This window comes from Amblyomma maculatum, chromosome 7 (assembly GCF_055883805.1).
Source record: "Amblyomma maculatum isolate TAMU_Amacu chromosome 7, ASM5588380v1, whole genome shotgun sequence".
NCBI lineage: Eukaryota > Metazoa > Arthropoda > Arachnida > Ixodida > Ixodidae > Amblyomma > Amblyomma maculatum.
In genome coordinates this window covers 279,650-568,007 of record NC_139350.1, presented here as the reverse complement: position 1 = coordinate 568,007, position 288,358 = coordinate 279,650, and the positions used below count along the sequence as shown (strand labels likewise).

At 46.0% G+C, this 288,358-nt stretch overlaps 3 protein-coding genes and 4 pseudogenes across 14 annotated transcripts; 3 read left to right on the top strand and 4 right to left on the bottom strand.

The window, feature by feature from the left end:
• Positions 1–60,538: 60,538 nt before the first annotated feature.
• LOC146182573 (uncharacterized) lies at positions 60,539–62,439 on the top strand (annotated as a pseudogene).
• Positions 62,440–63,450: 1,011 nt separating this feature from the next.
• On the bottom strand, positions 63,451–65,529 carry LOC146182572 (uncharacterized; annotated as a pseudogene).
• Positions 65,530–85,930: 20,401 nt separating this feature from the next.
• LOC146182571 (zinc finger BED domain-containing protein 4-like) lies at positions 85,931–88,717 on the bottom strand (annotated as a pseudogene).
• A 950-nt stretch (positions 88,718–89,667) lies between these two features.
• LOC146182570 (SUMO-conjugating enzyme UBC9-B-like) lies at positions 89,668–94,235 on the top strand. Its single transcript, XM_084609559.1, has 5 exons — positions 89,668–89,742; positions 90,279–90,362; positions 90,635–90,891; positions 91,163–91,276; positions 94,172–94,235. The coding sequence occupies exons 1-5, from the start codon at positions 89,668–89,670 to the stop codon at positions 94,233–94,235; spliced, it is 594 nt and encodes a 197-aa protein (XP_084465685.1).
• Positions 94,236–133,811: 39,576 nt separating this feature from the next.
• Positions 133,812–248,867, bottom strand: LOC146182567 (uncharacterized). 12 transcript variants are annotated; one of them, XM_084608857.1, is made up of 6 exons: positions 248,539–248,726; positions 245,649–245,785; positions 241,878–241,992; positions 222,879–223,014; positions 169,499–169,555; positions 133,812–133,986 (listed from the first exon to the last, which is right to left on the bottom strand). In XM_084608857.1, exons 1-6 carry the CDS (start codon positions 248,645–248,647, stop codon positions 133,881–133,883), a joined length of 660 nt encoding a protein of 219 aa, XP_084464983.1. In that variant the 5' UTR covers positions 248,648–248,726; the 3' UTR covers positions 133,812–133,880. The 12 variants fall into 12 exon arrangements, with proteins under 12 accessions (XP_084464983.1, XP_084464986.1, XP_084464987.1 ...); XM_084608861.1 differs by lacking the exon at positions 133,812–133,986 and adding an exon at positions 144,073–144,620 and having other exon boundaries at positions 248,539–248,733; XM_084608850.1 differs by lacking the exon at positions 133,812–133,986 and adding an exon at positions 151,859–152,272 and having other exon boundaries at positions 248,539–248,738.
• Positions 159,199–163,184, bottom strand: LOC146182569 (uncharacterized; annotated as a pseudogene).
• Positions 211,889–214,775, top strand: LOC146182568 (uncharacterized). The gene has a single exon (XM_084608849.1). The coding sequence runs from the start codon at positions 211,983–211,985 to the stop codon at positions 213,915–213,917; it is 1,935 nt and encodes a 644-aa protein (XP_084464975.1). The 5' UTR covers positions 211,889–211,982; the 3' UTR covers positions 213,918–214,775.
• Positions 248,868–288,358: the final 39,491 nt, after the last annotated feature.

Sequence of the window (288,358 nt, the reverse complement as noted above, 5' to 3'; positions counted from 1 at the left end):
TCTCGGGTTTGCACGCACGTTGCGTCGAATTCAGGAGAAATACTACTGGCCGCGACTGCCTGCCTATGTTGCCCACTACGTGATGACATGTTGTGAATGCCAACGACGCAAGACGCCGCTGATCAGACCAGCAGGACTACTGAATCCGATTCCGCTCCCAGACCTGCCCTTTCAACGAATTGGGATGGATCTCCTCGGCCCCTTTCCAGCTTCGTCTATGGGTAACAAGTGGATCATCGTGGCCACTGAATACCTTACTCGTTACGCCGAAGCAAAAGCACTGCCCAATGGTACTGCGGCAGAAGTTGGCAAAATTTTGGCGAACAAATTCTCTTGCGACACGGCGCCCCACAAGTGCTCATCGCAGACAGGGAAACGGTGTTTACGGCAGAGTTGACGCAAGCCATCCTGGAATACAGACATACAAGCCATCGACGAACAACTGCATACCAACCCCAGACCAATGGCCTTACGGAGCGCCTGAACAAAACGATCACGGACATGATCGCCATGTATGTCGAAGCTGAACACAAGACCTGGGACGCCATCTTGCCGTACGCGATCTTCGCGTATAACACGGCAGTCGAGGAGACGACCAGAGCGACCCCGTTCAAGCTTGTGTACGGCAGGGAGCCCACGATGACGCTCGACGCCATGCTGCCGCACGTAACCAACGAGGACAACTTTTACGTCGCCGCCTGCCTGCAGCTTGCAGAGGAAGCCCGACGACTCACACGGCTGCGTATTAAAGACCAACAGCGCACTGACACCCGACGATACAACTTACGACGACGACGCCACGCAGAGTACAATCCAGGAGACCAAGAGTGGGTTTAGACTTCAATTCGCCGCCGTCGACTAAGTGAAAAGCTGCTGCGTCAATACTTTGGGCCATACAAAATCCTTCGCCGCATCGGACAACTGGACTAGTATTAAGTTATTCTCGACGGTACGACGCATCACAACGGCGACGCGCGTGCCCAGAAATCGTACATGTTGTTCGTCAGAAGCCTTATTACGCGCGTTAAAGAATCCGTGGTGTTTAAACTTTGTAATGTTTCTATTTAAGTTGATTTGTTTATTTTGGAACATCGAGGCGATGTTTTTTATGAAGGGAGTAATGCCGCGAAACCTTCAAAACTGTATTTGTTGTTTTTTAACAGCCGGCGGCATGCGGCCTTATCGCTTTCATTCTGGCACGCGTATCAATTCTGTATCCCGTGTTTGTTCATGCTCGTTGTCGCGATACGACGCATTATCGTTTCTTTGTCGCGAACGATGCGCCGAGATATGTCTCGAAGATTCCGATCACTTGCGTATGTTTCTACAATGTTCCAGGTTGTGCTAGTAGCAGTTTGCGACGTTATCTATATTATTCTGAGCAGCCTTTAAATTGAGCGTTGACGATTGTGACGAGCATTTTTGTTCGACGATCGACGAACACGTTTGTTGCTATCACCGCCGCCGAGTTGCTTAGTTCTTTGGCGGGCGCAAGTCAGCCCAAAAAAAGAGTTAATTCTTTAGGTGTCTACGGCCTTGTCACCACTAGGTGACAGTATGATGACAGTCCTTCACATAGGATGCAGAAAACTTTGACACTACTAATCTGCGTGGCTGCATAGAGCCAGCAGTGCCACTAATGCAGCACACTTGCCGACCAAGTGCAACTCAAAGCTTTCCACTTGCAGAGTGTCCAGCGTACTATCCAAATGGAATGACAGCTTCTACAAATATGCATATGCAAACCCAGCATTTCTTGTTGCTGCATTAATAGAGCCCACATTTATTTTTAAACTAATATGCAAGAATGAAGTGGCCCTTCAGATACATGCCACTACAAAACCTGCAATATTAAATTGCTGCTTGATTTTGTATAACCCTCAGTCTCGCTGGCGGAGAACTCGTTGCATTTTGCTTTTCACTGAACATAGTTGCTCGTTTTTTATATCTGCGTGTGTGTCTGCATGAGTGTCCAGCTTTCCATCTAAACAAAACCACATAGCAGCTGCAGTTTGGTCAAGAGGCACCAGTGCAGGGCATTACGATATATGTACGGCTGCATAGTTTTTCTTAATTAGATCACTCAAATTTACATTCCTTGAGTGAAGTTACTTGCAAGTTACAGGGTTTACCACCTCGAAACAACTAGCTCTATGCATTCAACGAATCTCACTTTCTCATCCAGAACTCTTGTCCTCAAGTCACGTATGAGGATAAGGAGAAGAAAAAAAAAGAAAAAAAAATGGAAGCGGGATATTCGACATCTGATTTCGCATAACAACCTAACACAAGGACAAGAGAGAAGAAAAAAAAGAAACATTTAGGAGGAGAATATGCGACACCTGATCTGGAGCTCGAGAAAAAAAGGGAGGGCGACATCTTATTTTGCGCCGACACCTGTCATGAAAACAGGAGTACATGCACCAAAAAAAAGAATGGAGGAGAGCGATATTGTATACATAGAAACATCACATTAGGACACGCGAGAAAAAACAATGGGGCGGGAAGCGTTCGATACTTGACATAAATTAGACATGTGGAAAAAAAAATTACCCACGAATAAATTACTTCCTAATGCGAAATTTGGGCGCAGCTCATCACCTAATTCACCTTTTCGATAGATTGAGGCAAAGATTTCGATCAAGGCACGTATGTGCAATTACAGAAAACTTTTTTTTAATTTTTCGCACGTATTCCCTGAAGAAACACTCCACTACCATTTCTTGGCTGTCATGAAAGAAGCTTTGTGGTCGGAGAAATGAAGAGAACAATTGAGTTATCGTAAGGTTGCGGGAAGCAGCGCGTAGGCTCATAGGAGCGTTGCACGACGAACCGATAGCAGCGACTGACTGATGCCGCTGACGCCGTTAGCGAGTGAGAACGGGATGCACGCACCATGATCCGCTGATAGCGAGCGGGCGTTTCGGCAACCGGAGAGCACCCTCGCCGCCACGCAGGAAGAAAGGGAGATAGATATGTTTATTTGAGTGTGCTTCAACAACCAAGTGGCCTAAAGGAGCGCATACTAGGTCAGATACATCAGAATGACCACTTAATATTTAAAACCAGGCATGAAAACAACAATTAGGCAAATATGTTCATGTCAATAAACGTTTTGTTATACAGGATTTGTAAACGAGTCATTGGACAGTTGGCGTGCAAATCTGGATAAAATGTGTCAAAACATTTTGCGGCCTTTGCATGCGGACCACGAAAATTCAGCGACATTAGTAAGGTCCTACAGTTAATGAACTGAGCACAACTTTTTGCAGAAACTGCATGTCACGTATGAGTCGCCTGTGACATGCGATCGCGGACCCCCTCCTCCTCTTTCTGCATGGCAGCTACGGTGTCCTACGCAGTCACATTCTCTTCACTCGCTAGCGGTGGCAGCGGCCTCAGTCATTCGCTACTAGCGCTGCCTCCGGTGCCCCTCCCCCCTCATTTCCTGTGTTCTCCGGTTGCTGCACGCGCTCGTGCCCCCATCGTTCGCCGCTGAGTGTACCCCCCCCACTCTTCCTGCGAGGCTCCGGTTGCCGAAGCGCCGGCTCAAACTTGGGGGGGGGGGGTGAATGGGAGTGGAACTAGTTACGAGGCCGACGCGGCCGACGCCGACGACGCGAAACCCAGGAACGGGCGCCAAAGAGCTACGCTCTAAAAAATGAAGGGGGCGAAGAAACAACTTATAGCGTGAGTTGTTTCGAAATGGTAAACCCTACGCGAACGTTTCCATGAGAAATGAGGGCCGTTGAGCTATTTGGGAATTCGCACAATTAATATTTTTTACTAGACGATCGCAAATTACTGAAGCTCGAGTGGAAAAAATCAATCTAGTAGCAGTCCTCAAGCAGCATAAGCTTTGAAGTTGTCTGTAACCTGCATACGAACGTTAATTAAATGAATAGTCCCAAGCTTATCAAAAAGTTGGCTTCTCCTACGTGTGTTGGCCAAGCTTGCCTTAACTTAAGGAGCAGCGAGAAAAGACAGTGCGTTATATGATTGCCTTCGTTGCGAATAAAGTGCAAAGTACATCTTAAAAATTGATAAAAGTGAGGCAAAGTGGAAAACGCACTATGTTTGTGTAATAAAGCAATGACAACGTCCACCCGGACAAATTGCGTCACCCTCAAACGGAGACAGACAGGGGGTCAACATGAGCAACGATTCCAGCTTCATGACAACGTGCGTGTAAAATTGTTCAAAAGGACGCTTATCACACTGAAAGACACGAAAGTACTTACAGTTGTGTGGTGGAGACCTTCTTGCTGCGCATCATAAACACTGGCCGAACCCACCACCGTGGCTCCTGCCGCTGGCGTCGGATCTCTCTCCTCCTCAGTATGAGAAGTGCCACCCTAATCACGAGCAGTACAGCACGTCTTTTTGCGCTCACTGCTGTCGTGATTTCAAGTAAATATGCAGGTACACGGAGTAGAGCAAAACCCTTCGCAGCCGATCGGTTGATCTCAGCCGTGGAGGAACAAAGCTCAAAAGACTCATCTTAGCTACGGTCGCGGAAAACGGGACAAATTTATGTTGCGTCCATGGCGTTGCAGAATGTATTGAAAAGCCGAGAAAAATGTGGAAGATGAACGTTTATTTGTGCAGATGTAGAATGTGTACACTGTAATAAGATTCCATGTCTAAATTATGTCTCCTAACGCTTTAAAAAGCAGAAATCTTTGAGCGAATGTTAAAACTGTTTTGGCCAATGTCTGCTTGTTAGGTCTAGTAACAACGCACCAGCGCGAGGACAAGCGTCAGCAGTAAGTGCCAACAGTGCTAGCGCCGAGTCCCATGGAGATGCGCACCGCTTTGGACGCCCACCGTGTCACGGCGCTGACAGCGCCGACGCCCAGGATATGTCGTTGAAGTTGGGCCTTGAAACGTCTTTTATAGAGTGTATACAAAGCGGAAAAAGCTCTGAAACCGACTGCCTATAGAGTTCAGATAGGTACCTAGCCTTTCCTATAAATCAACTTGTAAATTGGTTCATAGGAAAGGAAAGCCGCAATATCTGTCACACTTCTGAGTGACACCTTAACCGCGCCTTTGAAGGGGGGAGCAGGCTGCTTTGAATGGTGGAGCAGGCTGCGCACTCATTGCTCAGTGTATTTATTTTCCCTTTGTGTGTGTGTATACGCAGTGCCTGGTGTCATCGACGGTACCGGAAGCATGGAAGAATGCAAACATTATCCTCATTCACAAGAAAGGGGACTCTAAGGACCTTAAAAATTACAGACCAATCAGCTTACTGTCTGTTACCTATAAGGTATTTACTAAGGTAATCGCTAATAGAATCAGGACAACCTTAGACTGCAATCAAGCAAAGGATCAAGCAGGGTTTCGGAAACGGTACTCTACTATAGATCATATCCATACCATCAATCAGGTGATAGAAAAATGCTCGGAATATAACCAGCCCTTATACATAGCATTCATTGATTACGAAAAAGCATTTGACTCAGTTGAAACCTCGGCGGTGATGCAGGCATTGCGAAATCAGGGGGTAGACGAGCCGTACGTGAAAGTGCTGGAAGATATATATAGTGGCTGCACAGCAACCATAGTTCTACATAAAGGAAGCAACAAAATTCCCATAAAGAAAGGTGTTAGGCAAGGAGACACAATCTCCCCAGTACTATTCACAGCTTGTTTAGAGGAAGTATTCAGACTTGGAATGGGAGCAGTTAGGGATAAGGGTAGATGGAGAATACCTCAGTAATCTGCGATTTGCTGATGACATTGCCTTGCTAAGCAACTCGGGGGATGAACTGCAAATAATGATTGATGACCTAGACAGAAAAAGTAGAAAGGTAGGCTTGAAAATCAATATGCAGAAGACTAAGGTAATGTTCAACAGCCTCGGGAAGGAACAGCAGTTTACATTAGGTAGCGAAATACTGGAAATAGTAGGCGAATATGTCTACTTAGGACAGATAGTAACCGCAGATCCGGACCATGAAAAGGAAATATCAAGAAGAATAAGATTGAGATGGAGCGCATTTGGCAAGCACTCGCAGATTATGACTAGCAGCTTACCGGTATCGCTCAAGAGGAAAGTATACAGCAGTTGCATCTTGCCTGTACTCACCTATGGGGCTGAAACGTGGAGGCTAACCAAGAGAGTTCTACTTAAGTTGAGGACAACCCAGAGGGCTATGGAACGAAAAATGGTAGGGGTAACATTAAGAGATAGAAAGCGTGCAGAGTGGGTCAGAGAAATAACTCAAGTTACCGACATTCTAGTGGAAATTAAGAAGAAGAAATGGACATGGGCAGGACATGTAGTGCGAAGAGAGGATAACCGATGGTCGCTTAGGGTAACAAACTGGATTCCAAGGGAAGGAAAGCGTAGCAGGGGGAGGCAGAAAGTTAGGTGGGCGGATGAGATTAAGAAGTTCGCAGGGGTCAAGTGGATGCAGCTAGCACAGAACCGGGTTAAGTGGAGAAATATGGGAGAGGCCTTCGCCCTGCAGTGGGTATAATCAGGCTGATGATGATGATGATGATGATGATGATGTGTGCGTGCGTGCGTGCGTGCGTGCGTGCGTGCGTGCGTGCGTGCGTGCGTGTGTGTGTGTGTGTGTGTGTGTGTGTGTGTGTGTGTGTGTGTGTGTGTGTGTGTGTGTGTGTGTGTGTGTGTGTGTGTGTGTGTGTGTGTGTGTGTGTGTGTGTGTGTGTGTGTGTGTGTGTGTGTGTGTGTGTGTGTGTGTGTGTGTGTGTGTGTGTGTGTGTGTGTGTGTGTGTGTGTGTGTGTGTGTGTGTGTGTGTGTGTGTGTGTGTGTGTGTGTGTGTGTGTGTGTGTGTGTGTGTGTGTGTGTGTGTGTGTGTGTGTGTGTGTGTGTGTGTGTGTGTGTGTGTGTGTGTGTGTGTGTGTGTGTGTGTGTGTGTGTGTGTGTGTGTGTGTGTGTGTGTGTGTGTGTGTGTGTGTGTGTGTGTGTGTGTGTTCATCTTCTGGCGTCCGGATTAGCACGCACACGTTGAACAGCTCAAACAGGTTCATACTCCGCAAGGCAAAATGGTTTGCCCTATATGGGAAGCTTTGCGGCGAAATAAGGGAGAAAAAAATACGGGAGCGGTGAATGCGTTAACATTATGATTCTCTATTCCTATTTTCTTGTCGGCTTACATGCGTTTTATTTCTGATTAAAGTTTCTTCGCTGAAATATGCTGAAAACTGCTCAGGAACTTTGACTTGCTGTTCGCTGTGTCATTGTTATTTTTATTTTTACGTTCTTTCCGTGGCACCAAGCGCATGTCATGCCCCTCCTTGGGCCCAGACTTTTCGCTCTAATACGCGGAATGAAACGTAAAGAAATATTTTATCTCATCGTCTATTTTGTTTTTACTGCTCCGCTTTGAATACGTTGAGGCATGCTTTAAAAGAACCCTGAAGACACCTTACTGAGGCGAGCAGTGGTGTTGTTCCTTCCGTAAGCTGTTAGCGAGGCGAAGCGCGCAGCGACTTTTAGGAGGAGGATCACGCAACAAATCTTTTCGCTGATAAAACTGCTTGGCTTGACAACACTTGAAAGCTAATTACTGTTTTTCTGTTTTACTTACTAGAATTCTTCTTGGGCATATGCAGTGCCCAAAATGCATTTGCGACTTTATTAGAGAGAAAACGAAACGTCTTTTTGCACAAACTATTCGTTCATTTCACACTAACCGACCAATGCACAAAGTACTACGCGCGGAGAGCAGTCGTAGAAATCGAGCAGCGAGAGCAGCTCGTGAAGCTGCCCCGCCTACGCGCGTAAGTTACTTTTTGCGATGTTTTCCGCTTTTCATTCACAATGCCAAGTCATCAAGCCGAGTTTATAAAAGGAAGCGGTGCCCAGCAAAGTATATTTAGAGGAGGGAGGGGGAGCGCGATACCTCCGTGTTACCGGCCGCCTAAATTCGCTGCCTCTCGAGACTGCAAATGAGCTCCATCTCCGGCAGCTGAGAAAGGTGGGGACAAAGGAAATGAAAACCAAAGGCGCATGCAGAACAGCAGCGCCGGAGCACCCGAGACGGAAAAATTCTCGGAAAATAGCATGCAGAGGGCAATGATGCACCCACACACCCCGCCCAGTCATGAGAGATGCGGGGGGGGGGAGGGGGGGAGGGGGATGAGGAAAAGAGGGTGAGCAACACGTAGCCGCGACGTAGGTTCTACGTCCCCCTTGTTGCCCCATGGGTGGTAACAACTTTTATTGCCACGAAATGAAAGGAATTATTTCGGGCTGGGGCGAGTCTAGGGTGGCCTCCAGTCGGGAGCGACCTCATGAGCTCGCGTGACGAGGGCCAGTTGCGTAGTTTTTCTTGGGCTGGCCAACAGCTTGTCCCATTCCTCCGCTGAGGGAGCTGGCAAGAGTGTCTTTGGAGAAGGATTGCTGGCGCATTCCCACAGTATATGATCTTGAGTGGCCTGCGTCCCGTCACAGCTAGCAGTGCCGGCATGCAGGGTTGAATTCTCCGTTCGTAATTAACGATAGTCGGTAGGGGCTAAGAATGGCCTTCGTTTGTAGGCGTCTGAGTGTCGTGGCTTGCGCCCGGTCGAGGTCGGGGTGAGGGCGGGGTACGTGCATCTTAGCTCGCGATAAAAGTTTGTTACCTCCGCGTATGTGCGCGGTGCATCGACAGGCGCGTCCGTTCCCGATAGATCTCCCGTCTCCCGGTTGGTTAAGCCTCGGGCTAGACGGTCGACCCCTTCGTTTCCGGAGTTACCCGCGTGAGCCGGAACCCATACGAGATTGATGTTGTGATTGAGAGATCGGTTGCGCAGAATTCGCGCCGCGAGTGCGCTTACAGAATTTTTGGCAAAATTTTGAACGGCGCTTTTTGAGTCGCTTAGAATAGTTTTGGTGCGGGGATCCGCGATGGCCAGTGCGATAGCTACTTCCTCTGCCTCGCATATGTAGCTAGCATGAAATGTTATGGCGTTAATGAAGGTTGACTTTGGAGTGGCCATACATGCCACGTATGTTCCGTTTTTGATGTGTTGAGCTGCATCCACGTACACTGCTTGTGGATCGTCCTCGTACTGTTTCCAAGGGTCTGTGCCCTTGTCTTCCTGCGGGCATCATGTCTACCTGGTAGCATGTTTTTGGCTATTGGTTTAACAACTAGTCTACTAGTTATGTCAGCCGATAAATGGGATGTTGCGCACACCTCCTCAGTGGGGTGTATGTGGAGCTTGTCGAGAATTACGCGTCCCGCAAGGCTGCGTGACAAGCGGGTCACTTGTGCTGTCTTATGGGCTTCAATTAGTTCAGATAGCGTGTTAAAAATTCCTAACTGAAGTAGTCGATCTGAGTTAGCGTATACTGGTAAGCTAAGGGCCGCTTTGTATGCTGTTCTAATTATGCTATTAAGTGCATGTTCGTCCCTACGACGCAGATGATAGTACGGGCAAGCGTACATGATTCTGCTTATCATAAAGGATTGAATGATCCTGCACAGGTCGGCTTCTCTCATACCCCTGCGACGTGTGGCAATGCGTCTCACCAGCCCACCTATCTGGTGCGCCGTGACGCGTAGCCGGCGTATAGCTTCTGTGTTCTGCGTATTATTCTGAATCAGCATTCCGAGAACTCTGATCGTGGCTACCAGGGGTATCGGATGGTTGTCAATGTGTAACTGGATAGGTTCTCGAGAATCTGGTTTTACCTGTGAAGCTTGTTTGTTCCTTATAACTAATAGTTCTGATTTAGCCGGTGAACAGGTAAGGCCGTTTTCCTCCACATAAGACTGTACCGTGTCGATAGCTCGTTGTAATGACTCTGTAATATCTCCATCGGAGCCAGAATTGGTCCATATGGTGATGTCGTCGGCATATATGGAATGATGTATGTGTGTGATATCATCTAACAGACGCGGGAGGCCGCTCATAACGATGTTGAAGAGAAAAGGTGAAAGTACGGCGCCTTGCGGTGTTCCTCTCGTCCCTAGTGTAATTTTGATCCTCCCCGTCCGGTGTGCAAAAATTGAGTCCCAGAGGTAACTCATAGGAGACTCAATTTTTGACGTAAACTGGGGAGGATCACATGAAAACAAGGGTGACGTAGAACCTACGTCTCGACTACAATCCTAGTTCTCTTTTCCCTCTCAGCAGGCTTTTTTATAAACTTTTCCCCGCCTGTCTGACGATCCGGTGGCGCGCATCCTTGCCCTTTCTGCACGCTTTTTCTTTCGAACGTTTTTCCTTTTGTTTCTGAGACCGAGTGGGGTGTTTGGGGCAGTGGTCACTTGGCGTACAGGAGGAAGCGTACACGACGACTGCTCACTTCTTGCTAAAATTTATTGTAGCGAAAGCTACAATGGTACCGTGGAAGACAAAGAAGAAAAGAAAAAGAAGTGAAAGAAGAAGTAAAGGAAGAAAAATGAGCAGAAAAGAAGAAGACGACAGATAACTCGGCAGTTCGTAGAGGCGTACGACAACAGAGAGTTGCTATGACAGAAGGCTCGTTCGAACGTTGTGACGGCGGCACATTAAATCCAGGTGTCCGCCAAAAAATCCACTGCAACATAAAGAGCTTTCACTCATTCACTAGGTTCAAGCCATGCTTCAGTTAGTTCAGTTCAGTCGTTCAGTCGTTCAGTCGTGTCCGACTCTTCGTGACCCTATGAACCATATCACGTCACGCTTTCCGGTCTCTCACTGTCTTCCTAACATCACATAACTTCATCTGCAGCGCCTCGAGGATGCCATCTAACCATCGCGTTCGCTGCCTACCCCTTCTCCGGTGACCCTCAACCTTTCCCAACATCAAAGCTTTCTCCAGCGACTCCTTTCTTCTCATCAGATGACCAACGTAGCTGAGCTTTAACTTTAGAATTTGACCATCCAATGAGCAGTCAGGGTTTATTGTCGACAATATAGACTGATTTGATGTTGGCAGTCCAAGGAACTCTCAAAGAAGAGTCTCCGCCAGCACCACAATTCAAACGCGTCAGTTCTTAGGCGGTCGGCCTTCTTCACAGTCCAACTCTCGCATCCATACATCACAACTGGAAATACCATAGCACGAGTTATACGAATCTTGGTTGGCAGTCCGATGTCTCTGCTCTTTACTAGGCAGTCCCAGAGGCCATGCTTAAACCCCCCAAATTTCTTTTCTCCGCTCCCTATCCCTTTTTTGTGCGTGTTATTACCGGAAGAGGTTTCGGAGGTGCTGTGCGCGCTGTTATGACCGTGCATGGTCCGCACTTGCGCGCTCTATTGTTCGCCTGTGGGCATGGATATGTGCTGTTGGTGCAAGGGCTCTAAGTGAGCCTGTTTCCATGAATCCGTTTGTGTGAGCCTGTTTTGCTTTGTCGAGACCCTGCAAATGCCAAATTGGCCCTGTCAAGGGAACGTCAAGAAAAATACAAAGAAACGTAGCCCTTTGTTCAATTGTTCACCCTTCCCGTCGAGGAGCGCTATTGTGAAGTGAGGAATGCCTATTGTCCAAAGGAGACGACAGAGTGACACGTCCGCTGACGTACAGGACAAGAAAGGAGCATGACGAATACGGCCATTAGAGGAATTCCCGGGAATGCAGGAAAGATTTGCAATTGCCGGAAAGGGACAATGCTGGGGGCGGTATGTGGCGCGCACGTGCACTTGGGTTTCTGAGAAGGAAATCCACTTGCCGGAACCACCATATCGGATCTTTGCTGAAGAATAGAAATGTACCTCCTCGCCGTTCCCAAGCTCTACCCGCCAACAAGTGACCACGCCCAACGAAACAATACCGGACCAGTCAGTGCATCAGGCCATCAGTGCAGTGATGTGTTCGATTGGATGCCGATATCTGAGGGGCGTGCCCTGGAACTGGTTGGTCAGCATCTTCAGAGAGGGACTGGACATAGGGGGTTTTAAGCACGTTGCAGAGCACGAACTGAGGCTCTGAGCCCTGGGTAAACGGCTCATCCAGACGCTTCTCGCTATGAACTCTTAACGCTTGCCATTTTGCTGATATACCCTTTTTCATGTAAATAAGTTGTCTCAAAGTGTCATTAAACCTGCTTGTATATATTTTACCAACTTCGAAGATTCCATCCTTCATCAAGCCGGAGTCTCTGCACGCTACCAAGTGAAGGCCGGGTCGACTTAGTCCCAGCGTCACGACAGCGCGCTGAAAAACTCAGTCCCCATTGTTGCGGTTTGCACATCCTTATTTCACCGATTTGCACAGAATTAGCGAGCTCCGCTCGCTTGCTCTCGCTCATCTTTGTACGTGCGGCTCAGCACATACACTTTGAATAACTCGAACTTGTTTATACTACGCAAGGTAAAACGGCGCAAATTCGTGGACTCAGCAGGTGCCTTTATCGGGCAAAAGTTTATTCCACTTGCTCGAGATGGGAAGCTTGGTGGCAAAAAGAAAAAATATATACGAGAGGGTTGAATGCGTTAATTATAGCATTACGCTTCTTATCCTCTTAATATTTCCTTGTAGGCTTTCATTACAATTCATTTATCATTACTATTTCTTTGTTGAAATTTGCGGAAAAACCACTGAGAAACTTCACTTGCTCTTCGCTGACTCACTGTTATTTTCATTTTTACGTTCTTTCTGTGACAGCCACCGCATGGTCTCCTCTCCACAACCTGGGTCCGGGCCCAAATTTCTCGCTCTAACGCATGGCATGAAACGTGAATAAATATATTATCTCATGGGTGTGCGCAGGGTCGTTCAATATGAAAAGGAACAAAGTTATAGCATTCAAATATAAGTTAATCGCTGCTCCGTCATTCTATGTGCCAATGTCACGAAATCGGCGCACATTTTTATTAAGCTTGCGCGGTGCGAATCCTGCGCGGCGCCGCATCGAAGGTTCGACGACTTTCGAGAAACGCCTCCTTCACCGCGCAAGGAGAGCGCGTGGCCTTGTATGCGTCGGCTTCACCGTACCTCTCACCGCTCGACAATGACGGTGACTCAATAGGCCAGAATAGGCTCTGGGAGCTTCAGCCGCGCCTAACCAATCACGACGCGCGGCTCGGTAGGAAGAAAAGGGAATGTTTCAACGAGCGAAGCTAAGTGTTTGTTTCGCGTCAGCTTTGGCGCGCTGGAACAGATGAGGCGCGCCCTATTTATTGAGGTCGCGTCGCTTGTGTGAGTCAGTCAGTGTGTGACCTAGTATTTCGGCGTGTTCGCAACTACTACGGCTCGACTCCCGGGGTTCGCCCGCTGCTGGCAAGCCCTAAGACCTGCGACGGAGGGGCGCTCGGCTTACATGGCGGCCACATCGTGACTCTCGAGGCGTCGGTCTGCAACAGTGCCCGGTGAACAATTTGGTGTTTGTTTATTTGGCTCTCTCGTGTATTGTTATATGTTGTAAAGCCTCTGTGTTATTGAATACCTCTTCAGTTGCATGCTTAGCGTTGTTTTATGTGAACCTCTCGTCTGTACATTTTTAGTGCTCGTGAGGATTCCTCTGTATCGTCTCTTGCTGTGTATAAAGTGTGTTTTTCTTTGTTACTTCTGACTCTGACCCTTACTCTGACTTGAACCGGCGAAAGCTGGGCACCAAACGGCCATCCCCTTCTGTCACTACAAGGTAGTTGAATTTCGGCTGAGCTTGCCACGCAAGTCGAGGGCATCTCCTTTGCGACTGGAACAGCTCCCCCCCCTCACTCTAATGGTGTCTGGGAGAGTGCGCCCCATTAAGGGCGCGTCGTTAATAATCCCCCTAATTATTAACGGGTGACAATTATTCTGGCGTTCGCGACAGGACGTTTGGTGCAATCAAGATCAGAGGACGGAGAACGAGTTTGAAGAGTTTGCGTAGAGGTCGTAAACTGTGCAACAGCAGAGTGATGGTGAGAGGTGCCGCGGGGAAGCGGTTGTGAAGGTCCATTGAGCAGAGCTATGCGTTAGCAATCGGGCAGTTCAGGCTAAAGATGAACCTCAAGGAGATTATTGAGTTGGGCCTAGAAAAGGTTCTAAAAGGAGCTGAACTGCGAGAATGGGTGGACCAAAAAGAAAAAGATGTTAAAGCAGAAAGGGAGGGAGAATGGCAGTGGAAGCAAGCCGAGGCAGAGAGGCAGCGAGAAGAAAGAGAGAATGGCAGCGGAAGCAAGCCTAGGCAGAGAGGCAACGAGAAGAGAGAGGGAATTTCACAGGAAGCAAGATGAGGGAGAAAGGAAAAGAGAAGACCGAGAGAGAGAATGCAACAAGCAGAGGATAGAGAAAAAAATGGAATTCTTAAAAGAGAGATATATTCTTGTGAAGAAGCTGGCTGCGGATCAGCGGTCAAAGGGTATCACCGAACATCCGGAGGTTACCTTTCCCTATATTAGGAGGTACAGCGAAACGATTGATTCGTTGACAGCCACAGGTGCTGTGGGAACTAGATCCAGAAGTCAGAGTAAGGTTGTGGAACAGCCCGTTCCTGCAACAAAAAGTTCAGAAACAGAAGACATTTTAAGTGAGACTGTGCCCTCCGGGATGACAGCTTGCACAGAAGCTGCAAAGGCCGTTATCCAGCCAGAAGGCTCATGCATGTTCCCTTCACCCGAAGGTGAAGAAGGGCAGGATTCTAATTCCACGTTAGATTCCACTATCTGAGTGCATGACTGACCGGGAGGAAGAGCTGTCAAATAATAGCGAGCACGAAAGCTGAGATGGAGCAAAAAGTGAGGACAGCAACCTTCCAGAAATTCAAGAAGCGGTTTCGAGGGACGGTTCGACTACTGAGGAGGTTCTTCTCGCCGAGGAATAAGAGCAACCCTTTTTCTCAAAGGATAGCGGCAGTACAGATCCTAAACTGGAGGATTCAGAAATGGAGAAACTCGAGGGCTGTACTGCAATGAAAGAGTTCAAGAACATTTTAATGAACAAGAAGTAATTCAAATCGAGGAGAATGAGTCTCCCGTTGAAAATGAGCTCTGTTCTCAGAAGGCACGACTGAAGGTCGTAACGAAAAGGAAGAATAAAAGAAATAAGGGAAAACAAAGTTGCTCTCAATGAGATGCTCCTTCAAGCAAATAATGTTCCAACTAGGCGAGTGAAACCGGCGCAAATGTGTCTCAGTCAGCAGTGCGAAAGAGAGTCAAAATAAAAAGACAAGAATTCAGCCCTGCCAAGGTAGGTGAAGCAGGTTGAGGAATGACCCGAGTAAAAACACGGAAGAAGCGGTCTAAAGACTGGAAGCGCAAGCGCAACGAGTGTAGCACAGGACGAGAACGAATGAGACGGCCTATTCGAAGCTGTCTTAGGCATGCTGGCGTAAGTTGCGGCATAAATTCCGATCGGGAAGTAGGACTGGGTAAGAGTAAAGACAGAAGCGAGAACAATTCACGATTGAAAAGGCTTTATAGTAAGGGGAAAAAGAACCGGACTCGCGAGAGGAAGAAACACCAGAGTCTATTAAAAAAGAGAACTCGCGTACCTGAAAGGTGGATAGGAACTAATCTATTGCAAACAGGAGGCGAAGGGTGTGTCTGGAAATATAGGCGAAAGCATGCCTTAGGTTTGTGCGCTTCGCATTTGAATAACTGTGTGTTTCTGTGTTGTTGATACGTATATGTATCCTGACAACACTGAGTTATGTTTGTAAACATCATGACATTGATGTGTAAATTTTAAGGTTTTTGATTGCAGTTTGAGAAACTTGTACAATTGATGTGCGTTATTTTGCCATTGACCTTTTTAGGTTGTGAGCGCATACATGTGCGCGCGATATTCATGGGTTTGAGAATATTGTAAGACAATATTATTTAAGGGAGATGCAGTGTCACGAAATCGGCGCACGTTTTTATTAAGCTTGCGCGGCACCGCATCGAAGGTTCGAGAACTTTTGAGAAACGCCTCCTTGCCCGTCAAGGAGAGCGCGTGGCCTTGTATGCATCGGTTTCACCCTCCCTCTCATCGCTCGAGGATGACGGTGACTCTACAGGTCGGAAGATGCGAGTCTTCTCTGCACCGTGCGCAGGTCAGCGCATTGTTTACGGCAAGCATTGAATAAGTGAAATGTGTTTAAACATTACGTGCTGCAATCGCGCAGACAGCATCGAGCGTGTGCAAATGCGATGGAAGTCGCCCCGGTTAAAGTCGAACTGTTTCGGCCGGTTTCAGCCTACGAAGACTTGCAACAACACAGGAGACGCTTCATGGAGATGCGTACTTTTTCCAGCGTTGTCAGGGCGCGGTACTGGGCGCGTAGGCGACTTGCTCGTGCGCCCCATGGAGCGGGGGCTTTACACGGCGGCCACATCGTGACTCTCGAGGCGTCGGTCTGCAACAGTGCCCGGTGAACAATTTGGTGCTTGGTTATTTGACTCCCTCGTGTATTATTCTGTGTTGTAAAGCCTCTATGTTATAATACCTCTTTAGTTGCATGCTTAGCGTTGTTTTCTGTGAACCTCTCGTCTGCGCATTTTTAGTGTTCGTGTGTATTCCTCTGTATCGTCTCTTGCTATGTTTAAAGTTTGCTTTTGTTTGTTACTTCAGACTCCGACCCTTACTCTGGCTTGAACCGACGAAAGGTGGGCACCAAACGGCCACCCCCTTCGGTCACTACAAGGTAGTTGAATTCCGGCTGAGCTTGCCACGCAAGTCGAGGGCATCTCCGTTGAGACAGGAACAGCTACCGCCCCCCCCCCTCACTCTAAGGGTGTCCGGGAGTGTGCGCACCATTAAGGGCGCATCGTTAATAACCTTTAATTATTAACGGGTTACAGCCAAGCATACTCTTTTCCTGTGTTACTGACGAAATAATTTTGGCATATGTAATGTCCAAAAGTAATTTTCGACTTAAGTAGAGAAAAAACGAACCGTCGTTTTACGCAAACAACTGGTAGCTCCCTTTCATACTGAGTGACCCTTTACGAAGTACCACGCGCGGAGAGCAGTGTCAGAAATTGAGCAGAGACCGCAGCTCGAGGAGGTGACACGCCTACGTGCTCACTTGCATTTTGTTTTTGCTCTTTTAGTTTACAATTGCAAGTCGTCAAGCCGAGTTTCTGAAAGGAAGCTGTTGTAGCCGCTCGCGCGCAGGAATTCGTGGACAATGCTAGAACACTTGCGTACGAGTGACACGATCTCGTGGTCCTTTTTGTATTTTGTAAATAATGCAAGAAGCTCCCTCTGTCATTTCTTCCTATCGCTCCCCTCTGTAATCCCCCTCACTATTCTCTCCCTATCCCCTTTCTTCACCGCCGGCCGCCGCTCAGGAGCTTCAGATTTTAAATAGTAGTTGCCCTAGCCAGCAACACTCTTTTTCTTCTTTTAAATTTTTTTTTTATAATGAAGCACTACCACCAGCAAAGTATATTTAGGGGGACGGAAGCAGAGCGTGGTATCCTCGAGTCTCAAGGCTGCCCATCTGTGGCAGGTGGAAAGCAAGGAAAAAGGCAAAGGAAAACCAAAAGAGCATGTAGAAGAACCACAGCCCACAGCGCCGGAGCGCCCGACGCTAGTCACAAAAAAATAATCGCCTCAGTAAAGCGTGCTGAGGACAAGGATGCGCCTACACCCCACTCCTCTCCCCACCCGGTCATCAAAGCGGTGGGAAAAAAGCATAGAGATAAAGTTCAAGAAAAACGTGTTGATACGTTTCCGTGACGTCATTCTTGTTGTCATGTGATCCTCCCCATTTGGTGTGCAAAAATTGAGTCGCGTTATATTGCCCTAAGACGTGTAGTCCTGTTACAGTGTTTTAGAAGGCTTTGTAATGGCAATAGCGGGGCGTGTTTCGCTGGGAGGAGCTGAGAAAAAAAGCGGTTGGCCGCGCGCGGCGCTGCTGTCGAATACTTTGAAGACACGTGATGGTTCAGTAGGACTACGTGGAGGCGACTTCTGGGGACTTATGAAGAATTTGCCAGTGACGTCGTTCGAAGCTAAGTGCGCTTTTATATTTATTGATTAGTACTGAAAGCGCGTTCATGAGCTAAGGCGCTATTGCAGATCGTAGGACTAGGGAAAACGAAGGCAACCGACATTTCCTAGGTAGTTTGGCGGGCTACCTATGGTTCGTAAAGTTAGGGGAAATCATAGAGGGGTGAGGAGCTAGTGTAATGTGACGAGTGCATGCGCTGGTGCCACATGGATGAAAGGGGTTTTGATAGGTTAGACGACGCGAGGGAATCTAGCTTCTCGTGAAAGCTCTGCGTTAGGTTTAAGGAGACCATTCAGAGGCTGGAAGGGAATGGGCCGTTAGGATTAGGAGCTCGGGAGGGACGTGCAGGTTGAGAGGGAGGAAAGAATTGCGCTGGAGGCACTAGCAGTAGATCTGGTTAGGATGGAAGGGGCAAAGGGTGACCAGCTAGAGGAGGTAGGTCTTCAGCTCTGGGAAGAACAAAGAAAGCCAGCCGAACTGGAAGGTAAGGTGGAGGCGCTTATGGCGCAGGCAGCTACTGACCTCGAGTCGGAGAAATGTCATGTGGTAGACGACGACATGTGAAGTCCCGCGAAGATGAAGTAAATGGGAACGAGGAGATGGACACGGAAAATCGCTCAGTGACCATGAAGTTGCAGGAAGCGGAGGCAAACACTAACGCGGCAGCGGCTCTACGATGCTACAGCGAAGTGGCAAAACAGTCTCCGGGAGGACTAGTGACAAGTCTGGGGTCGCGCGAGAAGGGTGGATCGCCGTGATGACAGGAGGGCCAACGAGAGCGAACCGGGCGGCAGCAAATGCAAGCTTAAGATGAAAGGTAAGAACATAGAAGGGTTCTGGTGGGGGGGGACTCAAATGTAGCGAAGGTTGAGGAGACTGTCCTATGAACAGTGAATGGATACAGGCGTCTGAAGGTGGAGGCCCAATCGGAGAAATCTATGGTAGGTGCGATGGCCAAAAGCCCTGGACGTGGTCGAGAACAAGCATGTAGAAATCCTGGTCATCATCCTTGCTTGGCTCAATGATTACTGCAGGAGACGAGCCAGAATTTCGAGATGCAGTTAGAAGTAGGAGTACAAAATGTAGAAGAAGTAGGTCGAGGACGGCGTCGAGGTTGGCGTGGAAGTGGGGCAATCAAGACTAAAACGATCTGCACGATGGCAATTCCACAACTGCTTCTTCTTCATCCGCGTCCAGCGATGGGATTCATCTTCTTCTTCACAATGCGCCCCAGAGAAAAAGGAGTCATAATGGCCACTTAAGGGGACGAAGATACAACGGGGTCGTAGAACGCTTAAGGCACTGCACATGAACAGTTTCACGGCCACGGCGTCGGAAATCGGAAGATGGCGTAAGCGGCTCAACAATATAGTTCACTGGTGAAGTGCGCTCGATGACGTGGTAGGGCCCACGATACTCGGAGATCAGGTTTGTTGAGAGGCCGGGGATGCCGGATGGAACCCATAGCCACACGAGTGAGCCGGGCTCGAAGTGTGGTGCATTCTTCTGATTGGTGTCATGGCGATGCTTTTGGTGCCACTGAGAGTCGGTTCGGAATGCCCGTGCAATCTGGCGGCATTCTTCGGCGTGCTGCGCAGCTTCGGTCACTGTGGTACATTCTGATGCGTCAGGGTTGAAGTGGAAGACAGTATCAAGAGAAGCAGATGGATGCCGACCATACAGCAGAAAGAACGGAGAGAAACTCGTGCTGCATTGCGTAGCATTGTTGTGCGCGTAGGTGATATAAGGAAGGACAATGTCCCAGTTTGTGTGGTTGGATCCGACGTACATCGCGAGCATGTCACTGAGGGTGCGATTAAATAGTTCAGTAAAGACGTTTGTTTGCGGGTGGTAGGCGGTGCAAGTCCGGTGAAAGATTTTGCACGGAGCGAGCAACGCTTGAACGACATCAGATAAGAAAGCACGGCCTCTGTGGCTGAGCAATTCACGAGGAGCACCGTGATGGAGAATGAAGTTCTATAAGAAAGCAGCCACATCTCGGGCTGTTGTAGCTGGGAGCGCGGCGGTTTCGGCATATCGCATCAGGTGGTCGACGGCGACAATGACCCAGCGATTGCCATCAGCTGTGCACGGAAGAGGGTCATAGAGGTCAATTTCAATGCGGTCGAAGGGTATAGGCGGGCATGTGAGAGGCTGTAACTCACCAGCTGAACGGTGAGAAGCACGTTTGCGACGTTGGAAAGTCAAGCACGATCGAACGTACCTAAGAACCGTGTTGTACATACCGCGCCAATAGTAGCGAAGACGGATTCGAGTGTACCAGTGCGGACAAAAGTAAACGGAGCACGCTTTTTCTCTTTGCCATTTATCATGCGTTGCATAATTGAAACTGGACGTCGTTGAATTTGCGAAATGGTAGTAGACGCTAGTGGCCTTTCGCTTGCACAAATATTGATTTCTTACGCCCAATGCAGAAGGCGTGATTTTATCTTGAACGGAAAAGTGCGCTCAGTTTACCAACGCTGTGCATATTTGAGTCCGTAGATGGCGTGGAATCACGAGGAGCCATTTCCGTCCACTTGAGTTGTATTTGCGCCGGAAAAGGAGGTGAAACCGAATCTTATAGTGGGAAGCTTGGAGGCGAAGGGCGCGTGAAGGGGTAATCGCTGAATTCTTGGAAAGGCAGTCAATAAGAGATGCGATCCATGGATCATTTCGTTGTTCAGCGAGCATGTCACTGATGTCGAGCGAAGATGCCGCGGAGTCCAAGACGGAGAGGCTGGCAAGGTCGGCTGGCAGCGGTCAGCGAGACAAAGCGTCGACGTCTGTATGCTTGCGACCAGATAGGTAAATAACACGGATGTCATATTTTTGTAGACAAAGAGCCCACCGTGCCAAGCGGCCGGAGGGGTCCTGGAGCGATTAATGCCATCAGAGGCCATCGTAAAGGTAAGGGCGAAACTTTGTGAGGGCCCAGACGATAGCCAAGCAGTCCTTTTCTGTTATAGAGTAGTTCGCTTCGCCTTTTGCGAGAGTACGGCTGGCGTAAGCAACTACGTATTCACCAAAGCCGGAGGGGCGCTGAGCAAGCAGAGAGCCGATGCCGGCACCACTGACATCTGCATGCACTTCGGTGGCGCCTCAGGGTCAAAATGGCGCTGGATGGGCGGGGCTGTGAGGAGGCGGCGCAATGTGTTGTAGGCGTTGTCGCATGCTGGTTACCAGAGCGAAATATCTGAGGTATTGCCGAGGAGCTGAGTCAGCGGGGCGACAATGGAAGCAAAGTTCCGTATAAAACGCCGAAAGTATGAGCACAGGCCCAAAAAACTTCTTAATTGCTTAATGATGGTAGGCTTCGGAAACTCAGTCACAGCTCAAAGTTTGGCGAGATCAGGACGTATACCCTCCTTGGACACAACGTGGCCTAAAATGGTCAGCTCACGAGCAGCGAAACGCCACTTCGAGTTCAGCTGCAGGCCGGCGTTCGCAAGAGATGTCAAGACCTGCTTCAGGCGAGAGAGGTGGGTAGTAAAGTCCGGAGAGAACCCCACGATGTCGTAAAGGTAACAGAGGCCAGTCTTTCACTCAGGCCACGCAGTATAGTATCCATCATACATTCGAATGTAACAGTGTCATTACAGAGACCGAAAGGCATAATGGTAAATTCAAAAAGGCCTTCGGGGGTGACAAATGTGGTTTTAGGGCGATCTTCCACAGCCATGGGCACCTGCCCGTAGCCGGATCGCATATCGAGTGAAGAAAAGAGTTCAGCACCTTGTAAGCAGTCCAATGCATCATCTATACGCGGAAGAGGGTAGACGTCTTTCCTCGTGATTTTGTTTAGGTGACAGTAGTCGACAGAGAATTGAATAGAACCGTCTTTCTTCCTCACCATGACAAAAGGGGAAAACCACGAACTGTAGAAGGCTCAATCACGCCATTCTGAAGCATAGTATGAACTTGGGCTTCAATAACTCGGCGCTCAGAGGCAAACACTTGATAGGGGGCTGTCGCAGAGAAGCATTGGAACCGGTGTCAATGTGGTGGCCAAACGTTTATGTGCGGCTCAAGCAGGCTGATGAGAGTCGAATGAAGAGCGGAACTGATGAAGCAGTGCGAGGTGTTCAGAGCGTTGAAGCCTAGGAAGACTGGCATCAATGGAGCGGAGGAAATCGTCGGCAGAAGACTGGTCCAGCGTGAGTGCTGCCAAGACAGCGGGCTGCGAAGCATTTGTTGCGTCACAGGGGATAATAGAATCAATGAGCTGTATGGTACCGAGGCATTCACCATGACGAAGGGATACGAGAAATGAGAACGGATTAGAAATCCAGAGCACGGTGAGGCCAGCCAGCTGATATAGAAAGTATGGCATAAGGCAGGGGAATACTTTTGCGGTTTAGGAAGATGGGCAATGGTGTGAAAAGGACATCGGTATTGCAGGAAAAAGCACAAGCGGAGGGCACAAGGACGAAAGAGCACACAGGGATGTCAATATCGTCGGCAATGACGGCTTTGGGAAAAGGAGCGTCCGGCAAGGGTTCGTCAAGTGCAAAAAACTCCAGTTCGGCACGAGCACTGTTGATCACCGCATTATGACGCCACAGAAAATCCCAGTCCAAGATAAGATCATGTGAGCAGGAAGGCAAAACGACGAACTCTATTGCGTACACAACTTCCTGAATGATGACTCGTACTGTGCACACCGCTATAGGCTGGGCATTTGCCATTCATAGCGAGAATCCTGAAATTGGTGTCGTCACTTTGCGCAATGAACGGCAAAGACTAGCAGCCATGGCAGAAACAGCAGCGTCGGTGTCGACCAGAGCCAGTACCACAACGCCTTCAACGGAAACTTCAAGCAGATTCGCGGGAGATACGTGAGAGTAACAGTTCGCTCGTTGCGCAGTTCTCGCCTCAGGAACTGCGGCATTCAGTTTTGCTTTTGCGCAAGATTAGGACGCCGTCGCATAGGGTCCATTTTCTTCCTGACAATAACATGAAGGAGACCTCTGAGGAAGTGCACTTGACTATATGCACAATTCTGAAAGTCGAAAGGGAATCCAGCAGGACAGAGGGGAGAGTAGTCGAGGATAACCGGGTCATTAGGAGCATGAGCCGACGACTTGGGTGCAACACAATGGAAATTAACAGGGGTGTGTACGAGGCCGGCTTTCACCCGTTTGCACGAGATGGCATCCACTACAGTCGAGCCACCGGTAGGAGGGTTGAAGGCAGGATAAGTCCCCAGGCAACATATAAGCCCCCCAGGAAGCATATAATATGAAGACATCTAAAGTAATGTTGAATAGTATCAGACGCAAATAGCAGTTAACTGCAGGCAGCAAAGTAATGAAACTAGAAAGTGCAGCGTCTCAGTCTCAAATGAGCACGACTACAAGAAATTATTGAGGAAATAAAAAAGTAGTTGATGTGCACCTGGGAGGCTCTCTCAATACGGACAGCACATTACTGATATCTCTTAAGAAGGCAAGAATATAGAGGGAGAATGAACATGGGCAGGGCATGTAATGTGGAGAACAGAGGACACTACTAAAAATAGTGAAGAGTATTCTAAAGAACGGCAAATGCATCATGGACAAGAGAGTCAGATGAGGTTAGAAAATGTGCACAGTGCTGGGTTAATTAGACGGAGGCTATGGAGTACATTGGGCTGCAGTGAACATGAAGAGAATGCAGTGAACACTGTTAGGCGGATGACGAAATTAATAAAAAGGGGCGCATGTGGCTGAGAATGCTCAACCACATCTGCAACAAACATGCCGGTCACGAGGGACCTTACAATGAATATATGCAAGGCCCTCTCCTAAACCGAAATTGAATGAGACCAAGTAAAAGCGGGTTTTGAACACCGTTTCTTAAATGCTTATTCAATATTGCGTTCTAGGCTGCAGTAATAAAATTCTAATTTGGCTCGAAATGATTTTATTTTATTTTCAATACTCACAGACCTTCCAGAGGCTGAAGGAAATTGTAGGCTTCCCTTCGCTGCTGCGTGACATTCGTCAGTTGTCTCTAGACGTGCAGACGTTTTCGTTGAAACCGTTCCACAGCCTGCTGATCCAATTTGCTCCCAAGGCTAATGATTTCTCCCAAGAATTAATGCAAGCAAGGCATGTTATCTTGAACACGTGGAACAGTACAGCAGGCTGGGCAATTTGGTCGCTCACCATAACAGCATTTGAGAGTAAGGTTCCGATAACATCTGAATTCTCCGGAAAAGAAATCAATGAATCTAGCTGAAAACACAGTTCTCTGTTTACACAGAAATGTTGTTAACTCAAAATGATCCCTGCACTCGAGAAGCTGCATATGTGTTTTGTTTTATGGCGCTAGGCAACCAGGGCCCTCACGCGCAAAACTCAGGCTGTTTGTTTAGCAGCATTACGTCTTAAAAATAATCGAAAACAGAATAAATTTCGACAATGCTGTTCTCTCCTAGCAAGAGGCTTGGATGAAGTGGAATGTGTTCACTATTGAAACTCATACCCTGTTTCTTCTCGATTTCCTCAAATTTCACGCACAATAGTAAAATGTGGTTTAATGTCAGTTAACCGCATGTCTCACATGGATATTTTTCTTGTCCGAGGAGTATGATGGTTTGGTTTGGTTTTGGCGTTTAAAGCCCCAAAGCGACTCACACTATGAGAGATGCCGTAGGGGAGGACTCTGGAAATTTCGACCACTTGGGGTTCTTTAACGTGCACTGACATCACACAGGATACGCCCGCCTAGCCGAAAGCGGCCGTAGAGGCCGGGGTTCGATACCGCATTCTTGGGCGCTGTAATCGAGCGCTCTAAACACTTCGCCACCCCAGCGAGGCCAGAGTATAAGTTGTGTATGAGATGCGGATGTCTAATGCCGAGAAGATATAGGACTATTAAAAAAAGCGCTCTTTATGACCAGATGACTTTCATTCTTAAACAATAGACTTGAAGTGCAGTTTGTTGTTTGTTTCACTAGTCCATGAAGCCTGCCATTCAGCTCTCAGTTTACTCTGTTTAAATTTCACACGGTATTTATGGGGCATGTAGACGTAATTTGTTACAGTGTTGTTACAATAGGTGTGTTAGGCAGCCATCTATGGCCTTAGAAGCTATTTAAGAGCAGACAACAATCCGCGTCAGTAATCCATGCGTGCTTTAAGCGTTTGCAACAATGAGAGGACAATGCACATATGGGAGTGCTTGAGTTTTGGACATAAATTCATTCGTGTCTTCGTAGTGAAATGAAGTTGTAAGCTCAACGCTGTCTCTGGTCCTATGTTTTTAGCAGCACTGGCCTAAAAACATGTGGAATGCAAGCAAATGACCTGACCAATTCTCTTGGTTTAGGACTCAACTGGCTGTAATGCACTTCAACGAAAATTCCATGAGGGAGAAAGTGGTGACGGCGGACGGTGAGCAGCGCTGGAAAATAAAGACCTCAAAAGCACAAAAGGGCCACTTCTTTGTCTGTCCGCTAAAAGAGGAGCCAACATACAGTAAGGAAACAATGCATGATTCAACAAGCACCGTCAGCATCGCGCTTAAAGAAAGAATTTTTTTAATTATGCCTTCATTACAAGGGGTCCTAGGTTTGCCATAATATCAATGGACTTGCTAGTATATGGGTTAATGCAAATTTGTGTCTCGTTGAATTGTCACCAACTTGAAGAGTATTATGCGTAATGTTGTGTTTTCAAATAGTATCTACTTTTTTGCCTTTTCCTGTAGACTACGTCGACATCCTGTTGAAAGATGTGGTGGACAGGTGCGAAGGTTCCTCCTACAAACAAAGTTTCAGAAAGAATACGCCGCTAAATCTGAACCACATGACCAGCCATTATGACCGGCCAACCAAGGAACATCTAATTGATATCCGACACTCGGTTTTCCAAGCGTACTCCGCCACCTTTTCCACTCCCTGCCCTATACCATCAATCTCTACTTTTAAACCCTTGCAAAACTCGACCCTTGACCCTCGAGAAACTCCACAGCAGGACTATTCACATCAGTAAGGCGCAACGTAACAGCAAATGTCGGCATCCATACCTGCCGATACTACTGTGACACATGCGGGCCGCAGTCAAGCCTGTGGTTAGGGTCGACTCTAAAAGAAGGGAGAGGACATGACAGCGGATCAGCAGCTGTGCGCCATAACCACTGAGTCGCCACAGCCACGGTAAACCCTGAGCGACTACACTGCGTCACTGAAGAAATTGGCTGATGACTGCAATTTCGCAACATTTTAGGAGTGCATGTTGTGCGAGTAGACTGCGAGCGGCATCAACAATGTAACCATGAAAACTCTGCTGTTGGAAATAACGAATTTGACTTTCGAAACTGTGACATGGCAGTGATCAAGCCGTATGCAATTCCCAGAACAGGAGAATTTTTGAGGGGCTGGCAGAGGATCAGGAGTAAACAAAATGCCTACCAGCATGTGCCGCTTGATAAAAATTGTCAAATGTTCATCACGAACACTCTGAGAGGTTCGTGACATAGCAACCAATCAGCATGACTAGCTGTCATGACCGTCAAAGAGTGGCATGTCAATGCCACCTACATACATGTAACCTAACTCAGACTCTCGACCAGCGGCAATGGCATCAACGTCAACAACGTGCGCACATGCACCCAGCTTAAATAAAGTTCATTTTTATAATCGCAAGGCATAACATGCCATCATAAGTGGGCCAGAAGTAACAAGAGCAGCAGACATTAGCACTGCAACACCCGTGACTGCCATGGCAAGTCCCTTTTTACAACCGCCACCGCTGTTCACGCCCGGCGACAACCCAGCAACTGAATGGGAAGAATTTCACGAAGCCTTTTTGATCAACGAAACCGACATAGAATACTCAGCTAAGTCTGACGCCGCAATAAAAGCACTTCTCCATGTCTTGAGATCGTCAACACGACGTATCCAGCAAACGCTTCCGGAGGCCCAGGCAAAATAATTTACACGGGTTTTTGTAATATGCCTTATGGCAAGCTTTCGTAAAAAAAAAGAAGATTCCGTGAAGGTTGTCATAAGCAATTTCATAACTTATATACGCTGCAGAAGAAATGGTGCAGCAGCCGGGTCAAACCATCAATGAATTCGTCACCATGTTGAAACTACAGGCACGCAAGTGCGACTTCTGACAGCAAGAGAGCCGCATGATCGGGGACCATATCATTGTAGGGATCAGGGACGATGCCCTACGGTAACGACTTTTCAGAGCCCAAACTGACGGTGGAGAAAATAATTTCAGCCTGCAAAGCTGCTGAAATCTCAAACAGCATCTGTGTGATGTACAAGATAAGCAGGGAGAGGCTACTGTGGATGGTTTATCGCGCAACTATGCTCACAAGACGAGACAGACGACCATCTCACATCGCATGCAGCTACAAACTGGAAACTCTGCACAGCCTGCTCGTCGCACATGCTCAAGGTGCGGCACCAATCATCCACGAAGGAATTGCCCAGCATATGGTGGCTGCTGCTACTCTTGCGGCAAGTTTAGTTAATTTTCTGCTGTATGTCGTCAGAAAGTGCATGTGCGTGCCTCAAGAAATGCAGTGTCGTCATTGGATATCCAACCAGACTCCTCTTTGGACATTCATCCAGTAGGCCTTGGTATGTTGACTGTGCACAGACTTCATGCAGCAGCACAGTGGACAGAATCAGTCAGAATCACTGGGTTGAATGTTGTTTTCAAGCTCGACATAGGAGATGATAAAAAACCTCATTCCTTAGAGTACCCTAAAAAGATGCCAGAAGCAACAAAAGCTCACCTCTTCCAATGTGAAGGTCTTAACTTATGATGGCATAGAACTGCTAATACTCAATGAGTGCAAAATGAAATCACTTGTGAAAGGCAAGGTCCATACACTGACATACCATGTCACCGGCACAGAAGTTTTTCAGTCCTGGAAGCATCTGCATACCAAGACCTTCAGCTGATCGCTCATCTGAGTGGTGTGCATTTAAGCAGTAGCAAGCCGGGTGCTCTCGACAAGAAATGCTCACCACTGTGCAGCCCGCAGCTCATTTTTGACTATTTAGGGCATTGGTCAACTACCAGGCGTAGTCACCATCACCCCAGCAGCTTCCCCTTGCCATCCAAGACAAGGTAAAGCATGAATTTGATGACATGGAAACAAAAGGCATCATAAAAAGATACCAGTAACAGCAGATTGGGTGCTTCCACTCGTCTTTGTCATGAAAAGGGATGGCATCTTGCGATGGTGTTCACACCCCAGGCAGCTAAATGATGCAATCAAATGCGAGCACTACCACATGCCAACGAAGGATGAGCTGCTTGCTAACCTGAGCAAATGCATTGTGTTTACAGTGCTTGACACTAAGTCAGCCTTCTGGCAGCTAACCCTTGATGAGCACAGCGCTAAGCTGTGAACATTCATGACACCTTGGGGACAGTGGGTTTCTTCGACTTCCCTTTGGACTTAAGAGTGCGTCAGAGTTATTTCAGCGAGCATATCCTCTGAGGAATTGAGAATATGTGACCCTACTTTGATGACATACTTATTGCATCCAGGAACATTGAAGAAGACAATGTAAGGCTTCGTGAAGTGCTAGAGGTAGCATGACAGTTTAACTTGAAGATGAATGCATCTAAGACAAAGGTTGCTGTTCCAAGCATTGCCTACCTGGGACACCTAATGCCAAATGGCTTGAAGCCAAATCCAGCTAAACTCCAGGCTATTGCTTCTATGAAGGCATCAACTACCAAAGAAAAGCTAGTCAGGTTTCTAGGCATGTGTCACATTTTTATCAAAGTTGTTCCTTCTGCATACAAGAAAACCGCACAGCTCAAAGTACTTCAACCCCAAGAGAGCCAGTCATCATCTCTGCTGATGCTAATGCATATGGACTGGTGTAGTGCTGCTACAAAATCAACAACCAGATGCATATTCCTCTGCATCACTGACATCAGCACAAAGAAACTATGCACAAAGAACTTCTTGCAATAGTGTTTGCTTGTGAACACTTTCAGTTTTATACATATGGCCGACCCGCGACTGGGCACATTGACTACAAACCACTGATTGGACTCAACAAGAGACTGATGCATCACTCCACGACTGCAATATCTACTTCTGCGCCTTCAGAGGTATAACATTAATCTTGTGCATATGCCAGGCAAGCACCTATTGTCACAGACACCCTTTTGCATCCTCCTCACACATCTCTCCCCGCTGACACATCAGATTTGGAAGAGTGCAGAGCGGCGAGTTTGATCATTGCTTCAGCTACAAAGCTGCAAGAGCTTCGTGTCGCAACTGAAAAAGACCCATTATTCAGAAAGTTGACCACTATGTTCAGAATCGGTGGCCAAGGTATCAGAGTGTTGATGCATATTCCAGATTATATGCTCATTGCCAAGACGAGCTCCATCTATCAGATGGTCTTCTGTATCGTGGACAACGCCTTGTCATTCCTACATCCTTTCAGCAAGATACTCTGAAACCACTTCACACAGCACACCAAGGCATTATTGCAACGAAAAGCAAAGCACATGCAACTCTGTACTGGTCTACAATCGACAAAGACATTGAAAAAATGGTCGCCAGTTGCAAGCTCTGTCAGCAACACCATCATGGCGACGAACATACGAAGCCACTCTTCCCGGGCTTAAGGTCAACAAGTCTATGTTCGTCGAGACAACAAATTGGTCCAAGTTGATCCACAACATCGATCATACATGATCAAGTCCAGGGATGAAGGGCGTTTCAGGAGAAACTGGTTCCATATTATGCTAGGCTTTTGGCTGTGAAGTTGCACAACACCCGAGGACTGCTACTCCGTTCCCTCCAGTAATCTGCATCACCAGCAGTGTCATACTAATGTGTCCCATTAAGATGTCACAACACGCTAGGGAGGGCGAATCGTTCCTCCAGCAAGATATCGCTGAATACTATGTGCTTATGCAAGAACTGTGCTGCAGAGGCCTAGCAAAAAAGGGCATGTTACATATGTCTGATCACCAACACCTCTACATGCATGCAACTCTCGACCAGCCGGTGTGCGTGTTAAAACGCGGCAACGGCATCAGTCAACAATGTACGCACATGCACCCAGCTTAAATAAAGTTCATTGGCCTTCGTAATATTCGCACTCAAGTTTCCTGCATGCTCCTGACCTACAAGTCACATGACCTCATGATATCACAAGTTGCTGCCCTTCAGACCTGTAGTTGGGGCAGATGCTGGAGATGGCATTGGTCATTCTTCACCCAGACCTCGACACCAAGGTGCTACAGAACCAAATGAACAGAACACCAGATGTGGCCAAAGGACAAAACCCAGGTTTTTTGGCCAACCTGGAGACCAGGTGTTCACAAGGAACTTCCATTCAGGTCTCACTAGCTGCCTTCTGCCATCACCAAGCAATGAACTTCTTTCATGGATGTATCACTGGAGGATGGACAGTATTTAACTCGACACCTGGATCACATCCAGCCGGCAGTCTCGCCAGGATTTCGGTTTCGATAGCCAATCCTCCAGCAGCCTCACAGCTCTGGACCGCACTCCCAGCTTGGACACGGCTCAAAGACAGTTAACTCGTGGCGGCCTTGACTATGCAGATTTTAGGCAAGACCCTGGTGTAGGCATCAAGAGAAACCTATTGTGCACTACTCACCTTAAGCAATAAAGGAGGGGAGGGATGTGAGGAGGTTAGTTTGCCCTTCCAATGCCCAGGAACATTGAGGTTCAAAAGGAATAAATATGGTGCGCGTGACCCAGTTTGGTCAGTGCAGATCCTGCCCAAGATATGGGCATTCTCCTCAGTTCAGCAGTCAGCATGGCCCAGGACTATGCAACTATCACACAATGCCTGCTTTGTAGCCTGTATAAGAGCCATCAACAACTTTCGAGCTGTCAGCTAGTTGCCCGTGATTAGATCGAAACTTAGTGGGAGATCGAACTCGAAGAAACCTTATGCACCAAGGATGGCGACACTGGTGGAAATGGAGAGAGAAAAAAGGGGGAAATCTTGGTCTGCTCTTACGCAATAAAAAATAACGACACCTGCAGTACATCTTGTTCATACACGCACGGTATGCAACCCAGTGCTCTTTGGTCATATCCTCCTGGCATAAAATTTTGATTTAATCTCAATGAAGTAAGTACAGATTGTGCTCTTTGCATGCTATGGCCTTATTTCAGAGGCCGAGCAAAAGCTGGAAAGCCATGCATGCAACACTTAGTGCACAAAGCACATGTTTCAGGGCTGATGCCATCCTACTGCTGACGATAGGGCATTTTTTAGAATCTACACCCGCTACACTAGTGAAGCAAAAAACCATTTTAGGTATAGGAGATTTGCTACACTGGTGTAGCTTAAAAAATGGCCCTGATGTCATCCTCAAGCCATGCTGAAGCCCTGCCAGCAGCATAAACAAAACTTGGACAGTCATAATGACACAGCAGCAATAAGTAATAAATGGGCTTTTACAAAAAGCTGACTGGAAATGTGCATGTCATAGCTGATGTGATTACCTGCGTTTAGAGAGCAGAGTAACGAAAGCCCACATAGCTCTGATAGAAATTCTCGCCGAATCCGGGAAACGACGCACTCTGGCAGGACGACGCGGTTTCCCCTCCCGAACGTTCGCCAGATCCACCAGGTGAACTGCCGGTAGGCAGTGTACCGATACGTCCTGAAAAAGCCACGATTTAGGGTGAAGCATAACTGTATTTCAGTCGCGATGCACTTCTGATTACCTGTGCTTTTCCTCGGCCCGCTCAACGTCGACACCGTCCGCTCTCATCTCCCAGTACATCACCCTGAGTACTTCCGGGCGACAACAGATGTTTTCGAAGTATTCGTGCTGCGTGATGCAGCCCTCTTTGACCGCGACAACTTCTGGCATGTCGCGGCAGCACACCTCCTCAAGCGGCGTGGCCATTTCTCGGCAGAAGCCGCAGCTGCACCTGCGTCCGGGTATAATGCGCGACAGTTGAACAAATGCTAACAAAAAAAATTACCCACGATTACGTTACTTCCTAATGCGAAATTTGAGCGCAGCTTCACTTCACTTCACTTTAATACCTTAAAGACCCTCATTAGAGGGTATTACTTAAGGGGTGGGGCGCACAGAAATTAAAAACAGACTAGGTAACATATATGTGTAAGTAAGTTGTACAAATACAAGATTTTCACTGAGCCAGTACACGCGCGATTCTTTCAAGAAATAAAAATGAGCATGGGATAGCAGCAAGTTCTCGGGGAAGATCGTTCCAGTCATTGGCAGTTCGGGGAAGAATGATGAAGAAAATGTAGTGGTGCGGGCGCGAGGTCGTGACACCTGCTGCTGATGACCGGTGCGGAGGGAGATACGTGGTAGGGGTGCGCAGAAGTAAGGTTCCTGCGTCGTAGCTCGGAATAAAAAACTTGTGAAACAAACAAACTAGCAATGTAGCGACGATGAGCAAGGGTAGGTAGGTTAGACTGTGATTTTAAGCATGAGTGCTAATATCAAAGGAATTCGATGAATGAATGTAGTTGCTTGGTTTTGAACTGCTTCAATTGAATTACAGAGATATGCTTGTTCCGGAGACCAGATAGGAGATGTATATTCTAATTGTGATCTAACTAGTGATTTGTATGCGAGGAGCTTGATATGCTAAGGGTGCAGAGCGAAGCTGATGCTTTGAAAATCCTAGTGTTCTGTTAGCGGATGATATGATGTTTGAGATATGCGTATTCCATGTAAGATCATAACAAAGATTAACACTAAGGTATTTGTATGATTGGACAAGGTCGAAGGGAACGTCAGATATGCTGTAGCTGAAGAGGAGGGGGTAATGACGACGATGAATCGCCATATATTTCATTCATTAGTGTTAAGTGTGATTAGCCATTCATTGCACCAGTCTTTCACATGAGTTAAATTATTTTGAAGGAATTGTCGTTCCAAAGTGTTAGTGACTGTTCTGTAAGCAACACAATCGCCAGCAAACATCCGAATATGGCAATCTAGGTTCTTAGGAAGGTCGTTAATAAAAATTAGAAATAAAAGTTCCCCAAGGACGCATTAGGGGCACGCCCGAGGAGACTGGTAGGAGGTTAGACATTTGATTATGGACGATGACTGATTGGAAGCGGTGAGTTAAGAATTCTTTTATCCATTTTAGTATATCAGGATCCAAGTTCAGGCGAGAAAGTTTCAGAAATAAGTAGTTATGAGATACCTTGTCAAATGCCTTGGCGAAGTCGAGAAAAATAGCGTCAGTTTGGAGGTTAGCATCAAGGTTAGTGTGTAAGTCATGAATGAAAGTGCTAGTTGACTTTAACAGGAGTATCCTTTGCAAAATCCGTGCTGCGAAGAATGAAAAAAATTATTTGAATCCAGAAAGTTCATCGTTAAAGACTAGAAGTATGATTAAAATTATTTAGAACATTTGTGTTAATTTTGTCAAAGCCAGCAGACGATGACAATTTTAGTTTATCAATAAGACATGATATGCCGGTTTGCGAGAAAGTAACGGCTGGCATTGAAGTTCTTTGGCCGTTTGCTGCCGTGAGGGCAGGCGGTAGAATTAAAGATGTTAACACACTCAACATCGGAAACAGCGCGTCCGGAATCATCAGTGAAGGTAACAGTGAGTATAGATTGCCGGTTTAAAAGCAGCCAGAATTTAGCAGGATTATTTTTAAGTATGCTGGGCAGGTAAATATAATAAAAATGAGCGTTTGGCATTTTTTACTGCAACCAGGTATGTCTTTTCAGCAGCGTAATATTTTTCCCATGCGCAGTCCTGTCCAGTCTGTTTGGCACTGCGGAACAAACGCTTCTTTTTGTTTTCTAATCTCCCCAGAGCCTTGGTGAACCATGATTTCTGTTTGCTCGCTCGGAAGCTGCATTTAGGAACATATTTGTTAGTAAGTTCGTTCATTTTATCAGTAAACATCAACCAATTTTCGTTGGTGGTTTGTTCTTGGAAAGAGCGCTGAAACGTTGGGAAAAAAGCTTCCAAACCCCTGTTTATGGCCCCGTAGTTTCCTTTGTTATAAAGGGTTATTGTTTTTTTTTTGAAGTTTTATTTGTTGTTGGAGTGAAGGCGAAAGACGCATGGATGACTAATTTCACTCATTTCCCAGAGTTAAGTACTGGAGTTGAGGCTGTCAGGGTGGCTAGAAAGTATAAGGTGAAGAATGTTAGCGGTATTTCCGGCGATGCGTGTAGGCTGGGTTACTAATTGAGTTAGATTAAAATTTAAGCACATATCTATGAACTCCCGTGATTCATCATGCCTAAAAATAGGCTGATGAGTATTATTCCAGTCAATACCAGGATAGTTAAAATCTCCAAAAAGTAAAACGTATGCATTAGGGTGTTTTGTTGTAAGTTTGTTCAGGATGTTGTGCAGCTTTCGAGGGAGTTCGGGGTGATTGGGGGGGGGGGGGGGGGGGGTCTGTAGCAAATACCAATTAGTATACATACTGGTATGGCGCGACAAAGCAGCCATAATATTTCGAGGTCGGATTTTATGTTACTGTGGGAACACTGTAGATGATTGCTGGTGGCGATAAGGACGCCTCCTCCTCGGGGGCCTTTGCGATCAAAACGGAAAAGGTTAAAATTTGGTAAGTTGCACAGAACTTCATTGCCGCTCACATTATCGGTCAGCCATGTCTCTGTCAGTACAAGCAGGTTACTGCCTGTTGAGGACACAAGGCTGGATACATTATCGCATTTCGAAAGCAGACTGCGTATGTTAGTATAGATAACCGAAAATGAAATATTCTGTCGAGGGGAGTTACGGCGAGGATTAGATAAGTGTTTGCGGTGCTGCAAGCGCTATGCTATTTATTTAACCGTTTCAGTGGCAGCATCAAAAGTGTAGCGTTTTTTGCTGAGAAATAGGGTCTTGTACCGTAAAGAAAACGGTCCGGTTTCTGTTCTTGCAAATGCGACAAGATATTTGCGGGCTTTTTGAACCAGAGCGGGTAAAATCTTCTCCAATACTATAGTCCGTGTCTTTCAGCATTCGACCTCTGCAAAGAATGGTTTCTTTTGTTTTAACAGAGGCTAATTTTGCTATAATAGAACACTGGCTCTCCTTGGTGTGGCGTCCCAAGCAATGAGCATGCTTTATGGGCTTCAGGGTAAACTCTAACACATCCTGACAATGGCTAATTATTATTTCGTCAGATTCGATGAATGATTCGCGGGGATTGGTGTCTGGAAGGCCATAGAAATCAAGTTGTTGAGACGTGATCTGTTTTCTGTGTCATCTATTCCAGCCTCAAGGTTAGTAATAAGATCAGCAGCCTCAGCGGCAACGGCTTGGGCGAATTATATGTCAAATTTTAGAGTAGGAATGTCCTGAAAGATGCATTCCAGGTCTGCTAGGCGCTTACTCAGATCGGAAATGGTTTGGTCGACAGAACGCATCTGACCTTTAAGTTCCTGTACATCAGCGAGTATTTGGCCTTGACGGGCTGACAATTTCTTGAGTTCAGTAAGAACACTATCAAGTTTGTCCGGACCAGGGTTCATTTCAATATCGCCGGACAAAAGAAGAAGAGATTTTACAACCCAAAAGGATTCACTAACCATAGAAATGCAACACTACAGGCTCGGCAGCTGTACCAGGCAACGGTCGCTACATTTTTAGAAAAAGGGCAGTATGATGAACTAACGTGCGTAGCGAAAATCAGTGGATGAGGAGGCTGCATCATGGCACAGCTACCGAGCCCACAGAGCGCGGCTGGAAGACGGTGCTCTTTATACGTTTGGATTGAACTGGATTGGTACTGAGGCTTCCCTTTTTTTACCAGGTGGACCAGAAAGGTCCTAGTCAAGTCAATTCCCTACTGTGACGGAGTCTGTCCCGCCATGGCGCAACGCCACCAACACTATTATCTAGTATGCCTTATCCAGTTATCAAGGCGTCGTTTGGTTGCATCCACAGCCACAGCCCTCTCATCCCGCTGTGTCGCATCACTGCCCACCGCAGCGTCTCCTTGTGGCTGTCCGGAAATGAACTCCACCACCTGCAGCAAAGTTGACTCGCTAGGCTGACATGGCATGAGCACTTGGCACGTCAACACAATGTGTTCGATGATCTCTGTCTCCCGCCCGTACACCGCACACAAGACATCCACGTTGTCCTTGCCCTCAATGCGCGCGTGCCATTTCCTCGTGCGCAGCATCCCCGCACGGGCCTGAAAAAGCAGGGCGCTCCCCAGGGAGTTGTCATAGAACAGCTCCTGAGTGATGTCCCTCTTGTGCGTGGAGTACATACCAAGAGCTGGCTTGGCCGCTGCACCAGTTCGCCACCGCCTGGTCTCCGCCGCTGCCACGTGTTCCCGCACCTTCGAGGTAGTCCAGCAGGCGTCTTTAGTGTTTGTGACGGTTGGCAGTAGTACCTCATACTTTGCGCTCAGTTCACGTACCCTCCTCATCCAGCGTGTGCATGCTCCGCAGTACAAAAGGCAGCTTTGTACTCAATGAACCGAGTGGTCCGCCCCCAGAGTCCACGAACGCATTTCAAAACTAATCTTGGCTACTGCCTCCCGGGCCTCGAAGGATGACCACCCAACATCACCCTGCACTGCCTCGTAGGAGGATGAATGATGGGCTCCTAGTGCCTGTCTTCCCACCTCTCTCTGTCATCACTCCATAAATTCTCGCGTCGAGGACGTGGTACACAACACTGCATTTGCATATGTCAGACCTGGCAACATCACCGCCTTCCATATGGTGCGTAGGACCTCCATTCTATTGAACGACCACGACGCCTTGGCTCTGAGGAAATTCTGGCTGCGCACCGCCTTCGAACGGAGGCTGCTCTCGTAGTCTTCTAGGTAGGCACGCTGTGTCATGAGGCCTATCCCAAGGTACCTGTAGGTTAAAGCCCATGGGATTTCGCGCCCTTGTAGCAGTAGTCTCGGTTCCATAGCCGTCCTGACATGAGACCAGCACAGTTCTGCACTCTTCCTCGTGCTGAACTGTAGACCCGATTGCTCCGCGTGCGCTGTGCAGATATCTAGCAACATTTGCAGTCCTGCTTCTGAGCCCGCCATAAGCACAATGTCGTCTGCGTACAGCAGGCCCGGTAGGCCATGTTGCACTAGCCGGCTACTGTCCATGTAAGACAAGTCAAACCCCTCGCCACACCTTTCGAATTCACCCCTCAAGATCGCTCAGCAGCAGCATGAACAACAGCGGGAAGGGAGGGCATCCCTGTCGTAGACCCCGCTGCACCTCGACCGGACGAGACTGGAGGCCTTGCCACTCCACAACTACCTTGGTGTCTGTATAACGGGCGTATAGCCGGAAGACCCCTGAGGCGCAGCATCCTCCACAGGACATCATGTTCTACACAGTCGTGTGCCTTCACATCCAGGAAGGCAGCCCAGAGCTGCACAAGAATGCTGAATTTGGCGAGTTGGTGCGTTTGCATTTTAGTAAATGTAGCGCAAAGAAGACAAGGACAAAATGTATCCCTTATTTTGTCCCTTACCCTTATTTATCCCTTATTTTGTCCCTTACCCTTATTTCCCCCTTATTTTGTCATTGTCTTCTTTGCACTACGTTCCCTAAAATGCAGCCCAGAGCTCCCTATCCTGTCCTATCACGAGTTCCTTACACTGAGTCAGAATGAATAAATTGTCCTCCAATCTCCGGCCCTAATGAAAACCCTGCTGCAGCTCGCCCAGCACTTTCTCTCGCTCCGCCCATGCCTGGATTCGTCGGCGTAGGACTTGAGCAAACACCCTGTATATAATCGGGTTCACCGTGATTGATCTGTATGCCGCAGGGCTGCTTCGATTGCAGGAGGCTTTGAACAGGAACAGCATTCTGCCCAATCTCAGTTCATCAGGAATTTCTCCCGACTCCAAGTAGAAGCTTAAAACTGATCGTAGTTCCTGTCTCTGTGTAGGACGCATCTTCTTCAGGAGCGATGCCGAGACATCCTCTATGCCCGGTGCTGTACCGCTCGAGAGTTGCCCGATAATAACCTTCAGATCCATCTCCCCGACTTGTCCCAACCACTTTTGCAGATCCGGTTGTGGCCCTGTCATTGGTAGCCCTGGCTCGTGTTCATCAGGCTGTGCGCTGCCCTTTCTGAACGACATTCTGACTCGCTACAGTACAGGTATTGCCACCAAACTCCAGTCGTAGTCTGTTGTGGTCACTCCCAAAGCTATTCTTCCCTTCTTTGTCCACAACCATGCTATACAAGAGTTCATACAGCGTCGGTGAGATCAGTTCAAAGTCGATGGAGGTCATTTTGTCTCTTGAAGCCCATGTAATCTTGCCGTCACACTTCGGCCGCCGATTTCTTGACTAAATCAAATTGGTCTGCAGCACGTAGTAATTCTCGGCTATTCGAGTTTGTATTTCTATCTATCTCCTCCAGGTGCCCATTGAAGTCTCTTTAGACCAGTGTTTCATGATCCTGATGGAAGGCCTCAATGTCTTGTCTTAGACAGTCCCACAAAATTTCATTTTATTTTCATTAGCCCCATTTCCACACCACATATAAACAACCGTCACCGCTGACCTCTTTCCCGATAGTGTTCCAGTGACCCACAAGTGTTCCTGGCATTCTGGCTTCGCCCTCGCCCAGCCACGGTCTGGGCGCAGGACAACACCAACACCTTCCCCTTTCCTTTCTCCGGTCACCCTGTTGCATCCCTCCCAGCCCATTTGAGGATGCCCTGGTGGTTCTTTATCTCAGAGATGTGTCTCTACAACACAAAATAACTCAACTCTCCACTCCCATAGCCTCGTAGAGCTCTTTCTACTTTCGTAAGGCCCTCCCTCCTAGCAGGTTTAGAAAGGCAATGCTAAGTTGCCTTCCTTCTTGCCTTCTCCTCCTCTTATTGGCGATGTCGACGCTCATGCTTCGGCATTGGATATGCTCCGCCCAGAGTCTGGAGCAGAACCCGTCTTAGTGTTTCGGCGAGGGGGTCAGCTTGCAGGGAGACCCGCGTGTGTCTTCTGTGGGGCGGCCTCACGGACTTTATCCCTAAAAAAACATAGCGCCGGCAACCCAACCGCTGCCCAAGCACCTCAGCCGCTTGCTCGTCGTACATGCCGCCCTGCCTATGGGCCCTCACTGTCAGGTTCGAGGCTACAAATTCTATCCTCTGCCGCAGCTCTTTGCGGGCAAGCTTCGCGTCCGCATTTCACTTGGAGCATTTCCCACGAATGTCATCGTCCGCGATCGCCCCTTTCGGAATGGCATACACGATGAAATGGTGTCTGCTTGCTTTTTCCTTCCATTCCACGAGTGCCGCGCGCAGGTCCTGCACCGATACACTGGATCAACGTTCCCACGTACTATGTCCTTCTGGCCTGCGTGCACCACCACAATGGCCCCTTTTTGTCCCCACATCTCCGCGTCACCATTCACAGCTGCTATCACGTCCTGTAACGTATTTCCTGCTTTCGTTCTGAAATGTACCGCTCTGTTCCAGTTGGTCATCCTTAGCACCTGTTGTTTTAGTCTGCCCTCATTTTGATCTCCATACACGAAGGCGGAACGGCATTTCTTTGCTTTCTCCCTCAAGGCATCGTCGTGGTGTCCTACCCGTGTACTCTGTGCCAGATTGGTGGGTGGTGACTTCGTCATCCCGTCCACTCCTCTGCCTGCATTGAGTCGTTCGACTCGTTAGAAGTGTTGCTTGTAGGTTCTCCGCACGCCAGCCATTTTATTTTCCGCTTCTTCTTCCTGTTCTTCACTGTCCGAAACCATGTCCAGTCTTCCAGTTGGGGCTGTTGGGTCGGTTCGCCTCCAGTATCCGCAGCGCCCTCCATATTCTCCTGAGCGATACATGCTTCCGTAGGGGGCGTAATGGCAGACTGCGTTGACAGGGTCGATGTTGTCGCTGTCGCTTGAGCTTGCCATCCGGCGTAGAGGGTCTAGGGAGTGCTGTTTTCACCGACGCATCAGCGCCGCTCAAAACGAAGGGTCCGTTGATCCCGGCGCTGAACGGCCGTCCTGGGCCTCGTAGAACGAGCCACGAAGTGTCGAAGATGGCTGGTAAGATACAGACAAAGGCAGGCGCAAGCACCTGCGTAGCAAAAATCAGTGGATGAGGAGGCTGCATCATGGCAGAGCTACCGAGCCCTCAGAGCGCAGGCGGAAGACGGTCATCACCTGTTTCCCCTTTTCCATAGATTGAGGCGAAGATTTCGAGCAAGACACGTATGTACAGTTACAGACAACTTTTTTTAATTTTTCACATGTATTCTATCAAGAAAGACTTCACTAACAGTTCTTGGCTGTCATAAAAGAAGCTTTGTGGTCGGAGAAGTGAAGAGAGCGATTGAGTTATTGGGAGGTTGCAGGAAGCAGCGTGTGGGCCAATAGGAACGTTGCACGATGAACAGATAGCAGCGACTGACTGATGCCACTGACGCCGCTAGAGAGTGAAGCAAGTGAGAACGGGATGGACGCACCATGATCCGCTGATAGCGGGCCCCCTCCACCTCCCTCTCCCGCTGCTCCTCCTGTTGGAACGGGGGGGACAGGAGGGAGTGAAGGGTGGCAGTTCCTGGGCCTACAGGGCTGGGACGGTAGGTCAACGCCGCTTGCGGCGGAGGCCAGCCAGCCACCGAATTTTATCTGTTGTAGGCCGTCATTGCACCCGCCACTGCTTCGGTGGTGGACGACAGCTGTTGTTGCGGCGCGCGTCTTTCTCTCCCTCTTCTTTTTCCATTCTTCTCTTTTTTCTTTTCTGTCCGCACAAGGCAGCGGAGGTGGCTCAGCTACAGAGCCAGTAGCGGGCCCGTATATTTTCTTTTCCTTCTTCCTACAACCACAACAACCGCTGACAGCGAGCCGGCGTTCTGGCAACCGGAAAACCGCCTCGCCGCCATGCAGGAAGAGGGGGACCCCCTCCTCCTCTTTATGCATGGCGGCGACGGTGTTCTACGCAGTCATGTTGTCTTGACTCACTAGCGGCGGAAGCGGCATCAATCAGTCGCTGCTAGCGCTGCCTCCAGCGACGCCCCCCCCCTTCTTTTCCTCGTGTTCTGCGGTTGCTGCGCGCGCTCGTGCCCCCATCGTTCGCCGCTGAGTGTAACCCCCCTCTTCCTGCGAAGCTACGGTTGCCGAAGCACCGGCTCGAACTGGGGGGATGAAAGGGGGGCGGAACTAGTTACGAGGCCGACGCGGCCGACGACGATGCGAAACCCAGGAACAGGCGCCAAAGAACTGCGCTCTAAAACGCACCTTCGATTAGTTATGCACTGCCGTTTGCTACATATATCGAGAGAGCAAGCACCTAAGCTAGACATACCGCGCTGTGCGACTCGTAGCACTTTTTAAACGTGATTCGTTACCATCTCCATCGTCGACCTAAGCTCGGTGGTAAACGGTAATTTGCTACCATTGCTACAAAATTTTTGTTTCGTTTTTATTCCTATTCAATAATAAACCAAAACGTATTCAAGGACTACGCTGCTACTTACTACTGAGCATCTGCGTCCCCGCTGTCGCTGGGAGAGTCAGGCCAGCCCGCCGACGAAGTCACTGTCGTCTTCGTCGTTCTACGCAGGATCTTTAAACGGCGTATATTTAGAAGGCTCGAAGCCCAGCTCAGCGCTCATTCGCAGAAGTCGTTCCTTAAGCTCGGGGTCCATCTTCAAAAACCAGCGGGAACGAGACCAAAAAGACGACCATCTGATAGGACAGCGAGCGAACGAGAGGGCCTGCAAACCGGAAGCCAACAAACCGATCCGATCGATGACGTATATTTGTGGCGGAGCCTGGGCCGCGCCTTTAATGTTTATGTTTTTAGGGCTCGGTCCCATGAACGAGTTCAGAGGGAAAAGGCAGGGGGTCATTTTTAATAGCCGCTATTTCTTGTTCTACGCATGCTTGATTAAACATTTTTGCGGGAGAATGCCCAGTGGCCTGTACTCTACATAACGCAAGCGTTATCTAACCAACCTCAGACCCCCCTTTCTGGGACCCTTTAAAGCCTCTGGCTTTGCCACCACTTTGTCTTGGTGTAGGGGCTTTGTCTACAAATGAAGTTGTGCAACATTTACTTTTTCAGGTAGTGCACGTTATAAGTGCAAGCAGCATAGAAGACCAAAGTCACTGTCTAGTGTACCCTCCATGCAAATAAAAAGTTACCAATAAACAGTGATGCCTTTCTAACAGAATAAATTTAGCCTCGAAGTGGTCATAAGCAGCTGAGTGGCAGTTGGGTTCGTCAGGTTTTACTTCATGATGGATTAACTTGTAATTCTCATTTTAACAATAACCTTCTCATTCAACAAGAAAGCATTTTCTTGAGAGAAAGAACTTAGTGCCCACAGTAATGCAGCATGTGAATCGTCTTGCATATATTTCTCTAGCTGCACACTCTAAAAAAGCATTCGCACCTACTCATTTCTCTTTGTAATCTTACGAGTAATTTAGACTTCAATGAGTAATTAGTCACTATTTCTCACTGAACACCCCATCCCCTTAGCCACACTCTCCTCAGCACTGCACCCGGTGCGGTCCACAGTCGCCTATAGGGACACCAGTGTTTCTAAACCCTCCTTTTTGCCCGAAAAAGGCCTTTTTATATCCTAAAAAGCAATCCCATATCTGGACAGCCTGAAATTCAGCAAATACTCGTTTTACTCATCTCCACATCTAAGTAATGGCTAAAAGAATGTTTTTTTTTCGCTGTTGGTATATTAGTCGCATAAAAGATAGCATATCGCCAGAAAACTGATGTTAAAAATTTGCTATAGTGCATGCTACTATTCTCTTTATTAAGTCTTTTTCAAACTGAAGAGGTGGGCCACATTAACTTATTCTTCATTGCATTATGCCATCATTGTGTCAATAAAAAAAGTGTCCACTTGGATCTATTCATCAGTGCCGTTTGATAAATAATTGTCTTTAAACTCTGAGGTTGTGTGAAAGGGATACCAAATGGAAGGAAAAATAGTGCAGAACATATATAACTAACATATGTGTTTGTAAGTGCAAGGTAGCCAAATAAGAATGTGCAGAATTTCTGGGCTGCAAGCGATCTATGTAATGAATGAAAAACATTTTCTCAAGGCAATGAAAGTTACTAAAGCAGTTCAATGTTTTATGAACAAAAACGCAGTTTATTGAATATATTATAATAAACAAATTTGTCATGGCAGTCAGCAGTCTGTTTTAAGGTACAGGTTCAGTTAACGATCACTTTGGCATATATGATGAATGCAAAACTTGTTGCCATGAAAGAAATGCAGAAAACTTTAGACATTGTTTATTAAATATTAGACATGCGAAGGCATGACAAGGTGAAATGGAGAACACGTTGCATTAGAACAAGCACTAAGTTATTAAAAAATGCATGCACCACATATGGATCTCAATTTGACAGCAAATATATGCTAACACTTACAAAACATACAACGCAATTAATTTTTATGTGATTTACACTACAATATTTTTATGTTTTCTAAAGGCTACACATAGCTTCTGTACTACTTAGAAAGTACATACATTAGTACTCCTAGTTACCCAAATAAAACACGACAGCCTTAGTAACAATGTACAACATCTTGTTAGACTAAAATCCTGAAGCTGAATGTTCTAAAATCTGGTCGTATTGTGACTTTATGATATGCTCCACCAACCTTCTTTGAGGTATGAAGGCATTAGGCTCTAAGTGCAAGATGGGGATTTGCTTTATTAACCTTATTCTAAAACAAGCCCTGATCACATGGAATGACTTACATGGTAAAATATAATAATCATAGCCTAAATGGGAATAGGATATCCATCACGCACTTGTTTTTGGCAACAAGGTAACCAAAACAGTGAGAGGTTATCCTTTATTACTACAGCTATTATGTTTTTTTCTCCTAATCATTTACATACTCCAGCATCACAATTCTGACCTGAAACACTTGCAGAGAAGAATGACCTTTTTGTCCTCAAGGCTTGTGTTTAACCCCCTGCAGTCATCGACAAGCTAGCTATTGCAGCCAGGATGCGCTTATAATCACCACGAAGCGCCGGCGCCTCTGTGTTGCCGGCGCACGTCATATGCATTGGCCGGCGCGTTACTTTGGAGTGAGGAAATTAAGCCGTTTTAGCCAATTAGAGCGGTCACCGCGCGCATGTCTGGTTAAAACAATTTATGATGACCTATTTCAAGCTTAGAAAAAGACAGAATTATATTGGGACGCGCGGCAACAGGGCGGCCGACCGTTGCCGATAGCCCGCCTGAAAGACGTTGCACCGAGCAAGCTATTTTGCCAGGAAACTTTTTGCAAACAATATTGATACGTGGCAAGGTTAGTGCACGAAGGTTAGTCCAGGTTGACGCAGCACACAAAGCACAGAATCACAACAGCGTTAACCTTCTTCTAGTACTAAACGTTGCTACCACTTTGTCGTCTTCTGTGTCACTGTTTCTGATCGTTGTCTTCTTTAGCGTCCAGCGATGCAGGGCATATATGTCACATTACCCCCCCCCCCCACGAAAAGCACAGTCCCGGTGCGCACTAGGACGAACTACTGCAGGGGTAGTAAGGCTTCATTCTGGCGACATGAACAATCTCGGTGGGTGGCACAGAGGACTGTCGCGGCGGATGTACAGGGGCGATCTCATATGTCACAGGAGTGACTGGCCATAAAACACGGTGAGGTCCTGCGTAGCGTGGCAAAAGCTTCTCACACAGCCCAACTTTACGAGCGGGAGTCCAGAGCAAGACGAGAGAGCCCGGAGAGTAGTGGACATCCCGGTGGCGAGAATCATGGCGCCGTTTTTGAGAATTTGGGGAGGAGGCCAGTCGTCGGCGAGCAATAACACGGGCGGCGTCAGTTTGGGAGATGGCGTCACCAACGTAGCAACTGGCGTTAGCGGTGGGAGGCAATACGCTGTCAAAAGGAAGGGGAGGGTCACGGCCGTATAGAAGATAAAACGGTGAGTAGCCCATTGTGTCGTGACAAGAGGAATTGTATGCGACCGTTACAAACGACAAATTAATATCCCAGTCACGGTGATCATCCGAGACATACATAGACAGCATGTCCGTGAGCGTGCGGTTGAGGCGTTCGGTGAGGCCGTTCGTTTGTGGATGGTAAGCGGTGGTAAAATAGTGCTTAATGGAGCAGTACCGAAGAATTTCGTCGACTACTCGAGCAAGAAAGTAACGGCCGCGGTCAGTGAGCAGCTGGCGTGGAGCACCATGGAGCAGGATTACGTCGTGGAGAAGAAACACAGCCACATCAGTTGCACAGCTGGTGGGTATCGCTCGGGTGACAGCGTAGCGCGTAGTATAATCCGTGGCCACTGCAATCCATTTATTCCCCGACGCAGAAAGTGGGAAAGTCCCGAGGAGGTCAAGGCCAATTCGGGAAAACGGGTCTACTGGGATGGCGATCGGCTGCAGGGATCCAGCAGGCATAGCCGAGGGCTTCTTCCGTCGCTGACACCGGTCACAAGAAGCAACGTAACGACGAACAGAGTGATAGAGGCCTGGCCAAAAGAAGCGGCGGCGTGCGCTATCGTACGTACGAGATACGCCAAGATGACCCGCTGTGGGTGCGTCGTGCAGCTGTTGAAGAACGGTGGTACGCAGGTGTTCGGGGACCACGAGCAGAAGCTCGGCGCCATCTGGTCGCATATTCCGTCGGTATAAGGTGCCGCTGTTGAGCACAAACAGAGCAAGGGTAGCATCAAGGTGATCGGTGCTGAGGCGATTGATTATACTGCAAAGCTTGGGATCTAAGCGCTGTTCATGGCGAATGTTTGAAAGGCCAGAGATGGCCAAAACATATGTGTCATCGTCGCACTCGCTCGCAGGTGGAGGATCTACCGAGTTGCGGGACAGGCAATCGGCGTCAGCGTGCAGCCGGCCAGACTTGTGGACGACAGAAAAAGTGTATTCCTGAAGGCGGAGGGCAGGCGACCAGTAGGGTCCTTCAGCGTAGAAAGCCAGCATAAGGCATGGTGATCGGTGATGACGGAGAACGGGCGGCCAAACAAGTAAGGGCGAAACTTTGTAATGGCCCACACGAGGGCTAAGCACTCACGTTCTGTCATCGATTAATTCCGTTCAGCCGCAGAAAGGAGGCGACTGGCATAAGCAATGACGCGAGTGCGACCCATCTGCTGCTGGGCGAGTATGGCACCAATGCCATGACCACTGGCGTCAGTGCGTACCTCAGTTGGTGCCGAAGGATTGAAGTGTGCCAGGACGGGCGGGTTGGTGAGGGCTGCAATGAGCGCAGAAAAGGCTTGGGATTGTTCTTGGTCCCAGCAAAATGGAGCGTCGTTCTTCAAAAGATTGGTGAGTGGACGAGCCGTCTCCGCAAAGTTAGGTACAAACCGCCGAAAATAGGAGCAAAGCCCAAGAAAGCTACGCACGTCACTGGTACAACGGGGTGTAGGAAATGCACTTACAGCACGTATTTTGTCTGGATCGGGTCGAACGCCACGGGCGTCGACCACGTGACCGAGCACCTTGAGTTCACGTCTGCCGAAGCTACATTTCTTCGAGTTCAGCTGAAGGCCAGCTCTTCGGAAGACGCCAAGAATGGCATCAAGGCGATGGAGATGGCTCTCGAATGTAGAAGAAAATACAATGACGTCATCGAGATAGCACAAGCACGTCGTCCATTTCAAGCCGCGCACGAGAGAGTCCATCATGCGCTCGAATGTTGCGGGCGCATTACACAAGCCGAAAGGCATCACCTCGAATTGATACAGGCCATCGGGAGTGACGAAGGCGGCCTTCTCCCGGTCCCGTTCGTCGACTGCGATCTGCCAATAACCGGAACGAAGATCAGTGGAAGAGAAATAGCTGGCACCGTGCAAGCAGTCGAGGGCATCATCTATGCTGGGGAGCGGGTAAACGTCTTTCTTTGTAATTTTGTTGAGGTGTCGGTAATCAACGCAGAATCTCCAGATATTGTCCTTTTTAACAAGCACGACAGGCGACGCCCAGGGACTGCTCAAAGGCTCTATAATGTTTTTTGCTAACATCTTGTTCACTTCATCTTGTATGGCGCGTCGTTCTGAAAAGGCGACTCGATAAGGTCTTCTGTGAATTGGGCGGGCGTCTCCGGTGTCGATACGATGTGTAGCGTTTAACGGTGTAACGATGTAGGGATGTTTGTCCTAAGGGGCGGTCACCAAAATCAAAAATATCCTTGTACGAATTCAGAAGACTCGTAAGTGCTGTAGCACGGTCAGGGTGCCAATTAGGTGCAACCATTCCTGATATGCGAGCCTCCGGAGAAAGGGACGGTGCAGGTCGTGTCGACACTAGCAGTAGGGTCAGGCAAAAGAGCGGCAACTGTGACGTCAGACAGTGGGGTCAGTTCGGCGAGAGTAATGCCCTCAGGAAGAACGTGCACAAAAAGGCCGAAGTTCAAGACTGGAATATAAGCGTTGTTATTTTCTACGTGCACGATGTTATGAGGGAGAGCGATTCTACGCTGCAGTGTCACGTCGGTTATGGGGCAAACAACGTAGTCGCCATCAGGAACGGAGGGGAAAGGCGACATGAGCACATACACTGCAGCTTCTGGTGGCAGACGAGTAAATGTAGAGGAGCGGAGACGGAGCGTTGAAGTATCAGAGGCTGGCAGGTCCAGATGAAGCAGTCCAGAAGAACAGTCAATGAGCGCGGAATGTGCAGTTAAAAAGTCGAGTCCTAATATAACGTCGTGAGGGCAACTGGTGAGGACTGTAAATAGGACAGGGATATGGCGGTCGGCAATGGTAATTCTTGCAGTACACATACCAATCACAGTAGCTGTATTGCCATCAGCAACACGAACGGTAGATGAGGAAGCGGGTGTGAGGACTATGTTGAGGCGTTGACGGAGCGAGGAACTGAGGACGGAAATGTGGGCGCCAGTGTCAATAAGGGCAGAAAGAGACTCCGTCCACAAAAATGTCAATGAGGTTATGTCTGGGTGCGAGGGTCAGTTCCGAGTTGACAGTCCGGGTCGGTAATGCAGCGTCACTCCCGGGCGCTGCACTCTCTAGTTTCCCGAGTGGGCGCCGGTGTATGATGGGGAGGAGTTGCGACGAGGCAGCGGTGAACGAGATCGACGAGACCGTGGAGATGGAGATCGGCTGGAGCGACGGACATTTGAGACGGCTTCGGTGTGAGGTTCATCTGGGTGAGCAGGGAAGTGTCCAGGTCCACCATATGCGGGGCGGAGCTGTTCAGGTTGGGCAGGGAAGCGTCGAGGTCCGTAGTAGTACCGATGGTCAGCAGATGGACAGATGGATTTTAAAACCATGTGCGAGCGGTTCCCGCCAAATAGAATATCAGATTGGCCAGCATGATGGTCGCGTCCCAATGATTGTTCCGGCTACATCGCTCGTATTCATCCAACCAGTCGTCCACATCTGTCGTGTCTTCGCCATTGAAGATGGGAGGGCGGCGGATTTTTGTGAGGACCAGTGGTTACGCCGATGTTGTTGCGGTGGTAGGAGCTGCCTCAGAGGTCATAGTGGCCGTTGTTGACGTTGTGATCCCAGGTACGTGGCGGCCACTGCGCAAATCCAGCTTTCGGCTGCTTAAATGGATTTATGTGTGCACACGGGGATCTTTGGTCACCTCCACCAAGATGATACGTGGCAAGGTTAGTGCACGAAGGTTAGTCCAGGTTGACGCAGCACACAAAGCACAGAATCACAACAGCGTTAACCTTCTTCTAGCACTAAACGTTGCTACCACTTTGTCGTCTTCTGTGTCACTGTTTCTGATCGTTGTCTTCTTTAGCGTCCAGCGATGCAGGGCATATATGTCACAATATAATTGCAAAGTGAAATCTACGGTCAATCACCACAAACATGGTGTACATTGTCTCTGGAAAACCCGCCCAGTCGGTCTACGAACAGGTCAAACCGCGTTGGCGAACCTCGATTGTTTTTGTCGTCGAAAGGTCTCACACAGATATAGATAAAGGAAGAGCAATTAAACTGTCATTTCCCCGGCAATTCGGGTGGTGTGACTAGCTGGTTTGTAAGTCTTCGCGGCTCAAGGCATACATGTGTTATTTGACGTCGCTGCCATTTCCGCGGTGTCCACACAGCGCGCAAGATAGGCCTCTCAGCTCGCCGCCGGCGGCCATCGGCTGGGCAGCTGCCGTCAGTTTGCGGAGCGCCGCTGCTCCAGCCGGTCCGGGTGCTCTCAAAAACATGGGGAATTCAGGGAAAGTCTAGGGAAAACACGTGCGCCCTACGACCGGACATGACGTTATATAATATCCCGTGATCCATGACGTCGTTTGTTATGACGTCACATATTTTGGGCCAATCAGCGTTTCCAGCCGAACTACCCCTAAAAGCTTGTCACATACACACCCTGCAATGAATAAGCAACTTTCAACAAAACAGCACGGCAAGCTGGCCGGTGGGCCGCGGGGAGAAAGCTTTCAGATGGCGGCCACTGCCCGCTCGCGACACTATTTTCCAGCGCCGCTCCGTACAACAGCTCACGAATGGGGTTTTGACAGCTGCTGAGCGACACCAGCCCCCGGCCACTACACGCAGCCAAGAGCCTATATCCATTCATAGGCATGTACATTGAGGCTTAACTAGCATAACAACTCAAGTTTTCATGACCGCCGCTACCAACGGATGTAGCGAATTATGACGTGAACGCTGAGAAATGAATGACAATCGCCCCATACTGAGTATGTGCCATAGTGTTTTAGAACAACCAGCTAATCATTTGGGAGATATATAATACAGTTCGCTATCTCAGGGGCCGAATGGAATTCGCAAACTTAATTGAATTTCCGATTGAAATTTTGAGCACCATATGGAAAATCCAATGGGAATTTTACAAGCAGTTGGAACCATTTAGAATGCCAAATTGGTATTTGCAGAACCATTTGGCTAATCCACCCGGCCTAATCCATTGGAGAGGTGGCGTCCAAATGGGTCCAAATGTAACCATTTGCAGATCCCAGTTGGTCCCAATTTTCTTTTTTGACTAGGCAGGACACATCTCGAACAATAAAGACAAGTGTGAATGTTGAAACAGGATTTTGTTAGCAAGGAAATATATGCCCTGGAAACACACGTCCGTACGTACATCGAGCGTACACCTCGTCTCTCATGCGGATACGCAAAAACGGACGTAGTCCGTGCCTCCGACGAACGTAAGAACACGGATGTCCGAAACAGGAGGTTGTACGTATCTCCGACGGACGTACCATTTCGGCGAAGGATGTTCGCCTCTAGCTCGGACGTCCAGTGGATGTCAGTGGTTGCTTGGGTATTCCATTAAGAGGGGATTCCCATTGGAGTTATGAGCACCATTTGAAAAACCCGATTAGAATTTTACACCCAATTAAAACCATTTGGAATGTCCAATTGGTCTTTGCAGAACCATTTGGTTAATCCAATTGGACTAACCCATTGAAGAGCGATGTGCAACTGAGTCCATTTGGGTCCCATTGAATGTCCAATTGGGTCCAGTTGGAACCAAATGGAACCATCTGAAGATCTCAATTGGTCTCAATGTTTTTTTCGACTGGGTACAGCGAAACGATGGGCAAAGTAGTGTCGACCTTTCTGAGTTTAGTCGAACTTGATGACTCGAAAGCTGTCAATTGTTGATGCAGTGAAAAAGTGCCTGGTTCATTTTGAAATTTACTTGCACAGAATGATGGGAATAGAGACAGACAATGCCAGTGGGATGGTAAGTGTCAGTAACTGAGTGTATCACAACCTTAAGATGGATGTTTCTCATCTCTCGTTGGTCAGATGTGTTTGCCATTCGTAGCACTTTGAGGTTTCGAGTGCCGTGGCGGAAGCACTTCCGAGAAATCTGGAATACTTGGTGAGCGAAATTTACAACTGGTTTCCTCGGTCACCATCAAGACAGCTGTCTTACTGCGAACTCTATCGAAGACTCAACGAAGGACACGATCCTCTTAAGATAGTGCAGTCTTGCCAAACCGGATGGCTGTCTGTTGAAACAGCGGTCGGTAGAGTGTTGGAGCAATGGGAGGAATTGTTGTCACGCTTTGTCGCGGCAACGATAACTGAGAAGTGTTACACAGCAGAACTCCTGCATTCGATGATGCGCGACACGACGAACTTGGCTTACCTTGTTTTTGTAAAGCCGATTCTTTCTAAAGTATAAAGTGTGAACAAGGCGTTTGAGTCCAGCTCGGCTGACAGACTAAAGCTGCTAAGTGACCTGACATTACTAATTGAAGGGCTGTCAAAAAGCTCGCGGTGCCTGAGTGCCGTGCAGACCCACTCAGTTCAAGCATCGACGGCTATGTTAATATGACGTCGGACCTCAGCTACGAGACTGAAAAAAGCTGCAAAGCTGGAAATGGTGGTTTTTCGAGAAAGGCCGTACTCGTATTTAGACAGCGGTGTGTCGGATTTCTGTCTCATCTGCTGAGAAAGCTCCAGCAAAGATTACCTGACAACGTGCGAATACTGTTTCCCTGCTTTCCGTTGGGAACGTACTTTGTGTAGTTGACTCGTAGTGCCCCTTGTGGAATTCCTGAATCTGCCACAAGAAACAATTTCTGCCATTAAACTGCAATGGGAAAAGCTCACTCTCACCAGCTGGAACAACCCACAAGCACAGTTGCATTCTGGGACGACGTCAAGAAGTACAGGGATGCTTCCGACAAAAATCCCTTCTCCGAATAGACCGAGTTCGCTCTTGCCATCCTGGTCCTGCCCTGGTCCAACACAGAAGTTGAATGTGTGTTCAGTCAGCTGAACATTATCAAATGTAAACAGAGGAACAGATTGTCAACAGATATGACGAACGCCATCTTGACTATTCGAGCTGGACTTTGGAGACAGAGTAAATGCTGCTCAGACTACAAACTGCCACCAAATGTAGTTCAAAAGATCGGCACGATGAAGGCATACGCTTGCAACAGCGCTGGAAGCCCACCTGGACCTGGTACCAGCGGTGCGAGTGTACAGTCGCTTCCACATGAGGCAGACATCTTTCTGTGATTGCGCCTGCAGTCAGTCAGAACTCAGCAGTGTCTCAGTATGTTCCATTTTTGAAACTTAAAAAAATAGTTTTTTGAACTTTAACATAAAGTATGCAGTCTCTAGTCGATAAATACTTAGCGGTATTCGCTTCTCGTGCTGAGGATGATGAAGTGAGCCAGACTCGAAGACGACGACGCTGAGGGTGGTGAGATCGATGCTGCCTTTAACATTATTTGTGTGGACATATACCGGACTGAATATCTTCCCCGTAACATCTCTTGGTGGAGGTAAATCCGTTCGATCCCCTGTGACAAGCTGGATCTGCATAGCGGCCGCCACATCGGTCAACTGGAATGACTACAAACGACGCTACCCACGAAACACATAACGTGTAATAAACTTCTTTAAATAGCTCTGGAAGGCTACAAACATATTGTTCTAGAACAAAACGTCGCACAGACGTCGACGGAAAGAAGTTTCCTGGAAAACGTCTTTAGCACGTCTATACTAAGATGCCTATTCAAAGACGTCTCAGATATGTTTTTTCGGAGACGTCAACTAGATGTTTTTCTAAAGACCTTTCAGCTATGTTTATTCAGAAACGTTTCAGAAATACTATTGTAGAAAAAGTTCACTAACTTCTAAAAGTCCACAAAAAAATACTCTGTTTCACCTGTTCAGAATATTGAATCCCTATTCAAAGATTGTTCATGGATCACAGCAAACATTTTCTACACATGGTTTATTGCAGCCACGGAATTAAACAATAATTATGGCACACAAATTGTTAGACAGCTTTGCATTACTCCAATGTTTCAACTTAATTATTTGATAAGCAGGAACAGAAGGTAAAAGACCGGTTTAAAATAACGTCGAACTTTGAAACTGGGGTTCGGTTCCTTCTAGCGGGAACCAAAGCCCCGTCATTTACGGTCCAGCTGACCTACCGCTCGTAAGGCTGCACTGGGTTGCACACCGGTCCAGAAATACGAGGGGAGGCACGCGAATGACAACACTTTTTTCACGCTACGAATGCCTTTGTATTCCAGCTTGCCTGGCCAACACCAGAAAACCGCCGTATTGCCGCTCCTTAGGCCGCACTGAGGTAGTATACGGGTCCTGAAAGACGACGGGAAGCACGCGATTGACATGCTTCTACTCCGGCTTGCCTGGGAGCACGAGAAAACCACCGCACTGCCGGAAAATGCATAGCAAATAATGTATATCAGTTGTTTGTTGCTTGGGCAAGAGAAAAGTCAGCAGGAGAGCCGATCGTACGCTCAAACATCGTTCCGCACGCTAAAGCCTGCTTTGCATGGTGGTGGCGCTTTGCGTGGTGGCGCTCCGCTCGATGCCAATGCAATTTACAATTTGTCAACATTGCTTCACTAAATCAGGCTTTTTTTCCTTGTTTTTTTACAAACCATAAGGTTTATATTGACAAACAAAATAAAATTAAACCCATAATTGTTTGTTGTAACTGTTGGGTTTTGTAGGCAGTTATTGCTTTATTAGCATTCTGGCGTTGCAGTCGCTAGCGACTGCTTGCTACCCGTGTGCACCGATCGTTCAACTCATCTTTTCTTGTCTCTCGACATGCTCAACCGTTGCTCAAAGTACTCTCGATCTCTCGATGGTGTGTGTTCAGTGTGCTGTCTTTGTTTCCCGTGCTTGGACATTTACACTGATTTTGCAGCTTTTCCGCACTGTATTTTACCGCCCCTGCTGCGCTGTGATATGGAGCTCATATTTCTCAACAGTAACTATCCGCTTCTCTTGTATGGTGAAAGCAGCACGCCGCACCTGAGCCGCAGATGCGTCTGACTAGCTGTATTGTGTTAAAACAGCGCTAGAAACACGGGCAGATAGAAAGACAAACACACATTGCATGTTTGTCTTTCTATCTGTCCACGTTTCTAGCGCTGTTTTAACATACTGTCCGACCAATTCGCCCAACAAGCCACTTAGCTGTATTGTATTGGCCTTGTTAGCTTCACTGATGCGTGCTAAAGTATGTGCGGTAGCAAATGTAGAACTGAAGCAATATATCTTGAGGAGTTATTTTGTTGCTAATGATCGTGTTGAAGACGTGGAATTATATGAGTCTGTTCAAAAAACTTCCGGCACTTCACTGGCTCAGATATATAATATTCGTGTTGGAATAATGAACTGGCCGCAAAACTGCCTAGCTCGTCTCAGAGGCACACTTTTTAGGGTGCGGCTTTCTTGCTTGTTCTTCAAAAACTGCTTTAATGTATCGCTTGTCTGGATCATAGGTTTATGTGGCCTGTTTTGAGTTGCTTTTTTTTTGCATTCCTCTTTTTTTTTATCCTTGCTTTTCGTACTGTGCAGCTTAGGTATCCACATAATTTTCCACAAAACCTTTTTCTGGTGTCATGCATTTCCATAATGCTCATGCCAGCAGCGGTTTCCAAGTGCCCATATGAATTTCCACATGACTAGTTTTTGATCAGACAAGGATGTGTGAAGTAATCTATCCTTGTGCCAAGCATGTAAGACATATTTAAGTATTAAAATGTCGCATAAATATTGTGTTAACTAATGCGCAGTAATTATTATTAAGCAGTTATATTAGTTCTCATATCTTTTTATCTAAATGTAGAAATATGCTAATAATACCTCACTTTGTTCCTCTATATTGTTTTCTGCTGCTTGTCACTTTGTATATTTTTCTTTGCTTGAGCTCATCTGCACATCTGTTCTCTAATAGCGGTGCTGCCATCCCAAACACAATATGTTTTTAAACTCCGTAAATGGGTTAACTTCTAATATCTTTGGCAAGTCAATGTGTTGGCATTTGTGTACTGTGAATAAATTCCCCAATTCAATGCATAATTTTTTCTCTGCACAACCTGTCGAATATTTATCATGCAGGGCCACCGGATGGGTGCTTCCAATTGCGTTTATGGTAAGCCAGTGTATTTTGAATATATTTCCACATGGCTGAAGCTGTGATTATGGAGAAACTGCTACAGCAGCGATGCAGCCAGTACGCTCGGCCACTGAATTCCATCTCCACAGTACCGCCGTCTGACCGAACCGACTACAATCCCGGGGCAGATCTGAGCTCCCTTCGCGACCTCATTAGCACTGTGGTTCGCGAGGAGCTCCAGCAACTTCATGGGTCATTTACTCCTGGCGCGGCTTCCCTGGCCAGCGTCATCCGTGAGGAGGTCCAGAACGCACTCACGCCACCGATAAGTACAGTCGTTCCACCACCACCCCCGGGCCTCACCCAGCGGATGACTTATGCTGATGTCACACGCCGCCCAGCCCTGCTACCTACCCCGCACCTCCACCAGTGTCACGACTCAAGTCACAGGGAGCCGTGAAGGTACACGTAGCCGAGGACCCAAGAATAAGGTCGGCTTCTAGTACCGATCACAGAGTCCAGCATCAGCGCGCCTCTCGAACCAACCAACACTCGTCGTCGTCGGCCCCAAGCACGGCAGTCGCGCGGCACTAGGCACGTGGCAATATATCTGTGGCCTCTAGAATGACAGCCTGTGAGTCGGTTTGGTTCATGACTTGAAAACACTGGAGCAAAGACGACACCACATGCACACAGCTACCAACTCTTTATTGGGAAAAGGGAGGAGATTAAATTTGTACACCTCGATCATTCATGTGCCTAAAACTTAATTGCTCTCAACGCTGCCGATAACAAGCTGCAAATGACATGAGTAAACACCTATAACAAAGGTTTCAAGAAAAAATAAACCAAACAAATTATAGCAATTGCATCGTCAGTCAGTCATAGAAAAAGTATTTGAAGTATTACCGGTTAAAACATAAAACTAAAACAAAAACAGTAATAAACAAAACAAAGGTAATTAATAATAAAATCCACATCACCAGCACCATTCAGAACAGGTTGTCAGACAGTAAAAAAATTCAACGCTCTTAACCATGCCAAAATGGCACGGTTGATAGCGATTAAGCATTGAACACATGCGTGGCTGAGGGGTATAAACTTGCCCCTTTTCTTCCAATAAATATTTGGTAGTTGTGCGCATATGGTGTCCTATTCGTTTTTGTTCTCATCTTTGCACCGTAGCGTTTTCAAATCAGTGGCCTCAGCTCACTTTAAGGTTTTTTGTGTATGCACAAGGTGAATAAAGCTTTCTTCTCTTAAAACACACTAGAAAAGACTGTTCTTGAAGTTCACGGTAGGTCAGTGCCCGAAGCATAAGAAGGCCACTGCCTCGAACTCGTTTTGTGGTGCGAGCTATGAGGGATTTTTTTTTTTTCATTCATGGCCTACGAGGTGAATGATTTCAATTGCGTTCATGGTAGGTCCGGGAATTTTGAATAGGATTTAATGTCAACACCTTATTTTGGTGTTTCTTTTCTCCGTGCATATTTTGTTTTTCTTAAAAACCCCACAAAACTCAGGCACGTAGCTCAACTGCCACTGCCATTGGCTCGTTTGATTATTTTAAGCTTTTTTGTGTATTTGCAGGTTGTTGGAATCTTGTCTTTCTTAAAGACCCTTGGAAAAGGCAAATCCTGGAGTTTACGATAAGGCATTGAATTTAGCTCATCAGCCAACGCCTTTAGAGTGCATCATGATTTTATATATCTATGCAACTTATCAAAAAAATTTTTATGCAGAACCTTCTGGGTGGATGGTTCCAGTGAGCTTACACCAGTGCATTTGCATGCATTCATGTCACCTAACTGTTTTTTGCCAGTGCAGGTTGTTTGGAATTTACTTTTGCAGAATAACCTTCAAAAAGGCTCCTCAAATCCATATTGTCAACAAGTTTATTTGCTGATTGCTTTTACTTTTGTAGATGGAATGCAATAAAAATTCAGACTGGAGAAGCATGTCTTATTCATACATTCAGGATGTGCATTCACTATTGAATGTAGCGATTTGTAGTTTGTGATCATAGTCCTCAATTCTGCATGTGAGATCACACAATGATCTGCTTTGAGAACATTTTTTTCTAAATATTAAATTATACAGTTAACTGGGAAGAGGGTGAATGGTCGAAGGCTTGCATTTTCTACAGCATTATAAACTCAGCTAGAGATGGCACATAATCGGTGGGGGTGGTAAAGGAATAAAATTTAAAACTATGAAAAAAATTTTAAATTTTAATTCTCTTCAGCCCGACTGATTTTGTGCCATCTCTAGCTGTGTCTTATTGTGTTGTACAAAGTGACATCAATTCGCCTTCTCCCCAGTTAACTGTGTAATTTCATTAAATTTAGAAAAAATGCTCTCAAAGCATAGCACTGTATGACCTCACATGCAGAATTGAGGATAGTGAGCAGAAACTTCAAATCGTTACACACCTAAACCTAGATAGAAATGTTCTAGCCAAGAGGGTTTAAAGACGTCTACTAGCACAGCTATAGAAGAGCTACAGCTAGAAGCAATGTCTAGAACAAGTATAAAAATTTTCTAGGCGAGAAGTTTTCAAGACTTCTACTAACATAGTGTTAGCAGGGCTAAATTGGAGCTCCAGGAAGGCTTGTAGCTCTGGGGTCTACAGAACGTCTCAAAGGAGACTTCCTTTAGAAGTGCCCATTTCTTGGTCTAGACATTTTCTAGATGTCAATTAGCTCTTTTTGTGTTTCGTGGGTACCTATACGGCCGCCGCACCTGCTGTCATCATGGCCCACCCCCGTTATTCCGGAACCTTTTGCGGGACCGATGATGTTGATGTGGATGACTGGCTAGCCCTATACGAACGCATGAGCAAGCACAACAGGTGGGATCCCACACTCATGCTCGCAAATTTTATCTTTTATTTGGCTGGGACTGCGCGGGTGTGGTTTGAAACCCATGAAGATGACCTAACATCTTGGGATATCTGTAAACAAGCTCCACGACCTGTTAGGAAAGCCTATTAGTCGCCACCTTGCCGCCAAGAAAGGGCTTGCCTCTCGCGCTCAAACGTCAATGGAGTCTTATCTCACTTACGTCCAAGACGTTCTATCTCTCTGTCGTAAAGTCGAACAAGGCATGCCTGAGGAGGGTGAAGTTGGGCATATAGTAAAAGGCATTGCGAACAATGTCTTCAACTTCCTGTTGTGCAGAGATTGTTCCACCGTGGACTCTGTGCTACAGGTGTGTCAACGTTTCGAGCAAGCGAAACAGAGGCGCATATATCAGCGTTTCGACCGGCTGCCGAACACAGCTGCTAGCTCGTCCTGTATTGATCTTCAGACTCCTCGACCACCTGCTAACGACAGTACTTTGATACGCAATGTCTGCCAAGAGCTTGAGGCAATGACTCCCGCAGCCTCACTACCGCATACGCCCGACAACACCCTGGCTACTATATCCCTCATTCAGGCTGTTGTTCGCCAAGGGGTTACTAATATGGGCCTCCCTTCTGCCAGCGCCACCGACACCATGGAATCCGCACTTGCCCCTGCAGTGATTGCTGCTGCCTCATCCAGCACCGGTTTCTCTCCCCGATATCACTACCGCAATCCAAATTAATGGCGTACCCATGACAATCGCCCCATCTGTTCTACTTGTTCTCGCGTTGGCCACATTTCCCGTCACTGCCGTAGCCGCTGGTACACATCATCTCGTCAGTTCACCTACGTCGACCGCCGCGGAGACTATGCCCCTCGATATTCCTCACCTCGCCCCGACCAGACTCGTGTTGACCCCGGTGCCACTGTTCCTACTGCTAACCGTTCTCCATCCCCGCAAGCATGACGTTCGCGCTCTCCTGTTCCTCGCCGCAGTTCGTCACCATCCTATTCTGGCCACTTACCGGAAAACTAACCAATGCAGCTACCGGAGGTGATGCTGCATTTATGACCCGGACCGAAAAACCTCTGCTGACCCCTGCCCTACAAAATAACTGTATCAACGTCCTTGTGAATGGAGTTCCCGTTTCTGTCTCATTGACACAGGTGCCAAACTTTCCGTTCTCAGCTCCTCATTTCGCCGTCGCCTCAAGAAAGTTCTTACGCTAGCCGTCTCTTCCATAGTTCCCGTCGCAAATGGTAGCCCTGCTACAGCAGTTGGCATGTGTACAGCGCGAGTCATCATTGCTGGCCGTCATTCCCCAGTGTTGTTCACTGTCCTACACGAATGCCCCCACGACATTATCCTTGGCATTGACTTTTTAACACCTCATTCTGCCCTCATTGACTGCTCTACCGGCCTACTTCGCTTGGACCTTCCACTCTGCTCTGAAGACCCCTCCTGCTCAAGTCGCCTTCGATCAGCACAGTTCTGCCACCTTCCTCCTGAAACTGCTGTTTACATCCCTATGCCGCCATTCCCACTCGTCCCAGACGAGGACTATCTCGCGTGCCCCATTATTGATGTCCTGCTGCAACGGCACGTCACCCTTCCTCATCTAATTGTGCACATATCCCAGAATCGCACCACTCTCCCTGTCCTTAACTTCAGCTTGTCTACTCAAGTTCTGCCCGAGGGAATTTCACTTGCCGCATTGTCCCCAATGACCGATTGTGCAATTTCAGCTCTTCCTACAAATAATCCAACTGCCGTCCCTGCAATCACTCCCTCGTTCTCCACATCGCACCCTGATTCTACCAGCATGATTGCAGCTGATCTCCAATCTGAATTCGCCGCTGAGTTACACAAGCTTTTGCTCACTTACAGTGACCTTTTTGACTTTGGTACCCGTCCTTTGGGCCAAACTACAGTTGTCAGCCACCGCATTCACACCGGTGATGCCAGCCCTATTCACAGGCGGCCCTATCGTGTTTCGCTTGCCGAGCGACGCGTCATTCAAACGGAGGTCGAGAAAATGTTAGCGAACGACGTAATCGAGCCTTCCAGTAGCCCCTGGGCATCGCCTGTCGTGTTGGTCAAGAAGAAAGATAACAGTTGGAGATTCTGCTTTGACTACCGCCATTTGAATAAGATAACAAAAAAAAGATGTCTATCCTCTTCCGCGTATCGACGATGCGCTTGATAGTTTGCATGGAGCCAGCGACTTTTCTTCCATCGACCTTCGTTCCGGCTACTGGCAGATCTCGGTCGACGAGAGAGACCATGAAAAAACAGCGTTCATCACCTCCGACGGCCTCTACCAATTTAAAATAATGCCTTTTGGGCTTTGCTATGCCCCAGCAACCTTATGCATGATGGACTCTTCGCTCAGAGGCTTCAAGTGGACCATTTGTTTGTGTTATCTTGACGACGTAATTGTTTTCTCCTCTACACTTTACAGCCATCTCCTTCGCCTATCTACAATCCTTGCGCTTTTTCGCCGCGCCAGACGTCAACTAAACTCCAAGAAGTGCAGCTTCGGCCACCGAGAAATCAAAGACCTTGGTCACTTGGTTAATGCTTTAGGCGTTCAGCTTGACCCTGACAAGATATGTGCCATCAGAGATTTTCCCACACCGCGTTCATCCAGCAATGTTCGAAGCTTTATTGGCCTATGTTCCTATTTCCGACGATTCGTCCCGAACTTCGCAGTCCTTGCTCGTCCTCTCACCGAACTCCTCAAGAAAGACGTTTCATTCTATTGGGGGTCTGGACAAGTTGCAGCTTTCTCAGAGCTTATTGCTGCTCTAACTACTCCACCAGTCTTGGCCCATTTAAACCCATCCGCCAATATTGAACTCCGCACCGACGCAAGTGGCCATGGAATAAGAGCTATAGGGAGCTTGCACGAAGCGATGCATGCTGGGAAAATCCGCCATGATGTTGTCGCCGTTGTCGCTCGTAGCAGACGACGCAGCAGACGACGCGCTGCAGCCAGGCTGCGGTGAATTGAGAGTGGCTGCCGTTTTCGACAATCCACATACAGTAAACACGCTGTTATCCGTTCGCTGCCCTATCGTGCGTGCAAAATGTCGGCGGAGTCCTCGGGAACGTACGCATTAACGTTGTGCCCAAAAGATCGGGCACGCTATCAAGAAAAAACGAAACAGTGCGGAGTGGACCCGTTCACGCTGCGCGCGGATGACTGCACTATGGATATGGACTTGTGGCCGCACGTCGACATTGCCGACATTCACGAATTTTTAGTCCTGAGGACTAGTTTCGTTACACGACAGCAGCTTAAGGCCAAGAAATCTATGGAAGGACACAACTTCCTTACAAGTAGATGGGTACGCGAGCCAAGTGTGAAAACTGTCACAGCTGACACCGTGATCCTCAAAACACAGGTACGGACATGAAAGCTTTTTTCTTTCGCTAGACACTAATCCCTTTGACGCGGTGATTTTTACCCAGGTGAACCACTCGCAGAGCCAGAACAGGCCACCCGTGGACGTGTGGGTCCTCGCGAAAAGCGACGGTGACATTCTCTCAGCACACTGCACCTGTATGGCTGGCAACGGCGAGGCGTACTCGCATGTTGCTGCCCTCCTATTTTATGTAGAATGTGGTGTGCGTGCACACCAAGAATGGTCGTGCACAGACGGCCCTAATATCTGGCTGCCGGTCTCGATTAAAAAACTTGATGTGCGGCCGGTATCAGAGATGGACTTGTCGTCGGCGATGATGAAAAAACGTCGCCTTGACGCAAAACCCGAGAGCACAGGTTCTACGCCGTAACCGGGCCCGCGACCATAAGCGCCGCCTCCGACAGCCGCAGAATGGTAAGAATTATTTGACTCTGTAATAGAAACAGGGCATCGACCGGCTGCGGCCAGCACGAATCCACGATACAGTGACCTGTATGTGCCGGCAGTCCGAAGCTGCAAGGGCGCTGATCTGCGTCTGCTCTACGACAGTACAACAGTCGTTCTAAATTATGATCAACTTTTAGCCCACTGCAGCAAAATTTATGCCTCATTGGACATAAATGACAAAGCGGTACGCAGCATAGAAAAGACGACAAGAAAGCAAAGTCTCAGCACCAAGTGGTATGCGTACAGAGCAGGCAGCATTACGGCGTCAACTCTTTATGATGTTTGCCACACACAAATCGAAAAACCGTCCCTCAGCCTTGTGAAGCGACTTTGCTACCCGCATGAGAATCGGGTTTCATCTCCAGCTGTCCGTTATGGAAGAGAGAATGAGCCAAATGCTCTGACAAAATACAAACTACTCTTCAGTGCGACTCACGATGATGCCCAGTATGAAGATGCTGGGCTCTTGGTTTCCACTCAACATTTATTTCTCGGCGCAACACCTGACATGCTCACCGAGTGCAGATGCTGTGGCGAGGGGCTCGTAGAGGTGAAATGCCCATGGACAGTTCGGAATGGAAAGTTGTGTGACCTTTTACAAGTCAAGCGCTTTCTTGTTGAAAGAGGTGGATCACTTGAGCTCAGTAGAAACCACCGCTACTACTTACAAATACAGACCCAGCTGTTTGTGTGGTAGCGTGAGTACTGTGATTTTGTTTTGTGGACAAGTGAGGAAATTAATGTTGAGTGGGTAGAACGAGACCACACCTTTCTGGCACAGTTCCTTGCAGTCGCAGAAAACTTTTTCCGTCAAGTTCTGCTGCCAGAGCTTGTTGGCCACTGGTTCACAAAAGGGCCAGAAAATCAACCTCCAGATTCAAATCAACTTCAAGCATTAACTATCAGCACACAGAGATGACACCGGCTAAAGCAGTGACCACACTACTGAAAAGGACAACAATGAATTATTTTGTTCGTGCAAGGGGCCAGAAGAAGGAAAAATTATTGCTTGTGATGGGGTCAGCTGTCCGATAGGGTGGTATCACTTCAAGTGTGTAGGCTTGAAAAAGGCCCCAAATACAAAGCAGTGGTTTTGTGCGCTATGCAAAAAGTGACGTTTGATCACTATTGTATGTAGACAAGTGATGCTGACATTGAAAATCTAATTGTTTGGTTTGTTTGTGGGTTTTGAGTAGAACGATATCATAGCGGAGGACTCCACGTAAACTTTGACCACCTGGAGTTCTGCAACGTGCACTGACAGCGCACAACACACGGCCTTTTGCATTTCGCCTCCATAAAAATGCGGCAGTCACAGCTTGGACTCAATCCATGCGTTCAGAAACTGCAACTGGGAAGTGAAAGTACAGGTGTAAAATGTAGAACAATTTATCATCATTTGCTGTTCAAATAATCCTTCTTGTGCAGCACTGAACTGCTGTACTTTTAGCGAGGTTGCACCTTTGTCGAGTCATCAAAGGGCTGTTTAAATAATGCCACTTGTGTAGCGCTGGACTACTGTCCTTACTTGTGAGGCTGCCATTGTTTGTTAATAAAGTGTTATCAAAGAACATGTAGAGTGGCACTACTGTCGTTATGTAGCAAGATTGTCCTTGTCTAACCATTGAAATACTGTTTTCGTTTTTGAATTATGTGCTGCACTTAAGAATTCACAGCAAAGTGAAAGTGAAGTACTTTGCAATAAATGTTTTTCTCACTTTTATTTCTTATTAGCACATTTGTGGTTTGTCAAACACTCATCAGCAAACACAACAGAAGAGTCAATTCGCTGAGCACGCTTCATGAAGGCTTGACAGGATACCTATGATTCTACAAATTTTTGGTGTAGCATAGCATGGATGATGCACTAATGTACAGAGCTGTAAAGAAATTCTGGCAATTAAAATCCACAGCAGAAAGACAAACTTGGGGCGGGATACTGAAGCACAAAATCAAAGCAAGCTGAACAAGCTGGGGATTAGCAAACATTTTTAAAAGTGATCTTGCCTTCACCTGGTCCAGACACAGACAATGCTTATCGAAACATGTAATAACCAATTAAGGCTCCCTCTCACCACTTGTTCATTTTGCACTGATTTTGTGTTTCAGCAAGGACAGTACCATTCTCAGTCAAATGGGACTACTGAGTTGCACAGGTTGGTAAGTGCACAAAATAAACGTGCAATTTTGTCTATTTTGGCACTCGCCGTACCTGTTTAATTTCAACACTTCGGTTGGTAGGCTTCCCTTGAGTATGGTATACTTGTAGCGTACCATTCCAATGACTGTCTCTACATGTATTCGAACGTTAGCTATTTCTGTGGTTTTTTTCACATCTTCGCTTGACAGCTGCCTCTTTCGTTTAGTAAAGGCAGGCATCACTAGGGTTGCATTGCACATTCCAACACTTTTAGAAATTAGGAACCCCCTGCCAGCAAGTACAGTGTCTCCATATTCTAGAAGGTCAAGCAGTCCACATTTCTCTGTGATGTACTTATCACTTGCCCGGCCACCATATGCATCGGACAAAAATGTCACAGATCCTTGTGGACTTACTCCCACAAGAAATTTCACTGTGTTGTGGTGCTAGTAATAGGAAAATATTTCTGCCTGAGTGAGGTACGAGCTTGGCCGGTCAATGAAAACCTCGAAACAATCGAGAATAACCCTAACTTTGAGACCAAAGTTATCATTGAAAGCCACAGGCATTGTTTTCATGACCTGTTCTCTATCAGACCAATGCACAAGAGGCCCAATTCGGTCAAAAAGCACGTTCAGCCATTTGTTGCAGATTCTCGAGGCTGTTGATAGCGATACACAGAAACGGTATGCCAAATCCTGATACTGGCATCCTAGCCTCAGTCTCATTACACAAAGAACCATTTCCTGAAACTGCGTCAGGGAATGTTTCCCTGAATAAGAGATGTGGTCCTTCACTAACCTAAACAAGGAAAAAAGCATAACAAACGTCGGTAGCCCAGTGTAAAAGGTCACTTTTTCATCGCAGCCTTGCAAAGATTCTTCAGTAAACCTTGTTGAACGCAACGCCTCCTTGGATGCTTCAAGCTGTTGTCTCAAGCCTGAAATTTTGTCTTCCAGACCCTTGATGTTTGCACCACTCAAGTCTGTTTGGCAGGCTGCATCTGTTTGAAGCAGGATTTAAAAAAGACAATGCAAACAATTTAAAAATTCACCATGCTGTTATCACTTTACAGAAGCATTCTTGTACGTACTGAAATAAAAAGCCTACCAGAGAAAAAGAAGAGAGACTACCTTGTCTTGGTGCGCTACATTTTGTTCCCTTCGATCATGTACCAACAAGCCCAAGTATCTACCCTTCTACCAGAGAAAACACTGCCTCATTATTTGTGTCTACCACTTTTTACACGTGCGTACGTACTACCAGCTCGAGAGAAGACTGTCGGTTCCATGGTCGGTTCACTTTTTTCTGTGTGCATTGGCGTGTACGTGCGTGTCTTCACTCGGTTCAGGCTTGACGCGGGATGGACACACACAAATCGCACCTATAAAAATATTAAACAAAAGAAAAACGTCACAATTAATATTATATATAAATGAAGTAGTCTCTATTAAGTGGGAAAACCAATGCGAGCTTTCTCGACAGTAGAACTGAATGATCGATGTGATCGTGGTTTCCAGCGATGACAGCGCGATCGACTGTTCTCGGGATTTCGAGGCATTACCCATGCGCACCGATGGAGCCCAGTCGGGATTGCAATCTTCGAAAAGTTTCGAGGGCCGACCTGAAAATACACGTGCGTAAATCAAGATGTGCTTAGCTTCAGCAGCAGTTCCTAACTTTCAAGCACATTCGAGGTTCAAGAACAGAAAAAAAAATCTACGCACACACGTCGCCGCAGGCACCTACCCTGCGAAGCGCAGTACTACGAAGGCATTGCCGAAGTACTATCAAACTCGATCGTATCTCACACACCGTTTTACGCACCTGACACGAAGTGGCGTGAACAGACATGGTACTTGTCCGGATCGGCGTCAATTTCTCGTCTGTTGATTCGTGCGAGCCATTCCCATCGGCGTCGCTCAGACAGCTCCTTTGTCTTTTCGCACTCGCGCAAGTGTATCTTTGGAATCCTGAAGAACAGGCAGTCGGCCTTTCCGGTCTTGAGTTTCCGCGCTTTGCTTTGGCTTCGGCTTTTACAGCCCACCACAGCGCACTTCACCATCGCGCCATCACCGTTTGCGAGCACGACGAGGCGAGTGCGTCGTCAGATCGTCTGCTCACGCATGCGTCGTCTGGTGCGAGCGACAGCACCATGGCGGATTTCCCAGCAGGCATCGCTTCGTGCAAGCTCCCTATATTCGCTCAGCGACAACACGGCGGTACAAGGGTGATTGCGTATGCCAACCGCCTCCTATCAACGCCTGAACAAAATTATTCTATCACAGAGCGAGAATGCCTGGCGCTTGTTTGGGCTATTACAAAATTCCGTCCTTATTTGTTTGGCCGCCCTTTTACAGTTATAACAGATCATGCCTTGTGTTGTCCTTCCTCTCAAAGATCCTACTGGCCGTTTGGGGCGCTGGACGCTACGATTGCAAGAATATACCTTTTCCGTCGTCTACAAGTCCGGTCGGCTTCACCTATTCGGGTCTGCGTACCTGGGTGGAGGAGTAGGGGAACCTCCTGTATCGGCGGCAATAAAGTTTCAAATAATAATAATATTTCACCATGATGCAGACTGCTTGTCGCGTCATCCCGTTGACTCCCTAGCCCTATACCGACTCTGACGATGACGCATGTGTCTTGTCTGTCTCGGCCTTTTCTAACATTGCCGACGAGCAGCGCTTGGATCCTTCGCTGCATTCAATTATCCCCGTTTTACCTCCGAACGCCCGGATCCATCTCTCGCCTTATTTGGACTCGACGATAACACCCTATACCGACGTAATATATGCGACCAGATGGCACAAATCTTTTGCTCGTCGTTCCTCAACACCTGCGTTCCACCATCCTTGAGCAGTTCCTTGATGCTTCCACGGCTGGCCACCTGGGTGTCAGCGTCTTGAATATTTGGGGGTCGGGTTTTAAAAAATTTTTTATGCAAAATCTACTACCCCATTCGAGCTGCAATAACGTTCACAAATTAGCAAAATGTGGTCTACGTTATCTGATAAATGATTCAACATCGGTACTTACCTAGATTTTCTGGAATCGACGGATAACTGCTCTTGCCGGTGTGCACAATTTTCGCAAAAGAGAGTCGAAAAGCTGCTTTGACATGGTGCGCCATCTGTCGAACAGCGAGGCAAGCGCCATCCCGTCACTTGGCGCGCTTTTCTCGCTATTCGACAGATGGCGCACAATGTCAAGCAGCTCAAGGAGGAAATCGACCAAAAATGGGAATCATATCGACAAAAGAAACTTCAAGTGCAGGCCATCGTCCAAAGTAAAATAAGACAGTCCACCGATCGCTGGATGGCTGATATACACGATGCCTCTAGAGGCGGAGCAAGAAAATTCTGGAACCATATAAGCTGGCTAGGGAAGAAGAATCAAAGAAAGCAGGATCGGATTCAAGATAACGAGGGAAATTGTTTAAAGGGAGATAACACAGTGAACTACGTTACATCAGTAATAGCCGAGTCATTTAGGAGGGACGATAGGGTAATCTCCGCAAATCAGGAAGCAACACAAGGTAGCAGAATACAAAGCAGCTTAGGACTGACCAACCTAAACTGGAAAAAGGCAGAAAAAAAATATTCCTAAAAACACATCTACACCCTAGCAAAAAAGACCAATAGGGAGTGTTATTGGTTCTATAATAATCGGTGTTGGTTCTGTAGGTATTCTATGTGTTGTATCTGCATTTCTATGGGACTTATGCAGAAACTCATAAATCTTATAGACTGGTACATATTTGTCCTATAAGCAAAATAGTATTGGTTTCATAGGTTTATCTGTGGGTTGTATAAGAAAAGTATCAGACCAGTGCAGGAGCCCATACATCTTATAGGCTGATACATGCTTGTCTTATAGACCACTACATATTGGTTCATGTGTCTGATACATCAGTATGCCTTTGTTTATGGGTCTTACATGCAGGATCAGTCAGTTGGAGATTTTAGGTCTCTCATTGTTCCTTTTCCATTTCGGACACATCCCCAAAACTCACGCATTCATCCCGTTTATTGAGTGTTGCCGTAACGTACAATATTAGCCGTAATAACAATTGAGAACGCCGCGACACAAAACATTCTCACCTAATTCTGCGCGAGGTCTCAACAAACTACGTACGGTTGGAGCCGCAAGACGCGCGACGCTGTTGCTACTGGATCACTGAATGGCGGTGAAATGGATTGAGGGCGCGCGTCCAAGCAACTGCAACCGCCCCGAAGCGAGAGGAGTCGACATCGAGCACGCGACGAGAACGGCTCGAGTCGAGTTGCCGCCGCGGTAGCGCGGTCAGTATATTCTAGGCACTATAGCGCGATGCCGGCGGTGCTTCGCAGCGGAGAGGTAGGTTTCCTTTCTCTCACTCCTACTCCCGCGCAAGCGTTCCCGTGCTGGCCGCTCTCATTCTCCTTCCACCTCTCCTCTGGGCGCGCATGCGCAGCTCCGTAGAGGCATTTGCGCTGGCGCGATCGCTGATCGGGCTGGCGGCAGTTCGGTCGGCGCCCTGTGTTTATAAGTTTTCGCCGTTTTTCGGGGTGCTTCTCGAGGATATCAACGTTCCAGCGCACGTTCAGCTTTTGATCAGGTGCGTGTGCATCCCTTGCAACTTCGGGCTGACGTTTATACTTTGTCAGTGTATGATGTGGCTTTGCGTTGCGGAATGCCGTTGCCTGCACGCCAACAAAGGAATTTGAATCGCGCGGTGTGATATAACGCAGCGCCGAGTTTAAAAGTTGTCGGCACGATTTCTTGAAAGTATTGATGGAACTTTTTAGCGTTAATCTGTTTTTGAATGTTGTGCGCACTGTGTTCAAGTGGCAGAACCTGTGGTGACGCGCAAGACGGAATGTTGGTTCAGCAGATACCTCAGCGTTCAATAATGGCGGCGCGTCCCCTATCTGCCTCCGCATGAATACGCGCGCAATCGCGGTTGCCGGTATATATGTGCGCCGATGTTTTGAAGTTGTGGTGGTGTCGCGCTCTTGAAATCGCTTAATTTTCAAGCTGTACCGCAATTTTTCATTTCTTTCAGGTGCCTTAGTATTGAAGAAGTCCGCAATTTTGGAATCGAGGGCTACTGCTACCTGGATGCAGTCAATGTTTGGATTATGTGCCAGTATGCGTTGCCGCTGTCATTGTGGAATAAAATGTGTATACATGCACCTGCTGCGTAACTCATCCCTAGAAAATGGAACATAGCTGCCCTCTCCCTTCAAGTGTCCGGAGAGGTAAACACACGCAGGTAATCGATGAGACCAATATTCCATAGGGCCTACAAAACCAATACAAAGCCTACTGGTTTTGTAGGTCTATCAGATTATTGACAGCTATGGGTGTACTAGCATTACAGACCTCTCTGTTTTACCAGATGCCATAGGACCGATAAAACCATAACCTATACGACCAGTAAACAATTGACCTATAAAACCAATACTCCAGCAGACCTGTAAAACCAATAGGCTAGGATACCCATACGACCAATACTGTGGCAGACTGATAAAACCAATATCAATAATCTGATAGGCTATTAGTTTTCTATTGGATTTTTTTGCTAGGGCAGGAATAGATGTAATTCCGATCAAGCTGATTAATGAACTCGGTCCAAAAAGTAAGGAAGCGTTGTTAAAAGCTCTGGAAACAGTCATAACGAATAAGCAAATTCCGGACAGCTGGCGGCAGAGTAAAATGAATTTGATTTATAAAGGGAAAGGAGACAGGATGCACATAAAATCCTACAGGCCGATTACCATAACATCTGTTATGTACAGGTTAGCCATGCAGGCGGTGAAATTAAAGGTGCAAGCATGAGTTGAAAGTAACAAGATACTCGGAGAACTTCAGAACGGCTTTAGAAATGGTAGGCGCTTAGATGATAGCCTGTTCGTGCTTACCCAATGCATCGAAATATCTAGAGTGGAAAATAGACCTTTGTATTTGGCCTTCCTGGACATAAACGGGGCGTACGACAACGTAAGCAGGGAACTCCTGTGGAACATATTAAAAGAAGGTATCGGTTATGAGATAATAGAGTTCCTACAGGAAATATACCGGGATAACAAAGTAGAAATTCCGTGGGAAGGAATAAGAAGTACGGAGGATGTCAAAGTATTCAAAGGATTAAGACAAGGCTGTCCTCTATCACCGATGCTGTTCATGCTTTATATGATAAACCTGGAACGGAGGATACAAGACAGTAACCTGGGTTTTAACCTGTTATATAGATTAGGTGGAAAGGCGGTAGAGCAGCGCCTCCCCGGTTTGATGTATGCAGACTATATTGTGCTGCTAGCTGAGAGTCTGGAAGAATTGCAAACTCTAGTTAAGTATTGCGGACACGAAGGGGACGCTCTAGGCTTCAGTTTCAGCGCTGGTAAGTCGGGGCTGATGATTTTCAACGGCTCAACTGATCAGGGTCTTAAAATACAAGGCCTCGAAATACCTAGAGTAGCAGAATATAAATATTTGGGGGTATGAGTAAACGAAGGATTGGCACACATTGGAAAGCATGAGCAATCACTTTAGGCCAAAGGGCGAAGGAATGCCGGGATAATGAAGCATAAGGCATTGTGGGGATACAATAGGTATGAGGTTTTGAGGGGTATTTGGAAAGGAATTATGGTGCCCGGACTTACTTTCGGAAATGCGGTTTTGTGCCTAAAATCAGAGGTACAGTCGACATTAGAAACAAATCAGAGATCCGTTGGACGATTAGCACTAGGTGCCCACGGAAAAACTACAAATGAGGCGTTACGGGGAGATATGGGCTGGGCATCTTTCGAAGTACGGGAAGCTCAGAGTAAAATATTTTATGAGGAACGCCTGACGAAATTGGACAGTAACAGATGGGCAGCTAAATTATTTAAATACCTGTACCTAAAAAGCGTTGACTCACAATGGAGGAAAAGAACTAGGAAACTTACTAGTAAGTATGCTAGTAACAAGGACGGAGAAATAAAGAGCATTAAGCAACAGGTGAAAAACACAGAAGGTAAAAATTGGATAATTTCGATGGAAAAGAAACAGAGTGTGGAATTATACCGAAAATGGAAAATGCAGATCAGGAAGGAAGATTTCTTTGATAACTCAAGAGGCAGTGCCCTACTTTTTGAAGCTAGATCAGGGTGCCTTAGAACACGCAGCTACAAAAAGAAATTTAACAATGGAGATAACGCATGTGCTGTATGTGGAAACTCCAGTGAAACAATTTATCATATTATACTCAAATGCAATTGTATCCATCCGGAAGTTGATGCAGGCACAATCACTGTTCCTGAAGCTCTGGGGTTTAGAGATACCAGTGGCCGGGTGAATAAACCGGCGGTGGAAACTAGCAAAAAACGGCTGGAAGATTGGTGGCTTAAAAGCAGAGAAGTGACATAATGTTAGTAATGTAGGAACAAAATTTAATAAATAAAATGATGGTTTAGTTCACCATTCTAAATCAATAATTAAGATATATAGAGAAAAATGAGCATGATAGCTACTGCTACCACCCCGTTTCAAAGGGGACGCTCCTATATTCCATCTATCCATCCATCTACTTTTTGACTCTCTCCTGCGAAAATTGTGCACGCCGCCGAGAGCAGTTTTCCGTCGATTCCGGAAAATCTAGGTAAGTACCGATAGAGTCCCAAGTAGTATTTGCTAGTCTGCCATCCGAGCGGGGTTCCCTACAGAACCGGTTGGCCGCTTCCCGGATGAAAGCGCAGGGGGCGCACACGCATTCGGAGCGTAGTCGCGTTGTGTACGTGGTGCTGTGGCGGTTGTGCCGTACTGAGAGTCTGCGCCGCGCTGATCCGTTGGTGCCGTGGCAAGGCTCGTGCACCACGTGCACTTCTTTTCGCTCGAGAGCCGGAATGCTCGCAAATTAGCTAGCATGTGTGCAAGTGTGACTTTTTTATGGATATGTGATCGCGTCATGTCCAGAAAACGGGGTAAGCGTGATAGCACGTGTTTCTTGCCCGGGTGCAAGAGCGGGTAGCGCTCGTGCAAGTGAAATGCTCTCTCTGCAGGACACCGAAAGACGCAGGAAGAGGCAAGAGTGGGAGCGCAACATGAAGCGCAGCGGCAAAGGCAATAACATTGTTTATTGCCACAGCTAGAGCATAAAGGAATATGTAAAACGAAAATTAAAGGGCGTAATAAATGAAAGAAAATAGGTTGGCTGTGTTCTTATAAAGTTCAAGAGAGAACGATGATAAGGCCCTTGCGTGCAAGCAATGTACGAAGAAGGGTTGCTCGGCGAAAGGCCCACTGCCGTCAGGTGCCGATATTGTCGGCTTCAGTGGCGGGCAAACCCACAAGTGGCGAATATCTTCCTCATTATTTTATGAGTTGCAGACAGGAAATTCTGGACGTTGATATAAATATCGGTATATATAAATATCGGAGGATCCGGATCGGGGTTGCCCTCACATTACTGTAACACGAACAAGCTAGTGTCGACGTTTGTGAGCGACACTTCAAACCCTGCTTTATTGTTTTAAGACATGTAAAGGTAATTGAGATTCCACGGGATATTACGCAACTCACGAAGGATATGCCATCTCAACGCTGTTTCCTGACACTCCAAAGTACTTGTTGCAACCCCTGCCTTTCAAGAGAAAGGATCACTTGTACGAGCAAAAACAGTCAGCGGGGAGACCTGCAGAGAAAGAAAAAAAGCGCACTGATCCTGAAGCATCAGTGGAGCCAGTTGAAGAATACAGCGGTGGTGGATCGTGTGACGCGAGCCTGCTCCAGGAATGCAGAAAGCTGCCTGCCACCGCCACTGGGGACAAATGTCGATCTTTGTCATGTTGAGCAATTAACATTCGCATAGTGCCACTCAAGCGAGGACAAATCTCCGGAGGCAATCTACGCAAATCGGCGAGTTCTGTTCCATCGCAGTGATACAGGTGAAGCTGCCATGAATGCTGCTGTGTGCATTCGAGGAAACAAAGTCAAGGAGATAGCTGTAAAGTCGACAGAAGAGGTAATTAATCTTCTTCAAGACATTGCGAAACTCAGCTTGCGTCCTGGCAGCTGATTGAAGCCTATTACCAAGACCTTTCCCTCCTACAATGGGCGTTACTTAGTTTGCGACGAACTGTACCATTATTTATGATGCAGCATGCATATAGCCTGCAAATACTTGCGAAAGTTAACTCAGAACACCCTGTCAAGAAGAAGAAAAAATTAAGAAACAGGCTTTTAAGTCTCGAGCAGTTTGTCGTACGAAGGACAATTAAGGTGGGAAAGCTGGTAAAAGCACTAGGTTAAATGAAAAATGAAAATGAACAAGGACAGAGTTTGAAAGAAGTGTTAGTGCCCTTCCTCTCAACAGCTGGCTGTTAAAATATGTTTTAGAGGTTGCAAAACGCAAGTCAACAAAAGTGATGGCATACTCTGATAAATGGCTACTAGGCTTCCTAAGCACCAAAGAATGCCTATCAGCAGTTTGCCTGAAGCGCCGTGCTTTAATTGTGCATGCATCCGAAAGTTTCTAGTTCTACATACGTGTTATAACTTAGCTGAAAGTACGAAGAAGTTAAGATGAAACTATAGCGTGAATGAAAACGCCGACGACAGCGCTCTGTTGCTCGCACACATGGTCCTTGGAGCCTAGAATGTGCGTCTAGTATAGTCCTCCATGCAAGCGCAATTGTTTGCACAAAATCCTCATAAGTCTTCATTACAATACGGCACGGCGGTAGCTTCAGCAGGAAAATAGGGTATAAAAAGCAGCTTCGTTTCTACATCGGCTCAGGGGCATGCGCGCAAAACTTCGCTCACGAAAAAAAAATCGTATCTGTAGTTATGCCAACTCGGCTGCTCATTCAATATTACGACTAAACTGAAATCAAAGACTAAAGAGCGGCATCGCATGTACAAGGCACCTGACAATGAGCATGCAGCGAATGCATTTCGAAGCGCACGGGCGCATGCGTCATCTGCTCCGTCGGCAGTGGCACTCCGCTTCACCGCAGCGCCACCGCAGCGATCATTCAGCGGCCGCCTCCGTCGCGGCCGGCGGACGAGAGACTAGCAATATTTCTAGGGACCCTAGTACCGATGTTGAATCACTTATCAGATAACGTAGACCATATTCTGCTATTTTGTAAACGCTATTTCAGCTCGAATGGAGTAGTAGATTTTGCGTAGAATTTTTTTAAAACCCGGCCCCCAAATATTCAAGACCCCGTACGACAGTCTGCGCCGACGTTTCTATTGGCCGGGGCTCTACCGCTCCATCCAGCAGTACATTGCCGCATGTGAACTGTGTCATCGTCGGAAGAAGCCCACAATTTTGCCTTCAGGTCATTTGCAGCCGATCCCCATAGGGGAGAAAACCTGGGCCAGGGGGCGCTGCGCCGCTGTGTGCGTCAGCGCCCTCCATGGAGACCCCGTCAAAACCTCCGCGCAGTGTGGCCGCGTCGTCTGCTCCCCGCCGCATAGAAAAGCATGCTGTCGTCTGCTCCGCGCTGCTTTCCAGCACGTGTTTGCGCGCGCGCGCTCGGTTGTTTCTCTCCTCCTTCGGCCGCATTCAGGCCGCCGTCTCGCTTCAACAAAAGGGGCCAAGAAAAAAAAACTGGAATGAAAAAGTGACGGCGCGCTTTTTCGCAAAACTCGTTAAAGTGTTTTTCTCTCTTCTCTCTTTCGTGTTGAAACGATGGTTGTCGGTCTTTTTAGGTATCTTGTACCGCTCGTATCTCGCACCTCTGTTTGTAACTGGCGGTGCCGCAGCAGCCTTCGCGGAACCAAGCCGGCCTCAAGAAACAGATATATATCATTAATGCCATCACTCGGCGCTTATAAAGGGAAAACACATACGTTAATCGTTCTATCCTCATACGCTATCCTGCTTCGGAAGCTCAAAACTGCGCATTCGCTAGAGGAGATAACTGAACTAGGGATTGCACAGCGTAGCTGTGGAATTAAGAAGACAAAGTGTTACTTGGAGAGATGTCCCCGCCTGCATGAAAAGTCGTCAGGCATTTCCTCTCTGTTCGTCTCGCGGAGAGAGGAAACTGCCGAAAAAATGGCATGCCTCGGCTTCTCGTCAGTGATCCAGGTCGTTAAGAAACCTCGCATCGTTAAAGGTTGACAAGTCATTGATTTCGGATGGCAGCGCCACAGCAGCGAACTCCCCCTGACCACTGTCAGCAGGAACCAAAGGGTAAGGCGGCATGCTTCGTGCTTTTGTAGGGAACGCGTCCTAAACGCGCCGAAAGCAGGCACCACGCCGCCGGCAGCATCGCCTAAAACGTCTGTCCCCAAAGAGTTGAATAGGCCCCTTTCAAGTGAGCAGTCACAAATGGAAAGGAAGCTCCCCAAACAGCGTCCGGAGCGCTCGTCGCTGTGTACACGCGTATAAATTCTCAACGAGAAGGCTGGACCCTTCATTCTCTGAACAACATGGAAGAGACATCAAGAGGTGCCGCCTCAAGTTCTTCAAAATATCTATCGCTTGCCTCTGCCTTCGAGTACCGAATTCGCGTTCGTGTTTTTTTTTTTTGTCTGAGCCTGCCAACAAGCGCTCTTTGAAAACAATGTCAGCGGCGATCAATTAATCATAATTTCTCACTTTCGAAAGCACTGATAAAAAGCGTGCCTCCAGCCAGCCTCTATGTCAGCCGGGGCACAGAAAAAAGCAAAAATAAGAAACACCACTGGCAAAGAGCGCCGGCTTTGCGCGCACAGACGCACGACCATCCCCCTCGTCCTCCCTCTCCTCCCGCTCCGCGTGCACGTGCGGCTGCCTGTAGCACGCGCTCCCGAGCGAGCGGGCTGCGCAGACTCCGCAGACAGCCGCGCGCAGCGCGGGCGTGGATGCGCGTAGGTTTTGTAGTTACTCTCCGCTCCACTGGAAACCGAGCGCTGACGTCGCGGAGCAAACTCCAGCTTTGATTCCCTATCCCCCCTCGCCCTCACTCTCCTTCTCCCGCTCCACGTGCACGTGCGGCTGCCTGTAGCACGCGCTCCCGAGCGAACGGACTGCGCAGACTCCGCACACAGCCGCGCAGCGCCGGCGCGGATGCGCGTAGGTTTTGTAGTTCCTCTCCGCTCCGCTGGAAACCGAGCGCTGGCGTCGCGGAGCAAACTCCAGCTCTGGTTCCCTATACCGACTGACCCGTTTTCCCGTGCAGGCGTTGACCTTCTTGACCCCTTTCCAGTTTCCGCCTCGGGGAACAAATGGATAGCCGTCGCCACCGATTACGCTACGCGGTATGCTATTACCCGAGCCATCCCGACCAGCTGTGCCACAGACGTCGCTGATTTCCTTCTAGAAAACGTAATTCGACGCCATCATGGTGCTCCTCGAGAACTACTATAACTAACTGACCGTGCCCGCTGCTTCCTGTCGCGAGTGGTTGAAGAAATTCTCCGTTCGTGCTTCATCCGCCACAAATTAACCACCGCCTATCATCCCCAGACCAACGACCTCACCAAATGTCTAAACCGTGCCCTCACAGACATGCTGGCCATGTATGCGTCTGACGACCACCGAGATTGGGACGTTCATCTACCCTTTGTGACATTCGCCTACAATTCATCTGTCCATTCTACAGCTGGATACTCTCCATTTTATTTGTTATTTGGCCGACACCTGTTACTGCCCTTCGACACCTCACTGCCCGCGGCAGCCGCCACCATTCAGTACTTACGCCAGTGATACCGTCGCCCGCACTCATGATGCCCGCCAGATAGCTCGTGCCAGGCTCTCTGCATCCCAAGACTCCCAAAAGTTCCGATATGACAGTCGCCACCATGATATCCACCATACTCCTAGATCTCTCGTCTTGCTGTGGCTCCCATCCCGACGATTTGGCTTGCGTGAAAAGTTTTGCCCCGTTACACGCCCTTACCGTACGTGTTTTGCGCCCCGTGACCAACATCACATACGAAGTTGAATCTGTTTATCCGAAGTCCTCGTACACAGCGCCAACCTCCGAAATAGTGCATGTGTCGCGTCTGAAGCCCTATTATGCACTTTCTATTTAGCTAACGTAGAACGCGCGGTGACTGTGCTTTTCACGAGGGGGGTAGTGTTACTTAGCGGTATTCGCTTCTCGTGCTGAGGATGAAGTGAGACAGACTCGAAGACGACGGCGCTGAGGGTGGTGAGTATAGTGAACTAGTTTATACTATAGTGGTGCTAGATTTCTGTGGGCGACACGATCTAGTTATAGTAAACAGAGAAACAAAATGTGAAGGCCAAATCACGTGGGAATTTCGCAACAGGCAGACGACCATTGACTATTATCTAATGTCGCAGGAAATTTATAGCAAGGTCGCAAAAATGGAAATATACGAAGAAGGGGAGTGTTGTCTGGGAAGTGATCATACACGTATTAGTCTGCAGATGGGGCCCTTGATGAAAAGAGAAATGGAACTTAGACAAAACGCAAACGCAAAATTAAACGTCGATCAAATAGCGCAGATAGCAGCAGACATAGAGGAAGCAATAGAGAAAAGCCCCATGGAAGACTGGGATTATGAACAGGTAGAACTACTCATTAGGAGGCAAATTCAGGATGTTAAAGTAGCAAACCGCTGGAATGGAAAGAGGAAGCCACGGAGCTGGTGGAATAAAGAAATCAGGGAAGTTATTGAACAACGACGGGCTGCTTCAAGAGAACACCGAGTGGCAAAGAAAGCACAGGTATCTTAGGAGGAAATCGACCAAAAATGGGAATCATATCGACAAAAGCAACTTGAGGTACAGGCCGTCGTCCAAAGTAAAATAAAGCAGTCCACCGATCGCTGGATGGCTGACATACACGATGCCTCTAGAGGCGGAGCAAGAAAATTCTGGAACCATATAAGCTGGCTAGGGAAGAAGAATTAAAGAAAACAGGATCGGATTCAAGATAACGAGGGAAATTGTTTAAAGGGAGACAACGCAGTGAACTACATTATATCAGGTATAGCCGAGTCATTTAAGAGCGACGATAGGGCAATCTTCGCAAATCAGGAAGCAACACAAGGTAGCAGAATACAAAGCAGCTTAGAACTGACCAATCTAAACTGGAAAAAGGCAGAAAAAAATATTCCTAAAAACACATCTACAGGAATAGATGGAATTCCGATCAAGCTGATTAATGAACTCGGTCCAAAAAGTAAGCAAACGTTGTTAAAGGCTCTGGAAACAGTCATAACGAATAAGCAAATCCCGGACAGCTGGCGGCAGAGTAAAATGAATTTGATTTATAAAGGGAAAGGAGACAGGATGCACATAAAATCCTACAGGCCGATTACCATAACATCTGTTATGTGCAGGTTAGGCATGCAGGCGGTGAAATAAAGGTGCAAGCATGGGTTGAAAGTAACAAGATACTCGGAGAACTTAAGAACGGCTTTAGAAATGGTAGGCGCTTAGATGATAGCCTGTTCGTGCTTACCCAATGCATCGAAATATCTAGAGTGGAAAATAGACCTTTGTATTTGGCCTTCCTGGACATAAACGGGGCGTACGACAACGTAAGCAGGGAACTCCTGTGGAACATATTAAAAGAAGAAGGTATCGGTTACGAGATAATAGAGTTCCTACAGGAAATATACCGGGATAACAAAGTAGAAATTACGTGGGAAGGGATAAGAAGTACGGAGGATGTCAAAGTATGCAAAGGATTAAGACAAGGCTGTCCTCTATCACCGGTGCTGTTCATGCTTTACTTGATAAACCTGGAACGGAGGATACAAGACAGTAACCTAGGTTTTAACCTGTCATATAGATTAGATGGAAAGGCGGTAGAGCAGCGCCTCCCCGGTTTGATGTATGCAGACGATATTGTGCTGCTAGCTGAGAGTCTGGAAGAATTGCAAACTCTAGTTAAGTATTGCGGACACGAAGGGGACGCTCTAGGCTTCAGTTTCAGCGCAGTTAAGTCGGGGCTGATGATTTTCAACGGCTCAACTGATCAGGGTCTTAAAATACAAGGCCATGAAATACCTAGAGTAGCTGAATATAAATATCGGGGGGTATGGGTAAACGAAGGATTGGCATACATTGGAAAGCATGAGCAATCACTTAAGACCAAAGGGAGAAGGAATGCCGGGATAATGAAGCATAAGGCATTGTGGGGATACAATAGGTATGAGGTTTTGAGGGGTATTTGGAAAAGAATTATGGTGCCCGGACTTACTTTCGGAAATGCGGTTTTATGCCTAAAATCAGAGGTACAGTCGACATTAAAAAAAGATCAGAGATCCGTTGGACGATTAGCACTAGGTGCCGACGGCAAAACTACAAATGAGGCGGGACAGGGAGATATGGGCTGGGCATCTTTCGAAGTACGGGAAGCTCAGAGTAAAATATTATATGAGGAACGCCTGCGGAAATTGGACAGTAACAGATGGGCAGCTAAAGTGTTTAAATACCTGCACTTAAAAAGCGTTGACTCACAATGGAGGAAAAGAACTAGGAAACTAACTAGTAAGTATGCTAGTTACAAGGAAGGGGAAATTAAGAGCTTTAAGCAACAGGTGAAAAACACAGAAGGTAAAAATTGGATAAATTCGATGCAGAAGAAACAGAGTGTGGAATTATACCGAAAGTGGAAAATGCAGATCAGGAAGGAAGCTTTCTTTGATAACTCAAGAGGCGGTGCCTTACGTTTTGAAGCTAGATCAGGGTGCCTTAGAACACGCAGCTACAAACAGAAAGTTAACAATGAAGATGACGCATGTGCTGTGTGTAGTAAGTCCAGTGAAACAATTGACCGTAATATACTCTAATGTAATGGTATCCATTCGGAAGTTGATGCAGGCGTAGTAACTGTTCCTGAAGCTCTGGGGTTTAGAGATACCAGTGGCCGGGTGAATAAACCGGCGATGGAAACTAGCAAAAAAGGACTGGAAGATTGGTGGCTTAAAAGCAGAGAAGTGACATAATCTTAGTAATGTAGCAACAAAAATTTAATAAATAGATTGATGGTTTAGTTAACCAATCTAAATCAATAATTAAGATATAGGGAGAAAAATGAGCATGATAGCTTCTGCTACCACCCTGTTTCAAAGGGGACGCTCCTGTATTCAATCCATCCATCCATCCAGTACGCAAAGGATGCAAAGGATTAAGACAAGGATGCCCTCTATTATCGCTGCTGTTCATGCTTTATATGATAAACCTGGAACGCAGGATACAAGACAGTAACCTAGGTTTTAACCTGTCATATAGATTAGGTGGAAAGGCGGTAGAGCAGCGCCTCCCCGGTTTGATGTATGCAGACGATATTGCGCTGCTAGCTGAGAGTCTGGAAGAATTGCAAACTCTAGTTAAGTATTACGGAGACGAAGGGGACGCTCTAGGCTTCAGTTTTAGCGTAGTTAAGTCGGGTCTGATGATTTTCAACGGCTCAACTGATCAGGGTCTTAAAATACAAGGCCATGAAATACCCAGAGTAGCAGAATATAAATATCTGGGGGTATGGGTAAACGAAAGATTGGCATACATTATAATATATGAGCAATCACTTAAGGCCAAAGGGCGAAGGAATGCCGGGATAATTAAGCATAGGGTATTGTGGGGATACAACAGTTATGAGGTTTTGAGGGGTATTTGGAAGGGAATTATGGTGCCCGGACTTACTTTCGGAAATAGTTTTCTTCCTAAAATCAGAGGTACAGTCGACATTAGAAATAAATAGAGAGCCGTTGGGTGATAAGCACTAGGTGCCCACGGAAAAACCACAAATGAGGCAGCACAGGGAGGTATGGGCCGGGCATCTTTCGAAGTACGGGAAGCTCAGAGTAAAATATTGTATGAGGAACGCCTGAGGAAATGGGCAGCTAAAGTATTTAAATACCTGTACTTAAAAATCGTTGACTCACAATGGAGGAAAAGAACTAGGAAACTAACTGGTAAGTATGCTAGTCACAAGGACGGAGAAATAAAGAGCATTAAACAACAGGTGCAAAACACAGAAGGTAAAAATTGGATAAAGTCGATGGAAAAGAAACATAGTGTGGAATTGTACCGAAAGTTGAAAATGCAGATCAGAAAGGAAGCTTTCTTTGATAACTCAAGAGGCAGTGCCCTACTTTTTGAAGCTCGATGAGCGTGCCTTAGAACACGCAGCTACAAAAAGAAATTTAACAATGAAGATGATGCATGTGCTGTATGTGGTAACTCCAGTGAAACAATGGACCATATTATACTCGAATGTAATGGTATCCATCCGGAAGTTGATGCAGGCGCAGTCACTGTTCCTGAAGCTGTGGGGTTTAGAGATACCAGTGGCCGGGTGAATAAACTGGCGGTGGAAACTAGCAAAAAACAACTGGAAGATTGGTGGCTTAAAAGCAGAGAAGTGACATAATGTTAGTAATGTAGAAACAAAAATTTAATAAATAGAATGATTTGCTAAGCGGGGATCCAGGCACTGGTAGTGGGCACTGGTAGCGAGTAAGACCGGAGCGGGGGTGGCTCAGCTGTTGTTGTTGTTGTTGTTCTCCTCTAATGTGATGGCACATACCCACACAGGGGGATCGGCCAAGAATTGGGGTGCAGAGATATTAGATTTTGAGATGTATAACTACATCGGAAAAAAAATAATTATAAATGCTAGGGAATAGAAAAGGAAATGTAAATATGATAAACCAAAATATATAAGAGTAAATACTAACGCGCGCAGTAGGAGAATAGTAAGATTTATATGTACAGATTAAAACTTCAAAGCATATTAGCCAGGTAGACGTTTTGTTTCTATTAAGAAGTTTTGAATGGCGTTGAAAACATACCTGTGGCTGTGCCCAAGCATGGTGGCACCGAACGATAATAAAATTTGGCTGCTCAAATTAAGACCCAGCTGTTGTAATGGCTTCTCTAAGTACCGCTTTCTCATCATTGTAAAACGGCGGCAAAATATCAAGAAATGGTCTATTGTTTCCGGTTCCCCGCAGAATGCGCAGACAGGAGAAAGTGCCAAACCAGACCTGTGCATATAGAAATTTAAGGGCGGAATACGACAGCGTAGCCTGGTTAGAGAGACCTCAGTCTGCCTTGATTGACATGATTTCCTATTCCAGGAATACTTGAGGTGCAGGTAGTCATCCGAGGATAAAATTGATCCAGACTGCGTGCTTAATAAGGCACGCCGCCGAAATCGTGCTGCTATTATGTACGCTGTTGCCGGGATGATGGGCAATACAGGGCCGTTCAGAGAATCTTTGGCTAGTCTGTCTGCAACCTCATTGGCTGTCACATTGCTGTGTCCTGGTACCCACACTATATGTATGAGGCGCAAATGTGAGGGTAGCAATGAAAGAAAGGTGTTTAAAATTGGCGAGTCCATATTCGAAGAAAGCGACAAGCACAAAGAATAAGAGTCTGTAATTACAGCCACTGTTGAGTATGTTGGGTCTAGTTCGCGCAGAGCAAGCACCACCGCCAGCAACTCCGCCTGGAAAATTGGAGTAAAATCCGGAAGACGGACTGAAAAAGCCCAGTCTAAAAGCGGACAGTATATTCCAACGCCGGCTTTTTCATTAAATTGAGAAGCATCCGTTGCTATCGTTATGCTAACGGGAAGACTTTGTAAATGATCTTCTAATAATCCATTTAAAATGTGAGGTGCTAAGTGTTTTGCATTATTTGGGAAAATGCCATCATCGACAATTTGAACCGACGATGCACTTACTTTTGTTGGAAGGATGTTAGAAAGGGCTACGTGCAAAGGTTGTAACAGATTTTGCACTAGAATTACCTGCGGGGTATGAAACCGAGGCCATCCGACTCCAAAAAAGGAGTCTGGCTCGAAACAAAAAATTGATATGGAGCGGTGGAATTGTGATTCATATATTTTCAGATACGTCTGGACAGTCAAGAATTGCAATCTAGTTAACAACGGAGGTATTCGGGCTTCAAGGTATAATACATTATTAGCCACGAATTTGGGGAGCCCAAGGCATAATCTAAGCGCTTCCCGCTCTAAAAGAACAAGCGGACGAATTTTGTAAGCAGGTGAACCAGAAAATAACACAGATCCAAATTCTATAATTGGGCGGACATACATAACATAAATCATTAAAAGTGCGTCTCGCCGCATCCCAGACCTTGGATTGCTTAACCTGCGCAACATACCCACAGCACGTGCCCCTGTCGCTGCAACATGTTCAATGTGATCCCTCCATGCCAGATGGTCATCGTAAATCACCCCTAGATATTTCAAAGACTTAACTTGAAGAATCATTTCCTGCTTAAATGTTAGAGCAAGAGTTACCGGATCCTGAATTTGGAAAACAAGGAACGCGTACTTTTTAACATTTAATTTAAATCTTAAGTCACCTAACCAATTTTGAAGGGAGCTTAGGTACGATTGCAGGCGCCTGTTGAGGGATTGAATGTCAGGTGCAGCCGTAAAGAATGCGATGTCATCCGCATAGACATACGTGCGAACCTCCTGATGAGTGGGAATTGAACTCATTAAAATGTTAAAGAGCACGGGCGAGAGAACTGCCCCTTGAGGGACACCTCTGGTTTGTTGATATTTGCCAGAATGCACTCCATTCAATGAACAGTAAAATTGTCTGTTTTGTAGGAATGTAGATATCCCATCAATTAAGTATTGTGGAAAACATAGCGATTCTAATCTATGCAATAAAATTCGGGGCTCTACACTATCATAAGCCTTCTCTATATCTAGAGTCACCAATGCAGCATGCATTTTTTTGCGCCGCGCAAGAAGCCACCACCATTGTGTTTCCGTAAAGGAATCACTTTGGCTAGTTTCCAGTCACCAGGTATCCAAGAATGAATAATTGAGTAATTTACCAATTCTAACAAGGAATTTGGAGACACTTCAAAGAGGATTTTAACATTTTTGACGTTACTCCGTCAGGGCCAGGCGCAGCAGTTGGCAACGTCATTACAATCGAAGAAAGCTGCGAAAAAGTAATTTTAGGGACATCCTTAACCGTATATACTGGGCCTACAAACATAGGGTATTTGGGAAGTGTTGACAAAAAACGCTTTCCTAAACCTTTAGCGATGTTTTCTACAGTTCTAAGAGCTTCTTTAGGAGTCGAAACACATGAGGATAAATTTTCTGAGACAGGAATCTTTTTCCGCGATTTTAAAAACCTGAAAAGTGCACGTCGGTTATTAGATTGTGAAAGGTAATTGAAATACTCATTATCATAATTATCTTTCGCTTGTGCGACTGTGCGTTTAAATGCAGCTGCAAAAAATTTATAATCATGCCAATTTTTGGGGCACTGGTCGTGAAGGAGCTTCTTCCATGCAGCCTTTCTTCTATAATCGCGCGAACAATCTGCATTCCACCATTTTGTTGATGCATTGCCTTTAGATGCACGTACTAAGAATTCACACTTCTTACGACAGGATGCAATAGCCTGGCATAATGTTTGCGATTTTAACTCTTCTGTAGACTCAACCACTGACTCAAGAGACGAAATCAAAAATGAGTGAAACTGGTTATAATTTACGTATGATCTCAACTGAGATGTCGGCAGAGTTAAGCGGCAGTTAACCTCAAAAATAATAGGTATATGGTCGCTAGAGGTGCCACCCTCAATTCTCGACCAATTTAGTATAGAAACACTAGTGCTGGAAAAAGTTAAATCTATCACAGATTGACTGTGAGCACGTGCAAAAGTTGGTAAGCCAGAATTCATGCAGTGAAGGTTATTGTCTGAAAGCCAATCCCACAGACGCTTGCCGCAGGGATCCGTCTTGTAACCCCACGATACATGGTGCGAATTAAAATCTCCAGCCAAAATAACCGAATTTTGACAATTAACTAGTAGGTGGTCTAGAGATCTGGTGTCCTGAACACCATGAGGGAAATAAACGTTCGCTAATGTAAACGGACTGAACCCTGGAATTTCAAAATCTAGAGCCAATAATTCTGAATCTAAACTAGAATATTGAAAAGAAATCTTAGCCCTGTGACAAAATTTTGAAGAAACTAGAATTAGTAACCCACCACCTCTTGACTGGCGATCTTGTCGGAATGATCGATAATTTTGTAAGTGAAAATGTTTTTCAGTTGTAAGCCAAGTTTCTTGTAAAACGATTATTACTGGATTATGTTTTAAAGAAAGATAAACTAAATCTGTAGTAGCTGAAAGAAGAGATCTACAGTTCCACTGAAGAACTTTGCTATGGTTATGTAATCCGGGCAGCAGCAACAGCCTGCCCCAAAATGTTTTCCTTTGGTTTAGAGCCTAGCTGCTGCTTTTTTTATTTTGCTTGTGGGCGAGGTGATGACGTGTTTGACAACGGGGATCCACTGCGTTTTAGAATTCGCGTATCTGCCTCTTCCATATCTGCATCATGAGCCTCGTCTGACTTGGAATTTTGCATAGGTGATGCGGAAAGAGACTCATTTTGCGAACAAGACATTGCAGCTAATGACTGCTGCGCTGATAGTGAATGTCCAGGTGCCGTAGGAGAAACAATAGCAGTTTGCACAGTCTGAGAATTTTGAGCTGCTAGAACATTGGATATGCATTCTGTGACTATTGTCACAATCCTATCCACCATTTTGGTCATGGTTGCTTCCATAGCTGTTATTATGGTTTTAGACATCGTGGAATCTAATGGTGCTCCTGAAAGGGCCGACACACCTGCATACCCATGAGCTCTGTCTTTAATTTCCTGAATTGCCTCACACCTCGAGCAACGTTTGCGGTCAATAATCTCCAGAATTTTCATTTCATGCTCTCTAGAGGGACATTCCAAAGAATTTGCTGAGTGAAGTCCGCCGCAAAGACATTTGACAATTTGATCAGGGCATAAGTGTGTTTTATGTGCTTCCCCGCATTTGCAACACCGCAAAGTGGATTTGCAACCGCCTGCAGTATGGCCATAACGCCAACAGTTGTTGCACTGCAGAGGCTTTGATGGTAGGTGATCTACTCTGAATATTAAAGGCCACGCTTTAATCTCCGATGGACAGACTGTGCCTGCAAATGTAGCAATAACCGATTCTGTCGGCACATGAACATTATTTATAGGGGTGTGCGAATAGTGGTTTTTTGATTCGAAGCGAATTCGAAGCAAATAGTGATTTTCTTCGAATAATTTCGAAGCGAATAGTTCGAATAGTACTTCTGGCACTAAAAAGAGGCTGAATCACAGTAGGCATTTTCAAAACCATTTATTTTCCCAATACACGATGCCATTACATACTGCACTGAGGCTTTATTTAAAACCACACTTCAAAATTTTAAGAAAGCACCTAAAGTGAGTGATAAACAATTTTGCTGGCTTGGTAATAAAAAGTTATAACACATAAAGATACTGCTGGCTTTCTAATAAGAAATTCGAGATAAAATTTAAAAAAATGAGAGTATAACAGAACGATGCCAGTAGTACAACCAATAACTGAAACTATAGCAGTAACTGCACTGCACTGCAGCAAGAGCACTAAGAACAGTAAAGAAAAAAAAGACATTCTGCACTTCCGGTGACAGCTGCCATTTACAGCCCAGCATACTCCAATCTAAATGTTATCGTGCAGAAACACAAGCTGTTCTACATGACGGGTGAGCAGGTTCTCTCTCTGACAGCGCACAATGTTTCCTGTGGCTGAAAACAGCCTTTCGCTGGTAGTCTGTGTTGCTGGGATTGAAAGATATTTGCCTGCAAGTGGTGCTATGGATGGGTACAGATGGCTGCCGTTGGTTCTCCACGATGCCAAAGGGTCTTCAGACTGCGGAAGAAGGGGGCTTTTCAAGTACTCGGCGACTTCATTCTTCACTGTATGGTGTGGTCGGCGGCTCTTATCGGAACTAAATTTGTCAAAGGCGCACCACACAGAGTCACCCGAAGTGGAAGGTCTTGGAGATGCGCAGACTCCGCTTGAAACCTCAGCATGCTGATGCACTAGCACCGTCTCTTCTGCTGCCTTCACAAGGAGATCAAGCGCCCATTTCTTTTCAGCTTCGGTAGTGTAGCATGCATCTTTGTACCTAGGGTCAGCCAACATGGCTAACGCTGGAAGCTGAGACATCTTGATGTCAGGATATCTAGACTTGATGCTCTTTAGTAGGCTGGATGCAATTGATGCTGCATCATAATCACTCAAATGCTGTGCAAGAACGATCCTTGTGCATTCAAGCAGCGGGATAACTTGTGAGGGAGTTGGGTAGCTATCCCCAGAGGGTTCAGTTGTGGCCTGATCAAGCGGCTGCAGGACCTTTACTGATGCTGCTAGTAGCTTCCACTCTTGTGCGGTGAGATTTTCAACCACGTCACATTCTGAAAGTTCCACAGTAATAGGGGCACGAAGTCTTAGAAGTCTGGCCATCATGGCATGCTCGCTGTTTCAACGTGTCGGTGCGTCCTGCACTACTTCAAGACAATCCAAAAGCATGCTTTTCTGAATTTCATTAAGACGTGCTCGAGCCTTGGCACTTCGCTTATACCGACCTACTATTGACCTTGCTTTTGCACAAAGCTGCGCAAGCCCCGCCACATCTTTTTTGACATCATTGATGCGTAACTGAAGCGTGTGGCCGAAACACAGCACGCCCTGCCACGACGATCGCGCAACCGCCGAAACAGTTTCTCCCGTTGTCAGTGACCACAAAGGTCGGCACCGCGACCCCAGCGGCAGCTGGCGGCTGTGTTGTGACTGTATTGGCTACCAGGGACAGAGTAGATTGAGATCCTAAGTTGGACCTGTCCCGCACCACAGCCCGGACTGAAAAATAACGGGCGCTTGTTTTCTGTGCGTTTCTTTTTTTTACTTCTGTTACTTTTTCTTTTATTTTTTGGCTCCGCCGCGCGACAAGGCAGCGGCGACGCGCCATGGTAGAAGAACAAATGGTAGCGTAACTCCCATAAAAGCCTGCGTGTCGACTCTGAGCGAGGCTTTAGTTTCCCAGCGCCCCCTGCGAACTGTGAGGCACAACAAACACGTGACGTTTCTTGTGACGTCACAGTGCCGTACTTTTGGCGGGGAATTTGATTGTCTTTTTACTTTTGAACGAAAAACAAGGCCAACAACGACGGAGACAGAACGATGCTCGGATAAGGCAGAAAAATGGACACCGTAACTGTTCAGCCACCTTTACTTGACGTGGATATCTACAGTCAAGTTTTACGTTAACTGAAATGCTACGGCTTCTTTAACCACCTTATCATAGCATCGTTCTGCCTCCGTCGTCGTTAGCCTAGTCTTTCGTCGCGCGTCATGTAAACGCATTCTGGGGCTTATTTCTTCGGGCACGTTTGTGAACAAGGGCCTTCAAGTGAATTCGGCAAGCACATGGATAGAACCACATGGCTTGAGGATTTCACTAAGGGCATAAATGAGTGAAGCTGTGCTGCATAGAAAGTCAGGCTTTATTAATTCACGATTACTTACATAGACGCCTCACGACAATGAAAAATAGGTGTAGGAGAGCGACCACCGCTCATTCGTCACGGTCTTCATGAAATCCTCGTGATAACAAAATGACCTGAGCGTAGGTCTCCAAACGAGACGCGGTGAGATTATAAAAGGGTAAAAGATCTTGCTAACAAAGTACATATCAGCGTCAAAGAACAACAAAAACAAACGAACGGAATAACTAACGCTAGCGCTAGAACGCCAACCTGTAAGAGCTTAGGTAAGCAATTCAAATTGGGATTGCAAGTATTTAGAAGTTATTGCGTCTGAGAAGTGAAAATATCTACGATATAGCTTCGCTCCAATAAATCTCGCCCTGTTCATGATTCCCATATTTTACTCGCGCTTCATTTGCCACTGAAAGGAGTCAATGTGAGGTTACAAATTTACAACTTAAGCATCTAACATGTTCATGAGAAAGATCCCATTGACAATAGGAACATCACTGTAATAACAGCTAAAGCACGTTCAGCGAACGTTGGTGCGGTAATACGACGCAGTAAGCAAAACACGCAACAAAGGGAGCGGAACGGAAGGCTTAGATCAATGCGGCACGCGTCTTGGGGGCAATAAAATCTCACCTTCACCGTTCAATTAAAACATGCAGCGATACGCCGCTCATGCAGACGTGTATCCGTAAAACAAGCCACCACTTTTGCGACGAGCCTGGGAGGCCGAGCCGAGCCGCCGAGCTGTGACGCAGCATTGTCCCATCGTCCGGAAATGCGCACATGCAGCGGCAATCAGTTTCTCATCGAGCACAGACAGTCTTCGCCTTGCTGTAAAGCTCTACCACAACCAGCAGAATGAAATACTGACTGTTTGTTACAGATAACCCACTCTGTACGCAGCACGCAACGATGAACGTTGAACCGTGGCCGACGACGCACCCATTGCGCGGATGAAAAACGCTTAGGTCTGAGCCATATCTGAGCTTTGGGCAACTACGCAGCGGATAATAAGTGGCCGAGAGAGGCCGTTAGAAGCAAGTTAAAATATTATTAAAAATGTGACACGTTTTTTCTTACGCAAGAAACAAAAACTGCATTCATTCCTGAGCACGAATATTATGTTTACTTTCTAGTTCTTTGGAGTTCTGGCAGATCTTATTTTCTGTGCGCTAGTAATTTGCCTCACAGTTCGCAGGAGCCCTCATCATCGAGTTGATGCCGCTGGCAGTAGGCAGCTGCACGCGTTTTCTTCCAAGTTGCGCGACCAGTTGTACATTGACCTTGGACGCGCTACAAAGGGCATAGCCACCATCACCATCACTATCAGTTGGAGCCGGACTATTTCGCTGTAACAGGCTAGTGCCCGAGGTATAGACGCGTGACCTGAGGTAAAGCGTTCTTTTCCTGGTATGTATGTGAATTTTACTGCACCGTTCATATGTTAGTTGTGCTAATGTTGTAGCATGTGCTAAATGTTGGCGTCTTTTTCGCAGTGGTTTCGTAGTTATTTCACTGCGTGATTGCCGAAGGGTCTCTAGCTAGGGTTATCGTGCCTGTCAGTGCCAAAGCTGCAAAACTGTTTACATCAGTCCTGCGGTCAAAGATGGACCCATGAATCTTTATTCGGCAATTTTTAGTTCCCTTGCGTCAACATTTAGCAGTGTCAATTTTCTGATCTGGTCGATGGCGCATAAACCGTGTGGCCCGCGTCTTTTGCTCAAGCGTCTGTAATAACTAGTTTGCTAAACAAACGGCGTGAATGGTTAAGCAGAAGGTGCCTTCAGACCAGTGGATTCACTAAACTGGCTGTTAGAATGAGCGTTTTGTGGGTCCCCGGTGAACGCCGCCTTCGGCTGACGAGCCACTTCGGTCTGCTGCTTACAGTGAACGGCGATGTCTGGAATAGCGAGCGCAGTGATTGATCGACTCTGGGGTGAGCTACAAGCTTGGAGGGAGGACCATCCGTTTGTAAGTACCTCAGCAGTAAGGCCTTATGCTCGTCCGCGAAAGAAAAATTACAAAGCTTCAGCACAGCAACAGTTAAGTGCACGCGTATAGCTAGCGAATATCAGCCCTCATCGTTATGCAGTGCGCGTAGTGATTCACTTCGTTTATTTACTTCCTGCGTGGAAACAGCGCGTAGGGTGCATTTCCCAAAATACACCGCGCTCAAAAAAGGACTTTAGTAATAGTTTGAAAGGGGAGCTTATGCTCTCAAAGAGCACGTTGCGTCACCTGGCTACTCGGTATCAAATCTTCTAGATCGGCAAGCAGAAGACACCCGTAGACGGTGAGCACGTAGAAAAGACACCCGTAGACGGTGAGCACGTAGAAAGCACGTATGCGACTGTCATTCACTGGCCTTAAAGCTGCTGACTTGTAAAAAAGATCAGGAACTTTGTCTTTGCCCAGTAGGTCTCATTTGGTGTTCGGCATAAGCTTCTAGGGCATGACGGGCTCAAACGTGTTTACTATGTTTTAATTGCAGTGCCTTTTTTCTTCAGGGCTTTGTGGCGCGACCTGCCAAGTGTGATGATGGTGGGTTTGACCTGCTCAAATGGGAGTGTGCCATTCCTGGAAAACAAGGGGTGAGTGAGGGGCTTACCTCCCCTCTACTTCGTCTCTTTCTGCATGAGAGCTGAGACGGAAGCAAGGAGATTTCTGTTTTTATTTCATGCCTGTAGAAAAACAGCTTTGCAGTGCACACACTTTTTGAAGTTCAAATGAAGGTAGAAGTGTTTGTTTTATTTATGAGAATGAAGCAATGCTCTCAAGTTTGCCAAAAGTCCACTGAACTTTATTGGGCCTTGACACCCAGCGTAGCATATGTGCATCCATGTTGCCCATGTATCCATTGCAGACACCATGGGAAGGTGGCCTGTTCAAGCTGCACATGGCATTCAATGTTGACTACCCTTCGACACCACCAAAGTGCAGATTTGAGCCTCCCCTGTTCCACCCAAATGTGTACCCCTCGGGAGACATATACATGTCCTTGCTAGACAAGGACTGGCAGCCAGCACTCACCATCAAGGAGATCCTGCTGAAGATCCAGGATCTTCTGAACAAACCCATACTGACCGACTCCGTTCATGTTGCAGCTTACCTGTTGATGCGGTAGGTGTCAGCACTCAGTATGTGTAATCATCGAAATTAACATTCAGTGTTTCTCTAATTGATGTCTTTAGAGTAGAAAAGGAAGGTCTGTCCTGACAAAGTACTGTACCTCTCATATGCGTGCAGTGCAGATGCAGGTTTTGTGGCCACTGACTGCATGTTTCATTTCTGTGCCAATGAAGTATGCACAAAAAGTAAGAACTCTTAAAGGGAACATTAAGAGGTATTAGGGTTTGGTGAGCTTAATCAGCTTGAACCTTGACACTTGCAGTGGAAGCATCTTTTTGTGCCATCATGGCATGCAGGCTTATCAGCACTGCTCAGTACCAAGTAAGGAGCACATTGAAGACATTGTAATGATGTTAACAGGGCAGTGCACTTCAAGGTAAGACCTCTTGCTTGGTGGCATTCAGTAATCTAAAAAAAATGCATGGGGTCCATAGAAGTGTTTGCTTGTCTGCCATTCTGCACTACTTCTAATGATGAGGGGCATCTGTGCTCCTAATGCAATGGTGTTGGTACTGTTTGTAGTAGAAATACAGTCACCCGGTCGGCTGCTTTATGGTCATCACATTGCTCCAATGCAGTAATGTTGTGGTTGGTTGTGATTGTTTTCTTGTGTTCTTTTCCCTGCTCTCATAGAAGCAATAAAAACTAAGCTTGCAATACATATTTTCTTCAAGCTGTGCTAAGTGGAATTGGTACCCTTGTCAACCAAGCAAATTTTTGTAGAACCCCATTGCAGCAAGCCCTGCAGAAAAGAAATCCTGCTGATTCTTGCACAATGCAAATTGCAGCACATGATCTGCTCCTGAGGCGTACCAAAAGGCACATGTGCAACGAAATGAGCTGTAACAACACCACTAGATGATTTGGAAAACCATAACTGCACCTGGTGTCATAAACCTAGTGGTGTGCCTTGAAGTAGACACAAAATAATGAAAAGGAGTTTGCACTGTATATGTTTTTGGCTGTGAAACCAAGTTGGTCTGTTGTGCAGGCACTTTGCATCAGGTAAAAAGGAAAGGAGAAAGGTTGGGGGGATTGAACCTATGGCCTATAACTCTATAACTGCTAACGTGAGCAATTGGTTAAGTGGTAATGAGGATTTAGAAAGGTGCAGTAGGAAAAGGCGAGTGATGTAAGCCAAAAAAGACAGAGAGAAGGTAATTATCTAAAAAAGCAAAAATAAGGAAAAGGGGCAGCCACATGCTCAACCAAATATACAGGGTCTGGAGAGGCCAATACATAAGTTAAAATTGACAGAACAGTTTTCTTTATTTGAAAAGCCATTCAGGAACACACTTGGTCAAGTGATCACTGCAAATCTTCATTAATATTGACACAGCAGATCCAGCAGGAACACACAGGACAGGCTATATGTATGGTCTGCTCCTGAGACAGCCATTCTCCTGTTTCCTCTTTGCTTATGCCCACATTAGACATGTAGCACTATGCCATTTGTACACTCTGTTTCTCTGACCACACCCTTTCCACTTGCCCTTCTCTGAATGTATCCACTGCACTAGGTTACAGATGTGTTTCAGTAATAAGGCATACATTTAGATGTATATGTTTGTCAGTTTTAATCTACGTTGCTAACCAGCCTACAACTTGACTAAAATATGCATGCCGAATGGGAAGCGAAATCTCCTGACACCACCAGAAGACTGTGTAAAGTTATGGTTTGATTTTAAACCCAAGGGAAATCTGGTGCCACATGAAGGTGCATAATGATGCTGTACACCAAAGCCATCTTTATAGGTACCCCTGTTGATAACATGACATGTTCACACAGTGACACTTTCACTCTAAAAGAATACTTTTCACTTAAAATATGCTCATATGGCAAATTACTTCATGTGTTGTCTACATTTTGCTCTTGTCTATCTTTGCTAAGTGCATAACAATTACGAAGCCTAGTTGCAAGTACTCCAAACTGCTTTGTGGCATAAAGCTGTATTCTGAAGGTTTAAGGGGACCAGCTGGATGAGCACTGAAGGACGAAATGAAGCCGCAGACAAAAATAACTAACAAAATAGTTTCCGCCTTGCCAGAGATGTATGTTTACACCGTGCCTCCCCCATCCCTCACTTTGTGGGTCATGAGTGAGGGGATGCTCAGAAGGATGTGCCTCTTCTCCGGAAACTGTAGTCACAAGGCAGGGGACTTTAGAGTTCATGCTGTGCACTCCCACCACCCTCTTCTTCATGCATCCTTGACAGACTGATGACTGTGTGCCAGCACTTCGCTGACACATTGAACCCTGCAATATAAATTTACCTTGACTCAAGCAGTTCTTGACTGTCTTTCTGGTGTAGTTTGAACATTTACATATAAAGCACATTTTTTTTCTTCTAGTCCCTTGAAGTTCATCTTGACACTTTTGCATTACATGAACTGACACTTCATGCTGACATAATTTTTAGCCTCTGTTCCCCATATGTAAACTCAGCATTTTCTGCTTGTCCTTGCTAACTTTACAGCTACCTGCATACGAGCACAGCTGATAAAATGAGCACAGTGGCTGCCTAAGGGATCCAGCTGCAGTATTGGCTGCTTGATTGGAGGTAGTCTAGCTCACTTGTAATAGATGAAGTTATAGTGAGCACTTGGTTGGTATGTGGCAGTGCTTCCACTGCAATTAGTAGTGTTTCATCTCTGTTGCAAGCTGTCATCATCAAGAGTCCATTATATTGTCTAGTTTGATGACATGCATAACATTTTTTAAGGAAATAAGCAAGATTTTGTCTACTATTATATTTGGTCTGTAATATGAAAAGTCCCACACTGCAAACCAGGCCCATTGAATGCTGTCCACATAACCATCAGGTTCCGAGATATTTTTACACCTTTTTTGTTTTTGCTGAACTGTATAGCAACCTTGCATTGCTAAATATAGGCACTAACATAAGAGAGACCATGCACCTCCTCGCCTTAGACTTGTGCGCACCTAAACTCCTGAGAAGTTTGTGTTGAAAATTGTTCTTAAATCTTTGCCTTATCACTCAAGCCTTTGTTCGATCTTCCTAATTTACATTGGGGTTTGTAAGCTTAGTAGTGCTTCAGGTTTCATCTTTTCAAGACAGAGTTGATGAGTTTCGTACCAAGTGCCAGTGTACTGCATTGTACACTTTACTGGTTAGGGGCCTTGCATCTTTGTTTTGAAGTTTCTTGCTCGCTTAAACATTAACTGCTAAAGTGGGAGGATGGCACCTTTTGCATTGCAAGTGAACACAAACTGAGTGATCCCCTCAATGTGTGCCACATTCTTGTGCAGTGAAGACCCTTCGGAGTACTCGCGAAAAATAGGAGACCAAGTAAAAGAGATGTCTGCTGTGTAATGTGTCATCCTTGCCTGGCCTCCTACCCCCAGAAGCCTTCAGTCTGGCTGACAGCAGAAGCAGAAAGTATTTGCCATTGGATATGACATCCATCGATCATTTTTCCTGTATTGAAAATAAAGTCACTTTTTACAACACACATATATTCTCTAAAGAATGTGTGCTGCCACTGATTGCTGGGTGTTGCTGGTCAGTGTCCTACTGCAGGAATTTCAGAGCTGAAACCAAATGGTACTGATTACAAGAATCTGATTACCAGCACCCATGTTGTGTGAACTTGCTTTGAGAACAGTTACTGGTACCAATCACCAGTATGTATTCGAGACCAATGGCTTCAATGCATATTGCAGAGCATATTGGTGAAAGTACAGTGTGCTCCACTGTCAAAGGGAACATTCCGTAGGATAACTACCACACTCAACAATGAGCTTCTATGGTAACTGGAGAGAATGTGACACCAGGCACATACGTAATGAGTACAGAAGCCAGAGTCATCCTCATGGCATCTGCTACAACTCTCTCTGGAGCTGGTGGAAAATCGGGCATACGAAAGGTGGCCTAAATAAACAAACCACATTTCCCTCACTGCTGTAAACAGAGTGTATTATAGCGAGAGCTACACTATGTCAGCCACTTTGCCTCTTCGCTGTAATTGCGCTTTGGCTGTGGTCACGCTGACTTTGAGCCACTGCCTGGCAACCACTAGAAGAGGAGGAGGTTGTGGGAAGCAGTAGCTGGCAGCTGGCATGGCCAAGCACTAACTGTGTGTAGGGCTTCCTGACATTATATTAGGCAGGATCTGCCAACTCGGGTCTCTCCTTTCATACGGGAGTGTGATATCACAATCAGCCTGCCAAAACCTTTGCATTCACATTATCCTTAGGCCACGCAGGAACATTCATGTGGCTGCTCGTGAAAAGGAAGATTGCACGAAGTGCGCATGGTTTTGGGCCGCCGCTGCTTTGCCTGGTCGAGGTCCTCTTCTCTGGCTTCTGCGTCTCAGTGCCCCAACCCCATCCTTTGACCCTGTCCTGGACTGCCGTCTGGGTAGCCGAAAGAACCCGTGACAATATGCTGGCTGGTAGGTTACGCTATTGCATCATCACAAAGGTGGGAGTGAAACCATAAAGAGGTGCTGTAGTGGAGGTTTTCGGACCAGTGTGCGACAGACGCTTTCGAATTCGCACTTTAGTGGTCAAAATTGCCCTTTACGGCATAATCGTAGCTGAAACCATAGAGTAAACTACTATGTGCAAAAGCAATGTCTACTTTCAAGCCGAACCAAAGCGTAGCCTTGCATATAGCTCTCGCATAACTCCAGGTTTAACCACAAGCTAAACCACAGCTAATTTGTTTTCTTCGATATATGAGTCATTTTGGATTCTTCTGAAGCAATTTTACTGCCATGGAACCTAGTTGAGAAGCGTGTTCTCGTCCATTTTCTGCTCTGATCCTATCACAGGTAGTAAGATTTTAGGTAGGGTGCACGAGCAGCTAGGAACTGCTATAGTTCTCTGTAGCAGTGCAAGAGTCCAGTCAACAGTTTCTATCATGTTTAACATCAACCATTGTAGTGTGGATCTGAAGTTTCATCTCAAAATTTCATTGCATTCTACATTCTGTTCGAAGAAAACTTTTAAGCCGGGTGGTTTGGCCATGATGTGCGCTAGCACGGTTAGCTGTTGCTTTGCATGGCTTACTTTTACTTTCCATGGTTCAGCTGGATTTCACCTGGCTTACATCAACTGACATACAATGTATGATGCCCAAATTGATGGGAGTGACAGAGTAAACCCCAAGCTTTATAAACATGTATGCATGGCATACAGAGGTAAAGCATATGTTTAGGAGATCCAAGGGTCTCAAAGGGTTCGATTCACATCTGAAAAGTGGTGCCAAAGTTTGGAGCTTCTGCCAACCCTCCTGTGTTGCAGACCTTGCGATGTCACACAACTTGCTGACAGGTCAGTGCCATGTTACCTTCTAGCTACCATCTGACACAATCATGCTTACAATGAGGACTAGACAATTATGTAGGCAGTGGATTTTTGATATCGTGTAAGCTTTAATGCTCACACACAAAAAAAATTGGTATAGCCATGCAGCTGATTGCCTGAAATATATGAATGTATAAGCTGACATATGCTTCATCCACCAATGACATTTGGCCTTTTCAGAACAGTCAGTGCACACCCATTGCAACCACTGCCACATCTGTAACAAGTTACTGTAGTCAGTGGGTTTACCATGGGATGTTGCTAAAATTCTCGATAAAGTGTGAAGTGAGCTAAAGGACAGTGACATTCCCCACCCCAAGACATTCCACGAGCTTTTCCTGCCAGTAGGCACACCACCTTGCATAACTAATTGCAATGTGCACACCACCTTGCATAATGTATATTTTATGTCTTCATTTATATTTATTATATTCAGGGTGATGATTGTAGGTTTGGTGCCAAATGAGTCAACAAGGATCTGCACTAAGCAAATGGCGAATGTATCAATGAATGTGGGCTGTTATAGTTAGCCATGTTGATGCTGTCAAGAGACTTTCAATATAATAAAGTTATACTTTGTGCATTATGCACAATAATTTCATAAAAATAATGCACTACTCACTCAAGTCCTGCATTCTCTATTTAGAAATTCACCAAAGGGCAAATTTCTGCAATAGAAAAAATGTTAGCTGTCTACATTGTGCACTTCATAGTACTGGCATGACCGTATATAGCTTTATGCCTTGGTTGCGAGGACATAAAAGAGTAAGTAGTGAAACTGGCATAGTTGCATCACAAGTATTGCCATACCTAGCAGACTAACCTGCAGTGACCCCTGAGCCCTTCTTTGAGCCCATGTGGCCAAAATGCCGCTTAGCAGTGTGCCAATGTTTGTACCATGATGTACTCGTGAAAGCGATGCTTTGAAACTGCTGCATGTGCCATGGCACATAAAACTGCTCACAAATTGGCACAGAACATGGTTTCCTCACTGGGGCCAAGTTAATGAAGTCAAGGGAGGGCAGGCATCAACTAGATGCAACTTTCTTGTGCCACGTATGTACAGGGAATGATGTCAGGCATAGATTAATGGTTGTGATTGCAGAGCTGATGAAACTCATCTGAACTTCACAGTCAACATTCAAAAATTAGCAACGAATTCTTACCTGAACAAAGCTGTGTTCAATATCACATGTGCAATCATCAACCAAATGCACCTTTATCAAAATAATCTTACAGATCATTTCGTTGTTTTTGCAAAGTTATCCACAAGTAGCAGCAAAATCACATGGACAATTTGTGGTCCATGTGAGAGATATATATATATATACATGGGTAAAAATTGTGCTTGTTGCACTGTAATTGAATTTTATTGGCAATTGTTTGGGCATACTTTTTACTTCACTCCTTGCAGTGAGCCTGTGTATGCAGGAAACAATGCTTCAAAATGCGACTCAAAATTGACCTTCTGGCCACGAAAACAACCACGAAGTTTGCTACAAGTATTACAATATGCAAGTCTACAAAGCTAAGCTAAATAGCTTTCTTCTGCAGCCATACGGCTGCCTTCCAGTGGATTTCCCTATTGTATAATTACTCCCATGTTACAAATTTATCCACAACCAGGCATTACTTTTAACCTGCAATGACCTGTAAGCATGAATCAGAAAGTGTCCATCGTGTTCACAGCTGAAGCATTTGCAGTAGTCAAATAATGATATAAAAACCAGGCCTCAGAATCAGCTGCAGGCTGCCATGCTACCTTCTGCCACATACACAAAAGATACTGCATCGATTGGTTAACCGTTGCTATCATTGATGTCGAGATAATAGTGGTGATGAGCGGTTAGGCTACAGAAACAGAAAACACATTGTGCTTGAGGCATTTGCCAGTGTCTTCACAGTAGAAAATACTGCACTAGAAAATCTGCCACTGCAGTTTTACTGAGGTAATACACACTGAAGGGCTAGTTGGTTCATACTAACTGAACGAGTAAAACTGTGCGAAAAGATAGGACGTAATAAACACACAGGCACAAACAAGGGCTGTGTTTTTTACGTCCCGTTTTTTTCGCAGTTTTACTCGTTCAAACAGTTTTACAGTAGGATCCTCCCAATGAGCAGTGCGATCAATAGACTTTATCTGGCTGTTACAGAAACGAGTCAATTTTATGTATTATTTGCAATCTTCATCTGGAACACCCTCTTCAGCCATCCAAATCGGGTCCAATTACTGTCCAAAGCACTTACACAGAATGTCCTCGGGATGCCTGTCTCATCATCCTGAGTTAGTCCTCAGACAATCATAAACCAGTCCAAATTGGATTCATTTGTCCATCCAAAGCACATAAGTGTCCTCAGGAAGTTTTGGGATCTTGTACCATAATTCCAGGACTATTTCTGACAGATTTGCTTTGTGCTGTACTCGTACTTCAAGCAGGATTTGGAGTTGCGTGTGGCACAACTAAGCACTATGGCAAAAGTTGCATGCTTAGCTGTCATTCTTTGTTTCTGTTCCTCTGAAAATGTGCACCCACAAAATAAGCAGCACCAGTAAGTGCAGTTAAAGAGGATTAGAAATGCATTGCAGCTATGCCCGCACCTTTGACATAGTGCGTAATTGTGCCATGCACAACTCCAAATTCTGCTTGAAATTCAAGTATAGCAAGTAAACAAATCAACTTGAGATAGTCTTGGAATGATGTGAAAAATATTGTGAACCTTGTTCTTCAGAACAGTGCATAAGTAGCACAATAACTGATGACTAGAAACAAGTAAGGAGCCCGATATGCATCCGTTAGTGAAAATTGTTTGCTTGTATCAATGCTCCTATATGTGCTTCAAATGCTTAATATATAGAAAGATGTACAAGTTCATGACACTTGATGGTGTGCATATGAAAGACTCGTGTGTAGATGATAACAAATAAGGTATATTTGTACATAAATACACAGTGCAGCATGCAATTACAGAAAAGCTAAATGTTATACTAAAAAAGGCAATATGTGTATGTGCAGAGTATACAAAATAAAACAAATGCTCTCCTATCTGGAATGCTATGGCAGGCTGGAGCTTTCTTGGAGGCCTGGAAGCAGACATGTCTTTAGCTCAGTTGCAGATTACCCTAGAAAAAATTAGTTTACATATTTAAGAATTTTGCCGATCTTGAGCATTACTAGTCTTATTCGCAACACAAAATAAGACTACTCAAGTTCACAACTGCATAGTAACTTGCAGGCTGACATTATGGCGTGAAATAATTTTGCTCTATAAACACCACCAAGATGACAATTTCAACCACTTTGAGACGTGAACACCAGCATGTTTCATTTTCTCACAGAAAATTGTTATCTGCAAAAATGAAGTGCTATGCTTAAAGGGGAACATGAAAAGCTATTTACTAAACCAAAAATGCACATGAGCAATAGGTATTCCATCAGTCCCCTCCACAATACAAAAATTTTTAAACTAGCTTCAGTAATACCAAACACATCAGCAACGAAAAATGACACTCCTCTTCTCCTCAACACCGCATGCTGACACACAAGACAAAAAAAATTTTAAAACTCTTAGGACCATTTACATGTATAAAGGCAAAAGCTCGCTCAAGCTGCAATGCCCGATTGCCACGCTTCCACCTATTGTGCATGCCCCCACGTGACCTGTGCTTATTCTGCTTCTGTAACACTTCCCTCTCCATTCAACCTTTGAAAATGCCCGTTCAGTCATGTGGTGTAGAGAGGTCACTAGGGCATACAACTGGAGCCCCATATGTTGGTTAAAATCATTATTCCTAGTTGGACTTGAGATACATGCCAATTAGAAAGCGAAATGGTATGACACCATGCGGCAAGCTGCACTAAGACGTATCAAAATTTTGATACACAAGATCAAATCTGCTGTCTCTTAGTGATGTCTTGAGAGCAAATGGCATGAAAGATGCAGCGAAGAAAGAAGGGCCCTGCCACAGGAGTGTCTGTTGTGCATGCAGTTTTCCCACTCATTGCCCTGCTGGCTTAAGATATGAGTGGACCACAACGGATGTTGACTGAGCAGTGAGGCACGATTGATATGCAGCCTTTATTGGCTATCGTTAGAGCATACATCCTCATTCATTGTATACCTAATTAGCACAATTAATTTTTATTATGATGTCGGTTCTATGCTACACAGGACAAATAAGGCTTCAGGCTTAAGAAAAGTTGTGACGATGCCCCCCACAACACGACCTATTTCAATTGCACTCTAAGAAATGAAACTCCAACAGCAAGAGTAAAACAGCCTAATTACTCCTGAAGATCTCGCTCTATTCCTGCCATGTGCGACAGAGTGAAATGGTCTTTCACTCTTCCAAGAAAAAATTAGTAAACTGACCATTCTTCTTCTGCAAACCTTGATAGAATTAAAGCTTGTTTTACTCCTGCAATAAACAATTATAACTTTCCATGCCACACGTTTCGATCGTTACTCAGGCAGCACAAGCATCTGTATTGGGCAGCTATGCACAATTTTTCTGCCTGCACAAGCAGTATAAGCTTCATCACACTTAGAAGCAAGCATAGAATGTATTAAACTGTATGGGTGAATACAGCTGCAACATCCGATGATTACAGTATTACTTCAGATGTTCCAATTGGCCCCAAATTTACAGCTCAATTGCTAAGTGAAAAGCTGAATTGTCATATATTTTCATGCAGCTGAGGAGCAATTATAAGCTCGTCACACGCACAGAAAGAATTAAGTTCTATCTCCATGGTTCTTCATTAAAAAAAGACGTGCATGCAAGCCAAACGTATACGTATACGTCAGGGTCCAATTTATTTTTTGGCATGTCTGATGGCACCGCCCCTGTTTTGATGACCTGTATACATCGTACGTCATGTTTGATTCAGCTCAACATAACCATCTATTTCCCGCAAGGCTTTAGCATAGGAATTCGATAGCACAGATACGTACATACATGGCGTATATGACACAATTGCACAAAAGCGTTGCACAGTTGGTATCTTAAGCTACTGCTTTTAACATATGTACTCTGCCAGAAGTGAGCCGATTATTGTGCGATGAGCATCTATTTCAATCTGCATCAACAGCAAAATGTCATAGTTCATGCTGTACGTATAGTACATGTGACGCGTTAAAAACCGCATGTCTTATTTTAGTATACAAGTCGCTTAGCAGCAGCGTTTCACTGCAAATTTACACCTGGCTGTTTTCATGCCAGCATATTTTCTGAAATCCAACGCAGCATATCTTGTGCTCTTGTAAGCGCGGGAGTCAGTTTAATTGGCTCAACCTCGAACCTATGCCCGGGGGAGGGGGGTTGCAGGTTGAGTACTGGTCTTGTTCTCCCCTAAATACCCAGAGAAAGGACGTCAATCGCTATGGTGTCTAATCTGAGCGAGCCGTAAAGCACACTGGGTAACTCAGCATTGACGAACTTAATTCGACTTTTCACGTGTTTCATAAGTGCAAATGAAGTCTTAGAAAAGATCATGTTGACCTGTATATTTTCGTATCTGAAGAAAATGGGTGAAAAATTGTTGCAAGTGCAACCATTACAACATGCATTGTCTATTCGTGCTGAAGTTTAGCATGCATCATTAGGTTGGCCAAAGTTTGTCATCGATGTTATAATGCAGTCGCTACATATATCTCTAAAATATACTAGAGTAAGCATTTTTTAGAGGTATTTCGCTAGTAGGAGCTGACTGTCAAGCAAGTTGTAGCTGTGATGACAAAGAGCTGAAATCATGCAAATCCAAAGGAGGACATTGTGCGCTTTTTTTTTTCTCGGGTTATGCTGCACTGCCCAAAAAAGTCAGAGCTGCTAGGGTTTCTTGTCTTGCGGTGTACTGTAGCTGCTTGCAAACACGGCCGGTACACCACGTTTTAGTTGCTCAGCTAAAATTGTGACAAGTGATTCTAACAGTGTATTGTTATTCCTCCAGAAGATCAAGATTTATTTACCAGTGCTTTGAAATCTTAGAAGTGCACACGATCTTTGCTATTTTAAGCTACATGCTCTTGACAGCTCAGTTGATTTTGTTCACATGTGTATATGTGCTAGTTTCTTCTTGTTCTTAACTGTAGGAGGTAGAATGCCAAAGAACTGTATCATGGTTACCATTATACTGCCAATGAAAACATTTGGAGGATCATGAAATAAAAATCTTTCTCAAGCATTTGAGTTTTACTTGAGTTGGATTATGAACTGCATGACGTATGAGTTGCATTTTTAGCACTGCTGCATTCATTCTGCATGCATCACACCCCAACATGTATATAGCTGATTATATGGCCAGAAACCTCTACTAATGCTTGTTGAGAGCACTGGTCGGCTAGTGACATAGCTATTCCAGCAGCCAGAGAGACATATCCACTTGCCGAGGTTTCAGTGCATGCGAGAAAACCCCACTCATGAACAAAAACCCCACTCATGTCCCGCACAAAATAGTGTGTGGGACATTTTATGCCATTTACATACAACTGTGGAAGCTCTCCATGTTTGATGAATATTCCCATGCTTGATTTCCCAATACTGATTGCTTTATTATGTTGGTATAAAAATGGAAGTACTAAACAAAAACTTTGTTTTAATGGCATCTCTTGAAACCTCATGAAGCTTCAGAATGTGAAACCATTATTTCTTCCACTCAAAGCTGGGAATAGCCTGTAACTATTTTGCTGTTGTGTACATTGTGCTTGGGGTCTGGTTGTACAGAAAATCCAGATTGCGTACATTCAGATGTTTGCAGTAGGCACATAGGCTGTTAATGCATGCATACTGAAATGTAGGAATGTATATAGTACTTCTTCACCATGTGCAATGTGCTCAAGGTAAAGGGATCAAGAAAGAAAAGCCAGGCATAAAGTCAACTTGTCTTGTGGTTCTTTAAATTGAAAACACCAATTGAGAGCAAGGCCTCAACACTTAGCACAATGTTGCTATGGGCATCAAGAGAAACAGTGAAGCACAAGAAAATAGCCACAAGTAAAAGTGGCTAGTCTTTACTATACAGCCATGAAAGAGCAAAAATTCTTGGAAATGAGAAACCTTTCTCATACCATAATTACACCTCATATTACCTTTTCCAGCAGAACTTTTGCAACATATTTTTTACAGCATGTGATTGATCACCTCCAAGCAAGGCTGTGAGTGAGGAATAGTAAATTGTGACAAAATGCCTAGTACAGGCGATAGAAATGAGCTTCAATAGACCTTTTGGTTAGTAATAGCAAGCTGTAAGAAAATGCATGGTCAGAGCACAGAAATCTTTCCTTGGCAAGATTCATACTTCTTGCCCTTACGGACATATAGAAGCTATTAGCTAGGCCAGCCTCTGCCTACCTTGAAGAATTTCGCACTTTCTGAGATAGGCAATGGCCACCAGCACCTTGTTTTCTTTCTAAAGGCCATGCAGGATACCTCTCGAATGAAATTAACAAATAAACGTCATGTATGCAGCACCGTACATTGCATCACAAATAGCCTTTGTAGACATTCATTTAATTTGCACATGCACGTTTAGCAGCACCAAGGCCATTATAAAACTGCAACAGCAAAATTACATTTTATACCATGTATCTCAGCTGTCAGCTTTTCTATGAGCCATACAATGAAAGATGCAAAATAGCTAGACAATGTGTCTTGAAGTGAAGTTTCATGACTCTAACTCGGAGTATAGAAAAATGCTGTTAATTTTTATCCCTGCAACTGTCTGTAACTGTCTCTCTACACAGGACAAATAAACACCACTGCACAATATGTATAGTAGGTCTGCACAATTCAAGAAGCCTTATCTTTTTTTGCATTTCTCCGCAATTTCTGCATGCTCATGCTGATTGCTCTGCTAGTGAAAGCGTGTTTCATTATCTGGAGTTAAATCAGCAAATAACTGCTTACACGACAATGTAAAAATCTTACAACTGGTAATGTTGACACGCTGGCTTATAGTCAGGCAACGAGACCAACGTTAGGCAGCTGATTGGTAAACACTGGCTGTCGTTCTAGGAAAAAATTGTTCAGTGCTTATAATATATCACGCTGTACTGACGGAGGCCAAGCAACACAATTTGGTTACCTTTTGAAGACCTGGAGCGACTGCTCGCTGCAACTGTCATCATGCGAAAGCAGCTGTAGCGCATAACCAAAGTCGCCCGAGCAATTACTTGGTGCTCTTGAACAAAAGCAAACAACCTACTTTACAAAATTTCTTAGCTTTCATAGCACTATCCAACACTTACCATTGACAAAATACTCTAAATAAAGCCTTGTGTTGCACATGCAGCTCGCCGTCGATGGTCAGACGGCATATCGCAACAGCCAACTGTTATCGCCGTTCACAACTCTGCAGCACTCCAAACATCTTGTATCACATTCTAGTTGACTTGCCATAGTTAGAAGCTGAGCACATCAGATTTCCAGCAAATCGAGCACAAATATCAAGAAAATAGAGGTCGAAACCACAAGCCTACAGGAAATTAATGCCAGCAGAAACCAAACCATAAAAACGACCCGGAAGTCAAAATTCACATGACAATTCTTGCCGTGGCGAGGGTGCTCTCCGGTTGCTGAAACGCCGGCTCGCTATCAGCAGATGACGGTGCGTGCATCCTAAGCTGAAACGCAGAGCCACGTTGTCTTTACTCGCTAGCGGTGTCAATGGCATCAGTCAGTTGCTGCTATCTTTTCGCTGTGCAAGGTTCCTATGGGCCCACGCGCTGCCTCCTGCAACCTCCCGATAACTTAATTGCTTTCTTCATTTCTCTGATCACAAAGCTTCCTTGATGACAGTCAAGAACTCTTGGTGGAGTGTTTCTTGAGGGAATAGTGTGAAAAATTAAAAAGTCTCTAATTGTAGATCCATGTCTTGCTCGAAATCTTCATGTCAATCTATCGAAAAGATGAAACAGCTGATGAGCTGCCCTGAAATTTCGCAATAGGAAGTAACATAATCGTTGGCAATTTTTTTTTCCTTTTTTCCTCCTGTCTGCGTGATACCGCATAAAATAGTAGTAATCAGTAATCAAGGGTAATTGCTTCTAGGTGTGTTGTCCAGAGCTTTTGGTAGTATTGAAGAGCTCTGATGTAGTTAAAGTACAGTGTCGTTAGCGGTCATTAGTGGGTGCGTTCCAATTCTTAGACGGCCTCTTAGATGTCATCGTAGACGTCTACACGTTCGCGTAATGGAACATGGCTACCTGTCTACGCCTGGCGTCACCTCGTGGCATAAAGGTTGAACTAAAACGTTTATATACCTTGATTATTACTATGCAGGTGAAAATCAGGTTTTAGTAGTTCAGATTTTTTGCACCAATAATATTACGTTTAATTGCCACAATGCAGATCGACTATTGATCGGTTTACTTGCAGCAGACCGACTTCTCACACAAATGAGCCTGCTCACAGCTTGACGGAAGAGAATATTAGTCCATTTTTACTTTTTCATTACTGATGCTGAAGTGTATATGCTTCTCAGATGTCTCATGCACACAAATGTAAGCATGAAAACATGCAAAATACTGTAAACTTGGGAGGATTATAGACCAAAGGTGATAACCGGCTACAGGAAAAGAAAAATCAGTTGTGGTTTAACTCTGGTTAACCCTAGTTGAATTGCAATGGCAGAAGCTTCTTTTGCCTACTAGTGGCTGCTCCTGGCCCTAATGGGGCTGGAACAGGTAGGTCACTGCCACTTGCGTCGGCAGCTAGCCTGCCACCGAATTTTTATCTGTTGTAGACTGTCATTGCATCTGCTGCCACTTCGGTGATGGACGACGGCTGCTGTGGCGCATGTCTTTCTCTCCCTCTTCTTTTTCTTTCTCTATTTTGTCTCTGTCCGCACGAGGCAGCGGAGGTGGCTCAGCTACAGAGCCAGTAGTAGGCCCGTGCATTTTCTTTTCCTTCTTCCTGCAGCCACAACAACATATTCCCCTATCACACCATATCAGTATAAGGTGCTACATTATTGGGAACACTTAAGCTCATCCTTTAAGAGTATAACGCGAAAGCATGACAGTTACCAACCTCCTGCTCCTCCTCGGCTGTTCAAGATGAAGCATGGCGTCCGCTGGGGATACGCGACAGCTCGAAACCTGGCGCAGCATTGCTATCGCAATAAAAAACTTTGTGCCGTTACATCTGTCGTCTCCAGTCACTAGGCGAGAAAACCAAGGGCAGCAACCCGTTTTAATAATATACATGTATACTAAAATCAATGCGCGACAAGCCGGCATCATCAGGCGAGTTCATTCTTCCAAGATTAACTGAAAATCCACGGAAGAGTTTGCCAAGGCTACCACAGCAAGAGAGAAACACAGAGAAATACTCTCCTGACTCCTGGAGAGGTGCCCAGAAAGGTGCCTTGAGTCGATAACATCAAGACTCAAGAAACTCATTGTCAAGTTAAAAAACAAAAAAAGAACAAGACCAACAGCAAAAATCTCAACCGCATGCTTTCCTCTTAGAGCACGATTCAAGAATCTGCAGTGCTATGAATCTCACAATTATAAAGGCAGCTGAATTAGCCTCTAACTAGCATACGCATTGACGTAAAAACTCACGTTTGAAAGGTCGTGCATATGCATACTCCAGCGCTCGCAAAGAGCACGACCACCATACAGCTACTGCAACCACCGCAAGCACGACTCGCTCAGCGCGAACCGCCAGACAGCTGTTGTTTCTGTAGAAATCATACCGAATGATGTTACTAAAGAATCATTAATAGTCTCTAATATATATACAACCCCCTAGTAGCCCCGCATCCTGTTTCGCGAATCTAATTAGGACAATAGTACAGGAGGCTAAGAAAAGACATTTATTAATAGCGGGGGACCTAAACTGCACACACGCTGATTGGGGATGCAGCCGTACAAACAGTAGAGGAGAGGTTCTGTCCAATCAGATACAGCAATCCTCCGACGCACCGTATGCACATGAGCACACCCCACCTCCCCCGACGTGTTGAGCTCATCTGGGTGCCTGCGCACTCGGGAAATCCCGGCAACGAGGCCGCCGACTCCTTAGCTCGAGGGTCTAGAAACCGGGCACTGCCGGACCTCGTAGGGGATTTCTCGAAGGAGCGAATGCACTCGTTTGCTGAGTTCACTGCAAACTCTCGCGCTGAGCGCCTCATCTATCCATTACCCCACCATCTCTCAATACCAGAGAACAGTCAATCTGGCATCGCCTGCAGACACGAACGCTGCCGACATCAGCTCTACTTTCCAAAATTAAGCCAGTATCCCCCATATGCACTTTGTGTTCCTACCCTAAGGCTACGCTTACATTCTTTTATCCTTCCCGGCGCCTCCTCCCCCCGCCGGGCCGGTGCCTCTCCGAACCTGGGAGGACTGGGAGACCTCACTGCAGTAAGCGGACCTGGTCAGGCAAAAGATCATAGTCAGCCGGGCCGCATACGTCATGGATCAACATCACATGAACGTTTAGATCGCAAGTGGGGTCGTGCGGAGACCCAGGAGGCCTGCGTGCCTCGAATGCTTCGCATAATAAAGTTTTTTCCCCTCCTCAGCGACGTTGTTTGGCGAAGCAGTCTTGTCTTGGTGGCAGTTGTGGCAGTTGCCCAAGATGGCTAGCCATGCGGCTAGCTGCATCTAGCCACCATAGTCTGGGAGAATTTTTTTTGCAGATTCTCATTCTGCAATCACGTAACATATCGGTCAAGGTCTATGTGGGTGACGTAGCCTACACGTCATGTACGCGTATCTCGTGGAGTTCCCTAGGACTGCACAATATGATTTCAGAAATCACGGAAGCGGTTAAAACCTCGCAACTTGAAAGACTCAGCACGACGCAAGTGGGAAGAGCTACGCTAAGTAACCTTGGAATAGCCACAGACAGGGGGCAAAAGGAAAGGGTTGACATTGACAGGAAAATCAGGGCACACCTAAGAAATTCCTCCCCTACCCAAAAACATGCACCCTGAGTTTAATAGGGAAAGGCGACAGAAAAGGGCGGAAGCGACAGAAACGATATATCAGAGCAAACCCCCAAATGAAGTTGCCTACACATGCGGCAGGAAACAGACACAGTCGATACATGACCATAGCGGCGGTAGATGGGGGAGGCACCCTCATCACGGTGGCTACCATACTAGGGAAAGAAACCGAGATAGTTTTGGAAATGCAGTTCTGTGCATGAAATCAGAAGTACAGTCAGGCCTTGAAATCAGACAGAGAAAGGTAGGTAGATTGGCATTGGGAGCACATGGCAACACACCTAATGAAGGAGTCCAGGGAGATATGGGCTGGGCATCATTTGAGGTTAAAGAGGCAATTTGACTGCGTAGATCACAGCAGATTGTGGCAAGCTCTCCAAGAGATGGGAGTTCCAATTCACCTCATCTGTCTCCTCAGGAACTTTTATGGAGGGCAAGAGGCCACAGTCAGAACTGGGCATGGTCTTACTGATTGGTTTCCGATTGAGAAAGGGGTGAGGCAAGGCTGCATACTGTCGCCCTGCCTATTTAACCTATATGCAGAGTGCATCATGAGGAAGGCCGGTCTGGACGAGTCTTCAGCTGGAGTGAAGATTGCTGGAAAACGTATCGACAACCTTAGATATGCGGATGATACCACGTTAATAGCAGAAAGTGAAGTGGAACTCAAGAGACTTCTGATGCGCGTACAAGAAGAGAGTGAGAAGTTTGGGCTTAAACTGAACATTAAAAAGACGAAGATCATGGCGTCTTGCCCTATCAAGTCCTGGAGCATCAATGGACAAGAAGTGGAAGCTGTGACAGATTTTCTGTTCTTGGGCGCCAAGATTACCTCTGAAGGAGACTGCAGCCATGAAATTAGGAGACGCCTGCTTCTGGGAAAGAGAGCAATGGTTAGCCTTGACCGCCTAGTAAAGAGCAGAGACATTAGTCTGCCAACCAAGATTCGTATAACCCGTGCTATGGTCTTTCCAGTTGTGATGTACGGATGCGAGAGTTGGACTGTGAAAAAGGCTGACCGCCGAAGAATTGACGCGTTTGAATTGTGGTGCTGGCGAAGACTCTTAAGAGTTCCTTGGACTGCCAGAAGATCAAATCAGTCGATATTGTCGACCATAAACCCTGACTGCTCATTGGAGGGTCAAATTCTAAAGTTAAAGCTCAGCTACTTTGGTCATCTGATGAGAAGAGAGGAGTCGCTGGAGAAAGATTTGATGTTGGGAAAGGTTGAGGGTCGTCGGAGAAGGGGTAGGCAGCGAACGCGATGGTTAGATGGCATTCTCGAGGCATTGCAGATGAAGCTATGTGATGTTAAGAAGATAGTGAGACATGGTCCATAGGGTCACGAAGAGTCGGACACGACTGAACGCCTGAACTGAACTGAAGGCAATTAGCAAACTAAAATATGATCAGAGACTAACCAAAATGGAGGAATCAAGGTGGGCACGAAAAATGTACAAGCACCTCTTCATGAAAAGCCTGAATATGAAATGGACTAACAGAACCCGAAAGCTCAGATTTAAGTACCTAGAGTTTGGAGATGCACCGCAGCAAAACAGCAGCATTGAAAAGCAGGTAAAGGAGGCAGAAAGGAAAATGTGGGAGGAAAGAATGCACGGAAAATCAGCATTGGGTATGTATAGAACTCGAAAACAGAATATAAAGAAAGTTTATTCGACAACTCACGAGGGAGCTCATTGCTGTTTGAGGCTAGGACAGGGGCCCTCAGAACAAAAACGTACAGGAAAAAATTTCAGGAAGTAGATATATTATGCGCGGCGTGCGGAACTGAGGCGGAAACAACGGAACATGTTGTTCTAAGGTGCCAAAAACTTCGTCCTGCCCTTCCCGCGGGAAAAGCGGCAGATCTGGAGAGAGCGCTGGGATTTGCTGGGGAAGATGGACGAATGGATGAGGAACACGTTTTGATAACAAAAGAGAAGTTAGAGGATTGGTGGAAAAAGTCAAGAGAATAAAGGGAAGAAAAAAAGGGAGGGGGGCAGATACCTGTGAATTAGAAGCTAAAAATAGGAAAGATATAAATATATTTCTTTTAATTTTTTGGCTAGGCGGCGCAAGCTGCCGTCCGATACAAAGGGTAGAGCCACTATCATTCATCCAGCTAGTGGAGCACAGCGTTCAGCGCCGCCAACGGTGGCGCCGAATAATCTGAGGCAGCCGGCGCGGTCGGGTTGCGTTCGCGTTGTACGGCTGGAAGCATCTTGGCTCTCATTTTCTGCAGCTTTAAGGCAATCGAATGTCTTCAGAGCTACTTCCGAAAATACTGGCGAAAGGACACCGCCTGTTCAAGAATGGCCATGTTTAGAACGTGAACGGTGTTGTCGTCACCGCGAAGTGCGCGCCGCTCGCGACGAAACACCCGCGCGCAAAGCTTTGAATTTCGCGTGTGTAGACGGAACATTTTTTTTTTTTTGGTAACAAAATTTATTCTCTCAGGGCATCAGTCCGATATGTGATGATGAATTAAGAAATGATTAAATGAATGAAAAATGTTGTAAACGTAGCTTTTCATTTACCTATTGCGTTCACACCTCATACCCAAACATTGAAATTGCAGAGAGAACCTGAGAAGAGATTGATCGCCGTTTCTTTTTTGTTCTTGCTTTTTGATTACAGCAGCATAATAATTTCCTCGCGGTTTTGTTTTACAGTTTAATATCATGACGAACACTTTTGTTCGTGGTGCACCTTTCGAAAGTGCCGCGGAGGTTACAGGAGGTGTGGTGCGGTACCCGTTACGGATGTCGTGGCAATTCCAAGCACTGTGCGGTTGTAGCGTGCGTCACCAACGAAAACTGCGCGTGTCGGGGGTGGGGAGTAGGGGGCCTCCTACACCGTTGGAAAAATAAAGCTCTTAACAACTGGCATGCATTTTGTACCTCCGTATCACAAGCTCAAGCTTGGGGAAAGCCGGCGGGTAATGCTGGCACTCAACGGCAAAGCTTTCGTAAAGGAGGTCGTTAAGAGGTAGGATTTTTTACTGTTGCTACTAATGATGAAACAGTCTATCGTCTGGGACAAGAAACTCTTGAGCAGCTTCAGAAGTCGGTGTAAGAAATGTATGGCGCGGAACGATGGAACGAAGTTCCATTCTCAACAGTATCACGGGCCTCTACACTCCGTCACTTCGACTTTTTCAGCACCTTAAGAACTAATTTACAGATAAATATGCTTATTCAAATCTGTAATTGGAAGTTTTGAACATATTTTGGCTTTGTGGTTCCGAATAGACCCCGCTTTAGAAATCCGGTTCACAGATACACGTACATTTTTTTTAAATTTCGCCTCCCTTGAAATGCCGCTGGAATACGATGTTGCGGCTGCGCAGCTTTGTTGCTTTTCTGGCGCTACCTGCTTTAAAAGGACAATGCCACTTGATCTTGCACAGCATATACCAGTACACGCCAGATTTTACAGCGCGGAGCGCGTACTGAGTAGTGGGCCCTAACCAGCGTGCAACTCCCCGAGTCAGAAGTTTATACGGTTTCCTCCGCTCAAGGGTGATCGTCTCATTTTAGCTTCTTGGCGTCTGTACGCCAATGGCCCCATAACAAAACGAATTTCAGTTACATTACTCTCTCGCAGCCCCTATCTCCTTCTCTCATCATTCTCCCCAGGTTCTCCCAGCAAGTGGTACACTTAGGTTTCATTCGTGATTGTGGCAGTCTTTCTCGCCGCCTCTGCGCTTATTTTTATTCTTGTTCACATCCGTAGTAGTTGAAGCATCGCACGAGACCACCGAAGTCACTAGATGAGGAAATTACACACACTGGCGTAGCAAAAAGAGAACGCAGAAGGAACACAGCGGCCGCAACATATACGGCGTCTGCTTCAGCGCCGCCTTAGTATTAGCTCCCGTCGGCCGCCAGGTGGCGCCACATGTCTCAGCAAACTGGGCAGCTAAAGTATTTAAATACCTGTACCTAAAAAGCATTGACTCACAATAGAGGAAAAGAACTAGGAAACTAACAAGTAAGTATGCTAGTAACAAGGACGGAGAAATAAAGAGCATTAAGCAACAGGTGGAAAACACAGAAGGTAAGAATTGGATAAATTCGATGGAAAAGAAACAGAGTGTGGAATTATACTGAAAGTGGAAAATGCAGATCAGGAAGGAAGATTTCTTTGATAGCTCAAGAGGCAGTGCCCTACTTTTTGAAGCTAGATCAGGGTGCCTTAGACCACACAGCGACAAAAAGAAATTTAACAATGGAGATGACGCATGTGCTGTATGTGGAAACTCCAGTGAAACAATTGACCATATTATACTCGAATGTAATGGTATCCATCCGGAAGTTGGTGCAGGCGCAATCACTGTTCCTGAAGCACTGGGGTTTAGAGATAACAGTGGCCGGGTCAATAAACCGGCGGTGGAAACTAGCAAAACACGACTGGAAGATTGGTGGCTTAAAAGCAGAGAAGTGACAATGTTAGTAATGTAGGAACAAAATTTAATAAATAGAATGATGGTTTAGTTAACCATTCTAAATCAATAATTAAGATATAGGGAGAAAAATGAGCATGATAGCTACTGCTACCACCCCATTTCAAAGGGGACGCTCCTATATTCCTTCCATTCCATCCACCCATCAACTCCATTGCAGGTTGCTACTTTTTTCTCCCCTCCCCCATGGCTCGAAGCAGTGCTGACATGACTATGGGCAGCAGAAAAACAGAATTTTCTTCCCCTGGGGCAATGAGTGAGTGCATTCCCAGCCTTTTGATTTCGTTCTTTGTCTGAATCAGATTCTTTTTCTGAATCGTAATATATATATACAGGGTCTTAAAAATTGAGGCCCGGGTTTTAAAAAAATCCTATGCGAAGTCTACTGCACTATTCGAGCTAAAATGATGTTCACAAACTAGCAAAATATGGTCTACGTTATTTAATAAGTGATTCAACATCGGTACTTGCCTAGATTTTCCAGAATCGACGAAAAACTGCTCTCCACGGTGTGCGCAATTTTCGCAGAAGATAGCCAAAAAGCTGATGATGATGAAGCTGCTTTGACATGATGCGTCATCTGACGAGCAGCGAGGCAAGCACGCCAACGGCTGGGATGGCGCACCATGTCAAAGCAGCTTGCGGTCGAACATACAGAATCAGCTGCGCATGGCATCAACTACGCATCAGTTACGCGCGTGTTTCAGCTGAAGAGCAAAAACGGCAATGGAATATTCGCAGCGGGTTGGTGCAAATGGGAGCAAAAAGTAACATTGCTGTTCATAAGCGCCAATGACCTCCCACATTCACTTAGCGGCTTTTAAATGCAGGAACTAAAACGTTTAGGGACTTGGTCGTAAACAGAAGTAATCGACAAATTTCCAAAGTAGCTCCAGCACTGATGAAGAGGTGCTGGCGCAGCCGGTAATGTCCATCTCTGAGGACAGCGATCGCCGTCTCAAAGTATCAGTTACTGTTAGATACTGGCTGGGCTACCCACTTTTTTTGAAAAGCCGCATTATAACCAGCTACGATCAGGTCACCAAGTCTGCTTAACGTTCTAACATAAGAAAAAAAAACAAAAAAAACGTCGACAGGACCCGCAGAAGTGATGTAGTAGCCCCACATCACTTCTGCGTATCCTGTCGTTTTTTTTTTTATTCTACTCGGGCAGTGAGAAAAGCGCTTGGCCGTCGGAGCACGTCATCGAGCTGGCAGAGGGAGAGCATCTAGCCGTCCGCACTTAACAGCACGCTTTTCTCTTAGCTTTTAACAAATTTGACACATATTTTCTAAATCGTTCCTCTTTTATTTTATCAATAACATTTCATCACGCGCACCCTGCGGATCTTCCTACAAATCCCATGTTCCTTCTTTACTTATTATTTACTCATTTTCTTTCCAACTACTTCTTTTTTCAGAAGTCTTTCGACGACCGCTCTAGGGGCGCTTTTTCACCTTTTTTTCTTCTTTTTTCAAGAAATTGGAATCTCGCTTCATAATTGGCAATTTCAGAACATGGCTCTCCTTTCTGAGGCGGCGCTTTCCAAGCCATGCATTCTGTTCACGGCAGTTGCGGCGGACTTTTTCGCAATCGTTTCCCGAAGAGTGCCGTCCGGAATTCACTTATTTATTCTCCAAAAATAAGGCTCTTCAAATTCGAAGGCCACTTCTATTCCACATTGGTTTTTTTTTTTTTGTTATTCGCCAATTGGTATTTTTTTTTTTTTGCGGACGGCGTTCCATGTTCCACCAAAGAATTTTTTTTCTCCAGGTGTGGTCCGAAATGTTTGTCTCGAGTCAGTGGTCTAAAAAATTGGCTACATTCATTGCATTTTTTTTTTCTTTCTCTCTTTTCCTTTCACAAATTTTAAATTGCAATGACATTTAATACGTCATTTAAATTTATACAAGCGAATTTGGACCACTGCAGAGTGGCCACACCTGTTTTGGTGGAACACATGAGTTCGGGGAATTTCGATTTCGCTCTGGTGTGCGACCCGTACACCAGAGCGGATGCGATTCCAGGAGTCCCTCCCGATTGGGTGGTATTCCGTGCGCCATCGCAGCCGCGCTGCGCAATATTTGCGCGAACTAAAAATTTTGATTACTTTCCAGTAAAATTATCGCAGCGCGTAATCTCCGTTCTTTGCGCGTCTACCACACAATCTTTTCTTCTGGTGGCGGCCTACGCGCCGCCCCATTTCCCTATGTCACCCACCCTGGACGACATCACAAATACGCTTATTTTAACAGAAGGCACACCCGCGGTTGTAGCTGGCGATTTTAATGCCAAGCACACCGCGTGGGGACCGGAGACTTGTGATGCGAGGGGAGGTGAGTTCCTTCGCTTCGCGATGTCTTCCGGACTCCTTATTTTAAACGATCCGGCGTCCAATCCAACTTATTCGACACCATATACAGATAGCTGGATCGACATCACCCTCGCTTCCCCGTCATTGGTGCGGGCGGGGCTTGAGTGGGAGGTGTCGGATACCAGCACATTATCTGAACATAAATACATAACCGTCAAAATTGGTGTCCAGGGTAGTCGCAAAGAAAAGCGAATGACATATAGGGATACAGGTAGATTATTGGCACATTTATCTACCTGTACTTTCTTTGATTCTGTGGTCGGCGCGCAATTGGGTTCGGCGGACGGACTTGAAATAATACTCTCCAAATTTTACGCAATTTACAATGCATTAAGAAAAAAGTACTCGTCCTCGCGTCGGGATGCAAACGCACCACGATTCGATCCCACACCATGGTGGACAGATGATTTGGCACTCAAACGCAGAAAAGTCCGCGCAATGAGCAGACGATACCAACAAACAAAGGATTATCTCCTGCGCAAAGAATTCGGCATCCAATATTATACAGCTCTGGCCTCGTTCCGCGCCGATGCTTCTTCGGCGCGTGATTCTCATATTAGAGAAATGGCCAGAGCTGCAATTAAAACGTCCATCTATGGAAAAACTTTCAAAATTACATTCAACCGAACGCGAGGACCAATAATTTTGCCACCGATAAAATATTCGGATAATTCGATGACCAAATCAACCTTAGAAACAGCCCAGTTGCTTCTAAATTCACAGGTAGCGTGCGACAATGAGGCAGACGACCTACCGAGCCACGCCAAAGTCCGCGCCCTTGCGGCGGACATTAATATAGGGGGTCCGGACGACGTGCCATTCACTTTTGGCGAGATCGACATGGCGGTTGGTCGAGTCAAGAATGGCACGGCGTCTGGCCTTGACGGTTTAACTCCGAGGGTCGTCCACGCGCTGTGGCGCGATCATCCAAAATTCTTTATATTTATTTTCTCTGCGGCACTGAAACTAGGCCATTTTCCGATGGTCTGGCGCAAGGGCCGCATAATCTTCCTGCTCAAACCGGGTCGCCCGCCGGAGGTAGCCGCGTCTTATAGGCCAATCGTTATGAATTCAACGCTAGGCAAAGTGTTGGAGCGACTGCTCTACGGCCGCATATACCACTTTCTCGCAAAACAAAAAGTACTACACGAGAATCAATTCGGCTTCACACGACAGTGTGGCGCAGTGCACGCTCTGCATGCCCTGGTTACCAAAATTCGAGAATTGCGGGCAGCCGGCCTCCACGCACTACTAATATCAATAGATTTCAGAGGCGCCTTTGACAGCGTCTGGCATCCGCTGGTTGTCAGCTCGCTCCGCGACTGGGGATGCCCGAGAAATCTCTGCGCGCTGCTGCGGTCATTTCTATCAGACCGCGAGGTGGTTTACCGCTGCAAAGCGGGAGACGCGGTAGCGCGTCCCACCTTGGGCAGCCCGCAGGGTTCTCCGCTGTCACCGCTCCTATGGAATATTGTGGTGCGTGAATTGCTTGAGTGCGTGGTGCTGGTTATCTGAAGAGGCTTTGCAAATAGCTGAGGAAAGGAGGATGGCAAAAGGTATGGGGGAAAGAGAAAGATACAAGGTTCTCAATGCGGATTTTCAGAAAATAGCAAGGAGAGATAAAAATGCCTTCCTGAACATACAGTGTCAAGCAGTTGAGGACAACAGCCAATTAAGGAACACAAGAGCTCTGTATAAGACAATCAAAGATATCAAAGGAAGCTTCTGTGCTAAGCTGGGCGTGATAAAGGACAGACAAGGCAAGGACCTCACTGAAGCCTCAGAGATAAAGAAGAGGTGGCAGGAATACACAGAAGAACTGTACAAGAAGGACCCGGATGTGCAAACCCAACATAGGACGGTTGTGATTACTGATCTCGAGCCGGGCATCCTGAAGAATGAAGTTGAATGGGCCTTAGCCAGCCTTGCTAAGAACAAGGCTAGCGGAATTGATGGTATTCCAGCTGAGTTGCTTCAAAACCTCAACCACGACGCTGTTAACACACTGCATACATTATGTCAAAAAATTTGGACAACCCTGCAGTGGCCACAGGATTGGAGGAGGTCAGTTTACATCCCCATTCCAAAGAAAGGCAGTGCCAAAGATTGTTCCAACTACCGCACGATCGCGCTTATTTCGCATGCTAGCAAGGTGATGTTAAAAATCCTGCAAGGTAGGCTGCAGCAGTATGTGGATCGGGAGCTTCCGGACGTGCAAGCTGGGTTTTGCAAGGGCAGAGGAACTAGAGACCAAATTGCCAACCTTCGCTGGATCATGGAAAAAGCAAGAGAGTTCCAGAAACCCATTTACTTCTGCTTTATTGATTATGCTAAAGCGTTTGACTGCATAGATCACAGCAGATTGTGGCAAGCTCTCCAAGAGATGGGAGTTCCAATTCACCTCATCTGTCTCCTCGGGAACCTTTATGAAGGGCAAGAGGCCACAGTCAGAACTGGGCATGGCCTTACTGATTGGTTTCCGATTGAGAAAGGGGTGAGGCAAGGCTGCATACTGTCGCCCTGCCTATTTAACCTATATGCAGAGTGCATCATGAGGAAGGCCGGTCTGGACGAGTCTTCAGCTGGAGTGAAGATTGCTGGAAAACGTATCAACAACCTTAGATATGCGGATGATACCACTTTAATGGCAGAAAGTGAAGTGGAACTCAAGAGACTTCTGATGCGCGTACAAGAAGAGAGTGAGAAGTTTGGGCTTAAACTGAACATTAAAAAGACGAAGATCATGGCGTCTTGCCCTATCAAGTCCTGGAGCATCAATGGACAAGGAGTGGAAGCTGTGACAGATTTTCTGTTCTTGGGCGCCAAGATTACCTCGGAAGGAGACTGCAGCCATGAAATTAGGAGACGCCTGCTTCTGGGAAAGAGAGCAATGGTTAGCCTTGACCGCCTAGTAAAGAGCAGAGACATTAGTCTGCCAACCAAGATTCGTATAACCCGTGCTATGGTCTTTCCAGTTGTGATGTATGGATGCGAGAGTTGGACTGTGAAAAAGGCTGACCGCCGAAGAATTGACGCGTTTGAATTGTGGTGCTGGCGAAGACTCTTAAGAGTTCCATGGGCTGCCAGAAGATCAAATCAGTCGATATTGTCGACCATAAACCCTGACTGCTCATTGGAGGGTCAAATTCTAAAGTTAAAGCTCAGCTACTTTGGTCATCTGATGAGAAGAGAGGAGTCGCTGGAGAAAGATTTGATGTTGGGAAAGGTTGAGGGTCGCCGGAGAAGGGGTAGGCAGCGAACGCAATGGTTAGATGGCATTCTCGAGGCATTGCAGATGAAGCTATGTGATGTTAAGAAGGTAGTTAGAGACCGGAAAGCGTGGCGTGACATGGTCCATAGGGTCACGAAGAGTCGGACACGACTGAACGCCTGAACTGAACTGAACTGGATTGCTTGACCTGCCGATGCCAGAGGGGGTATCGCTCCAGGCCTAAGCGAACGACGTCGTCGTCCTTGTGCCTGGCCCCAAGAGGGGGGAGCTGCAAAGCTTGGCGGAGGATGCTCTCAGCCGAGTGGCGACGTGGGCGAAACGGGCGAGAGTTACCATCAGCGCGGAGAAAACGGTGTGCGTCCTGGTCTCTCCTGTTCGGGGAGGTATGGGTCGCACACCTCCGACCGTTCGCCTTGACGGTGTGCGCTTGCAATTCAAGCCTTCCGTTAGGGTCCTCGGCGTTTTCTTTGACCGCACTCTCTCCTCCATAGCCCACGGCGACCATCTCAAGGAGCGCGCTGAGTTGCTTTCCTCCCGCCTTAGCACCTTTTTGCGGCTAAGCGGTACTCCGGCACCTAAGCAGGTCAGGGCACTTTACAACCAGGTCGTACTGCCCGCAATTACTTATGCCTCTCCAGTTTGGTGGACTGAGCATCCCCATTCGGGACTCCGTGCTAGGCTAACAACTGTGCAGAGGGCCCCGTTATTGGCGTTGACGGGAGCCTACTGCACAACTAGCACGAGGGCGCTCCAAATTTTACTCCGCGCGCCAAACCGCCAAACCGCCGCGGTGGCGCAGTGGTAGGGGCGCTCGGCTACTGAACCCAAGGATGCGGGATCGAATCCCGGCCACGGTGGCCGCTTTTTGATGGAGGCAAAAAGCAAGTCGCCAGTGTTCTGTGCGATGTCAGCGCACGTTAAAGAACCCCAGGCAGTCGAAATTTCCAGAGCTCTCCACTGCGGCGTCTCTCATAGCCTGAGTCGCTTTGGGACATAAACCACATAAACCAAACTAAACCAATACACTGCCATTCTTTCGACTACGGCGGCCCCCAAAGTATGGATGCGCAACTGACAACATGCTACCGGCCTGCCCTGCTTTTGACGGTCACTGGATTGGATCTGATCGCATTTTTTGTAGGCAATACAATGACCAACTGTGAAGCAAAAGCTTGTGTTCCATTAAATTTGAAGGCAAAACACTTAGGCAGCTGGTTTGGGGCAGCTTAGGTGCAATAGTGTTTTGGAGCAGGATGGTGCAAGAAAAGCAATTTTTCAGCAGAATGGGGTAAATGGAGCAGCACTTCCACCTGATAGACATCATATCACATCCTATCAGGTGAAACAGGCAGGCACGTCAAAATATAACATTGCATAAAAATAAGCATAACTGAAAACATACAAGCCAGTAACATTGCTTACCCTACAAGTAGCAGTGACAGACTACATACTGAAACTATATCCTGCACAATAAGAAACACTACAGAGAAAATCTATTCAAAGATATGCATCAGTTTGAATAGTACTCAAACTCTGGGAAACCAGATGAACATGCAGAGGGAAAAGGCAACAACATGAACAGTACTAAAGAACAATTAATGCTTGCCCAGCCAATAAGTGGATTGTAGTTCATACCTATAAAAGCAGTTTGAAAAGAAAAAAAAGGCACTAGAAGAGACTCAATGTGCACTGATAAAGCCCCATTCCAACTCATCCACATAATTCAAGAAAAAGTGGTGATGTGTCATGCTAAAAGTGTATACTCTGTCATTTGGGCTTCATATTTTTCCCTGGCAGAGAGAAGTGCAGATGTTATGGAGAGACCTGAAACAGTACACTGCTGTCAAACACTGTAAGGTGGCTAACAAAACTGCAGTCAGCAACTAGGACTAAACGGTACTAAGACCTTTGGCAAGACAACCACTTTACCAAAATGAAGTGAAGAACACAACAAATGTAGAATGGTGTAAAACCAAACATGCTTTGCCAAGGACCATACTAGAATGTTATGTAAAGACTAACTCAAATTTTGCTGAAGCAGCACACCACTGCCTCCACAGTAAGAGGCAAACCACTAGCTTCTCTCACACTAAACTGGGAGCTCTCCAAGGGAATCACATGCCTGCCACAATGAAAGGAAAGACCTCAGACAGACGGCAGGGATGTAGAATCACTTTCAGTTGTAGAAAAAGGACATGATTTAACAAACAGTTTTAAGGGGATTAGCACATATACAAGGAACAGTAAAGCAGGCTGCCACAGTGTGCTAAACTGTGGGAATGAAACAGCAAAGCAGCATCTGCGACACAGTAGGTTGTCTGCTGAGAGGTATCGAGAGAAAAGCACTTCGGGAGTGTGGGAACACAAAGCCGCCTGACAGCTTGTAAGCATTTGCAGAGTTAAATAAAATGGGAGGTTTTGACTACATTTCAAGTGGCTGCACTTAAGCACAAACGCCTTTCTAAAACTGCACTTTTGTGATAGTCATAGACGGATTACTAATGCTGATGAAGAGCAGCCAGGCTCAGGCCAAAAAACAGGTTCTGAATGTGCATGAATGCTTAAATGCTGCTAAGAGTCAGGTGGCTTCCCATCTGAGTTGTCTCCCTTGGTTCAAAATGTTCATGAACAGCAACTATTACAGCTCTATACGTATGGGAGGTTTTGACTACATTTCAAGTGGCTGCACTTAAGTGCAAACGCCTTTCCAAAACTGCACTTTTGTGATAGTCATAACGGATTACTAATGCTGATGAAGAGCAGCCAGGTTCAGGCCAAAAAACAGGTTCTGAATGTGCATGAATGCTTAAATGCTGCTAAGAGTCAGGTGGCTTCCCATCTGAGTTGTCTCACTTGGTTCAAAATGTTCATGAACAGCAACTATTACAGCTCTATACGTAGCAAAAACAGTTCACTATTATTCACTGCACTTTTGTTCTCTACACCTCAATTCTAACATTCTAGAACAAACTGCACAGACTTTGCCATTTTGGCCAAGTTCACTTGGCACACCTGCACCACAGAAATGCAGGGCTCGTACGACTAGACCTTTCCTAAGCACATTTTACCCACTGAGTTGCTTGTGCACCTATGCAATGGCATCTGCTGCTTTACGCATTCCAATGCTTCTGCTGCCACACCTAGGAGATTGCTTTTCTGCAGTAATGTAGCCGTTCTTCTTCCATAGGAACAAATACACCCAGATGTGTAGGAAGCAATGAAGCAGCTTGTTTGGCACATCGTGGCACATAGGTATGCTCGTAGGCAAACCTTAATAACAGCCTTCTTCAGAGCAACAACTCTTGCACGATCCTGAAGAAGAGCCTCCTTATTGCTAAAAAAAAATGCTTCCGCTGCTTTCAGCAGCCTCAAAGCACCTTCTGTTGGCACAACCAAAGGCATTTTTTCGGCGAGGAACGACTTCAGTTGCATAAGTCTGCTGCAATCCTTTGCTGGCTTGTCTGCAGAGATGGCAGTAGCACAAGAACGGCAAGTTTTAAAATTTTTTTACACCTTGCATGCCACACACCCACACAGGTATTCAAAACCCCCTCATCATCAACAGCAAAGCGTTCCAACTGCCTTTGTTGGGCAAATGATGGATGTTGGCAGCAGTTTCGTGCGCTGGTCTTTAAGTCCAATGAGCATTTCACCAACGATAGTTGTATATCTGCCATTAGGGCTGGGCCGCAGGAACTGTGATAATGATGCACTTTGCACTTTGCAGTGCACATTTGAAATCCTTTGGCTTCGGCACAGGATTGCAGAGCCGAATAGTTGAGAAGAAATCTCCAGAGCATCTTGACTCAGACGAGAAAAGAGAAGAAAGTTGAAGCCATGGTTCTTGAAAAGTTCATCCTGAATTTTGAATGCTGACCTTGTTGATAAAAGAAAACCAGCTTGAACTGGCTTCCACGCACCCCCTTTACTGCCAATAAAGATGTTTCGGAAGAGGCATATGATGCTTTCCAAAAAGTTGACGCCATCTTCTGTGAAGTAAGGCTTCTTTTTTCGTCCTGGAGGTCATCAGTGCAAACCATTTTTGCACCTGGTCAACAAAACAAGCAGTTGTCAGTGCTGTGCAATACAAATTCCCAATCTCCACATGGTACCTGAGTGCTGCAGCAGTATCATGATGGAAGAAAGTGTAGGCTGGTGCCACTTTCATCTTGTCAAAATAGCCTGGATTGATGCATGCTTTGTTCAGTCTTGGTGCTGCTTTCAACTCGGCCCCTGCCTCTAGTTCTATAAGCTCCTCTATAGACTTGACAGAGACCTCATTTGTTGGAAGTTTGTTCACCTCAACAATGTCATCTGGCAAATATATACTCTGCCCTCTAGTGAGGTGACTTCTGAGATTCCTCAGTAGATGGGGCACATCTGCCATGAAGTAGAGGCGCTGTGCAGCATCCTGCGGTTGCTTGATATAGCACTTCCGTTGTGTGCACTTGCCCACCGAAAGGCCAAAACATCGCCACAGTGTTTGGTTGCAGGGCGCCATGTCGCCAATGATGGCATGCACTTTTACATTGATGTTTTCGCATGCTTCGATGAGAGCTTCAATTTTCATTTTGACTGTTGGAGCATGAAATCTGTTCTCTGTCAGCTCGTATGCGACTGTCTGCTTCCGTCGTGTTGACAGCCCTCCAAGCATCATTACAAGACCGTGCGTCGCCACCAAGCCTTCCGGTAGATTGCCATTCGAAAGTGGAACAGACAGCATACCGATGATCCGGCCGGTTGATCGATCGAAGTCCAACCCCTTGGATAGCTGAATCCCGTTGATCATCAGCACGGCATGCCTCTTCCTCGCAAGTAAAGTAGTAGTATCTGAAAAGTAAAAAAGGGGGGAACGTTTAGAGCCATACACTACACACAAAATAATTACTGGAACCCATTATTAATGCAAGCTATAAGCGTAGTGAAAATTCTCTGCAAACAATTTATTTTATTTGCTAACCTTGATTTTCAGTAAGTCCATTATTTCTTTAAGAATTCCTGGTCTGAATTTAAAGCTTTCGATCCTCCGTTGCAAGGTTCGTTCTGTGGGAAGAGGGCAGGCCAGTTCCCGGACAACATTGTAGCCCCGGGATCCACAGGCGAGCCTTATCTTTAAAGCTTTCACAACAGTGTCATTGCTCCACATTGTGCCTTGCATTGAGGTCTTCTGGAGGCTTTGAATCTGATCTTCGTTGAAACGTTTGTTGACGTCTGCACATCAGAACAGTTAATGGAAATATCAGGTATAATAAAGTCAGAGTATCCGTATGGATGGCTGTTTTTTTTAATTTTTAATAACAAAAAAGTTTGAAACAAAAATAGCATCAAGTGGACTATTATTCTTTGCCACCAGGTTTTACCATTTGCATTTATTTGAGACAAACTGTATTACAAATATTGCATTTTTCTTTTTAACCTTTATGGTACACACAATAAATAGGCAGAAATGCTTTGTTTAAGCACTAAAGTAGACTAGATGACAAGCCTCTGTATGAACGGCTCCTTTGAAGCAAAAATGAAATAATCAGGGGCAGCCATGAGGATTACCGCGTATAAGTTTTACTTCTTTAAGAAAAATTTGAATCTGGAATTCCATGCACGAGATGCAGATGCTATGGTGGTAATCTCACGCTGTCATGTTTATGAATATTACTGTTTTCAATGCAATGCTATTACCTTTCGCAAGTTCCTGCTTTTGCCTTTCCAATGTCCTTACTTGCTTTTGGCATCCAGAAAGCTTTCTTTTCAAGCTCTCTATTTCTTTTTGTATGCTTTTAACGTGAGGGTTAGTATCATCTGAAACAAAATTTGAAAACTGATGACTATAACAATGGTGAAAAAGCAAGCATTTACCCTTTAGAAGCCAGCACTTGACAGGAATAGAAGCTTTTTTTTTTTCTTGCATATTACCTTATTTTAAATCTTGCTCTATATGCTCTGGAAAAAGTCCCTTTGAACGTCGTATTGGAAAAAGAAACTGCTGCTCACAGCTTTGTTACTAAGAAAAATGAATGAGGCTAGTTGACCAACCATTGCAGACTGACAGCAAAGGTGAGCAGCAAGTGAATGTCAGACTAGGACTAGGACACTGTGCAACCAAATATATTATTTCTGTCACTTCAAACAAGGGCAAAGAAGCAGCTAAACATTGCATTAACACAACGTAATGATAGCTTGTGAACATGCAATTAAAAAGAAATGAGAAACAGCCATTGGGCTCTATTTGCATCAGTACAGTTGCAAATTCAGCCGAACTTTTACACCCCATTTTGTGCTTGATTATGCACTGGAATTTATTACTCAAGTTTTGACCGTCTTGAAAAATGTGAACTCTTTGGCACCAAAGGGGTAAATGTCATGTAAATTCAAAAATTATTATATACAAAGACAAAAATTGATTTGGAAGTAATTTTTTAACGGATCCTGTGGAGCTTAATAAATGTTTATTTTTCATATTGACATGCAGGTAATCTGAATCCATGAGCTACGTGACGAGGGCTCTATTTTGCAGACTGCCCCGCTGCGGTGGCTCAGCGGTTAGGGCGCTCGACCACTGAACCCGCAGATGCGGGATCGAATCTTGGCCTCGGCGGCCGCTTTTCGATGGAGGTGAAAAGCAAGGTGCGTGTGTGCTGTGCGATGTCAATGCACGTTAAAGAACCCCAGGTGGTCAAGATTTCCGTAACTATCCTTTTTGCAGACTCAAGATTAAAAAAACTGACATAAACACTAACCTTGCGTACATGAACAAATAGGCGTTGATACTCCTGTGCAGCCAGGTTTATCTGTTCGTAGCTTTTTTCTTGGAGGCTGACTGATGCAGCTCTCTACATGCGCACATTCACCAGCGCTGGGCACCTGTTCTCTACCACCATGTGTCTGGTTATCCCTTGGTTGGAGTTGAATGTCAGTGTCTGCAAAATAAGAACATATTTCCCACATTTCAAGTTAACAATTGCGGAGGCCAAATTAAAGCACTTTTGAGATATGAAAATTGCATGATATAGTTCACTTATGCTGTAAGGTAAGTGTATTTCCTATTGATGGTTGGAAATGGCTGACAGACGACAGTGTGGTTGTGACAGGTTTCTTCTGGAATTTGAGAAGTGAACGGCTGACAGTGCCTGCAAATAATTATTTTACCAATTGCTGAGCCTTGCCATGTGTGGAAATGAATACAAAATGTAATAAACATTTACCTTGCATGTGTGTTGGTGCCACTGCAATCGTCAGTGCTGCATTGTCAGATGTGCAGAGCAGTACTGTCTTCCCCGAAGGCTCAATTACAACACTCTGCATAACACAAGCATTTGTGCATGGATTCTCCTCGGTGTCAAATGGAACCCTCTGCGCCGTGTTTCTATCTGTAAAAAAAAAGAAAAGTGTCATCACCGAGGCTGCCTTGTACACAAGTTTACAATACCACACAGCTGTAAAGTAATAATACACAGCTATCTCACCTGAAGCATCCAGCACACCTTCAGCAGATGATCCTGAAGAACAGGCAGCAGGCATAACTGTGTGGAAGCAACAATGCAGGCTCAATTAAAATCTTGCGGAGGCTTAACAGGTAAATCACTGGTTAGACTAAAACAATTAAGGAATTCGGCACTATGTAACTTGTAATTTTTCAAATTTTCAAAGCGCACTCCCCCAAGGTGTGGTCAGTACCTCAAGCATGTGGTGGTTTGCGGGATGATTTGGCTGGCCGATGTGAAAATACTGACGGGACAGCAGTACATTTTAGTTTCTTTACTCCAAAATTTTTTAGAATCACTGGCTCGAACTGATTTTCAGTAAAATGAAGCTGTAAAGTGCAATAGTACAATTATTAGGTATGAAGACGAAACATAAAAACCTAACTGTGCAGTCAGTCAGATTAAAGCAATTTAGGCTTTTAAGGCAGATCGGTGGGCATGAAATAATTTATTACAGGCTGTCTTGTGGATTAGTTGTGTCGCGAGAATGAGAGCACACGAATGTTATGGACACTTTACGTTGAGACTGCCCTTCGGTGCAGCACGAAAATATACTTTTGTACCCGCGTCCCAGTGAACTTTTGCCATGCAGTGCACATGTGCACCTAACACTGCAAGCAGCAATTCGGTCATGTGCTATGCGCGAGAACGAATAAATATAAATGTGTCAATTTGGAGCGTAAGTTATGTACTGCACAATACTTCGCAAGAGGCTACAATTTCGGAGTGCATTACTGGGCGACACGTCGTGGCGCACGCATGAAATGGTTTTCGTTAACTTTATCTCAATTAATAAGCTACAAAGTGAGCCGGAAGTGTCCCGGGCATGGCAGAGGCTGAAATATACGCGCATTCATCAACTGGCATACTTGTACAACGCGCGTTATCAACAAACACACCCCATACCAATTCTTGCATGCTAGCCAGCGCTCGCTATTAGAGCAGCGAATCTACCATAGAACTTACCTTGCATAGCTTGCTAGACTTCGTTGGCTTGAAATCTTTTCTCGCAATCCTATGGAGCCACATTTTCTGTCTTGCAATATCACTCTTCCCAAGCGGCACTGTGAACATCACCAACCCTTCTCCGGACTGGGTTGTGCACCCCAAGGCACAACAGCCCGGCATTTCGACTTCTGCTACAGGCAGCAAGAAGCACCCGGGACCGTAAAGCGACTTGCAGCAAACAGCGACAAATATGCAAGTAGCCACCGCTGAAAATATGTCACCGAATGAACTTCATGACCAACAAATCAAGTGCAACACGCCGCCAAGTCGTCCGACCTATGCACCGTAGTACTGGGTAGGAAGAACATGGCCGACGGAAGCAGCTCCCAATCGGAAGTGCGCTCTGACCAATAAAATGCGGCGGCGGCGCCGCAAACGTTTTCGCTACTTAGTTTTTCTTAAAAAACAAATCTAGGGACTTTAGTCGACCTACAAATGTGCGTAACTTTCGAAGAACCTAAATTTATTATCGGCAAAAAAGCATCGATAAACTGGCAAAAACTAGAAAAGCCTGTCCATGTAGCAGTCCCGCATGGCTGAGATCACAAGAGATAAATGACGGCGGACCTTGCGCGACAAACTGATAAAGGCTAGTCAATGACTCAGGGGGGCACTAAGTGTGAACAAAGAAAATCGTTCTACACACCAAGAAGTAAAATGATAGGCGCATGCTGCCACTTATTGGCAGGAACAAATAAAGATTAGAACAGCTCGAGTCATTTACTCTGCCTTTAAGAAATCACCTCGATGTTGTAAAATACACAGAGGCCAAACGTTGACGTTCGAAATTGAAACATCACGGGCATTTAGCGCGTGTATTAAGGCTTAAGGTGCATAACATGCAGGAGTACAGGTTGCGCGCGGCGTCAGCGTTCAAACGCGGCAGAGAACTCTGCATGGGCCGAAGTATCGGTGTAACAGCTTTTCACTGGGTCTGCGGCGAAGAATCGGCGTCCAAACCCAGACTCGGTACCCCGGCTTGAGGCGGCGCCGCAAGTTGTATCGTCGGTGCGTTAGTTGTCAGGCTTCCTTTGAAGTTAGGTGGCAAAGCTAAGGTTGTCCTTTTGTGTGATGTGTGGCATCATTTTGTCCAGCGTTGTTGTAGGCTCCCTCCCATACACAAGTTGGAATGAGAAATGCTTGGCTGTGTCCTGGACGGCGGTGTTACAGGTCAACTACTAAGGTGGTAGTAGAAACCTCGGCGGTGATGCAGGCATTGCGAAATCAGGGGGTAGACGAGCCGTACGTGAAAGTCCTGGAAGATATATATCATGGCTGCACAGCAACCATAGTTCTGCATAAAGAAAGTAACAAAATTCCCATAAAGAAAGCTCTTAGGCAAAGAGACACGATCTCCCCAGCACTATTCACACCTTGCTTAGAGGAAGTATGTATTCAGACTTGGAATGGGAGCAGTTAAGGATAAGGGTAGATGGAGAATACCTCAGTAATCTGCGATTTGCTGATGACATTGCCTTGTTAAGTAACTCAGGAGATGAACTGCAAAGAATGATTGGTGACCTAGACAGGAAAAGTAGACAGGTAGGCTTGAAAATCAATATGCAGAAGACTAAGATAATGCTCAACAGCCTTGGGAAGGGACAGCAGTTTACGTTAGGTAGCGAAGCACTGGAAGTAGTAGGGGAATATGTCTACTTAGGACAAGTAGTAACCGCAGATCCGGACCATGAAAAGGAAATAACAAAAAGAATAAGATTGGGATAGAGCGCATTTGGCAAACACTCCCAGATTATGAATAGCAGCTTACCGGTATTGCTCAAGAGGTAAGTATACAACAGTTGCATCTTACCTGTACTCACCTATGCGGCTGAAACGTGAAGGCTAACCAAGAGGGTGCTACTTAAGTTGAGGACAACGCAGAGGGCTATAGAACGAAAAATGGTAGGGGTAACATTAAGAGATAGGAAGCATGCAGATTGGGTCAGAGAAATAACTCAAGTTACTGACATTCTAGTGAAAATCAAGAAATGGGCTATATTACCGAATTGAATAGGCGGTGTCTACTGTGCCGCCCGGCGTCTTCAGTTACAGCCTACAGCCAGGCGTCTGTGTACTGAAGTCCCGTCCTGTATCTGCAGTATCGTTTGCGTGGCTTGGTGCTGAGCGCAGAACGGCAAAAAATGTGCCGTCTTAGCTTTGCCATGAAAGTGTACAAGTTCGCAATGCTTGCAGCGCGGGATGCTGCGAGCAAGCTGAGGTACGTTACACTTACTGCGGCGGTGAAGCGTGCGAGTGCGGCGAACGAAGGCGGGGTGCGTAACCCCCTAGTCGATTTTTCTTCGAAGCCGCGGCAGTCGGTGCTTTCGATACTGATAAACGCTGTGGAAATGGTGTACTCATGAAACTTCCTTGTTGTGAATCCTATTCTGCCGCTGTAAAATAACGATATGATTAACTTTGGGGACGCAATAATCGCAGAGCTAGTATAAGCAGAGCGGTGAGCCGCAATGCACCGGCGGCAGCTGGCTTGAGCAGAAACTTGATAGTATCACGGTTATCGGTATTGCCAGCAATTTGCCGCTGGTCAGTGATCCTCAAGAGTAATTCAATCCTGATATTCAGCTCAGTATTCCAGATGCCAATAAATTTAGCACGCTTTATTTCTGATGTCGGCGCTAGCGAGCCGCCGTGTCGGTCGCGTACGGTCTGTGGGAGGAGGGGCCAACGCGGCTGTGTTTATGGTGGTCGATGAGGTGCTGCCATCGTGTGGGGACTGACCGTGCTGTTGACGCCTTGTAGGATGGCACTCCGGAAACTACACTATAAATAGGATATTTGTAAATGCTGCTTCGTTCCGTGTTCTGCAGATCACCGCGTCGCTTCGGTTGTACTTTATGGGCAATAGCGGCCGTAACCGAGAACGGTGGCGAGCTGTGTAAGCACAGCTAACCGCGATTGGCGGTTAACCGTGGTTAACTTCGGTAACCTCGGTTAAGCGTACCTGTGGTTAAGCAGGCCGTATAAAGAGGGTATTAGGGTAACAAACTGGATTCCAAGGGAAGGAAAGCGTAGCAGGGGGCAGCAGAAAATTAGGTGGGCGAATGAGATTAAGTTTGCAGGGGTCAAGTGGATGCAGCTGGCGCAGAACCAGGATAATTAGAGAAATATGGGAGAGGCCTTCGCCCTGCAGTGGGTATAGTCAGGCTGATGATGATGATTAAGGTGGCAGGTTGGCCTTGTTGGTAATACATGTCAAACAAGAATAGCGCAGGGGCAGGACAGGGACGAGAACAGACACACACGAGTGCTCATGTGTGTCCTTTCTCATCGCTACCCTGTCCCTAGGCTTTTTTGACAGGTGTTCGGCGAAGATGACGCAGGGCACGATGACATCCCATGTCTTGTGTTCAGACTTGATATAGATGGCAAGCGTGTCTACGATCCTTTTGAAGCCACTACTATAGGTAGAGCCGGTCTTCGCCTGGGCTTCCATTTGGCCTTCAAAGAGCAGGACAACAGGCTTCCCATGAGGTTCAGGTGTCCACAAAAATGTGCCAGCTGCTGTGCCTTTCCTTACATCAACACACAATGTTGGCATAAGCTAGCCATTGACCTTCAAGGAGCCATGGGACAGTGTCTCTATAAATATACTCTGCCTTCTTTTGTGCCAGGTAGTTATTGGTGACATCATTTTTCGCAACTTAGTCTTCCCTTTTATTGCCTCAGTTCCTTGCTTCTCCTCTTTGTCCAAATGGCAAACGGCCTTAACATTTCCTCCAAACTGCAGAACAATATTGAGGTGCAGTGCATCTTCAAGGCCATTGCAGTGCCTCAAGTGAAAAGACATGGTTAAGTTAGCACAAAAGCAGCATCCAAAATAAACCAACTCTCATCAAAGCAAAGGAATGCTCAGCCAAAGACTTGAGGGGGTTTAGCAGGTTCAACTATATGTTAATGGGCTGGTGATCCAACCAGAGCCACCATGTTAAGCATATGTAGCTTGGTGGCCACTAGTTAGGTATGCTACTAAAGTCCATTTGATTTTTCTTATTTTTCCCTTCTTGCTAAGATGCACATGCAGCTGCGGCCACCAATAGGGAACCTGTGCTGCCCAAGGGGCATGTTTAAAATCAGACACGCAGCGCTGCCTGGTTTCAAAATGAGCATGTGCATAGTAGGACGGAGCACATTGCTTGCCATACCGTGGCTGCGACCATCGGCAGATTTTGACCTTTCTATTTCGTACAAAATGCTTTTGTCGTGGATTTAATGTTTTGAAGAACTAGGAGTTTCCTAATTGATTCCTTAAAGGTGCAACCTGACCTCAGCTGCATGCCAACTTGGCTAAGAGCCACGCCGCTGCTGGATTATGGAAGCTATAGCGGTTGTCGTGAGTTCAAACGGTTGTCTGAGTTTAGCCTTTCCTTTTTTTTTTGCTATGGCATGCTTGCAAAGTACAGCGTCTCTGCACGGTGAATTACGGGCAAACTTTCTTGCAGATAAGATTCTCCTGTGATGAAGCATTGCCAGTGGAAGGTAAATATATCACAGCAAAATGAAACGACCTCCCTTCTAAATTAACATTCAGTGGGATTTGGCAATACTGCGCGCGTTAAGCATATTGAATGCATGCAGTACTTACCTACTGCCCATTTGAGGAATAGTAATGATTCAACTAGCTTTATGATGAGAGAATTTGTTGACTAAAATGGTGCCTCCTGTGTCGCGAAATATAATGCACCATTTTTAGGGCGATGCCATTCAACACATCTGTAGAGGAGCAAAGGCCTGCAGTCTCGTTTCGGCACTTAATTGCCTATTTACGACAGCGAATGACAAGCAACAGATGGGTTTAATTGTCTTTTGTTTATACTTCGAAGTGAATAATACTGAGATCCGCTGCGAGGTATCCATCTAAAATTCTCACACTGCTAGTACTGTAAAAAGTGAGGTGGCTGCAATTGTCCTGTTGATAAATGTTGGGAGGAAATTATCGGTTTCCTACAAGGTGAGAGCATGGGGGAGAGTTGTCATACCTTAAATCCCCTTGGTCTAAACCCGCACTCTGTAGTTTAAAAGCCAAAAATGAACTGCATCAAATAATGGGATTAGTAACGGTGATCGTTAATAAAAAAGGCCAGTACGAACTTGAAACAACAAAATTGCTATGCTTTGTTCCTTGCACAGAATGAAAATTGTAACAGACGCCATTTAACGGTGTGATGTGCGTGGTTATACGTCGTATCCCCCACCCCCTTCCACCTGCCCGGTGGGCCGACTGCGATTAGAGATCTGTGTATCTATACTATTTCGTGCCACACCACCGGGATGGCCGCAGTGGTTAGGGCGCTCGACTACTGTGCCCAAGGACGCGGGATCAAATCCCAGCCTTGGCGGCCGCTTTTCGGTGGAGGCAAAAAGCAAGGCGCCCATGTGCTGTGCGATGTCAGTGCACGTTAAAGAACACCAGATGGTCGAAATTTCCGGAGTCCTCCACTACGGCGTCTCTCATAGCCTGAGTTGCTTTGGGACGTTAAACTCCAATCCAACCAACCATTTCATGCCCAAATAAGACTCTAGCAATCATGATCAGTTAGCAGCATAAATGCCTTAACACAATCATTCATGGTGGGGCAGCTAGATCGTACAGCACGGCATTTACAATAAGTTCTGGATTGAATATGAAGAATATCTACCTAGTAATTTGTGTGTGCTAAAACAACTTGCACGAACATTTTCTGCTGTATTTCAGCCACCAAACTAAAACATCCAACTTAAAAACAAAAAGCACTTTCTGTGAAGCAATACATCTTTTATTCGAAGCAAACAACGAACGAATTAGTTTTCTATTTGTGGAGCTTTTTTCACTCATCACTCACTTACTGACCCATTCAAAAATAGTTGAACGGTTAAGTGAGTTGCGATAGCTTAATGCAGAAAAAGGTTTAAATCATGCCAGTTATGCCATTATCCAACTCTGAAATTCCGACAAAATAATGCGTATTCGGAAAGGTTAACTTTCTCGGCTTGTCATCTAGATGATCACAATATGCATATCAGGATGCCACTTACGTTCGCCCTTTGTTGACTTTGACTTGCCGACCATCTTGCTGCGGCCCCACTCGTGCTCAGTTGTAAAAGGCGCCCTTCACAACACGTTCTATTCAGGTAGCGCAAATGATAAAAACGAATATATAGAACTTTATATGTAGGGTACAGCAGGCGAAGCCACATTACGAAGCAGCGCTCAAATGAGAAGTTAGACAATACCCCGCACTCATCCAATCTCCTGCATCCAGCTGAGTTCCACCTCCGCTGTCTTTTGCACAGCTGCGGTGGAATAGAGTACAGAGAAATCTTTTTATCATAACACAGCGCTTCTAAACGCAGCAGCAGTTTCGCGATAAATTAGACGATCTTCAGCGCCTCCAGCCGCAGCCGTCCTATCAAGATAGTGGCGCGATGGCCACTAGGCGGCGCTGGCGGTACATGGAAAACTCCAGCGCAGGTTCCCTAGGTGCCATATCAGTCTTATTTCTTGTTAGTCCTCTCCCCTTGCCACACTGCTGGAGGAAGAGACACCGCTATTTAGACATGCTAAAATGGTGACACAGCAGCGTGACGCATGTATGGCCACATTGAGAACAGAGAATTAAGCAGCTGACGGTGGGAACCTGCGGCAGCACTTGCCAGCCGCCTATGCAGTCAAGTGATTGGTTTCTATGGCTAGCGGCCCAAGTTCTGTGATGCTCTGCCACCAGAGACAGATTATTGGATGAATGTGCAGCCCATTTGAATCGACCACTGCAAACACTCTTGTTGGAATGTTTTCTCACAGCATATTTTTCACGAGTCGAAAGCTGAGCCACAGATGTAGAGAGGACCCCCAGAGTAGACAGACTTACAGCACAAAATCTTGTCTAGCCCGAGTGCTCCTCCCACCCCTGTGGCTGCGTCATTGCCTGTGCAACTCAGCACGGAGGTCCCGTGGGCCACTGGCCATGACATCAGATTGAACTGGACAAAAGTTAGGACTAAGCAAGGTTTCATGACAGCTACACAGACCAAGACAACATTACATAAGACTGGTGCAAGAAAAGTTTTGCAGTACTTAAAGAACAATTTTATTAACAAAGAAAATACATTTCCAAGTGGCAAAAAAATATATTTCATGATCCATATGTGTGCCGAAGGTGGTTTAGGACTACATCCATGGGATTTGCCTGGAAATGGGGATGCTGCACAACTTGCTCCAGGTGCTTCATGTCTTTCAATCTACGTAGAGCAAGACGGGACATTAAGTAGATGGTCGACCAACAGCTAGAGGCACTGTGCGATACACTGAGTCAATTGCTTCAGGCATGGAACCTTCACACTAGAACAAAAGCTCTCCAGCTAATCTAGTAACTTAGCTCTGTTTGCAGAACAAGACAATGTCCTACACCAGGCTTTGAAAAAGGGAGGAGAAATTCTCGGCTGAGCATTAAACAGCGTTATGGTCCATATGATATGACTATCCAATGTGCTGGCAGTGCAGCAAAGCTTTACAAGAGTAAATTAGGGGCTACGGTATTTTGTAATGGTGCAGTTCCTAAGTAGCACACCTCTTCAAATAGATTACTGATTACCATGTGGACTAAGAGGACCCTACCTATCGTATTCATTACACCCCAATACCATATGCATTTAAAGCAGCCATGTCCATTTATGCTTGACATTGTCTGCTGGGAAAAAATGTAAATTTCTAAAAGTAGGAGCCATATTGTAACCTATTGTATGCTTACTCTGAAGTGAAGCTAGAAACCATATGCACCCTTTCTGTTCTAATGACATTCCTTTCTGAACATCATCAGCCAGACTATACCCATTGCAGAGCCTCTCCCATATCCTCCAATTTACCCGGTTTTGGGCTAGCTGTATCTCCTTGACCCCTGCGAACTTCTTAACCTCATCCGTCCACATAACTTTCTGCCGCCCCCTGCTACACTTTCCTTCTCTTGGAATCCAATGTTACCCTAAGCAACCATTGGTTGTCCTCCTTATGCACTACACGGCCTTCGTGTAGTGCCCTTTTTTTTTTATTTCCACCAGAATGTCATTAACTTCAGTTATTTCTCTGACCCACTCTGCATGCTTCGCATCTCCTAACTTTAACCTAGATTTTTCGTTCCACAGTCCTCTGTGTTGTCCACAACATAGGTAGAACCTTTTTTTTAGCCTCTATGTTTCAGCCCCATAGGTGAGTACAGGTAAGATGCAACTGTTGTATACTTTTCTCTTGAACAATAATGATAAGCTGATAGAGAATCTGTGAATACTTGCCAAATGCACTCCATTCCGATCTTATTCTCCTTGTTATTTCCATTTCGTGGTCTGGATCTGCGGCTACTACTTGTTCTAAGCAGACATATTTGCCACCACTTCCAGTGCTTTGCTTTTTATTGTGAACCAGTGCTTTGCTACCTACAGTGAAATCTCGATATAACGAATCTCGCGGGACAGAAAAAATTCGTTATTTTGAAATACCGTTGTAATGAAAAATCTGCGATTATAAGCCAGTTGTCAAACCTAGGTATGCAAATAATGTACCTTGGCAGTGGGCACGTGTGTAGACAAGCAAAACTTCAAATGAAAATGCTGCACTAACTCCAAAGCTGATTTATTTGAAGAAATCAATTATTTTTTTCTGCCACGTGCAGCAAACACGACCGTGCACTACATTACACCCCTACAGCACGTACACCTTCCACTTTGCGGAACACCTCGTCGCATGCGTGATTGCACAGATCGATGAAAGTACGAACTTTGTCCATGTGCAAAAAAAAAAAAAAAACCATACGAGTTCGATATGACCTCATCTTCAATGCTCCCTGAAGTTTGAAAATTGTCTCAGTCTTTCAAAATGATTGCGGCAGTTGATGGGGCAATGCTACCTGTCTATAGAGGCCGAATCGCTTTTTCCCTGCGTCGATTTCTTGAAGTGAAAGCGGCTGCGTTCATATCTTCTTGGCACTTTGCTGGCTAATATCATCGCTCTTGCACAAACTTCGCAATAAGATAATCCACGGCATAAAGAATACAAACTTCCAGCATGTTCAAACGCACAAATGACCGACCCGCGTAAGACACACAAGAAAAAAAACGCAGGCGGCTAGGCCTGCTGGCTGCTGCATAATAAACCATAGCTTCGTGGCGGCGCTAGGAGCTGGTACTAGATGTGCTGATGATGATAGCTACAGCCCACGGACCATACACAGAGAAACGGCGGTTTCTGTTGTACGCGACAGTTGCAGCTGTGGAGCCGTTAATTTTAGCCGAATTCATAATATCGATGTTCCAAAATTATAGAAGACGAAATAAAATACGCTCACTGTTCTGAAATATACACTATTTTGAAATTCTGAAATAGTTCTACATTGAAAACGGCAAATCTGCCGGGGATTCTTAAAAAGTTCAATAATTTGAAAAATTCATTAATGTGATGGTTCATAGTAATGAGATTTCACTGTATTGTGAACTGGTATTCCTTTCCGAGGCTGTTAAACATTACCTTAGTCCTGCATATTGATTTTCAAGCCTACCTTTCTGCTATTCCTGTCTAGGTCATCATTCTTTGCACAAGACTTATCAGCGAATCACAGACTACCAAGGTATCCTCAATCTACCCTTATCCCTAACTGCTCCCATTTGAAGTCTGAATACTTCCTCTAAGCAAGCTGTCAATAGTACTGGAGAGATCGCATCTCTTTGCCTAAAACCTTTTTTATGGGACTTTTGTTAACTTTACGCAGAAATAAAGTTGCTTTGCAGCCACTATAGACATCTTCCAGTACTTTCACATACGGCTCGTCTATACCCTGATTTCACAATGCTCTGCTACCGTGGACGTAATTTTCGCCGCCGAACACGGAGCTGTAGCACAAACCTTGAAGGAAAAAAGTGCAACGAAGCTTCAAAACTGACAAGCGCAGCAGCGAGGACACTATTTTGCTGGTAACTAAATCTTATTTGTATGTAAACATGTCGGGAAGCGTTGCGATGACCGAGGGCTCAGTTTGTTTATACACAGTGCAAGAAGGAGCGCAAAAGCTTGAGAAACATGTAAGGTATTGTGCATTACAAGTGCTCTATGTTTTTTTTTCTTCCTTTATGGGCCCATCGCTCGGTAAATTACTCTATTCATCGTTATATTTATTTCGGCTGTGGACGTCATTGCGAGTACGCTGTTGCCATGTTGGCCCTTGAGGGATGCGACGCCGCGGGCCGCGCCGGCTCGCTAGTTATCACGGAGTCTCCACTTACGTCATAGTGTGCGTCACTCAACTCCGACTACGTAGTCGGAGGGAACAGTTTGAATTCGACCGGCGGGAACAAGAAAAAACCTAAACTTCTTATCGCAATATCTCAGCAATTATTCGATTTTTTGCTGCCGGATATGCGGCGACAGTGTCACCAAATGTAGTTTATTAGATTTTCATAGCATCTTTGGATATCTTTAGTGTCCCTTTAATGCCCATGTGACTCGGGACCCAGCAGAATTTTGTTATATCCTCGAGCATTGGCTGTTGTTATATTGTGTACTATGTCTCGAATAAAGGAGCGGCCGCATTTCTGAGATTACAAGCTTTGAGGGTGGTTAGGGAGTCTGTGTAAATAATGCTGTCTTCTATTAATGTTCTCTTCTATTATTTTCTCTACGGCAACAGAAATGGCATGAGATTCAGCAGTAAAAATAGATGCACAGTGTGGAAGTCTTATTATTTCCTCGGAATCTCCTCGCACAACTGCGCTTCCCATGTACACAGATGTTTTCAATCCATCGGCATAAAAGTCTGTGAAGCTTCCACATTCTTCCTAAGTTTAAGGAATTCCCGAATAATGTGCTACTGTGGGGTTTTAGTTTTTGGAAACTGTGTGAGAGTGTGGTCACAGATTGTAGGAAGATTGTATCACGGCGGTAGAGGGCTGTTGTTTTGAGCAATATCAGGCAGTCTCCAGAATATGGAGTTTACAACATATATCTTCAAAATGCATTATCGATGGCCTAGTCGACAGTGGTTTATTTGTTTAAATGACTCTGGAGGTGCAAGTTGTGACTATTGAATAACAGATGTTTTTTCTGTGACTTTATTCTGAGGACATATGCGCATGTAAGTAAAGCTTGTCTATCTTTCTGTGGAGGCTTGTTAGTTTCCACATAGAGGCTATCCACAGGAGACGTTCTGTATGCACCACAAGTAAGGCGGAGGCCTAAGTTATACACTGGGTGTAATTTCTTTAGATATGATTGCCTAGCTGATCCATAAACTACGCTTCCATAGTGCAAGGAGGAGTGTACAACAGAGCAATATATATGTGCAAAAGGCATGCCCTATCAGATCCCCAATGCTTACATGAAAGGACCTTCAGGATGTTTAGATTTGGAGGCTTTTTTCTTTAGTGCTTCTATGTGGGGGAGAAATGTGTTTTTTGTCAAAAGTAATGCCTAAGAATTTGTGGTTATTGTTTATAGGCAATTTGATTTCATTTAGGTGTAAGGTAGGATTGGGCTGTACGCTTTGTTTGAGCGAGAATATAACCGCCACTGTCTTCAGCGTCATCATCAGCCCGACTATACCCCCTGCAGGGCGAAGGCCTCTCCCATATTTCTCCAATTAACCCGGTTTTGTGCTAGCTGCATCCACTTGACCCCTGCGAACTTCTTAACCTCATCCGCCCACGTAAATTTCTGCTGCCCCTTGCTTCAGCATAGAAAATTTAAACCCACTAATACTGGCCCATTTTGTTACCTTATTTATTGTATCCTATTCCCATCGATAGCCCGCTATCAATGGTTTCACGATTAGAATTTTCCCGCTTTCAAAGCGCTCCTTGACGAGTGGCGCCATCCAATGAGAAATAGAGGAACCCTTCTTTCAGTTTTCCTTTTGATTTAATTTTTCTGTCGTGCCACGCCCGTCCAGATTGTCTCCAGAGTCAGGTGATACGCTCCTTGTTTACATCATGACGTCAATTTCGTGCGCTCCCGCTACGAAGTTGACGCATCGGAAAGCTTGTTTATGAATACAAACAGCAGCAGTTATGACTCGGAAGACAGATTCAGCTCTTCAGACTTTAGCACTGACAGCGAAACTGCATCAGATCGACCTGGAACATCGACAGCCATGCTCCGATAAGTGTCACCTGCTATCAATGGTTGAATTTTCCCACTTTCAAAGCGCTTCTTGACGCGTGGCGCTGATCAGTGGGAAATAGAAGAGCCCTTCTTTCAGTTTTGCTTTTGGTTTTATTTTTCCGCCGTGCCGTGCCTGTCCGGATGGTCTCTGGAGTCGGGTGATCGGCGCTCCTTTGCTTACATCATGGCTTCGACATTGTGCGCTCCTGCTTTTGCGCAGTTCCGTGGAAGCTGACGCATCGGAGAGCTCGTTTTTGGATGCGAACAGCAGCAGTGATGACTCGGAAGACGAATTCAGCTTTTCAGACTTTAGCACTGACAACGAAACTACATTAAACAAACCCGGAACGTGGACAGCCCTGCTTCGATAAGTTTCGCGTTCGCTCCCCCAAAAATTTCCGCTTTTGCGGCGCGCTGATCAAAAGAGATCACTGTTATCGGTCACAACTGTTATCTGCAGGGTGACAACGCCTTTTGGGTAGTATTACTTGCCGCCGATAGTGCAGGGAGTTGTGTTTTCCGCTAAAAGACGGCCAGGAGTTGACCTCAATTATCGTTTTCTTTCGTAACTTAGCGTATACTGTACACAGAAAGCTAGAATTTGCTGCAATGTCGCATTGGTCCCTGTTGTAAAAAGTATATTTTGAAAATGTTTTGTGTTATTTGTATCAAGAAACTGATACTTTTGTGTTTTTTTCTTTACCAATTTTTTGCTGATAGTTCGTTTTCATCACTTATAAAATAATATATATGGATTCTCACTAATACCATTGTGAAGAGGAATTCCTCCTCTACAATTTGATACTAGACACTCCTGTAACAAGCAAGTTTTCTTAAAGAAAAAAATATTAATGACACCACCCAAAAACCACCCCTTTTCCCGCGGACAGGAAGTGTTAATTGGATCTGTCTCTCACATGCGGACATGTTGGACAATGTGTAGGCTATTTGAAGGTTGTCCACATAGAGTGAATACATTATGAAATTTGGCATTACTTCGCTAAATGAATTAATTTTTACAACGATAAGGGTTGTGCTTAAAATGCACCCTTGGGGTACACTATTCTGCTGAAAGGTTGTTGACAGGGTGGTCATAGACGTACTAGAAAAGAACAATGTGACAGAAAGTCGCTTAAAACCTTTAGCATTCTGCCACGTATGCCTAAATTTGCCAGATCACTCAATATCCCAAACCTCGAAGTTATACCATATGCCTTCTCGAGGTCACAGAAAATGGCAAGAGAATGCTGTCGGTGTATAAAAGCCTCTCTGATAGTGTTTTCGAGACGTACGAGATGGTCAGTTGTTGAGCATCCTTTTTTAAAACTACACTGATGAATATTTAAAAGTTCGTGAGATTCTAAAACAAAAGTTAGTCTTATGTTTAAAACACTCTCAAATGATCTTGCTAAACAGCTGGTGAGAGCAATGGGCCAATAACTACCAGGAGATGTCAGCTCCTTTCCAGGTTTCAAAAATGGTGTGACAATAGCTTTTTCCATACCTCTGGCAATTTTCCGATGACCCAAATTTGGTTAAAAATTTTAATAGTGCCTCTATAGCAGGTTCAAACAGATGGGCGAGCATTTCGTAGTGAATTTTGTCAGGACCGAGTGCAGTCGATTTACCGGCAGCTAGTACATTATTTTATTTATTGTAGTGTAATTAAGCTATTGTACGGTTCTTTTGTACCACCACTTGTTGGGAGCTTTTGTTTCTCAGTGTGTTTTTGTATTTTAGGAATGTTTCAGTGTAGTGCGATGAACTGGAAAGTGTAGAAAAATATTCACCTAAAATGTCGGCCTGTTCTTGTATAGTTGTCTGTACACTGGGGGCTGTTAGAAGGGGAACGGTGAATGAACAGTAGTTGCCATTTAGTTTTTGAACCTGTTCCCACATTTGTTTTGATGTTGTTAAGCTGTTTATTGAAGTTACATAATTCTTCCAGGAGTTTTTTTTCAGCACTGCGACGGATGTGTCAGGCTTTAGCTCTTTTTTTTTTAAATTTTACAGAATTTCCCCATGTTGGGTACCTGCAAAAAATTTCCCAAGCTTTCCTTTGTCCTTTTTTCGCTTCCTTAAGGGGAGATGCGGGTCGAAAAACGCGGGTTTTTTCGAAAATGACTGTTTTGTTTTTACTTGCTTTGTCAAGTTTAGTGTCTGAACTTTCATGAAAATAAAAATCAAAGCTGAATTTATTCAGGAAATGCGCTGAAATTGCATTTAAAGAGCACACAGTGGCAGTTGAATGACCGAAACTACGCTATTTTCGAGCGTCCCGCGGCTGGCATGGCGCGGTTCTTTGCCGCTGCGGATCGCGTGAGATCAGCCAAGCCACATTCTCCCAATCACCAAAGTTGCCCGGCGTCTACAGCGCAAGAAATAATAAAAAAAGAGCATGCTTTCGTCGTGTTTTTCGAGCGCTGCGAGTGGCTTTTAAATGACGTGGTATGAATTGGGCATCGACATTGGCCGTCGTGCGCACGCATGTGGCGAAGCCCACTTGCTGGCTCCATGCTAAGTCGAGGTGCATTTACAAGTGATGACCGTTCGGCAACTTTATCTTCGTCATGGATGAAGCACAATCAAACCAGCGCAGTCATCGAGTAGTGAAATACCGTTCTATTCACAAATACAGAGGACGTTGGCGAAAATCGAAAGCGAAGGCTAGTCCTGTGACAACTCGACCTGTGGCAGTTAGGCCTAGTGAAACCAACGCAGATCCCTCCAATTTCAGATGCCTCTGGGGAATTTGAAGCGGCGTTAGATTGTGTGAGTGCCTCGGAAAAAAAAATTTGGCATTTCTAAGGTGAGGAAATAGCCTGCGATGAGGCATCATCTGTCGTTACTGACTTGACAGGGCTGAACGTTCTTGTGGGCGGCGCGATTTGCCCAAGCCAGCGTTCAGGACTTCCCGTGTCCCGGAACTGGCCGCAAAGCGTAGACTCGCTTCGTTCCTTGAACTACTCTGTTAGAATTCTGCCTGCCCGCAATGTGTCCTTTCCACAACATACTGATTGCGGCGAGTTGCGGCGTGCAGGGACGCGAGCAAGGATGCGAGCAGAGATTGACAGCGGGAGCTCGGATGAAAGCTTCACCGTCAACGTCAAAGCTGCTGTGGCGGCCTGTTTTATAGGAATTGGATATGAGCAGCTAGTGCGATTTTCCTCAATTATTGAACTCCACAAGCCGATGCATCATAGCTTGGCACATCAGTAAAAATAACAATGCAGAAACAAATGTCCTTGAAGCTGACTGCGGAAGCGAATGCAAACTGCCGTACACTGAAGAAAAAAAAGCACATGTCGGAGCCCACTCGCAAGGGTCGTGAGGAGCGACATATGCTACAGGAAGTTTCTAGTGCCAGTGGCTGCTTCATGGACAATTTTCTTTTTTGCCAGTTTGATAAGAATTGAAGCCCTCTTTTCTAAATAAACATGCAGCTTCAAATGCGTTTTTCTCAAAATGCAATTTTGGGCAATTTTCTGAGTTTGCCCTTCTTGCTTTTGGTACTTCTGATGCTCATATCTGAATAAAATTTTGCACACATTTTCTCTGAGGTACGAGGAGTGCAGTTATCTCTTTAAGAATAAATACTGATCAGATATTTAGAAAAAAAATTTAAACACCACATGGTGGTGTCTTGAAGATGTAGACTTGCCAGGTTCAAATTTTTCATGTCATTAGCATACTTTATATGTACTTTATTATTAGTTTTTGGCACTCTACAGTTTATATGGATCAAATTGAGCCATCAATGATGTGTGTTTATGGAAGTTCAGTATGAAAAAGAGAGGGAGAGGGGGGAGGGGGGGCAAAAGAGTATATTTTACACACTGTCAATGAATAGAAGAAAACTATGCAACTTACAATAAAACTAATTGCAGATTTGAAATCAGCATAAAAAACTGAATTATTAACCAGAGTTTCATAGCTCTAAATCAAATATTAAAGAAAAAGTGTCTTCGAGTAGCTTCTCCCCTTAAATTCTTTTGAATACCAGACTATGATTTTGTTTCACCATTCCAGAGGACTGAGGAATTACAATGTATGCTGCAGTAAGGATACAATTTGTGTAGGCGTCATTTAGTTCATCTATACTATAATTATCTGAAATAATTTTATCTAGGCTGGCTATCTCTGGGAACAGTGCCCAATCAGCTATATGCAGCTTCCAGCGTCGTTGCTTTGATGGGATTATTTGTGGTGAAGATGTTAAGCTGATTTGTACAGGTAAGTGATCGCTTCCGTATGGATTATCTAAAACGTCCCATTTAAAATCTGTAAAAATAGAGGGTGAGCTGAAAAATAAATCAATACAGCTCATTTTCCCTGAACCAGACGAACAGTCGGTTGGTTTCCCAGTTAAGTAGACAGATGTTATTACACAGTATAATATCCTCTATGACTTCACCTCTTGAACCTGTTTTTCTACTACCTCAAAGGATGGAGTGTGCAATAAATGGCTCTGGAAGCTGCTTAAAAAGTTGTAATTCATAAATACTAAAATTAGGGTGTAGCTCTAAGTATATACAGCACACAGTTATTGTTTTAAAAGCCTGTAAGGTTATCACTATAGCTTCAAACCGAGCTTTAAGTTTATGCTCTCGAACAGCTACTCCATTTTTTACTATGATGGAAATGCCACCTGAGAGCCTGCTCCCGGTCGCGACGGAAGATTGTATAGTTTTTAAGTATGTTCTTATGTTAAGGACCTAAATTTGTTTCTTGCAAACACAAGGGTAGTGGTGAGTGTGTGGCCAATAAATATTTTGTGATTCATATCAGTTAAAAGTCCTCTGCAGTCCCAGTGTATAAAAGTCATTTTGTATTAAATAAGTAGAGAAAGTTAAGTTTTGTTTTCAGGCTTTTTGATTCGGAGTTTTTTTTTTTTTTTGTCACTCCAAGAAGCTGCGCCGCCCGTTCAACGTCGACGGCACAAGACTACCTTAACTTGCATCTTCTGACATTGCGTCTTCTGACAAGCTGGACGGCCGTGCGGACCGCACGGGTACGTTTGTGTTTGCCCTCACCGCGTGGTGAGAGGCCTTGGGGTTGGCTGACCTGGGGGTCTGCGCAGCCTGTTTTTCTGGTGGCGGCGCAGCGCTGGCCGCTGCTACCAGCGGCACGGGTGGCCCCGCTCCCGCTTCACTGTGTGAGACCTGGGCAGGTGCCAGAGGCTGTTGTGGTGCTGTGCCCTGTTGTGCCACAACAGAATAGGCAGGTTTATTTGACAAAACAGGATTTCGTGCTTCCCGGAAAGTTGTTTTCTTTGACCTTGATGGTAATAATTTCTTTTTCTTGCTTCCATACTGGGCATGTATGTGAATAGGCAGGATGACTACACTCACAGTTGACACACAAATGTGGCTGAATCTCACATTTCTGGGAATCGTGTTCATGGGAAGCACATTTTGCACATCTCAGCTGGCCGCGGCAGTTCTGAAAGCCATGACCATAGTGTTGGCACTTGGTTCCTGCGGAAGCGCCGTTGCCTATATAAGAAGCATTCACTGCGCGGCCTGGTCACTCGGCAGCAGCGACGACAGCTTGCAAGACACGCCTAACGCGTCCCCTGCTTCCTTCTGCAGATCACTTTTGCCGAGCTGCACGACCCGCCCGACATACGCCGGCATAACACCGGGTTTCGTCCAGCAAGATCATCGACGGAACAATGTAAACCGGCACCAGGAGACAATTAGTCAGCGGCCCACGTGATCTTCAGTCCTGGTTCCTGCGGAAGCACCGTTGCCTATATAAGAAGCATTCACTGCACGGCCTGGTTACTTGGCAGCAGCGACGACAGCTTGCAAGACACGCCTAACGCGCTCCCCTGCTTCCTTCTGCAGGTTAGAGTTGGTGCTCGTAAAGTTTTCTGAATCTTTCCTTCGTCATCACTGCTGCCAAGTGCAAATGTGCTAATATTTTTGTATTTGCTAGAATGGCTAAAGATATTGCAAAACTAAAAGATGAATTCCGTAATGAGCTCGCGAAGCTTAGAGAGGAATTTCAGAAAGAAGTGAAAACATTAGCTGAATCTGCAGAACGTGGCCTGCGGAACGAAGTACGCAAGGTGAAAAAGGAGCAGATGGAACTAACTAGCAGCATTGAGTACGCCCAGAAGGACATTGCTGAATTGGAGAGAAAAAGTTGCAGCAGGAAATAGAAAAAAACTCGAAGCTAACGATCGAAAATCAGGAGCTTAACTCCCGATGCGCTTCGTTAGAAAGGAAGTCTCGAGAACTTCAGTTACGACTTGTTCAATGTGAACAATATTCCCGAAACCACAACCTCGAAATTCAAGGTGTCCCAGAACATGAGGATGAAAATGTCAGATTCTGCCAAAACTTGGTGATGCAGCCAAAGAGCCGATTACAGACGTAGATGTTGAGGCTTGCCACCGAGTTCCTACTCGAAACTCCGGAAAATCTAACATTGTTGTTTGATTCAAGTCCAAAGCCAAGCGTGATGGAGTGCTGCAGAAATCAAAAAAGATGCGGCTGACTACGGAGGATGTTGGACTGGATGGCAAGATTTAAATCTATGTCAATGAACACCTAACGCCCGAAAACAAAAAACTTCTTGGAGCTGCAGTAGCAAAGAAAAAGGAACTTGACTGGAAATACGTGTGGACGAAAAATGGGGCTATTTACGCACGGAAAACTGATGAATCCAATGTTGTTCGTCTGTATCTGCAGGATGATCTGTCAAAAATTGCGTAGTGAGTGCTTATGCTCAACAGACACATCTGATCCCGATCCTTAGACTAATATGGAAGAGACAGCACTTTTTACACCATGTGAGTTCAACCGTTTTCTAAGAAACAGAGAGCGCAGTAAATATTTACATATGCTACACTTAAACATGCAGTGAGCTTTAAATAAAACGGATCAACTGACAACTTTTTTGTCGAGTCTTAAATGCACCTTTGACGCAATCATGACGTCTGAAACATGGTATCGATTTGACAGTGACATTATCCAAATTCCGGGATACCAGACTTTCGTTCTTAACCGAAGCTCGGAACGTGGTGGGGGCATTGCCCTTCTAATCAAAGAAAGCTACTCGTGCCAGATCTTATCAGAACACTGTCTGAGCGACCACAACATTGAGATGCTTACGGTTCATTCTGGCCGTCAATCCTTTACTGTTGTTTACCGCCCACCACAAAGCAGTATAAACGAGTTCCTTCGGGTTTTTGAAAAAGAAATCAATTTCTTGTCAGATAATTTCTTATCTTGTATAGGAGGTGATTTTAATATAGACATGGGTGCCAATAGTTCTGCGCAACAAGAACTCGCGATATTGCTTCAAGCTGCTGGCTTCCAGAATGTCATAAATAGGCCAACGCGCATAACGGCTACGTTTTAATTTCATTTCATTTATTTCATCCTCAAGGGCCCGAGGGCATTACATAAGGAGGGGCTACAGTTGGGGTAAATACAATCTTGATGAAGGCAGGCACAGTTAACACACACTACAAATTGTAAAAGGCAGGAAAAATAAAATAAATAAAGAGCATCAAGGTATCCATGGGATTATGCAGAAAAGCAACAAATGTACGTGCGGCGGCAAGTAAAGTTGAAAGGCAATGAATGATTGATGGTAACACAGATAATATCCTTACACATCTTGGAAATGACTAACGAGTTTTGTGCGAAATGATTTGCGATCGTCGCATGTAACTATGTCGTTAGGTAGGGCATTCCAGAGAGTAATCGCGTTGGGGAAAAAAGAACTGTTCATAGCTGAAGTTCCGCTCCTGATACCTGCTATGGGGAGGCTGTGGCTTAGGCGATTGGATGTTCTGAGCGGTGGTTGCAGCAAAGGGTGTTTGGAAGCAGGGTGGTAAAAGAAGCTGTGCAGTAGGCAAAGACGGAAGATGATGCGGCGCGACTTTAGAGTGGGCAGGGAAATAGAGCGTTTAAGTGCAATAATGCTGATGTCTTTGGAGTATTCAGAAGTGATGAAGCGGGTTGCACGATCTTGGATGGCTTCGAGTTCGGCGGTGAGGTAGGCTTGAGATGGGTGCCAGATTGATGATGCAAATTCTAGTTTAGGACGGACGAAAGTTTGATAAGCCAGTTTTTTCACTTCCGGGGATGCTGATTTGAGGTTTCGCCGTTAATAACCTAGAACACATGAGGCATCAGAGCATATTGTTTGGACGTGATTGACCCAAGATAATGAAGGTGAAAGATGTAATCCAAGGTACTTGTAGGATGTTTCGACAACCAGGGTAGCGTTGATGGTGTATGAATGCTGAATTACTGTTCGTTTGCAAGAGAACGACAAGAGTTGGCATTTGTCCAGGTTCAAAGGCATGAGCCAAGTGTCACACCATGTGGCTATTGCATCAATGTCTCTTTGTAGTAGGTGGCTATCGGTGAGGTGACGAATGGGACTGTAGATGACACAGTCATCCACAAATAGTCAGTTTATTATCTATATTAGCTGGGAGATCACTGATGTAAATGAGGAAGAGCAGCAGGGATAATCCGGCGCCCTGGGGGACACCTGATGTAACGTCAGAAAGGGATGAGCGGTAGCCATTGCTTGATGTGAATTGTCTGCGTCCAAGAAGAAACTGATTGATCCAGGTTATTATGTTATCACGGATACCTAGAGAGGAAAGTTTTGCGAGCAAGTATGCGTGCGGAACACGGTCGAAGGCCTTGGAGAAATCTAAAAATATGGCGTCAATTTGAAAGTTTTCGTCCATAAAGTGAAGGATGTCATGAGTGAATTCAGCCAGATGTCATGAGTGAATTCAGCCAGTTGAGTTTCGCAGGAGTAGTGTCTTCGAAAACCGTGTTGATGAGGATAAAAGAAGCTTATGGAATCAAGGTGGCTCATTAGGCTGGATGATATAACACGTTCAAGTAATTTGGAAGGGATGCTGGTTAAAGAAATAGGGCGGTAGTTGGAAGGATTTGTGCGATCACCTTTTTTGATGATCGGGACAATTTCTGCTATTTTCCAGTTGTCAGGGACGTCTCCGGATTCTAATGATTGGGCAAATATTAGATGCAGTATCTGGCATGATACTGCACAGGTGTTTTTTAGTAGTTTACTGTTGATCTGGTCGCAACCAGCCGATGAAGAAGTCTTGAGTGAACTGATTAGATTAGCTATGCCTGCCGGAGTGACTGTAATTTGGGGCATGGCTGCTGTTGAGATGGCTGGAAAAGGATTTGGACTGCCAGCTGCTGGGGAGAACACTGAACAGAAATAGTCATTTAAGATTGTCGCGCTCTTATCACTGTCTATCGGTTCACGGTTAACGTCTAGAAGCTCAATTCTATTGGACCGTGTTTTAGGGGAGAGAATGCGCCAAAATTTATTGGGGTTTGCTAAGAGGATTGAATGTAAATCGGAGGAAAAAAACTTTTCCTTGGCGGAGGTCAATTTTCGTTATATATTTTTGCGCACTGATGGTACCGTTCCCATGCTTCAGTATGATTATGCAAGTTAGCTGTTCGATACAGTCGTTTTTTCCTATTAAGAAGCCTTTTAAGTTCTCTATTGAACCATTCATTGTTAGAATCAGATTTTACAATGAAGGACGGAATGTGCATGTTTTTCAGGGTTAGCATAGTGGTCTTAAAATATTCCCAGTTGGCATTGACCGTGTGAGAATGATAAAAATTCTGGAAAGAGCTGTAGAATTCTAATAGTGCACGGTTGATAGCGTCAAAATTGGCCCTTTTGTAGTCGGTTATTACCTTTTGCGTTGGGGATCGTTTTTTAATTGGTAATGAGAGGCGGATGTGAAGTAAGTTATGGTCGCCAATGCCTGGTAACGTGGTTATACCTTTTACGTCGTCGGGGGAGGTAGTAAAGAGTAGGTCGAGAATGTTGTTTCCTCTTGTTGGGCTTGTGATGACTTGTCGTAGGTTAAAGTCAAGTGTTAGGTGGAGGAAATGTTTTGCGTCGGTGGAAGGTGTTCTATTCAGCACTGAGAGTAGGGGCCAGCTAATGTTCGGGAAGTTGAAATCGCCAAATAAATATATGGGGGAGTTTGAAAAGTTATTTCTGATACTGGTTAAAGAGCAATACAGAGCATCACAGAATGTTGAATCGCTATCCGGTGGCCTGTAGCAAATGCCAAGAACAATTTTTCTAGCCCTGTCGTTCAAGCATGCCCACGTGAGTTGAAGAGTGTCGTCGCTATTAATGTGAGATGATGATAGGGTGTTCTTGATAGCTATGAGGACGCCCCCACCTTTTTTGTTTTTCCTGTCATGCCGGTATATAGTGTAGTTAAGATTAGGGGAAAAAATTTCGGAATCTCTGATATCTGCGTTCAGCCAAGTTTCCGTTAATAGCACAGCATCAGCATCAACATCCGTTATGAAACTTTCAAGATGATCACATTTTGGGACTACGCTTCGGATGTTCGTGAACGCGATATTTAGGTCAAGGCATGGCGAAGGGCGCCAGATGGTTAGAGAAGATAGTACCTGCTTTTTGGAGCGTCATGTTTTGCTTTCATAAATGCTTGCAGATGAAGGTTCTGCGCTTCTTCGCAGTGCTAGTTGCCGAGTTGATGTTTTCTATTACGCTTTCACTGGTCGGGTCGTAAATATCGCATTTATTGCCTACGTAAAGCTTGTCAAAAGCCAGTTTAAAGGCACATTTCCGTGGGCAAATGAACTGAAGCAGTTTGGAACGTGCCTGCCGGGTTGGAAATTCAAAATCTTCTCTTATTGCGTAGTTGGTCCCTTTAAGTTTCCGCCCACAGGACAGAATGCTCTCTTTGGTCCTAAACTGCATGAATTTTACAATTATGGGGCGCTTTTTGTCGTTGCAGTAATTTCCAATGCGGTGGGCACGTTCAATGCTATTTTGGTCAAGATGAAAGTTGAGGTGATCGGCACAAAGTGCCACAATTTTGTTTTCTGATTCAGACCATGATTCTGTGCTTGTGTCATCGAGGCCTAAAAAAAGCAAGTTGTTACGGCGCATTCGATTTTTTGTATCAATGCTGGCAGCTTTTAGGACTGCTATTTCTCGTTGGATGTTGTCTGTTTCGTTGGGGGGTGTATCGATGTTAGGTATTGACTCTGATGACTCTAATTTGGCTATATGATTACTTCAGGACTGTATTTCTTTTTCCTGTGAAGCATGAGTGGCGGTGAGGTGATCTATTTCAGACTTTCTTCTAGCCGCTGCACGCGCGTTTCAACGGGGCCAGGGTCGAGTTCAACATCGCCTGATATCAACAGCAGCAGTTGCGACAAGTAGTTGAATGCTAGCACATCAATTAATACACGAAAAGCACTACGCCACTCAAAGTCGTAGAGGCACGACACCTCTAACAAAAAAGGGTTGCTACTTTTACAATGGTTTAGGTAACTGACCTGAAACATCAGGAGTGCGGTGAGCATAGTGCGTTGACCGGTGTCGTGCCCCGTGTGGACCGAGCGGCTATCGACCTTTTTATCAACCTTTATCGTTTTATCGACCTATAGCGTTATCGACCTTTTTATCACAAATAATAATGTGCCTCTTACCACCGGGCATTTTGCAGTAGACATCGGAGACCATCTACCTATTTTCCTACGCATTGATACAAAATCCCGCTTAACACATAGCTTTAATCCCTGTTGGCAGCTTATTTCACAGAAAAACCTTGAAACATTTAGGTGCCGTACAGAGCAAACAAACTGGGAAACTGTTTTTTTAAGCATTGACTCGGATGTTGCCTATAGAGCTTTCTTGCAGATATTTTTACCAATCTATCATGACTGTTTTCCTACTATTGAAGCAAAAGTGCCGAAAAACGCTCGCAAGCCGTGGATGTCCCCACAACTTCTGCGACTTGTAAAGAAGAAGCACAGAATGTTCGCTAAATTTATTAGCACGAAGGATACAGCACTACTAGGCCGCTTTAAAGCATTTCAGAACTTTTTGAACAAAGAGATCAGGACAGCTAGGACGACTTACCACAATAACCTCTTTGATAACGAACTATCTAATAATTCTAAAGAAAAATGGAGGCGCCTTAATCAACTTTTAAATAGAATCACTCATCCCAATAGCATAAAAAGCTTAACAGTAGATGGTATTGACCTAAATGGGCATCCTTTGGCCAATGCTTTTAACAAATTTTTTACTGTAGTCGGGAGTCGATCTCACTGCCCTGATTTCTCTAAATTTCTGGGCGATACAGTCCTGCAATCTCTCTTTTTTGAGCCGACAGATGAAAATGAGGTGTACTGTATTTTAAAAAGCCTCAAAAATACGACAAGCTTAGACTTTTGCGATCTCCAAAGTCGCCCAATAAAATATGCCTTGCCTTTATTAGTTCCATGTTTAACGCATATATATAACACTGCGCTAATTACAGCAAATTTTCCTGCTGATATGAAACTTGCTAGGGTGGCAGTAATCTTCAAAAAGGAAGACAGAAATAGTTTGAGTAATTACAGGCCAATATCTGTCTTACCTTTCTTCTCCAAGGGACTAGAATGCATAATTCATTCTCGAATGCATAATTTCCTTCTAAAACACTATTATAAATGACTGCCAATATGGGTTTACCAAACATAGGTCCACGGAGCATGCATTACTTGACCAAAAAGAATATATATTAGGCAACATAGAATCCCAGAAGCTTACTCTTGGAATTTTTGTAGATTTCAGTAAGGTGTTTGATACACTAAATCATAATACCCTCTTAGCTAAACTCGAACATTGTGGTATACGTGGCCATGCCCTCAACCTTCTGAAGTCATATATGTGCTCGCGATCCCAATATGTTGTTATCAATAATTGTCATTCCGATGTGCTACAAATTTCGAATGGCGTGCCACAGGGCAGTCTTCTGGGTCTTATACTCTTTAACGTATATATTAATGATATTGTTAATATAAGCAACGAGATAAAATTTATTATTTACGCTGACAACACCAGCTTATTCTGCTCCTCTACTGATATTAATCAACTAACGGACTCTGCGAACAAGGTACTTGCTTCTTTGAAGGAACGGTCATGCTCAAATTCTTTGACGGTAAACAAAGAAAAAACAAAGGCAATAATATTTCATGCTAAGGGCAAGCTAGTAGGGAATGCGCGGCTCAAGACTCGAATATGTCCAATCATTCACATCACTTAGCAGGGTAGATGTGTAGGCCAGTTGGTGAGACATAAGGAAAATAAAACCGCAGCAGACACAGGACGGAGGCTGGAGACAACACAGGGCGGTACTGGCAACTGAAAAATTTATTGAAAAAACAGGGGCTTTTAAAGACAGATGGTACATGTGACCTTACAATCAGGTAAAGTGGACTGAAACATGAAAACCAACCAAGACCTTCGGCGAAACTTAAAAGACAACAATCAGCATGTGGATGTTGATAAAAGGATGATAACAAACATAATCTGTAAAAGAGGAAATCATTACAAAATAATCTGAACAATCTACAACAGCACATGAATGAAAAGACAAAGATCTCCGCACTAGATGAGCATGAAACGAATCCAAAACAAGAGGCTCAAAAAAAAAAATTTTTTAAACGACCGACAACCAGGGAAGAAAGTAGATGCATAAAAATAGATTCTATCATTTGTTTTTGAGCAAGCGCTCAGAAGACACTCTGAAGTACTTCAAACAGTTAAGGAATAAACTCAACTCAGAACTTCGCAGGGCAAAAGCTGCATACTATGAATGTCAGTTTACTGACACTACTTGACAGCCCAATAACACTGCCTGGAGAGTGATAAATGGCGTCTTAGGCCGTCAAAAGGGAAACCTCACTCCTAAGGTAATAAACTTAAATGGTCTCGAAATAAAAAGCAAATCACTTGCAAATTATTTCAATAAACCACTTTGTGAATACTTTCGTTCCTAGTTCCAGCAATGCGAATACAGATAACGAGGTGAGTAGTTTGACTCAAATAACAGAAAGCATATTTTTAGAGCCAACAGATGAAATTGAAGTTTATAATATATTCCTGGATTTAAAGAATACCAAGGCTTTGGACATCAATAACATACAGATTAAACCAGTAAAACACGTCGCTGACTTACTTTCATCTTTGCTCACTTTGCTCACTTATACTTATAACTTGGCGCTTGAGTCTGGAATTTTTCCCACTGGTATGAAATCTGCTAGAGTTTCGATAATTTACAAGGGTGGTGAACGCAACTTAGCTTCAAACTATAGACCAATTTCTGTACTTCCGGTCTTTTTGAAAGCACTAGAAAAGCTTATCTACATATGTATAATGAGGTTTCTTGATAAAAAGCATGTTTTAAGTGATTCGCAGTTTGGCTTTAGAGCTGGTAGGTCAACAGAGACCGCATTGCTAGCACTTAAAGAAAAAATATTGCAAAATATTGAAAATAATTTTTTCACCGTAGGCATTTTTATCGATTTTAGCAAGGCGTTTAATTGTTTCGACCATACTATTCTAATCAATAAGTTATGCTCATGTGGGATATGCGGAAAGCCGCTATTATTACTGGAAAGTTATCTCAGTTGTAGAACACAATCCGTAACCCTCCATAATGTAACTTCTGAGTTTCTACTGATCCGCTTCAGTGTACCGCAAGGTAGTGTGCTCGGGCCCTTGCTGTTCAATATATTCATTAACGATATTATCAACATACCGTATATTGCCGCCTATAAGTCAACCTTTTTTTTTAAATGTCCTTCCAAAAGTTGGGGGGCCGACATATGCAAAGTCTTAAAGTCGGCTTATATGCGGGGTCAAAAGTATTTTTGACCGAGTTGCGGATAATATCACGCCCCGTGCGCTCGTTATTTTATAAAAGTTGTCAGACACAATGCGAAAGTAAATCTGCTTCAAAAAAAAACAACTTGAATCTAATTTAGATATGCACCAAAGGTCTGCGTTAATACGATAGCAACTTGTTATGGACAAACCGTGGGCGTACCACGAAAAAACGGCCAAAGCCGGGCGGGCTGGCAATGTTTGATACAAATGGGACAGCTACAAATCCAATCCAATCCAATCCAAAACGACTACACAAGGCCAGTAACATGAGCCGAGAAGCATTTTCGTGTGTTGTGCAACGTTGTGTGCCTTTCGCCATTTCTTCTCGTTGCACCGCCTAGACTCTAGCCGACGTGACAGCTAACAGCGGTGTGTGTGGTTTGTGTCACTCGATGGACGCCTTGCAAGATGCCGCCGCAACCTCGGCAACAGTACAGCGCTGCTTTCAAGCGGCAAGTCATCCTGTACACCGAGTCGGAAAACAATGTCGAAGCAGAGCGGAAGTTCGACGTCTCAGAAAAGTGCGTGAAAGGCTGGCGAAAACAAAAAAGTAAGCTTTTTGCGTGTGCTGCTACACGCCGTTCCTTTCGCGGGCCGAAGTCCGGACAATACCCTGCCGTTGAGGAGGCGATTCGAGATTGGGTTCACGACCAGAGAAGCAAGGGCCTGAGTGTTTGCTACAATGACATTGAAACAAAGGCGCGCACTGTCGCGGAAGAGATGTGCATCCCGCGTACCGAGTTTAAAGTGTCTAAGAAGTGGGTGACGAATTTATAGAAGAGGAACGGCCTAAGCCTGAGGCGACGAACGACCGTATGCCAACGGTTGCCCGAAGCCTACGAAGAAAAAAGGAGCACCTTTCTGCGCTACGTGAATGACCTGCGGGCAACACATTCATTCCTGCTTGGTCAAATAGGCAACGGTGACCAGACTCCAGTTTGGTTTGATATGCCTAGCAATAGGACCGTGTCCGCAAAAGGGGAGTGCAGGTCCGCCTGCTGACAATGGGCAACACGCACAACCGTTTCACGGTAATGTTTTGCTGTACGACAGATGGGCACAAGTTACTGCCATTCCTTCTGTTCAAGAAAACGATCCCGACGAAGGAAAAGTTCCCGCCAAAAGTCATCGTGTGGGTGAATGAGAAGAGATTTTGTAATGATGAAATGGTCCTCGAATGGTTTCATCTCGTGTGGTGCAGGCGTCCAGGGGCACTGCTGAAGCCCCGCAGCATGCTCATCCTGGACTCTTTCTGCGGCCACATAACCGACCGTGTGAAAAAAACGGTAGCGGACGCAGGATGCGACCTGGTCATCATTTCGGGCAGATTGACACCTATTCTTCAGCCACTGAATGTGGCGCTGAACAAGCCATTCAAAGACAGCATCGGTGCATTCTACAACAAGTGGCTCCAGCAAGAAAACCCAAAGACACCAACAGGGAGGCTGAAGCGAGCGTCTTTGGGTGAAAAGGCTCAATAAGTCAACGATGCCTGGTATGGCCTACCAACAGACATGGTCTCTGCGGCGTTCTCCATGTGCAGCATCTCGGCACCGCTTCCGATGACCAGCGGCAGCAGTGGCTCACAAGATGATCGCGACTGTGTCCTCACAAGCGACGGCAGATGTCTTGTGGATGAATAAATGTTTCTTTATGACTCGGCCTTCTGAAATACTTTTCGGGCGAGCTAGGACCGCAGGGTGCGGCAGCGTTGACCTAAATTCGGAGTCTAACTTTTTTTTGCCCAAAGGGGGTCGCGAGTTGGGGGGTCGACTTATAATCGGCAATATACGGTAGATAGCACAGTTCAGTTTATAATATACGCAGACGACACTACACTGCTTGCCTCTGGTACATACTTAAACAATGTCTTAACGAAATGTAACGCTACTCTAGATAAATTATCAGTTTGGTATCGCTTAAATCGACTTAAATGCAGCGAAAACTAAAGCAATCATTTTTCGGGCAAAAAATAAAAGCTTGCACCACAATTATGTGTTAAGTTTTGAAAGAGAGGTGATTGACATTATTGAAGAGCACAAAACATTAGGAGTATATTTTTCATCTAACTTGAGCTGGGAAATGCACATCAATTATCTTTGCAAAAACTTTCTTCTGTTGTAGGTGCACTGTCACGGTGTCGCAGCCTTTTGCTCTTAAAATGTAAAATTCAGATTTATTATGCACTCTTCCATTCCCATTTAACTTACTGCAATTTAGTATGGGCTACTTTGGTCATCTGATGAGAAGAGAGGAGTCTCTGGAGAAAGATTTGATGTTGGGAAAGGTTGAGGGTCGCCGGAGAAGGGGTAGGCAGCGAACGCGATGGTTAGATGGCATCCTCGAGGCACTGCAGATGAAGTTATGTGATGTTAGGAAGATAGTGAAAGACCGGAAAGTGTGGCGTGACATGGTCCATAGGGTCACAAAGAGTCAGACACGACTGAACGACTGAACTGAAATGATGACAACAGACTAATATGGACAAATTAATTGTACTACAAAAAAGAATCATTCGCCTGATTGCTAACCTTGAACGATCATTTCCCACAACAGACGTCTTTCAAACACATAACATCATTCGCATCGACAATCTTTATGAATTCCGTCTTCTGCAAACAATGTATTTTTCTTCCACCAACGTCACAAATCATTTATCAACGTTGGCATCTTTAGAATTGCGCCATGCTTCGGTGGACACAAGGAATCAAGACACATGGACAATACCGTTTTTTCGTAATAACTACAATCTGCAGTCTTTAATTCATAACCTCCCTCACACTTTGAATATTATTAAAAACACTGCTGGCTTTACCAAAAAAGATCTACTGAGCTATTTTGTTAAATTATGAAATGAATTTATGTTGCTCTGATTTGTTTATCGATGCATTATTTCTGTATCTATTGTGTTATCTTTGTGCAGATGGCTGTACGGTTCTCTTATTTACTTGATTTGCATTAATATAGCAATCTTCTATTTTCTCTTATTTACCTTACAGCTCTGTTACTTTTGTATGAAACTTTTTTTGTTATACGTGAGTCTTTCTGATGTTTCTTTTCTGTTGTATATTGCGAGTTTTCATTATGTTTGTATTATTTCATTGTTACATTTTTGTTGACACGCTTGCTGTATACGCCATGCCTTGCAACTTTATCCAGGAAACTTTCCAGCAAAACTGGAAAATAAATAAACTGAACTGAAACTGAGCTGAACTGCTTCATTCGTTGCTCTCACTTCTCTCACTACCAGTGATTCTAAAGGCTGAGAGAAGGTATTATGTCATGAGTGCTAAGCTCATTTAATGCGGCAGGCATTACTACCTGCATTCTTGGATTCACGGTGTGGCTCTGAAGCCTCAATCAAGCAACTGCTCGAAAAAAAAAAAAAGTCAATGCCAGTGGGTTTCGAACCCAGGTTGAGGCAAAGAGCTCAGCTTCACTGACCACTGTCTGACAATCTTTCATACTGCTCATGTTGCCTTTTGGATAATATTCCCTTGATCACCTTCACCTCCTTTGGCTAAGTTACCGTATAAACGTGTGTATGGGCCGCATCCCCCATTTACCAAAGCAAATATAGAAAAAAAATTAGTTAAAGGTCACACCCGAACTTGCCACGACCCTCGCGGGAATAGCCTTCAAAATGCACACGCGCAGGAACTTCCAGATGTCGCCCATGGTTGGCGCCTGAAGTCATGGGTCATCATCATCATATTTGCCCTCTCTGCCGCGAGCTTCCACAATTCATATCAGCATCGGTATCACCAGCCCCGGCCACGCCGGCTTCCTTTTGAGACTTTCAAAGGCACGTTAGTAGTGGCAACGTGGTTGGCATGGTCACACGCCATAGTTGCGGCTCTTGTGCGCTTTCTGCTTTATTTTTTGTGAACTGCCATCCAGCATTGCCATTCTAGCACAATGGGCAAGCATATTGGTAGCGACACACAGGCTTTAACACTTTCCTGTCCGCAGGAAAAAGGTGGCTTTTGGGTGGTGGCATTAATATTCTTTTTCTTTAACAAAACTTGCTTGGTACAGGGGTGTTTAATATCCAATTGTAAAGGAGGAATTCCTCTTCACAATGGTATTAGTGACAATCAACATATTTACTGAATAAGTGATGAAAACCAAATTATCAACAAAAAATTGTAGTAAAATACACACAGACACAAAAGCATTAAAGTTTCTTGATACAAATAAAACAAAAAAATTCAAAATAAACATTAAAAGCAATAGAGAGAAATGTAACATTGCAGCCAATTCTAGCTTTCTGTGTATAGTATTGGCTGGGTTAGGAAAGAAAACAGTACTCGAGGTTGACTACGCCGAGGTCGACCCCTGGTTTTTCCCAATTACAAGGGTGGAAGCAGGCTCGAGCGTTTTGAAGCAGCTTTGGGATCAGCAATAAAGCCATTTGGGAGCAGCTTTGGGAGCAGTAGTAAAGCCATTTTGGAGCAGCTTTGGAGCAACGAAATGAGAGTTTTGGAGCATTTCAATTATGTTTTTCTAAGGTACAACAACTTTGATAATCGAAGTTTTCTTTTTCAGAAATACAAAATCTCCAATCTGATTCCTTTTTAAGCAAGTTCAATGCCTTTCCAACCTCCCACTCATCTCTGACAAGACAAACGACCAAAGTATGTAAAGATATATAACACAGTCCAACCTTAGCAAAAACTTGGAAAAAACTGGCAGCAAACGTAATGCTTGCTGGTGTGGTTTATAACTGAACATCTAGTCTCTCCTAATGCACTTACCTATTTTGACTTGATAGATTCAAATGTAGAATCTACCCCTTCGATGCGCTCTAGCAGCTATGCTAATTTGGAGTTGATTAATGAGCATGACATTTCTGCTCCCAATCTTGCGCATATCTACTTTATTTTCTTTATTTAAAATACACCTCAAAGCCCCCAAATATGGGGTATTACATGATCCCTTTTGATCCTGTGCATCGGCTGATAAATTCCTGAGCACATGGCCATTTCGTCTGCAAAAAAGGCGCCTTCAGACCACAATAATGCGCCTCGACAAGCTTGGCGCCAGTGCCGCTCCCTTGCTTTTTGCCTACTGTGGGATCGCAGATGACTGCAGCACAGCCTCAATCGTCTTTTCCATTCGTAAATATGGTGGAGCTCTACAAGGATGAAAGCAGGCTCGGGCATTTTGGAGCAGCTTTGGGATATAGAGAGATGGCTTTAAGGGGTAGCCTTTCCATCCTACAGCTTTTTTACTTCACTGCCTCCTGGCAATAGTTCTCTTTTCTTTGCTTGAGCAATGCTGGGGCTCATATTTAATATTTTGGCGTTAAATTGTTTCCAACAAATTTGAGAACCTGCCTAGTGATTCACAGCTTTGGCATACCAACCCATAAAGCTTCAAGTATGGTTTTGTCTGTCATAGGCTTGGCAAGCTTGCCACTGACAAAGAGGCTCGATGATGAAGTACTTGCTTGTTTTCACAGCAGAACCATTAGAATAACTCTTGCAGTTTTTGCAGTCGGGACAAGTTTTCTTCCCAACCGCTCACAGTAGTTTGCGCTACCTGCTTCGCTTGCTGATCCCGTTTCTCTCCACTGGCGATTCAAAAGGCTGAGAGGGGGTGCTATGTCACATGCACAGTACTTTTTTTTTTCGCAATTATCGCTGATCGCTGGTGGCTCATACTAAATTTACTTGCGAACAAATATTTATTATGCTCCATGCTTCTTTCCATTGAAAAAATTTAATTTGTATTAAGACCAGTGCAAGATGCGTATATCTTTGCCACTGGTGCAATGAAATTGTTCCCGTGTTCTGCTAAATTTGATGGCATAACATCAAAACAGCCAGTTTGGAGCAGTTTTGGAGCAATATTGAATTTTGGAGCAGGATGGAGCAGGGAAAGTGGTTTGTAGCAGAATTGAGAGATTGGAGCGACACTTTCATCCCTGCAATTCCCTCTAGTCGGTTGTGGCTTGTTTTAAATTTACTAGTGAACACATGCTTATTATGCTCTACACTTCACTAGTACATGAAAATTTTATTTGTATTAGGCCTAGTGCAAGATGCACTATACCTCTGCTACCAATACACTGTCATTGTTTCAACTATAGGGACACCCGTCGTATGGTGCCACCATCGCGTCGGTGGAATAACGTGGCTCGAGGGAAAATGCGTGCCAGTGGAATGCTCAGGCAGCTGAGCGGCGCAGCCGGTTACGTTAGGCGAGGTGTATGCTAGCGTGTCTTTACCCATTGTTCTGCGGTGTGACTTCCAACGCTTCAGTAATCGCATGCAGTTTTTTCGAACAGCGAATCTTTAAAATGAGAAGAGTCGTCCTCAGCATGGAGTGCATCTTTTCGGAACAGCCCGGCACGTGGTATTCCTCTCACATACTCGCAAATGCCACGCGCGTGATTTATCCATGCGCTAGGAACACCTTTGAAGACTTCGGTGACATGACCTGCACCACACAACAATCTTAGTTTTTTTATTTTTTTTTTTAAACCCACCGGAAGATCAAATATCATCACGCAGTGAAGCGATGACACCGTAGTAGTGGTGGTTGTAATGGGCAGGAGCCAGATCATGAAAAATGAAAAAACAGGGTTCGTACAGGTGGCAAAGAAAAAAATTCAAGGATATTCAAGGAATTTCAAGCCCCCATAGGAGGATTTTCAAGGCCCCCTTCGAGGGCTTAATTTTTTTTTCCATGTCAAAGATCTTCAAACAGTGCTCTCAAAATGTCTGAAATATTTATTCCACAAAGAAAAAAAACATCACTACGCAGATTTGCTTCTATTGCACAGAAAAAAATTAAATATAGCTTAATAAAATATCACAGTGAAAGTTTGGTCATATCCCGCAGAAAAGTAAAAAATTAGTTTTATAAAATTGTTGGTTATTTCCTATACCCTCACAAAATATTGTCCACTGCTTCAACTGCACAAAACAAAAAAATCCTTAGGAAGCAGCTCCTCAGGGCTACTTCAGGGGAGCTCCAGCAGCTTTTGTTGAATTTGGAGCTTGATGGCGTGTAGCTCCTCACTCTTGTCTTTGGCCATCTTTCTGAGGCTATTGGACTTTACAATGTGTGTCACATTGTTTTCTGCCTCTGCTTTATCAGCATAGGCATTTGCAGATGCCATGAGATCATCAATTGTCAATTCCAGCTTCTTTTTCTTTCTTTTCATTGCATCAAGCTCTTCCTCAATGCAGTGCTTTTTTCTCTGCTTTGAAGCTTCAAGGTCCTGGTTTTTCTGGGCTTCCAAGTATGCTCGATACTTTTGCCTTGCAGCTGACACAGCGATCCTCAGTTCCTTGGTGATTGGAATGTTTAGAACACCACCTGCTTTCTCAACCGCATCGCACACGATCCGTTGTGAAACATATGAAAGGTCCTTCAGATTCTCAACGCACACCTGTCGGTTTACACTGAATCCACGCTCTACAGTTGCCTGGCCATGACTGAGGACAAGCAGAAGTTTCACAATGCTCCACAACTTCGAGTAGGTTGAACTGAACTTCAAGAGATCAGGGTAAAATTCATCCAGTCTGTCAGCGCACTTGTCAAATTGTCTAAGCTGATGTTTCTGCTCGTGCAGGAGCTCCGTGTACTCGGCCAGCACCGTGTTTCGAAGGTGATCAGCCATTCTACCTGCAGTGATGAGGGTGTCCAACACTTTTCTGAAACCTGCAAGGCATTCCTCTGGCTTCGAGCACATCTGTCGTGGGTCTAGTGAAGAAAGGCCCCTAACAAATGCAAACTTCAAGGGGCTTCTGTCTAGAACTTTCTTTGTGGCACTGATCAAAACTGTTTACATTCCATCCGGAATTGAAACACGTCCTTTGAGCTCACTTTAGAATTCTTGAGAACTTGCTCTGCTTTGTAGCCTATATCCACCTTTTCAAGTGGAACATGGTTCTCGCATTATCAATGTCGATCTTCAGCAGACCCACTATCCCTTTGGCAGACAGGATCGAACATTTCAAAAACTTCGTCAGCAGCTTTCTGAGAACAGTTTCTAAATCCCTTGCAAGGAAAAAAACCATTGGTTTGTATGTCTGGTACTCTACCAGAAAAGGGTTCAGTGCCATCGCCACACATAAGGCAAAATTCAACTTTGCTGGCAGCAAAGCATCACAGCAAAACTCCCACAAGTTATTGAACGATGCACATTTTGGCAGGTTGACTTCTTTCTTTCTAGCAGCATCAATGTACTTTTTCATGTCACACTACAACAGCAACGCTCTCTCAATTACAGGAACATTCTCCACCCACCGGTGGGCGACAAACTTAAGGGGAAAGGTATCTTGGCCTGTAACTGCCGAAAAGTCCTGTCTCCGTGCTGGAGCACCTTCAAAAATTGCACTCAGACTAGACAACAAGCAGTCAAGTCCCCATTTAGTCGCTGAAACTCCAGCCCTATAAGCATTGTGCACTGTGTGTAGCCCCCAAGTGCCTAAGTCCACACACAGAACTTGGTGGTTTTGTTGCAAGTGCTCTTGAAGACCTTTGAAGAACTTCAGATTGACATTGGGCCCATTCATCGATATCTGAAGAATCTTGGCAAGAGGCAAAGGCTCGAGGGCGCTTAGCAACTTTTCCTGAATGTCATCGGCTGTGGAATGCCCCATAAAAACGGAGGTGTAATACCTGGTCGTCACTTGGTGAGCAGAGTCCCAACACCTCACGTGCACATCCATTTGCTTACTTTGCAGAAAGTCATTTGCCGACTCGTCAAACAGTACGACATAGAATTCACACTGTTCTATTTCTCGCTGCAATGCTGAAAGAAAGAAAGGCCTGAGACCGTGACACGTCTTCTCACCACAAGAAAACGCCTTTGCCACTTCACTGTCCGGAAACATGCGCTGAAATAGCTCCCCTGCTTGGGATGACAACCGGTACGAAAAGTGGGATGTCACAACTTTCAAAGTCCAAAGAATTTCAGTGTCAGTGACAAGCTCGTGCGGTTTGCAAGCATCGTTTAGGCTTGGCGACTGCGAGGAACACGCGCTAGTAGACTGCTCTACCGCGACCGGCGTCAGGTACCTTTTCAACGCGCTCCCTTGCGCTACCTTCATTGCGCCAATATGCTTGCCGCTTTTCATGTGACTTTTTAAAGCGGATGGCAGTCACATCCACAGTTTTACCGCAAAGCTTGCACTTAGCCCGATGCGGACTCGTTGTATCAGGCGCAATCCACTGCTTGTATTCGTCATGGTGGAGCCACGTAGCCTGAAACTTGCTCTTTCCAGGCATTGTGTCACATATGAAAATATCACGTGCGCTGACAGGCAGAAGCCACGCTCATTCCAAAAATGCAAGCACTAGGGCAACGCCAGCGTAGACACGGCCGCACGGCTCACGGTAAACCTATCTAAAAACGTTGGGCTCGGTGAGTGATGGCGATGCGATAGCGATGGGACGACGCAGCCGCGCGCCCACTGCAGTGTTGCCAGCCGCCTAACGAGAATGCGCTAAATAGGCTAAAAATCGATACGTTTCCTTCCCCGCAGTTCATTCAGAACTCAGTCAAGAATAAAAGTTTAGCAACAAAAACGTTTTCATGACGAGAAACACCAGTTCAAATTTAGTATTCAAGGAATTCAAGAATCTTCAAGGACCAATCATAAATTCAAGGTTTTTAAGGGCCTTGAAAACAGACTTCCGTAATTCAATGGTATTCAAGGTTTTCAAGCACCTGTGCGCACCCTGAAAAAGCAGTAAGCTCAAACGATTCGGAAGAGAGCGATAGCCAATTTTCCAGCTTCAGCCTTGCAACAAGAGATGGAAAAATAGAAAAATGAACAAACAAGGCAGAAGTAGCAATGCAACAAACTTCTGCGACTCCTTGCACAGTTTTGTTACCATGGCTCATTGAACCCGGCGCTGAGACTACCCAAATTATATAATCATCATATGAACGAAGTGAAGCATCATCTTTAAAGATACAATGATGCTCTGGTTGAACACTTCGGAGTTGCTACAGATAATTGACTTCACAAATGCTACAATATAAATATGTTTGACTTGACATGCTGTGGAGGCTGTAAAAAGAAAAGTTAATTTTCCTGCTCTGAGCGACATTTTTTGGATACCTGCTGTGACAGATGCAGTCCTAGGAATATTTTGCTTTTGTTCATCCAGACCTGCTTCAAGCACAGGAAGTTCATTGTAATTGACGGCACCTGTTAGAGCAATTGAAATCCCCAATCCAATACTGCCAAAGCCGTAAACTAGAATTGAATAAAAGCAGAGAGCATGACGTGCTGTCAGATAGGCAGCCAAAAAAGAAAAGACATTCTATTGCTAAAGTACTTGCCGTGAAGCGTCGTTCGCTAAGGGGTGCTCTGCTTTCTCTGCGTTCCATGAATTTGCATGTAGCACGTGAACTGCGGCTTGTTGAAGTCCTGTCAAAGCTGCTTTACAGTGTTATTCATATTTGCAATTTCTCCGAGGTGAGAAGGCTTTGTGCTACTAGGTCCTAATTTGGAAATCTCTTTTACCAAAAGGCCAATGAGAAACTCATGCTTAGGCAAGCCAGGAAATGGGCGGAGCTGAGAAATTACGTAAACTGGTGTCAAGTACACGCAACGCCAATGCCAAATAAACAACAGAGAAATGTGCGCGGGACCTATAAACATTTCAAACGACGATCTCGTGCCTTCAAAATGAAAAGGAAAAAAAACTGAATTATGCTCGTTTTGATGAACTAAAATTTCATTTTCTTTTTCTTGTTCGCATTTTATATAGCACTGATAGCAGCTTTTGTGGCGATGTGGTATTGAATGAGCTTTGTAATGAGTGCTTTCTATGGGAAAGAAGGGCGTGCCACAAAGTTGGACAAATTTGAAGAGTCTCAACGCAGACTTGGTTATCAGCTGCTGGCATTGGTTGACGAAAGAAGAGAGGAAAGAGGACAAAAAGTTTAATAGCAGTCGTTCGTGTCTCCTATCCGCTCCTTCTGTCCAGAGAAAAAATAAATATGCTATAACCATGCCAGCGAAAGTAGGTATGCAAAAATTTTCTTCCATCACTGAGGATGGTAATGCGGCTTCAATGACAACGGTGGCTGCCTTTTCCTTTCCCAGGCCAGCCTTTTTTTGTTCATAGGCGGAAAAATGTGATAAAATGACGACTACAGATGCTTGAGTGCAGCTTCGGCTCAGAGTCGCCCGTGTCGTCACTCCAGGGGAACAGAAGGCACGAACCTTTCGGTTGCAGGAAGATTTTAAAACGTTCCACATTTTCCACGAAAAGTAACCAAATCAGTAGAAAATCTGACTTTGAACAAACTGTGTCTATGTCACCTGCTGCTTATGTTTGCGTGGAAACTGGTAGAATTGAATTGACCTAGAAGTCTGACGAGTTTGCGTAGGTGCCAGTGCCGCCAAGAAGGCGACACGTTTTACCAGATTTCATTTCAGTGGACATATTCACATATGTCACTAGGAGCAACGAAGCAATCTCTACGCACTGCAATGTGCCGGCTGGCACCTATGCATTCCAGCAACAAGTGGAGCGTCGAGAGGCGGCGTCACCCGTACAGCTGTCCGGTCCCTACGCTACTCACTACATGCCACAAGCCTGCTGCACTTCTGAAGGTTTCAGGGGCGATGACATGGTCGTTCGACATATTGCCGTTTTATAGTTCTATGAATAATATGCAGGTCTGTGATTCTACTTGCAAAGTTTTAGTGCCTAGCGCGCGGCGCATATTACAAAAAAAATGTGATAGAAATCGGAATCGGGAAGCTCCTCCCACGAAGAGCGACCAAAATTTTGGAATGCCTGTGTGACGTCACAGAAGATATGTGGCGGAGCGTCTTCTGCAATGCAGGCTGCAATATCAAAGGACACATCTCTTTTTTTTTTTCTGACGATTGACAAAGTGGTCATCCCTCATGCAGAAGTGCTTAATGAAGATGTTACCGCACGAAAGCGATGTTGAGTAAGGCACGTTTTCTTCAGTATAAGGCACGGTCACAGTCAGTGGGCTACACGGTTATAGGTTCCTTAGCTTATCGACGCACTAATCTGTCGCATATTACAAAGGAGGTGACACCAGCAGAGCCAATGGTCACCTATCGCCATAGCTAAAGTTCTGCGGCCCCGCGATGCCGATGAAACTGATCAGCGGACGGTCGTCCGATCTGTTTTGGTCGGATCGGAGGCCGAGCGAAAACTTGACACCCGATGAGTGAACGGCATGAACAGCTCCGTTTGTCTCTAGCTTAACTGTGTTAGAAAAAGAAGAACAAGAAGCGATACTTTATATGTTCCCCCTTCTCATCAGCAATAAGCTTGACCAGAAATACAGTTGAACCCGGATATTTCGAATTTTGGTTATATCAAACTCGCGAAATATCCCCTTGAAAATCCCATGCAAAAGTATAGGAAAGCTGTGTCGTATATCGAACTCAATTTCACCGGTCGTTCGATATATCGAACTCCGCACCACGCATTGGACGGAGCGCCTCCCCCAAAGACTATCGCATCACCTCGGTCGTTTGCCGCGTGACGTTTTCAAGCCACGCGCGGAGGAAATGAGGACACAGCTCGGCGACAGCTGGTCTAGGGCAGCGCCGCACCCTTCCCCCAAAGGCGCGCGCATCTGCGGTGATCGCTGCCGAGCTAGCACGTGATGTTTGCAAGTGGTGTGTGTGAAGGAATGAGAGGGAACCAATGCAGCCGTGGCGTTCAGGAGAGGGCGAAAACGCGAGCGAAGCGCAATGATGTGCCCACTCTTCTGCTGAGCTTTATCTGTCCCCTTCCGCTCTCTTTCCCGGTCTCGTTCACAGCAGCATGCAATACGCATGCGCGGACAAGCCAGCTCAGCCCGTGGCAGACGCTTCTCCAGTGTGTGTTGTGAACGTTATGCGCGCGGCGTCTGGCGTGCGATGAGCATCTCGCGTCATCGTGCTGAGCGCGCGTAAGCTATGGCGGCCGCGGACGCTAAAAAACGGCAGATTTTTTTTTTTTCGAGAGTCGTTTATTCTTGCCGTCGGGCTGAACGTATGCTATGGTGGGCAGATTTTTTTTTTTTCGAGAGTCGTTTATTCTTGCCGTCGGGCTGAACGTATGCTATGGTGGCTGCGGAGGTTAAGAAGAGGCAATTTTTTTTTTCTTTCGCGAGAGTTGCTCGTCAGGCTGAACGTGCGATGCAGCGTAAGCTATGGCGGCTGCGGACGTTAAGCGGCAGTTTTGTTTTTTTGCGAGAGGCGTTCATTCTTGCATCTATTAATCAACGAAAGCACGCGGTCAGTTGCGGTCATGCCACCGGCTTTTAGCATCGTTCACTCCAAACGGCATTTGCAGCTATCACGCTTGCCAATGATTTTGTAGCAGTGGACTACGCTCGCCCCACCCCAAGCGCGACCCGATAAATCGAACCAGGCTTGTGCAATCAAGCCATCACGCGGGCACTCTGCCAAGTTCGCTCCCTGCCACCGCAGGATCTATGAAAAGTGTAGTTAAAAGCAAAACACGTTGAGGCATTATCGCTGCGCAGCATCTTGCCACGCTGCCAATAAATGAGCTGTGGATGCGACTGTCGAAACGAAGGAATGCGCCACCTTCGTTTTTTGTTGTTTGTTTCTTTTTTTTCAAATTCACGGGAGCAAAAATGGGGAGTGGGTTCATTATGCGAATGGGTTGACGACGCGACAAATACCGTATCATTTTTCACGATCGCAAGTGGCGTCTCAAGCCGATTTCTGTATATCGAATTATCGATATATCAGAGATCCCCTTCGAGTTCTATATATCTGGGTTCGACTGCTCTAGTCGGCGCCGAACTGCCGGCCCGTTCAGCAACAAGTAGGCCTAGCACGAGTACGCAGGGCTCAGGTCTAGAGTTCCGGTGATTACGGAGCACGCATCCACAAGCTTTAGCGGTTGATGTGGCCGTTGAGTGTAGTTCTGGCAGTAACGACCCCAAATCGACGATTGCTTACATCAAAAAGCAAGTGCACAATGAGCGGGAAGCATCGATATGTGACCTTGTCTAGCGAGTGCAGCCGGCAGCTGTTGGCGCCGCTTGTGTGTATACCCGGCACAGGCAGGGGACGTAGCATCCACGGCACTTTTTGCAGTGCAGTTTTAGTTTGTAATTCGTGAAGAAATAAAAGTGCAACTGGTGCGAAAAGAAGTGGATAGTTTTGGCATTGCTAGCTCAGCTTGCATTTTATGCTGTGCGAACGAACAGCATACATCCAGTCATTGAAAAAGCTATGTAAACAAACACGCTGGGGGCAGTAATCCGCGAATCGGCACATTCCTGCGGAAGTTCACACACCAAATAGCAAATGGTGTATGCTTATGTTGAAGCACTCACGAGTCATTTGCTGGAGAAGCACTGGAAAAACGCAAGTATAAAGTTCGGGAGTCAGTCACAGTCGCGCGTGCGGCTCCGGGGGAGGCGAGACGGAGACAGCAGCAACTGGGAGGCTCTTGTTTGGTGTGGGCATGCAGTGAAGTGCATTCGAATCGTGTTGGATTTTGCGATGACTGGACTGAAGGGGCGTCGGCACACGGTTTCGTGCGCTGGCCGCAGCCAGAATGAACATAGTTTTGTAAAAATGCTTTACCAAACAAAAATAATCAGGTCTGACTAACACGCGCATATATAACAGCAAGTCAAGAGGTACCGCTTCGTTCAAAAGTTTTGTCTGCTCCTCTAATGTCGCAAGGTATGCTCTCGCATCAAGGTATGCTTGTCAAAGATTTACTCTTAGTTTTTGGACCAAAAGAGCGACTGCAATAGCTCAACAATCATGAACACAACGCTAACCCCTCCCCACTTTAGCGGCGCATGTACACGGTGGAAGGAAACGTTTGACAAGTGGCTTTTTATATGTGGGAGTGCTTGTTGCTAATATAAGCTAACTCTCATAACGTAAAAATAATATGCCTCTGATTGTATGCCTAAATTATACAGCATGAGCCTGTCGATTTCGGCCTCCTTAACAATCTCTAGACAAAGCCCAAAACAAGTCCGAGGATCACTAAAGTCGCATATTATATGAAGGCTTCTCAAAAAAAAAGAGAATATATGAATAAAACATTTTTGCTGAAGAAAAAAAAATGCTCAGCGACCACCATTCATGGTGTGCATGCAAGAGTGCAGCCGACACCGCGAATAGCAGACGAGATGTCGTTGTGACGTCAGTGGCCGATGATTGCCAGACCAGAAAGCTGATTTCGATATCAATAATAAAACTTAACTTTAAAACTACCTACTCCACCGAATGAACTCAAATATTGAGGATTTATAATTTAACATATGAGCAGTAAAATGAAATAATCAGTTTATGCTCAAATGTTAGCTGCCATAACCCCTTTAATGAAATTGGACCAAAATGTATTTTTCTAGGCAGTACAAGCATCCACTATGCAGCAAAAGTCTAATCTTCGGCTGAATTTGATGGCAAATCGAGGCAAATGGTTCGACAGTTTTGGAGCAAAATTATGTTTCAAAGCAGAATGGAACAAGGAAAGCTGTTTGGAGCAGAATGGAGCGAATAGAGCAGTGCTTCTGCCTTTGTCACTAGCTATGACCACCAAGAAGTTGTCACTGCCTGGTCATACTTCTTTCAGCTAAATGTGTGGGTTACCTACATGCAAGGATAATTTTTTTTCATTTCATAGGGTTCAAAGTCCAATGGGGTGGGGCTATATATATGCAGGGGCAGGTAATACAGGCAAAGACACGGTACTTCCATTAGAAAAAAATGTGGCAGTACCCTAAAACTAATAAATAAAAAGTGCTGCTCCCGTCTTCTTTCTTCTCTCCTCTCTATTGTTGCGCTGTTTTTGTTTAGTTATGTAACAACGTGCTCAACTCGCCGTGTTACTAATAAAATGTGCCCTTGGACTTACAGAAGCTTCTTGTTAGCTTGAAAACTTTTTGATGCCCGGGATTTGCCTTTTGTCCTCCTGAAATGTTACAAAAGAAAAAACAAAGCCACATGAAAACATTGACCAAATTAAGGCAGCAAGCAACATGTTCTACTTTCAACAAAAATGGAATGAGCACGCATTAATGCAAACAGAAAAAAAAGGAAATTATAAAAACAAAAAAAGAATTATGAACTAGTGGCAACACATCCTGTTTTAAAAGGCCAGGCCTGACTGCAATTTACCGTGCACGGCACAACAGCAAAATGCTGATGGCTGTGCAAAAAGAGGAAAAGAGAGCTTTTCCACAAGGCCCTTGAGCCGTTACAGATGGTTGGTAGATACTCGTACATTCATATACTCGTATTGTAAGATGCATATGCTACTGTTCATGTCTGCCCATTTGTCCATGCAAACCAATGTGTACTCGTGCACTTAGTGCACTGCGACTTAGAACGTGGCTCAAGCCTGTCAATTGGGGTCCAGCGATCACCAACAGGCATACCCTGCTCCGGTTACCCATTTTCTTTCAAAGAGGCCCAGCAGTAACTGTGAGAGAGATAACAGTGTGGCACTGCATGCAGGCGGCATGCACTTCTCGTCACTTCATGCACACAGTGGAGCCTTCCTCCTCGAGCGTTCCTAGGATGTGGCCTAAAGCCGAGTGCTATAGGTAGTGACATCGTACGGGCAGGCAAAGAGATAGCTGGACACTCGAGTGCCACGTGGTCTGTTGACTCTTCTGCTACTCCGCAGAGGGCGCATACAGTCGTGAGGCCAGCCGTAAATCTTGCTCTCCACCTGCGTGTACGTAACGCTCCCGAGCGTGCCTCTGCCAGCAAACCACTGCCGTGCGAATTACCACACCACAGCTCCTTTCGGATGGTGTCCTTCTCCACTTGGTACAGGTCCAGTGACACTTTTTCCCCGGAAGACTTCTTCCATTCCTCCGTCTTGACCAGCTGTACCTGGATCTGGATCTTCTGCTCTGCAGTCCAGCTCAGACGCTTCAGTAGCCAACGGTACCGTCGGGAGCTGGAATCTCTGAGGAAGGGTTCATGTGCGGCGTGTCCATCTCGACATTCGGCTGGTAAGATGGTGTGAATGAGTGTCTGGCGGGCCATATTCGACTCGGGGAGATGGAACAAGCGGTTCTCGAACCCCGCCTTCGCTACTGCTTCTCGGGCTGTGAATGACGACCAACCCATGTCGCCCTGGATGGTGTCAATAGGGACGTGTTTGGGTATCCCGAGTGGCATTCGGCCGGCCTCCCTCTGGCCGCCTCTCCAAACATTTTCTTGTACCCGCCGAGAGAGCACGGAATGGGCGTAGGTCAGGCCCGAGACCGCCACCATCTTCCAGAGTGTCCTCGTGACCTCATAAAGGTTATAGCTCCACAAGGCCCACTGACCTAACATGCCTTTCATGCGAGCGGCCTTCACTCTGAGGAACCTCTCATGTGCCGTTAAATAATCTGCTCCCGCACTCATTCGGATGCCCAAGGTACTTGGTCACGTAGGTTTGTGACAATGCGTTGCCCTGGAGATCCCACACTCGATTTGGTTGATGGTTGTGAGGTCCCCCCACCATAGCCACACACTTGTTTGAGCTAAAGCGCAGACCAAGCCGTCTCATTTCCACACCGCATATGTCCAGCAACCACTGCAACTCCTCGGGGGATCTTGCCAACAGTGTGAAATCGTCGGCGTATACTAAAGCTGGGATCCGGTGAACTACCTGCGCTTCTTCCTCGCTGTGCTCCAAGGTGTAGCCACATCGCACCTCTGCCAACCTGTGTCACTCCATTCACATACAGCATGAACAGCAGTGGGGAGAGCGGGCATCCTTGCCGCAGGCCTTGATGCATCACTGTGGGCGCCGTCATCACATTGTTCCCCTCCACCACTGCTGATGGAGCTGCATAAATGGAGCTGCCTGGAGGAGTTCAATATCTTGCGTCGCCAGTCCCATTTCCCGCAGCATGATCCACAGGAGGTCCCATTTTACACAGTCATATGCCTTTGCTGTGTCCAGAAATGCCACATAAAGGGTGAACTGAACCTCGTAGCTATTTCTATACACTGTGTGAGGACGAATAGATTGTCCTCTATCCGGCGACTGGTGCGGAAACCCATTTGCAGCTCGCCCAGGACTCTTTGTTTCTCTGCCCACCTCTGGAGCCTGGCCTTGATCACTTGCATTGCCACCCTGTACAGTACAGGGGTGACAGCGATGGGTCTGTAGTTAGCCAGATTCCTCCTGTCCCCCACACCTTTGTACAGCAGTTTCACCTTCACGATCTTCCAGTCATCTGGAATGTCTGCTTCTGTCAGCACCAGTGACAGCAGATCCCACAGGCGAGCCTAGACCAGAGGTTCCAAAGCCCTCACCATGCTCATGGGCATCCCGTCACATCCTGGGGCTGTTGCCACATCTACCCTATTCATGGCTCGCTCCTTCTCCTTATCAGTTGGGGCCTGACGGAGCCCAGCCTCTTCTGTGTCTGCCAGTGTGCCCTTGAACAGAGGACACCGATCGTGTTCGATGGGGGCTGTCATGCCCTGTGCCTGTAAAGGGATCTGCAGCAATTCCTCCAACAAAGGAATGCAGTCGTCACCGCGCAGTTCCTCTGCATCTGGGGCTCTCCGCAGTGTCAGCTGGGTAGTGTTCTTTCGGCCCCTTTGGACATGCTGCCAAAACCGTTGGGGAGCTTGCTGACCAGCCTCCTTCAACATGCGCATGAACTGTGCATATCTTCTGTTGGACCAAGCTTCTTGCCTTAAGTCCCGATATAACTCCCAAGCCTGTGCCACATCTTTAATCTCCCCATCCTTGATGATCTGCCTGTGCAGACTGCATGCCTCCCATCTGTGTCTAATAGCTGCTGCCACTTCTGCATTCCACCATGTCTTTGCACTGTACTTTCTTCTCTTACCTGGGTATTTTCTGAGCATCCCCATGCACTCTTCTACAAATTCAGTGCTTGGTTTGGTTTGTGGGGTTTAACGTCCCAAAGCGACTCAGGCTACGAGAGACGACGTAGTTGAGAACTCCGGAAATTTCGACCACCTGGGGTTCTTTAACGTGCACAGACATCAGTGTAAGAGCCCATGAGATGTACTCTATTCTCCAGGTCGTCCACCAGCTCCTGCAGTTCTTAATCTCTGGGCCGTTTTGCGCTGCTCTGTTGCATGGTCGTTTCTTGCCCAGGCCAAAGACCAACCGCAACCTATTGTGGTCACTGGCGAGGGTCCCTGTGCCATCCTCCTCAATGATCATCTTTTCTAATTTGGCATACAGGCCCTCTGTCATGAGACAGTAGTCTATACAAGACTGCCGGTCCCGTACTGCCCATGTCACCGTCCCCTCACACTTCTGTAAGAGGTTCACTATGATAAGGTGACCCTGTCGTGCCAGCTCCTGCAAGAGCCGCCCACTTTCATCTGTGCGACCATTCAGATCCTCCAGGTGAGCATTAAAGTCACCCATCAAAAGCACCTCATGGTTTTCAGCGAAGAATTCCACATCTGAAGCCAAGCAACTACACACATCAGTGTTCTTTGCTGTTTGGCCACCAGTCCACAGGTACACAATCGCTAGTGCCACAGGTTGCCCCAAAATATGTCTTGTCATCCACGTGTTCGCTACAGTGCGGTCGCACTTGCACCCATTGCCGAGTCACGCCCCACAAACACCTAATTCCTCCTCCTTGTCTTTCGTGCCTGGCTTGGTTGCAGCCCTCCCACACAAATTGTGAGTCATGCGGGGGGGGGTTTCTTCTTTCCTGAGGTGCATCTCCACCACTGCAAATGCTGCTATATCCAGTTGGCGCATTTGTTCCTGGAGCTCCCCCGCTTCTGCTCTTTGCGACCCCCCTGCATGTTCAGGAAGCACACGGTCACCGGGGATTGATGGGTCTCGCAAGGCCCCTTGCTTGGGTCATGCTCGCATCGTTGCCGGCGACAACCCCTGTGGCGCCCTTGCCTGTGGAATGTTCTGCTCGCTGCTGAAAACCTACCACCTGCATGATTGCCTGACCCAGAGCTTCCATGATTGGTGCTGCTGGGTTCAGTTTCATCCTTCTTTTGCGGGGGCGCAGTCCTAAAAAAGCCCACAGTCGTCGCCCTAAGTGTTGCCCTAACTCTTCGGCCCCCCTTGGCTCCATAGCTGGGGCCATGGAGTCGCCCATGAAGCAGCCATGTGGGGTTAATAAACTCGCACTTAGATCGCAGTTCTGAGCAGGCCTGCCGGACTCCTTCATTCCAGGCCCTGCAAGCACTCTGCGGTCCTGATCATCTGGCCCCTCTGGCACTCCATAAATCAGGAAGTGGTGTGACTTCGCTCTCTCCTGCCATGCTGAGAGAGCACGCTTCAAATTCTGGGTTACCGCCTCCCCCTTCGTGGAGTCGCCTACAATGTCTCTGAGGCCTACATTGATAATCACTAAGGCCTCCGAGGCCTTCCACACTTCTACCTTTTTTTCAACCACTTCAATCGTATCCATGAGCATCGCTTCTTTCTGCGTGAGGAACTGCACCCACTTATTCCATCCCGTCTCTTGGAGCACTGCATTTTATCTTGCCTGCATTTTCATCCCCAAACACAAATGCATGGCGATCTTTCCACAGAGCACTGGTCTCGGCTGCCTGCGGCAGACTGCGATCCACTGGGGATGGGTTCTCCTCGGCTGCCCTCAACGTCTGCTGTTTCCTTCGTTGCTTCTTGCTTATTTTCAGCTGCCAACCTTGGTCCTCTGTGGACTGGTCAATCTGCGCCTCTCCATCTGGTGCTTGGCTTTGCGCCTCACTCGACTCTGCACCTTCAGTGTTGACTGGCTTTTCTTTGGCCTTATTGGTGTCTGAAGCCTCCGCACTAGTCTCTCCAAGACCTGGTGCCCGGTCGATCCTGAGTGCCGAAAGCTGGCTTAGGACTTTACTTCTTAGAAAAGCCACTTCTTCCTGCAAGGCCTCTCGCTGCTGTCGCTCTGCCTGCAGCTCGTGCTCCAGGTTTTCCCGCTCTCTCTTTCATGCTGCCGTCTCCGCCTCGAGCCGGGCAGTCAGATTGCTTATTGCCAGACTCTACTCCTCCGCGCCTTGCGCTACTTGCATGATAGAATCCTCTCTGACCATGGTGCCTGCCTCAAGTATCCAGCGCAGCCAGTCGGACGCAGATAGCACAGGTGAAGGGTTCCCTATCTGCCGCAGCGGCCAGGCCCTCAAAAAGGGTTTCATCTAGGAAAACCCACCTACCACAAGACTCGCACTTCTCATCTGGGTTTTCCGCTTTCGTTTTTCTGTTCTTGCCTCCTTTGCCCGTCATGTCTGCCGCCGCAGATGACGTGCACTGCCACCAGCTCTCTCTCTCAAAAAAGAAATCAACTTCACAGTACTATCACATTGGATCTGGATTGGGGAAGTGCGAGATGGTCGGAAAGTGAGCAGCCCTCGAAGGCGCCACTACACCAGGCTAGGCCTAAGTGCCCGAGTCTCGCCTCGCGATCGAGCCGGCTGACGATCTGACGCGATGAACCCTGTGAGACACGGTGAGCATCAGGATCATCATCGTCGGAATGTCCTTGGTCAGTGATCTCACTTTCGAAGTCCGCATAAGACGTTTGCACATCCCATTCTGCATTCATGTAGTCCACGAAATTGCAGCTGCCATCGTCTTCAGTGATGTCGTTTATGTGCACACAGAGTGCTTCCCCTTCATTGTCTAATGTACTATCGGTATCAAACAAGTTATTGCAACCGTCACTCTCTTCATTGGGCAAATTGGCATCTTCCCGCTTAAAAAACTCACCGTGCTTGAAACAACGCTGAATCAGATCGCTCTTTGCTTGCTTCCAGGCGTACGCAATTAAACAAATGGCACCTAAAAGATTCACAGATTACTCTTCGCCGTTGCCATAGCAGAGGAGGATCCTTAAAGCGATAAATCTTCCTTGTGTGCAGGATGATTCCTTGGTCCATGAGCTGAGATGTTGCGGTCACATTCGGTGACAGAAAGATAAGCTTAATCACCTCCAAATTCTGAGTATCACCGTGGGCTGGGCAGTTACCCACAATGAAAACAACTTTCCACCCCAATGCAGCAAACTTGTGGTTGCTTTTATAGAGCACATCGTCGGGCATTTTTAAAGCATCGAGGCTTTGCTGCTTTCCCAATGTTTAGCAGTGGGAGCTTATGATTGCCGGACATATTTGCTCCAAGCAGTACGGTTATCCTGTCCTTCGGTTGTTTTTTTCCACTGACAACCGCATCTTTTGGTGCAAACGTCTTTGTTGAAAGCGTTTTGTAGAACAATGCAGCGTTCTCTAAATTGTAGACATCATCCTCTGCATACTCTTGAAGCAGTGGAGCCAGTGTATGTGCCTTCCACTGCTCGACAATGTTTGTGTCAACACTCCCACTTTTGCCGCACTGTGATGAATGTGAGATTGTTATGGTCCTTAAATCGGCACAACCAGCCGTTGCTGCACTTAAATTCTTCACGGCCCAGCCGTAGGGCAAGCTCATTGACCTTTTCGCGTAGCAGCGTGCCATTAACAGGTAGGTCCGCTGCATTTGCATGCTGTAGCCATTTCAGTAGAGCACCTCCAACATCCGGATAGGTTGGAAAACGAATTCTTGTCTGCTTCACCGAGTGGGTCTTTCCGTAAGCTTCGAGAACCTTCGCTTTGTTTTTCAAGATAGTCGAAAGGGTTGATAGAGGCACGTTGTATTTTTCTGTCAGCTGCGTTTTGGACCTCGTCCATTTTTCTGCCTCTTCAATCAGGCACACCTTTTGGCATAGAGTCAAGGCTTTATACTTGGGCATTTTCTTCTCAGAAACTCCGCGCACGTGGTCGGAAACAAAGAGAACAGCGCATACCGTATTTACTCGCATAATGCTCGCACCCCCAAAATTGGGCGTCAACAACTGGAATTTTTTTTCCCTTGCATAATCATCGCACCACCAATATTACCACCGCGAGAGTCGTCTGCTAGCAGTAACAAGAGCCATCTTTGGAGCGCTACTAAGCCTAGCTGGCCTCGTGTGCACGCGCTACCAGGTGGCGATAGCGTGCTCATCTTTTTCTTTTTTTTTTTCTTACCTCCATGATGCTCGTAGTCATCACCATTTTGCAAGGTGTCTCTGTATCTCGTTGTCATTGTTGCTTTGTTCCGTCCGTGTTCCTTGCTTTGTTCCACCGTCTACCGTGTCATGTTCTTGGTGCAGCATCGCGATAGGGCGGTACGTAAGTTATACAGCTGCTTTTAAGCTGAAAGCTTTTGAGTACACGCTACAACATAGCAACCGCGCTGCCAGCAGGCACTCGGCGTCAATGAGTTCTGCGTAGTACGCTCTGGAGATGGCGATCGACACGGACTCGGGTCAAGTCTCTGATCAAGAGTAGAACTGTATGGACTGCTGTGAGCATTATACAGTCAAACCCAGTTATAACGAACTGCGTAATTCAACGCAATTTGTTCGCTATATAAAGTATTTCGCTATAACCAAACCCGTTTATAACGAACTTCAGTACCAAATTCGTTATACACGATGTCCAGACAGCGCAGCGAAAACGCACTAACTAAAGAAAAACCGTGCCGCTCACCATGAATCTACATAAGAAATTTATTGCAGATAAATGCTCACTTATTTGCAGTAGGCAGTGATCTTCGCCTGAACACTGCATTTAACTCCATCAGCGAGAATAGCACTTTCCACATGCAACATCATTTCCACAAACTCCAGTCCGCTTCCCTGTATTCCGGAGCAGTATCGGCGCAGCAGATCGGTAGCAGCGAGGGCTTCGTGCAACGTCGGGCGAGGGCGATCGTCCTCCGGCGGCGGCTGCTCGGTCTCCTCGTTCGCACCAGATGCCAGCATGTCGGCAACAATTTCCGAGTCCAATGGGCTCGCTGTCACGGCTACGTTGTCGTCAACAGTGAGAAAATCCTCCAGGGCAACTTCTTCGGGCACAGCGTCCGGAACATCAGCGAGTTCTTCCCACAGCGTGGCAACATCGCTGTCATCTTGCACAGTGCGCGCTTCACTAGCAGCTTCTGCATCCTCTCGACACAGTCCAGCATGGTGGAAGCAGTTGCGGATTGTGGATTGCGTCACGTCTTGCCAGGCACGGTTAATCATTTCTATTGCGGCCAGCAAATTAATCTTGAGCTCGTCGTTAACCCGCAATTTCACCAACAGCCGCTCAACGACGCGTTTCCTGTAGCCCAGCTTTAAAGCGCGGATGATCCCCTGATCGAGGGGCTGCAAAACCGCTGTTGCGTTCGGTGGCAGGAAACAAAGCTCGATGTTCTTGAGCGTGACGCCGCAGTGGTGCGCAGAACAGTTATCGAGGAGGAGGCAAATCTTTCGCCCGCTCGTTGCAAGTTCCTCGTCCCAGCCACGCAGCCACGCTTCGAACAACGTTCTGGTCATCCAGGCCTTAGAATTTGAGTTGTATGTGACTGGGAGTGAAGTGCATCCTCGCAGGCACATAGGAGACTTGAACTTGCCTATGACAAGCGGCCGCAGCTTTGATGAATCGTCCATGTTTGTCGTGAGAACGGTGACTCGGGCCTTATTCAATTTACCGCCATGGCACTTCTCATTCTTTAGCGCCAAGGTTCTGCTCGGCAGCAGTTGCCAAAACAAGGCAGTCTCGTCGGTGTTAAAAATATTGCACGGTTCGTATCTCTCCGTGACAGCACGCCACATGCCTTGCACCCACTTTTCAGCACTCTCAGCGTCCACTGCTTGGCTTTCACCTGCAACCACCTTCCCGGTGATGGAGTAGCGGTCTTTAAATTGTTGGAGCCAACCACTGCCCGCTGTAAACCCCTCGACGTCCAGGACGAAGGCAAAATCTTTTGCCTTCTGTTGTAGCATGGGGCCAGAGACTGGCAGATTTCGCGTGCGAACGTCCAAGAACCATTGGTACAGCGCTTTCTCTACTTGGTCGTAAGCCAGCTTGCGGTGGCGAAAGCCGTCACCATTTGGTCGTTCCTGTGCATTGCCTCTGATGGCCGACTGGTTTTTCAAAATGGTGCTTAACGTGCTCCGCGGAATCTTGAAATGTGCGGCAACGTCAGACTTTTTTTCGCCGCGGCCAACGCGGCGAATTATCTCCAGCTTGTCGGAAAGCGGTAGGGCACGCCGCTGCTTCGTCGTCATCTTGCAGGATGTAGCGCCGGAATGCAAGCCAGCAGCAACGTAGGCACATCCGGAATCGTGAGGATAGCAGCAGCATGACTTGCAAACGCGAACAAAGAAAGCTCCGAGGATGCGGGAAAGTTCGCCACTGACGCGTTCGTTGTTCGGAGGCTGCCTTCCCTTCGCCCGAACTTGAAACCAGTTCTGGCCGGTGTTGCTTCTTTCTCGAAGCGCAATAGGTCCAGAGCTGCTCGAACGTCTTTGATCACATGGTAGGCAGCTGCCGAATAGGAGCGCTGCAAAGAGAGGCTGGCCGATGGCGCGGATTTTAAAGGCTACTCACGCTACTCCGGGCGACGGCCGCGCATGCGTACAGGAGGGTCCCTCGTGGAAGCTGCTGTAGAGAGCCCCTCCTGCGTTTTACGGAAGCGTGGCATCGGCGCAGAAGCAGCAGAAGCACCCTAGCGGGCGCGTGATGACGTATGCGCTGTGTGAGACCTTGGGGAACGGAGCCGTCGCCAATCCCCCTCCCATCTGACAACGGCATGCGCTAGAAGTATTGCGGCCCGGCAGCGTGGGCTGCCCGGAGAGAACTCTGAGCCGGCACAAAAGCCCGCCCGTTGGCGGGCGTTTGGCGACCGATCGCGCGCGCTTAGTTCGCTATATCCGATGTGTAGTTCGTTATAAAAAATACATTTTATATGCATAATGCTAGCGGAAATTCGAGTGTTCGATATAAAACATAATTCGCTCTATCCGAGTTCGTTATATTCAAGTTTGACTGTACCACGAAACGCGGGGAGTGATGATGAGGCTTCATGTGGTAAAAAGTGCTTTTGGCGACTCCATACTTTTATAACAAGGGTAAGTTCTGCTTGAAAGTAATGTTTTGGTCATATTCACAATAGCTGGCCTAAGAATCCCAATTCACACCGGTTTAAATTTGCTTTTAGCGCTCCAAAACATTTGCACGAAAATTTTCCTCGCATAATTATCGCACTCCCCCCAACTTAGCATCAATTTTTCACGAAAAAACATTATGCGAGTAAATACGGTACACATCCCCTCAGGCTGAAATGCGGCGAGGACGACGAGACCGGACTGTGCGACGACCACAATGCAAAGGGTAGACAAAGGTACAATGGAAACGCGGAAAGGCCTAATGGTGCTAGTGGCACGTAGCGGCATCTCTGAAAACTGATCCTAGTCTCCGAAATACGCGCCACGTAGCACAGATTACTGAGGCCACAGTCAGAACCGACAAATTAACCGAGTTGAGGTGCGCTGATTGTTCAATTTATCCAGTAAAATCTTCATAGAAAATGTTGGGACCACTGAAAAATTTCAAATTACGCGGGATTTCGAATAAGCCGAGTTCGAATTAATGAGGTTTTAATGTACTAGCAAACAAGTAACTTTTACAACAGCACTTTGATATAATCTGCCACTTTGTGTTGGACTCTGTTTCCCACTGTTCAAAGAAAGCTTTTCTGAAACTTGTAGATACGAGTCAAGTCACAGTTTCAGTTACAACCAACAACAAAACCATGAAAAGCATTTTAACCTGGCACTCTGCCAACTTCACTGAGATCGTCATCCGATGGTCAAACGATAAATACGCTTTGATGTTATCAGCCCACATCTTGGCCCGCTGCCAAGGTCAGTGCCGTGGACTGCGACAATGGCGTGAAACAGAGGGACACGCTATGAATACAGTCGACGACCGATTTTTCAGACACCCAATTTTTTGGACATGCTTGATTATTCGGACTTTTTCTCGACCCCAGGACATACCTTATAAAGTCAATGTATTACGCTGCTCAAAATTTCGGACACTCTAAGGAGAGCTATTCGATTTTTCTCACATTCCAAGCGTCAGCCGGCCAACTGCCACACGTTTCGAGCGGTGTCGCCGCCATCTTGCTTGTTTAGTTTTTATTTCGATAACCTCGAAACCGTTGCAGGCCTTGCCTGCCGCTCCTCAGCTAAACACGCTGGATCGAGGCTTATTATTTGCCTAGCAGCCTCCGTTTCTGGGACGTCGCTGCCGTCGCTGCTCGCCGCCGGACTGCTTTTTTTTTTTTTCTTTTAGCGTGATCGCTTCGACTACCTGTTCCTCTGTGTGTTTCCCGTGCGTTTCACGTGCTTTGCCGAGCGTAGCGAGTAGGCCTAGCCATGGTCGGTGCGAGAACTACGTTCTGTCGCTACTGTGACTCGCATTTAATTGAATCGACTTCAGTTCTTCAAGAAGCTGTTTCCGGATTTTATAAGGAATTCTTTTTTTTTTTGTGCAACACGGCAGCGAGAAGGCACTCAATGGAGTCTGTTGTGATTCAGTGGTTGGTGGTTGTGGTGTGCCTCGGCAGTGGGAAAACCTACTGTGTCGATCTGCTTGGAGCACTTAGTACCCAGTACCCTTGCAGATGCATGGAAGCCTGTAGCACCCACAACGCTGCGCAATTGCTTCCGTCACGCGGGATTTTTGCTGAATGACGAATCGGCTGCCTTGGACGAGGAGAGCGTCGTCGAGCAGCTGTCAGGCAGTAAGCTGTTCATTCACGACCTTTGCACTGCTGGTGTCAAAATTCCATCGGCCGTTTCGTATTCAGAGTTCACAGACGTCGACCACCAGTTGAAACTGTGCGCTGGGCTCGTAGATGCAGAAATTATTCACCAAGTGCTTGTGGAGTCTGAGAGCGACGGCGACGACTCACCTGCAGCAGCGCAGCCGACACAAGCTGAGCTGATGCAAGCAAAATTCAGGTGGACCAGTTAGCATGGAAGCAGAGCATGGTGCAGAAAAGCATTCATTACTTCTTCCGGCCTTAAAATGAACAATAGGCAATAAATTTAGCTTTTTTGGTGCACATTTGTTTTTTTGGAATGCCCGATTTTTCGGACATTTTCGTGGTCCGATGAGAGTCCGAAAAATCAGTCGTCGACTGTATATAGAGTAAATTTTCAGCCCCAAATGTAGGGGGGGGGGGTCATTATGCGAGTGGGTTCATTACACCAGCCTACATCAAACATGAGCCACGAGAATTACTGTTACTGCAGCTACTATTGCCACCTACTAGGACCTTTTTGCTGCCTTTTGGAGGAAAGTTCAAAAACATGCTTTTCACACATTTTTCACAATCGTACTATTCCAACCCACGTGAAAATAAGATCGTATTAGCTCTAAAGAAATGCATTACCTCTAAAGGGCACTAGCCAGCAAAGAAAAAAACAACAAAAACAATGTGTTAAGCATTATCTTGCCAACAAGATTTCACTGAGTAGGCAGTCTACACATTGTGAACAGACTGCGCAAAATTTCAGTTATACCTGATAACTTTAGGCAGTCTAAACTTCAAGCACAAAATAAAAAATAAAAACTACAGATGGAGAAAAATACATATGAAAGCTACAAACATCTTTATTCATAAAAAAACTGTCCCCAACATACTGTATTTACTTGCGTACAACCCGCCCCTGCATATAGACAAGTGTCATGTTTGTAAACAAAGGTGGCGCTGCGATCAGCAGCGACATGGTGGACCGATGCCTCTAGAGAAGGAGCAAGAAAATTCTGGAACCATATAAGCTGGCTAGGGAAGAGGAATCAAAGAAAGCAGGATCGGATTCAAGATAACGAGGGAAATTGCTTAAAGGGAGATAACGCAGTGAACTACATTACATCAGTTATAGCCGAGTCATTTAAGAGCGACGATAGGGTAATCTCCGCAAATCAGGAAGCAACACAAGGTAGCAGAATACAAAGCAGCTTAGAACTGACCAATCTAAACTGGAAAAAGGCAGAAAAAAATATTCCTAAAAACACATCTACAGGAATAGATGGAATTCTGATCAAGCCCTTAACCGTTTTGGACGAGCTGCGCTCGTCCTTGCAAAGCCGTCCCCAAACCGTTTTGGACGACTATAGCTCGTCCTCGCTGAATAGGTTCTTCCCTTCAGCGTTTCGAACGAGCAGCACTCGCTTGTGGCTTAGATGGCATTTTGCTCGACAGATGGCAGCACTGACCTGTTAATATCGTTTTTTTCTACCACATAAACGTCTTTTACGTATGGCAACATAATAACCGAAATCAGCACTAAAAAAATAATCAGTTTTGTTAAGAAATTCGTTGATATAACAAAGCGGTGAAGGGGTTAATGAACTCGGTCCAAAAAGTAAGGAAGCGTTGTTAAAAGCTCTGAAAACAGTCATAACGAATAAGCGAATTCCGGACAGCTGGCGGCAGAGTAAAATGAATTTGATTTATAAAGGGAAAGGAGACAGGATGCACATAAAATCCTACAGGCCGATTACCATAACATCTGTTATGTACAGGTTAGCCATGCAGGCGGTGAAATTAAAGGTGCAAGCATGGGTTGAAAGTAACAAGATACTCGGAGAACTTCAGAACAGCTTTAGAAATGGTAGGCGCTTAGATGATAGCCTGTTCGTGCTTACCCAATGCATCGAAATATCTAGAGTGGAAAATAAGCCTTTGTATTTGGCCTTCCCGGATATAAACGGGGCGTACGACAACGTAATCAGGGAACTCCTGTGGAACATATTAAAAGAAGAAGGTATGGGTTATGAGATAATAGAGTTCTTACAGGAAATATACTGGGATAACAAAGTAGAAATTACGTGGGAAGGGATAAGAAGTACGGAGGATGTCAAAGTATGCAAAGGATTAAGACAAGGCTGTCCTCTATCACCGGTGCTGTTCATGCTTTATATGATAAACCTGGAACGGAGGATACAAGACAGTAACCTAGGTTTTAACCTGTCATATAGATTAGGTGGAAAGGCGGTAGAGCAGCGCCTCCCTGGTTTGATCTATGCAGACGATATTGTGCTGCTAGCTGCGAGTCTGGAAGAATTGCAAACTCTAGTTAAGTATTGCGGAGAGGAAGGGGACGCTCTAGGCTTCAGTTTCAGCGCAGCTAAGTCGGGTCTGATGATTTTCAACAGCTCAGCTGATCAGGGTCCTAAAATACAAGGCCTTGAAATACCTAGAGTAGCAGAATATAAATATCTGGGGGTATGGGTAAACGAAGGATTGGCATACATTGGAAAGCATGAGCAATCACTTAAGGCCAAAGGGCGAAGGAATGCCGGGATAATGAAGCATAAGGCATTGTGGGGATACAATAGATATGAGGTTTTGAGGGGTATTTGGAAAGGAATTGTGGTGCCCGGACTTACTTTCGGAAATGTGGTTTTGTGCCTAAAATCAGAGGTACAGATGACATTACAAACAAATCAGAGATCCGTTGGACGATTAGCACTAGGTGCCCACGGCAAAACTACAAATGAGGCGGTACAGGGAGATATGGGCTGGGCATCTTTCGAAGTGCGGGAAGCTCAGAGTAAAATATTATATGAGGAACGCCTGAGGAAATTGGACAGTAACAGATGGGCAGCTAAAGTATTTAAATACCTGTACCTAAAAAGCGTTGACTCACAATGGAGGAAAAGAACTAGGAAACTAACTGGTAAGTATGCTAGTCACAAGGACAGAGAAATAAAGAGCATTAAGCAACAGGTCAAAAACACAGAAGGTAAAAATTGGATAAATTCGATGGAAAAGAAACAGAGTGTGGAATTATACCGAACGTGGAAAATGCAGATCAGGAAGGAAGATTTCTTTGATAACTCAAGAGGCAGTGCCCTACTTTTTGAAGCTAGATCAGGGTGCCTTAGAACACGCAGCTACAAAAATAAATTTAACAGTGGAGATAACGCATGTGCTGTATGTGGAAACTCCAGTGAAACAATTGCCCATATTATACTCGAATGTAATGGTATCCATCCGGAAGTTGGTGCAGGTGCAATCAGTGTTCCTGAAGCTCTGGGGTTTAGAGATAACAGTGGCCGGGTGAATAAACCGGCGGTGGAAACTAGCAAAAACGACTGGAAGATTGGTGGCTTTAAAGGAGGGAAGTGACATAATGTTAGTAATGTAGGAACAAAATTTAATAAATAGAATGATGGTTTAGTTAACCATTCTAAATCAATAATTAAGATATAGGGAGAAAAATGAGCATGATAGCTACTGCTACCACCCCGTTTCAAAGGGGACGCTCCTATATTCCATCCATCCATCCACATGGGGTGTAGGCAAAAGCGCAACGTGCCTACACTGCGCAAAGCGACGCTGCCTTCGAAACCAGTTCGCGCATGTGAATACTATGAAACGTAAGCTCCGCTTACGCGTAGAAATAGCTTGGTTTATGCCTGGAGAGTATTTCAGCCCGTTATCAGCTGATTACTGCTGGAATTACCTGGAGAAGAGCGCTGCATTGGCTTCCTTCTCCATGGTCTCAACAGCGCGCGGCTACGGTACGTACATAGGCGACTGCCGTGAGGGATTAAGTTAAATAAAAACGAGAAAGAGCAATGTACAGTACAACCTCGATAATTCGAACTCGGTTAATTCGAAATCCCGGATAATTTGAAGGTTTTCTGCGGTCCCGTATTTTCCAATGTAAATTTGGCCGGATAATTCGAACAGGCGGCCTGCGCCAGCCCGGTTAATTAGAAAATTTGGACTGCTATGCGGCAATGCCTGATCCATGTTTCGCCGCAATCCCGGCGAAACGACGGCCCTAGGAAGCCGCGAGGCAAAGCCACATAGAAATGGTGATGATTTATAGGTGAAGCGCCCCAGCCGGAGCACTCTCTGCCTGCACAAAAATCGGTCCACAGTGCGCCTCGCGCACCGCCGAAACACGCGCCTGCAGAGGAGAAGACGTGCTTCACTGCAACACGGCGGGCATACCGGTTTTTATCACGCGACCTCGCCCCCACTCCATCCCTTGGTGTGCTTCGCCCACTCTTCCCCCGTGCCTCCGACGCTGCAAGTACACCACCACCACCGCTGCGCCGGTCTCGCCTGCGCCATTTCTTTGTGTTGTGCGCTCTGGTTAGGGGTCGGCTACTGTGCCGTTTTTTTTGGGTGGGACGTGCAGAAGCGCTAGCTTTGTGACCGTAGCAGTGCAGAAGTGCCAAAGTACAAGACTTTAACGCTGCAGCAGAAGTTCTGCTTGATCCAGAAAGCAGGCAAGAGCGCTTGTTCGAAGACCGAGTTGGCCAAAAGGCATGGCGTGCCCCTCTCGACATTGTCCACAATATTGAGCAACAAGTCAAAAATACTAGAGGCTTACGGCAAGACCTATTCTTCGAAGCGGTCACGAGTGCGGGCTCCCACGTATCAAGATGTGGAAGCTGCTCTGCTTCGCTGGCTGCAGAAAGCAAACGCTGCCCACCTTCCCGTCAATAGAACGCTACTGCGGGAGAAGGCCAACGACCTAGCTCTACAACTTGGGCACGAGGAATTTAAGTGCAGCAATGGATGGTTTTGCCGTTTTAAAGAATGCAATAATTTAACCTTTCTCACCGTCTGTGGTGAGAGCGGCAGCACTAACGAGAGCGTTGTCGAGGATTAGAGAAACCACACATTGGCGCCGCTGCTTAGCGAGTACGGTGCAGACGACGTTTACAACCTTGACGAGGCTGCACTTTTTTATAAGATGCTGCCAACAAAAACATTCGCAGTGAAGAACACCGCCATCAAGGGTAGGAAACAGGCCAAGGACAGGATTACTGTGCTGTTCGGCGCAAACATGTGCGGTAAACACAAGCTGCCGCTACTGGTCGTCGGGAAGACGGGGAAGCCTCGCTGCTTCAAAAATGCGCGGCTGCCGCCAAAGGATGAACTCGTCTACAGGCACAATAAGAAAGCCTGGATGACAGGTGCAATATTTGAAGAGTACGTGCGGCAACTTGACCGCAAGTTCGCGGCCACGGGCAGGAATGTCCTATTTGTCGTCGACAACTGCCCGGCACATGGCGACATCCCACATCTCCAGGCCATCAAGATGGTATTTTTACCTCTGAACACCACTTCGATCTCACAGCCGATGGACCAAGGCGTCATTCACCACACTAGGAAGATTTATCGGTACCACCTGCTCAAGCGCATGCTCCTTTGCTACGACAATGGCAAGGAGTACTCCATCGACCTCCTCGGAGCCATATGCCTCATGGTGTACGCTTGGAAACAAGTGGAGCCCACATTGATCAGGCGGTGTTTTGAACACGCTGGTTTTTCCAGTGAAAGCACTGTTGATGCCGATGCAGACCACCCATGTACTACTACTCTTGACGAAGAAGGAGCAGAGTATTGCGACCGCATCAATGCGCTCTGCGCAGAGGATGAGTCCAACGCAGTCGGCTTCGCCGAGTATATCAACATTGAGAGCGAAGAGCAGACTGGCTACTCTGACTTGGAGAGTGAGATCACTGCTGGTACGAACATGCGCGATGACAGCGACGATAGCGACGACGGTACCGACGAGCCTCCCCGAGCACCTGCTCTTGGTGAAGTTATCGGATCGCTGAACGTTATCCGCAGTTTTGTTGAGTGCCGCGGTGGAAGTTCAGAGATGTTTCGTCTATTTGACCAACTCGAGAGCATGACCTTAGGAGCTGCAAACTACCGGACGCGGCAAACCAGCATCTCTGATTACTTTCAGTAGTAATTAAAAATATGCCGAATAAAGGTAACACGTTCCTGCAACGAATTTTTTTGCCTAAGTCTTATTTCTTGGTGTGTTCGGTTAATTCGAAAACCCGCTTAATTCGAAGATTTTTCGCGGTCCCGATGACTTCGAATTAACGAGGTTGTACTGTATAAGAAAGACTAATTGTCAACCCTGTTCAATTCCCGGGCCTATTCCTAGCGAATGCAAGGAGGGCATCAATATGAATGACTGGAAATGTGTTTTTCATATGCCGACTCTTTTGACTGGCTTTCTGCTTCAAGCACTCACTCTAAAGAACAATATTATCGGCAATTATACATAGCAAACTAGAAATCACATTTCTAGCTCACTTTACCGGCAACTTAAGTCATAGATTTCCATATCTAATAAGAACTCAATCTTTTAGGTCTTTGTAACATGTTCGCAAAGTGTGCTGCCAACTTGCTTCGCCAGCTCGATAAAAAGACGTTTGACGTCTGTCTCATGAATGCCAGTAGGGAAGCTCTGATTTTGTTTTCTTTGCTCTATAGGAGAGACGCATGAGTGCAGATGCAGCGTTCTCCACGATCGCTTGTAGCGAAATTTGCGCGATCTGCTGAGCTTTTTTTTAATATACTTGGAAATTTTTTATTCAAACGTGCGTCATCTTATTCTGCTTATTTTGCACCTCTCACAGTCGATTATATTTGGAGTTGTTTGTCCCAAAGTGGATACTTAAATATCCTGCTCGATCAGAGCTAGGTTGTATGTGGATATTTAATTTGTTTGTCAGGATCTTATAACCTCTAAAAATAAAATTTAAAAATATGAGAAATAACCCCGCGGGACTGCCCGGATCATAACGATGTTTACTATAGAACCGGTGATGAAGAGTCACTGGTTGAAACTTGCGAAAGTACAAACAGAGAAAAGCTACTTTACAAGTCTGAGCCTATTATTGCTGGCAATATCACACTGGAGTGACTGCTCAAGGTAATTGCAATTACCTTCACAGCAGCTTTTGTGCCGTTTCTGTGTGAACATATGCACGAGCAGTACTGCAAGTGGATGAAACTCACAGTGCAGCTTCCCTGAGGGATCATACGCACACGGAATATATCGCGTCTGAACTTCTTATGACTTGATAGTACAGTCGAACCCGGTTATATCGAACCCGGATACATCGAATTTTGGTTATATCGAACTCACGGAATATCCCCTTGAAAATCCCATGTAAAAGTATAGGAAAGCTGCGTCAAACTCAATTTCACCGGTCGTTCGATATATCGAACTCCGCGCCACGCACTGGAAAGTGCGCTTTCCCCAAAGACGATCGCATCACCCTTGGCCGTTTGCCGTGTGACGTTTTCAAGCCACGCGCGGAAGGAATGAGAGGGGACAGTTCTGGACAGCGCCGCGCCCATACCCCAAAGGCACGCGCATCTGCAGTTATCGTTTCCTGCGCGCCAACACATGACGTTTGCAAGTCATGTGCGTGGGTGTGCCTTCTTTTGCCGAGCTATCCTCTCCTTCAGCACGCGCTACGCATGCGCCAAGCCAGTTCAGCCCGTTTTCAGACAGAACGTCGGACGCTTTCTCCAGCGTGTGTTGCGAACCCTCTGCGCGCGGCGGCTGACATGGCTATGGCGCCTGCAGACGTTAAGAAGCGGCAGCTCTCTCTGTTTTTCTTTTTTTTTTTTTGCAAGAGTCATCCTTTCTGATCGTTGTGCTGTACGCGCGACGTAGCGTAAGATGTGGCGGCTGCGGACGTTAAGCGGCAGGCTTTTTTTTTTTTTTTTTTTGCGGAAGCCGTTTATCTTTCCATGTATGAATCAACGGAATTACGCGGTCTGCTGCTGCGATCATGATGCCCGCCCCACGTGCGGCGTGATAAATCGAACCAGGCTTGTGCAATCAAGCCTGGCACTCTGCCAAGTCGCTCCCCGGCACCGGAGGAGCTATAAAAAGATAAACGCGCCCTGACGTTATCGCTGCGCAGCATCTTGGCACGCTGCCAAGAAATGAGCTGTGGAGACCGAAACGGAGTGACGCGCGCCATCCACATGCAAGCGAAAACGCTCGCGATTTCTGTTGCAGCGACACAGAAACTTTGTATTGAGCTGTCGCGGTTGCTCGAGCGGCAAGGGGGACGCAGTTCCAACAAGTTTGAAATTTTTCGCTCTCTCGCTGCCGCTCGTCGCTGAGATCGCTCAATCGCTTGCATGTGAGCAAGCTGGTCTTAACGCACGTTTTCTTTTTTTTCAAATTCTCGGGTGAAAAAGTGGAGGGTGGGTTCATTATACAAGTGGATTGATTACGCGACACATGCGGTATTGTTTTTTGGCATCGTAAGTGCCGTCACAAGCCGATTTTTGTATATCGAATTATCGATATATCGAACTATTTCGCGATCCCCTTCGAGTTCGATATATCCGGGATCGACTGTATATCAAAACGAGCACGAGCTGCAGGCATTTATTCTTGCGCTACTCGTCGTGCCGCCGAAAAGCAATCATGACAATTAATGGTTACAAACGAACTGATCCAGTTTTGGTGAAGAACTGCAACGCATGTTAGCCGCGAAGGCAATCCGTCACCGAAGAGTCTACTTGTCGCGCTCAACGCTGTGGCCCTTCACTCTCATCTTTATCCTACCGCAAGAAACATGTTAAAACAAGTGCCATTTTGCTTTTTGCGCCTCAAGGCGCAATCAACCGCACCACAGCTCGCAAAAATATTGGGAATTATGCCCGAAAACACAGCAAACGCCGCGCATCCAATGGAGACGGCCCGCACTTTTGCCTACACCATGAAAGTCACTGCTGTCACCAACGCCGCCGCATCTCCACTGACGTCACGGGCTGACGCTTGTCTATAACCCGCACCCTTAAATTTGAACTCTGCGGTAAAAAAAAAAGCTCTCGCGTGTAACCCGCATGTTTATCCGAAAAAAAGAAAAGAAAAACAGCCCTACTAGAAAGATACAGCTGCACACTCAGCGATCATTTCGTTTTCAGAACATTTATTCAAACGACCGCCACAACGTCGCTGGTTATCCAATTCTCAATCATTGCCACTTTCACTGCTACCATCAAGGGCTTTATTGCCCCTCTCAGATGTAGTCGTCCTTGGAACCATCCAAGCTATTACTGATGGCACACTTTTTGAAGCTCTTTGCACCAAGTCGGCCGGTATCACTTTCCACGCATTCAAGATCCACTGCCAGAGCAGTGGAATACAGGGCCTTCGCACACGTCCCGTCGGTGTGAGGGCGTAAAGGCCTTCAGCAATCCAATGGGCATATAGCCGTTTCACGTGTGCCTTGAACGGCTTGTTCAGGCACACGTCGAGTGGCTGTAGCATGAATGTCACGCCGCCAGGTATCACAACGAGGCTGGTGCCGGTCTGCGAGGCGGGCCTACGCTCCATCAGTGCAGTGGCCTTGGAACGAATCCTGCATAAGAATCGACCGGCATGCCAACAAGGCATCTGGTCTTTGTTCCCAGATTACTAGGATCCAGTCACTGACTAGGCTACTGTTCATCCAGGAATTGTTCATCTGCTTGCTGAACAAAGTGTCAACAATGGCACGGAAAATGAACAAACTATGTGCTATGGATGTGGATTTGGCTATGCTTTTTGTTGGCTCCTTATTGGCTCGACAAGCGTCGATGAAGATGAGGTTGGCGGACTACACGAGGAACCCACGCATCGTTGCGAGGCCGACCACCGCCCTCCTCCTCCCCCCCCCACTTGAAAAAAATTTGCGGATAATCCGCACCCCCACCTTTTAACACATTTTTTTCAAATTTTGGTGCGGGTTATACACGAGTAAATACGGTATTTATTGTTCACAAAACAGAAAAGCACCCTGATTGCAGTCAACTTTCAGAAAAGTGCTGTGCCGCACCATATATAACGGCCGCTCACAATCTTCACAGAGTTCATAGAGTCTGTAAGTTCAGCTCACTTCACTGTGTTAAGACATTTGACAATCTTACAGAGTTTGTGAGTCCAGCTCACTTCACTGTGTTAAGACATTTCACAATCTTCACAAACAGAGTTCGTGAGTCCAGCTCACTTCACTGTGTTAAGGCATTTCACAATCTTCACAAACATAGTCCGTGAGTCCAGCTCACTTCACTGTGTTAAGGCATGGCACTTTATGGGAGCAGAATGGGAGCAGCGGCAGCTTCTTTTTTTTTTTTTTTGTGGGAGTCGTTTATCCTTGCGTGTATGAATCAACGAAAGCACGCGGTCAGTTGCGATCATGATAATGGCTTTTAGCATTTTTCGCTTCAAACAGCATTTAGCTATCACGTTTCCAATGATTTTGTGGCAGTGGACTACGCCCGCCCCAAGCGCAGCATGATAAATCGAACCAGGCTTGTGCAATCAAGCCATCATGGGCACTCTGCCAAGTTTGCTCCCCGCCACCGCAGGAGCTATCAAAAGATAAACATGCTGCGCAGCATCTTGGCACGCTGCCAAGAAATGAGCTGTGGATGAGACGACCGAAACAGAGTGGCGCGCGCCATCGACATGCAAGCAAAAACGCTCGCCAGTTCTGCCGTAGTGACACAGAAACCTTGTTTTGAGCTGCCGTGGTGGCTCGACCGGCGAGAGGGACGCAGTTCCAACAAAATGGAAATTTTTCACTCTGTCACTGCCGCTCGTCGCCGAGATCGCTCAATCGCTTGCATGTGAGCGAGCTGGCCTTAACACTTTCTATTTCTGAAATTTTCCAGTGCAAAAGTGGAGGGTGGGTTCATTATGGGAGTAGGTGATTAAGCGACCAATACAGTATCGTTTTTTCGCACTGTAAGTGCTGTCACGCACTGATTTCTGTATATCGAATTATGAATATATCGAACTATTTCGCGATCCCCTTCGAGTTCGATATATCCGGGTTCGACTGTACAGTCGACTCCCGTTAAAACGAAGTTTGCGGGGACGCCAAAAAACTTCCAATTAAACAAACTTCCAATTAAGCAGTAAGCAACAAAAAATAACTTTATTTGTAGTGAAATCGCGCCAGATCACGAGAAATAGTCATCATCTTTCTTTGCTTCTGCTTACTGAAATGTGCAGCAGAAAGCATGTTTTGCAGGCTGTAAATGTGTTTAAATGCTTCAGCCGCATTCTTTCTGCAGCAAAAGACCGCTCCGCAATATCGAGGCCGGCAGCTGCATCGGCAGCCCTCGATTGCGGCTCGTTTTCGATGTCGTCGTCCACATCGCTCTCGGCAAGAGGTTCGCTGGGCCGGACAATTTGAAGAATTTCGCCATCCGTAAGCGTGCCACACATTTCGACTTCATTGTCCACGGCGACAAACTCTTCAAAACGAACATCACCCAGAGCAGCGCCAAAGTCGGTGACGTCGAGCTCGCCTGTTTGTGCTTCCTCCGAAGTAGAAGTATCCTCCGGAGCTGGTGTCGCCAAGCCACAAACCCTGAAGCAGTTGACAATTGTCTCCATCTTGACACGATCCCCCGCTCGTGCTAGTATGTGGATGGCACTGAGTAGACTCGCCTCGTACTGCGAGGAGTTGTCCATGCACAAAATCATCCGCTCAAGAAGGTGCTTCATGTAGAGGACCATCACATTTTTTATTATCCCCCGGTCCATGGGCTGTAGGACAGACATGGTATTTGCAGGCAAGAATGCAAGGTGGATAGCAGTTAACGCCGGCACATTCATGTGCGCACTACATTGGTCCATGAGAAAAAGCACTTTCCGGTTGGACGACGCAAATTTTCGATGCAGCTTCAACAGCCAATCTTTGAAAATTTCAGACGTCATCCACGCCTTCCTGTTCGCTGCGTAGTCAACGGGAAGTATCTTTATGCCTTTAAAAACTTTAGGCTTGGCCGCTTTAGCCACCACAAGCAGACGACATCATTCTGTGCCAGTCATGTTGGCCGCGAGCAGAACAGGCACCCCCTCCTTGCTTCGCTTGCCCCTGGAACAGTCATCGTCTTTAAGGGGGGACACGGCTCTTTGAGACGAAAAAATAGCGAAAAAATCGATTTTTTTGAAACTAACATTTTCAGAATCTGTAGCTATTATTCCTTTAATTCGCCTGGTTTTATATCTCGCAGTGCTGTATTTGGGCCACAGAATCAATTTATAGCATCACTGTCAGCTGAAATCCGCGCAAAAACAACGTTTTTTTCCGAGGAGCGTAGGTCGTTTTCTATACGCGCGATTGCAACCATCTTGGTCTTGTTGGAAAGAGCGGCTTTTCTTTTCCCATTTCCCACCACAAGTGCCTCCGCCGGCTCACTGGTGACGTTGAAATCCGAGCATAAAAAAGTCCAAACGCACGGTTCTATTCATCGAGCTAGCACACGTGAATGAAAAGCGCGCTGCGATTGGCCGCGCAAAGTTCCCATCGTCTGCTCCTCCGCAGACGACGCGTCTCTCCTTGTTCAGTCGTAGGGTTGTGATGAGTGCGGCACGATGTCGGAAGCAACGCCAAAGCTTGCCACGAGTCACAAGTCTGGCAAAAAGAAGAAACGATCGGCCTACAACTTCAAGAAGCGCTCAGTTCCTTCGGCCGGCGTCGAGAATAGTCCGCGGCCAATAGCAAGTGATGCCGAAGCCGCGGACAGTACTGAAGTGGACTTAGGCCTAACCGGACCGCCGACGAGTGAATGCATTCTGGACAGCAGCCGCATTTGGCGCGACACCGAAATATTGCAGTGTACGGAGTTGTTGCAGAGAGAAATGGAAGCCCAAGAAAAGCTACAAGTTCTTTTGTCAACACTGGCCACCAAGTGAAAGATGGATTTTTTCACTCGCACTGACGATGTTGCGGCTGTGCCATCGGACATCAAGACGAGCTTCGTTGTCGTCAGTTTGGACTCAATGAACGCGTTGATGTCGTCTGTGAAGTGCAAGGTGTGCGGCGGTAGCGTCACGGTAGGGAAAAGTGAACATGAATATGGCCTTGCCATGAAAATTATTATCGAGTGCACGTGCTGCAGTGATGTTGCGTCGACGTGGAGCTCGCCCCATGTGAACGGAAAAGAGCAGTGCAACCCGTTCGTTGTGAATGTCCTTGCTGCGCGCTCGATGCAAGCCACCGGGAATCGACAAACGGCACTCAATGACGTTTTTACGACCATGAACATTTCGCACCGTGGCCTCCACAACAAAACTTGGCAAAGGTATGTGAAGAAGCTGGCGCCCGTGGCAGCTCTTGCTGCCAAGAAGCAAACGTCTCTGTGCGTGCAATCGGTCCGGGATCTATATGATGAGTTGCAGGTTGCGAATCCCGGAAACATTGCTGTGTCATACGACGGTTCCTGGATGACGCGCGGCCACTCGTCCCATATCGGCGTCGGCACGGTCAACGAGCTGTTTACAGGACTAGTTCTCGATTACGTGGTCCTGAGTAATTTTTGCGCTAGTTGCTAGCGTGCCCCAAGCGAAGATGACCCGGCATACAAGGCTTGAAAGGAGACCCATGCATGCCAGAAAAACACCACCAAGAAGGCTGGTGAAATGGAAGTTGAGGCTGCTCTCACCCTCTTCCAGAGATCACTGCAACGGCACAACCCGAGGTATACCACCCTACTCTCAGATGGTGACAGCCGCGCTTTTCTTATGCTGCAGGATGCCCGGGTGTATGGGTACATTTCAGTTGAGAAAGAAGACTATATCAACCATGTAGAGAAACGGATGGGCACGAGCTTGCGAAACCTCATCACAAAACATAAGGGCCCTGGTTTGGAGAGCCTTGGTGGTAAAGGCAAGCTGACCGCGGACCTAGTGGCAAAGTTGACAAGCTACTATGGCTGGGCCCTGAAGACTCACAAGGGTGATGTGCAAGGAATGAAAAGGGCAGTGATGGCCACTTATCGCCACATAACATCAAATGACTTGGTGTCGAACCACAGCTATTGCCCACCAGGACCGAGCTCATGGTGCCGGCAAAATGCAGCAAGAGCTAAGGGTGAGACAGCCCCTAAGCACCGCTACAATCTGCCTCAGCACGTATGTGAGGTCTTGTTGCCCATTTACGAGCGCCTGTCTGATGAAAGGCTTCTTGAGCGGTGCCAATGGGGCAGCACTCAAAACACCAATGAATGTCTCCACTCCCTGATATGTCACTGGCACGAAAAGAACAGCATGCCTCACTGTTCACGGTGCAAGCTGTTGTGGCCGAGGCTGTTATGAGATTTAATGCTGGTTGCCAAAACTCCTCTGCAGCAATATTGAAAGAGCTGCACCTCAACCCTGGGACACCAAGCATGAAGCGCATGGCAGAGAAAGACCACCACCGAGCAATCGCATCTGCAAACAAGTGCAAGACCACTGCGGACATGCAGCACGCTTTCAAAAAACGCCATTTGGGTGGCCATAGTCAGTCTGACTACATCCCTGGGGCCTTCTAGTCCCTTACATTGCAAAATATTGCAATATTTTCTCTACATTTTTGATTAAAAGAGAGCCAATCTCTTTTTTCTCGTTTTCTCAAAACACCGATTCTTGACTTTTTGCTTATTTGTAGAAGCGATAGCTCTGCCTTCAATGGAGGTAGAACCATAATTTTTGTTGTGGCATGTAGCTAAAAGTGCAAAGCACACAATGTTAGGAGCAGATTTTGCAATTTACGTTATAAAAATTTTTAAATTTTGCTCTAGGTCAGACAGTAGGGCACCCACATTTGAATGATGGACTTTGAAATGCTATGACATCGCTAATATTTGTTTTATCAAAAAGTGCTCCTAACATTGTATACATTATGCTTTCTAGTACCTAGCAAAGTGTCAATATGAATTTTTTTTAGTGTGGTTACTTTTCCATTGTTTCTGCAAATTGTGAACAATTATTTTCATCTATCTTTTGAACTAATTGGCCAATTGAAAAAATAGTTACATATTTGAAATCAGCGCAAGAAACTGAATCAGACTACCTAGTTTTATAAAGTTTGGTGGAAAATTAAGAAAAATAGCTTTAAGAGCCATGTCCCCCCTTAAAAGTCAATGTCTTCTCGGGGAGAAGCCGATAAAAAAGAGCAGTTTCATCGGCATTGAAAATATCTTTCGGTTCATACTCGGCCAAGTACTCTGGAAGCTTTTCATTCTTCCACGTCGAGCATGTTTCTGGGTTCACGGATGCCTTCTCTCCACACACACTTTTGAACACCAGATCATGACGACCTTTAAAGTGTGTGAGCCATCCATCCGAAGAAGCGAAGTCTTCAATCTCTAACATTGCCGCAAGTGATTGAGCTTTCGCCGCAACAACCTCACCGCTGACAGGAAGTTTGTTGTTGCGCTTCTCTTAATCCATATCAGCAGGGCCTTCTCTAGCTCTGGATGGGCGCCCGTGCGCATCCGCTTCCTAGACATCTTGAATGTGTCCTGCTTAAAAGCAGCTAGTATTCTTGATGTGATTAGAGAGGGTGTTAGGCTTAATGCCATACTTCCGAGCGATGTTCTGCTTGGCGGTGCCTCCTTTTTCCACTGCTCTCGAAATCTCAACTTTCGTCGCTAAGTCAAGCGTGCGGTAGCTTCCACGTGTTGCCATGACTGGTGCCACAACCGTTGCGTGCGAAGTCCAAATTCCAATCGAAGCATGGAACCACTCGCGGAACGAAGCAGGATGGCGGCGTTCACAAGCAAAAAGCCAACTGAAGCCGCCAGTGGGGTGACACACGCCGCCATGATCAATCTAACAATCTAAAAAGGTTCGCTCCACTGGCCACGCCACCACGTTGTCGCTACCATCGCATAGCGACTCAAGCCTACTCTCACCACTTCGAGGTGGAAGGCACTGCGGGTGCTTACGATGGCATCGGTTTATATTGCCGTTGAGCAGTTTCAAGATAGCAACGCTACAGTATAGCGATGCTGCCGGATAGCCACGATGGCATCTAAAATGGCAGTCGTCGTGATTCTCGATTGATAAATAACTTCTAATTAAACGTTGCCCTAAGCTTTTCAACCTCGAATTATTGAGTGATATTTCTACTGGATTGAATACAAAGTAGCCGGGACCATCATATCACTTCTAATTAACCGAAAATTCCAATTAAGCGACTTCGAATTATCGGGAGTGGACTGTACTACCAAGCCCCAAAGCTTTGCGAAGGAAGCTCTGGCAAGCCAGACTCAGCAGACCTCATGAATCCAAATGCCCTGGACTGCTTGTGAGGCTGACTGATATGCGTAGCCGACAGCTACCACCGCCATAATCACAGGTTGGCGATGAAGCTCCGGAAAAACTATTCCTCCCTGATCAAACGGCCTGCTGTTTTGTGCAACTTACTGTGCAGTTCAGCCCTCAACAAGCTGTCCAAATAAGTCAGCTTCTAAAGTTATGCACTTACATGAGCATCTGGCAGCAGTCCAAATTAGTACCCGTATTATTGGGGCTCAAATAGAAATTTACTACACTGCCAGAACGTGCAGCACGCATGCGACCGTGCTACTTGAACTTTCAGAATGCATATGAGGAGTGCCTTTACATGGATGCTCACAAGCTAACGAGACTGAAGAGCTGCTAAGTGTCACTGCACGAGTCTTCAGGAACCAGCGAAACAAAGAGCGCTTGACAGCCAGAGGTTTCCACGCTGTAGCAGAATGTTTGTGCAGGACTATGACAGCACAGCTCTTATCATGCACACAGCCTACAAACTGAAAGTCCATTCATTGGAAATTGAATAATTTAAATTTCTGGATAATTTAAACTGGGTGGCCCCCAGGGCACGTGACCAAACAAGCATGACAGTGCCTCACTGGCACTGCCTCTTCGGAGGACACATGGAGAGGACGGCTGAACAGGAAGAGACGGGCTCTCTCTGTCTGTGCTGAAGTTGGTCTGGCTGTGGCAACTATTTGCGTGACCTCAAAAATTTGCACTCAAATGCTGCTTGACGCTGCTTATCTCCAAGGCTTAAGAGGATGCTCACCTCTAAAGACTTGCCTATTTTTATTTCTGAGATAGTTCAGTGCTTTCTCTCTCAAATGCCCCGCACAACTGAGAAACAAAGCAGTGCTGAGTGGCTTTTCTTGTCTCTGACAGTCTATGTAAAACTGAACAAACTAGTGTCACTCCCTCAGCGTGCACCATATTGAAACAATTATATACATGGTGCATTGTTTTCAGTGGCTGAAGCTTGAAGGCTGTATTCAAAATTTTGAACCCTAAAACTATCACCGATTGCATTCAAACCCACACGGCAGCATTCTACACACATTATTCATGCCAAATTTTGCTCTGGATGCAAATAAAGTAAATGCAGCCCCCGTCAAAAGCATACGGTCCAAGGGATTTGGTTCAGAGGTCCTAAGCAGGGCTCGCCAGAATATCTGGTAGATCAATGCTGGAGGACACGAGACCCTTCTGAGAGATTACTGCTGCTGAGGATGCAAAATTAGGCACTCTGAAGGACTCAGAAGCAAGGCTGTATAATTTTGACATGTGTGTACAAAAGCCATATTCTGCTTCAAAACTGAAAAAACAATGACTGAAAATATGCAAAATGGTCCAGCGAAACAGGTTGGTTTTGGTGGTAAGAATGTTGCTTTTTATTATTACTTTGTGGGAGTGTGAAGCCATCCTTTGAAAGCTAAAATACAGTCAAACCTCGATATAACGAACACGCATACAGTAAAACCTCGTTACAAGAGACACTCAAGGGACCCAAAAATCTTTTGTAAGCAAGGTCTCTTGTAACCAAAGATTCTAAAAGCACTGTGTTGATCAGTTTACTGCCCATCAGCATATAAATGCATTCACACGAATTAGCAGGAAATTGTTCAGGAAAGCTTAAAGAAGTTATTCATACTAGTATGCATTTTTGTGAGTGCAGAGTGTATTCGTTCCCAAATTCTGGAGGTAAAGCACTTCACTTTGCAAGCCTTCCTATTTCTCTAATACCTTTGAAGCACTCTTACTTGCTCGTCACCCTCAGACGCTGACACTTTTCTTCTGAAATGTCCTCGTGGTCATCCTCTATGGCACATGTGCCATTTACTTATGCAAGAATTGCATAGTCTGTAAGCTCTTCGGGAGCACACAAGATCCACATCTGCACATACGAATTCCTCAAGAGATCTGCTACCTCAGCAGTCTCTTGGTGGCTCGCCCAAGGACGCTTTCCACGGTATCCATATATGGGCCCTCTTATATCATGTCACATTTAAAGCCTGCTTGTCTGAAACAGTTTTTCACAGTTTGGCTTCTCAGGCCATTCCAGACACCTGAAATCACCTGAACAGCAAACTTAACATCAATTACTATATTGTACAGTCTTGCTGCCTGTCGAGCCAATAGGCGTTCTACCAACCTTGTTTTGTACAGCAACTTGACAGAGTGCATAATGCCTTTGTCTATTGGTTCAAGGTGGGGTGTGGAGTTTGGAGGGAAAAAATAACTTTGATGCTGCAAGAGGCATTGTCCACAAAGAGAAAGACATCAGGATTCTGAGCTTTCATCTTGTGATCAAATTTTAACAGCAAGGAGTTAAAAATGCTGGACGTCATTCATGCATTTTGATTTGCTTTGTAAGTGACAGTAATGCATTGCCAGTGGCTGAAACAATGGGGTCGTCTTCATTTTTCAATCATGGGGAAGCGCTCCTTCTCAGTTCCTAAGATATTGCAACAAAAAGGATGCTGATATAGAACAGAATTTAGTTAAGGGAATCCGAAGTGCATCATGTACGAGTTGGTATGTGTCAGCTCAATTGCATGAGCACACCTGGGTTGTGTCTCTTATAAATAATGAATTTACTGTAGGGACCTGAAAAAGTTGTCCTTAGTAACCAAGTGTCTCTTGTAACCATGTCTCTTGTATGTAATGTTGTTAACATGGCAGACATAGGAAAACCAACCAAACCATTTTCAAATGTCTCTTATAACCGATTGTCTCTTGTAACAGTGTCTCTTGTAACAAGATTTAACTGCATAACGAATTATTGAATATATCGAACTCTTCCGAAATATTTTTGTCAAACACATGTATTTTTAACTTCCCGTAGCGAACGCGGTTCGGCATAAAACGGATATTATGAACTTTGCGAAGCCAAGCACTACCTCACTTTAATAGCAGGAGGCGGGCTTCGTTGCACTACATGTGTGTTGTGCGGCGCAGCAAACGTTCAGGACTACCTCACAGGCGCTGACAGCGCCATAGATGCCACGACGGCATTGGGAGTTAACAGCCAAAGAAATTTATGGTCTCCGAGATCACCTCCGCGCGCCTGTTTGTGCGCGCAGAAGTGATCTCGGAGGCCATAAGAAATCGTTCGCATCTCACTATCACTGACAGCGATCGAATGTTGCTTTTGCCTTTTTGCGTCTTTCACGTTTTTTGGTTTTAGTGTTAGCAGCGGCATCGCGATGTGGCCGTCATAGCATTCAGCGGAGGCTACGTCGGTCGTCATGTCAAGTGTAGTGCGCAGGTGTGCGTAGTGCTGTAATGGCGGTGAACGTGAAAATAAGGGCAGCACTGACGTTAAAGACCAAGCTCAAGATAAAATCGGGGCCTTCAAGGCAGTTTACAAGAGGAGACCGATTAACACTCTTCTCGTGAAGCTTCTTATGAAGCAGGACTTGAAGATCGACTTGCTGGGAGCATTAAAGCGGCATGGGACAGTGTGAAATGCGAAACGATTGCCAACTGCTTTCGGCACGCAGGTTTTGTTCCAGCAGAGGCCCGTGCATCAAGTGACGATGGGGACGATCCCGACGAAGAAGAAGCAGAGCTCCGCGAGCTCGATGAGCCTGGAACGATTTTTCATGTTTTGTTGGTGACATGCCCGCAACAATGACTGTAGAGGACTTTGTAGGTGGCGACGACATCGTGGCGACCTCGGCTGTACTGACGGATGCCGAAATCGCTGTGGAAGTTTCTGAACATCCCGCATACGAAGCTCAGGCTGACCCTGCCGACGATGAGAACATTCCGACTTCACAAGAAGCGCTTGCTGCATTGGATTTACTGCGCCACCACTGCAGTGCTATTGAGAGCAGTGGGTTTGCCCTTGTTGAGTGTTTGCAAACTGATGAACAGGGCATGATATGGAATGCGATCAACACAACAAAGCAGGCCGCGATAAAGCAGTTCTTTGCGCGTAAATAAATGGACGTGACCAAAGTAGGCACCCTCCGAGATGCTGTGCCTTCTCTGATTGAATTTTGCTGCTCTTGCATGTATTTTCTACGAAATTTTATGTTACGAATTATGAATAGAGCGAACTATTTTACGATTTTTTGACTGTTCGTTATAACAAGGTTTCACTGTATAAGTCTACTAGCTCATACAAGCCTTAATGTGAGCGACGACTTGGTTCGAGGCATCAATCATGCACTTGGAAATGGGTCAGACCTGATCCTCTCAAAGCCACTGCGAATGCCTAAACATATTTTTTTTTTTAACAATGCCCATACTTGCGAACCTGGTGACATCAAAAATCGGAATGTTTTATTCGTGCTAAAGGAAGAGTGGGGGGGGAATGCACTTTCAGGCAGTATTAAATGAGTCTTAATCTAAACAGCCTAAACCAATTCAACATAACCACAAGCAGCAACAGCAAGCAAGAAATGCAACTAGAGCTTGTGGGGCTCCGCAGCCCCTTTAGGTGTTTTAAGCCGCGCGCGCGTCTTTCTATTTGTATTGTGTTTGCACGGGCAGAGCGAGTGTGCATGAGCAAGCAGATAATCTTGGGGGGCGTGATGTTAGCGTCGACAGACGAGGGTAGATAAGCGCGTCAGAAGCGAGGCGCGGGGCTTTTTTGCGCTGGCGGAAAGGCCGGCGCGGGGCAACCGGCGAGCGTCATGGGCCAGCAGGGTGTGCACGGACGACCGAAAGAAGATCGCCGACGCGAAGATGCAAGCAGTGCCTGCAGGAACAGCCTAGGCGTATTTCTGTGAGTTGCTGTGCCGCGAGGAGCAATCTTTCTTGTGTCGCCGTTAGCGCTTTGGCCCCATTGCTCGTTTTATTCGCTCCGCAGTGTGTGTTGTTTCGCCGCGGTAAGGCCCTGACATTCTTCCCGCTTTCCGTTGGTGTTCTATTGTCGCGCGCACGAACAGCCTGTTCTCAGCGCAGTAGCGCCTTATGTTTCTCTGTTTTGCTTTTTTGTTTATCCGGAATAAACCGGTGTTTTTAAGAGACTGAATTTGTCACTCGTCCGGCGAGACCATGGCTCGCGGACCCATTTTTTGAATGCAAGGCCTTCATCTGGCGCCCAACGTGATTTTTGCTCGAACTTTGGTTTGACCCGCGAGTGTCGCAACTTTAGTGAGAACATTCCATGTTTTCATGCGTAGCTATGGCGGATAATCTCAATTTATCTGGCGCAAGCGCCCAGTTGAAAGCTGAATTTCCACCTCCCACCCATGCGGGTTCTATGCATGAGCAATTAGGAGACCAGAAAAGTGAACCGTCGGATTTTCAAAGCGTAATTATTGGCCTACTGTCCCAGCTACTTGCGTCAAAGGCACAATTTAAAGAAGTGATGGGAAGCGAGCCAGTTTCGTTAACGCCCACTCCCTTGTATCGAGATAACCATCTGCAGCTAAATTTGCCCGTGCCGAGGTTTGAAGGATACGCCGACAAGAAAAATGTTTGCGATTTTCTTCATGAACTCGATGACTATCAGATGGCAATGGCAATTTCGGACAGTGCTCTGGTCACACGTGTGATTCCTGTAGCTTTAGTAGGTTCCGCAGCAACCTGGAGGCGTAGACAGCGGCCATTCACAACAAAACAGGACTTTGTACAGCGTTTTCGGGAAGAGTTTTTGCCGCCTGACTACATCATCCGCATCAAGGATAAGCTTTGTGCCAGGACGCAAGGCGAACACGAGGGTTTGCTCGAGTTTTTGCGCAGCTTTCAAGAGCTGCACGAGCGGGCAGATCCTGGAGCTCCGGAACCAGAGAAAGTGGCTCATGCCATACATCGCTGCCATCCGAGGTACCAGCCATACCTCCGGCGCCGCCAGTTCATGGACTTCGAGGACATGGCCAGGGAGGCCTCCCGCATCGAGGCATCTTTTCTGGCGGAGCTCAATGTGGGCAAAGGAGCGTGGCCAACACAGAGCCTGGTGTTTTGGTCATCTCATCACCCGACGGCCAGGGTATGGGGCTGCCGCAGACGTCAGCCTAAGCGACGTAAGGGACGAGGAAAGAAGTCGTCTCCTCTGGCCCAGACAGCCCCGGCACCAGAGGTAATTGGCGGCCCCTTGGAACGTGAATCACGGCCCGAGGATATGAAGTACCAACCGGTAAGCGATTTGCCGTCCACTTTCCGCCTCCAGGATGCCTGCCCTGATAATGCACCATTGGTGGCTGTCAAAATAGCGGGGATAGAAGTTCCCGCTCTACTGGATACAGGTTCCACTGTTTGTTTTTGGCGATAAGGTCAAGCGAGCATGTGATTCAAGACATTTGCAGTTACGAGAAGTGACTACAAAGCTTCGGATGGCGCCGCCACAGATAGCGTCAGCAACCTCTGCAGCACGTCTAACAGTTACCGTGAATGGTCGCAAAATAAGGCAGCGCTTTCTGCATCCTCGCGGACTCTCTTGTCCGGTAATTTTGGGCCGTAACTTCATCTCGAAGGCAGGAATCATTGTCGACCTACATTCAGGCAGCTACAGATACGGCATTAATGCAGAACCACTGAAGTTCATTACAAAGATAACAGAGCGTCCCTCAAATCTTCTGGTCACGGATCCCCCCTCAGTCGGAGTGGCAGAAAGTGGTGTTCTCACTGTCCTGCAGTCTTTCACAGGGTCACAAACGGAGAGATCCAGAATCCAGGAGACACTCGAGCCCTTCGCTACCATGTTCACGGAGGCTCCTGGAAAAGCTAACGTGCTGACGCACAGGATTGACACCGGCAGCTCCCGCCCGATCCGTTTCAACCCCAGGCCGTTGAGCGTCCACAAGCGAGGACTCCTGGATGCCGCTCTGGATGAAATGGTGGCTACCGGTGCAGTAAGACCCTCAAAGAGCCCTTGGGCTTTTCCCGTTGTTCTTGCGCCTAAGAAAGACGGCACAGCCCGCTTATGTGTCGACTATCGGCGGCTGAACGCTGTAACAGTCAGAGATTTGTACCCTTTTCCGTCAGTCGACTCTGTTATGTATACGCATGGATCAGCGAAATTCTTCACTACTCTAGACTGTAGCAGGGGTTTTCTGCAGATACCGATTGCCCAGCGTGACATCGAAAAAACTGCATTCACTTGCCATCGGGGCTTATTCGAGTTTGTTCGACTGCCTTTCGGTTTATGCAATTCGCCTGCTACCTTCCAGCGCGTGATGGATATAGTGCTCGGAGACGCGAAATTCAACTAAGCAATGGCATACATGGACGACGTCGTGGTGTTTTCAGAAAGCCTAGATGAGCATCTGATCCATTTAACCACTGTTTTGCAACGAATGAAGGACGCAGGCATCACCATTATTCCACGCAAAGTGCAGTTGGTTTCGCGCAGAATCAACCTGCTTGGTTTCATTGTTGAACAGGGCGCAGTCCGGCCTGACGAGGAGAAACTGCAGGTCATGTTGCAGCTGCCATCCCCAACAAACGTCAAGAGCCTGCAGCGATTCTTGGGCATGGTCGGTTTCCACCGCCACTTTATTCCAAACTGTGCGGACCTGGCAAGACCCCTTCATCAGCTTCTCCGGAAAGGCGCCCGTTGGTCCTGGACAGACACGGAGCAGGAATCGTTTCGGGCGCTGTCAACAGCTATCGCCGATACTGCTCGTCTGCGGCTCCCGGACCTAAACCGGCCCTTTACAGTGCAGACTGATGCGAGTGAGTATGCAATAGGTGCTGTTTCACTTCAGGATCACGAAGGGAAGCTTTGCCCCTTGGCATTTGCAAGTCGCACTCTCTCATCACCGGAACGAAACTACACGGTAACAGAGAAAGAGTGCTTGGCAATTGTATTTGCGCTAAAAAAGTTTGACATGTATGTGGATGGGGCTGAGTTTACAATTCAGACCGATCATCAGGCATTGTCCTGGTTGTCAAAGCTGCAAAACCCAGCCGGCCGTCTAGCCCGCTGGGTGCTCGCTCTTCAGAAATATAATTACAGGGTGGAGTACAAGAAAGGCACCTTCAACAAGGGAGCCGACGCCCTGTCCCGAGCTCCGTTACCTGCAGATGGCGAGCAAGCACCGCAAGTCCTGGTGATCGCAGAAGCCGCTGATGCCTGGGGACCGCTGGTTTCCCGTCAACAGCTGCTCCAAGCTCAGCTAAGCGATCCTCAGTGCATCCAAATAAGAAAGGGCCTGGACAGCGCCAACCCTGCAGGAAGCACAGTGCCTACCGGCAGCTATGACTGCTACCTGGAAGCAGAGGATGGACTTCTCCTGAGATATATACCCGCTGCCGACACAGATGGTGGTGAGTCTCCATTTCGTGTTGTCGTACCAAAGAGCCTGCGCAAGCTCTTTTTAGAGTATTTTCACGACACACGCCTTGCAGGCCACAGCGATGGCAAGAAAACATGAAAAGTTGGGTCGCATCGTGACTTGGCCCCGCATGAGAAAGGATGTCGTGGCATCATCATCATCATCATCATCAGCCTGATTATACCCACTGCAGGGCGAAGGCCTCTCCCATATTTCTCCACTTAACCCGGTTCTGTGCAAGCTGCATCCATTTGACCCCTGCGAACTTCTTAATCTCATCCGCCCACCTAACTTTCTGCCGCCCCCTGCTACGCTTTCCTTCCCTTGGAATCCAGTTTGTTACCCTCAGCGACCATCGGTTATCCTCTCTTCGCACTACATGTCCTGACCATGTCCATTTCTTCTTCTTAATTTCTACTAGAATGTCGGTAACTTGAGTTATTTCTCTGACCCACTCTGCACGCTTTCTATCTCTTAATGTTACCCCTACCATTTTTCATTCCATAGCCCTCTGGGTTGTTCTCAACTTAAGTAGAACTCTCTTGGTTAGCCTCCACGTTTCAGCCCCATAGGTGAGTACAGGCAAGATGCAACTGTTGTATACTTTCCTCTTGAGCGATACCGGTAAGCTGCTAGTCATAATCCGCGAGTGCTTGCCAAATGCGCTCCATCCCAATCTTATTCTTCTTGTTATTTCCTTTTCATGGTCCGGATCTGCGGTTACTACCTGTCCTAAGTAGACATATTCGTCCACTACTTCCAGTATTTCACTACCTAATGCAAACTGCTGTTCCTTCCCGAGGCTGTTGAACATTACCTTAGTCTTCTGCATAATGATTTTCAAGCCTACCTTTCTACTTTTCCTGTCTAGGTCATCAATCATTATTTGCAGTTCATCCCCCGAGTTGCTTAGCAAGGCAATGTCATCAGCAAATCGCAGATTACTGAGGTATTCTCCATCTACCCTTATCCCTAACTGCTCCCATTCCAAGTCTCTGAATACTTCCTCTAAACAAGCCTTGAATAGTACTGGAGAGATTGTGTCTCCTTGCCTAACACCTTTCTTTATAGAAATTTTGTTACTTTCTTTATGCAGAACTATGGTTGCTGTGCAGCCACTATATATATCTTCCAGCACTTTCACGTACGTCGTGGCATACGTCCGTACTTGTCTTACATGCCAGACAGCGAAGGAAAGGGGAGGTAAACCACCGGGCTTCTTGCAACCTGTGGAGAGCTGTTACCCGTGGGAAATTGTTGCCTGCGACGTAATGGGCCCTTATCCTAGATCTGTGAAAGGAAATCGCTACTTGCTAGTGGTCACTGATCATTTTTCTAAATGGGTTGAATTATACCCGCTGCGTAAACTGGACTCAAAAGTAGTCTGGGATAGACTCCTAGACGCATTCACTCGATTCGGCTTCCCGGCGCAGCTAATCACTGATAATGTGACGTATTTCACGGGCAGGATATTTGCTGACACCTGCAAAGCTCTTGGCGTGCAGCACAAAAAGACTACGCCCTACCATCCTCAGGCCAACATCACAGAGCGGGTCAACAGAAACCTGAAAAACATGCTCGTGGCTTTCACGGAACGTCACAAAGACTGGGATTTGCGAGTGCAGGAGATGGCTTTCGCCACAAGAACCACAGTAAACCGGTCGACTGGTTTTACGCCGGCAGCTATTCTTCTTGGCCGTGAGCTTCGATTTGTTGAGTGTTTGCAAACTGTTGAACAGGGCATGATATGGAATGCGATCAACACAACAAAGCAGGCCGCGATAAAGCAGTTCTTTGCGCGTAAATAAATGGACGTGACCAAAGTAGGCACCCTCTGAGATGCTGTGCCTTCTCTGATTGAATTTTGCTGCTCTTGCATGTATTTTCTACGAAATTTTATGTTACGAATTATGAATAGAGCGAACTATTTTACGATTTTTTGACTGTTCGTTATAACAAGGTTTCACTGTATAAGTCTACTAGCTCATACAAGCCTTAATGTGAGCGACGACTTGGTTCGAGGCATCAATCATGCACTTGGAAATGGGTCAGACCTGCTCCTCTCAAAGCCACTGCGAATGCCTAAACATTTTTTTTTTTTTTAACAATGCCCATACTTGCGAACCTGGTGACATCAAAAATCGGAATGTTTTATTCGTGCTAAAGGAAGAGTGGGGGGGGAATGCACTTTCAGGCAGTATTAAATGAGTCTTAATCTAAACAGCCCAAACCAATGCAACATAACCACAAGCAGCAACAGCAAGCAAGAAATGCAACTAGAGCTTGTGGGGCTCCGCAGCCCCTTTAGGTGTTTTAAGCCGCGCGCGCGTCTTTCTATTTGTATTGTGTTTGCACGGGCAGAGCGAGTGCGCATGAGCAAGCAGATAATCTTGGGGGGCGTGATGTTAGCGGCGACAGACGAGGGTAGATAAGCGCGTCAGAAGCGAGGCGCGGGGCTTTTTTGCGCCGGCGGAAAGGCCGGCGCGGGGCAACCAGCGAGCGTCATGGGCCAGCAGGGTGTGCACGGACGACCGAAAGAAGATCGCCGACGCGAAGATGGAAGCAGTGCCTGCAGGAACAGCCTAGGCGTATTTCTGTGAGTTGCTGTGCCGCGAGGAGCCATCTTTCTTGTGTCGCCGTTAGCGCTTTGGCCTCATTGCTCGTTTTATTCTCTCCGCAGTGTGTGTTGTTTCGCCGCAGTAAGGCCCTGACATTCTTCCCGCTTTCCGTTGGTGTTCTATTGTCGCGCGCATGAACAGCCTGTTCTCAGCGCAATAGCGCCTTATGTTTCTCTGTTTTGCTTTTTTTGTTCATCCGGAATAAACCGGTGTTTTTAAGAGACTGGATTTGTCACTCGTCGGGCGAGACCATGGCTCGCGGACCCATTTTTTGAAGGCGAGGCCTTCAAGCTGTGTGCAGCCGCCAAAGTTCTCACTATGCATCCGCAGCCGACACAAACTGATTGGCAGCTTCAGCGTGTGGTTTTAGTTCTTCAATGCAAAACAATTACAGTCGAACCCGGATATATCGAACTCGAAGGGGATCGCGAAATAGTTCGATATACAGTCGAACCCGGATATATCGAACTCGAAGGGGATCGCGAAATAGTTCGATATATCGATAATTCGATATAGAAAAATCGGCTTGTGACGGCACTTACGATGCCAAAAAACGATACCGTATTTGTCGCGTAATCAACCCACTCGTATAATGAACCCAGCCTGCACTTTTGCAAGGAGAATTTGAAAAAGATAATAAGCGTTAAGGCCAGCTGGCTCACATGCAAGCGATTGAGCGATATCAGCGACGAGCGGCAGCGACAGAGCGATAATTTTCAAACTTGTTGGAACTGCGTCCCTCTCGCTGCTCGAGCCACCGCGGCAGCTCTAAACAAGGTTTCTGTGTTGCCGCGGCAGAAATCGCAAGCGTTTTCGCTTGCATGTCGATGGCGCGCGTCACTCCGTTTCGGTCGTCTCAGCCACAGCTCATTTCTTGGCAGTGTGCCAAGATGCTGCGCAGCGATAACGTCGGGGCGGGCGCGTTTATCTTTTTAGAGCTCCTGCGGTGGCGGGGAGCGAACTTGGCAGAGTGCCCGTAATGGCTTGATTGCACAAGTCTGGTTCGATTTATCACGCCACGCACGCTTGGGGCGGCGTCATGATCGCAGCAGCTGACCGCGTGCTTTCGTTGACTCATACATCCAAGGATAAACGACTCCCGTAAAAAAAAAAAAAAAAAGTCCCTGCCGTTTCTTAACGTCCGAACAGCACAACGATAAGATAGGATGACTCGCAAAAAGAAAAACAAAGAGCTGCCGCTTTTTAATGTCCGCGGGCACCATAGCCACCTCGGCCGCCACGCACAGAGGGTTCGCAACACACGCTGGAGAAAGCGAGCGTCGACGCTTGTCTGAAAACAGGCTGAGCTGGCTTGGCGCATGCGTAGCGCGTGCTGAAGGAGAGAGATAGCTTGGCAAAAGAATGGGCACACCCACGCACATGACTTGCAAACGTCATGTGTTGGCGCGCGGAAAACGATAACTGCAGATGCGCGTGCCTTTGGGGAATGGGCGCGGCGTTGCCCAGACCAGCCGTCGCCGAACTGTCCTCTCTCATTCCTTCCGCAAGTGGCTTGAAAACGGCAAGCGGCAAACGGCCAAAGGTGATGCGATCGTCTTTGGGGAAGGCACACTTTCCAGTGCGTGATGCGGAGTTCGATATATCGAACGACCGGTGAAATGAAGTTCGATACATGGCACGGCTTTTCTATACTTTTACATGGGATTTTCAAGGGGATATTCCATGAGTTCGATATAACCAAAATTCGATATATCCGGGTTCGATATAACCGGGTTCGACTGTATCAATAACTCGATATACAAAAATCGGCTTGTGACGGCACTTACGATGCCAAAAAACGATACCGCATGTGTCGCGTAATCAACCCACTCGCATAATGAACCCACCCTCCACTTTTGCACCCGAGAATTTGAAAAAAAAAAAAAAAAATGCGTTAAGACCAGCTCGCTCACGATCTCAGCGACGAGCGGCAGCGACAGAGCGAAAAATTTCTAACTTGTTGGAGCTGCGTCCCTTTTGCCGCTCGAGCCACTGCGACAGCTCAATACAAGGTTTCTGTGTTGCTGCGGCAGAAATCGCGAGCGTTTTCGCTTGCATGTGGATGGCGCGCGTCACTCCGTTTCGGTCGTCGCATCCGCAGCTCATTTCTTGGCAGCGTGCCAAGATGCTGAGCAGCGATAACGTCAGGGCGCGTTTATCTTTTTATAGCTCCTCCGGTGGCCGGGAGCGAACTTGGCAGGGTGCCCGTGATGGCTTGATTGCACAAGCCTGGTTCGATTTATCACGCCGCGCTTAAGGCGGGCGTCATATTCGCAGCAGCAGACCGCGTGTTTCCGTTGATTCATACATGCAAAGATAAACGGCTCCAACCAAAAAAATTTAAAAAAGCCTGCCGCTTCTTAACGTCCGCAGCCGCCATATCTTACCCTACGTCGCGCGTACAGCACAACCCACAACGATAAAGGATGACTCTCGCAAAAAAAAAAAAAAGAAAAACAGAGAGAGCTGCCGCTTCTTAACATCTGCAGGCGCCATAGCCACGTCAGCCGCCGCACGCAGAGGGTTCGCAACATACGCTGGAGAAAGCGTCCGACGTCTGTCTGAAAACGGGCTGAGCTGGCTTGGCGCATGCGTAGCGCGTGCTGAAGGAGAGAGATAGCTTGGCAAAAGAATGGGCACACCCACGCACATGGCTTGCAAACGTCATGTGTTGGCGCACGGGAAACGATAACTGCAGATGCGCGCGCCTTTGGGGAATGGGCGCGGCGCTGTCCAGAACTGTCCCCTCTCATTCCTTCCGCGCGTGGCTTGAAAACGTCACGCGGCAAACGGCCAAGGGTGATGCGATCGTCTTTGGGGAAGGCACACTTTCCAGTGCGTGGTGCGGAGTTCGATATATCGAACGACCGGTGAAATTGAGTTCGATATATGACGCGGCTTTCCTATACTTTTACATGGGATTTTCAAGGGGATATTCCGTGAGTTCGATATAACCAAAATTCGATATATCCTGGTTCGATATAACCGGGTTCGACTGTATCAGCCTCTTTACACGCAATTTCGTCTGCGACTGTTGCTGGCCATAATGGTTCCAAAGGATGAGCTATCACACCACCTTTCGGCATTGCATAGCGCAGCTCAGTAACATGAGGCATGAAACCGAGCGCAATACAGGAGGATCAGATGGCATGACATCTGAGCAAAGATGCAGCAACGACCTTTCAACACCAAGCATGCAGAGAGGCTGCCCTTTAAGGGGAGACGCGGGTCTTAAAACGGTCGAAAATGGTCAAAAAGTCGATTTTGGGAAAAACTCATTTTCGGAAGGTTTATCCTTTCGAGCATCTACAGTAAAATTATTAACGCTGAATTCGGTCGGGAAATGCGATAAAATCGGCTTTCAAAACACCACGGCAGCGACGAAATGGCCCCGAAAAGAGAGACTTTGTTCGAACTTCCCGCGGGCGCCGCCGGCGTTGCAGCCGGCCGATCGCCGCCATCTTGGGCTTGTTTTGAAGCTGGTTTCTTTGTGCGCAATTTGAGCTATCTCAAAATGGCGTCGCTCAAGCAGAGCGGCGGTTCGGGCCGGTTTCCCGAAGGCCGTTTTCGGGTCGCTGATTGGCTCGCACGCGGCGCGCGCGCGACGCGCGCCGTTCCGCGCCTCCCATTGGCTGGTGTGACCGTCTACGTCATTTTTTTTTTCTTTCTCTTGCTTTCGCCGCTGTGGCTGTCGCTTCGTGCGCGTCTGTTTTTCGCTTCGTGCGCGTCTGTTTTTGCGCTCGTGTTTCTTTACACGCCGTGTTTCCGCCTTGTGCCGGGAGTTTCTCTTTGCGATCGAGATGCCGGGAGACAGTCGATTGAAACCGAGCACGCAACGAGCTTTTGGAAGCCGGAAGAAACGTCCGTGGAACAAAAAACAGCAGGCAGCGGCCACCAGTGCGTCGCCGGGGCCTGCAGTGCCGGACTCGTTGGATCCGCCGGGTACATCAAGCACGCTGCCCGATGACGACACCGCGGGACCAAGTTGCAGCACGAATCGTAACTCGGATCGTGGTACACTTCGTGTTGATGCTGTGTACTATTCGTCGACCGAGCAGGCGCAGCGTGTTGAGCGATCGGCGCAAGCAAAGTCCGTTCTGTCGGAAAAGTCTGCAACCCAGCGCAAGTTTGATCTTCTTGGCGTCAGTTCGAATTACCAGACAGCTGATGCTGGTACCCAATTCGTGATTGTGGACTTGAAGGTTTTGAACAATTTTTTCGCGCAAGCGAAGTGCGGAACCTGCGGCACAGGAAGTCTGCGTTTGAGCAAGGCAGCAGATAAGGAGTACGGCCTTGCTGTAAAGCTTCTGCTTGTCTGCGAAAACTGCGATTTCGAACAGAAGCAGTTCTCTTCCCCAAGAATAAGCGGAGCTGCCACCATCACTCCCTTCGAAGTCAACATGAGGGCAATGAAGGGCATACAGACAATTGGCAAAGGCGTGACTGCCCTTGCGGACTTCTGTGCTTGTATGAACCTCTCACACCGAGGCCTGCACCACAAGACCTTTCAGGGACACCTGAAAACTTTTGTGGAAGCCTGTGAGAGTACAGCGACCGCAAGTGAAGCTGCAAGTGCGGCAGTCGTCAAGAGTTTGTATGCAGACTTTTTGAATCCTGTCGGGAACATTGATGTGATATTTGATGGTTCCTGGATGACCCGTGGTCGTACCTCTCACATCAGTGTGGGCTGCATTGTTGAGCTGTACACTGGTCTCGTGATTGACCACGTTGTATACTCAAATTTCTGCCTTGGATGTGCCTTGGGGCCACAGCCACAAGATGAAGGGTACAGTGCCTGGCTCGCCACCCACGAGTGCCAACGAAACATAGACTGCAATTCTGGCCGCATGGAAGTGGAGGCAGCACTGACTATGTTTCGGAGGTCGCTGGCCAAGCACGGGCTGCGCTACACGACCGTGCTATCCGATGGAGACAGCCGGACATTTCATGCCTTGTCTGAAGCAGAAGTGTACGGCTTCATTCCAATTGAAAAGAAGGACTGCATCAACCATGTCCACAAGCGAATGGGGACTGCACTCCGGAATCTTGTCGAGAGGAAGAAGGCTCTGGGTGAGTCTCTTGGGGGAAAAGGCAAACTGACTCAGGACAAAATGAAGAAAATCACGAACTACTACGGCTATGCCCTGAGGAGCAACAGGAATGACGTTCCAGCCATGAAGAAGGCAGTGGAAGCTACACTCCTGCACATGACATCCACAGACGATGCCCCAAACCACTCGAAGTGCCCCGAGGGTGCTGACTCTTGGTGCAAGTATAATAGAGCCTTGACTAATGGTGACGTTCCACCTCCGCACAAGAGTGCCCTCCCGGCTTCGGTTAGGGCCGCTCTGGAGCCAGTGTTTGCCAGGCTCAGCGATGAGCACCTGCTGGCACGCTGCAGTGAGGGAAAGACGCAGAATGCGAGTGAGAGCCTACACTCTGTTATCTGGACCCAAACTTCAAAGAACGGGAATGCTTCACTGAAAAGTGTGAAACGAGCTGCTGCTGAGGCGGTTGCTGTTTACAACCAAGGGAGAAGGGCAACCAACGTAGCCATCGCTACAAGTCTAGGCTATGAAGCTGGAGATTGCCATGTTCGCCGAAGCATCGAAAAAGATGCACTACGTTTGCGCAAGGCAAATGAAGCTCAACAGAAGAGCACCAACACAAAAGAGGCTCTTGCAAGGCGGCACAAAACGGGAGCCACTGGAGACTACAGCCCGGGACTCCTTTGAAGACGTTAGCGGCCAACCGCTCGAGCATCGCACCCAACGGTCCTTTTCAGGGCCACCCAACTGTTTGCCTGGTGGAGCTCTAGTCTCCTTGGCTCCGGTCCTCTTTCACCTCAAAAAAAAAAAAAAAAAAAAAGTAAACCCCTAACTTCTCGAAAGTAACCTCTATAATTACATCACACTTACACATTCGACATTTTTTTTTTAAATGTTTCCTTGGATGGAATAAGACACTTTTTGTTTTGTTTTGTAGGGAAACTGATAGGGAACATCTGAGTAACATCTGTTGTCGAAGATTCTTTCCAATATTTTCTGCACTCGGTGTCAAAACTTCAAATGAGTTTTTCTCAGCTTCATGTTTTTTGGTGACATGACTAGCCTTACGGAACTTTTCATTGGGTTTTTGTGGTGCAATTTTAATAAATCTTATACCGTTGAATTCAGAAAGGTTTGAACTGTGGAGCTATGCTATTTTTATATTGCTAAGTTGAACATATCAAATTTATTGAACAATAGTGTCAGCTAATTATATTTTCGAATTGTGGGGCATCTACATAATTGAATATTTTTATACTGTGATGTACATCAATGATAATATAAATAGCATAGCTCCACATGGCAGGTCTTTGGCTACAACTACATTTTAATCGGAACGAAAAAATATTGAGGGAAACTGTCCTAACGACCCGTAAGAAATTACCAAATTAGGCTTTGGTTATTTCCCAATAACATTAGAACTAATTGAGATAGAGTAAAACTAATTACATTTTTGAAAACAGGAGGAAGAAATACATATACACACCCAATTTCGTTATTATATCTCTAAAAATAAAAATTTTCATTTTAAGACCAGTGTCTCCCCTTAACCGAGACCGAAGGTGGAGCCAGCAAAGTTTCTGCAACTTCTGCTACTGCAGTGGCTGTGCGATGCCGCTATAGTGAACTAGAATGCTTTCTATAATTCTAGTTCACTGTACTGTCACCAAAGAATTTGTCGCCTCCTACAAGAAATGACCACCACACTGTCACTGATCAAAACCAGTACGGCTTCTTACTCTTTGTATCGGGTGGCAGTTTGCGCCATCTATTCTATAAACCCCTTTTTCGCCTTCCCTTGAGCAGGTCTAATCAGCCAGTTGTTTTACGATTTCCCCTCTCCCTTGACATATCCCACCAATCTCCCAACAACCCCACTGTTATACTAACTTATTTCTCATCTATCTGTCCATCTTCCATGGCAGATCCCAAAGGGCCCACCAAATCGTCTGAGATGAGCAGGTGGAGTTTCAGGCACCTCAGCACTAGTATATTGTTACGTGGAAACTGAAAGTATTTACAGTGTATTTACAACCGCATAGCAGCAAGCAGCAACACGGAACCAGTCCCACTTCTTCGTCTTCACATTGTCCCTTCCGCAAGGTAAGAGAGGGAAACACTTCGTCTTCCTCATCGCGTAACATGACCCCCCCGCTGTGTAAGCGTCGTCCCGGCGCTAATCTGACAAAGAAGGCATCAGTTCGTATGGCTTCAGGCGCGAAACATGGACAATGTCAGTAGTGGGGTTAGAGGAGGAGGACGCGGGCACAAGAGGGGCAAGTTCATAAGTAATGTCAGTCACTTGGCGCACCACCCGATAAGGGCCACTATAGGGGGACAAAAGTTTCTCGGAGAGACCGATGCATGCGGCGTGCAGGAGACCATAAAAGAACCAAGGACCCAGGGTCATAGGTTACGTGGCAATGTCGCCTATCAGGCAGACTTCTGAGAAGTCTGAGAGATGAGGAGCTGACTACGGGTTACTTGGCGCGCTTCAGTGGCTTGCGCAATGGCGTCACTTGCGTAGGTAAGTTATGGGGCGGCCAGCAGGAGGAACCAGCGTGTCCAAAGGTAAAGCGGGGTGCCTGCCAAAGAGCAGGAAGGGTGAATACCCAGTCGTGTCGTGCTTGGAAGAATTGTAAGCAAAGGGCAGAGAAGCAGGCGGCCGCTGCAGAGTTCCGTCGTGCGGAGGCTGACGCCGAGATCAACGGCCACCTCCACCAAGATGTTACGTGGAAACTCGATGTATTTACAGTGTACTTACAACAGCATAGCAGCAAGCAGCAGCATGAAACCAGTCCCACTTCTTCGTCATCACCTTGTCCCTTCCGCGAAGCAAGAAAAGGAAAGACTTCGTCTTCCTCATCGCGTAACAATATGTTCAGTGGTCTCTATTTCAACTCCACAGGCTACCTGGCCAATGATGTTGATGGTGCTAACGTGGCCTCCGAAGGTGATGCTGGCAATTACGATGCGGCTGCAGGTCTCTTGGCGCAAAAACCGTTCATATGCAGGCAGAGGCTACTTATCGGAAGATGTAGCGCAGTGATCGTACAATCAGAAAGTTGTTCAAAAATCGGATATCTCCCCGGCATATCGAAAGGGTTGGCAGGTATGAACATCCCAATCAATTCTGGTTTTGATCCTTGAAAGAGCAATAATAAAACCCCCACCATCAACCTGAACTACACTCACTGCAGGGCAAAGGCCTTTCCCACATCCATTTAATTAACCCATTCCTGTGCCAGCTGCATCAACCTAATCCCCACAAACTTTCGAATCTCATCCAGCCCCCTAACGAGACCAGACACAGCTGTCATATACCCATATACCATCCTCTTGAGGGATTCTGTTAAGCTGCTAGTCATGATCTGTGAGCAGTTGCCAAATGCAATCTATCCAAATCTGGTTATTCTGATCATTTCCCTTTCGTGATCTGCAGTGACCACAACCTGTCCTAAGTAGACATATTCCCTTGCCATTTACAGTGCCTCACTACCTATCATAAATTGTTTTTCCTTTTCGAGGCTGCTGAACACTATTTCAGTACTTTGCATAATAATGATTAGGCCTACTATTCTACTCTTCCTGTATATGTATTTAATAATCCTCAGGGGTGAAAGCATGCTCTAGCCTTTTGAAAGCAGGCATGGGAGCAGCAAGTCCTATTTAGGAGCAGGTTTAAAGCAAAATATGAGCTAATTAGGAGCACCTTGGAGCAGGCTGAAGGGATTAAATACAATTGAGCACATTTTTTCTTTGTTCGCAACTAGTCCAAAACTGCACGAAAATTAGTTGTGTACCCGATTGACCGGTATTATTCAAAAGGATTGCAAGGGGTCTGAAGATTTTTGAGAATGAATTCATGAAAAAAAAAAGAATAAACACGAAAGGCAGCTAGTACAAAGAGTGATTGCGATAGATTAGCTGCTATTAATTTCAGTTCAGAATAAAACCAACACCCTCCTAAGCCACTATTGATGATACAAGACCATGACCGCACAATCGAACACCATGCATTGCGCGAAATCGCACCTGTTGCGGTGTAGCGGTCTACAGCAGCACGCGACCCACATATGAACGCCGTTGCAATCTCTTGTCGGGCTCTACGTGCCTGAACAGGTTGTGATGGTATAGGGTCCGCAAATCACTGATGTGACTGCCAGTGGAGCTGCACAATGTGAGAAATTCGTGGCGGAACGCGACCTGCGCAATGCCAACGGCGTGACCTGCTGTGGCACTGTATGTGCTACAAAAAGCTAGCGGTGGCCTGTGGTGCACACATCGACATTGCGATTGTCTGTGGAGCTGTATGCACTGCTAGTGGGAAGCTATGGCCATGCAGCCAAGAACACATCTGCGTGAATGGCTTTCCCATGCATGTGCATTGCTTTATAATAAATTTTGATGATGCAAATGTGTCTGCAGCTGCATCTATGTTGCTTCCTTTTTCTAGCGAGTGCATACTGTTGCTCAGTTGACAATTCTCGGCTAAATTTGGTGTTGTATATTTGCACTGGGCAAATGTTGCATAACTTGCCGTTTAAATGCAGGTCAGACTGCTACAAAATGTGCAATTGGCACAGCAATTCCACCTCTGCATCCTTTGCAATTCCTCCCCTGAGTCAGCAAGGCAATGCCATTTGCAAATCTTTGAGATTCCCTACCAATTCCTGTCCCTAAACAACAAAAAAAAAATGTAGTTTACAGGAAAGGAAAGGTGCAGTATCTAACACTTCTTAGTGGACACTGAACTGCCCCGGGAAGGGAGGAACGTGAGACAGAAAGAAGAAAGAGGTGCCATAGTGGAGGGCTACGAAACAATTTCTGCCAATACGACCCCTGTTTACTGCTCCCAATCCACGCTTTTGACCAATAACCAATGCTGCTCAGACAATCAAAATGACAAAACTCATCTGCTGAGATGGAGTGAAAGAGGTGCACTGTAGCATCTCTGGCACCACACTTGCGCATGGAAACCCAACATGCTTGAAAGGAATGACTTGGAGCTACTTACTACGTGTCTTTTCCTCAGTTTTGCAGGACCTCTGTGCCACATTTGATGTGATCGGTCACCCCTAATTAGACCCATGCACCATTTCATGGTAGAACGATAATTCCTGTGTCAAGAAGCTCCAAGAGGAAGTTCAACCCATGCATGAAGACAAAGCCAGTACATTATCGAAACAAGACATTGCCAAAAAGCGTGACCATTGGTTTATCAGTTTGCAGCTCAGGTTTGGAAAGCTGGAAGAATAGGCAACAAATTACCACCCTAGCACCTTAACTTTTCAACACCAAATTTGCATCGTATAGATTGCGTCACGCAAAGGAGAAGGGTTCTGCCGTATTGGACACTGGACTGTGCTGATAGCACAGGGTTGAGTCGAGGATTAAGATCCCCAAACCTCACGCCACAGCTTTGAAAATCCCTTTCTCCAAGGGTCATGAAAAGCCCTATAGGTGTAATTTTGCGAGTCAAGGAGGTTGTGCAACTTTGGTCAAAAAGTGTGAGTCATGGGACAGTCATATGCCACACGATTTTCCAGCCTTGCAATCATGTGCTTGCATTCCCTTTCCAATTCTGGTGTAGCCTTTCATTGCACAAGATGGAATGCATTGAACACCGCCCGTCTCTTCGGTTCAGAAGCAAACAGGAAGCCTCCTGAAATGTTCTGGCTCAAGGAAAGGCACTTTTGGCTGTCACCATTTGTGACAGCACCATATTCAATGGTGCCATCCAGCCCACAGAGCAGCCACGGATCGACAGTTCAGGCATAACGGTGTATGTGCCATCAATAGTGTGGTTCAGTCACTTGTGAACACGTCACATAGTGTCAGAAGTGGGCTAGCAATCACTTGAAGCAAGCAATGGCACCAGAGGCCAGAATCCGACCCTTGAACACTCAAGGCAGCTACAAAATGACAGCACTATGTGGGAAAACGCCGCGGTCGTACGAGGGTATAGAACAGCCACACAACTACAGCTAGAGCCACCAGAAGTGCAAGTAGCCATTTTTATGTCAATAGGAGCCAAAGTTAAGGAGATATATGGGAAATTCTTGTTAAGTGAGCAAGAAAAGAAAGATGCAAGCATCACAAAAGCAAAACTCACTGTGGACATCACACCACGCATGAACCATGCGTACAAGCGCTACAAGTGTGACCAAATGGTTCAGAACAAGGAGAAACATTCACAGAGTATGTGACAGCTGTACGACTGAAAGCTAACAGGTGCCACTATGGAACTCTGACAGAATAGCTACTCCGCGACTGCATCATCGTCGGCACAAAAAACAACTATGTCAGAGAGAGGCTGCTCACGGACCCTACTAGGGAACTTGACAAGGCCACACATCTGTTCAAGGCAAACAAACAAGCAGCACAACAAGTGAAGGACATATCGCAAAGTGCCAAAAATGCATTTCAACTCCAGACGGATGCCGAAAGTTGTGACACAGCATTGTCTTTTGTTATTTTTTGTTTTTTTCTTTCACTGCTCCCATGGAGACAGCCACCACCACTACTTCGTTTTTCATGTGAATGAAAAAATAAAAGGTGCTGACACAGAGTGACGTGGGAGCAGCAAGGCTCCGCCCGAATTACTTGGCAGGCATTTCGCGCCTCTTTGCTTCAACACCGCGCCGCTTCGACCACTGCATTGTTTCCCCCCCCAATTACCGCCACGCCAGAGCGGAGACTGCCTGTAAAAATGACATTAACGAAGAAACAAATTGGCCAATTTTTCTAGAAACTCAGTAAATAATGTTAGGTTTTTAATGTGAATTTGCTTTTTTGTCTTTTTCGGACTGCCTGGTTTTCCGGACATTTTTCCAGCCGTATATTAGTACAACACTGCGCTCCCACCATTGTATGCAACAAAGGGAAAGACCTGCGCATAGCTGAGCTTTAGGCTATGACTGTGCAGCAAGTGAGAGTACAGAAGACACAATCATTAAGGACACAAAAGTACTACCAATGGGTGAAGATGCTTTCAAAAAGCTCGTCACAGTGATCCAAGAAGAAAAGGCACTCACAAGCTTAGTATAACCAAGACAGGATGGCCAGCCCAAACCGGCGAGAACGACAAGGACAAAAAATTTTCCCCACCACGTGTGACAAACTGCCTGCACATGAAGGCCTCTTATTTCAAGGTGACCGTATATTAATGCTCGAGACCTGAAAAGGCAGAATGCTGAAGCATCAAGGCATCGACATCTTAGATGAGCAAGAGACACAGTATACTGGCCAGGTCATCACAGATTACATTTAAAGACGTAAGGCCTGCAAAGCATCGCAAAGACTGCCCGAAGAGCCACTTATACCAAAAGAGATCCTGAGCCTGCAATGAACAACAGCAGCCTCCTTTCTGATTACAATGGCAAGCCCCACATTGTAGATAGCACAGCCTTTATCAAACTCAAGAATGCAACTGCAGTGATTGCAGCAATGCAGTGCTGGTTTGCTACTCATGGCACGATAGTTGTCGGACTATGGAACCCACTTCACAGCACATGAATTTCACAAGTTCCAGAAACACTGACAGTTCGAGCCCCAGACATCCAGTCCACCATACCCCAGATCTAATGGCCTCGCGAAGCAAGCTATACAGACGGTGAAAAACGCACTCTAACGCTAAGCAACAGTGACCAGTGCTGAATCTCAGGTGAGTACCTGATGAAGAACACCTTAGCTCAGTGTCTGTATGGGAGGAGAACGAGGGTGATGGTTTCAACCAAAAACGAAATGCTGAGACCAAAAGAAACTGTCCCAAAGAAGACCTGAATGCAGGTATGAAGCAAAAGGCATTGCACCCATTGTGAGCAAAGGCAACCATGCGTGGGAGGGTCCACAAAAGTGAATCCCAGCAACTGTGTTTGACAGACATCCAGCTCCGAGGTCCTACGCGCTCGAGATTTATTAAGAGGAAACATACCTATCATTTGGCCGACCAGAGCACAACTAGCCACCCACACTCATCAATCTGGAACAATTCCAGTTCCAGCTGAAGACCCTTATGAGGCTCCATTTCCACGCCTCTACAACCACGATGACAACCTGCTAAGTTCAAACATTGCAAGATCTTTATTCGTGCATACAAGGGAAGGAGCTTCAGAGTTTTAACGTTCCGATCCAGTGGGGGAGGTCAGGCAGTGTCTAATGAGTCCTAGTGTAATCATCCTAAACATACACACGAGCAGCAACAGACAGAAAGCACAAAATGCGACTAGAGGCGTGCACCAAGATGTCAGCGCGCTGCTGCTAAGTGTTCTTGCGACGCCTCCACAGCAGCAAAAACTGACCGGCAGTTTTAGTTTTTTTTTATAAAAAACCCAAAACCTTACTAGCCCCATTAGGCGCAACTCTGTCCACAACCGTTGTTGGACATGTAAGTTCTAAAAGATGAGCCATCACATCAGGCAGTGCACAACGCAGCTTTGCAACACGAAGCACGCGGCAGAGCGCAATAAAGAAGGATCACAACATTTGGGCCACAGTAATGACCCGTCAACACCAAGTGCAATGGAGAGGCCAGGCTTTAGCCGAGATGGAAGACTAAGCCTTCATAACTACTGTGGCTGCACCACCTGCTCAACGTCGACAAGAATAGACCACCACGCCACTACAATTCAAAACTGGCATGGAATTTTGTTTGTTTTTTACATCGCCAGGCACAGTTACTTTGGCTTTGGCTCAAATTGGACTGGTTTTGCAGAAACCATTCTTCAGTTGGAAAGGCATTACCTGGAGGGCAGTGACCATACAAAGTTTGTTAAAAAACTGGAAGGATTGACTGGTAAGCACAACCAAAACAGCACACCGTCACAAGAACATGCCGACATCTGTACTTGGTGATACCACTGTCACTCATGGGCCGCAAGGTCAAGCCTGTACAAGTAAGACTAGGCTTTAAACAAAAGGAGGAGGATGCGATGGCAGCAGATTCGATGGTGTCATCCATCCCATTGCAAGAGACCCCAGTTATTAGAGAAGCCACAGATCACCATGTCAGGTATGATCGTGTACAAGCCATCAATAACGTTTCTAGTAGTCAGACAGTCGCTGGTGAACACGACACCTTCCAGAAGAAGAAGAAGAAAAAAAAAAGCAGAAGGCGATCTTGAAGTATTCAGAAGGCACAATTTTCCTAATGACTGTTCCCCATTGATAATGTGCTTTCCCTGCTCACTTTCATATGTCGGTTATTTCAGTTAAAAACCTTCCACTGTATTTCTTAAAAGATTATTTGCCTTGGCTAGCAAAGAACACGTAACCAAGAGGCACATCTTAAGCGTGCCTTATTAGTGCATGCCTGTACGGTGCTTTGTTACCCATAAATAAGGAGGGTGATATTAAAATTTCATTTTAATTATCTATGCCCTGCCCCCTACCCTGACCGTTGCTAGAATCTGTCAAGCAGGCAGGGTCAAGCTGACTGAAGACGTAAAAAATAATACCATAGTCGCCTTGCATTAATGCCTTCCATCCACTGCTAACAAACTGAAAGTGTATGGCAGAGTTCATTACTCTGGGAAGACAGTATGAAACAAGGCTACTTAGCACAGTTAGAAATGCCTATCTACGTACTTAAAACAACACAAGGCTAATAAAGTCTTTTTCATTAGAAAAGCGCTCCTAGAAACCCACCTCTCCTTCAGGGCTGTCCTATCTACCACGGTGGGCAGTGCATCAAATAGGTTCTTCATATCCAGAGACTTTGGCACAGGAGCTTTCTTCTTGCTGCGCTGGCCTCTGCTTTTTGTCACCTTGCCAGCCTCAAGTTCTGCATGAAACCAAGTACAGTAGGATCTCATTAATTCAACCCCTTGTCAATTCAGAAATGCCGGACAGCTCAAAGGACAGCTCAAACTAGGAGCGCGGTCCCAGTTGACAGCCATGGAAGCCTATGGCATCGGATGCTCATTAATTCAGACATGGGTGGGCTTACATCGGTTAACCCGGAGGGGGGATCGCGTTGAGGTACCATCCGTGAAGCCAATGACTGTCCAAATAGAACCCCCCAACCCCCCCACCTCTCGAATCTGAATTGTCTGGAACAGTGGTGCCAGCCCTCCTCAAGCATTCCATGTTGCTGAAATACAGCCCAGCAGCATGGTTTCTGTTTAGCTCATGTTAAATTCACACCATCCCACTGCTGCCATCGGGCGCACGCATCGGACAGTCATGTTGTTTCAAACAAGACAGTCATTGGCCTTTTAGTTTCGATGGTGTCAAGCTGTCCTAACGCCTACTCATACCTTCTCTCTTGAATCTACATGCTCCTTTAATGTGTTAAAACATTGGGTTTTGACGATGCTTCCCCACCAACAGTCCACGCAGAGAAACTTCCTCAAAATGCGACAAGGGGCCATGTGTGGAGAGGCACTATTTCTACTGTGTCGCAGTCCACATGTGGGTAATTCAAGCAGAGCATGGTGCCATTGGTCTAACCAGGCTAGACCATGAATAATTTTTTTTTCTGTACTATGCTGATCGTTGTACACCTGCAAGTTGCCACAATCTTGTTTCAATTGTTCAAATATCAGTAAAAATGCCACAGGCAAACATTTGATATTAGCGTTTTTTTTTGTTTTTTTTTTTTTTCATAGCATGCAACACAGGGCAAGCATAAATTATGTCACTTTACCTGAGGTACACTGCTTCACTGCCCCTGTCAGAGAACTGCACATACAAGAAGATTAAATGTTTTTGTTCTAAGATATCTGCAATCTCTGGAATGCTAAGGTCGGGAGTGAAGAAATATCCGGAATTATAGGCAAGTTCGGTCTTGGCGAGCGAAATGAAGCTGGGCAGAGGCTAGTAGAGTTTTGTCAAGAAAACAACCTGACCATAGCGAATACTCATTTTCAACAGCACAAGAGGCGCCTGTACACATGGACTTCACCGGACGGTCTGTACAGGAATCAGATCGATTATATTCTTTGCCGGCAGAGATAGAGAAGCGCTATACAAGCAGTAAAAACAAGGCCTGGGGCCGATTGTGGCACCGATCATCAGCTTCTTGTTGCCAAAATTAAGCTTCGATTGAGGAAAACGCAGAAAACTAGAAGGCCTTTCAGGTATGATCTGGATCAAATTCCATTAGAATATGCTGTGGAAGTAAGGAATCAATTTCAAGAATTAGATCTAGAAGACAGAGAGCCCGAAGAGATGTGGACTGATGTTCGTGATATAATACAAGAAGTTGCTACTAAGGTAGTTCCAAAGCAAAAGAAATGCAAGAAAGCAAACTGGTTATCTGAAGAGGCTTTGCAAATAGCTGAGGAAAGGAGGATGGCAAAAGTTATGGGGGAAAGAAAAAGATACAAGGTTCTCAATGCGGATTTTCAGAAAATAGCAAGGAGAGATAAGAATGCCTTCCTGAACATACAGTGCCAAGCAGTTGAGGACAACAGCCAATTAAAGAACAAAAGAGCTCTGTATAAGACAATCAAAGATATCAAAGGAAGCTTCAGTGCTAAGCTGGGAGTGATAAAGGACAAACGAGGCAAGGACCTCACTGAAGCCTCAGAGATAAAGAAGAGGTGGCAGGAATACAGAGAACTGTACAAGAAGGACCCGAATGTGCAAACCCAACATAAGACGGTTGTGATTACTGATCTCGAGCCGGGCATCCTGAAGAGTGAAGTTGAATGGGCCTTAGCCAGCCTTGCTAAGAACAAAGCTAGCGGAATTGATGGCATTCCAGCTGAGTTGCTTCAAAACCTCAACCATGACGTTGTTAACATTCTGCATACATTATGTCAGAAGATTTGGACAACCCTGCAGTGGCCACAGGATTGGAGGAGGTCAGTTTACATCCCCATTCCAAAGAAAGGCAGTGCCAAAGATTGTTCCAACTACCGCACGATCGCGTTTATTTCGCATGCTAGCAAGGTGATGTTGAAAATCCTCCAAGGTAGGCTGCAGCAGTATGTGGATCGGGAGCTTCCGGACGTGCAAGCTGGGTTTCGCAAGGGCAGAGGAACTAGAGACCAAATTGCCAACCTTCGCTGGATCATGGAAAAAGCAAGAGAGTTCCAGAAACCCATCTACTTCTGCTTTATTGATTATGCGAAAGCGTTTGACTGCGTAGATCACAGCAGATTGTGGCAAGCTCTCCAAGAGATGGGAGTTCCAATTCACCTCATCTGTCTCCTCAGGAACCTGTATGAAGGGCAAGAGGCCACAGTCAGAACTGGGCATGGACTTACTGATTGGTTTCCGATTGAGAAAGGAGTGAGGCAAGGCTGCATACTGTCGCCCTGCCTATTTAACCTATATGCAGAGTGCATCATGAGGAAGGCCGGTCTGGACGAGTCTTCAGCTGGAGTGAAGATTGCTGGAAAACGTATCAACAACCTTAGATATGTGGATGATACCACTGCAGAAAGTAAAGTGGAACTCAAGAGACTTCTGATGCGCGTACAAGAAGACAGTGAGAAGTTTGGGCTTAAACTGAACATTAAAAAGACAAAGATCATGGCGTCTTGGCCTATCAAGTCCTGGAGCATCAATGGACAAGAAGTGGAAGCTGTGACAGATTTTCCCTTCTTGGGCTCCAAGATTACCTCGGAAGGAGACTGCAGCCATGAAATTAGGAGACGCCTGCTTCTGGGAAAGAGAGCAATGGTTAGCCTTGACTGCCTAGTAAAGAGCAGAGACATTAGTCTGCCAACCAAGATCCGTATAACTCGTGCTATGGTCTTTCCAGTTGTGATGTATGGATGCGAGAGTTGGACTGTGAAAAAGGCTGACCGCCGAAGAATTGACGCGTTTGAATTGTGGTGCTGGCGAAGACTCTTGAGAGTTCCTTGAACTGCCAGAAGATCAAATCAGTCGATATTGTCGATCATAAACCCTGACTGCTCATTGGAGGGTCAAATTCTAAAGTTAAAGCTCAGCTACTTTGGTCATCTGATGAGAAGAGAGGAGTCGCTGGAGAAAGATTTGATGTTGGGAAAGGTTGAGGGTCGCCGGAGAAGGGGTAGGCAGCGAACGCGATGGTTAGATGGCATCCTCGAGGCACTGCAGATGAAGTTATGTGATGTTAGGAAGATAGTGAGAGACCGGAAAGCGTGGCGTGACATGGTCCATAGGGTCACGAAGAGTCGGACACGACTGAACTGACTGAATGATCTGCAATCTCACATGAACCCTGTTGGCACTCCCATCTGCACCTCATAGATAGCATCCTGTTGGCTGCAATGGCCTTGGGGAGCAGCACAAGACCACACTGTAATTGGTCATATTTTGAAGAGTAGGCTTACAGCTGAGAAATAAACACAAGTCTAGAATTGTATTTTGAACTGCAATATGGAATGTCTATACTTACGATGAATCTTAGATACACTCAATGCAGTCAACTCAGCTGCTGTGAGTGGACTGTGTTCGCTTCGAACCCAAGAATCGTTATTTGCACACGCCTACCAAAGACAATATTTGCTCTCAGAGGAAGGGGAAGATGTGGACTTTCCCTGCTGCGCCATTCCTCCCACAGCATGTCGCACCAGCTTGCCCAAACCGCTGCACTTATCAGTTTTAATCGAGGAAGCAATGACTCATCTAACTTACCAAAGCCCACTAGTTAAAGCTGCCCAGCTCTTTCAAAATCTTCGCAGCTCAAGACAAACTCCATTCTGATCTGGGTTTTCGAGCCAGGAGAAATTTTTCTTCAGTTGCCAAAGATATGGGAGACCAGTGAATATATGTTGGCAGACATACCCTACTGTGATCTGCTCCTCTCGCAGCATGTACAGCCTCGTCCACTTCTAGCTAGAACACGGTCACTGCTTTTAAAGCGACATTGCATACGACCTGGCCACGCAGTAATCTAAAGTGGCTGGCCATGTGAAGCAGCATATCCGTGTCTCTGTGTGCTTGCATCGCTTTGCATTGATATCTGCCTGCGTCAGATACAATGTTGCTTTAAAAGCAGTGACCGTGTTCTAGCTAGAAATGGACGACCCCAGTCGAACCCGGATATATCGAACTCGAAGGGGATCGCGAAAAAGTTCAATATATCGATAATTCGATATACAAAAATTGGCTTGTGACGGCACTTACGATGCGAAAAAACGATACCGTATTTGCCGCGTAATCAACCCACTCGCACAATGAACCCTCTCTGTACTTTTGCGCCCGAGAATTTGAAAAAAAAAAAAATGCTTTAAGGCCAGCTCGCTCACATGCAAGCGATCGAGCGATCTCAGCGACGAGCGGCAGCGGCAGAGCGAAAAATTTCCAACCTGTTGGAACTGCGTCCCGCTCACCGCTCGAGCCACCGCGGCAGCTCAAGGTTTCTGTGTCGCTGCGCCAGAAAATCGCGAGCGTTTTCGCTTGCATGCCGATGGCGCGCGTCACTCCGTTTCGGTCGTCGCATCCACAGCTCATTTCTTGGCAGCGTGCCAAGATGTTGCGCAGCGATAACGTCAGGGCGCGTTTATCTTTTTATAGCTCCTCCGGTGGCGGGGAGCGAACTTGGCAGAGTGCCCGTGATGGCTTGATTGCACAAGTCCGGTTCGATTTATCACGCCGCGCTTGGGGCGGGCGTCATGATCGCAGCAGCTGACGGCGTGCTTCCCTTGATTCATACATGCAAAGAAAAACGGCTCCCGCAAAAAAAAAAAAAAAAAAAAAGCCTGCCGCTTCTTAACGTCCGCAGCCGCCATATCTTACGCTACGTCGCGCGTACAGCACAACGATAAGAAAGAATGACTCTCGCAAAAAAAAAAACAAAAAAAAAAACAGAGAGCTGCCGCTTCTTAACGTCCGCAGGCGCCATAGCCACGTCAGCCGCCGCGCGCGGAGGGTTCCCAACAGACGCTGGAGAAAGCGTCCCACGTCTGTCTGAAAACAGGCTGAGCTGGCTTGGCGCATGCGTAGCGCGTGCTGAAGGAGAGAGCTGGGCAAAAGAATGGGCACACCCATGCACATGGCTTCGAAACGTCATGTGTTGGCGCGCGGGAAACGATAACTGCAGATGCGCGCGCCTTTGGCTAATGGGCGCGGCGCTGTCCAGAACTGTCCCTGCTCATTCCTTCCGCGCGTGGCTTGAAAACGTCACGCGGCAAACGGCCAAGAGTGATGCGATCGTCTTTGGGGAAGGCAAACTTTCCAGTGCGTAGTTCGATATATCGAACGATCGGTGAAATTGAGTTCGATATATGACGCAGCTTTCCTATACTTTTACATGGGATTTTCAAGGGGATATTCCGTGAGTTCGATATAACCAAAATTCGATATAACCGGGTTCGACTGTATTCCTGCTTGGCTACGACACCACAGAAGAAGTCGTTGCGGATGCTCCTTTCAAAGTGGTCTCCACATTCAGGATGTCTGAATGATGCAACCATTTCGCGCCTAATCACTTTTTAAAAACAAAAAATAAATATAGACGTGGCAAATTCTTACAGTGTTAGCAAAGTGCCGCAGCTGTTCCCTCACTCACATAGCGGAATGGTTTACAAAAAGATACTGTAGAAAACGTTTTGCTGTGGAAATAGCATCATATGATAGAGAAAAACAGATTAGGCATACAAAGAACAGGGCTTCAATTTATGTGAGCATCATCAAGCCATTCATGTTATTTTGTGAGGTAGGGGTCTCTAAGTAGGGGACTATATGCACACAAATTTTGATTTTTCCCACTAATAGAACGTAGTAATATGTGCCTGAAGAGGATATAGTACAGTCGACGACCGATTTTTCGGACACCCGATTTTTTACACATGCTTGATTATTCGGACATTTTCCCGGCCCCAGGACATACCTTATAAAGTCAATGTATTACGCTGCTCAAAATTTTGGACACTCTAAGGAGGGCTATTCGATTTTTCAGACATTCCAAGCGTCAGCCGGGCCAACTGCCACACATTTTGAGTGGTGTCGCCGCCATCTTGTTTGTTTACTTTTTCCTTCGATAGCCTCGAAACCGGTGCCGGCCTTGCGTGCCGCTCCTACGACCGACTGAAATACAGACCTGCACAGAAAACAGGGTCCTATGGGACCTCGTGTGCAAACTTTCGTTACCTTTCTCGCCGTTGAGGGCACTCGGTTGACCTGTTTGTCATTTTCATCATCATCAAATCACAAATTAATATAAACAAACTGTACCCAAATTAAAAAAAAAAGATCTTTGCCCGAGTTAAACTTTGAAAATTTGCTTTTTGTATTTTAGCGGAGAATGTTTATTTTTATAATGTTTTTCTCTCGCCAGAAGAAATACCGCAGTTCCGCTTTGAGCGACGGCCCTGCAGTTACTCGCTGCACATGCGCAGAACAGGTGCTTGTGCATTACACGTGGACAGATAATTAAACAATAACAACGAAGAAAAATGATAGAACTAATAGACCCTTCTTATTAACAGGTTTACAGTAGCGCCAGGCTACCAGCAGTGTTCGTTCCCTAGCGGCGAAGGCTATGAACTAGAAGGTGCGCGCTGGAGCAGTGCTATCTGTGGAGGTCTGTATTTCAGTCGGTCTTGGCCGCTCCTCAGCTAAACTGACGTTGGATCGAGGCTATATTATTTGCCTAGCAACTTCCGTTTCCGGGACGTCGCTGCTCGCCACCGGAGTGCTTTTTTTTTTCTTTTAGCGTGATCGCCATAGAGAAAGGGATTGGGTAAAGAGCGGACACTCGGCGAAATCTGGCCCCAGGAAATGACGCATGAATGATAATGCTAGTAACAGCTTCACGCACGACGAAATGAATGGCGCCACCAGCATTTGTCGCGCCGCGCGCGCGGGTGCTGTCGGCACAGACCAAAGCAGACTGCGGAACGGCAGGGCCGTCTACGCGGACTGCGTGTTCGTGAGGTCTGAATGTGGCTTCCTTGGCCTTCGAAGCGGAACTACTGCAGTTTGTCAGGACGGCAAGGTGAGGAACGTTATTTTGGTTTAAAACGTTGCATTTCGAGCAGTTTATGCTGACCGCGCCGGCCGGTTTCTTGAATTGCGCAGCTCGTGAACAGGCGCTGGTGCGCACGTCATGGGTCGGCCTGTTCGTGACACCCCGGCAGCTTCCAGCAAAGGCAAGGTGAGATAGTTTTTCTGTTTGCAAACTCTGCATTTCAAGCAGTTTAGCTGAGCACTCTGGCTGGCGCGGTTGTGAAGAGAACGCCTATATGTGCTCGGTAATGGCGCAACAAGGGCTCGCCGGTTACTGCACAGTTAGATAAGAGCGAACCCACAGCTGACGTTCTTTGCTTGGTTTGCCTAGTGGTTATTTTTGCATGGTTTCTCGTTGTGTTTTACATGTTGGGGTGTTTTTATGGCCTTTACCAGTGCGCAATCTCTTTTAGGTGATGTGTTGGCCGGGTGAAATCTGAGCATCGAGAGTAGGCTAATGTGTTAAAGACGAGCGTTTTCTCGTTGTATGTACATACGAGACCGTTATTGTTAAGACGGTAGAAAAAAAAAAGGGTACCGCACAAAATCTTGAGGACCAGAGGATCGTCATCTGCACCGAAAAACCCACGGGGAACGTGCTTAAAAAAAAGGCAATAGAAAAGGAAACGCAGAGGTGCTTCTAAACTGCGTGATACGAAAGAAGTGGCGTGCCGATAATTCCGTCCTCTCCGTTTCTGAAAACATGCATTCCACTCACGCATTTATTTTCAGTGCACCTAGCGCGCGCTGTGGTATCCCCTGTGTTGCCGCCAGGTATCAAATATTTTTATGGAATGAAACGCGTAGTCGGCTGTCAATGCAGCTTTTAAATCAAAAGGCTAACATCAGGAAATGGAGCAATGCTTGGAAATTACTGGTAGGAATTTTCGCCGTGTAGCTTGATTTGTGTATTTTACGTGGGTATGCACGCGAGGTTCGATAAATCATTGACCAATATTCGTAACTTTATTCCTTTAGATTTCTTGTGTTTAATCTGTTTACACAGTGTCAGTAAAATGTGTATCACGATGACATATATTTCTGCTGTAAATTTTCCAGCTGTTGCCAGGATTTGGCAGTCTCTGCTGTGTGTCCTGGTGAGACAATTGCAGCATACGTGCAAGAGGTCCGGACCAATATCCCGTATTCCAGGAGTCGATAGGTTTGAGCTTTCACTTTCGGCTAGCCATTTCACGTGATTTAATGTGCACATCAGGTATTTCTACAACGATATACAGTAAAACCTAGTTTATCCGGACCTCGCTAACTCGGAAATTGGGTTAACTCGGACTCGCGGCGCGGTCCCGGCAAAACTGTGTATAGTTCAATGGTGTGAAATGCTCGTTAGCTCGGAAGCATTTAGCCGCGCACCGGTTAACTCGGACAACTCCCGTAGGCTATTGCAACTTCCAGTGAGCCGCGCGATACTCCTTGCCGTAACCGGCGGCGTGGCAGGAGACTGCAGGAGAGTTGGAGAAACCGAAACCGAACAAAAGCTGCATGAGGAGCTCGAGAATGACGATGATGATAGTGAATGAGCGAGCAGTGGCTAGGTGGTGCCAGCCACCACCCGATGCATGGGTTTGGGGCTTTCGCCGACGCTACAGTGCCTCTACGCTGCTTCATTCTTTGTGTTGTGGGTGCACGTTGCGTTCGTCGACTGTGCTTGTGCCATCGCCGTCGTTCTTCATAGTGATGGCGACCGCCACTCCAGCGAGACGACCACAGCAGCCAGCAAATGATTTAGAAAGAAAAGTAAAGATATTGAAGGAGCTGACCGAAGGCATTTCTCGGCAAGAGGTAATGAAAAAGTATGGCGTCAAGAGAAGCACGCTAAGTGACTAGGTGAAAAACAAAGAAAAAATTTTCGAAGCGTTTGACAGCAGCAAATTCACCGGGAAGAGAAAAAGGCTAAGGATGGCTGCGCACCCGAAACTGAAAGAAGCACTGCTACGGTGGTTTACAGATATGCGTGACGGACAGCTTCCTTTGAGTGGCCCGCTGATCTGTCAGCAAGCTGACAAGTACGCACAGAAAATGAACATTGAATCTTTCAGTGCGTCTGAAGGATGGTTCGCCCGCTTCAAAGAAAGGCACAGATTAGTCTTTAGAAACGTGTGTGGGGAGAAGGCAGCGGTGGATGAACGCCGCATTGCTGACTGGAAGACAACCGAGCTTCTCCAGTACCTGGCTCGTATTGAACCTGCCGACGTTTTCAATGCCGACGAAACGGCACTGTTTTTCAAAGCCTTGCCGGACAAAACAATCACCTTTAAGGGTGACCCGTGCGTTGGAGGGAAGAGGAGCAAGGAAAGGGTCACTGTGCTTCTCGCTTCAAATATGTCGGGCACGGAGCACCTGCCACTACTTGTCATCGGGAAGGCAAAAAACCCAAGGTGTTTTAAGAACATTCCCCGTTTGCCTGTGGAGTATCGAGCCAATAGAAAAGCCTGGATGACCTCGGATATTTTCCAAGCTTGGCTGCGGCAGCTCGACCGCCGCTTCTCCGCTAATAAGCGCAAGGTTTTACTTGTAGTGGGCAACTGCAGCGCGCATACCCGAGTGACAGGGCTGGAGTGCATTGAGCTCGTATTCCTTCCTCCGAACACGACGGCTGCACTGCAACTGCTGGATCAGGGCATAATTCAGCACGTAAAATGCAGATACAGGAAGCATGTGCTAGAACGAATGATGCTGTGCAAGGAGGCAGGGCGAGAATATGACCTAAACCTCCTCAGTGCAATTCACATTTTAGTGCAAGTTTGGAACAACACGCCGGCCGAGGTCATAGCCAACTCCTACAGGCACAGCGGGTTTGTCCGCCCTGATGACTGTGACGTTCCTCCAGAGGTGACTGCAGAGGATACCCCAGAACCCACTGAAAATATGAACACCGAAGAGGTGGATGACAGGCGCTTTGAATTTCTCCTACCTAGTGGTGTCCAGCTTGCCGACTACGTAGCGATAGACTATGATGCTGCCGTTGCTGGCCTGCTGACTGACGATGACATATTATCGGAAGTGCTCGACGGGGACGAAAATCATCCCGATGAAGACGATCGCAACCCGCCGTCGCGACGTTACACCGTGCAGGAGGCCGCGGTGGCCCTCGCTGTGCTAGAGGAATTTTGTGTGAGTGTCGCGACAGTGAGCGTGCGCACCACCACCTGATGGGGTTGAAGAAAATCGTTCCCGCGCAAATTCCAGCGACTAGGCAAACAAAAATAACGCAGTTTTTCATGCAATAAAGGTATGTTTATGCGCCGTACTTTTTTCTTGTTATTTTCATGGTCCCTTCGATAATCTGGAATTCGGTTAACTCGGACATTTTTTCCGGTCCCTTGACATCCGGATTAACGAGCTTTTACTGTAATTGTTATTTAACATGAAAAATGTGTTAATAGGCATGAAATAAATGTCCCAATTGTTTACTGAAATATTAATACAGTAAAAGCTCGTTAATTTGAACTTCACGGGACCGGGAAAAAAGTTTGAATTATCCAACGTTCGAATTATTGAATGGCCTCGAAAAAACTGACAAGAACCATTTGTACTACAGTAAATGTACAGTATTTAGTCGCGTAACGAACTAGCTCGCATAATGAACCCACCCAGCCCCGACTTGTGCCTACAAATCTGAAAAAAAAAAAAAAAAAGGCGTCAGTCGTTAGCATGTCCCTCCGTTTCACGCTGTCAGGGTCTGCAACACAATTCTTGGCAGTGCGCCAAGATGCTAAAAAAGGTAAACAGTGATAACCGCGTGTTTATCTTTTGACTTTAGCTCCAGCAGAAGGAGGGGGGGGGGGGGGAGCGAACTTGGCAAAGTGCCAGCGCTTGTCCGGTTATGCAAGCCTCCTTTTCAGTACCTTTGCTTTATCATGCTATGGGCGACTGGGGCAGGCGCCCTCTGCTGCCACTCCAAAAAAGCCGGCGTCATGATCGCAGCTGACTTGCGTGCTTCCGTTGACGACTGATGGGTGGAAGGATGGATGGCTATCGCAAAAAAAAAAAAAAAAGAAAGTTTAACCTATAGTGCCAGTCCGTGATCATAGCCTTTCTTGGGCGTTGGCTCGGACCGCGCCGACAGTACTTATCTCTATTTCAAAATTAACAGGGTTGGAATTAACGAGTATTTAGTTGCGAGCTATGGAGGTTGCACAGGAGAGAAAGCAGGCAGCCGCCACCGCGACCATGCTGGCTATGCACTGATCTTGCCGCGGCAGCCGTGCCCTCCCTCCAACACCGCCGGCCGCCGCGCCGGTCATGGCGCCTTTAAGTTTTACCCACTCTTCCATGGTTTTATCTACTTCCATCTTCTGTCCCCGTATTGGACATGCTCAGCCTCTAAATATGCCTTCCAATTGCGGAGGTATGTCTTTACTTTTTTTTTTTGGTGCATAGTTCGAATTATCCGTAGCGGAACCGACTCGCGTTCGAATTAACGGGCTTTTTTATACACAGATATCTATGGAGCTTGGCCGGACCAAGTAGTGTAGTTCGAATTATCCGAAAATTCGAATTATTGGGGTTCAAATTAACGAGCTTTCACTGTATCAGTAAATATTTTCACATTCCAACAAATTGACCATCTCGGAATATTGCAAGCTAGGCTTGATTGCAAGCTAGGCTTGATTGCTTTCTATTTACAGTCCCAAAGAGACCCAGGCTATGAAGACGCGCATAATAGAGGAACCATTCTTATATTTACACTGGTGAGTATTCTGGCTATGTATTTGAACGAGTGCTAGTTACATTGTCATTGTAAATGAATACAAGGCACTTTGTAACATGAGTCAATGTTTTCCAGCTTATATCCGGCTTACAGAATATTTGAGATTAGGAACCCTTCAAACATTCTGAAAAAGGTGATGCTGAGGATGAAAGACGTGACCGTCTGCTGGAATTTGCTGCCAAGGTCGTATCCAAAAACACAATTGTATAGGGAAGGGTGCGCATATAAGCTAAAAGCAATGTGTCTGTGGCATAATACCCAAGACTACTTGAGGTATATTTGTTTGAAATCTGTGTTTAAAATAAAATACATAGTATTGTGAGGCAGCCGCAAATATATTTTGAGCATTGTGTATGTCTATTTTCTTGTGTATCATTTTCCATTAATATCTACATGTAATGCTACATTTGTCTACCTACGTATTGTTTCTTGCCTTGTGTAATTTCTTACTTTTTTTAATGTACACGTGGGCTGATGTATCCTATGTTTTGTCTCTCTTCCTGGTCGCTTTCGTGCAGCAAACTGTGACAGAACTGTATCTGTTTTGTTATTACATGAAGCAAAATAAATGTTCATTTCACAGAGCTCCTGGCATCTTTCGTGCAATACTGCTGTTTGGCAAAGGCTTTGACGCAGCTGCGTTGGTGGCCAATTAGCAGTAATTGTGACCTAATTTGATATTTCATTGCTGAAAATAAATTGAACAATTATACCACACCGTACAGAATAGAAATAATGTGCCAACAGGGCACGGCAGTATGGCAAGCGCTTGCTAGCATTCAAACTGCGTGCCGTGGAGCAGCGCGTTTCAGCATTCAGACTACGTGCCTTTAACGAAAGCGGATGTGCGTCAAGCATCAGCCGCTTGGTGCGCTACAGTCAGTTTGGCCGCTGGGCCCTATGGAAGTGTCCGCTCTTTACCCTATCCCTTTCTCTATGTGATCGCTCCGACTGCCTGTTCCTCTGCGTGTTTGCCGAGCGTAGCGAGTAGGCCAAGCCGCGGTCGTGCTAATGCGAGAACTACGTTCTGTCGCTACTGTGGCTTACATTTAATTGAATCGGCTTCAGTTCTTCAAGAAGCTGTTTCTGAATTTTATAAGGTTTTTTTTTTTTTTTTTTTTTTGCATGCAACGCGGCAGCAAGAAGGCACTCAACGGAGTCGGTGTTGTGATACAGTGGTTGGTAGCGGTGGTGGTGTGCCTCGACAGTGGGAAAACCTGCTCTGTCGATTTGCTTGGAGCACTTAGTATGCTCGCTGATGCGTGGAAGTCGATGGCACCCACAACGCTGCGCAATTGCTTCCGCCATGTGGGATTTGTGCTGAATGACAAAGTCGGCTGCCTTAGACGAGGAGAGCGTCGTCAAGCAGCTGTCAGGCAGTTAGCAAGCAGCTCATTCACGACCTTCGCACTGCTGGTGTCGAAATTCCATCAGCCATCTCGTTTTGAGAATTCACAGACGTGGACCACGAGTTGGAACTGTGCGCTGGGTTCACAGATGCAGAAATTATTCGCCAAGTGCTTGTGGAGTCTGAGAGTGACGATGACGATGACTAACCTGCAGCAGCGCAGCCGACGCAAGCTGAGCTGATACAAGCATAATTCAGGCGGACCTGTTAGCACGGAAGCGGAGCGTGGTGCAGAAAAGCATTCATGACTTTTTCCAGCCTCAAAGTGAAGAATAGGCAATAAATAGAGCTTTTTTGCTGCACATTTGTTTCTTCGGACTGCCCGATTTTTCGGACATTTTCGTGGTCCGTTGAGAGTCTGAAAAATCAGTCGTCGACTGTATATTGCATCTAAGAGCTCAGATAGCATTGGGAAGCTTGCACTGCAAAACAAAGCCAGATAGACAAGGCCTCCAAAATGCACAATCAGTACACAGAAACTCTTGATACCTTGCTTACCTCAAAGCAACTTCTCTAGATTTGGTTCAGTTTACGGGGTTTAACATCTCAAAGTGACCTGGGCCGTGAGAGACGTCTTAGCAGAGGGCTCCAGAAATTTTGACCACCTGAGCTTCTTTAGCATGCATTGACATCGCACAGCACAATGGGCACCTTGCTTTTCGGTGCCATCGAAAAGCGGCCGCCAAGGCTTGAATTTGACCCCACATTCTAGGGTACAGCTGTTGAGTGCCATTAACCATTGCACCACCGTGGCGGGGCACACACCTATAGATTTGTCTCTGTCCTTACTAGTACTACTTCGAGTTAACAAGGGTTGCCTGGATTGCGTTTTCTCGAGAATATCCCATAAAGATGAGCTAATGACATTTAATCCGTGCCCAGCTCCAGTGAAAGATCACACAAGCAGCAGACCCCTTCCATTGAGAAGTAAGTCTATAAATAAAACATTACAGCTCAATAGCCTAACCTACCACTGAACAAATACGACCAAAATGTTGGTCATTTATCAGATGTCCTCAAGAAATGATGCAGACACTGCGAAAAATTCAACACACTGGAAGAAACTGCGTGGAAAGATTCACTATTGCACTCGTTCGTAGAGTGGAAGTGAGCCGGAATGCTTAAAAATAGGCTTCCCAAGATACTGAAATGGCTTCTGCAGCATTGCAGTACCAGTGTTGGTGGACATTGAAAAATAGGTTATTTGTTTCAACTAGGTAATTTCTGATAGTTTCACATATATTACAAAGTGCTTGATTGCTATCCAAGTTTACCAGCTGTTAGAGACGGCCATATCACTCGCGAAACTGGAACAGCCCAGAGCAGTGAGACTAGACGTATTTCTGCTGCCACACGACCTTGTCGAAAAGTGCATGCCGCAAAGCGACGCCTATAACCACCATCCTCTCTTCACTGCACGTGCCACGCAACCTTCTCTGACTTGCTAAGGTGCTTGACACTCTGATGGCTCCTGTGCCACGCAGTGTTGTGGAGTGATGGGTGTTGCTTTGCGCACACCCAAGCTACTTTTCTTGACAAAGGTGTGCAACAGCGAAAATTTGTTTTGTCAGAGCACTCAATGTAATCGTGCTATAGCAATCCTAAAAAGTGACATGGTAACTATTACTAATGACCATCTACAAGTTTACAAATAATATTCGTAAACCAGCTTACTTGCTAAGACGATTAAGCTGTTTTCCGACGTTGCTGATATTACGAGGGCACAAAAGCCATCTAGGTATTTCACAATGATCTTTGCTATAATTGCATATTTGCATTGCACACGAACAAGGTAAAGCATGCCATGCTTTCTAAACAACCTCCACACTTCACTTGACCTTTGCTCATCAAAATGAGTCAGCGTCTCGAGCCATATTAGACCTTCACCTAGCAGAGGTGGTGCAACTGTCGCTTGCACACCAACTTCACCACGTCTGCCAGAGAATCGTAGCCCGATCTGCCAGATTTCAACCATACGAAAGCCAAAATGTGTCAACACCTGTCGTGTAGTGGAGAACTTCACAACAAGGCCGCAAAACAAAATGAATTAGTTTTTATCAGTTCCCTGGGACCTTTTCTATCCTGCGAAAAACCATGTTATTCCACTTTCATACAGCACCGTTTCTCCTGCGGTGTTCCAGTGCCGAAAATCTGGGTGAGCACCCTACTTTCTCCAACATCAGTGGAGTGAGCTGCATCTTGAAATTGGTTCCTTGGTATAAAGAGATTTCTGAAACCTCTACATGACTGAAGATTTCTAAATGTATGTCCCATGCAGTAATGAAAAAGATGTAGTCAGCTTGAGGGCGTCTTGCGCATAAATCAACAAGGCATGCCTGAGGTCATTTACAGCTTCTCAGGAGCTGTGAACTGTAGCCCCTATTTCTCCTGAGAAACTGACACGGCTATGTTCTGCAGCCATGGATGCTGCAGCAAAAAGCACCAAACTAAGCTTGTGACACGCAGAACGAGAGTTGTGTACATCGTGTCACTTGCCTGGGGCAAAATTTATACAGTACAACCTCGTTAATTCGAAGTCATCGGGACCGCGAGAAATCTTCGAATTAAGCGGGTTTTCGAATTAACTGAACACACCAAGAAATAAGACTTAGGCAAAAAAATTTGTTGCAGGAACGTGTTACCTTTATTCGGCATATTTTGAATTACTACTGAAAGTAATCAGAGATGCTGGTTTGCCGCGTCCGGTAGTTTGCGGATCCTAAGGTCATGCTCTCGAGTTGGTCAAATAGACGAAACATCTCTGAACTTCCACCGCGGCACTCAACAAAACTGCGGATAACGTTCAGCGATCCGATAACTTCACCAAGAGCAGGTGCTCGGGGAGGCTCGTCGGTGTCGTCGTCGCTATCGTCGCTGTCATCGCGCATGTTCGTACCAGCAGTGATCTCACTCTCAAGTCAGAGTAGCCAGTCTGCTCTTCGCTCTCAATGTTGATATACTCGGCGAAGCCGACTGCGTTGGACTCATCCTCTGCGCAGAGCGCATTGATGCGGTCGCAATACTCTGCTCCTTCTTCGTCAAGAGTAGTAGTACATGGGTGGTCTGCATCGGCATCAACAGTGCTTTCACTAGAAAAACCAGCGTGTTCAAAACACCGCCTGATCAATGTGGGCTCCACTTGTTTCCAAGCGTACACCATGAGGCATATGGCTCCGAGGAGGTCGATGGAGTACTCCTTGGCATTGTCGTAGCAAAGGAGCATGCGCTTGAGCATGTGGTACCGATAAATCTTCCTAGTGTGGTGAATGACGCCTTGGTCCATCGGCTGTGAGATCGAAGTGGTGTTCGGAGGTAAAAATACCATCCTGATGGCCTGGAGATGTGGGATGTCGCCATGTGCCGGGCAGTTGTCAACGACAAATAGGACATTCCTGCCCGTGGCCGCGAACTTGCGGTCAAGTTGCCGCACGTACTCTTCAAATATTGCACCTGTCATCCAGGCTTTCTTATTGTGCCTGTAGACGAGTTCATCCTTTGGCGGCAGCCGCGCATTATTGAAGCAGCGAGGCTTCCCCGTCTTCCCGACGACCAGTAGCGGCAGCTTGTGTTTACCGCACATGTTTACGCCGAACAGCACAGTAATCCTGTCCTTGGCCTGTTTCCTACCCTTGATGGCGGTGTTCTTCACTGCGAATGTTTTTGTTGGCAGCATCTTATAAAAAAGTGCAGCCTCGTCAAGGTTGTAAACGTCGTCTGCACCGTACTCGCTAAGCAGCGGCGCCAATGTGTGGTTTCTCCAATCCTCGACAACGCTCTCGTTAGTGCTGCCGCTCTCACCACAGACGGTGAGAAAGGTTAAATTATTGCGTTCTTTAAAACGGCAAAACCATCCATTGCTGCACTTAAATTCCTCGTTCCCAAGTTGTAGAGCTAGGTCGTTGGCCTTCTCCCGCAGTAGTGTTCCATTGACGGGAAGGTGGGCAGCGTTTACTTTCTGCAGCCAGCGAAGCAGAGCAGCTTCCACATCTTGATACGTAGGAGCCCGCACTCGTGACCGCTTCGAAGAATAGGTCTTGCCGTAAGCCTCTAGTATTTTTGACTTGTTGCTCAATATTGTGGACAACGTCGAGAGGGGCACGCCATGCCTTTTGGCCAACTCGGTCTTCGAACAAGCGCTCTTGCCTGCTTTCTGGATCAAGCAGAACTTCTGCTGCAGCGTTAAAGTCTTGTACTTCGGCATTTCTGCACTGCTACGGTCACAAAGCTAGCACTTCTGCACAGCCCCGCCCAAAAAAAACGGCACAGTAGCCGACCCCTAACCACAGCGCACAACACAAAGAAATGGCGCAGGCGAGACCGGCGCGGCAGTGATGGTGGCGTACTTGCAGCGTCGGAGGCACGGGGGAAGAGTGGGTGAAGCACACCAAGGGATGGAGTGGGGGCGAGGTCACGTGATAAAAACCGGTATGCCCGCCGTGTTGCAGTGAAGCACGTCTTCTCTGCAGGCGCGTGTTTCGGCGGTGCGCGAGGCGCACTGTGGACCGATTTTTGTGCAGAGAGTGCTCCGGCTGGGGCGCTTCGCCTATAAATCATCACCATTACTATGTGGCTTTGCCTCGCGGCTCCGTAGGGCCGTCGTTTCGCCGGGTTTGCGGCGAAACATGGATCAGGCATTGCCGCATAGCAGTCCAAATTTTCTAATTAACCGGGCTGGCGCAGGCCGCCTGTTCGAATTATCCGGCCAAATTTACATTGAAAAATACGGGACCGCAGAAAACCTTCGAATTATCCGGGATTTCGAATTAACCGAGTTCGAATTATCGAGGTTGTACTGTAATAGGCAGAACAGGAACGTTCGTGAATAAGGGAACATTGTAGGACTGTTGTATCACTGGCAGGGGGACTGAATTGGTGAAACATTGTTACCCAGTTTATAATGCTAAGTCTGTGATGCATGCTGAGAGAAATTGATGTGAAACCACTGAAGCCTTTCAAATTCACAAGGCAGGTGACGTGTGTCAGCACCCCTTCCCCGACGTTGAGAAATTGGTTCTCTGCATTTCACGCAGGAGGTTGCCACAAGACCTGTTGTGGATGACAAGACACCTGCGTGTGCTCAGCGAAAGCTGTACATGTTCATGCATGTATTGAGTAAAACCTGGTTTCAGTCTGGTGGGTGTCCCTAGTTTATCGTCTTCATTTTTGTCTGTTATTACACCACTAAGAAAATCATTTGGGCAAGCCGTTGCCAACTAGCCCAACTTGAAGCTTTAACGAAGCACATGTACAGTAATGTCCTACACATCATTGCAAAGAAAGAACACGCAACTAGAAATTAGGTGTCTAAAAATATTTTAAAGGTTTCACTTACCCAACTTTTGCCAGCCAAAAAAAAATAAGAATTTTGGTGACATACATATGGATTTCTGTGGTCCAACGGGATCCCTCCCATTCCACCATGAAATAACTTAGATATCATTCTTTATTAAACCTGACTTGGCAGGCGGTTTCATCATGATCCCATGATGTATGTATGCCTCAATGATACTTCACTGCGATATTTGTTCAAGCATAACTGCTGTTATTTACCTTGATTAAGCAGTTTCCACTGTTACACGCATTAGCAAAAAAAAAAATTAAAAAGAACTGCTCTTACTCTTCATGAAAGCCGTGTGACGGATCTTCCGCTTCTCCTTCTTGGTCTTGGGCCCTGCTCCGAGGACACCAAGGGAGTCTGGACTGGCAACACTCGTTACAGCCACCATGGCAGCCTGGGAAGCGAATTCACTTTCATCAATTTCCTAACTATGATTTGCTTCATGTTTTTTCGGCACAGCATATCCTGCCCCAGTCGTATCGCTATCTTGACTACTGCTCTCTTTGTCAGCATTAACCCTGTTAATTTTCTTTCCACCTGTTTTGGAAAGAAAAATGTACAAGTAATGGCACCAGAAGCTGTGTCACCATTCATGTTTTGCTCATACATGCTAATACTGCACTGTGACCCATTGATTGGTTTGGTTTGTAGGGTTTAATGTCCTGAAGCGACTCAGGCAATGAGAGACGCCGCAGTGGAGGGCTCCGGAAATTTCGACCACCTGGGGTTCCCTGGCGTGCACTGACATCACACCCCCGGGCCACTGAAAATATTTTGTCCCCTGCAGGACAAGAGCTGGATCTTGTGGAAAGAATAACAACAGAAGCCATAAATGAATACAGTAGAGCCCTGTTATAGTAAACTCTGATATAGTAAGGTGAAACTGAAGTCCCAGTTCATCCTCCATAGACAACTGTACAATTTTCCCCCTTAATAATAAAGACATTTTTGGTAAAAATTGGTTATAGTAAACTGCACCTGACTGCAGCGGCAACTCCAACGATATGACATCGCCGCCCGTGCACTACCTATAATCGCGAGGCAAAGATTTTTTGTATTTGGAATCAGAAAAATAACACCGAGTGTTCGTTTAGATGGCTTTACCACCAGGCTTTACAGCATTAAGGAGAAGCCTACTTTACGAAAGCCTTGGAGCCATGAGGGAAAGCACGCAGGGTGTAAGAAAAAAAAAAGTAAAGCTGTCTACAAACATAGAAAGGAGGCGGTGCAGTCCGTTCAGAAAGTAAAGGATAGTAAAAGTGCGGCAAGAAAAAGGGAAGACGGAGAATTGGGCAAACATTCACAGTACAGTGCAGCACAAAGCATGAGGCAGCAGAGGCAAGAAATGGAGATGCAGCATGTGCGGTCTTGCAGCACTTGACTGCCACGCGCATTTATCATTTATTGCCTTTTAAAGGACAGAAACGGCAAAAAGTGACACCGTGTTCATGCAAGACTTTGGTTTTATATTAAATCATACTTGGTTGTATTTGTAGCCACTTTGTCCTCATGCTTAAAAAGTACTTCCACAAGATGTAAAACATTTTTATAACTGAAAAAAATTATATGAAGAGATAAGGGAGAGATGGAAGGTATTTCAGAGTGTTTAGCATCTTCAGGACCATGTCATCACCAACAACTAATAGAGTAAAGACCCTGATATAGTAAAAAAAAAGCCAAAAAAATAAAAGCGGCTTCTTCCAACTGAAATGCCGGGCAGTAACCACTTCAACATGAGAGCTACTGAAATAGTACAACAGTTAATGGCTATCTTCAAGAGAAAAAAATGTACACTGCACCTCAAGACTTATAGTGCAGACGAGACGTAACACTGTAGATGTATATTGGCCTCCTGCTCACGCATATTAGCATAGGTGTGGCAAGGCATGCCATGTACACAGCAAGTATCTAAGCCACCGTGTCTCTCCACTGAAGGCAGCCGACGTTCGCCATGCAATTATTTTACCCCACAACAATAACTCAATCCTTTGTCTGTTCAGCAACAAGAGATTCTTCCTTCTTTAATCTGTCTAGCCATTCGATTGATTTCTACACTAAAAAGTACCCTGCAATCAATGCTTTGAAGCATCTGGAATTCGCACACAAAAAAGGTGTGCCAAATTAACCGGTGATAGAAACTCGCAAAAGCCATTTTTAGTGCAAGTAGTGTCATTAATATGCAACATCAATGCAGGCCAATAAGCTATATTTTAACAACGAACAAAGATGAGTTACACACATTCCAAAAGTATACAACTATGGCTCCTGCTTGGCTCAAAGTGACTGTAACTGAATTTAAAAATTCCTCTAGGGTAATAAGTTTGGTTTGGTACACAGGGTTCAAGTCAGACTGGATTTTTTTTATAGTTTGGTTCCGGTGCAGCCCTGGTGTGCGACATTGGCTTCCAGATGGGAACGTGGATGAGCTTTCTGATCAACCTTGTAGGTGCTTTTTTGTTTTTCTGTATGGCACCCAAATGGACACTTGGCGCAATTATAACAGGCATACTATTTACTTCTTTGATTTTCTCACTGCAAGTCTGGGCAGCACACACAACTGCTTTCTCGTCATCAATGCAACTCAATCTCACCCCTTGTGTCAAGTACTAAAAACGTCATTCCTAAATCGCAGAGTAGCTCCAGTGATTTTTCTGCCACAACAGCAACTACAAATACCATAGTGAGGCAAACGCATATAATGTGGCCCAGTGCTAGTAATTGGTGAGGCAGTTGCTGAACTAAACTTGTTTCAACATTAACAACAACTGCGAGCCCATCACACCAAGCAGTGGCGTTAATTTTTAGCTGTACTGCCACTGTTTACAACTACTTGGTAACATATGCGACCTTTTGCCACCATTTGGAAAACATGAAAGCCCCCCTACTACATACTAATATATTCATATTTTACCGTTACCTGCATTCAGAATTCAGCTTGTGGCCTGAGTCGTCAATAAACCTCAGCTGTTTCCACCCTGGCTAGTTTACTTAATTCAAAAAGCAACCACTTCCTCTGCAAGGCAAAATTACCAAAGCAAGACAGCTGCTACAAGTGACCAAAACTATACACTATGCTATCATACAGGAATGAGAGGTCAATAACCAAAGTGCAGGTGCACTTGCTTAGCAACATTCATGCCACTGCATGATGCAGTGGGACACCAAGGGCAGCGTAGTCTTACATGAAGTGAGCAGAGGAAAATGACACGAGGATGGCCCGCACAGCAGACTTTCAACTTTACTACAAGACTGCCAACTGTTGCTGAAATCCGTACTAGGCAGAACCTTCATAAAAGAGCGAACTGAGGAAACAAAGGACAAAAATAGGGGGAACCCCGCACTTCTTGGCCATGCCAAATTGATTGCCACTTGTCAGACACACTCGGTCATAATGATTAAGTTTCCGGCTCAGAGTTAGGTCAGTCCTTCATGCGTCTGTGATCCCGAACAGGGGGCATTTATGTTGGCGCATAAGTGTAAATTCATCCTTCTCTCATGCCTGGGTTTCCCCGTTTGCATGTATACTAGATAAAAGTTATGCTCAGTGCGTGCTGTCCTCATGTCCTTGCAATTTTCCATCTGTAAGGTTGCCCAAAAGATTGCACTTCAAAGTATAACCCCCGACGCCGAATGAACAGATAAAAGACACTCCCTGGAAAAGGTTCCCTTAAAGGAGTACAGACAACAAGATGTCTGGAATAATGTGAAAGACAATAGATGTGGAATTCACCGGTGCCAGAATATATAACTGAATTTTTATGATGTCATGAGACAAGTTCCCTTGGCAAGACTGCATAAGGGCTGTTCCAAGTAGCAAAGCAGTGACCACACTACAGTTTTCATGTGTCTCATGTGACACAAATGGGTCCGAGATGTCACAGCCATCGTTGGGTGTTTACAAATGAAACCACATGAAAGAAGTCACATGAAAATTATTTACCACTCCTTCACCCAAGCCGTGTGCATGTTCACATTTCCTAATATATCACTCGAAAGGCAAAACAAATATTTGGTTTCTCTACTTCTTTCAGGAAAAGAGGGCATAAAAACCTCATTAGCATCCACCCAGGTGCATGCAGTTCCTTTTGTAAGCATACCAACGGCTGTGCACCAGCAAACTTGGTGTAGACTGCAGGCATGGCCGCATCTCGGATGTCCTTGACCTGCTTCAACTTCACCTTGCCCATCTGCACCGCAAGAGAGAACATGGCTCACCTTGTGTACTGCCGCACTCACTACAAGAGCTAAATGATATTTTTAGCCTCAGGCACATTGGTGCATTTGTTCCAATTCGCCTTTTTCCCAAAATGTAGAGCCCTCTGGGAGTGGTTAAAAATTCGTCTGCTACTGGTTGAAAATGTCCTTGTGAGATGCAGCCACCTGCAAAATGGCACTTGACAGCTACCGCCATCTGTCGCATGGCCTCCCGAGGTCAGCTCCGGCTGCACCGATCGCAAAGGCGAAGAACTGTGCAGGGAGGCTGGTGGTTTGTTTACAACCAGGGGATAGGTGTGCACAGCAACCTTATGAAAAAAAAGTGGATTAAAAAAAATAAACAGAAAGCCGGCAGGTGTAGATGCAAACAGAGCAGGCATTTCAGCAGTTACGCATTCCTTAACCCAAATAAACATTGCTTATCCATGAAGAAGTGCACTAACATCTACTGCCATGGGAGGCATGAAGAAGTGCACTAATATCTACTGCCATAGCAGGCAATTTCTATGATAGTTCCTACCCAAGAATGTATGGAAATTTCAGTACATGGGTGCCTTGCTCTTCCCCTCCCCTGAAAGGCAGCCCTCACATCCTTGGATTCAGCAGACCATATCGTGTTACTTCTGTCCACATCTGTACAAGGAGGTTGGAATAGAATCAAAACTGCTACATATATAGAAGAGGAAACTTTATGTTTTCATTTTTTCTTACAGTGAAACTTTTTTTTTTTTAATTACGGTCCCCTTAAAGCTAAGGGAGTAAGATTAAGGACACATTTTTTTTTTCTGTTCAGATCTACTGGGCTAACTGAAAAAACACTGCCAATAGCAGGGACAAGCACAACCCAATCACAAACAGCCCCCCCCCCAAAAAAAAATTATAAAACATCTCAGAACACAACTGTTACATTACGATGGGCCAGCCTAGGAGGCAATGTAATGAAACAAAAATTATGATGAAAGATTGCTTCCGTCATTCTTTTGGCCTTGTTTCTGTAACAGCATCCCACTAATAGCACTAGAAGTAATTTTTTTCTAGCTCTAGTGCCCCTCTCGACATTGTGCATCAACCCTGTGGCATCCATAATGCAATGTATGTACAAACAACGCTTCTAAACTTGGATGTACCTAGAAAACCTTTATATTCTGGGATAAAAATATTTCGCAAGATAGTCTGCATGAAATATTCAGGAACAAATTCTCTGCCATGGCAGACCTAATTTGCTGTCAAAACTAACTACACAGCTAAAACCAAAGCCCCTTAATTAGCTTTTTTTTTAAATTAGCACTGTTGAGTGGTTAATACTAACGGGAAGTTCGAAGCCACGGTCAAGACGATGCCATATCCATTTTTCAAATTAGAAAAAACCTGCTTGTTCTGAAGTCCCGCATGCGAGAAAATCTGTTGATTTTTTCTGCACAAATCTGAAACTGATGACGTGCCGCCACGACTATGGCACCCATTTTGAACTGTATGAGCTGTTGTGCCAAATAATTCAAATTGTTTTGTTTCATGACATAGCACAAGGAAAAGGACAGTCCCTGCCAAGCGCATGGTGACTGCTGAAAGCCACGAAGCAAAAGAGAGTGCATGACACATCACAAAAAGCAGGCAGTTCAAATTCGGTACTGCAGATATTGCAACACATCATCAGCATAATAGCCGTTTCTACCACCAAGCTTCCTGCCTGCCTAATGCAAGCCAACTTTAGTGCCCCTTCACGCTTTCAATTGCTTGACATTTGCAAAATGGTCCTGATAAAACCAGCTATAATTGAATAGCAGGACTTTCTGCATCATCTGCTTGAGGCAAAAATCAGTCTTTGGCACAATGTTTACTTTGCAATATGCCCAATTGTGAATTCAGATAGCAAGCTCATACAACTCCCTCATTGCAAGGAAACAAATGAAAATTTGCACAAGTATGCAGCATTTTCATGAGAGAATATAAATGTGCAGACAAGTTGAAAAGCTTTGGACATCACCTCTTTGAAAAGCTTGTGCTTGCACTATCAATAGCTCCCATAAATAATAAAGCTCCAAAGGTGACGAGATCGACAGTGAATTCTGTGGATGCAGAGCGATGTGGACCTTTTATATCACTTCAAGTGGGTAGCATCTTCTTTCCTTATCAGCCAGCTATGTGACTCCGCGAGGGCGTTATTCCTTTTATGCTCTGCTCATCTAGTTGCCTCATTGGCACCATAGGAAGAAAGTCACAGGCGAAGCAAGCAAGGAAACCGGCGCAAGATAGAAGTTCAATTCAGGCACTTTTTGGCCGTCAGTCTCATTCCTTTTTTTTTCTGCACAATACCGATCACTGTTGACGGAACATTGAAATGGATCGCCGACTGACAAATATGCTTATTGAAAGCCACTTTTTGAGAAAAATGCACTCTTCAAATGCACTACTGAAACGGGCTCGAGAAAAAAATAGCTGCTCACCATTTTACCTTGGCAACTGTTGAAAACTTTAATACGATTCGGCTTCATATAGGAACTACAGAATGTTTCCGTAAACCGAGCCTTACCCACAAAATGATATCCGATCCACGATCTAATGTATTCGATCGCTGTTCTTTGAAAGTATCCCATGGCTAGACGACGCAATGCCTCTTCGTACGGCAAACACGGTGACGGCAGCGTCCGCAACTGGTATCGGCCGTACGACCGGTAGCACAAATTACATGGTGCACTTATAGCAGCTTTAGTTTACGCAATATTACCGGTAAAATTGCCGACGCCAATGCAGGTTCCCTGAAAAAGCCGCAAAATCAACCTTTTCTCAAATGCCCTGGACATAAAACTGCGCGTTGCGCCAGCTACCACTAACATAAAAACAGAATAAACTATTCATTGAACAGTTTAAATGCACTGAGATAATAGCAGTGCCACTGCTGTTATCTCTCACCACGTAAAAGAGCACAGCTGACGCAATAACACTTACACCTACAACGAGGCGACAAGAAAGAAAGCGGCAAGCTTGCACGCAGTACAAACCACGACACGGTACACGAGACGGGAGGACGACACAAACAAGACAAATTTCACAGCATCCTTACACTAGCGAAGGCGGGTGATGCTACATTCACACCAAATCGGTCTAGGGGCGGGGCTTTTGCTTGTCACGTGATCAATGACGCCATGGCGTCGGCAAAAAATACATACCATAAAAAAGCGCGCTCCGCGCGTTCCTTTCGGCCGTCGATCCGCGCGCGCGCTTCTCGATCTTCTCTATCCATTCCACTGTTTCCTCGCGACCATGAGTAACGCTCCTGAACGTCAGGTGCTCATTTTGCGACGCTACCTCAGCGACATACATGAGGAAGGAGGCTACTGACATTGATACTTGAAACAAGATTGTAAAAAGTTGGAGAGATCTCGGCTGACAACGTGAAGTAGCTGTGCCGACTTCACGAGAGTTCGATGCGTCACCCAAAGGTAAGCTCCTTTCTCAGTGTTGGCGCTTATAGCCAGTAATATATGTATGTGTATACGCATGCAATCAGCACTCGATTTTTCTTCTGCCATTTAGCTGCAGCACGACAGCATTAAGGCGAACTGTGCAATGCTGTAATACTGTACATAAGAGCAATAATTTCGCTTTTCGTTTGTAGCAAGGATTGCGCAAAATTTATTTGCGTGCGCGCGAAAGAGAGAGAGAGAGAGAGAGTGTGCGTGCGTGCATGTGTGTGCGTGCGCGTGCGTGTGTGTGCGAGCGCGCGCGGGAGTTATTTATACGAACCTGATAAATGCGTGCCTCTTTACATACCCAAGCAAAAAAAAAGTGTGTGGCAAAAGGTAGGGCGGACCTTTCTCGCCGACCAAAAAGTGGCCGGCCGACCTTCGGCACCCGAATGAGGGCCGGCGTCGGGGATTGACACTGACCTAACGTCAGCCGAGTTTCGGCAATCGACTACGGCTCGACCTTTTGACCCGACGTGACCGACCACCTGCCGCACGTGGGCCTGCCGTCTGCCAGCGTTACTGAATGGTCGGCCGCTCGTCTGCCCTAGCATTTTGCTGACGAAAGACCGTACGTCGGCCGGTTGCTTCCCGACGCCGGTTAGTGGCCGGCATCGCCCCTCGTGCAGGTATCATGCCATGCATTTAAAATATCGTGGCCCATGCATATATAACGGGGTAACACATACAAATGCATCAAGAAAAGCAGTAGCTTTTCTGATGCCATGAAGAAACAAAAGCTGCAGTATTTGGCGAAAAATTTATTCGTCAACAGCGTTCAAAAAAAGCTCGCGATTTGCTTTTTAATAAGCGTGGATATATGACTGCGCGTGTGCCACATATCGAAGATGGGCTTGAGGGTTGGTCCTTCTTTTGGCAGCCTGTCGATCACTTGATGTCTGCGACTGGTCGGATCTGCGGCAGGTTCCATCTTGGTCAGCTGTATGAAGAAAAGTGTTTTAATTAAATATTTCCTTTTCGCCTAGACTTTTACATTGCAGGCAAATATAGGGTGGAAAGGTAGAACAAATAATGTCTGCTCACTGCCACCAACTGCACTATCACATCAATATATTTTATGCGCTTGACTTCATGCGACCCTACTGAAAACGCATTAGCGCAAAGCCGCAATAGGTAATCAGGATCCGTGAATGCGCGAGAAAGGCGCGATCACTTTGTTTTGCTGGAGTCATGATGTTGCAATTTGCAACCGTAGCGCACTCAAACCTTATCCTCCCGAAGCGCGTTCTTGCATGCTAATGCTGTAATTTAATAATTCTAGCAAAACCAAGTGTCCGCGCTTGTCATAGAGCGCGTATGAGGGATTCCAACGCGGCAGAACAAACAGTTTCCGCGATATTTACATGAAACCTACAATAAGTTTATTCCGTAGAATACAACTTAATTTTCTCAAACTAGATGGAACTTTTACAGCAAAAGCGACCGGATATTTAACGATAAGTCATCTGATTTATTTTCGTTATTTAACAACCGAGCATTATTTTAAAAATTGTCTCATCAGCCAAGACGGCTATTTAGACAGCCCAACTCTTAGAAGCTTATAGAACCCGTTGTAAATTTTTCAAGCTTGAAACAAGTTAGCTGAGCACCTCATGAGCATGTAAGCACCAGGAAATAATCCGCACGATGAAAATACAACTGCTTGTCCAGAAAGCAAGCGCACAGAGCAAAATCAATGTGAAACGGCTCAGATCTGTGTGCATCACATATATAATTCCAAAATCCACAAAATGAACGCACTGGCTCACTTACCTTGCCAGCATACCGCATCACTCAATCATCAATTTTCACGTATATACATCATTACAGTAGCAAAAAAAATAATAATAATAAACACGGCATAAATCTTGTACTCAGTCCTGGCACGAGCTTGCTTGGCAGTAGCGATGATGCTAGTACAGCTTCTGATCGCTCCTATGGCGAGGGGTGCTGTAATATTTATATCAGTGATAGCATTTGACATTTAACTGGTCCCATCGATGTGAGTCGGATAATCGAATTTTCCGAACAAAATCAGCGCTAATACCTGTCCGGCAAGTGCACCGCCATGAAGAAGTGAAAGATCAGCGTTTTAGTGTAGAGGAGACCAAGGACTTCGGGCTTCGGCGAAACGAGCTTCCACTGTCGCAGCCAGTTTCCAGATCAGCTGATATCGCCTCCCTGCACGATCAGCGCAAGGCGCGCACACCAATTACAAAATATGCATTTACAGTAACAAGATGCGCATAAGTCTCAAAACAATACATAATTAGTTGCAGTACATTATCGTATAGAAGAAAACCAACGCTAATTTGACTTACCTGGTCGGTATACATGTCAGTGCATGCACTTCGATGTGAAGAAGTGAAAGACGGGCGTTTCGGGGCAGAGGAGATCGGACCTCAGACTGCGGCGAAAAGAGCTAATTCCACCGCCGCAGCATCGTTTCCAAGTCGGCTCAGCACGTCTTCCTGCGCAATCAGAGCGAAATGCGCACACATCGATTATAAAAAAAAAAAAAAAAAAAAAAAATGTACGTAGTAACAAGATGCGCATATATATACGCGCTCCAGAAACAGTTGCAGTATATTGTCGTATCGAACAAAATATGTGCTAATTGGACTTACCTGACCGGTATAGTGAGTGTCCCTCCATATTAAAAGGCGAGCATTTTGGGGCAGGAGATACCCAAGGACCCAGACTGCAGCAAAATGAGCTAACTCGGCCACCGCAGCCAGCCGCAGCCTTGTTTCCAAACGGCTCAGCAAGTCTTCCTGCGCGATCAGCGCCCACACCTATTATATGTATATATGAAGAAAGATGCAAGGAGTATATAACAAGACGAACATATGCTCCAAAACAATACATTATTATGTTCAGTATAATATCGAATCGAGCAAAAAGCTCCTCTGATCAAGACCGAAAGATCATGTACTTACGCATGTTTTGGTGAACTTCGGCACGAAGAATCTGTACAGAGCGGCTGCAATCATCAGCTGCATATATGGGCTGTTCTTTTCAAACGCTGACTGCTGCAGGAGGTTGAGACAGATTGCATTTGCGCGAAATAAAAGCGGACGATAAAATTAGGCAGTAGGCATCGCTCCCACACGGAGGCTGGCCGTCGACTGAGTGGCGCCGCGCATCTTAGCTCGCGCGGGATGTTTTTTCCCCGCCTTTTGGCCACGTGACCTCAAGAAGGGAGGAGGGGGGGGGGGGGAGAAGCTGCAAAAGCAGCGATAATCTCCCTGTGTGCGGTGCATGCAATTCTTTTTTTTTTTTTTTTTCACCGCTATTTCTCTCTGCTTAGGCATTCCTGTCGCCCCCCGCGGTAGGGTGCCTCGATGCCTTTCGCCTCCCCGTGGTTCTTTCCGCTTTGCCGCAGGGAGAAGAGATGGACCGATGGGGGGCAGCGGGTCCCGCGCAGCGAGAAGGTTTCCTTTCTTCTTCACGCCCCCCCCCCCCCCCTCCCTCCCTCGTCGTTCAAGAAGCGTCGAAGTAGTTTCTTTTCTAAAACAGCGCAAAACAACAGGGACGAGAGAACGAAACGTACAACACGAGCGCTTTTCTTTTCTTTTATTTTTTTCTACGGCTTCTGTAGAGCCCCCGTCTTGATACCAGCGGCTGTAGTTCTTTGCATGAAAAAAATATGACTTGGAGTGAATGTATGTAATGTTCTTTTAACCGAATATTTTCCACATAAACAAAGTGTGGGGCAGTAGAACACCTGCAGCTTCATTTAGCCAAAATAGCAAGACCTGGCTACGTATATAGTGTTCAGCAACTTTATCGGAACCGTCTTTTCCAAGACGGTTAAGTTGCAGAACACTGTATATTATGAGTGCTTTTGCAGAGATTACATAGTCCATGCGGATTTATACTTCCCAAAGCAGTACGTGGGTTATTTAGAGTCCCTCGGGCTGTCATATTAATCGCGAACCACATTTCCGTTTTCGCGTTTGGTTTCCATCATAATGCGGCTTCTGCAGCTCGACTAAAGCCCGTGACCTCGAGCTCAAGCTGGTAAATACCGATTGAACCACATAGTAACTGCTGCAAGTTTCCGACAAAAATATATTTTGTCCATTTGTTTTAGGGATGCATGAAAATCAGTAGAAGGTCGCAGGGCAAAGTGCACCGGATCCGGATGAAAGCTCATAAAAGCTCACCGCCTCTTTTCTTGACCCCGTACGAAATGTAAACTCACGGAGGCTGCGAAACGAATTTAAGGGCGTTTAGGATTGATAGGTTTCGAGGGCACTGGCAAAAGTAATTGACGGTTAACATATAAACCTTAAAGGCACGTGATCTCTTCGGTTTACCGTGGGTTTGCTTAGGGTTACGTTATAGGTTAACTTTATGATGAGGTTGTTTAAATTCAGAGGTTACCATTTAACCATAAAAAAAAAATGGACAATTACATTCGTGGGTTCATAGCAGTTACCGCGCAAATCGTATGCACTTAATACTAAGTATGCTTCAAACAGACAATCAGCGCCTACCAGTTCACAAATTCAAGCATAAGTTCATGACAACTCGCGATCAACTACAGAGTGTACCATACCCGCCGCGGCTCAGTTAGCGCGCGGTTAAAGCTTTATTTCAAAATATGTATAAATAACACTTAATTTCACCTTCTGTTGCGCAATGTATAATTCTATCAGCAGGCTCAAATGATATAGTGTCAATATATATCATGCACGCGGTATAACTCAATGTTGCATAAAAATAGCTGTTTCAATGATACGAATTTTCCACTTTTCTCCTGCTAAGTCGACTGCCTCATGGAACGTAGAGGGGAAACCTGCTGTATTGCAGGAGACTTTACTTTGATATGCACAATGTTATTTAATGATATATTATAGCAGCAGTGAATACGCGGCTGGGGAAAAGGGGATTCGAGGAACTTTATATATATTCTGGCATTTCATACCATATTTCTGCGTGTGAGGCTGACGTTGAAGAATTTAACACAATGTAGACCCGCCACTGGTGCAGGAGCCGATCGATCCTCGTCATGTTGCGCGGGATTCTCAAAACGCAATCCCTTTGAATTTTCTCAAAAGAACCAAAGGTTACTTCTTGCACAATGCTTGTGTTCGCAGGAAGTATACGTTCGACAGGCGAATCGTCCGGGCGATCGGCTCTTTGCGTGCCTTTCATTTTTATTTGAAAACTATCAGGACCACATTTGTGTTCTGGATAAAGACAGTCGGCCTCGGCATATTGATATATCAGGAATAAAGCTTTCCTAATCCCCGTGTTTCAACTGAGGCGGGCAAATATTTGTCCCAAGCTGTTCCATTTACCCTCATGTCGGCAATATACCCGAGTTTCGTCTATCCAGAGTGCAGCATATATGTATATATGCGAAGCGTTACAGCTCATTTGGTCCAAAAGCCACCTCGCTAACCCGGTTTTCGCTTGAGTATCGTCGAGTTTTGTCTGAAATATTCGGAATGTGGTAGTAAATATGGAGATACGGTCCAGGTTCCCACCGGGATCTGTGACAGATGCTGCGCCTTTACTTTCCTATAACCAATTTACAATTAACTGCGGTTGTCCACCGAAATACAGAGATAGAGAGAATAATGAGAAAGCGTTGTATCCCGTCGAATGTTAAGGGGAAGCTTGAGCGTCCCCCTAATTTTTATTTCCTTCTTTCAAATATTATTAACTATTCCCTCGTACCACTGTGTAAGGTCGTGGAACAATTTACTCTGTGCGACTGCAGACGTGCGTAAGTGCGTGCGTGCGTACGTGCATGCGTCACACACGGCTTCGTGCCGATGTCGGGATAGACTTTAACTCAATAATCTCGGACATCTTGTTCATCCTAAAGTTATAGCTAATTAACGTATGCGCAAAACTTCTGATAAAGCCTAGTGCACACAGGTGCACATCTGTGTTCCTTGATTGATTGTTTATTGATCCAGCCTCCCAATGATACGACCCTGCATGGCTTAGCCCGTGTTTTCTTGTGTATTCCTCTTGAAAAGTCAATCTACTTTGATTATATTTTCACTATAGCTAGGTGGTGGCGCCTATTTGGGTTCCGCCTTGTCTTCATTATGCCCTTTTTTGTGCGCTATTGGGTATCCGAGTTAGTGGATCACATAGGTTAAGTTGGGCGGCCTTAACTTTTATACTGGCTTTTTTCCTGGTCAGGGGAAACAGGCGCACGTGTTCGCATAGTTAGAGGAGATGTTTGTAGACGGAGCATGGATAGCCATAGCAGTATCTAATCTCTGCGAAGCGCTCTGCTATTCTGCGCCCCTATACATATGTGCCAAACGTATGCGAAGTGGGAGACGCCTGTTGCACCCAATCTCCCGCATGCTCTAAGAGACTTTCGGTGGCGCACTGAGTGTGGCGTATTCGATCCCCACCAAATTAAGACAGGCTTTACAGCTGGCATATTGATCCGCACTGTATCAACTCAGGTCGAGTCTCACACACGTGTCCTTAAGGACTGCGTCGCAGCTTGGACATTCCGCTGCCTAGCGCCGTGAGCTTTTTCGTCGCACAGTGGAAGGCCGCGCGAAGCGTTCGAACAACGTTGTAGTGAAGTCCGTGGGATTGATCATTTGACAGAATAGGAACGCGGTCGATCGTATTCTTTCGGTGACCACGTTGTCTACTGTTCCCCATGCTAGTGCGTCTCACCTAGATATAGCCAGCTGTTAGTTCTTGGAGAGCACAGCTTTATCCGGAGGTTGTTGACGCGGCACATCCACCTCAGGAAGGTCACCTGTACATCGAAGTGATTTGAACTCGGTTCTTGTCTTGAAAGACGCAAGCCTGCGGCTCACGCGTATATGTGTGAGCACAAAGGATCGAGCAATCGACTGTCTGGAAATTTGTTAGGTGGTCAGAGCTCCCGAGGGAGTCCTGTTGCAGCTGCGCATTATTGATATACAACGTGTGACCAGAAACTCACTGCATTATATATTTCTTGCCGCTACCTTATATGTTCGGTACTGTTTGCTGTTTTACTGATACATTATTTATTGTCCCAGTGTGCTTTGCTATTTCCATGTTTATCAATAAGATTTCTTTGGTTCCCTGCTATGTAAATGGTTGAAGTTCACGCCTCTGACGTCATGATCGTTTCTACTCTCTTATCCCGGTACTTTTCAAGCAGAAGTCTTAAGTTTCTGGACCTATGCAGCATTCCTTCCATATGCAGGGCTATTCTACAAGCGATCTCTCGGCTTAGTACGTACGACAGATAATTCGCTTTAATCACTTCCGATACATGTTCACGCCTTAAAACTAAAGTTCTCCATATTATTAGTCTGCAAGCCACAACAAAAACCCGAAATTGCGGCAGCTGCTTCAGGAAAGAATTCTTTTCAATTAGCTTCTTTTATTGCGCGTACCTCGTGTAGCTCTCAATATTCTTAATTTTTAATCACTCTGTCTAACATAGGGGTCTCAAACTCATATTGATATGCAGGATGCGTTGAGAAAATATGTCTCTCGCGGACCAGCCCACGAAACACAAAAACAGCTAATTGACATCTAGAATATGTCTAGGCCAAGAAATGGGCACTTCTAAAAGAAGACTCATTTGAGACGTTCTGTAGACCCCAGAGCTACAAGCCTTCCTGTAGCTCCGATTTAGCTCTGCTAACGCTACGCCAGTAGAAGTCTTGAAAACTTCTCGCCTAGAAAAATTTTATACTTGTTCTAGACATTGCTTCTAGCTGTAGCTCTGCTAGTAGACATCTTTAAACCCCCTTGGCTAGAACGTTTCTATTCTTGTTTTAGATGTGTAACAATTTGCAGTTTGTGCTCATTGTCCTCAGTTCTGCATGTGAGGTCACAGTGCTCTGCTTTGAGAGCATTTTTTTTTCTAAATTTAATGAAATGACACAGTTAACTGGGGAAAAGGCGAATTGATGAAGGCTTGCACTTTGTACAACGCAATAAGACACAGCTAGAGATGGCGAAGAATCAGTTGGGCTGAAGAGAATTAAAATTTTAATTTTTTATAGAATTTTCAATTTTACTCCTTTAACACCCCACCGATTATGTGCCATCTCTCGCTGTTTCTTATAGTGCTGTAGAAAATGCAAGCCTTCAATTCACCCTTTCCCCAGTTAACTGTAATTTAAAATTAAAAAAAAATGCTCTCAAAGCAGACTATTGTGTGATCTCACATGCAGAATTGAGGACAATGAGCACAAACTACAAATCGCTACACTCAATAGTGAATGCACATGCTGAATGTATGAAGAACACATCTTCTCCAGTCCGAATTTTTATTGCACTCCATCTACAAAAGTAAAAGCACTCGGCAAATAAACTTGTTGACAATATGGATTTGAGAAACCTTTTTTTGAAGGTTCTTCTGCAAAAGTAAATTCCAAACAACCTGCACTGGCAAAAAAAAGTTAAGTTACAGGCATGCATGCAAATGCACTGGTGTAAACTCACTGGAACCATCCGCAAAGAAGGTTCTGCATAAAAATATTTTTTATAACTTGCATAGATATATAAAATCATAATGCACACTCAAGGCATTGGCCGATGAGCTAAATTCAATGGCTTATCGTAAGCTCCAGGTTCTGCCTTTTCCAGGGGTCATTAAGACAGACAAGATTCCAGCAACCTGCAAAGACAAAAAAACAAAACAAAATAATCAAACGAGCCAAAGGCAGTGGAAGTTGAGCTACGTGCCTGAGTTTTGTGGGGTTTTTAAAGAAAAATATTCACGGAGAAAGGAAACACCAAAATACGGTGATACCACTAGCATCTATGTAAAATGCCCGGACCTACCATGAACGCCACTGAAATCATTCACGCCCCACTACTAGTCACTGTAGCCCCACCCCATGCATGAAAAAAAAATCCCTCATAGCTCGCACCACAAAATGAGGTCGAGGCAGTGGCCTTATGCTTCGGGCATTGACCTACCGTGAACTGAACAGTCTTTTCTAGTGTATTTTAAGAGAAGAAAGTTTTATTCACCCTGTACATACACAGAAAACCTTAAAGTGAGCTGAGGTTACTGATTTGAAAACGCTACGGTGCAAAGATGACAACAAAAACGAATAGGACACCATATGCGCGCAACTACCAACTATTTATTGGAAGAAAACACGAATATTCTACATCTGATGTCAGTGAAGCGCCGGAATTTTTTCAAAGACTCATATAATTCCACATCTTCAACACGACCATTAGGAACAAAATAACTCCTCAAGATATATTACTTCAGTTCTACATTTGCTACCGCACATACTTAGCACGCATCAGTGAAGTTACCAAAGCCAATACAATACAGCTAAGTTGCTTGTTGGGCGAGTTGGTTGGACAGTACGTTAAAACAGCGCTAGAAACATGGACAGATAGAAAGACAAACACGCATTGCTATCTACCCGTGTTTCTAGCGCGCTAGTCAGGCGCATCTGCGGTTCAATTTCGGCGCGCTGCATTCACCATACAAGAGAAGTGGAAAGTTACTTACTGTTGAGAAATATGAGCTCCATATCACAGCGCAGCAGTGGTTGTAAAATACAGCGCGGGAAAGCTGCAAAATCAGCGTAAATGTCCAAGCGCGGGAAACAAAGACAACACACCGAACACACACCATCGAGAGCACGTTGAGCAACCGTTGAGCATGTCGAAAGACGAGAAAAGATAAGTTGAACGATCGGTAGCGCGGGTAGCAAGCAGTCGCTAGCGACTGCAACGCCAAAATACTAATAAAGCAATAACTGCTTATAAAACCCAACTATTACAAAAACAATTATGAGTTTAATTTTGTTTTTTAATTTAACTTTATGCTTTGCAAAGAAATAAAAAATTTGAATTAATAAAGCAATGTTGAAAATTGTAAATTGCATCGGCATCGAGCAGAGCGCTACCTTGGCGCTACCACGCAGCAGGCTTCAGCGTGCGGAACGATGTTTGAGCGTACGATCGGCTCTCCTGCTGACTGTTCTCTTGCCCAAGCAACAAATTTCCGGCAGTGCGGTGGTTTTCTCGTGCTCCCAAGCAAGCCGGAGTAGAAGAGAAGCATGTCATTCGCGTACCTCCCGTATTCTTTCAGGACCCGTATGCTACCCCAGTGCGGCCTTACGAGCGGCAATACGGTGGTTTTCTGGTGTTGGCCAGGCAAGCTAGAATGAAGAGGCATTCGTAGCATAAAAAGTGTTGTCATTCGCGTGCATCCCCTCGTCTTTGAGGACCGGTGTGCAACCCAGTGCAGCCTTACGAGCGGTAGGTTAGCTGGACCGTAAATGACGGGCTTTGGTTCCCGCTAGAACGAACCGCAATTTCAAAGTTCGAGGTTATTTTAAAGCGGTCTCTTACCTTCTGTTCCTGATTATCAAATAACCAAGTTGAGACATAATGCAAAGCTGTCTAACAATTTGGGCCGTAATTATTGCTTAATTCCGCGGCTGCAATAAACCATGCATAGAAAATGTTCGCTGTGATTCGTGAACATTCTTTGAATAAGGATTCAACATTCTGAACAGGGGAAGCATGGAGTATTTTTTGTGGGCTTTTAGAAGTTAGTAAACCCTTTCTACCATGGTATTTGTGAAACGTTTCTGAATAAACATCGCTGAGAGGTCTTTGGAAAAATATCTAATTGATATCTCCAAAAAAACATCTGAGACGTCTTTGAAAAGGCGTCTTAGTATAGATGTGCTAACGAAGTTTTCCAGGAAACTTCTTTCCGTCGACGTCTGTGAGAGGTTTTGTTCTAGAACAAGATGTTTGTAGCCTTCCAGAGCTGTTTAAAGAAGTTTATTAGACGTTATGTGTTTCGTGGGAGGAGTGGACAGTAACAAGCAAGAAAATATAGAAGCCATAATTCAAAACAATCTGTAAAACAAAAGCTAAATACTAATAAAATAAATAAAAATCAACTGTTTCGTTCCTATGAAACCACACTCCCATTCTTTGAGCAAAAAGAAAAAAGGAAAAAAAGAAACAGAAAAAGCGGAGCATCTTCGATTTTTTGTGTCCAAACGCGCCGGAGGAGCGCGTTACTTCAGGATGGCTTGGCGGAGTTACTGAAAGGATACAGCGGTTGAAAACTACTACAGTCACTTGTCCTGACAGTATATAAATGCGAATGAAAAAGAGGTCTGGTTGTCCAGCGCCTAGTTATTGAAGGTAACAAAGTTGACTGTCTTGTAATTTTAACTAATAACGCGCAACTTTGGAAAACGCGCTTACATTTCCAACATTTCGTTCGCACATACAGCGTCCTCGCGCGCGCTCGAGATCGTCTCTTGGTCGCGCTCTACACTTCTGCAATGAACTTGAAAGCACGCACGCACCTACGAGCACTAGCTGCCGAGTCTTCCAAGAACTGTGGACAAGAAGCGGGGGAGGAGAGGGGGGTCCGATTCCGGTGTAGAATCGGACCGCTCGCTGCGAAAATGCGCCCCTCCGACTTCCGAAAAAAAAAATGAAAAGAGCCGCCCGTCCCACCCCGGCAGGTCGTAAAAGAGGATGAATGGGCCACACGCAAAGAAACAAAACCAAATGACAAGGACGCTGGCCCGTTTTCTCGCGGCTCTTAGCTTTACCAGACTGTTTTGAGAAAAAAAGTATGCGATTAATAACCTGGACAATAATCATTTTCCTTCGTTTTTTTTTCTTCATGTATTTGATCGTAAGACAACTTTGTTCGAAAAGAGCTCCTTCAAAAATAGTATACAAATACCACAAAACTGCATGCTCTCTTCAAAGTCGGCGTGTACGCATCTCTTCTCTCGCCCAGTCAGGAACGCTCGCCACCAACTTTCGAGCTGCGGGGGTGACACAGTTGCCCCGCCCTTCCCATCATTTCCCCCCTCTTTTCCGCCCTTCCTTCGAAACGTCCGAGCGTGAGGTCGGTTTGTTTCGTCCGGGTCTCCCTCCGTGTACGCATTTCTCTTCTCCTGCTGCGAAGTAGTGTTTTTAGAATTTGTCTCTTTGCTTGCCTGCCGGAGCATTCGCCGCGGCCAAGGCTTGCCAGTGCCCTACGCATAATTTCTGCCCCCGTGTGCTTTTTCTCTTATGTCCGCTTCCTTTATTTTACACAATAGCCTTCTCCTCCCTTACAATGAGAAGTTGCGTCTACTCAAATGCCCTGTCATATAGCGGACGCATTTCAGTGAGTGATACGGGCTAAATGGGGTGTACGGGAGCTTGTGCGCCAAAAATATAACTGATGTTACATCACCTACAGCTGCGCTTCGTAATAAGCAAACAGTATAATGTATAATGACGTGATCTACACATGAAATCGCGGTCACCTTGTGGCTTGCTGTTTATCAGAACTCGGTAAATAATTTTACTAACAGCTATAAGGTTCACTAAAAATGTGAGCGACAAGTTAAACAAACAATAGCATTAATTAATGTAACAAAACATTTACACTAAATAGCATGTATCATTTTGTTCCATACTAAGCGCAAATTACATAACATCGCGAAAAACCAAAGCCAAGTAACAGGCAAATTTAAAAAAAAGTAGCAGTCGTGCTCTTCATAACTTTTTTTCAATGTACCGCCTCAACAGTCGGGCCGACGCATTGCCGCACTCTTGCCATTAACCTGGCGCCATGCCCAGCATATAGTCCGCCCAAAATGTCGGGCCAAAGCCCGCTGCGAACTACTTGCCGAAATGGCTGGCGGCTACCTCCGGGCCGACCGCTTGCCGTGGTTTACTAGCCGACTAAGTAGGCTGCCGACCATTTTCCCAACGTCGGCCACACGTAAATGGTCGGCCAAGGATGCTTGGGTATGTTCTCCATGATTCATCATATATGACCGAAAAATTCTTATGGACGTGCCTTTCCGGGTAGAGAAAGAAGTAAAAATCTGCATCCTCGGCGAAGATATACTGGAAGAGTGACAACGCGGTATGTGCAAGATTTTGAAATTGATTTGAAAAAAAAAAATTTATTTCTAGTAATATACAGGAAATGGGCCTCGGCCGAAAAGCTACAGCGATAGCTTGAGAGATGCCCGAGGCCCAGTAATGGCAGAGCAACAGGACATGTGACGTTAAGGCGAAGATATACATATATAACATGAAAATTATGAAGCACAGAAAGAGCACATATACAAATGAAACAGCTGTTAAAAAACAGCACAGTAAATTAACGACGCACAATAGTGTAACAGTATGCACGAAATATGGCAAAACATAATGAAAATGAAGTGACTATTCTTGTAATAATGTTTAAGGCAAGGAACGGAAAGTACAGAGAGACAGTGCGGAATTGATAAAATATAGCTTAAAGTCCTTAATTGATGCGGTAAAGATGTTTGGGTTGTGTATGCTATAATGATTTAATATGCATGGTAAAGTAAAACGAAGGCTCTGGTTACCGTATAACGTCCTCGTTCGAAGAACGTCCCATATTTGTTTACTTCTGGTGTGAAAGGGTTTCTCGTAAGGCTTAAGTCCAGATATATTCTTCAAGAAGTCAGTTAAGCATTGAGGTGACAATTTAAGGCAGTGAAGTAGACGATACTCAAACATGGCATGCACACGATGAATCCTATATTTTGGAAATAATGTTTCTGTATGGGCAGTGTAGCATGCACCAGCGATCAGTCTAATTGCCTTCTTTTGGAGACCGAGTATGATGTTTAGATTTGTTTTGGATGTTGTACCCCAAACGAGGTGACAGTAGTTTATGTGAGATTGAATTAAAGCGTGATAAATAAGGAGCTTATGCTTTGGGGAAAATTCGTTGAGCAGTCTCGAGAGGAAACCAACAGATCTAGTGAGCTTGCTTTCAATATACATTATATGGTCAGACCACCTCATGCGAGAGTCGAATACAACACCGAATGATTTGAACTTGTCTACAATTTCAATAATGTTATTTTCTAGATGCAGAGTACTGTTTACTGTAATATCCTGGCTAAGGGGACGAAAAAAGACTGCTTTTGTCTTGTTAGAGTTAACTACCAAACCATTAGCTGTGGACCATTTGTGGAGAGACCAAAGAACCAGATTTGCACTATTGATTAGTTCATCGGCAGAAGATCCCCTAAGAAAAAAACTTGTGTCGTCAGCATACTGAATACAATTTGTATGATAAGCTATGCTCGGAAGGTCGTTAGCATATACATTAAAGAGGAACGGTCCAAGAAGGCTACCTTGCGGGACACCACAGTCAATGGAGAAGGGAGCTAGACTTATGATTATCGACCGAAACGACCTGCTGGCGCATGTTTAAATAAGAACGAAAGAGTTGGAGGGAAAGACCATGGCCACCCTAGCTTTCAAGTTTACAGAGTAGTATTTCATGATTAAGAAGGTCGAAAGCTTTGGTAAAGTCGATGAAAATACCAAGGGTCAAACTTTTAGCTTCGATATTATTTAAAATAACTTCCTTTTGCAAGAGTAAAGCAGATTCCGTGGACTTGCCCTTTCGAAAGCCAAACTGACTGGCATTTATTAAGGCATGTTTAGAAAAGAACCCATCGATTCTCTTGAGCATTACTTTTTCAAGAGCCTTTGAAAAAACAGGGAGAATAGAAATTGGCCTATAGTTGGTCATCTTATTTCTATCGCCTCCTTTGAAAATAACAGTTACGTTTGCATATTTCATTCGTGCAGGAAAAATTCCTGATGTGAGCGACAAGTTAAAGATGTAGCTTAAGCATGGTGCTAAGAGATCTGAAACAAATTTAACTGGTTTAATTTGGAAGCCATCGAAATCGGTGCAACTTGTAGCTTTTAGGTTCATTATAACGCTAAAAACTTCCTCGCTGGTCGTTAAATGAAATGCAAAAGTCTCTAAACCTGTATTTTGGAGATACCGAAGGGCTTCGACCGTGGAACCACTCGGTGTAAAGCTTGGGAAGAAGTCGGTGAATTTTTCTGCCAGCAAAGAGCGGGAATAGGGAAAGCCGTCGATCACAAGCTGACCTAAGTGCGTATTTTTATTTTTGTTTAGAAACGATTCATTTAAAAGTTTCCATAATGCTTTCGGACCTTCCCTGCTAGTGAGGATACGCGATTGATAGGCATATTTAGATCTTCGCAATTCGTTGGTTAACTTGTTGCGGTGTTTTTTGAAAGCTGTAAGGTGATCAGGGTTCTGAGTGGACATAAAGCGTTTGAAGAGTCTAGACTTATGTTTCATTTTGACGTGTGTTGGAGTCACCCAAGTTTTACGGAGTTTCGTGTTTGATTTCTTTGTTTTTTAGGGAAAACACCTATGTAAATGTCTTTCAAAGTACTTAAAAAGAGCTCATAAGATTCATCAACGGAAGAACAGGCAAAAACACAGTTCCAATCTGCAACGCGTACAGATTCGCGAAATCGGGCAAGTGTCACATCAGTTATACATTGATAAGCAAAACTATTTGGTTGTGCGTAACTTGGTGAGCAGCCATGTGGCACGGATACGAAAATGGCACAGTGGTCACTAAGGTCACAAGCAATAGTACCAGCAGAAATGACGGGGGAGACAATGTCTGGTATAAAAAGGTCAATTGCACTGATTGACGTCGTTATCCTTGTGGGTGTAGTGATAAGATTTGTAAAACCATTGGAAGCAATTGTGTGATTCAAATGGCGATTTATACTAGAAGGTGCAAGTGTATTAATGTTGAGGTCACCACCAATAATAGTAGAGTATTGAACTTCAGCGGCAAAATCAAGAAATTTGTCGAGATGTGTTAAGAACTTATCTGGGTCACCTGACGGCGGCCTGTAAACGACAGAAACCATTTTGTCCGCAGTCTTCAGCGCGAGCATTTCACAGTCAGGAGTCATTATAGAGAACTCAGGTGAACAGTGGCCTTCGCTATGAAGGCCACTGTTCTTTACGTAAATGGCAACACCCTCTCCACGAGAAGGGCGATTCAGGAAACAAGGATCATAGCCGGGCAGTTTCACCAAGTCAGCATCGCATACGGCCCACGTTTCAGTTAGCAGAATTGTATCAAAATTGTGCTGCAGACTGTCAACAAAATATGAGAAGTCATCAAACTTGTTATGCAGAGACCGGACATTAATATGTAAGGCAGAGAAATTATTTAGGTCGAGGCAACCGTTTACTTTATGGGGAAGTAGTAATTCGTGATACTCCATATTTAGTTTTCATTTTACGGCGAGTTATTGGGCTAGCAGAGCAAGGTCACTCTCTGACCGAATGGCAAAGGCGGAGTCCCCTTCCTTCCTTCTAACCAATATTTTGCCATTGACATGCCAAGCAAATTTGAAGCCAAATCGTTTCGCCTGCTCTTTCACGATTCCAAGGAGGTCTCGCGAATACTTGGTCATGTTCTCTTTGACAAAGACAGAGCTGTCTACATCACGGAAGGTGCTCCTTTTGGCGAACCATTTGTCCCTTAGCTCCTGACGAGAAAATCGGACAAGAATGATGGGAGTTCTGTCCTTTTTCGCGGGCAGTCTATGCATGGTCATGACATCCTGTTGCAGTAGTGGTTCAAGAGAAACCTCGGCTCCCACTTCATTAATTTTAGCCAGTAGGTCGTCCTGTTCGCTCTGAATAACACCATGAAATTCTAGGTTTAAACGCCGACTACGCCATTCCAGGTCATTGACACTACACTTGATCTCGGTCAAATCAGACCCAGCAGAGTTGCTTCCCAGCACTGTAACTCGAACTTTGAGCTCTTTTGTTTCCTTCTCTTGGGCATCGAGTCGTTCGTTGAACTTGTCGAACTCACCCGAAAGCAAGTCAATTGCCTTTTCGATTCCGTCCACTTTTTCAGGGAGGCAAAGGAGAGAGCTAAGCTTTCTGTTTATGTCTAACAGAATTGTAGGTATATTAACTTCTGCTTGGTCGGCTTTCCCTGTGATAGCGCCATTACTTGTATTCGGTCTGCAAGACCCACACTTCCATGTTTTTCTAAACAAGGTTTCATCAGTCACACCCGAGCAAGCGCCCGAGTGGAAGGAAAAGTCGCACGCGCAGCATGTCAGTTGTGAGTGCTCTTCAGACAGCACTCCTCTACACGCGCAACAATGGGACATATCAAAAACTAGACCGGTAAAAGCAGAAATGCATCAACAAGAATTTTTGTTTTTTGGCAGCAGCGGCAGGTTTGGACTGAAGGTATAAGAAAAGTGACCAACCTGGGAAATCACAAAGGAGCGTTAGGCGAGGTGCGTCACACGAGCTGCCGCTGCTGCCAAATGCGAGCAAAAAAACGCCCACAGTAGACGAAGCCGATAAGGCAAAGATGTGTCGCCGCTGTCGCCCAGGGATGCCACGAATGGTAAAGAAGCTTCTTGCGTGAAGAAAGGCGCCAACTTCAAAACGGCAGTCCCGAAGTAGCAGCCTCCAGAACAGCGCACGTCCAAGGGGCACGCAGATGCAGAGGCCAGGAAAGCTGCAGCAACACGAACTAGGAAATCACAGAGGAGCGTTAGGCGAGGCACGTCCCACGAGCTGCCGCTGCTGCCAAAATCTGCTGCTGATGATGGTTATACCTAGCTGATTTTCTTTCTTTTTTTTTCATTCAACTAGCGTTAGGAATTTAACCTTTCACCTGTAACCGTCTGTAACTACATATACAAATCTGCATGCACATGCATATATAGATTCAAGAATGATATAAGGGGCCCTATTAATATTGATGAAGGTTATACCTAGCTGATTATATATATATATATATATATATATATATATATATATATATATATATATATATATATATATATATATATATATATATATATATATATATATATGTTGGCTTCTTTCCTTCATGTATTATATCGAGTACCCTCATTTGCCCTTCATTTATCTGCTTATATATATATATATATATAAAGTACCATCCCCAACGCTTTCCTTGACCTCGCCGACTGTTGGCTTCTTTCCTTCATATATATATATATATATATATATATATATATATATATATATATATATATTTGTGTGTGCGTATGCATATACACTCGGTATTTCGCAGTATTTCGGAAAACCTCGGTATTTCTTTGTTGAAGCGCACGAGGAGAAATATTAAAAATGGTGTTGACAGCAGCTTAATGATGTTAATTGAATTTACTGTTACAATATATATGTTGTAAAAGCGGTATTATGCAAATATTCATCGGCGGCAAAAATTTGCAGGACACGAGAAAATATTTTGTTTTCTGTAAAGTGCCGCATATATGCTGTGACATATATGCGGGTCCAACTTTTATGTGTGTGACACCTGTTATATACATTCGTCTTCGATTCCATGACGCGCCCTGAAAAGTTTCATCCCCGTTAGTACAACGAACAGAGCTTGATGTGAGGGCATCGACCGCGTCAACATTCCATGACCATAAACGGTTAAGATAAGACTCAACAGAAACCTCTGGGGCTGCAGTGTCTGAGCCAGCAGTTTCTACAGGGCCTTCAGAAAGGCATAGAAAAAGTGTGGAAGGTTAGGAAAAGTGCAGTTCAATTCTTTATCATTGTCATGACGAAGAAGTTAACTCCGAAATGAATTATTTTTTTACTATGCTTTAAGAAGGCTAGCCAGTTCTGTGCCAGAGAGTTCTGGCTTGCATGCACAAAGTTCACCAGTAAAGATATGTTCATCTCTGAAGCCTCTCCCTAAACGAAGGCACCTGCACGACAACACTATTACGATCATTGGCTTAGAAAGGCACAGTTTTGTCCAATCTCTCATTTCACCAAATAATTCAGCAGTTTTTTTGTTTTTGTTTTTTTTTTACTGAAGGATATAGGATGATGCCTCAGTAACCTGTGATTCATTGATAATGGTGCCTTGCAAAGTAACTCAGGGGACGCATTTAGACAGGCAAGGTAGAACAATAGGACTAAAATTTTATATGGAGAAAATGAAAGTAACACTTAGCAGGCTAGGATAGCAAATAGGAGTTTACGATAGCTATAGCAAGGACCTCGAAGTGGTTAGGAAATATGTCTTATAAGTACAGGTATAGCAACCGCCTGTCTCTTTGATGGCAGTCAAATAACTATGAAAATAAAATTGACATTGGAAGGTACTAGCTCTCAGATCATGAATGGCAGCTGCCCAGTAGTATACCTCAAAAAGTAAATAGCATAAATGTGACAGCTGTATCTTTTCGGTACTGCCTATTGGGCAGCAATGAGAAGGCTAATAAAAAGGTTTCAACATACCTTTTAGACAATGCAGACAGTTTTGATATAGAAAACGATAGGTTTAACACTAAGAGACAGTAAGTGAGCAAAGAGAGTGGTCAGGAATAAACGTCAGTTATTAATATTTTAATTGAAACCAAGAAGAAATGGACATGGCAGGGCATTTAATATTCAGGCAAGCTAGCCGATGGTTGCTATAGGGTAACTGACAGCATTTCAAGAGAAGGCAAACGCCACAGAGGGAGGCAGAAAGATGGGCAGATAAGATCGGGAAATTTGTGAGGACTAACCGGGTGCAGCTGGCACAAGACACGGTTAATTAGCTGATGTATATGGCAGAGGCCTTTGCCCTGCCGTGGGTGCGGTCAACCTGATGGCAATGGTGTGCATTGAAAAGCACTCATATTACTTCAAAAAAAAAAAAAGGAGCGTTTACCATGTTATGCCATTATTGCTATGCCTATACCTGAGTCACACGCACTGTATGCCATGTGCGGATTATCCTTCCTTTAGCTGGTTTTTACAGACAGTGCAGACTATAAATATGGAAATTAGATTATGTTTTGTCATGTATTTTTTATTGCATGCGTAGTTCATCTCTGTTTGTCTTTTAATTCCTGCACATGGCTTCATTTTTTTGTTCTTCGTAATGAAATAGCGTTCATTCTAATCTAAATAATGTACATAATAAATAAACTTGAATTTTCAATGACTGAAGTCTTCCCTGCATATCATGCCTTCTTCGAGAAAATGAATGTATTGATTGCTCTTAGTTGTATAGAAAAGTTGATGCATGGTGTGAAAGCTACAGGTACTGTATGTTCTGCTAAATTTATGAAGGGCATGGGGCTATGCTTTCAGTTCTGAGATTTTCTTTTAACTATATCAAGCAGAAATCTTCACCATTTAGGGTATAGTTTATGGAAAAATCGTTAGTTGGTTCCAGCTAGAGACAGTTAGGTCCAGAATAGTCCCACAAGCTTAGCTAGCTGGTAAAGATTTTTGTCCAGTTAAAAAAAATTGAATTGTTTAATAGAACGGTATGATCGAATGAGAGCAGGCATAATAAAAATGCAGCTTTGATGAATGCTGCTGTGAGAGACATGGTAAACATTGCTGGTATAATTAGCATATTTTCTTTATTTATTTTTCTTAACGGTTTAATTAACATTGTTAATTAAATGGAAGCAAAACATTTTTCTCGCCCCAGGATATGGTATTGAAGACTGCATCAAACACCTGAGCTGCAGCTAGAAGAAAATATGATAAGCACAGCATAAGAATGGACAAGGGGTATTAGGTATAGGACCATATACATATGTATAAAATGAAATAAATTAAGATCCCGAGAGTAAAATGGATATATATATATATATATATATATATATATATATATGTGCCAGCTGGTGAATTCAATGACGACCCCATCATGAAGGTTCTGCGCATGATCGAGATTAGTGCCGACGAAACTCAACTTGGATTAAATGCTAGCTAAATATGTGCCATTTTATTAGCTGCACAAAATTAAGTTGCGCAATCTGCAGGTGTATATCGATAAGCCTATAATTTTGATGATTGACATAGCTCCGCAAATGCGCGATTCGAATGATCACAATTAAAGGTATCGTTCAAGAACAATATCTCTAAACTCACATCGAGTGCGCATAGTACGTTTGTATAATGATCACTCACATTTCTGTTGCTGCAGATATATTGTAGCGTGAAACTGGCCCGAAAAATTCAAAAATAACACATGCACTGCATGCGGTGAAGTCTCGGACATTCTTCACATGATATGGAACTGCAAAGAGCAATTACAGAAATATAAAGCTTGAGCACTTAGCCAAGCGGAGTGGGAGGCAGAGCTGGCCCACACGGGTCTCTGAGCAGCGCAGCCTGCTCACCAGGGCCCGGGAAACAGCCCAGGCCAATGGTATCCTGGACTGAGGAAACCATGCCCAACGCTATTCCGTTAAACAATTAAAGTTTACTCTCTCTCTCTGAATGGATGGATGGATGGAATATAGGAGCGTCCCCTTTGAAACGGGGTGGTAGCAGTAGCTATCACGCTCATTTTTCTCCCTATATCTTAATTATTGATTTAGAATGGTTAACTAAACCATCATTCTATTTATTAAATTTTGTTCCTACATTACCAACATTATGTCACTTCTCTGTTTTTAAGCCACCAATCTTCCAGTCGTTTTTTGCTAGTTTCCACCGCCGGTTTATTCACCCGGCCACTGTTATCTCTAAACCCCAGAGCTTCAGGAACAGTGATTGCGCCTGCACCAACTTCCGGATGGATACCATTACATTCGAGTATAATATGGTCAATTGTTTCACTGGAGTTTCCACATACAGCACATGCGTCATCTCCATTGTTAAATTTCTTTTTGTAGGTGCGTGTTCTAAGGCACCCTGATCTAGCTTCAAAAAGTAGGGCACTGCCTCTTGAGTTATCAAAGAAATCTTCCTTCCAGATCTGCATTTTCCACTTTCGATATAATTCCACACTCTGTTTCTTTTCCATCAAATTTATCCAATTTTTACCTTCTGTGTTTTTCACCTGTTGCTTAATGCTCTTTATTTCTCCGTCCTTGTTACTAGCATACTTACTAGTTAGTTTCCTAGTTCTTTTCCTCCATTGTGAGTCAACGCTTTTTAGGTACAGGTATTTGTTACTGTCCAATTTCCTCAGGCGTTCCTCATATAATATTTTACTCTGAGCTTCCCGCACTTCGAAAGATGCCCAGCCCATATCTCCCTGTACCGCCTCATTTGTAGTTTTGCCGTGGGCACCTTGTGCTAATCGTCCAACGGATCTCTGATTTGTTTCTAATGTCGACTGTACCTCTGATTTTAGGCACAAAACCGCATTTCCGAAAGTAAGTCCGGGCACCATAATTCCTTTCCAAATACCCATCAAAACCTCATACCTATTGTATCCCCACAATGCCTTATGCTTCATTATCCCGGCATTCCTTTGCCCTTTGGCCTTAAGTGATTGCTCATGCTTTCCAATGTATGCCAATCCTTCGTTTACCCATACCCCCAGATATTTATATTCTGCTACTCTAGGTATTTCAAGGCCTTGTATTTTAAGACCCTGATTAGTTGAGCCATTGAAAATCATCAGACCCGACTTAACTGCGCTGAAACTGAAGCCTAGAGCGTCCCCTTCGTCTCCACAGTACTTAACTAGAGTTTGCAATTCTTCCAGACTCTCAGCTAGCAGCACAATATCGTCTGCATACATCAAACTGGGGAGGCGCTGCTCTACCGCCTTTCCACCTAATCTATATGACAGGTTAAAATCTAGGTTACTGTCTTGTATCCTCCGCTCCAGGTTTATCATATAAAGCATGAACAGCACCGGTGATAGAGGACAGCCTTGTCTTAATCCTTCGCATACTTTGACATCCTCCGTACTTCTTATTCCTTCCCACGTAATTTCTACTTTGTTATCCCGGTATATTTCCTGTAGGAACTCTATTATCTCATAACCGATACCTTCTTCTTTTAGTATGTTCCCCAGGAGTTCCCTGCTTACGTTGTCGTACGCCCAGTTTATGTCCAGGAAAGCCAAATACAAAGGTCTATTTTCCACTCTAGATATTTCGATGCATTGGGTAAGCACCAACAGGTTATCATCTAAGCGCCTACCATTTCTAAAGCCGTTCTGAAGTTCTCCGAGTATCGTGTTACTTTCTACCCATGCTTGCACCTTTAATTTCACCGCCTCATGGCTAACCTGTACATAACAGATGTTATGGTAATCGGCCTGTAGGATTTTATGTGCATCCTGTCTCCTTTCCCTTTATAATTCAAATTCATTTTACTCTGCCGCCAGCTGTCCGGAATTTGATTATTCGTTATGACTGTTTCCAGAGCTTTTAACAACGTTTCCTTACTTTTTGGATTGAGTTCATTAATCAGCTTGATCGGAATTCCATCTATTCCTGTAGATTTGTTTTTAGGAATATTTTTTTTAGCCTTTTTCCAGTTTAGATTGGTCACTTCTAAGCTGCTTTGTATTCTGCTACCTTGTGTTGCTTCCTGATTTGCGGAGATTACCCTATCGTCGCTCTTCAATGACTCGGAAACTTTACGAGATTCGCGCGCTCTTTCGGCGAAGATTTGCAAAAAAAAAAGTGAGTAAATAGCTGGAAAGACTGCTTATGCTAGCACAAGGAATTTTAAGTCACCGCTGCTGGCTTGCCACAACGAGTGCAGGGTACACAGGCGGCCGTTATGGCTCAAACGTTGAAGCAGCTAGGCGACTTACCTCGGCGACGCTTTCCACACAGCCGCCGCGCCGGAGCAAAGCTTTTTATATGTATTTTTTGCCGATGCCATGACGTCATTGATCACGTGAAAAGCGGAGGTCCCGCCCCTAGACCGATTTGATGTGAATGTAGCATTACCCAGCGAAGGCTGAAGGCTCCATAGACCTTGCCATAGACGCCCATACGTACAAAACATGGCGGCTCATGGGCTCCAGCCATGGAGGAAGGAAAGCTTAGGAGAGGCCCTGACGTCAATTTTTTGAAGCCGGCGCTGCCGCACCGCGACCGGATGCTGCATCTCTCCTCCTTTACCATTTCTCCGCGACGCTCAAGTACCTAGGGCAAGCCTAGGGCCCTTAGCAACGCTGTTGCTAGTGGCCCGAGTTTTCATAGCAACAGCGTCGCCGTTGCTAATGGCCCGACCTGGCTAACCCTAAATTTTGACGTCACTTCGGCCACACTTTCTCCAATGCATTGGGAATGGCAAGGGCCTCTCTTCCTTCATGGCTCCAGCCATAGAGTCAATAGAGTTCCTTACACTAACTAGAGGGCGCTGCACTTCAGTCACCATTAGAGTTACTGTATATGCTACCAAAGGTAGCAGAGTTGCGCGTAGGTGCGCCATCTTGCCTGTCAAGCAACCGAAATCAGTTCCCGCAGGCGACATGCCTGTCATATCCCCGATCGACCGCGGGTGCTTTTCCAAGGTTTGTAAACCACTTTTTTGCTTGATCGCAAACAAAGAACATCAAAATAGCTGACTGTGTAACACGGTCAATAAATATGCCAAGGAAAAAAAAAGCGCTGCTGTTTCTAGCGCGCGGCGCAATCTGCGCACGGCAGCAGCCGATTTACAATGTCGCCTGCTCCGAACTATTTACCTGATAACTTAAGGGCATGCTCAATATTGTAGATACGCGCCGTGCAAATGCAGCATTCATCTTTGTGCCAATATTTAGCCGCTGACCTGCATTAGAAAACCTGTTTATATATTGTCACGTACACGGTGACTAAGGATACCAATGATAGCAGGGGGTAGCCCAGACACAACAACACAGCAGCACAGACGCAAACGTGCAAGCGACACTATGTCGTCCTCTTCAACTTCGTCCTCCTTTCAAGCGGTAACCGCATGAGGCGACAAACCTCGGCGATCCGTCGCGCGACGCCGCCGCCAACGCCTGTCGTTGCCGCTGGTGCACACCGCATGAAGCGACGGCAGTCGGCGACAGACAAGGCGACAGAGCGGCGCGTTTTCAGTGTTGCTCGATTAATAATCAGCCACGGTTCAATCATCTCGCGTTAATAAACTAGCAGAGCATAGTTTTCAAGCCTCAATACAAAAAATAAAACAATAAAATCATTCAAGAAGTATATTGCGGCAATAAAGTTTATTTTTGTCCACTATACATGTAGTCACGTGACACAGAAGCGCGCGCTTTTCTCGTCTGCTAACGGGTTTCACCTTTCAAGCGTCGTCGTCCGCCATGGAACGCAGGCGAAAAATTGCGATGTTCAGGACATTGCTTGTCCTGAAGCAATTGCAAGCCGGAACGCGCACGCACTGGGTTCGGCCTGTGTGGCAAAGCCGCTCAGAAGAGAGCGAGTACTTCACAGCGGTAAGTCAGGATCTGCTGCAGATAAGGCAACAAGATTCATTGCCGCTTGAAACTTTTCAGATGCAAGTCATGAAGGATGGGGATCCTACACTATTTCACAAGTATTACAGAATGTCGCCGGATACATTTGATATGCTGCACAATATGGTAGCCGACCGGCTAACAAAGCAGTGGCTTTGCAGGGACCCGATCTCATCGGGGGAACGACTTGCGTTGACACTGCGGTGAGTAGTATCGATCGTGATCATATCTGTCACGTTCGGTGCCATTTATATGCACTGCTGTTCGGCGATGGCATTTGAGTTGAGCAAGTTTCCTAGCGTGTGTAGCTTGCGCGCAACAATTTCTCCCCTGATTTACGTGAACATATGCGAGAATTGACTTCATATTCACAGGTACCTCTCGTCCGGAATGACGATACCGGATGTCGCCATGGCATTCCGGGTTGGCATAGAAACAGCAAGAGAGGCGATACACCTAACTTGCCAAGTGCTATGGGACGTGCTCACACCACTTTACATGAAGGTAAAGGTGCAATTGATACATTATATATAACATAGGGCACATAAAAATATTAGATTGTGCGCCCGTGTGAACCCCTGCACTCATAATACAGGACCCCACGCGTTATCGCAGCAAAACCTGCCTTTTCAGTCAATGAGCATTTCTTTAACTAGACTCAATCATATGCATATTGAACTACACTGTGCCATAAATATTTTTACTTGTTTGCCTACGCTCCGCAGACTCCAGTTGTGTTATATATGGTTGATATTATTCCAGCATATTTTCACAACGACATATATGTGATATAATTTTATGCTAAGCACTTTTAGCATAATGTCATCTAGCTACTATATTGCAGTGTTCAAAACAACAGAAGGCAATAAAGCACTGCAACAGGACTTGTAATTGATAAACATATTAGCATTCATAATGCATTTCAGTATGTATTGCAGCAATACAGAATGTCTTTCTTATTACAGCCTCCAACAGAGCATGAATGGAGAGAGATTGCTGCGGGATTTTGGAATCAGTGGCAGTTTCCCAACTGCTTAGGTGCAGTTGACGGGAAACATGTTCAAATTAAGCGGCCCAAAAATTCTGGAAGCCTGTACTACAACTACAAGGTATGACAGCGTTGGCTGTGTTTGATTTTGTACAATACTTAAGGAACTTGCATCTTTGTGGCCGTATCATCATGTGCAATATGCTACACTCACTTAATGGCTATATGCTTTTTTACAGAACACCTATTCCATTGTGCTAATGGCCGTCGTGGATAGTAAATACCAGTTTCGGCTGGTAGATATTGGTGCCCCTGGACGCCTCAGTGACGGAGGAATATTTAAGGACTCGCCAATTGGCAAGAGGCTAGAAAAAGGAAAGCTGAACTTGCCAAGGGCAGCCCAACTGCCAGGCTCGGAAACAACTGTGCCTCATGTGTTTGTCGGGGATGAAGCATTTCAGCTCCGCCCAGACTTTATGCGTCCACTGCCAGGAAGCCGAACAAAGAATGAAGAAGTAGTTTTTAACTACCGCTTGAGCCGTGCAAGGTATGTACTGCACAGTAAAAACGTCACTACTTTGGTGCTGCTCAAGCTTGTTATGCCAGAGATTACTCTTAAATGACAGCAGAAAGAACACAAATGTAAACAGAGATGTACCTACAAGTGTCATTTTGTCATGATTACAATCTTTTTGCATCAACTGACTGCAGTCTCTCTTTTGTAATGATAGAAGTGAGATGTCTATTCTCTTGTTTTCACAGAGCTGTTTCTGGCAAAGAGAAAGTTTTACTGCAATGCAGAATGAGTATGCTTGTCTTGTTTAAGCGGTGCTATAAAAAAAAAATCTGGCTTTGTGTTTTGCAGGAGGTGTGCTGAGAATGCGTTCGGCATTCTCGCTTCGCGGTGGAAGATTTACGACAGAACAATCCACCTCAAGCCTTCAAATGTGGACAAGGTTGTGAAAGCAACGTGTCTATTGCACAATTTCTTATCCACAGAGTCTGAAGCAAGGTCAAGTTACTGCCCTGTTGGCCATGCAGACTCGATAGATGTGTTTGGCAATGTGTCAGAGGGGGCATGGAGGAGTGAGGTGCAGGGCAGTGCAGCTATATTTGAGCTGCAAGGAGCAAGGGCCCGCAAAAGCTCGCAAGTTGCCGCTAATGTGCGGAGGAGTTTTATTAACTTTTTTTCTAATGAGGGCCAGGTACCTTGGCAATGGAGCCAGCCTGGAGTACAGAGGCCAGCGCTGCACCAGCTGCCATGAGGGCTGAAGGGGCCTTTGATTGCCGTCACTATATTTTCTGGTGTATAAGGTGCAGTTTTTCTCACTAGAATTTCTTGGTGCGTCCCATGCAATAATAAGGATAATAATAATTGGTTCACAGCAAAGGAAAAGCACAGTCTGTCAACACTTGTTCCTGAACCACACGGTAAGCGAAGGGAGGAAGGTGGGAGTGAAAGTGGAGCCATAGCGGGGAGCTACGAAGCAATTTCACCCACCTGGGGATCCTTAACGTGCACTGACATAGTACAGCACACGGACGCCTCTTCGTTTCACTTGTTATGTACATTTTTGCTTTATGCGACACTCATAGATGAACTCTATGGTAAACCAGCAGTGGTAACGACTTTCGGTCGTCTCATAGGTATGAACATAGTATGAATGGCCAAAACATGGTGACATCCGTGCTCCTTGCTCTCCCGCGCTGCCAAGACAAACTAAGACAAGCAGACTCAGTTTTCCAGTTTTCATTTGCAACAATGTTTGATGGCTACTGCATGTGCTTTCCTCTCCTTGGTTGTACTGCGCCCGACAACCAAGCACGAAGACGATCAGAGGAGCAATTGAGTTTACGAGTGTAAAGAGAATGTCTGAGCACTGCTGCCACCAGAAACCGGTAAACTTTTTTGTAATGTGTTAAAGATGAAGCCTTTAAAGACTTAGTGTTGCTGCTCTGCCTTCTGCTTGTGTTGCAGTTGTTTGGGGTGTTCTGTCTCATTTTTTAAAACCATTTTTGCTCATAGTCACAGTCGCAGAGAATTTCACAATGGTTACACAAGCATGTGTAGTAAAGGCCTATTGCCCTAACAGGGCGAATTGGTTGAAAGCCTCTAAATAATAGGTGTGTGTCTTATACACAGGAAAATATGGTATGCTCATTTCACATTCACTGGAATTGCAATCTGGTGTCACTGCTGCATCCTGCCTCCATGGAAATGGTCTAATACAGAATGCCTCATTTGAGCTAAGAGAAGCTGAAAATACCATGAAGAATAATTATTGCTTAAATATGAAAACAATTTGACCACTGGCATTTGTACTATTTTAATATCACAGAACATAAAGTACAGTATTGCAAAAAAATCACGTGTAAAAAACTTGTAAATTGCACTGTGGAAAAAAAGTCACATGTCACAACCATGTAAACTGCCTGCTGCATTGAGTATAGCAATTGCTCAAAAAGTAATGAACAGAACAACCCTTTCTGCCTCACATAAAAATAGCACAACAGGAATTAGAATGTGGGAGTGTCTTATGCCATCCCTGAGCAAATCACATGTGAGAGAAGGTACATATTACCTTTCACAACACATTACAGGATCAAAAATACATAAATGACCAGCTTATCTTGATTAAATATGTTATAAACAAGTCAATGCATCATTAGTCTTGATTAAATATCACAAAAATGAAGTGAGAATTCACATATAACTTTGGTACATCTCCAGTAAAAGCACATGGAAGCCAATGGCAGCAACTGTTTTAATAAGCTTTGCACTTGAGGCATGAAATGAGGTATGCCGAGATGATCAGCACAGGCCCCATATTATGAACGTCCCTGCCATGAATCAGTAAGTAGTACAAGCATGCAGTATAGTACTATAATATTTATAAATTACTTCAGCCATTGCACATTCCCATATTGCATAATGCCCCTTTAAAACTCAATGTGTTACCAACATGCATGGCTAAAAGCACAAGTTAAAGAACAGCAGCTGATGATAAAAGCCTATGGCCCACAATGCACTGCGTGCATTGCCAGTAAACAAGTTACAGTATCAGAATTACTGCACTTATAATTTTGTCTTGTGACTATAATTAATAACCTTGCTCATACAATACACAGAACTAATTACAAATCGCTCTTTTCCTCCAAATACCATTGCCAGTTGGAATAACCCACCTGCTCTCTCCAGCCCTATAGTGATAACCGGACACTGTTTTTAATGTTGCAAAATGTTTGATAGCTGCAGCAACCACTCTGCATATTCCACGCATGTTGACCATCTTGTACTTGTATTGTGCAAGTCCAGTGTACATTATCATTTTGCAGTTCTAATAAATATTTGATCATATTTTGCATAGATATATTTTTATGCTTGCTTTCGTGTTACTGATATATGTTTTCTATATGTTGCTCCTGCTTGAGTACTCAGTTGGGATACTGTGTAAATAAATGAATGAATTGAAAAGTTTGATGAGGGCTAGTGAGTTGTTTTTTTTAAAGACTATGCATTTCACAGTGTTCCAGAACAAATTCATCCAATCCAATGTAAACGTAAACTGCTGTTCCTTCCCGAGGCTGCTGAACATTACCTGAAGTCTTCTGCATATTGATTTTCAAGCCTGCCTTTTTACTTTTCCTGTCTAGGTCATCAATCATTCTTTGTAGTTCATCCCCAAAGTTACCTAGCAAGGCAATGTCATCAGCAAATCGCAGATTACTGAGGTATTCTCCATCTACCCTTATCCCTAACTGCTCCCATTCCAAGTCTCTGAATACTTCCTCTAAGCAAGCTGTGAATAGTAATGGGGAGATCGTGTCTCCTTGCCTAACACCTTTCCTTATAGGAATTTTGTTATTTTCTTTGTGCAAAACTATGGTTGCTGTGCAGCCACTATATATATATATATATATATATATATATATATATATATATATATATATATATATATATATATATTCCAGTATTTTCACATACGGCTCGTCTAAACCCTGATTTCGCAAGGCCAGCATGACCGCCTTGGTTTCTGCCGAGGCGGTCAATGCCAGTACCATAATTTACAGTGAATGCCAATTTAAAATATCCTTATTAATGGCAAGTAGAATGAAAGAAAGAAAGTGGTTTACATGGTATGAAGGAGCATTGAACAAAGGTAAAGGGGGGATGCCTCAGTTCGCAGGTCAAGCCAACGTTTCGACAAGTGGACAATCGCAAACAAAATTGCTGTTGGCTCCCTTCGTATGCATCTTGTGAGTACAAATTACATGAAAATGTTGATGAAATGATGTAATAAGTCAGACCCACAGTCAGATTCATGGAATCATCAGCAAATATGTGTGTGAATCAATTATAAACAAGCCATTTAATTTTATGCAACATGATGCAGGATTTTTTTGTTACTGGCATTAATCAGTATGAAGGAATGCCTCAGTTTGCAGGTCTAGCCAACGTTTCGACAAGTGGACTTGTCTTTGTCTGGGCAAAGCGATCATCACTGGCATGGGTTTGAATAAGCTTTTGCTTCTGAAGAAAAGCTGGGGAAGGGGAAAATGGGTGAGAAGAAAGTAGATCAAGGAGTGTGCAGGGGGAGGATGAGTGAGAAAAAAGGAGGTCATGGAGTGAAAAAAAAAATTATTCTTCAGTATGTATTTCTCAGCCTGGAACCAGGGATCCTGTGGCCTACAAAAGAAATAAAAGTGGCAGTACCAGGTAAAACTACAATACCAGGTGGATGATTAAAGCAGGTTTGGTGCAGATACACCTTAAAAAGGGACAGGCTTTGCAAAGGGCCCTGATAAGAATTATATCAGGGGGGGAGGACAAAGAAACAGGATAATAAGGGCACAGTGAACTACAACTGACATGCAAAGAAAAAAAAAGGTTTGAGGGCAAAGGCAAGTAGCAAGCGATAAGGAGGAAATGTGTTTCTCCTGGAGAAACATGTGCACCTTATGCTGCACATGTGCCCATGCTGGTTCCAAATGTCTGCAAATAATAGGATGAATCAAACTGGAAATATAACATTAGGAGGGTTTCTCTAAACACATTTCCTCCTTATCTTGTGAGTATCTTGTGAGCCTTTGCCCTCAAACCTTTTCTTTTTTTTTGTACCTGTGGGTTGTGGTTCACTGTGTTGTTATCCTGTTTCCTTGCCCTTCTCCCCCCCCCCCCCCCCCTTCCCCTTAGATATATTCCTTATCAGGGCCCTTTGTAAAGCCTGTCCCTTTGTAAGGTGTATCTGCACCAAACCTGCTCTAATCATCCACCTGGTATTGTAGTTTTTCCTGGTACTGCTACTTTTATTTCTTTTGCAGGCCACAGGATCCCTGGTTCCAGGCTGAGAAATACATACTGAAGGATCATTTTTTTTTCGCTCCATGATCTACTTTCTTCTCACCCATTTTCCCCTTCCCCGGCTTTTCTTCTTCAGAAGCAAAAGCTTATTTAAACACTTGCCAGTGATGATCGCTTTGCCCAGACAAAGACAAGTCCACTTGTCGAAACGTTGGATCGACCTGCGAACTGAGGCATCCACCCCTTTACCCTTGTTCAGTACTCCTTCATACTGATTAATGCCAGTAACAAGAAAATCCTGTATCATGTCTCATAAAATTAAATGGCTTGTTTATAATTGATTCACAAACTTATTTGCTGATGATTCCATGAATCTGACTATGGGTCTGACTTATTACATCATTTCATCAACATTTTCATGTAATTTGTACTCACAAGATGCATATGAAGGAAGCCAACAGCAAGTTTGTTTGCGACTGTGCTGAAACAAAAAGAATAACAAAAAAAAATTCAATCAGAAAACTGCACATACTGTGCTGCTACCGCAAGCACCTCTGCATGCATTTGCACACGTAACCTTTTCGGACATTGCCTTGCATACGATGCAATTAGCATACCAAAATGTTCTGCCTCATCTACTTCTTTTGAAATTACTTTCGAAAGTGCATTAATTTCATCGTCATATATTTTTTTCCTCTTTCTTTTGCCATTACTATCACCACTAGGGCCAGCACCACACTCCACAAATAGTGGTGGATTGTGCTGGACCTGTGTGTCGCTGTCTCCAGCACCAGTCTGTGGAATCCATGTCTCTTCAGCACTTGCACACGTTGACTCCTCAACATATATGTGTGTCAATATTTGCTCTGCTGTCTCAGCATTGCCATTATTGTCAGTAACTGGCAGCGGTTCGAGGTTACCAGAAGTCCTGAAAAAAGAAACAACCCACAAAGACGCAAAATAGCCCCTTAGCATTTTTAAACAAACAGTGTGCATGTCTTCTCCTCACTGACAGGCATACCTCGGCAAAATCATGAGTGACCACTTAGGCTAACTCATAAAATTTTGGACAAATTGTGGGCGCACTAAAACTCGTACTCATATACGCTTGGGCTCAATGCACTCAAGAACTCAAACTTATTTGTACTTGCAACCCTGACCTACAACTCATGCAGAGTCCACCACACTCACTGCGACTCAAACCTCATCTGGGCTCAGTTAATAATTGCAACTCACATCTCATTTGGACTCGCTCATTTCTATTCATGATTGACTTTGATTCACAACTCATTTGGGCTCATGCACTCCCTCCTCTTGACTAAAGACTCATTTGGACCCGCATTCATTTCGACTCATGACTGACGTGAACTTCACTTATTTGGGCTTACTAATTTCAACTCAGGAGTAATTTGGGCTATTGCAATCACTTCAAAACATGCGAGAGATCACGCAGGAAGGCGTTCCACAGAATTCTTTCTTTAGGTCATCAAGAGACATAGCATAGAGACATAGGATCATGATCCGAGTTTGAGCCTGGCAACTCGGGAGTAATTTGGGCTATTGCAATCACTCCAAAATATGCAAGGGAGAGCATGCAGGAAGGCATTCCACAGAATTCTTTCTTTTGGTCACCAAGAGACACAGCTATAAGCTACGCCCACAAGTGCCCTTTCTCACAGCAATAATCTTTCCTTCCCTCCGATGAGGGGAAAAAAGATAGACAGATGGACACGATCGTCATAAAAACAGATCATGATCTGAGCCTGGTCTCACAATTAAGATCATGATCTGAGTTTGAGCCTGACAACTCAGATCATAAGCTGAATGTGAGTCTGGACTCACTCGACTCAGATCACGGTCTGAAAATGAGTCGAGTCTCATTCACAACTTTTCCACCAGCAGATATATGATAGTAGTTTACGTCTCTGTAAATGACAAGCATGATGTAATTTTAGAGGCTTAACACTGCGATACTTACGGACGGCCCATGACCGAGTCTTTCAAAAAAAGCAGGCGGTCATAAAATAACCATTTCCCTGCAGCCTCGTCGTCAATGCAGTCATCATCATCATCTGCTGCTGCAGCACCACTTTTGGGTGTGGGGTTGCGGGCTTTGTAGAGCCGCCGGAACGAGTCCCTGAGATTCTTCCACCGGGCCTTGACTTCAGCAACTGCGAGCATATGAATCACGCAATTAAAGAGATATATATGCGTGCAAGCGTGCATATGCTAACAAACAAGTATATTAATATATGCATTTTTTTTTATGCGGCATTACAACTAGTAATGCATCAAAAACGTATACGGCTCTCCACATATATGCACCACCGTTCGGCACATATATACAATCGTGCTTGCCCAGCACTCATACACGTTCCGCGTACATTCCGGTCCATCATATGCTTACGACTAACCTGGCCTAATATGAGCAGCCTTTAACTACAACAGCGATAAGCGCGGTACTTGCTGTTGGTTTCCTACCACATGCATGCATGTTTCACGAAATGCCAGCAGCCGAATCTGATCGATCTTTCATTCCATGCGCGCATGTAAGCGCATGACGACAAGCATCAGTCCGCACGAAGCAAGCACGCTGAAAACATTCATCTGCTACTATTTATATCAGCACGCTTGTCTATGTCATAGCACAGGATTGCCTGTCATCCGCACATGAAGTTGTCAGTCTCCACATACGTACGCGAAAGAACGAATGATAGCGGAAATGTTTTCGACTCACCGGTGCACCCGAGGGACGCTGCAACGCGGCGCCAAGCGGCATTCCTGCGTGGTGTGCACTTGTAGAAAGTGTATCCCAAGTCCCACAACACCCTTTCTTCTTCTATTTTGTCAATCAGACGCTCATTAAATTCTTGAGAGGCTGCCATCGCTGCCATTGTCAGCTCCGCGTCGGCTGCTGTTCCGCTGAAAGCGCGCTAAAAAGGAACCGTTCTGGCGCGCAAAACGGATCGGAAGTTACGTAGCTCCAACGCCAACAACCATTGGCTAGTCTCGCAAAGCACTTCCGGGCGACGGGCGAAGTTTTCTACAAACCCAGAAACCGAGCGACAGCGACGAGCGGCAATGCTTTGGCGGCCCTCCGCTCGTCGCGCGAAAGCGTCGCGCGGCATGTCGCCGCGAATTGTCGCCTCATGCGGTTAGCGCTTCACACCTCAGTCATGCGCCACCTGGCAACGCTAGGTGGCATTACCCCCTCCCTCCGAAAAAAAATGAGAAGGGCCGGTAAAAAATGGTGTGAAAAGCAAGAGAGTGGTCACAGCGGGTGGCCATACGCTATCGGTGGTAGTACGGCTTCAGTCGCACAATGTGCACAATGTCCGAGCTGTGCTTTCGACGTTTTGGTTGTGTGGCACCGTCTGGGATAACTTCATAACTGAGGTCACTGACACGGCGCAACACTTTGTACGGCCCGAAGTAGCGGGAAAGGAGTTTCTCTGACAAGCCTGGACGGCGAACTGGTGTCCATACCCAGACTTGGTCTCCAGGCTTGTAGTCAACCTGGCGGTGCCGGAGGTTGTAACGGTGCGCGTCAGTGGTCTGCTGCTGCCCAATGTGCACACGGGCGAGCTGGCGGGCTTCCTCAGCGCGGATGGCATATTGCTGGGCATCTGAGGATAGCTGGTCATCATCTGGGCATGGGAGCATGGAATCGAGCATGCTCTGAACTTCGCGTCTGTAAACAAGTCGAAATGGTGTGAAGCGCGTTCTCTTGTAAGGCTGTATTATACGCAAATGTGACGTACGGCAGCACCTCGTCCCAGGTCTTGTGCTGCACATCGACGTACATTGCTAACATGTCCGCAATTGTCTTATTCAATCTTTCTGTAAGGCCATTGCTTTGTGGATGGTACGCTGTGGTCTTGCGATGGGTCGTGCAACTCAGCTCAAATATTCGGTCGATCAGCTGTGAAGTGAAAGCTGTCCTTCTGTCGGTAATACTATGTTGTGCATGAAAAACTCTGCTACTTCGGAAGCTGTGGCATGAGGGATTGCCTTTGTCTCAGCGTATCGAGTCAGGTAGTCAGTAGCGACTACTATCCATTTGTTTCCGGCCTGCGACAAAGGGAAAGGGCCAAGGAGATCCATTCCAATTTGGTCGAACGGAATGCGGGGTACTTTCACGGGCTTGAGAAATCCGGCAGGCTTCTGGGGCGGTGTTTTACGGCGCTGGCATTCGCGACAGCTTCGTACATAGCGTTTCACAGCTGCGGAGAGTCCTGGCCAGTAATACATGTTGCGCACTCGAGCAAGAGTCCGTGAGCAACCCAAATGACCAGACGTTGGTTCATCATGGCAAGCAAGGAGAATATCCTCACGGAGCTCGCATGGCACTACCAGAAGGTAAGTTCTGTCTTGGCTCTGGGAGTTTTTTATACAAGACGCCTTGCCGTATGCAGAAGGAACCAAGGTGCCGAGATAGGTGTCGAGGCAGGGTCGTATCACGCCCTTCCAGATAATCGATGAGTGGAAGGATCTCTGGATCAGCCCTTCGTCGATCCCTGAGCTCAGATGCGCTGAGGGCTCCTAGAAAACCGCTATCGTCATCGGCTGTAGTATCGCCAGTGTCAACGGGTGCTCGTGACAGCGTGTCGGCGTCTTCGTGTTTGCGGCCGGACTTGTACACAATGGTTATGTCAAACTCCTGAAGCCGTAAACTCCAGCGTGCAAGTCGTCCAGATGGGTCTCGCAGATTTGCCAGCCAGCACAAACAATGATGGTCGGTGACGACTTTAAATGGCCGGCCGTAAAGATAGGGGCGAAACTTCATAGTAGCCCATACGACCGCCAGGCATTCCTTTTCTGAGGTGGAATAGTTCATTTCGGCACGAGAGAGAGTGCGGCTAGCATAGGCTATTACTCGCTCAAACCCGTCTTGATGCTGAACAAGGACCGCGCCAAGACCGATACTACTGGCGTCAGTGTGTACCTCAGTGTCAGCCGCTTCATCGAAGTGCGCCAGAACAGGGGATGTTTGAAGGCGCTCACGAAGCAAAGAGAAGGCCATCTGCTGCTCAGAGTTCCACACAAAGGAGGTGTCCTTCCTTGTAAGGCGCGTCAGAGGTTCTGCGATCTGAGAAAAGTCCGCAATGAAACGCCGATAATATGCGCACAGGCCGAGGAAGCGCTGAACAGCCTTCTTATTAGCTGGAACGGGAAATCGTGCGACGGCAGCAGTCTTATCGGGATCCGGGCGCACCCCATCAGCGCTTACAACATGGCCGAGGAACTTGAGTTCTGTATACCCGAAGTGGCATTTCTGGGGCTTCAGCGTGAGATCAGCAGAACGGAGGGCTTCCAGGACAGCTCGAAGGCGCTCGAGATGTTGATCAAATGTTTCGGAAAAAACAACTACATCGTCCAAGTACACAAGACAGATCTGCCACCTGAGGCCAGTGAGGACGGTGTCCATCATCCTTTGGAATGTAGCTGGGGCAGAGCACAATCCAAATGGGAGTACTTTGAATTCATATAGGCCATCTGGAGTGACAAATGCGGTTTTTTCTCGGTCTCTTTCGTCTACTTCGATTTGCCAATAGCCGCTTTTTAAATCAATAGATGAAAAATACTTCGCACGTCGCAATCTGTCCAGTGAGTCATCGATGCGCGGCAACGGGTATACATCTTTCTTTGTCACATTATTCAATTTCCGATAGTCGACGCAAAATCGAAGAGTGCCGTCTTTCTTTTTGACAAGGACTACTGGTGAAGACCACGGACTTTGTGAAGGCTGCACAACACCATCATCCAGCATCTCCTGGACCTGCGTCTGGATCACTTCTCGTTCTTTGGCAGACACACGATAAGGCTGCTGTCGTATTGGGCGAGCGTCGTCATAAGTAATGATGCGATGTTGTGTGATGGGCGTTTGACGAACCTTCGAGGAAGAAGCAAAGCAGTGCTTGAAGTCTAGCAGCAGTTGCTCTAAGGCCCGCCGTTTCTCCTTTGACAAGTGACAGTTAATGTCGATGTTGTCAAGAGATGGCTCGTTAGTTTCTACTGCCGTGGATGCAAAACAGACCGGATCGTGCGCAACATGGTCAGCAAAAGCGATAGCAGTCCCCGGGAACAAGTGTCGGTGCTCATTAGAAAAATTTGTGACAAGGAGTGCAGCCCGGCCATTGTGAAACGACAATAAACTTCGGGGAGCGCAAATGCCATGAGCAAGCAGGAGTGTATGGTTCACCTCCGCTACAGCATCACCGGTACGGAAATCGTCACAGGTAACTTCCACAAGAGCACTGCTTCGCGGCGGCAGCGAGACGCTCTCAGCGGAAACACGAAGTGCGGTATTGCAAGGACTGCTACTATCTTGTTCGGTAGATTGTCCCATCGAAAACGTGACGAGTCTATTTCGCAGGTCGATAACTGCTCCGTACTCCCGCAGAAAGTCAATGCCGAGGATAAGGTCACGGGAGCAGTCACTTAAAACGACGCAACTAACGATGAACGTACGTCCGTTAATCTGAATGCGAGCCGTGCACATCCCCTTTGGAGTAACTATATGACCACCGGCGGTTCGAAGGTACACACCTGGCCAAGCAGTCAGCACCTTCCTCAAAACAGTCGCCATGCGACCACTCAAAATTGAATAATCGGCACCGGTGTCCACTAATGCATTGACCGTAGTGCGACCGTCTAAAATAACCGGAATGTCCAGAGAAACGCTTTTTGCTTCCCTAGGTGACGGTACCAGCAGCTCGCGGTCGGATCGAAGCGGCGACGACGGGAGGTCTTCAACGCAGCGACTACCAGCGGCCTCGCCCCCGAAGGTCGCTGTTTTCAGTTTTCCCGATGAGGGCTAGACGAGCGGCCTTGGTCCTCTCGCGAGGAACCGTGAGTGAATGAGGAAGAGCGCCTTGGCGAAGGGGAGCGGGGCTGACGCTGCGAACGAGATGAAGAACGCTGCTCCGCCAGGTACTCCTCAATAACTCGGGGTCGTTGACCAAACCGGGGAGGAGGCGAGTCGATGCGGAAGCCGTGGAGACCGAGGCGTCGATACGGACAATCCCGGTAGAGATGTCCTGGTTCACCGCAGTGGAAGCAAAGCGGACGGCGGTCAGGCGTGCGCCAAATGTCGGCTTTGCGTCGGGGCAGCGGACGATTGTCGAAGTTCTGCACTGGCTGCACTGAGGGCAGCGGAACTGTAGGTGACGCGAGAATGGGCGGTGGTGAAGGGGGAGCCTGACTCTGCAGAACTTCCGCATATGTGGGACGATTGTCGGTCCCCGACAGCAATGGCGGGCTCGGAACTACAGGCGAAAGAGGGCTCTTGAGTGCCTGCCGCACCTCCTCCCGCACTATAGCAGAAACGGAAGTTGGCGATTGCTGCAGAGGGCTCCAGAACTTGCTTAGTTCTTCGCGCATGACGCTGCGAATCAGTTCGCGCAATGCATCGGGATGTCGCTCTGAAGATGCAAATGATTCCGCGATTGTGCTTGTATGAAAAGGTCGGTCATAAGCCACGGCACGTTGGTGTAGCACCTTTTCCATTGTGGTGGCTTCCGCAAGGAATCCGTTTACAGTCGACGGTGGGTTTCGCACAAGGCCTGCGAACAGCTGTTCTTTCAAACCCTGCATCAAGTGCCTGACCTTTTTGTCCTCGGACATGGCGGGATCGGATCGCCTGAAGAGGCGCGTCATGTCCTCGACGTACGCTTGGACACTCTCATTCGGCCTTTGGATGCGAGAGTGAATGGCATGTTCTGCATGCTCGCGACGATCTGCGCTAGTGTAAGCCTCGAGCAGTTGAC

Bases quoted from the DNA above. Each gene is read 5' to 3' on its own strand.
- LOC146182567 (XM_084608850.1), bottom strand. From the start codon at position 248,647: ATGTTAGTGGTAGCTGGCGCAACGCGCAGTTTTATGTCCAGGGCATTT. The intron at 223,015-241,877 runs GTAAGAGCAGTT...GGTTTCATGCAG, and splicing joins TCACACGGCTTTCATGAAGA to AACTTGAGGCTGGCAAGGTG. The intron at 169,556-222,878 runs GTGGGTTTCTAG...GTAACATTTCAG, and splicing joins AGGACAGCCCTGAAGGAGAG to GAGGACAAAAGGCAAATCCC.
- LOC146182570 (XM_084609559.1), top strand. From the start codon at position 89,668: ATGTCTGGAATAGCGAGCGCAGTGATTGATCGACTCTGGGGTGAGCTA. The intron at 90,892-91,162 runs GTAGGTGTCAGC...TGACACTTGCAG, and splicing joins GCAGCTTACCTGTTGATGCG to TGGAAGCATCTTTTTGTGCC. The intron at 91,277-94,171 runs GTAAGACCTCTT...ATTCTTGTGCAG, and splicing joins ACAGGGCAGTGCACTTCAAG to TGAAGACCCTTCGGAGTACT.
- LOC146182568 (XM_084608849.1), top strand. From the start codon at position 211,983: ATGCCGGGAGACAGTCGATTGAAACCGAGCACGCAACGAGCTTTTGGA.